Source organism: Vicugna pacos, chromosome 3 (genome assembly GCF_048564905.1).
Source record: "Vicugna pacos chromosome 3, VicPac4, whole genome shotgun sequence".
In the NCBI taxonomy this organism is placed as follows: Eukaryota; Metazoa; Chordata; class Mammalia; order Artiodactyla; family Camelidae; genus Vicugna; species Vicugna pacos.
In genome coordinates this window covers 91,697,822-91,986,179 of record NC_132989.1, presented here as the reverse complement: position 1 = coordinate 91,986,179, position 288,358 = coordinate 91,697,822, and the positions used below count along the sequence as shown (strand labels likewise).

At 38.3% G+C, this 288,358-nt stretch overlaps 1 protein-coding gene, 1 long non-coding RNA gene and 1 other non-coding gene across 4 annotated transcripts; all 3 read right to left on the bottom strand.

The window, feature by feature from the left end:
* Positions 1-53,063: 53,063 nt before the first annotated feature.
* PLCXD3 (phosphatidylinositol specific phospholipase C X domain containing 3) lies at positions 53,064-202,553 on the bottom strand. Its single transcript, XM_006207689.4, has 3 exons — positions 202,395-202,553; positions 103,935-104,643; positions 53,064-54,035 (listed from the first exon to the last, which is right to left on the bottom strand). The coding sequence occupies exons 1-3, from the start codon at positions 202,495-202,497 to the stop codon at positions 53,882-53,884; spliced, it is 966 nt and encodes a 321-aa protein (XP_006207751.1). The 5' UTR covers positions 202,498-202,553; the 3' UTR covers positions 53,064-53,881.
* A 13,435-nt stretch (positions 202,554-215,988) lies between these two features.
* Positions 215,989-216,062, bottom strand: TRNAS-AGA (transfer RNA serine (anticodon AGA)). The gene has a single exon. It is a non-coding gene; the product is annotated as a tRNA-Ser (tRNA).
* A 12,328-nt stretch (positions 216,063-228,390) lies between these two features.
* LOC140689795 (uncharacterized) lies at positions 228,391-231,515 on the bottom strand. Of its 2 annotated transcripts, XR_012064913.1 has the most exons (4): positions 231,429-231,515; positions 230,956-231,154; positions 230,028-230,118; positions 228,391-229,010 (listed from the first exon to the last, which is right to left on the bottom strand). It is a non-coding gene; the product is annotated as an uncharacterized lncRNA (long non-coding RNA). The 2 variants fall into 2 exon arrangements; XR_012064911.1 differs by lacking the exon at positions 230,028-230,118.
* Positions 231,516-288,358: the final 56,843 nt, after the last annotated feature.

Genomic DNA, 288,358 nt, shown 5'->3' with positions numbered 1-288,358 from the left:
GATCCATGCTCACCTCAGATCTGTAAGAAAGGTGTAACACTTTCTATTGTCATCATAGATGGAGAAGCTCTTCACACATGGAATATTCATATCATGGCAGAGGGAGTGTCATAGAGCAGTAATGCAAGAAAACAGCATAAAGCTGAAATAAGATGCAGCTATTCTCATCACAGAGAAGTAGGCAATTAGCCTTTTTAGAGTATGTTAGAGAGAGGCAAAAATACCTGCAGAAATGTGATAAATAGTTGTTTCCTAGTAAGTGCATGAGCAAAAAGAAATAATTGCACCTATTAATAAGGGATGAGAAGTTTCTACTGTATAGCACAGGGAACTACATTCAGTGGCTTGTAGTAACCTGTAATGAAAAAGAATATGAAAAAGAATGTATATATACATCTAACTGAATCATTATGCTGTACAGCAGAAACTAATACAACAGTGTAAATTATCAACCATACTTCAATAAAAAAAAAGTTAAAAAAAAGGGATGAGAGGGGAAAAAGAGCTCTCCCATCTTAGAAGGTTTGAAAGAAGAACTCAGTGATACAAACGGCAAAATCCAGATGAGACCAAATCATTTTTTCTAGCTAAGCTGGATTATCATCTGGTGATATGAGAACCTTAACTATGTATACATTTACAGTTTTGTTAATTTTTTTAAAATTTAATTTGTCATTTTCTTTTGGTTATAACATGCATATGGTAGTATTATCACTATTGAATGTTGACTTCTGTAAGTATTTCTCTTTTCTTGATAAACCCCTGAGAGTAAATTAAATCAAGTATTGCTATATATGATACTTGGATGGGTAGACTTTGCTTAACAATTAGAGTTAAGGTTTTGGTAGCCAGAGTTTATAAACCTAGGTGAACACTACTACCTATGGTATGCTCTCCCACAAGGATGATTCTTACAGGTGAACTTCACATTATTTCTTTTGATGATAAAATAGAAAGCACTATAGAATTGCAAGGTATCGATACTGATACCCTCCAAAGTAACTAGATTCCTTGTCTCAATAATAGAAATTCCACTTTCCCATTATGTTCAGGGGAAAATTCTAGCGTTTTCCCATGAATGAAAATTTGTTATTCTATTTCTTTGGCTTAGAAAATGTTGCATTACTCAGGGAACTGGAATTACTGCATCAGAGAATTTGGCAATAAATTTACTTTCCAAATGCTTGTTCTTTTAAATTCTATCTGGCAAAGTGGCCATTTAATCAATAGATAGAGAAAATAGAGATTTAGTCTAGAGCTTAATTGGGCTAAGACTGAGTGTAGGTGCTGGAAGAATCTGAAACATTCATTAATCTGTGATTTCTCTCATTTTATAAATAACTATTAGTGACTAATGAAGCAATCTCTTCTCTCCATACCATTTCTGGAAACAGAAGCGAAGAAAATCCTCTGCTTTGAGATTGCTGTACTGAGGTGATTCCATTTGTTAAAGAAGCCAAGGGAACACGATTATCCATGTTCATAAGTTACCAGTTAAATCAAATCAGCTTTATTATCATCAGAAACTAAGAAAATTATGAGGAATTAAGAATGCCATGGTGTGAAAATATGGAGGCGTATTTGCAATTGTGAATTATTCAGAACTCAAGTAGGCAACTTATTGCTACTTGTTGCTGTAATAAATCTTGACTAATGGAACTCTATTAATTTCGAATTTGGAATAATTTGGAGTCTTGGCTGAGATTTGTCCTTTTTAAACACTATGAAGATAGGGTTCGGAAAGCTAGTTAGTAGTCATGCAGTGAGGATAATGCTTTGAAAGTCCAGGTCCTCTCCTGCCCTTCTTTTAAAATAAATAATAAAAGCCATTATCACATTTTTAAACCCAGACAAAGAGGCAGATACAAAGGCAGGCCTTTTGACACATAAGGTAGAAGTAGTAAGTAGTAAGACTGCTCGAAAGAAGAGGTGAAGAGATGAAATGTCAAGGAAGTAATGGGCAAGCAGTGAGTCATGAGCAGTTGTGTGTTGGTAAATATCTACCATAGCATTTGCCAATTTCTGTTGCATAAATACATTATGGACATTTTCAAGCTACCAATCTGATGTCATTTGAGTGGAGAATTGGAAAGGTACATTACATGTAAATAAACTTAAGGATATAGATAGATATTAGTGAAGTCTATTTTATTAGTGAAATACTAACAAAATTAGTAAAACATATTAAAATTATTGGGACAAGATGAGTTGGAGTATTTATTACCTTTGTTTTTAATGTAATGAATTTAAATGTAAGTTCATATAATTTAATTTAAGAGGATGTCTGTGTTTAACAGCTGGCTGATAATATCCCTGAAAATTTAACAGTCAGCTTTCATGAGCTGGTATAAGCTGGCTCCAGTATACCACTGGATCTTGGCTACACCCTCTCTCTCAAAATTGAGACCCTGGGGAACAGCAGAACATACCCAAATAAATTTTGGGGAATCCCAAAGTGTCAGATCTCGAACTCTAATTCCCTAGATATATTCTGAAGAGATTACAGATCTTTCAGAGAAGCCTGAAATTCAGAATGGCAGCATAAAAGTAATATTCTTGGAGGAAGTGAATGGACCAGTGATAATTTTCTCAACTGCAAGAAGCCTATTTGTGGTATCCATAAGCTCCTGTGTGACCAAATATGGTGACAAAAATGCTGAGAAAACTGATAGAACAGAAGGGGCCTTGACTAGATGCTATGATAGGAATGCATATTTTGTAATGGATATTAGCATAAAGCCTCAAAAGACCAGGTGAAAAGACTGGTTCAAGATGAAGACCAGTTGAGATTGCTTAGTAACTCGCTAGGACAAAGCACGTCACAGTGGCAGCCAGCATGATGTGAAATGACAGTCTCTGGACCAGTGACCCCATCCCACCACCTCTATGAGTATTTGGATGAATCTTGAAATGGAGATGGTAGAAGAGAAACCCTATGACAAGGCAAATACAGTCTTGATAGGGAGTTTAAATTTTTAGCAACTGAGTCTTTACCTCAAACAATAATATAAATAGGAAAGTTTAAGATATTTTTCTTCAGTCATTGAATTAGGGACAGGAAGGCAAGAAGAATTCACAGAAAATAAAGTTACATTTTTGAGGTATATCTGAGTTCTAGCAGGGAAGTTTCAATTCCTCTAAAAGTCAGCACCCTTTTTTTTTTTTCAAATTGAAGAATTGCTTTGGAAACTTTTTTTTAAAAGAAAGTTTTACTGAAGTGTAATGAGTAGATTTGCAATGTTAGTTTCAGGTGTACAGCAAAGTGATTCAGTTACACCTATACATATATATATATATTTTTTTCAGATTCTTTTCCATTACAGCTCATTATAAAAAATAGAATATAGTTTCCTGTGCTATACAGTAGGTCCTTGTTGTTTATTTATTTTACATGTAGTAATGTGTATCTATTAATCCCAAACTCCTAATCTTGCCCTCTCCCTCTTTCCCCTCTGGTAACCACAGTTTGTCTTCTATGTCCATGAGTCTATTTCTTGTTTGTAAATAAAATTTGTATTTTTTTTTAGATTCCCACATATAAGCAACATCATATGATATTTGTTTTTCCTTAACTTACTTCACTTAGTATGATAATCTCTAGGTCCATCCATGTTGCTGCAAATGGCGTTATTTCATTCTTTCTTATGGCTGAGTAATATTCCAATATATATATGTATATATATGTATATATATATACATATATATACACATACATATATATATATATCACAACTTCTTTATCCATTCATCTGTTGATGGACGTTTAGGTTGTTTCCATGTCTTGGCTATTGTGAATATTGCTGCTGTGAACATTGGGGTACATGCGTCTTTTCAGATTATAGTTTTCTCCAGATATATGCCCAGGAGTGGGATTTCTGGGTCATATGGTAAGTATATTTTTAGTTTTTTGAGGAATCTCCATACTGTTTTCCACAATGACTGCACCATACTGCATTCCCACTAACAGTATAGGTGGGTTCCTTTTTCTCCACGTCCTCTCCAGCATTTATTATTTGTAGACTTTTTAATAATGGCCATTCTGACTGGTATGAGGTGATATCTCATTGTAGTTTTGATTTGCATTTCCCTAATAATTAGTGATAGTGAGCATCTTTTCCTGTGCCTGTTGGCCATATGGATGTCTTTTCTTTGGAGAAATGTCTATTTAGGTCTGCTCTTTTTTGATTGGGTTGCTTGTTTTCTTTTGTTTTGTTTTTTTGATATTAAGCTGTATGACCTGTTTGTTTATTTTGGAAATTAGCCCCCTGTCGGTCAAATCATTTGCAAATATTTTCTCCCATTATGTAGGTTGTATTTTCATTTTGTTGATGGTATCCTTAGCCGTGCAAAAGTATTTAAGTTTAATTAAGTCCCATTTGTTTATTTCTGCTTTTATTTCCATTACTCTAGGAGCTGGTTTGAAAAAAATATAGTCAGCACCCATTTTGAAGGAGAATGTTTCCTAACTTAAGTCATGTCTCAAAAATCTCTATCCAAATTATTAAAAATAATAATTTATGAATTTTGTTTCGTTCCCCAATAAATTTCTGGCCCAGATTTGCCATTACATTTCTGTCTCATGTTTGCAAAAGCCTTAAAAAAATGCCCCATGTTTATGCTTTCAGTTACCTCCAGAGCAGTGTGTCTAAATCTGAACTTCTTATTCTCCTTTTTTCCTCACCAACTGATTTCATAACTGATTCTTCCATAGTTAACAGTGGTGCCACAGTCCTTCTGGTTCTCCTGACTTACAACTTTATGTAATCATTTATTTCTTCCTCTCTCTACATACGTATGTACAGTCAGTCAGTAGGTCATTTTGATTCTGCTGTTATGGTGACTTGCGTCTCTATTCCTTCAGATTCCTCCTGTCTCAGCTGTAATCCAGGTCCCTTTCACCTCATGCTTAAATAACTGTGGGAGACGCCCAGCTGATCTCTCTCCCCTCAGCCTCTGCTCTTCCTTCATTCTTCTAAAAATAATGATGGTGTGACCTCCCTAGTACCCTTCGTTGGTCACTTTGCTCTTAATCTTCAATGATTCTCTATTAGGTCTTACGTTAGGCTAAATGCTCAGAGTGGTGGTCACTGTCTTCCATCAACCAGCCTGTTGTTTTTAATAGAATGCAAACTGTAATTCTTTCCAATCACAAATTGTTTTTATAGCACAAAAAGGAAAGGAACTTGCCTTTCTGTTCTATTCATTAACTTCCTACTTGTTAGCTCATTTCTCTACCCTTCCCTGTACTTCTCCTAAAATTCCCTCATCTCTACTCATGAAAAGTTTATAATCTCTCAGCTAACATCATTTCCTTCTCTAAACTTTCCTGACTTCTCCAGCTTTCAGGAAGATGCTCCACTCAGGATATCTACAGCATTGTAAGCTGCATCATGCAACATGTCACTTGATTAGAGATTTTCTTTTCTGCCCATTCATTGTCTCATACATCAAACTAGATTGTAAAGTACTTATGAACGCAAGTTTAGAGCTTCTCCTTTCATATTCCCTATAATGCTTAGCATAATCTGGGGCATGTGTGTTGATGTTTTAAAAAATTATTGGAAAAGCAAATTATAATTAACTTATTCATGAAGTACATATCCATGAAGCACATCTTATTGACTTGGTTTATTGCACTATACACTTGAGTAATAAAATTTTATTTCTTTAAGGATATTTCATTAATTGAAACTGTCCTTCTTTCAACCAGTCGAAATTGAGACCTTTACATATAAATGGAAAGTTAAAAAAAAAAGTCTAAGAACATTATGTGCTCCGGGTTATTGCTAAGTAGTTTATTTTTGTGGCTCCATTTTGATCAATATGCTTGATTTTATCACAGGAAAATAAAACTACTGACCCATCACCAACCTATCGACCATCTTTTTTTAACAATACAGGATAGGGTATTGACTGACTTACTCATTCATTTCTTTAGCAAATATAAATCAGACTCCTGTTATGTGTCAAGCATGGGTCTAGGACCTACCCATGTGGAAATGTAGATACGGTCCCTTCCTTCACAAAGCTTGGAATCTTTCAAGAGGATAAACAATAATGATAAAACAAATTAGAATACTATGGAGGCAGTGGAGGAGTACAGGTGGAAGAGAAAGTTCTGGAGTTCTGCTTCTTGGATTTGATACTGGACTGGCTCAAGGCCTTCTAACTGTGGTATCGGCAAATTTCTTAACCTTGAAAAGCCTCATTTTCTTCATCTGTAAACTTGGAATAAATTTAGTTTTCTTGAAAATCAAATTTTAAAAAATGTAAATTGCTAGAACTGAGAAGGCCATCTCCAGTACTGACAGTTAATATGGATAGGTACGTTTGGAATTTTAATAATAGTCACTAACAGTGTAATGAAGGAGAAGTACAGGATGGCAGTGCAGGGGCAGAGAATCTAGAATCAGGAAGGTTTCCCAAAGGAAGTGGGAAAAGGAGTGCCTTAAAAACAAAATGGTGGGACTGGAGATTGAATTAATCCACAGAAGAGGATTTTACAAGAATTTTACAAGAAGTGCAGGTATTAGGGTCTAGAAAAAGGGAGGGAGTCCGGAACGCAGGAGACAGGGAAGAACACCAACTTCCACTTCCTGACCTTCTGGTAAACTTGGTGAGTAGCAGCTATGAGCAGGGAAAGGTCAGAAGAGAGCCTGGTTTTATTAAGGACAGCAGATAATGGAACATATTTTACTTACAGCATATCAAGGATTCATTGTGTTAATGACTGATGGAACAGGAAGTTACTTAGACTTCAGGCAAACAACTAGACGAAATGTTATTTACAAAATATATGGATTGAATGACTTTTATGTTGACACATCTTATGATTTATGAGTGCACTGCTTTTCTCCTGTTTTGTAGCATTACAGGCATTACAAGTAACTATTCACTTGCTGATCCATTACGTTAAAAAAATTCTTGTCCTTGGCCCTTTTAAAACTTGTATGGTATTTCATAGTAATGTGTTAGGCTTTTAAAGTAGAATTTCTTCAACTTAGTTGCTTTATATATATTTTTAAAAAGTTCTTTTTGATTTATAAAGCTTCTGGGAACAACAAGACTAGTTACTGACCTAGACCATTATTATTTAGTGTATCTCCTGTCTGGACTGTGGGTGTAGATATAGATGTGGGTGGCCTGCCATATTGCCTTAGTTTACCTCTGCACACCAAAGCCTGCTTAGTGAAATCTCTGCTACTTTCTGCCTGAGGGCTCTTTACTGACCCTGGGAAAACTCATAGCCTATGCAAAAGGCAGGTCAGAAATGCCAGAAAGTTGATGCTGTTGGTAAAAAGCTATTCTCATTTTCCCTATTCTCAGTTGAAATAATTCCAAAATGTGTTCCACATTGTCCCCTAGAGATCTGGGTGGAATTAAGTCACATTTGCCCACACTGCTAACCAGGGTGATAATCCAGATGGATGTTGGCTTAATCCACCTTTCCCTGTCTCATTCCCAGCTGCCCTACCAATGTGTCTTGGGATCACCTCCCAAGTAAACTACATGCACTCACCTCCTTGTCTCAGGATCTGCTGTTGGGAGAACACAACCTAAAAGGTGGGGAAGTAAAAACTAGAGAAAAGATATTTTTGAATTCAACATTTAAGAAATAGACAGAATTTTTTATAATAATGATACAAAAACAGTGTTGTAAGTATGGAAATTCTAAATCAAAGAACTTGGTTCCAGGTCCTCTCCATATTTTCATTCTATTATCTTTCTCTCAAAATAACAGCAGTGACAGCAAAAACTATAAATTTATAGAAGTTTTTAAAATCATAAAATTACAAAGGTAGTATATGCCAGGCCATCTTCTAGATGTTTTACACATAAAATTCCCTTAATTCTCATAACATCCTCACATAGTGTACCATCAGGTAGATGTATCTTTATGGCTGGTACACCATTGTCCCAATATTAAAGAAGTAAAGTGAGAAGAATTTCTTGCCCAGGATCAAAATGTTACAGGCTAGGTATAACTCAAGCAGTGAGATTCCAAAGTACATGTTCCTGAACACCATGCTATGAAGTCACTGTGCAACCTCATCTGTGACATTGTTTCAGTAACCTCCTGCCAGCCGTGACACTCACATTTATCATTCTATTCACACGTGTCTACAACCTCCAGAACTATCAACCAACTCTCCCCTTGGAATCTGTTCTTAGATGCCCTCAAAGCCAGATGTATTCAAAAATCAAACAAATGATTTTCCCTCCAGATCTGATTCTCTTCTACATACTAAATTTTAGTTAGTATTGCCAACATTCAACAGTGCAAACACAAAAAGGTTGAAGATATTACCTTCTATTCTTATTTTCTAAGAGTTTTTTCAATCATGAATTAATGTTGATTTATTTTAGATGTTTTTGCTGCATCTAATGCAATGATCATGTGGTTCTCTCCTTTATTCTGTTAAAATGGTTAATCACTAATTTTTTTGATGAAACATAGTTGATGTACAATATTATGTTATTTTCAGAAGTAATGAAGTAATCTGACATTTGTATACATTATGAAATGATTGCATTACATCTGTTAACCATTTGTCCCCATACATAGTTGTTATAATATTATTGACCATATTCCTTGTGCTATATATTACATCCCCATGGCTTATTTATTTTATAACTTGGGGTTTGCACCTCAATCTTCTTAATCTATTTTGCCTCATCTCCCAGACTCTCCCCACTGGCAACCACCTATTTGCTCTCATTGTCTATAAATCTCTTTTCATTTTGCTTTGTTTTGATTTTTTAGAGTCAATGTATACATGATATCATACAGTATGTGTCTTTCCCTGTCTGATTTATTTCATTTAGCATAATACCCTCTAGGTCTATTCTTCGTGTCACAAATGGCAAAATTTCTTTTTTGTAATGGCTGACTAATATTTCATTGTGTGTGTGTGTGTGTGTGTGTATATATATATATGTTTATACCATCTTCTTTATACATTCATCTACTGATGAACACTTAGGTTGCTTCCATATCTTGGCTATTTTAAATAATACTGCTATGAACATTGGGGTGCATATTTTTTTTCAAATAGCATTTTACTTTTCTTCAAGTAAATACCCCAAAGTGAAATTGCTTGATCATATGGCAGTTCTATTTTGAATTTCTTGATGAATTTCTATATTGTTTTCTATAATGGATGTACTTATTTATATCCCACCAACAGTCTAGGAGGGCTCCCTCTTCTCTACGTCCTCATCAATACTTGTTATTTGTTGTCTTTTTCATAACAGCCATTCTGACAGGTATGAGGATGTATCTCATTGATTTGCATTTCTCTGATGATTAGTGATGCTGAACATTTTTTCATGTCTTTTGGTCATCTGTGTCTTCTTTGGAAAAATGTCCTCTGCCCACTTTTTTTGTGTTGAGTTGTATAAGTTCTTTGTATATTTTGGATATTAACCCCTTATCAGATAAAGCATTTGCAAATATTCTCCCATAGGCTGCTTTTTCACTTTGTTGATTGTTTTCTCTGCTGTGAAAAGGCTTTTAAGGTTGAGGTCATCCCATTTGTTCATTTTTGCTTTTGTATACTGCCTATATTGTCTTCTAGGAGTTTGGTGGCTCCAGGTCTTACATTTAAATCATTAATTCATTTTGAGTTTATTTTTGTATATGGTGTGAGAAGGTAATCCAGTTTGATTCTTTTACATGGTGGCCCAGTTTTCCCAACACAATTTATTGAAGAGGCTCTTTTCCCCATTGTGTTTCTTGCTTCCTTTGTTGTAGGTGAATTGATGTGCTAGCATGGATTTATTTCTGGGCTCTCTGTTTTGTTCCACTGATCTATGTTTCTGTTTTTATGCCAGTATCATAGTTTTTTTTTCTTTTTTGTTTTTCTTATTGAAGTATAGTCAGTTTACAATGTTGTGTCAATTTCTGGTGTACAGCATAATAGTTCAGTTACACATATACATACATATATTAAGATGTAAGATATCATACCTCTAGTGATATCTTGCCAACAACAGCACACTCCACAGGAAGCTTCTTTTTTCCTGAACTTCTGCACCTGTGAGCTGTTATTAGTGAAGCGGAAGGCCAACCAATTCCTTGGTAAAATGGAACAGGTTTTACAAGTGGGTAAAGGAACAGTTGCCTCATGACTTAATTATCTGTGGGACGTGATCCTATACCCACCCCCCAAGGGGTTGGACCCAAGTCCATCTTGGCTTTTTTGTTGTTCTCTGAATGAGCTAGGCTTTCTGCAATTTAAATCAAGGATTTCAACTTTGTTACACAACAAATAGCAAGTAATACTTCAAACTTCAAATGGTATTAGACTTCCATATAAATAAAGTGTCTGAGAGCAGGCTTCTCTAAGTGTAAGGCAGTTACCACTAAGAAAACAGACAACATCAGCAAAGAATGTGCACAAACAACTACCACCATACCTATTCCCACATCTGCAACTGTGTGTACATACTCAGCCCTCTCTGCTGTTGATGGTTTTAACTGCCTATTCTCCCATCTAAGGCCAACACATGCACAAGATCCCATCTGCTCTTGCTTAATCAGGAAGTTTCCTCTGATTTATCTCCCTTCTCTTTTGTTAATTACCAAATTCTCTCTTAGTGTTAAATGGTTCCTATCAACACATATGCATGCTCTCATTATTCCCATCTTAAATCCAAAACAAAGTAAAACAATCTCTCCCATTTTAACGTCCAGCACCCCTTCCATTTCTCTGCTTATGTTTTCATCAAAACTTGAAGTCCACCGTTTTAATGCTAGTTTTTCTCTTTTCATTTATTTAATCTCCTTTTTTTCTTTGACAAATACAATGATTTAAAAAAAATGCATTAATATTGTCAGCATAAAAACATTTAAATCAAATTCAAAACTTTATATAGGAAAATATTTTACATAAACATTAACTTTTTTTTTATACAGCACTGTGTTTCTACCAAATCATAAAATTTGATGTGATTCTGAAAAAAATGAAGAAAAACACCAGAAAGATGGTTGTCACAAGCAAAACTTCAAATTGCTTATTTCTCTGGTCACTCTACAATAACATATTTGTGATATCATCCAAATTTTGATTTAAAGTTCAAACAAATTTGAAAACCATTATTTTTGTATTACCTTACAGAAACTAAATATCCAGAGGAGATCTGTAAAGTCAAATTTTATAAATTTCTTTTTTCTGCATGGACTAGAGAAGGATTCTGTCCCTTATTCAATGTTTTTTTTTTTGGTTCAGGTCTCTGTATTATAGTAGTCTCATGACTTCAATGCTTTTATTAAATAAAATATGAAGCTATCACATTTAAATGAAAGTAGGAAGATAATGTACTATTATTGGAAAAGCTTCAAGCTAGCAGGCAGATTTGTCCCTTTCCAAAAGTTAGATATTGCAGTCATTCAAGTACTCCAGTGCTGTAGTTTGGGGATAGTATCACTGAACCCAGGTGGCTGTTGTGAGGATAATTTAAGGTAATGCCAGAGAGTTTTCTAACACAAAACTAAAGTATATTTCAACTGACTGTAACATAATAGCGTAAACTCAGTTCAAAGCCAAACAATTTTTTTATCTTCTTAACTTTCCAGCAATAATTCAAAAAATTGAAAACAGAGAAATACAGGACTAAAACCGAAGCTCACCATAAGGATTTGCAAAAACTTTTTTGAACATTCACAAGGGATCTATTTATATTAAACAGGCTTTAAAGCTAGAGACTTATTGAATGAAAGTAACGATGTCTAAACATAAACAATGAGGGTAACCAAGGGAGTCATGAGTTATAGTTCAGCAATAAAGAACTGGAGTCCGGGTCACTATCACAGATGAGAAACTCCATCTTAAAAGCTTTAAAAAAAAAAGAATGTAATAAATTGTTCCTGCCTTTAGGGAATAATGCTCTAATGGACCTGAAAAAGTTACTTAGTCCATATTAAAAACCATTAAATTAAACATTTGATGAAATTTTAAAAACATGAATGCAACTTAGTTCTGATTAATGGAGGAAAAAAAAGGATAAACATGTTTAATTGGCCAAGACTGAACTAAATACATGGCTTATTTTACCCTCTGTGCCTTGGTGTATGTATGGATTTCTAGTCTCTTAGGTTTATTCCATCATCAATGTAAGCAGTGATGTCTGGGCTCTTAACAGGGCTAACTTTAATTTTAGATTCTGTTTTTCAGATTCAACACTATTTTTTAAAAAATAATTTTTATTGAAGTACAGTCAGTTTACGATGTTGTGTCAACACATTGCACACCCTAGTCACATAGAAACACATATTCGCTCTCATATTCTTCTTCACCAGAGATTACTACAAGATATTGAATACGGTTCCCTGTGCTACACAGCACAAACCAGTTGTTTATCATTTTGTATCTACCAGCCAGCATCTGCAAATCTCAAACTCCCAGTCTTTCCCCACGCCCCACTGCCGGCAACCACAAGTCTGCCTTCCATGTCTGTGAGTTTGCCTCTGTAGGTCCAACACTATGAAGCCTCCACAGTTGTCCCAGTTTTGAGCCCTTGAAATTACAGGAAATCTTTTGTTTTCTGAGGTAATCTCACTATTTTCCCATAATAAGATGGGCAATTTCCAGCACATTACCACCTTACACAAAACCAAGCAAACCCCGTGGCGCACCCCTTGAGAATTTAAATTAGCAATCCTTACGGTGGGTGTTAACTATAATTTTAGGAAGAGGAAGTTTCTGAAGTTTCTGTTTCCTAATTAGTTCATTTTATTGGCCTGAGGCTGCACTGTTTAAAACAAAAAGTTAGGAAACCATGCATTCTAGTTTCCTAATATCTCCCATATGTCACAACTGTAAAGAACAGGGACACCAATGGTTCTCAGGAGGGGTGCTGTTGGCGTTGTGATGTGACAGTTCTTCGTTAAGCCAGAATATCTTGTATGCACTGAGGGTTATTTGGCATCTCTGGCCTGTGCATCCTCAGTGCCTGGGGCTGTCCCCAATCATTATGACAATCAAAAACCTCCTCCACACATTTTCAAGCGTCCTCTAGGGAGCAAACCACTCCCAGTTGGAAACTTAAGCCCCGAAGGGGAAGAAGTAATTTTTTAAATGTGTCTGTTTATTATCCACTTATGAAATAATAATTTCTAGGTTATTCATAAGTGACAGCCAAAGTTTCCTAGCATTTATTTATTTATTTTTCCGAAAGTAATTCAGGCTAACATTTTGTTTTTATTCTACTATGAGCTTAATATAAACTCTAAACTCAAGTTGAATATCTTTTAAATTTTCAGTCTGGGCAAATAAAGCAGTTACTAAGTGGTAAGCTGCTCTGGCATTCACAAAAACCCAGTTTCTTGACTCAGTTACATAACACTTTTCAAATTCTGTGCTTCTGACAGGCTTTTGGAACATATAAAAACTGAATTTAAAACATCCCATTGAATGAAATATGCTAAATGCTACAAGAAGCAAGACATTCTTGGGGGGTGAGAAAAAGTACCACCATACACACACACACACACACACACACACACAATTCTGTCAGTATGTAAATGAGCAAGCAAATTCTTTCTTTCTCTTCTTTTCCTTTCTCTTCCCCTTCCTTCTTTCAATCCCACCCACATTTCTTTCTTCTTTTGTCCTTCCTTCCTTTCAAAATCCACTTTCCTGTAGTGTGTTTCACAAAACTAGCATTGAAGAACTCAGGTGGGCAGGGCGGAGGGGGCATAGGCCAGTCAGAAAATGAGGAGGGATAAAATTGTAGCAAAGAGGCAATTTATAAGGTCTACAGTCACACTCCAAGGTGGTAGAAGCTGCGTGAAGTCATTTGAATGGGACAGGAGCTCAATTTGTGCTGTGGAGGGGAGATCAGGGAGGAATTCACCCCCTGAAACCCAGCCGCCCTCACATTCCACCTCCTACCACGTCCTCCTGTCCTCCTCGGGAAGGACCTCTGTTCCACTGCTTCCCTCTCCTGGAGCACCGCCAGCCACACAGAGCGGGCAGGAAGTCTGAGTTTTCCGGGACAATTTAAAGGGCCATTTTTAAGATGGTGTGTGTCTATGAATAGTGTCTGTATAACGAACTCATTTGCCAGTTGAGGGATGAAATTCAGTCATTTTTGTTCTTTCCTTTCTTAGTAATCACCCAAAATTTGGAAGGCATTCATTAATTTAGGAAAACTGAGACTATTAGGAATTTTTCTCCTCTGTGTACCATCACCCATTTCGTGACTGAACTTCGTATGTTACTGCTGTTTGGAGTCACTCTGAAAACAGGCATTACAATATTATGGAAAGACTAAATTAAGTAGAAATAGGTTTGAACATCCAGTTGAAGGTATAAATGCAAAACAAATTTAATTTTACCCACTATCTGAAAAGCATTCCTTCAAACGGGGATTTTCTAATATAACTGATACTTTATCCATGGATCAGGACGTTAAAAGAAAAACAGTTTTATTTTCCAAATGATTTTGGCGAAGATATTCTCACCTTATTCACAACTTGAGGAAGACAGTTATAGCAACAAGAAATGCTGGAGTATACGGGCCAGTGTTGCTTTTGTTTTTCGAATTGTGATTGGATTGAAACATGAGGTCATTAATAGGGATGGGAAGTGACCAAAATGGGAAATTAGCAGTGGGGAGGAAGGCTATTTCTGCAAGGGATTAGCTCCCTAGCACTGACCATGGGAAATAGTGATAGAACAAGTGACCATGGGCTCATAGTTTATAGGCCAGTAGTCCTACTCTTCCATTTGAAAAGGATGAATCAAAACTTCAGGTAAGTTGGCTACAGAATGTTCACTGTTTTAAGACTCTTTAAAAAGTCTACATAAAGGTTTCAAGTAATATGTCTGATCAGTATTTACTCTGGTTAAGATCATTTGAATTCCCCATAGTTTACATTCAAATAAAAAAATGAGCTTCACTCAGGATTTGCCTGAGACGTTATTTTAACTTTTCTGTCATCACTGTCATTCCTCCCAACTTCTCCCTATGGTTTCCCTCCTTCTGGACTTCTAGTCCTTTTTCTCTAAACATTACTTAGGCACTTAGACCTGGTGTGATAGGTGCTAAGTGTATAGTGTCCTTAGTTTACAGCCTACAAAGATCTGAACTTCTAAGATATCTTTCTTAATTTCCTCCTTTATCAGAAAATCTTGCCTCTCTTTATGGCTTTGGGTGCAAACTACCTGATCTTAATCAAACCTGCTAAATTGTCATTGGGGGTCAATGGGTCAGCGTGTCTCCCTTCCAGGTTATAGTCCTATGCTTTAGCAGAGGTCACCTGGGGTCATAACGCATAAGCCCAAATAGAGATGGGATTTCTTCCCTCAGTATCATGGCACAAATGCATACCATTGGTCTCAACAAGGACCAAGAGAGATAATATGCCTGAGACTATTACCCATCTCCATCACTGGAAAGCAGTATGGAACACCTGCATTTTCTGATGTAGGGTTATGATGTTATGGGGTAGGGCTCAGCAAATGTATTCATACTAATGAAAGGTACATCATTCATTTCCCTTTCATAACATGAACCAGAATCTAGTCTTTGCAAGTCAATTTTGAATTTGAGGCAGATAGTGTTTCCTGTATCCTGCTATTATTTTTCTCCCCAGCATGTGCTCAATGAAGATAAGTCCTGTGAATAATTATCTGACTGCAGAAATCCATTAGGCCAGGTTCCAGTGAGGTACCACAGCTGTGCTAGAGACCAGATAATAGAGTAAAAACAGCACCCAAAGCTTTCCCCATCATCTGTCTCCACCGTGACTAGGGCAGTGGAGAGAAGATAGGACCCGAAGTGGAGTGTTCCCAACGTCCCATGGTAGGCCATGGGAGCCAGCAAGTGAATCCATCCAAAAAGAGAGCTAACAGACTGTTCTGGGCTATATAGCTCTTAAAACCTGGAGACTGTTTCTGTCTCTCCTCATATGGAAGGGATGCAACCACGACATTACAGTTTAGCCTCTGAGATAAAGCCCAAATGCAAGATGTGCGCAGTGGTTAAGCAGCGTACACCCTGGAGTTCTTTCCCTGGATGTGACTGTGGTGGGCCAAACCAAACCAAGTCTTTGGAACACGTGTAATTGCTTCCTAGAAAAAGCTAGGAGCTGGCTAATGTGATGTTGCCTCTACTGCCTCCTCTGATCCAACTGCGAGGTTTTGTTTATTCAATTAATGGCTTTCTTTCTCATTAGGCTTCCTGCCACAACCAAATGGAGAGCTCTCAGCCTGCCAAAAAGACGAGTCTGGCCTCTGTTTGCCTATGTCCTTGAGGCTAGCTCTTTGATTTCTCTGTCTAATTTTTTAAAAAGCTGTTTTAAAGACATGGCTCTAGGCTACACTAGAAGCAGGGGGAAATATCAACCAATCCCATTGAGAGGAGTAAGTGAACACCCCCAAGGGTTTATACCCCAAAGGTCAGCGTTCTTCCAATTCATTCTGACCGGGAGTCAGAATCAGGATATTTTTGAAAGGTCCAGGTGTTTTCTTTATGATTAGGTCAAAAGAGATGAGCCTACTCACTGGGAACCTATTCTTAAAATAGACTAAATGTTTCCTATTCAACTCAAAATACAGGTAGAGTCAGGCTAGACATCAATACACAGAGAATGAAAGTGAACTATTTTTTTCCTCTTAGATGACTGATCTGTGTGATATTAATACTTGTGGTGTCTGAACATTGTGCTGTTTAAGATTTACACTGATGCCTGCAAAAAGGAAACCTTGAGAAAGATCACAGTAAGATAAGGAGTGTAAGTTTAGAGGGAAGAATAAACAAGAGATAAAGGAGACTCGGGCAGGAAGATTTGGTGGCCTTTGGGGGATAAATGAAGAGAAACAGCAAGGAGGCCACTGAGCAGAAATGCACTCACTACTGCTGGAAGGGCAGGCCGTATTATCTCCTGCTAGTTTCTGCTCTGGGTTAGGTATGTCTACACTAACTAGCCTTGGCTGAAGCTAAAGGAAGAAGTAATTTGCATAATCATTTATCTTTAAAATATGATGTCAATTTCTTAATTTGGAAAAATATGAGGAAACTGTCTGTAGGCAGAAAACAGCGGCTCAAGGAATTTCCACATCAAACCATTTTGATATCAACAAAAAAGTACTGAAGCAAACATGAAAGCTCATTCCTTTTGTGTTACTTTCATTAAGACTTAGGGATGTTTTCCTGTTACCCAGGGCATAACTATATGGACCAGCGGAACCGCCTGAGAAGAAAATGTCTTTGTGAATGGAAGGGCAGGAAAGATTTTAAAAGTTCTTCTCTGAGCTATAGCAAACAGTAGGATTTCTTTTTGGAAGAGAATTTTTGTATTCACCCTAAATTAGAATATAATTTTCCGAGGATGTTCCAGCAAAGCTCTTTCATTTAGACATGGGCTCTACCTAAGCATCAGAAAGCTGGACTCTGGTTTAAGCTCTGGTGACTGTCTACGGGAACTTAGAAAAGGCTGCTAAGTTCTCCGCTTTCACATCTGGAAAGTGTGGAGATTGACATAGAGGTATCCTCAGATCCATCCTTATGCCGATACTCTGGAAATCTGTGCTTCTCCCTGACAGCTGAGAGAAAGAAAAGAGGCTCGGAAAAGCCATGTCTCTCGTATGTGTCTTGTTGATTACGAGTAATAAAAAGTGGGGTGATACTATGGTTTGAGTAATGAAGGAATTTTTAGATTTGCAAACAACTGTATTTTCTAAGCTCACTCCAGTTAGGAATTGCAGAGCAACTGAAAGTAGAATTTGTAACCGTGTTTTAGTGTGCACATACTTAGGGACCTTCCTCCATGGCCAAAGAAATGTCACCACATCCCTGCATGAATTCTAAAACTTGTGAAGTAGAGAGGTTAAAGTTCTCTTCATCAAAAATGTGCAAGAATTCTGGTGAAGGTAAACAAGATGCAACTAAATTGGCAGAGCTCTAGAACTTAGCATCTCAGTGGGCAAAGAGATAACGGACTAAAATGTCTCTAAAGGCAAGCAGGTCTGTAAAGTGCAGAACACACTGGCCTGGCCTCCTTTGCCAGTAACAAGCTGTGTGGTGTAAGACAAGTCCCTTAACCTCTCTGTGTCTCAAGTTTTCTGTCTCTAGAGGAAAGAACTGAAATGAATGCACTCTTAACCTCTGTCAGTTGTAGTCTTATGACTCTGTAAGAAGAGATTGAAGTGCAGTCAATTACAAATTAATAATGTAAACAAATTGTACAGATGCATATTTTAAATCCTTAAGAGAGTAATTTCTTCAGACACTCATTTACATATAAATTATGTATAAGTTAATTAAAACTCATAGAGTCACACAACTTTAGATATAAAAGAGACCTTAGCAATCAGTACTGTCATAAAATTGTGCATTATAATTACACATGAATGTGTCCTTTTCTTATGAGTTCTTTGATTCATGAATGGTCCTGTGTTTCTTTGCAACATTAGTACTTAGACCAGTACAGACAGAGAGTAGCCCCTAAACTAGTTAAATAAATTTTGCAGATAAAAAAACTGAAGCTCTGAAAAGGCCTGCTAAGTTGCCTGTAACCACACAGGTAGCTAGAATGGATGCTTTGCCTATTCTGAGACCCAACCCAGGGAGGGCTTTTTTTTTTTTTGAGGACAAATGGAGATGGTTTTTCTAAAAATCATCATCAGTCATAGCATCTATTTCATGAAAACAGGCCTTCTAAGGACTTTAAGGTAGACCAAATAAAACTGAGCAGAGAGCAAGGCACACAATAAATACTCAATAATTATTCACTGACTGATTTAAACCTGAATCAAGTTACTCTATCTTCTTAAAAGAAAGAATTTTTATTTCTGTGGTTCCCAGCCTGGCCACCTTTATTTCTTCTCTGTCTGTATCACAAACCCTCCTCCATCAAGAGATGGAATCTATTCCTCTCCATCCTTGAATCTAGCCCAGCCAGTCACTGCTTTGACCAACAGAGCTCAGTAAGAGTGATACTACGTCGGACTGGTCTTAATCTTTGGGAGGAGAGCAGCTTTTGTCTTGTCTCTTGGAGCCTGGAGCTGTCATATATAAAGTTCAGCTTCACTGCTAAAAAGGTCCTGAGACTATATGGTGACAAGGAGGAGCCCAGCTGAGCCCAGTCTCCCAGCTGGCCCCACCCAGGCAGCAGGCAGGCGAGAAAGCCGTCTTGAACTACCCAGCACAGCTTAGCTTCTAGCTAAATATCATAGAGGGACCACAGTCAATGAGACGTGGAACAGAGGACACAGTTGAATCCTAGCTGAATTTGTGGCAGATAAAATCTTTAGATAAAATAAAAGATTGTTGTTTTAGGCCACTTAGATTTGGGGTAGTTTATTTGCAACTGTAAATAACTGAAACAATTCTTGTTTTAAAAGTGTATAATTCTACATTTTCCATAAATAAAAACTCTTTTCTTTTCTCCTACTCTTATTCCAGATTAACACAAGTTAAAAGATGCAATAGTGCTAATCTGAAGTTTTGCTGTGTTAAGAATTTGCCCAGGATGTCAACATTAAGAAAAACTACTATTTATTTTTCAGAAAGGGAGTTTATTTTAATGGTACTCATGGTATATAAGCTATAATATAAGTTTCTTTCCCCATAAATGTAGGCTTACCTTTTATGAAGAAGTCAACTGATGTGGTAAGAATTTGCCTAGCCCGGGTGTATTTGTTTGGCAAAAAGTATTCTGAGAGGATGACTGTTATTTATAGACTGAGTACTGTCATTTTCTTTCTTCCTCTTTCACTAATCCCTGATTTACTCCCTTTATTTTCACTACAAACACCTCTTTCACTTATGTCTGGGTTCTTTCAGAAAACCTTTATTGAATCCCTACTGCGTTCCTGACATAGTCCCAGGCACTGGTGAAGAAGCTGTGATGAGGAAGAGATAGACACACACGTACCCTCAGGGGCTCGCCTTCTACTATGGGAAACAAGTTAATGAACAGGGCCCACGGAGTATAGTAACTACTAACATGTACCAAAAGGGAACAAATACAAAGGAAAATGGGAACTAGATGAGCAACAGGGCCTACAAAGGTAAGGAAATTATTCCAGGGAAGGTGAATTTGGGTCCTAAAAAGTAAATTTTGCAGACAAAGAATTGGTAGAGGACATTTCAAGTAGAGAGAATGACATTTGCAAAAGCATGAAAAAGTAAGGCAAAAATGACAGAACTTCCATTGTGGATGTAGCAAAGGAATGATGTCGGAGGGCAGGTGGGTAACCGGAAATGGACAATGGGTTATGGTAGAGATGGGCTGGGGACACGAGTGAGGAACTTTCAGGCCGTACACTTACAGTTAGTTGGCCTTTGCTCAGTGCTCCCTATGAGGCTTGCTGGGTGGGTAGCATGCTTATCAATAGTCTACCGGAGCATCAGTTTTCTTGAAGAGCGTCCATAAGTCATTTGAGAACTGCTGTTTCTGGTCATACCACATTCCCATTAGTTCCCCTCAAAGGATCTAGGAGCTAAAATCTTTCAGGAAAACAGCTCTTGCTTTTAGAACAACAGTTAAAATCTACTTATTTTCTACCTTGGTTTTGAAGAAGAAATGAGAAAAGGGAAAACAAAAAAAGCAAGGAATGATAATCAAAGAAAGGAAAAAAACACCAACAAAAGAATGTTCTCCGAGGAAGCTCAGAGTTGAGTATTATTTGTCTGTTTATTACTGGCTGAGATAGAAAGGAAGTTAAAAGAACAGAGCTACTTTCTTTGGTTAATGTATTAGCCAAACATATCCTTTCTGGCTGTCCTCTGCTAACCACCAGGGTGCACCAACGCACACACTATTCCAAACTTCTAACAAGATCACATTTGTTACCTCCTCATAATTGGGCTCAAGTCATTTCTGGGCGGGGGTTGGACCTGTGAGGCACTATTTATCATCGCACAATTCTCAGCTCCTCTGGATATTTTTTTTATTACATCTACAGTCTGTTCTGCTACAATACATAATTTACAATGCAAATCAACTCATATTCAGTAGGTAATTAGGAGAATGATGTCAGCATAACAGAGAAAACAAATTGGACCAAACATGATTTTTCCTAGTCTGTTCATCTTTGGAAGTGATCAAGGTTCAGCTTTTTCACAGTTAAACACAATTAAAAAAAGCTTTAATGGTATTTGAAGAGATTTGAAAAAGAAAAAAGCTAAGTTTCCAAATATTTTCCTTTAGTGCGAGCAGTGGCTGCTTCAGTGGCAGGAAGGCCCTCTATACTGTCCATTATGCTAAACTACCTGAGAAAACTGTGAATGCAGGTTAAGAACCTGGGCAGACGTGTCCCTGTGTTAAGACAAGACAGTAACAACAAAAAAGAACAAAATTATGAATCACATTTTTATTTTGGATGTAACTGTCTTTTATTTTTGGCATTCTTTTTTATTGAAGCATAGTCAGTTTACAATGTGTCAATTTCTGGTGTACTACATAATGTTTCAGTCACACATATATATACATATATTCCTTTTCATATTCTTTTTCATTATAGGTTACTACAAGATATTGAGTATAGTTCCCTGTGCTATACAGTATGAACTTGTCTGTCTATTTTATATATAATTAATTGTTCTTTTTTAAAATGGCTGTTGTTAAGACCTACATCTCCAAGGAGGGGAGCTTGAGGGCCAGGATTTGAGACATCAAAGGGTAGACTGTCTCTGATTTTGGGGGCAAAGACCAGTGGAGATTTAACTCTGCTAGTATCTTTAAGAATCTTACTGTTTTTGTTGGTGTCCTGGTTACAAAGCACCTTAGGTTTTTCAGTATCTGCTCCTAACCCTATTTTTCCCATGAGTGTTGTTATGATTAGTATGTGATTTTGCAAAAAGTGAAGAATGCCTACATATGGTGATATGGCAGAAACACCTGTGCCTAATATTTTTCCTGAACAACATTTGTATAAGACTTACAAAATGCCAGACATTCTCCTAAACGTCTTACATACATCATCTCATTTAATTCTCACAAATTAATGAAGTCAGTTCTTTGACTATCCCACCTCTACAAACGAGGAAACAGATCCAGGAGAATAAATGGAAAGTAGAAGAATGAGTGTTTTAAATGGATATGCATCTGGATGGGGTGGGAAGAGGAGTTCCTATTTTTTATAACTCAAAGAATAAGAGTAGGAGGGCTGTCTTAAAAGGTGAGTTTGCTGGGAAGTAAGATTCTGTTAGAATGAGGCTATCATGTAAAAGGTAGCGTATAGTCTTACTTGATGAAAACTGACTTTCAAGTTCTGTCACATGTTTATATGCATGGCCAATTTCCCTTTTAACTCCACTTTTCAAGCTTTCATTCACGTTATCAATAGATGTTCCATATGAAGCAATGCTCTGTGTGTGTGTGATGGTTATTTTGGTTCCTTGGAGTTAATTAACTGCAATCGCTCATTTCCTCCCTCCCTCCCTCCCTGCCTGCCTGCCTGCCTTGCTTCCTTCTTTTTTCCAGGTTAGTTGGATTAGCTACTGAGATTAGTCCAGCACAAAATCAGGCTAGGCATGGAATATGGAGTCCCCATAAACCTCTTGTATACAAGCTTCTGAAAGTTTCAGTTGCTTACTTTTGTACATATGAAATTGCTGCCAATAGAGTAATTCTTTCAGAAATCAATTTAATGGGAGCAAAAGCAAGTTTAATGATGAACAGGCATTGTGCAAGCTACATACACAAGGCATAGGCTTCCAGCACTAGCAGGATGTGGTGGGTGATATTATCTTCAGCTGCCTTTCTGTGCATCTGAAGACTGGTAAAAAACCATGCTTGTTTTCATTATGAGTTCATAATGCAACCAATTACTATAGGAGCTGGCTGCATCACCTGCTAACTTTATTTTGGGGCTCTGAAAGGGGAAAATTTCATCACTGAACTAACATTTTATTTGAAATTTCACAATGAGGAGAGAATGTATAAAAATGGAATAAATAATGCCTGTAAATTAATAAGGAAAGAAAAATGTGACATTGTCTTTTGTAATTCTCCCTTCCATTCCCTTATAACAAAAATGATTTTCTGATATTTTTTCCTCAAATTTTCTTTCTGGTGCCAACTATCTAAGGCTTAGTTGTAGTTCCTCTTTTGAGAGCAAATGTGAATTTGAAGCATTCCAGTAGATGCAGATCAGTGTGCAGCAAAGTGTGGGCTGAGGAGCACACCTATCAGACCCACCTGAAGTGTTTTTAAAAAAAAAAAACAGCATGAATTCTTGGACCCAAAGCCTATTTAATGAATTGGAATATTTGGATGTGGGTTCTGGGTCTCTACACTTTAAAACTAGGTCTTTATGGCTTTCATACACATTAATGCTTAATGTGTGTAAAATTTAGATTTAAATCACTGATTTAAAAATTCAAAGAATTCATAGTAGGTGTAATTGCTTAAGCCAGGCAAGACAGCCATTTATTAATTGGTTGGTTGATTGACTGATTATTATAGATCCCAAGTTTTTCTCTGACACTTTGAACAGTCTTTGTTTTTTTCATCCAAATTGAATCAAAGAGTTAAATAATCTACTTGATCACTTGAAAACTGAGGACTGAGTTAATAAATCAAAATTCAATTGTGTAACCATCTCAGAAATCTTATTTGACTGAAAAAATGACATTGACAACACCCCATCCACAAAGTTTGTCAAGATAGTCAAATTGATTTATGAGTGCAGAAACAACCTTAGAAAAAAAGATCCTAGATATGTTTAGGTTTATTCTAAAATCTTCATCTGTAAATATTGATGCATGGAGGTGACTCAGGACCTGTACCTTCCTAAATCTGAGAGACTCCTTTCAGTACTTAACTTGATTGACTTCTCAGCAGTCACTTGACATTGTTGAACACTCCCTCCATTTTGAAATAGCCTCTTCCGTCGGCTTCGTGAGTTCACATTGTAGAAGTGAAGGTAAGGCTTCTGTTGCAGTAGCTCCACCCCCAGTCTCTGTGGCTTAACACAAAAGTTTGATGCTTACTCTGTGAAGTCCAATAGTGTTTTCCCTCAGGGGAAAAGGAAAGTTTCTGGCTTCCTCTGGGTGTTGACTTTGAGCCACTAGATTGAGAAGAGAGAGATCATTATGGGAGATTTTTATGCAGCAGCTTTGAAAGTGGCTTTCAACACTTTTGCTCTCATTCCATAAGTTAGAGCTTAACCATATGGCAAGACTGAACTTCCTGGGAGGCTGAGGAAAATAGTCTAGAAAGAAGAGGAAGCAGATTGGTGCTCAGATAACAATCTCTGCCAAACAACCTCTTCTTGTTTTCTTCCTAAGACTTTGCATGCTATTTCCTCAAATGCACTGGTGACTCTGTTCTCTACCCGGTCCTTGAACATTGATTTTCCTCATGGCTCTAAGTCTACTGCTCTTTTTGGTCTCCAAGCCTTCCCTGGTCAATATCATTCTTTCTCATGGCTTTAATGTACATGTCTAGGACAGGGATCCTCAAAACAAAGTCAAATTGCTGGTGAAATTCTCCCTCTCAGTATCTCAATGGTTCCTCAACCTCAAATGCACAAAAGTGAATTTGTCAGCTCCATTCTGAATCTTCTCTCCTTCCAGCCTTCCTGGACACAGGAAGTGGTACTATTCTCTACCAAATTGCCCAATGGGAGTGATTCCTGACTCTCCATCTCTTCCTCTTGTCATCCAGTCAATCATTAAGTGCTCATGATTCTAGTTGACAAATATCTCTTAAATTTAATCATGTCTTTCCTTCTCCAGCTCCAACATCTGAGTAAAGTCTGTCATCATTTTTCCTCCTTCCTGGGTTCTGCCCTCAGTCTTGCTCTCCCCAGTCTATACTCTCTACACTACCACCAAAATCATTTTTATAAAATTAAATTATGTTCATATCTTTTCTCTGCTTTAAATCTTTCAGTGGCTGCCACATTTCACCACAATAAAGTCCAAGCCCTTTACCATGGTTTACAGTGTCCTTCATGATTTACTCCTTCTCTCCTCCTTGACCTCTAAGTCACCTCTCATTATTTCCTTAGAACATACAATATTCTTTTGGTTATCTTCTGAAATATACCTTTCTCTCTTTTTCCTCTGAACCTTTGCATACACTGTTGCCTTTACTTAAAACACCTTTCCTTGACTACTTTGAATGTCTAAATCCAACTCATATTTTGAGTTTCAGCTTAAATGTCACTTCCTTTTGGAGATCTAAAGGAATTTCTTAATTTAGATTAGAAACCCTGCTTATGTTCCTGTGACACCTCAGACTTTACTGTATATTTGTGGTTAGAATATTTACCCCACTATTCTGCAGTCTCCATGAAAGAAGTAGGTGTATCTTTTGTACTTACTATTGTATCTCCAAGGTTCTTAGTGGGCCTCTAGAAATTTACTGGTGAATGAGTGAAGTAATTGAGAAACTCAGCCATCTGCAATCATATTTCTGCATATTTTTATGATGCAAATAATTGCTCATGTATCATAATTAAATTACCTATGAAACTATTTTCCAAAAGTCTAAATTCTGGTGGCATCTTGACATAGCACCTCCAGTCACTTTTTTTGATGGGAAGAGCAGAACTGCTCTTTATTCTCACGCACTTGCTCATTCCCATTATGATCAACCTCCTCAATGAACTCTGGCAAAGCCAATGGATGATTTCCATAACACCTCTCGGAGGAACACAATAAAGGAAGTCAGAGAGACATCTGTGCATTGTTTATACCTCCCTTAGCCTTTCTTGAGTTGCAAATTACTTAGCAACAGCTGGGCAAGAAAGATGGGTGAACTATTCTATTTGAAAAAGGAGGTATGAACATAACAACCAATTCAGTACTTCCAAGTTTGATCATCCACAAAGTTATAGTATTTTATTACTTAGCATTGGTAATTATAATGCTAATCAGGAGACATCAATATATTGCATATATGCATAAAGCAAGTAAAGACAATTCTAAAAATACCAGTTGACTTTGGAAAACTTAAATGGAGAAAATGTATACCCTGTGTGGATGCTGGTTTGTGCCGCTCTGATCCTCCTCCAGGATGAAAGATTTATTCTCCAGCTGTGGAGAGCTGTCTGCCTCTTTTGGGATTGCCTTGATTGAAGAGAGTCAACCTTGCACAAGGTCACAATCCTTTCCCATGGCAGCTTGCTCCACTGACTGGTTGACTTGAGAATTAATATCCTGAGTCTATTGACCCAACTTGAAACAACTCTTAAGGACTCCCAGCTAAATTTGGAGCTTCCAGTGGTATTGGCTGAGACCTTGATTTGAATGCATCAAAGCCGCAATTCTCCTGCTGTCCAATACTATTTGTTTTTCTCTCCTCACTCTTGATCCCAGGAATACTCCCTAATAAACTTTCTGAATGTTAATCTTCATCTCAGATTCTGCAGCATGAGCTTTATATATTAGGCTGAAAATTTAGTCTCAGACATGAATTTGCTTATTCTATTACCCAATGAGTTCTGGGAGGTATGATTGGGAGATTAAATATGAATTGTTTAATGAGATGGGCAAGGGAGTAAGGTTGGGTTTGGGAATGGAAGTGGGAACTGGAATAGGAGGCAGAGGACAGACTGACTTCTATAAAGCTTTACCTTTCTAGGTGCCCTGTGAGTTTCACTATTAAAAGAAGCCCTCTCCTGCCTCTGACCTATAGGGAGCTTTGTGACAGTTCCTACAACTTTGCTTTTATGTTTTATCCATACTTCTTTTGTTTACTGACATTTCTGAGCATAGCAATCCTCATTTACTATAAAACTAGTTAAAGTTGAGTACTTATTACATTCCAGGGACTGGGGAAAATGCTCTATGTGCATTCTTGACATACTTTCTGGATTTTGAAGAAAATATTTGTACAATATATTTTTTCTATTTATTATATTTTATCGTATTTAAATCCTTTGAAAATTGGCAGTCCATGTAAGGACTAATTAGACAAACCTTTCTTAATTAGAATAATTGATTAATAACAAAACCTCATGCTTTACACTCTCCATGTAACAGGATGTCAAGTGCATCGGGGAGGCAGTGTTCAGACTCAAATGCTCAGGGATAAGACCAGGTCTCATGGGAAAGAGCCATTTATGCCAGCCTGCTGAATCTCCTTTGACATTCTAATTAGCATGCCCTAGTGTTATTGCTGTTGAAACTACTTTCAGTTTATCAATGAAAGAGTAAGCTAGCTCCCCACTCATTCAAAGGGAGAGGAGCCTTCAAAAGACCAAGAACCACATCACCATAGGAAAGAATAACATAACTAGACAAACAGGAGTGGCTTGGAGAGGACAGTGTAGAGGGGATTGCAAGTCTTCAAATAAAGGAGAAGATGTGTGGGTGTGAGCAGATCTCTCTGTGAAGAACTGAGAGCTGGGAAGACGGATTTAAATCAGCAACTCATTTCATTTTGGCATTTTTTGGGTCATTACCACTATCTGGATTCCTAGCATCATGCTGTAGTCCCTGCCTAGAAGAGTTAACAGTGGGGACCAATAGTTACAAACATAACATCACTATCCTAAGGCAGTACTGACCAAGGAGTGAAGAGAAGAGACCAATAAAATTCTGGAAACTAGAACCTCTGTTCAGGAGACATTAAGGTAGTTCTCTCTCTGGGCTTTTAAAAGGTTATTTTAGGATATTTCTTAGGGAAAAATATACCCTTACATTAATCTATTGAGTTATGTTTTTGAAATAATCTTCTTAAGAAAGTCTTTGTGTTTAAGTAGGATATTGCTGGAAGGAAATATAACTTTCTTCTCCTACTGACAGCAGGTTTACCAAAATCATCTACTGTGAGCACAACTCTGCCCACCCACAAAGGAGAGTGCAGTCAGAACTGTGTCTCAATAAAAAAAAGGCTTCTATTTTGTGCATTTATTTATATAATGTGAAAATCACCCCACACTTCTCTCCAATGTATTTATACCTGTAGCAAGTCCTTGAAGATCTGAGAAGTTTTCACCACATCTCAGAGGAAGCGAGAGGAGAGCAGGTAGAGGAAGGGCGGGAGGTGTGTCAACATGAAGTTGCAGATTTCAAGATGTCGGTGCCTCAGACAGGAGGCAAAAATGCCACTGTGGGATTTGTGCAGGCTTATTTCCTGTTATGTGTTTTTCTAATTAAAAAAAAAAAACTTTGAAGAGGACAGAAGTTGATGGCTCTTAGCAGATTAGATTTTTTTTTTTTGAGACTGTGTCTTATAAATAAGAATAATAATGTAAGGGTCAGTATGAACTGAGAGCAGAGGTTTCAGTCCTGGGATTAGATCCTGGCTCTGCCACTTACCAGCTGTTATCATAAAAGTTCATATCCAACACCAATTAATTTAGTACCTCTAAGTAGCTATGTGTTGGGTTCCTGAGTTCTATGTATACAAAGGAAGCAACAGCAGAAGAATTATATTTATTTATAATCTGAATTATTTAAAAAAATATATATATAGTTTTTGTTTGGCTTTGATTTTGTTTCAGCTAAGAAAGACTTCATAGTTTTAGGATTTAAATAGCACTGATTTAAGTCAGGGTTGCCCTTTCCTGTATTAGTCCTTTTAAAAATGCATTGTTTCCTGATTAGCAGATTATTCTAAATCCTGTGATTATGTCTTTCTAAAAACACTTTCTCAGGAAGTTTATAAAGATATGCAACTGGACTATTCAAATGGAGGTAAACTACCGGAAGATGTGGGTATGGGTCAGACTTGGGGTGGAGAGAAGAGATAGCAATCATTATACCAGTAGCCTAGGGCAAGAGTCATTACTGCAAACAACCACTACATTCATCTCTGCTCTTCATGGTAGACCAGGCCAAAAAAAAGCAAAAGCAGTGAGATGTGAAGTAAACCTATTAGGGAAGAAGAAGTCTTTCTTGGTAATAACTCTAGAAGAAACTCAAGAAATTTATCATACATATTCTTATGTAAGAGACAGGTGATTAGATTGCTGCATAAAACAGAAGAAACACAAATAAAAATGGTTTAAACAAATTAGCATCTATCCTTCTCTTCTGTAAAGGAAGGTCAGATATAGTGAATCCTTGTTTGGAGAATATTCATGATGTCACCGAGGACCTAGGCTCCTATTTTCTGATCCATCATCCTTGAAATGTGCATTTCCATCTTTTGGTCCAAGATGGCTGCTGGAGCACTAACCATCATATCTGAGTTCCAGGTTGTCAGCAAAAAGGAGTAAGCCACCAAAGTTATTTGTCCCTTCCCATTTATGAAAATTTTCCAGAAGTCCCACAGAACACTTCCTCATCTATTTTATTGATTAGAATTTAGTCACATGCCACATTGTGTAAGAATGTAGGGTTGGCTGGGAAATGTAGTCTTTTTCTGAGTGGTAATGTACACCACTAAAAATATCTGATAAGCAACTGGACATCTCTGCCACAGGCCGTGAATCACAAAATGCACGATGTCTTCAATGACCATTTTACAGAAAACTCAAATGAGCTCTCATATAAATGTGTTATCAGTGACAAGGGAACAAAGTCTTTTGACCACAAAATATTGGTGCATATACACCACCTTAGCCCAGGTCTCTTGGACTTCTCTGAGAAAGGAAGTCTGAGGCTCTAGAGAAATAATTACATATTTAACATGTTCCCTCTAGTTCAGTGATCAGTTCTCTAGGGACCAACTTATTTTAAAAAAAAAAAAAGTTCTTACAGGGAAAACAGAAATCTAGTTTTATTCAGGAGATTTAATCGATACATAGACTTCTATTCCTTTAGTCTTCTAACAGGCAATAGACACAAACTTTTGCCTGTGGTTTCTGCAATAATTGTAGGGAAGGGGCTTGGTTCAGATATTAATGTAATTTGTGTATCTGGCGTTCCCCTTGACCCTTCAGATCTAAAGAGGATTGATTTGGGCCCCCCTCCTTCAACAGCAGAAGAACAGACTCCTTTTCAAGTTTGCCAGGAGCTCCAGAGGGACTTGCATTCTCATTGTCATCTCTGGCTTTGAATATCTGCTTCCATCAGTGGGCTCTGATTTCATGAATTGATTTGCTGTCTTGCTCCTGCTGTTCCTCCCATACTGGTTGACTCTGAGGTAGGACTTAGATTATTTCCCTTACTTTCAACATACACACAAAAATTCAACCCCCTTTCACAAAATGGACCAATAAACATCAACATACTCCCTTACAGGGAAATTTTGCTGGAGTAGAAGACTTTCTTGAAGTATATTAGACTATACATTAAACAGACATGAACAAAGTCAAGTTAAACTGTAGACATCTTTGGGGCAAAAGTTCTTTAGTCACCACACCACTGGGGACATTTTCTGGCAGCCTCACTCTCATTTCAACTTTATCTAATCCCTTCTCAGTCCCACACAACTTTGCTGGCTTCTTGGCTCTCAAATATGTAGAGAGAAAACTCCTGTTGGTCCTTATTCCAAAGGACCAACTTATGCAAAGTTAACTTTGCATGTTCAAGTTCCCCTGATCTGCACAGCTGGATGGCAGTTGTGATCGCATGTAGCAGGTTTTGTAAGCATCATACTTGCATTGGCTACCTTTGGCCCCTGTTCTGTTTTCAGGATTGTAGCAGCGAAAATGAGATGATGAATATAAAAGGTGAATCACAGCATCTACAAGTGAGTCCATGGTAGCCATTTAATAAGTGTTAGGTATTATTATTATTAGAGTAAAAATATGCAATTAATACTGCTTTTCTCATTGAGAAAAATGTTGAGTCTTTCTATTCTTCTGATGCAGAATGATTCTAATTCAAATTTAGAGGCCTCCAGCACCTGGATGGGGGAGTGAGCCTATCAGGGGTCACGACCAGCTAGTCTCAGGTTGATTCTTGGGGTGATTTCATGGGAATACCGGGCTGCATTTCTCTGTTACCGTATTTCAGGGAGAGAATGCAGCTTCTAACCATTCAGTGGTCAAGCACATGAGCACCAAACAGCAGTCAAATAATGAATTCATCAATAAGGAAAAGCAATCGCTATCATTTAAAGTATCAAAGAGCTGACTGAGCTGATTGATAAAAATTTACTCTGAGCTTCACAACCCAAATAAACAATAAAAACGTACAACGAACCAACATCTTGGAAATCTCTACCCCTTCAAATTTTCACTTCTGCCTTACAGACTCTTGCCTCTTCATTAATTTTCTCCCTTAATATGCCCTGCTTTCCCCCCTTATCTTCCCTTTTTTATTCTGGTTTCTTACATCCCTTGCTTTAATTGACTATGATTTGAGAACTACAGTAGTTTACTTTGCCTTTGAACTAATTATACATATTTAATAAATAACCATTTCCACTTTTTGAAGCAGAGAGAATATTTTTCTCTGTAAATAAAGCAAAACTTCTTAAGTTGTTTTTTATGGTCAATTGATTTTCTTTCTGAGGATACTGATCATTAAGAAAATGGTTTATTCATACTGACCCAAATGTTTCCCCTCCAGGCTGTATCTTGCTCTCTCCCTATGGTTTCTCAACTCAGTTTCTCAAGTTATTTATTATTCAACCATTTCTTGAAGACGTATTATCTGTCAGACACTGAGACCGATGCTGTGGATTAAATAAGATTTGGCTCCCTTCTGAAAGAGCAAATATACATTTGGAGAGACAAGATATAAAAATACACAATACATGTTTTAAGTAAGAGTTCAAGACATTCTATATAAACGTCCTTCCGTATGTCCTGTTAAGAGGTTTAACAGTGAAATACACCAGACCCAGTTTAGTGATACAATTATATTGTTCTTAATTTCCTAGCAGCAGACTGAATTCTAACAAAAGATACCTCCCAATGCTCTTTTAAAGGAAAACAACAAGTATATTCGTTTTCTTTTAGAATGAAATCTGAAAAGGTGATACAGTCATGAATTTTATTAGGCAACATTAGTTCCTTTGTTTTGAGGATTCTTATAATAGGCTTACTCCACATTCTAGATTCCTTATCACTCAAAATAGAGTATCACTTAAAAGAAAGGCACTTCTTTCTTGAACTATATGACTGATCTTTCATTTAAAATGTCATTTTAGATGTAATAGGTACATATCTGGACTCAGTCAGGCAGAGATAGAGGTATTCTCTACAAAAGGAAATTCAGGGAGGAAAAAGTAGGTACATTTTTTAATGTAGGAGGGAAAAAATACTTTCTTAGGTTACTCACTGGTTGTCTCAGATGGGGTAAAAATTATGTGGCCTCAAGAAGTCCTTAAGCAGGAAGAAGAGAGCATCCTTCCTTTCTGATATCTTGGAGATAAGTGAGAGAGGCTGACCTCCTTCCCACTCGAGACAATGTGTATTTGCACCTGGGAGGCTCACGATCACAGACCGGCAGCCTCATCTGAGATCACAGATCACTGTGGAGAAAGCCAGATATAAATTGCCAGAGTTTCATATATTTTTCATATATCAACTTAAATTTTAATTTATTTTATAAGAAACGTATATTTCTATATGGAGGGCAGGGGTAGGAGTACAGGGTAGGAGAAACCATTGTTCATATACCACCTGCAGGTTCTCAAAAATATTGCTCCCCTTACTTAAAAAAGGCAGCTTCCCAGAGACTGAAATACCTTGGGCACAAAAGGAGAGAGGGGGTCGGGGTGGAGTCAAGCTGAAATTGGAAAATGGAAAGCTGAAAACTGTAGGCATTTAAGATGCAGAAAAAGGTGGTGCAGAAAAGGAAAATAGAACAAGGAAAAGAATGCTGGCTTGACTGGGGAGAGGAAACCATGGAATCTCAGGACCCTCCAGTTTAGGAGAGAGCTAGATCAATGACAGGTCTTGAAACTAACGGTGAATATTCTGTTTAGTGCCTGAGAAACTTCTAATCTCAAGCATACCTACATGTGTGTTGTGTATGTGTGTTCAAATAGATAATATATACACATTTCAAATGTTTAAAAGGCTTGCAAAGACATACAATGAAAATGTTTATACAGTCACTGCCTCTAAGTCATTCGGGTCCCAATTCTGGAGGCAACCGATGTTACCAGTTTCCTGTGTATTTCCAGAGATATTTGATACATGTATAATATGACTATATTTATTTTCTTCTGTTGCCAATATGGAGGAAGGGTTTTTGCGTCTTCTGTGTTGACGATTTTGCTTAGCAATTAAGCCACCTGAAAGTTACGTGCTCCCTCTGTAACAGAAGACAAACTCAGGACCATTGGAATTGACTAGACTGCCAACTTGTTTTTCCTGAGAGATAAAACAGAAAATGGAGAAGTCATTTGCTGAAAATGAAGCAATACATACAACTTTTTCTATGAAGCTCATTTAGGAATCAGTATTTGTTTGTGTTGTAGAATATATAAGGGCATTGTGCCCTGCCTCAGGTTGTAGGGGGTATCACTGAATACTAGGGTAAAAGCGGATGATAATGTGACTGAAGCAAGGAAGGGGTATCCTTCAGAGCTATGTTACGTTATAGTTTAGGTAAGTTTTTCAAGACTTATCGCGTAGTTTTCATTTTCAGAAATCCACGAACTCAATTTCCAAGTCATTTCCAGAACGGAGAAATGAGTAGCCTTCGACCCACTAATTTCTAGCTATCTGTGGCTATGGTTATAACCTGCTCCCGCCTTAAATTCCAACTCCGTGAAGCCAGAAATTGTGCTTTATTTATCCTTGTATTTCTTACCTAGTCTAGAACCTGGTAGATACTCTATAAATACGCACTGAATGAATGAAAACAGGTACATTTACAAATAAATCAAACAGCTATCAAACAATCTGTGGTTTAATTTCTATACTTTTCAGTAATGAGTATTTCTGTTTGAGCTTTGATAAAAAGAGAAAAAAGGCATAATGGCCCAGTTTTTAATACTTCTCTGTAGCAAGATTCCATGAAATTCAAGGCGCAATTCTTATGTCAGTTTTGCTAGATTAAGATGTTAACGAAGAAAATTTCATGAGCCTTGAAATTCTGTATTAGCTGCTCTACCTTCACTTTCCAAAAGGGCAAATGAACATCTGTGTGTCTGGAACAAAAGACAAATTAAAAATAAGAGATTAATTAACCATTAGATCGACATTTTAAAAACACAAATTTTAGTACTATTGAAGTGGGGAAATCAATCATTTCAAATGTGCTACATTGGGGCAGTTGGATTTTATTGATTAATTTACTTAAAAGCTGACTTAGTCTGAACAATTAGAACATCAGGCAAATAACACAGGCTTTTACATATGAGAAAAGCTTTGGAAAGATTGTGCATCAAGTACTATGATTGCTGCAAAAAATAATACTAACAACATGCTTTGCATAGCTTTTTAAAATCAGGAGACTTTACATTTGACATTTTGGAAGCAAGGGAAGTAGATGGTTTGAAAAGTTGAAAAGCCAATTCCTCATGATGCCTGACATTTGGGAGCTGATATTATTGTCTGCAGTTTAAAATTCAGAATTTATAAACTGCCTTTCATATACTACAGCCCAGCAAACCAAGGGTCTTGCTGAAATGTCTGCACTGACCTGGGAAAGCAAAACAGTCACAAAAAATTGATGGCTTTGAATATGAATATTAATTTTTCCTCATCTTACCCCCCAAATTTTAGGAAATAAGGAGTTCCTATTTTTCTGCAACCAGCAAAATTCTATGTATAAGAAACTAATTTTACATAGGGGGATTTAAACATGACCTCCGTATTATGGTTAAGGGACTTCTCTTCAATGTACGTTGTGCAATCCTGTTGATCATTGTTTGATTTCTTTGTTTGTTTTATTTCTAATCAAAATATGAAAGCGCATGAAAATATGTTCAAAGCCACTCTGGAGACTCTGCTGAGAATACCAGTGGTAGTCGTGCTGCTGCTGTGTTCTTATGTATGTTTCCTAGTCCAAAGATTACGATCTGGTAACATCAGGAGGTATTTTCAGTAACATCTGCGTCAGAATATATCTTATTGGAATAATTCAGATTAGCTTTGGGAACCGTAGTCTCAATGTCACAGAAGGTGCCCCTCAGAGTCATGGGGCCTGGATAATCTTCTTGGCCCTGGATCTGATCATCCACTTTCCATTTCATCAAAGGAATCAGCATTAAGATGAAGAAAAGGACATGAACATTTTACACTCACTCCTATCCTTGTCTGGCATTGACAATCCCGCCGCTCTCCTAGAGATGGGTTTGTGCTGTGTGCTGTGCTCAGCTTTCTTGTAGTTACCCTCAGATCAGCAGAGCAAAATATTTCCTTTCTTCATTCCTTCCTAGCAAATTCTTCAAGAAAAAGTTCCCAGTGATTTGTACAATTGACAACGGTAACCATTGCTTCAAGGCAGATTGAGAAAAACTTATATTCTCTCTAACATAACCAAGAAGTGCCTGTTCATCTACCTTATGTCAGAAGCATGTGTTTCACTGCTGTTCTGTGATCTAATTCAGAGGAGAGATAGCTGCTGCACTTTCAATGGATACATAAAAATAGCTGGTTGCACTAGACACCATCTGACGTCAATGACATCATTAAAAAGCAGTGACCAGTCTGCAGAACGTCTCCGTGGAAGTGATTGCAGCTCAGTGTGCAGATACTCAAGCCGTATCATCTTTTATTTTGACAGACAGCCGTCTTTTCCTGTTGCAAGGTAACTTTCATCAATCATTTAGCTACTATGTGGTCACACCTCAGGTTCTATCCACTACACCAGGGTGTATAAACCTGTGTAGAAGTTCAGCTGCATTTAAGAAGGGTTCATATCCTTGGAGATGGTGGGAATGGATTGTTGAGAACCTCAGGAAGTTTCTTAGTAGACTCCTAAATGAACTTGAGCCCACAGATTAGCTCTTTCTGCATTGATTTCCAACCAAGGATTTTGTGCTAAAACTTTTTAAAGTGACCGATTCAGGAGACCACTGGACAATAACCAGCATGAAGCTGAGGCCCACTTACAAATTCTTTCCAAGAGATGCTGCTAATACCAGGAAGCAGATATGAATATCAAAATGCCAGATGAGGTCAGGCTTGGGGATCTACCCAATCTGCTCTCCTGTGAAAAGTTCTGCTGCCCTTCCCTCCAATATGGAGTCCCTTCCTCATTCTTCACTATCAAGCTAACTTCTGCCCATCTTGCAAATGACCTTGAAGTCTTCTCACAACCATTCTGGCATCATAACATCTTTCCCTTTCCTGATCAAACTCCTCCAGCTCATGGACACTGCCCTAGCTCAGACCTTCATCAAACTCTCACTTTCACAAAAGAATGCTCTTCCTGACCCCCGTTTACTATACCTCCTCTCTGTCTTTCACCATACCTCAGTGCAATTCTTCTAAAATACTAACCAGATTATGTTAGCTCCTTGCTTGACAATCATCAATGTCTCCCTGTGTGAGAACTCCCCCATCTGTATTCCTTTTAACCAGGCTGACTCATCCATGTCCTAGCCAGAGGTCAATTAAACAAATCTTTGCTTCTCCAGGCCTTGGGAACCTTGATTTTACTTTACCCATGCTTTTTTGTTATCCACCCATTCCTTCAACCACTCCCCTTTTGATACTCTTGACTTCACCTAGGGTACTCAAATGCTCACACGTGACATATGTGACTTTCTCAATGCTGAGCAGTTGTGTTCTCTTTTGTACATAATTTGTTATAGTCCTATGACTACTCAGATAATATTCTATTCAACCAGTATCCAGATCTAGGTCTCATGCTGGAATATGGTTCACTTCCCTCTTGGGAATAGGTCACATCCTCCCTTGCTACCTGCAGGATAAAGCCCATGGCACAGTAGAACTCCAATCTATTATTCTTCTTCCACCAATTCCCACAATACACCTGTGTATCAATCACTGAGCCCCCAGTCTTCCACATTCTTCCATTGTTTTGTCATGCTGTCTTATGCTTGTAAAACCCCTACACCATTTTTCATTTGGCACGTTGATCCTTTAATATCAACCTTAATCAATGTTACTACCCTCAACCAACTGAATTGACCCTATTGACATGTGCTCATGGAAATACATATTTATTTCTAGTACTTAACACTTTTTAACTGATGTTCATCTGTTTTTTCCCCCAAAACTTGACTTTCCATAATGAAACTAGTATTTTATTCATCTCTGTATCCTCAGATATAGATACAACATGGAGTCTATCAAATGATGTTTCCTCAGCAAGTGTTTGTTGATTGAACAACTAATCTATACCATATGTTTGAGCATATCTTGATTTTCAAAATTTGTACCACTTAATAATTCAATATCTTTCATCTATGCATCATTACCTTTGATTAATTGTAAACATGATGTATAGAAAGCATTTACAAAATAACCTATATACTGTTAAGTCAGTGTTGAGAATTTATACTTGATGAAATATGTTCTCTTTTTTGATATTAGCTTTCTGGTTTCCTATTTAATCTACATTGTGAATTCTGTTTAACCTACACTGAGAAATTTTTATCTATGAATATATTCTTTTACACTTAAAATTTTATCCTTTACCATCTCTTAGGTCTGCCTGACGCCATCCTACAGGACTGGTCTGGTGCCTACTGCATCCCTGGGATTGGACATAAAGACTAATGCACTGTTGTTAAAAAACATTTAATAGAAACAGATCCCACTCTTAGCCCCAACCCTGTGGCCCACGTAAAATAGAGGAATTGACTGGGCAGAGCCATTTACCTCACCATAGTACCCCTCCCTGAATTCTTCTATTCTGGTTGCCATTCAGCATTGGTAATTGGGTTGGGTGAGATGGGAGTGGATGTCTTAGAATGAAAGAAATCTAGAATTTTTAACAGAAAGGATGATAGATGACTATTTCATGCCCTCTCCTCTCTCTCTACCTTCAACATCTCCCCACTCGTCCTTACTCTCAGCTGATGAATTTGCTCTCAGTTTCAGTGAGTATACCATGGCAATCATAGAAGATCTACAAGTTCCCACACTACATCTATCCACCAACCACCTGTGCCCTTATTACGTTCTGCTTCCCTCTTGCTATTATGGATGAAGTGTCTGCTCCCAGTAAGGACAACTTCTTCAACTGGCTGTCAAATTTCATTCTCCTCACACTCTCAGGGTCATTGCCCCAGTAATACTCCGTTACTATATCATCAGTTTTCTTTCCCACTGATTATTCCCGTTATCTACTTATAAACCATTATTTCACCTTCTTAAGTAAACTTTCTTTACCTCACTTTTCTCTCTAGTATTTTTTTATTGTGCTCTCCTCTGCAGCAAAACTCCTCAAAAATGTGGTCTTTACTCACTACCTCTTCTCCCATTCTCTTTTAAACCCACACAAGTGATGCTTTTTATCTCTATAATTCCAATAAAAGTATTGTTTTCAGCAATAAGTTCCATTTGTTAAATCCAAAGATCAGTTTTCCATACTCAGCTTTTTTGTCCTTTCCGCAGTATTCAGGACAATAGATCACTCATTTCTTTTCTTTCATTTTATTTGCTTTTCTTTTTGAAGTGCCTTCTTTGCTAAACTTCCAGGACACCGCTCTCCCCTGGTTTTCATCATCTTCACTGACCATTCTTCATTCCTCTCTATCTCCCTCTCTTTAATGGTGGAGTGTCCTGGGGCTCAGTACCGGCACATTTTCTTTTCTCTAGTAACACTACTTCTTTGATAATCTCATTCAGTCTCTTGAATTTTAATCCAAACACTTTGATGATTACCATCCTGTAACTTTCCCTTGAAATCCAGACACATACTTGCAACTGTTCCTTGACATCTTCACTGGGATGTCATGGATTTATTGAACTAGGTATGTCCAAAACTGAATCCTTGAGCTTCCCCCCATACCTACTCTTTCCTTGTTTTTCTCTTTTCAGCTCGTATAAACTCAAGTTTCCCTAAGAGTTATCCTTGCTTCTTCTTTCTTTCTAACTCCATAAAGAAAGTCCTGATCTATTTACCTTCAAAATGTAACAAGAATCCCCCACATCTCCTTCATCTCTGCTGCTACTGGCCCAAACCACCATCATCTCTTATCAGAATTGTGACAGAAAACTCTGTCTGGGTTTCTATTTTCACCCTTGCTGCTATTTAGTCTTTATGGACAGTGTGCTCACAGTAATCTGTTAAATCAGAAGTCAGATCCTGTCAGTAACTTCCCATATCAATCAGAATCAAAGCCTCAATTCTTTTTAGCATATTTTTTTCTCTTTCTTTTTTTAGTTTTTTTTTTTTTAAAGTGTAGTTGATTTGCAATGTTAGTTTCAGGTGTAGGGCAAAGTTTATCACTTATACATACACATACACACACATATATATTTAGATTCGTTTCCATTATAGCTCATTACAAGAAATTGAATACAGTTCTCTGTGCTATACAGTTAGGTCCTTGTGGTTTATCTATTTTATATACAGTAGTGTGTATCTGTTGATCTGAAACTCCTAATTTATCCCTCCTCCACTTTCCCCTTTGGTAACCATAGTTAGTATTCTATGTCTTTGAGTCTATTTCTGGTTTGTAAATACAATTTGTATCTTTTTCAGATTCCACATATAAATGATCTCACATGATATTTGTCTTTCTCTGTCTGACTTGCTTCACTTAATATGATAATCTCTAGGCAAATCCTCAATTCTTAATGTCTATAAGGCCCTACGTGGTTGAGCCTTCAGTCTCCTTTCATCCTTCCCTTAGCTCCATCTGGTGTTACTGCAATGGACTTCCTGCTGTTCTTTAGCTCGCCAATTGGATTTCTACCTCAGGACTTTGCACTTTTATTGCCATTTGTGTCTTAGCTTCAGCTACCCCGAAACAGAAGTATAGAGCTTATGTGATAATCAAGGAGTCTGGTCCCAGGGACAAGAAGAGAGATGCAGGAAAGAAGGGAGAGCCAATGCAAGGACACATTGAGCTGGCTTCCTTTTGGGGCAATTAGTTATTCAGTTCATGAGACTGCACTTTGAGCAGCTGTGTTCATGGGGAAACTTAAAAGAAAAGAATGTATCCACAGACACCTCTACTGCATTAGTTAAACGGCATTATTCCCTGCATTCCAACCTGCACGTGTGTGGGTTTAGGCGCCCAAGGGTCTGCAGCAGTAACAACAGGAAGCCCTGGGGCAGAAGGAAAGAAATGAAATCAGTCAGAGTCTACACAGAACTGGAGCAAGACACAAATGAGGCCAAGAGGATCTCAGGGATGCATAAGGGATGTCTGATAAACTCTGCCTGGAGTGTTCTCTTTTCCAGACATTGGCATGGTTCACTTTACTTTTGAGTAAAGGTGATCTTTGCTCAAATGTCACCTTTTTCAGGGAGACTTTTCTCAATTTCTCGTTTAAAATTATAGTCACCTACATATTCCAAATCCCCCTTCTTTGATTTATTTTTCCCATGTCACCAATATACCATAAAATTACTTATTTATTTTGTGTATTGTCAGTCTCCTCACTAGACTTTAAGGTCTAAAACAGCTGTAATTTTTGTCTGCTTTGTTCACTGTTGTAGCCCCAGCCTAGAACATACTGCATATTCAATAAGTATTTGGTGAATGAATTATATATAAAAATTCTTGAAACTGTAATTGTGAGCTTTCATGATACACTTGAAGGAAATATATACATCACTCTACTCAAAGCATAGATGGTGTGTTTATTTTGTCAAATAATAAAATATTTTAAGCATTCAAAGGATGAGGTATTTCCTAGGTAGGTCCTAAAGCAAATTACTGAATGAGGTAACTCATTAATGTCCACTGATCAACAAGATGTTTGTTTGCACAGCTTCTTTATTCTCCCAAATTGCCTTTTAATAATTTCGCTTATTGATCTGTTCCATAACTATCTACGGAAATAATCGCAAGGATTAGTGAAAGCTCATTCATTGTTCTGCCCTCTCCCGAATGTTAGTAGCAGACCCCTGTGAGCTCCATAGTTAAGAGAAGAAGGCTTATGATCACCAGGTTCTGAACAAAATGCAGTGTGGAAACAAGAAGGTGAAGTGGAAAAAATGATTCAATTTAGTTCCCATAAGCACATGTGATAACAGCATAAGCTATGTTGTATGTTATTAAAAAACAATCATTACTGATCTGCTTTATCTAGTCTAATTCTGCAAGAAGGAAGACTGTTCTCTACCCTTTTTGTTACCAGGAAGGGGAGCTAAATTATCAATAGCAATGAAACAACTATTGTATAATTTTTTAGGTCATTAGTATTATATTCTTCAGGGAGCTTTTTGGCGGTCCAATGAGTCAATTGACTGAGACATGTCTGCCTCTACATCCTGGTTCAATCATTTATTGGCTTGTATGAACTTGGGCAAGTTATCGAACGTAAACTCTTGGTTTCTTTAAATTAAAAAAAAATAGAGATGATAATACTTAAACACCAAGATAGATATTTGACAATTAAATAAAATTATATAAAGAAAGTACTAGTACATAAAATAATTTTTAATACAGGCTAGGTCCTCCTAGTGCTAATATTTATCAGTAAATATCAATATCATCATCACGATCTAAAGAAGCATGAGGTGAGAAAAAAGAAAGTAGGTATAATACCAATTAGACTTTTAAATTAAAAATACTAATTATATGTAATAGTGATTTTAATTTATTAAATATAAAAGGTATTGTGATTTCCTAAGCATTGCAGGTCACTATGTTGAAGTGTTACACAAACAGCACACATCAGGCATAACCATCTTTGGCTTTCAGTGTCATGTAGTTCCCTTAGCATTTGTATAGTTTAGAGGTGATTTCAACTGTGACCCAGAACTGATCTGGTGACTTCTGGATCTCCCATGATTAGCATTGATTAGGGAGAAATGATTTGGTGTTACCAAGGCTATAATTTCCTTCCATTATAGAATTTATGTGACTACATTGCAACTTTCCTCTGGAAATGGCCTCTTTCAGAAGAATTGCTGGTCACTTCCCCCACAGTTAAAGTCTCGTATCTTATTCAGACTAAACAGCACACCTAACATCCTCCCATACATTATACACCCTAAAGATGTACAATATATACATTTTTACATTTTACTTTCTTTTCTTTTCATATGAGCCATTGGCTTTATTTTCATAATCTCTGTGGTGCTTTAGTATATTGTACAGTTTGAATGAAGACTTACTTTATTATATAAAAGTCTTCAAGGAGATAGATTCTTAAAGTTTTCAATTCTGACATCTTAATTGCTTCTGGAATGTGAATAATTTATAGTTTAAGCACACTATTTAATCTAGTATTGCAAAAATTAATTAACAAATGACTCCTAGGAAAGTATACGGGGAAGTTCTCTGCAATGTTTTTGCAACTTTTCTGTTAGTTTGAAATTATTTACAATAAAAAGTTTTGGAAAAAAAGACTCCAAAACATAACAGTTAAAACTTTACTTAGAGTTAGTTTTTATTTTCTCCTCTCCTCTGGAATGCAGAACTGAAGTCAAAGCAACCGAGGCCTTTACTGAGAAGTAAAGGAAGGAAGTGCCCCCTACAGGACATGGTTTCAGGCTTTGGGGAAAGTCTGTAAAAGACATCTGTATTTGTACTTGAATAGAGCAACTTCTCACATCTTTTAGTCTAGAGCTTCAATTTCCTTTGTAAAACACCATTTTCCATTCTCGTGTGCTTGATTGGGAAATTGACTTCAGGCCCTACTCAGAATAATGAGACTCTTTTTTTTTTTTGGTTGAAATTTTTGGGAAAAAGAAGTACTCTTTGGTCATCTCGACTCAAACCCTACCTAAATATAGTGAATGCAGAGGCAAGTAAATCTGAGAGATGGAGAAAAACCAAGCCCTGATGATGTGTGAGATTGCAGATGTGGTTATCCTCAAAGCTGCTGCTTTCTCAGTTTCAATTAGCCACAAAAGTACCCTTCTCTTTCCCCCCCCCCCCCTTGGCTTAAATTAATTTGAGTTGGATTTCTATAACATTTATAAATTGAGAAACTGAAAAATAGCTTGGACTGAGAAAGTAAAATCTGCCCTGGCCATTCATCAGGCTGGAATAACAGGCATAAATAAAACTAGTTCTGCAAAGTGAACGGGAAACAGAACTTCAGGGACAGGGTTTCTGCACACACAGCCTGCCACAGCTATCTTAACTTTGTAGAGCCAAAGGAAACAAGACCGTTTTGCAGTCCAGATCCCTTACACAGCCTTAACTTTGTTTCGAACCTATCAAAATAGGCTTAAATTTGTGTTTAAATTTTATCTAAACTCCCTGCTGCATAGGACTCTGTAACAAGTCCGTTTTCCTTAGTTTGATGAGATAACCCGTGTTTCATCTTCTGTGTGGTCTTTCTCATTGTGATGGGTGAATAAATCTGACTTCATCCGACCACGGTAGTTACTGGTGCTTTTAGGTTGACTAGGTTTGGCTTTCTTCTTTCCTATAATAATTCCTCCCCCAAAACTGTTTGTTTTATTATTGAAGATTTGGTCATTAACTCTTCCCCCCAAGTAAATCTCATGGAAAAGTCAAGACCTATCAGTTGTTCCAAAGCTGGACTCCACAGCCTAGCTACGCAAAGTGGGACGCCTGCCGCAGCAGCAGCATTATTTGGGAGCCTGTTTGAAAGACAGAATCTGAGACTTTATTCTTGACTTGCTGAATCAGAATCTGCATTTCATTAAGATTCTGGCAACTACATACACAATAAAGTTTGAGAAGCACAGCTCAGGAGAGTCCTGGGAATTTCTGTAAGTCTCCCCAGGAAAACTCATTGACAGGGGACACAGTAATTGGATTACCTTCTGAAAGCCATCTGTAGTATACTGCTTTGTGAGTTTCATTTTTCTGTAAATGCTTTTTTTTAAAGTCAAAAATAATTGAAAAACATCGTAGTCAGCCCCATTAATACTTCATTGTGAATGAGTGCATCAGATTTTTTTGTGAGGGAATAGGTTTTGTTTGTGGTGGGCAGGGGAAGGAAGAATCCCAGTAAAGACAAGTTGGGCCCTGGGACACAAAGTCCCCTACCCAATTTTGTCATTTGCCATCTGTAGGGAGATGGCTGCTGGCGGAAGCTGCTGGTCATTTGAGGCCACATGTATCTGGTCCTAGAATAAGTCTAAATCACAGAATCAGGAAAGTGGGCCTATCAGAGGCCTATTTGTACAAGAACTAAGGAAACTCAGGATAATTTCTTGAGAAAAGGAAAAGCTGGGAAGATAAATTTGACAAGGGAAAAAGTCTTGGTCCTCAGAGGGGGTTAGTGATTTTGAGAATAGCATGGTGGCTGTCATTGGAATTAGTTCTTGTTCCAAGCCCATAGGAGACAGAGAATGGGGTGGGGGGCTGGGGGGGAGAGAGAGAGAGACAGAGAGAGACAGAGAGACAGAGAGAGAGAGGGAGAGGGAGAGAGAGAGAGAACTGTATCTAAAAGTTGAATGAGCTTCTCGCCCTGATCTGGGGTAACTATCAGAACACAAGAGTCCATCTGTTAGAATGTAACATAAAGAAAGCATTTGCTCACCTATCTTCACTTGGTCACAGACCACTCATCCCTTTGGCACCTTAGGACTTTGCCTCTCTGTAGTGATGCTCAACTGGGGATAAGCAGAGCCAACTGGGCAGATTGCCGGTCCTGATAGAGAAAGGGCAATGATTGGCGACTGCAGAGGGCATTGGGATGAGAAAGTGGCAGCAGCCAGTAGCCAGAGGCCATGGAGTTTTACTCAGCACCAGAAAACATCTTCTGGGGACTCAGGAAATTGTAGGGGAAGGGGAAATTCTTCCCAAAGGATGTGTGAGCAGAGCTCCTGTGTGGAAACAGGAGCCTGGGGAATTTCAGCTAATGTACTCATGCAATCCCACTTGTATCTACAAGTAGATGAGGAATGGGAACATTTAACAAGAGATTTGCTGAAGCTCAAGCTGTAATCCCCTCCTGTAATCTTTCTTGGCTCCTTTTAAATAGATGCATTGCAACGCGAGTTCCCCTGGGTGAATATTCTTCGAAGATTTGGAGATGATTTTCAGCTAAGAGAAGAGGTCTTTCTGTGTTTGAAGAGAACACCAGGCAGTGCATTTTCCTCTCAATTCTCCCAATGTTGTCAGTATTTCTCCAAGGAATACAAGAGGTGGAGGATACTGCCTGGCACTTTTGTAAACCCTTAGCACCATCCAACACTGCTGAGCATGTACACAGCTCCTATCCAGCACTTGTCACCATTCATTTGGGTCAGAGCCAGTCACACTTTCATTATTTCCAAACATGTTTTAATAACTGCCATACCCTGGGAATATAAAAATAGTGAAGCTGTGCCTCTTACCCTTCAAAGTTTAAATAAAAGATTCATAATCTTTTAGTCCAATGAGAAAAGAGTTATTGGTTCTAAATTAATCTCTGCCTTCTCCCCATGCCAAAATAGAAACCAGTCTGTGGGTACCTTTTTTCTTTTTCATATTGAAACAGTACAATTTAGTAATAGCTGAGCAGAAACCTAAGATTACAAGGTCAGTTTTATTTTTTCCAACCCCAAATGTACTCCTTCATAGTAAAGACGATGACTCTGTGTTGAGTAAGAGTGACCAGAAAGAAAGGTGGTGTTCTTCCCAGCACCTAGTTCTAGAACAGGCTGAATTGAGTGGTAACTCTGACCTTAAAAAAAAAACCAGACTGGGGGAAAAAAAAAAGTAGCAACGTTTTAACATAGCCTATTACTTGCTTTCAAAAAGTGAAAGTACACATAAACCCATGAAAAAGCACTTTGTTCAAAATTTGGTGTGGTTTTTGTTTTTTTGGGTTTTTTTTTTTGAGAATGAACATGGAGAGAAACATTAATGCAAAGATTAAGCAATATTTTGGAATTTATAAGTAGGTTAGCTTGACAGGTGGTTGATGAAATAAAATTCTATATCCGATTTTATATTAAAAAAACAGCTGAGCAGTTGTGTAGAGGCAAAAGAGCTTTTCTTTATTATTTCTCAGTAAAACCCCAGGAGGTCAAGTTTCCATGATCCTCTGAGGGAAAAACTGTGAGTGGAGAATAAGTGTTCTGCCGAGGAGCGCTTGGGAGCTGTCAGCATTGGGGTTCTCCACCACCCTCCTCTCCTCCTCGCTCAGGGAACCGACGCCCACTTTCTAGAATTTAATGTGGTTCACCTTAGTCTGAAGCTCCAGATGTTTCCAGGAGCATTTCTATCCACAGGACTGAAGGATGATGATGGAAGATGCCCAGTAAGTTACACTTAGGCTCAGTTAATTCCACTTGCCACTTAATTCAAGCGCAACCATTATTCCAGCTCCTGAAGGAATACTGAACCACAGGTCGAGAGCCAGTGTTGAAAAGCTCCATCATGCCCCAGTATTACCTTCCACTTATAAAGAAATATTTTCTCCAGTTCCAGAGGACATTTGCACTCCTTTGATCTAGGAAGCATCACCATTTTACCTCGTGTGCAGGAGACACTCCTTTACTTTGTGGGATCTGCTTTACTTTACTAGGTCAGCCTCTCCTGTCGATGAAACTAAAGCTCTGGAGGTGAGGAGAGCAAGGGGAAGGGAGGAAGCCTCTGTGCTGCTGTAGAGCTGGAGTGTGGCAGCCAAGCTTGTATGTGGTGTCCTCTGCATGGTGACAGGGATCACGGCGGGGGACGGGGGGAACTCTGCTCTTCATGATGTGACCAACCTATTTCCCATTTTACTTACTGCAGAAATGGTTCCTTTCTTCTCAGCCTTTCAGGAATAACTGTGTTCAAAAAGTTTTACTGTCTGGAGATACTGCCTTGAAAGGGGCAAGGAGAGTGAATTTATGCTTGTTTAGAGGACCATAGAGGATGCCACCTGTTATTTCTCGTGATAAACTACCTGAGGTATACTCATCCATTGTCCTAAGGAAACCTTTAGGAACACTTTGTAGTGCTTAGCAGGGAGCCTACTGCATAGTAGAGATCTGGCAAATATTTGCTAAATGACTGAATAAATAAATAAGTAATGGCTCTGATAAAATGATAGCAGTGTCATATTAAGATCAAAGATACATTTACATGGAATATTATTTGCAGATATATATTTTTTCATAAATCTAGAAATCATTACAGCTCTATAAATAGCAAGCCTTTAATGTTTTGAATCTGCTAGTGTATATAGCAAGTAGAGCTTTTGGGGGATTTATGTCCAAGTTCAACCTCAAAAGTAATCTTGGACCATATTTTTTGCTGGGTTTTTATACTACTATTACAATGCTTACATTTTGTTTTAAGACTGATTTGAACCCAACATGTAGGGTTTGTTTTGTGAAACAATGTTTCATGCATTAGACATAGTGGAGTTCAACAAAAAGGTGGATTTCACTTTAAGCTTTTAACCTCAAGATGGTGCTTTATAATATTAATATACTATATTATCATAGTATTACTCTATTGATATTGGCATTCTTTGTGGCAATATCAGAAGCTAAAAGTATCGGACTTCAGAGATACCCAACTCTGACGTAATGGAAGCACTCATGGTGTTACCTTTATTGGTGGCGAATACATTCTTTCACAGAGGGAATCCTAATATGGTGATTCATATTTTTAAAAAAGAATGATATTTTCTAATGTTCTGAGTCATGCTCTATTTAAGAGACCCACTTTGGTGTTATAATGAAGCATTGATAATAGGAAATTAAAAAAAATTAGATAACTGGTATCAGGACTTTATTAGGCTTTTCACTAGATACGAAGAAACTTTTTTTTAACATCAAGAACACAATCTCGTCAAAAAAATTTCACATTTGCTGAACAGAACTGTAGGCATGTGTTTTCTTTACACCACATTTATTAAAGTATCGATGACCAGATCCTAAAAAGAGAAGGCACAGATCTCTCTCCCTCTGGTGAATTCATGGTGTCTAAAAAAAGAAATGTCACCAGCTCTGCAAATTCCCATCCTTTAGACATGAAGCAAATCAACACCAGTGTGAGAAAGCAGGGGCCGTGAGATGGAAATGTTCCATTAAGGGATCTGGATTTTCTTATCCCTTACACAAATTTCAAGAGAGGAGGTAGCTACCAAAATGTTCTGAAACTCCATCCACATTCAGACTCTGCCAAGGATTCACTGTTGGACACAACAATATTTGGAAATTCTATTTTAGGAGTTCCAACATGGTCCTGCTCTCTGCAAACTGTTCTAGAAACTGGCCTTAGATCTCACTTTTCCTCCTTTTGGGACGTCTTGGGTTTCCAATTCCTCAGAAAAGGTGCAGGTTGTTACCATTTGCTTTGGCAAGTCTCTTTGTCAGGTGCTAGCTCATTGTCAGGAGCTGTATCCTCTCTCCCACCTGCTGCCCAACTTCCACCCAGTCTCCTGAGTAGACATGAACAGAGCTGTGCTTATGGCTCAGGCTCTTCCTCCAGCAGTCGACAGAGTTCCTTTCTATGCCAAGTTTTCTACAATTCCATAAATGACCAGTTCTAATCTGGTTAAAAATAATTTGTGGTAAGTTGTTCATGATAGGAGTGATGGATTAATCTGTTACCTCTCTGAAAGAAAACGAATAAAAATTTAAAAGCGGTCCTGGTACTGAGTTAGAAGGTGCTATCACTTACCAGGGGCGTGTTTCTGACTCTTCCAGTTACTGGGGAATGTTGCTTACGGGATTAATGGGGGGAAGGAGACTCTGGATCTCACAATAGGCCAGTGAATGGCCATTAATTTTGTGAAGGTTCTTGCCTAATTTTTCCACCTACATTTGAGTTAGTCCTTCACAATGTATTTGTGGGACTTGGCATGGGCCCATATTTTCCTTCCTGAAGGGTATCAGGACTACTGATTTTCATGAAGTATCTTACCACAGGAGTAAGGAAGGAGGTAGGATTCCACCCCCTATAGGTAGCCCCACTGAGAAAGGCAGAAAAACAGGATGGGTAGGGTTGCCAGATTAAAAAACCACATACACACCCAGTTAAGTGTGGATTTCAGATAAACAGTGAATAACATTTTAGTATAAGTATATCTCATGTAATATTGGGGAAATACTTACACTAAAATTTGTTCATTGTTTATTTGAAATTGGAATTTCACTGGGTGTACTGTATTTTATCTAGCAGCCCTAAAATATGGGAAAGAAATAATTGAGAGAGTGGGAAGAATATTGATTAATATTTCGTACCAAGATCCCAGGCCCAAAGGTTACAGAGTTTTGCTCTGAGCATGACCACCTGTGCAGATCCTCACATTAGTAATTAGTTTCCTGTTGCCAGACTGCACGTAGGCAGATAGCAAAAATCTAAGAGTGCTGCATCCTAGTTTTTTGCAAAGGGAACCATATTGGTACCACCTAATGTTGGTGAGTCTTTAGTGACTCTCACAGAGCCAAGGCAGTTCATCTTTCTTTAGAAGATCCAATTTTTAAAAAGTAATGGTTTGGAGAAATAATTTTTCATAAAAAATTATCCTTATCAGCAAAATGGGTTCTACGTTTGGAAGAACAGCTTTAGAAGTGCACTGGTTCTGTTGTTGGTGGAAACGAATGTGAACTGAGTTTCTTTGCATGTTAATGAAGTTAATAAATGAATTGACGTTTGAAACTTAAAGAGTACCGGGTGTTCCACAAGCTGGACTATTCTCTTGTGGAAACTCAAATAAGTTTTAAAGCACATTCTTCATATGATTTTTTTAAAGGCCATTTTTAACAAAAACATAATTTCTTTTAAAATTTTTATCCGAAATTGCAACAATAACAAAAATGTCAGTGAATTAAGGCTGGTCATAATGTGCCCTTTTTCTTTAGGATAAGTTTGATTTTGTATAAGACACAATACACTAATACACACATATCACACACAAGCACAAACTTCAGACTCATACAAATACACATTTAGAACTAATACCTACAAAAGAGTATCACAAATCAAATAAAAATTGCACAATTTTCAACAGACTTAATCAACACGTTTTACAAATTCTACAGAACATTTTATCATCATTGGGAAAACAAACAATTTAGAGCATTATTTAAAACTGTATGTAACACAGGAGCCACCAATAAGTTATGGCAAATACAGCATTTACACCATTATGTCACTGAAATCTAGTTGAAAAGACTAAAGTGCGGTAAAATAAAATACTTTTAAAAACCTTGTTTAGCATGTCCTGAGGGACAATAGGCATTATTTTCTATTAGCAATTCAAACTGAAAGCACTCTACCTGTGGAGCTCTCCCGTTTGGATGAGCAAGCAACCAAAGAAAGGTCAGAAGACTGTCATTGGATCACTAAAACTGCAGAACTGAAACACTCGTGGAAACGTACATTTCCTGAGACTTGACAACTCTTCTAGTCTGGAATCCTAATAAGGGAGATCCTGGACAGGTAACCCTGGCTAAAACACGTCAGAACCTCAGAGAACTTACAATGACGTTAAGTGAAGATGCGTGTTGGTTTGTCTGCGATTTAAATTTAAGTCCATCCTCCAGCTTGAAGTGTAATTGACAGTGTAGTTAGGCTTTTCCTGCTAGGCATTTCTTATTTATTGTGGTCTCAGTTTTCATTGGTTTTCTAGTGATTTTTCCTCTCTTAAATATTTAAATATTTGAGTTATGTTTGTGCCTACTTACGTAGGAGATATTGATTTTAAGAGTTAAAATGGCACTAGACTCAGGTTGAGTGATTAGTCTATAGTTTCAACTTGAATGATGTGTGTGAGATGTGCATGCTGTATGTACGTGTTTACATGTGTGTCCACACACAGGCTCATACTTACCAAACACTATGCTCTAATACATTCACTGTTAGGTGGCACTCCATGATAAGTGAGTTTTCCCAGTATGGCTGAAAGTGAATATTGAGGTCATCATATAGAATAACCTAAGGCTTTTAAAAGATGCCTCCTCATTCTCTGCATTCCTATGATTGTGTAGTAATAAGGGAGACTTAAAGGATAATGGCAGGCATATTCACGATATTGGTCCTTCAAAATTACAGACAGGAAAGCAAAGTAAAAAATGATATTCTTTGCATGTTTTCCCTCATCTCACCCACTCACTCTTTTGATTTTCTGCTGTAGATTGGGTAAAAATTGGATCTTACTTTGTTTTTTTTGCCTTGCAGGACCTGTGATGGAAAAGTCCTAAAAAATAAACAAAACAAAAAGTGCACCAAGATGTATCTCCTACCATTTGGGGGTCTGTTTGTAGCCCTTGTGCTCTAACTCGGAAATACAATGCCCAGCTTAGACAAAGGAGCTTAGGCTGGGGGTAAGCACTGGTTGCATAACACTAGTCCCTCACCCTTATGTGAAGCCCACAGCCTGCTCCCTAAGTGTGTTTGAGGGCAGGGCCAGTGGACAGAAGACAGCCAAAGGCACCTTCTCTCCATTCCCCTTTCAAAGGAATCCCGCTTAGTGAACACTTCCTCTAGCTGGGGGACCCCTGGTTCACGTCTACCCTGTTCCTTCCTTCAGAAATTAAGGCAAGTCCATTTACTCTCAGTGCCTGCTTCACAGGTACTATTATGTCCACATGAAAACTATAACATTGGCTTGAAAGTATCTTTTGTCCAGCAAGGTCTCTATGTGCATATCATTAATAGCAATTACAAGCTTTCTCCAATTGAGAAACTGCACAATTTGTCTAATGCTTCAGCATGTTTGTTTTTTTTTTCCAGCACCTAAATGACAAATATGACAAAGCTAAGTCTAAGCAAACATCATAAGAAAGCATCTAAGTTTGAGAAAATACAACATAGTTACCTCTATATTTTATTCATTTGTCATAAATATGTGGAAAGATCTGTTCTCTTATATATTTATAAGTTAAATCCTTGTGTCATTGCAAGTGTGCTTGGCTAAAGATCCCCCTGAGGGATGAATGATGAATAGTCAGAGAAAACCTGCCCAGAAAGCAACTTTACAGGACATAAATTTCAATAATCTATAGTCCTTTAAAAAGGATTCATATTCAATTGCACATAAGGAGCAGGTGAAAGAGATAGAAAGACAATAAAACAGCAAGGCGAGGGTAAGCAGAGAGAAAACTATATTGGTAGATTATTAAGCCTCAAGCTAGAATATTTTTACAAAAATATTTGAATATGATCAGCTACTCTACTTTCAAAGATCTCAACTCTTTTTCATACATTGTTAAGGGTTTTAGTCTCAGAACTGCATTACTTAATATTATCAAAGTTTTCACCTGAAAAGAAGAATTGTCACTGTGTAGGTCCATGTCTGTGTGTGTTTGTGTGTATTTGTACGTGTCTGCCTATACGGGGTGGGTCTATATTGGTATATTTGGTCTGAGGAGACATATACACAATTGGAGTGCAGAACATATCTGTTGCGTGTATACGTGTGCGACCTGGTCTACCACACACACCTACACACTTTTCAGAAATGTTCTCTTCAGTGTAAACAATTTCCTTCCTTCCCCACAGTGGCTAATAAATACTATTTTTTGATAATGAATATTTATAATCTTGTAATCAACTCTTGATTATTTATAATTTTGTCCTACATAACCTTGGAATCAACTCTCTTACCTAGGACTAAGAGATTAAACCACATGTCAAACATTTAAATTCATTAAAAGCTGAGAGCATGCTTTTCTTTTTCTATGGCCCCACCTGCCATGGACTGTATTTTCCCAAGAAACTACTGAGGTGTGATTATTTCCAAACATGAAGATAAAATAATTTAAAATTGTAAGAATATCAGCAAATTTTAGAGATCTTTATAAACACCCCACATATTCCTGTAAGGCATTTAGATATGGGTTACTGTGCTCTTTTAAGATTATTTAGAGCTGTCAACTATCACAAAGACACCAAGGAGGAAGTAATGCTCAAAGCTGCATTACTATTTTTCTTCCTCATGGACCTGGACTATCAAATGATGGACAGCGGAAACTTCCTGTAAAACTTTGGCTTCTGCCTCAGTCTTGTCCTTGGGGTAGGATGGAACCCAGAAGTGGTGAGGCAGTACCAAATTTTGACAAGTCTGCCCAGACCACATGTATTTAAGAATCTCTTAAAGATGTTTTGTGGATCCTTGAGAGTTCACGGACATAGCTTCAGAAACATTCCTCTCTTTCCCTTTTTCCTCAATTTCAAGTGAAAAAACTCAAATTGAAGCTTTTCAAAATATGTTCCTCAAAATCTTGGATTTAGAATTACATGTTTGGAAATCTCAGTTTGGTAGGAAAGTTTGCACAATCCTTCTCTTTTCTTCTTCTTTTTCTTTTTTAATCAGTAGGTTATTAGAAGAAATTTTGTTAAGAGTTCTTTTCAGAGTCTTCTGATTTTTAACACACGTGTCATAATTTTTCATTTACAGGGCATTTGAGGAACAATATTATTTAGAGATTTCTGAATTAAATGGCATCCCTCACCCCTCACCCCCATTTTTCACTATGGAGTTGGCACTAATAATTCTTCCACAAAAGTTTTTACTCTATATTTATAGCTGCCTCAAATAGAAATACTGTGAAACACTATTGTTTTTATATAACACAAAAATTACTGATCATGGCCTCCAATATTACTGATGCACGGAAACTGATTTGATGCATATTGTCTATGACCAAAAGTTAGCAAGACTGCAGACTACAGAATATTATACCAAGTCCCACAAGACAAGTAAATTTCAGTACAACAATGTAATACACGTTATGTTGGGCATTCAATTATTTTAAGTCCCGTACAGCTTCTGATTAAAAAGAGCGAGCAAGAGAGGGAGCAGAAAGGTTCGTTTAGAGGATACAGACAGTGTAGGAGCCCTAGGTTGAAATCAGAAATGCAATCAAGTAAACACTCATGAGTTGTACGTTACAAAGACTAATTCTGCAAAATGAAATGTGCTAGTCTTTTTTTTTAATCCCTAACGCTAGAAGTAGGTTTTGCTCATCAAATGGGAAATGAAATATTTATAGTAGTGAAGAGTATGGTAATAATCACTGAAGAAATGGTTTCCCCCTTTTCCCACCCACTATCAGCCCTTATCCCCTCAGAGACTCAGTGGAATAGGAAGTTCAGAGTGTTTACAGATAATACGCCTAATACAGTGAGTCTTCTCTATCTTATTCACGGACACGCCACATGGTGCTATCAAGTGTTGGCTTCTCCTTCTTCAAAGACATAGTTGAGTTTTATGACGGTGCTGATGAAATCACCAAGTTCTACAAAGTCAGCGGTCACAATGTTGATGCCACTCTCTCCTGGCTTCTGTGTGCGGACCCACTGCATCATGGCAGGAAGAGCTCTGAGATAGGAAAGAAAAAAAAAAAGTCACAGGAGGAAAGATATTATTCTTTAAGCTCGCAATTCCCAGGATTTCCTTTAGTTTTCTAACTTATTAAAGTAAATGCTATAATTACAGACACAGAATGGAGAAAAGTGCCAAATAGACAATGGTAAGTTCTTAACTTCTAAAGAAACTCTGCAGGAGAAATATAGTCGTCCCTGGAATCTACGAGGGACTGGCATCAAAATCTGTGAATACTCAAGTTTCTTATATAAAATGGAGTAGCAAAGGCAGCCCTTCTTGTCAGTGGTTTCCACATCTATGAATTCAACCATCCCAGGATGTGGAACCTGAGGATGTAGAGGGCCAACTGTAGTCACTATACTGGTCCACATTGGACGCCATCTTTGGAGATCTCAGATGCTGTGAGAATTTATAGTGAAACTGTTCCACTAAAAAAACAACATTCTTGTACTTGTATTCTAGTTTGGCATGGTGTGATTGCAAACCCTGCAAAGCTATGGGGTAATGAGGTCAGAGATGAATACTTGCACTTAGCAAACATTTATTATGAACCCACTGGTTTCAGGAAATGTGCTAGATATTGTAAATAGACATAATAGCAAAACTCCCTGCATTTAAAGAGTTCATGGTTTGGTGGTTCATGGGCAGATGGACAAGGAAGGAAATTTGAATACAGTACAATCAGGGCTTATCCTTTAAACATATTTACTGATCACCTCTTCTATGCCAGACACTATTGAAGGCACTGGAAAACTTGAGTGAACAAAGTATATAAAAATATCCACCTGTGTGGCACTTACAGTCTAATAAGAAAAGATAAACAATGAATAATAATCATGAATTAATTATATTATTTGATAGGAGGGATTAAGTGCTATTAAAATGCAACAACAATGAAAAAGGATTAGGAGTGTGCAGACAGAGGAGTTGGAGAGATTGCAACTTAAAATAGGGTGCTTAAGCAGGCCTGTTGATAAGGGGGCATTTGTGCAAGGGTTTGAAGGAGACAAGGGAGTTAGTCACATGGATATCTAGGGAAAGCACTTCAGCTACTGCCATGGCCCTACAAGGGTAGCATACTTAAGCTTGGAAAAAAGAAAAGAGGAGTATTAAAAGATGAAGTTAGAGGAATAATGAGGCAAGGGGAGTAGATCCTGTAGGGCACTGTAGGCTATTATAAAGATCTTGAATCACAAATCTAGACCTGTTATTTCTCTGGTTAACAGTTTCACTCTGAGTGAAATGAGGAGTCTTTGGAAGATCTTGAGCAGAAGAGTGATATGATCTGGCTTTCATTATTAAAGACGATTTATTACTATGAAAGCATAGTGGATTCAGAAGAGCACTCCCTGAATGTTGAGGGATTAGGAAGACTTAGCTGGGTAAAGGTGGGGATGGGAGATGGAGGAGGATGCAGTGCATTTTCAGACAGAGGAAAAAGCATTTTTTCATTCATTGACAGAAGTATGGTGTCTGCTTAGGAGTAGGGCACACAGACAGATCCAGGAGATATTAGTAAAAATGCAATGTCCTATGACAGCATGCTGAAGAGAAACCACTATGACTTAAGAGGGCAGGAAGGAGACTCACATGAGAAAGGGATAAACGAACTGAGGTCTGAGAGATGATAATGCAATAGTAAAGAAAGTGTAAGGAAATACATGTGGGCATTAAACTCCTGGATTAGATGGAAAGGGAAGGAGAAAGAGAAAGGAGGGGAGGAGAGAGAATGATGCAGTTAAGAATTTCAAAGAAGTTATATCATCTAATTTAAGGAAGTTTTAAAAAATGTTAGAGAGATAGGAAGGAACCAGATGACAGAGGGCTTTCAGAAATGTAGACCAACTGAAAGCTGTTAACCAGGGAAATAACATATTTAGATTTGTGATTTGGAGAGAGTGGTTTGCCTTCAGTGTGAACAAATGAATGGGAGAAAGCAAGACTAGGATCAAGAATAACAATGATGTAGTTGTGAAAGGAATCCAGCCCAGAGTGGTAGCTTACACTGCAGTGGCAGCAATAAGTGCATACGGAAGGAACTGAGGAGATAAATGACAACATTTGGTTGGTGTGAGATTGGATGTAGATGGAGAGGGAGAAAGAGGCTGTGAGTGATGCCAAGATTTCTAGCTACTCCTGGCAGGCAGTCACCATCATACTACTCTTGGAAAGATGGAAGTAAAGGCTGTCCAGTGGATGTGCTAAGTTCAGTCTGAGACATGTTGATTTTGAGGTGACTTTGGGACCCATGACTTGAGATCTCAATTGATAGTTAGGTACAGATCTGATATTCAGGACACAGAGCTGGATGAGAGCTGTTACCCAGAGACAATGGTTAGAGCTATGAGAGTGGGTAATATCACCAGGGAAGATTGTGTAGAGGGGGATGAGAAGAGAAAATCTGAAGATCATATAAGGGATGGGCAGAATGGTTGATTCAAGAAGAGAAAAAGAAAATTAGGCGTAGAAGCAGGAGGAAAATCAGGAGCATAGTGTCATGAAAATCAAGGGAAAAGCCATGTTCCTTTTGGTTTGTGAGGTTGCATGCTATGTAATACGTTCTCTCCAGAAAGCTCATCTTGTCAAACTCCACCCATCTGGGTCAATGACTACATTAATCCTGTGGGTGATATCTTAAAAATTCTGACCTATGTCTTTCAGCATATACATTTGTTTGTTAGCTACAGATAGAAGAGGACCCAAATGCTTCTAAAAGAGCGTAGCACGGATCTAAAGGGCTCAACACATTTAGAAAATAGACTGGCAGGTGGAGAAATCTGGTCTTTACAGTAACGGTTTCAGAAGAGAATTCTATCTTAAAATGAAAAATCTGTATCCCCAGAGAACAGATAGAAGTGTATTCAAGTTCATCAGAAAGACAGATGCTGTGGCAATGTATGTGCAGCCACTCGGGTTTGAATTTCATTACTTTCTTTTCTGGACCTGGTAAAGCAGATGCAGTATCTTTGTTGTGAATGCAATATCACATTGGCATTTTAGAAAAGGCAGATGTTCTTTGGGAAAAGCATCAGAACCAGTGTATTTCCTGGAAAGAATGGTTGTTTAGCAGGTATACTCACCTTAAAAGGCGTGGTTCTCCAGTGATGCTGGGGCCAGCTGGGGCCAGTGCTGGTTCTGTATTAACTTAAACTGAGTAGCTGATCTACCAGATCCATAAGGTACTAGGTTATGGGAGGAGCCTGAGCAATTGAATTCCCATCTTAGAACCATGACCATCACAAAAAACAGCAACTCAGATGCCCTCTGCTACTCTAAGATTAAAATTCCAGGATCTGAATTTAGAACTATTAATGGTTATCCCCATGGAGAGATGTTAGGAAAGTGTAAGAGTGCTCTTCTCTGTTTCTCTAAATATTTATTGCTTTGAAGATTGATGAAATATCATTTTGGAATAGTGTGTAGTCCTCAGGTGAAATATGAGTTTTATATTTAAAATGCTGTTTCTCTGCATCATGGGAGTATTTCTATTTTTCTGTTCAGATATACTTTTCTAAAGTCAATATGATACCAAAGACAAAATAAGCAATAATGCCAAGTTGAATCTCAAATACTCAGACTTAAGTAGAATTATGTTAACAAAAAAGACAATATATTGGATTAAAACTAGCAGATGCTGCTGAAGTAACAAAAATTATTTAGCATAGCAGTCAAACTTTTTTTCATTATTTCCCCACTATGGAGTCTTTACAGATACTTTTTTCCTACTTACCCTCCTTCTCCATACAATTTTGATGCCACAGATAGACTGTGAATCTGTTTATATACTGTTTGTATATACCTATCCTTTTTATGTAAAAAGAGTAAATTTTTTATTTGTCCTCCCAAGAATCAATTTTTATACCAGATAAATTGTAATAAATTTTATATCAGATAATTGAGAAATTGAAAAGCCTACTCTGGCGGTTATTACTGATACTGTCTCAGTATAACAGTTTTCATGGTACAAGACAAAGTAGTTAAACTTTAATTTTTAAAAATCACCCATTCATTCATTCTGCAGAGATATACTGCATCTGTGGAGGACAGTGTTTTAGGCGTAGCTCCCTAGAACCATTCAGGAGTCCAGACCTTCCTCAACCGTCTTAGAGAAATGTTGCTACAGCCCTGCCCCCACACTCTTACTTGGTGCCTTTTCTATACTGCAGTCAGAACAATCTTTCTCTCAGCTGAGTGCATTCTTCTTCTATGTGAAAAACCACAAAGTCTTCTCTTACTCACAAGACACACCCCACTCTTGAACAGTATGGGTGAGTCCCTCCCTCACACCCTCTTCAGTCTCATTTGTTACTACCTCCTACATGCTAACTTGTTCTCTGGTAATACTGAAATGCCTGTGTTTTCTCCCAGGCTTCATGCCTGTTTTTTTTTTCCCCCAGGACTTTTCCCTATGTGAAATACCATTCCTTCTTCCAGTACCCTTCTTGGTCTCACTCATTTCTCCTTGCCCTTCAAGACTTGGCCCAGGCATTATCTCAATCCCTGCAGTCCGCATCTGGGTGAAGAGCTCTTTTCTTGATGCCTTAAACACCTTTAAAGCATTCCTTTTATAGCATAGCTCTATGACTACGCACTGCACATGGCATTCAGATTATCCACTTCCATGCCTATTTCTATCAGTGCCTGTACACTTTTCAAAAAAAAATCATATCATAGTCATCTTTATATCCCCTGTACCTACCACAATCCCTGGAAACCAGAAGGAAAACAGCGCATTTATTAAACTCAAATGTTGAACTAGAAATCCTGGTCTCAACTGTCTCAAAGTCTAACAAGCAAAATGGGTATGAACCAGTCATGACAATACAAGATGGTGCAACAGTCGTGAGCATAGGATTCTATGGGGTCATGTAGGTAAAATACTTCCACTTGTGAGAAATGAAGGAGAAATTTAACAAAGACATCAAAAAATAGGTAACATTTGAGCTTGGCCATGACTGTTTAGATAAAGAAGGAAAGCATTTCAAGAAAAGGGGACAGCATGTTCAGTAGCATATGCACTGAATAGCAGGTCTCCAGAACTAATGTATTTTGCATAACTGGAAATTTGTACACTTTAAGCATCACCTCCCCATTTCTCCCTCTCCCCAGCCCCTCGTAAACACCATTTTATTCTCTGCTCCATACATTTGACTATTTTTGATTCCACATGTAAGTGAGATCATACAGTATTTGTCTTTCTGTGTCTGGTTTATTTCACTTAGCACAATGCCCTCCTAACAAAACTGTATTGTATATCAAGAATTTCTAAGAGGGTAGATCCTAAGTTAAGTGCTCTTACCATTTTATATGTCAATCAGACATCAATAAAGTTTTTTTTAAAGCATACGGATGTGAAAAAGATGATGTGATTAGGAAGGACAAGATGACCGGAGAGTAGTGCCATGGAGGTGGGAGGCCGTTAGGGGGATTGACTGGAAGAGAGGAAGAACAGGAAGATGTTTGCGCCAGATTATTAAGGGCCTCCTTTGACAGCCTGTGGGGTCTGAACTTCTCTCTACGTGCGCTTAAAGATTTGTCACTAATTTTATCCAAAGAAGAGTTCTTTGATTTTCTCACAAAAAGAATAATCTAATATTAATTCCATACAAAGTCTACCATCTAATGACACTAAAACTTGTATTCTCTTCATATATAAATAAAGAGCTTGGATAACTATTAGAGAAATGCAAATCAAAACTACTATGAGGTATCACTTCACATCAGTCAGAATGGCCACAATTTAAAAGTCCACAAATGATAAATGCTGGAGAGGGTGTGGAGAAAAAGGAACCCTCCTACACTGTTGGTGGGAATGTAGTTTGGTGTAGCCATTATGGAAAACAGTATGGAAGTTCCTTAAAAAACTAAAAATAGACTTACCATATATATGATCCAGCAATCCCACTCCTGGGCATATGCCCAAAGGAAATTCTAATTTGAAAAGATACCTGCACCCCAACGTTCATAGCGGCACTATTTACAATAGCCAAGACATGAAAGCAACCTAAACGTCTATTGACAGATGATTGGATAAAGAAGTTGTGATGTATATATACAATGGAATACTACTCAGCCATAAAAAAGAATAAAATAATGCCATTTGCTGCAACATGGATAGAGCTGGAGATTGTCCTACTAAGTGAAGTAAGCCAAAAGTAGAAAGAAAAATACCATATGATATCACTTATATGTGGAATCTAAAAAAAGAAACGAATTTATTTACAAAACAAACAGACTCACAGACATAGAAAACAAACTTATGGTTACTGGGAGGAAAAGGGAGATGGGAAGGGATAAATTAGGAGTTTGAAATTTGCAGATACTGACTACTGTATATAAAACAGATAAACAGCAAGGTCCTTACTATATAACACAGGGAACTATATTCAATACCTTGTAATAGCCTATAGTGAAAAAGAATATGAAAAGGAATATATATACATATGTATGTATAACTGAATCACTACCCAGTTCATGAGAAATTAACACAACATTGCAAACTGACTATACTTTGATTACAAAAAAACCTCTATCTGCCAATTCAACAAAAAGGTGTATACAGTAGATTTAAAAAAAATAAATTAAAGAGCTTGGGAAGTTCTCAGATTGCTACAAGATCTTAAAAAGCCCTCATTCATTCATTCATTTACTCATAATACCCCCACCTTTGTAGTCAAAGAGTTGCTAGCAGAAATTTGAAAAACATTCACTAATATTATGAAGGAAGATATTAGTGAAATTATGTAATCTGAAGAGATGACTAAATTCTCTTTGAATTTGTATATTAATATTTTAGTATCCATTTACCGGATTGATTCTTTTAGCATAGAAAGATGTGACTATACAGGAACTGCAATATTGTTTAATAAATGCCCATCTTTTTTCTTAATTCTCATTTTTATTAGATGCTGGATTTATAGTGTAGATTTAGACTGTTTATCTGCAAGACCTCACTGACTACCAGGAGAATCGTTTCACGATAAATAAAAATTTAAATAAAACCATAGCACTAGTGTCAAATCTGGATCCAGATTCTTTCTGCTCAAATCTCAGCACCAGCATTTATTATAAGCAAGTTAGTTAACACTCTAAGCCTCAGTTTCACCATCTGTCAAATGCACATAATAATGAGAATCAAAGTAATTAGTGCATTTAAAGTGCTTGGATGAGTGCCTACTGCTCTAGAAGTGGTAATGTATTAAATATCTACTGGGTGACAGCCCATGCAATGCCCTTCTTGAGTCTCAAAGAAGGATGACATCAGGGAATTCTGAGAGCAACACCCAGACATAATACAGTTGTGATGTAAAAACGAGCCTGTGGGATTTCTTTCCAACTTTCACAATTTCCAATCAATGATAGAAAATGGATGGGGGTGATGTCCTGGGGCTGTGAGGGCATGACTGGTGATGATGTTTTAAGGAAGGATCCTTGGAAAGGCTTTCTTTTGGGGCACATAGTTGTGGCAAACGTCCAGGTATGCTTTTCCTATTATAGATTCTAACTTAGCAAAAGAGCAGGTCCGGAACCAAAATTTGTTACATGCAGCCTCAAAGCTTTTCTCTGGAACGTGGAGCTCTCCTGAGGAAAAGCATCTTCAAATAGACTGCAGGCGTCTTAGGAGAGAAAACGGGCAAGTCTACAGGAATCCGAAAACCTTTCTCCAAGGAAGCAACAGGAGGGGAGCCATGTGGGAACCGGAGGTCTTCTGATGTGCTGGTTTTGAGAACTGATTTTGGAAAGATTTAAAGGAAAAGATTTAGAGATTGGAAGGTTCAGTAACCCTCAATGTGCTGACCTTGACTTATTAATTCATGTCAGTCTCCTACTTCGGAAGCTTCTATCACCTCTTACTGCCTTTAGCTCAAAGACAAAAGTTCTTAACTGACCCGCAGGCTCTGAACAATGGCCGCTAGCTGCTCCTCCAGTTTCTTCTTTCCTTCACTGAATTCTAGCCACATCCTCAGTCTTGCTCATCTTATCAGCCTAATTTTCCTCAGGGAACTTTGCAAATGCTGTTTTGGTGTTGTTCATTTGTTGTTTTGTTTTCTTTTCACCAAGAATACCTCATCTTCCCTGCCCCTTCACTTGACCAAGTTGCTCACTCCTCTCTCAGGTGATAGTTTAAATGTCACTTCTTCAGAACACTAGTCCAAATTGCAATAATATTTATGTGGTTGATCAATATCTGTCTCCCCAGCTAGACAGCAATGGCTTTAAGGGCAAAGACTGTTTTCTCGCTGCTGTATCCCCAGTCCTTAGCAGGTTTTATTTTTAGAAACAAAAGATTTGTTTTTAGAATAAAAGTGTGTGCGGTAACACAGTTCATGAAAAGATTGCTGTTCCCCTCACTGTGGCTATTGGCACAGATTTCAGCTTGTGAATTTATTACTGCTTTGCTGAATAAAAGTGAAGGATTTTAACTTTTCTGTATTTGGTGGGTCTTACTTGCAAATTTTAAAACTGACCAGTCCATTTGCAAAAAGACTTTTCCTGCATTATACAGATAGTGCCCTGAGAGTCTGGGTTAATAATAATGACAGTAGTAATCATCATCTTTCTAAGAATAAAATTTATTAGAATTAAATTTAATCACTTAGATGTCTTTATTTACTACCAATTTATTATCAAATTATTAATTATAATTACTTATTTAATTAGATTTAAATTTATTAGGAATTCATGTCAAATTCATACTCAAGTGTGTGTGTATACATAACACGCTAACAACAAAAGTATTTCATACATGCTACTTCTCTAAATTCTCTAAACTGTTGTATTTTGCAGTTAATGAATGAACAATTGTGGATAATGAAACACTTGCATGTTTCAGTGAATTTTATTTGAATGTACTTAATTATAAACGAAATGTTTCTTTTGTTGAATGAAATAGAATCTCTAAGTTCAACTCATTAATTGTTGCAGAACTCTCTGCTGCCCTTGGGAGTAAAGATTACAGTGAAAACATCAGAACCTTGTCCAAATTCAGCCTCTCCTGAGAAACGGAGGCTTCGATGATCTGCAAAGTTTAAAGTGATGATCACAGGTCTTTCTTCCCCTGGGCAACTGAGTCACCCAGGACCAACTAATTAAAATCAGCTCTGACATATTTTACAATGTGATTTCCTGTCAGTCTGGCCATTTTTGAAAGCTTAGAAATTTCACTTGAAAATGTAAAGAAGAGAAAGACAAAACAAAAAGAAACTCTTGTCCAAAAGGTTGGCATTTTATGCACAGAAGCACACAGTGATAAAAGTCAGGGCCTTTGCATCTATCTGTAGGTTGAAACTCCAGAAGGGGCTTCAAAATAACCTCAGGTAGACAGATGAGTGTATCTTAGAGAATGTAACTTGTGTAAAGACAAGGCTTATCATGTTTTGCTAAAGCTGTTTCTGTTCAGGAAGGAGCATATCTGATTTATGCGTGGTGAAATAGCTCATTTTTGGGAAAAAAAACTTTTTTCCCCTAAAATTGCACCCAGGGAAGGAATGAAGTCTTATGAATTACCTGCACAACAAATGCCCTAAAAGCAACTCTAGAGATTTTCGAGGACCTGGGCTTTTCTGAATAAGAGACCAAAGCCCTCCCAAGTCTTCCTATCACCTGCACTCTATACTTTCAGAACAAAATTACCACAACTATTAAGGTGCAAAACAGAAAATAATGAAAGTTACAACTAAACAAATAGTTGATCTGAATTTTCCCCTCTGTGGTTGTGAAAGGAAGAAGTCCCTCTCTCCTTGTCCTTCCCAGATTCTCTGCTCAAATCAGGTTCAAGCTCCATTTGTAGCTTGATAAAGACATCTGTTCCACACATGTTTATAAAGCACCTCTATGTGCTACACATTATCCTGTGGGCTGAGGACACAGGGGTGCCTAGAAACAGAAACAGCCCTTGCCCTCCTGGTACATACATACACTCTAGTAGGGGAGAGATTTGTTAAGAGGAAACAAACAGAACTATCACATCAACTGGATTGGTCTTAAGAGAGAAATTTCAGTCCTGGTCCTGACTATAGTAATGTTTTTTATTATGTATTATAATCCTGCATAAATTAGGCAAGCTATGTGAGTCCCTGTTTTTCCTAATTGTAAAATTACGTATGACAGCACTTCGGGCAGACACACTCCCACACAAGATGATGTTATCTATCAGGGTACTATTCACATGTAAGGTCAGGGTTGTTCCTAACAACTCAGCCACAGCCGTGAGTGCTGACATGTTCTGGGGACTGTGGGATAAGGACACAAGAGCCACTGTCACACCAGGAATATTGGGGTCCAGGGATTAACCAACACTCACCTTCACCCGTACTATACTAGCTGCTTTAAGTTTTCAACAGGACAGGTTCCAAATCCTCAGGAAGACATGGAAACTACCTCCTCTTCTTCCCATGCCTGGCAGGTTGTTAGTCTGCTTTAGTTTTGTGTTTGTTTAACAGAAAGTAATGCAGTCAAATCAAAGCAAAAGACTCCATCCATTTCCTTTGATGATGGCAAGAGTAGCCTTTTCATTGTGGTGTGGAAGAAAACCGTTAAAAATCCATTTTCAATTAAAATGATATCATATAAACTGCAAGAAGAGTGGTGTTTACAGTTCATGAAATGTGCTATGTCCTCAGGCGCATCATTCGCTCCAGCCAATGTTTCGGAATAAGTTATAAACCCTGCCAGGGGATAGAACACAAGCGCTCAGCCCTGGATGGGGGTCTCCTGCTGCACAGAGGCTATACTGTCTGCTGATTTTCTAAGGGAGAGAAGGAAGAAAGAAAGCTTTGTAAATTCTAGACAAAGAGACCTTTCAGTATATTATTAAGATTTAGATTGCCAGGAGGCAGAAGATGGATTTTCTTTCAAGGGTAGAGTATCAGTATAATGAACACTTCTGTGTGGGACCAAGTGTTCCCACCTTAAGTCTCTTCCTCGGCGCCAAATAGCCCCTCACTCAGCACAAATGCTCAGGGAATTTGGGAACTCAAAGCTAGAAGCAATTTACTTTCTTCAAAGCGTATTGTTGCTATTGGCAGGCACCTGCCCGTCCTTTCTCCTCTTTGGAAAGAGTTCCATTTGCAAAGAAAAATTCAGGGCTGAACCTGCTCTGAAAGGAAGTTTTAACAATCCTGGGTTTGCTTGGAACAGGGATCTCAAGGATTGTCTAGGTTTATCCCTTTACTCTCAGTGATTCCCAACTCGGGGGGTCCTGGACCTTGGGAGAGCAGAAGGAGCAATGTTGAAAGCCGTGACAGAAATCAACCATCCCTGAACTGTGGTCACACAAGTTAACTGAAACGCTTCTCTTCTTTACCACTGGCAGAATTATTTTATTAATTCTGATTTAGTATTGACTGCCTATTGCTTATTGGAAGGTCTAGTGGAATTCCGTGGGACCCTAATCTTCACAATGGAGAGATAAGTTATTACTTTAAAAATATACATTTACTAAGAGAAGATGGTCTTTGTGAGGGAAAATGGTGTAAGAGATTCTTTTTTTAATTGAAATATAGTTGATGTACAATATCATGGACATTTCAGGTGCATAATATAGTGATTCGCAATTTTAAAAGGTTATACTCCACTTACAGTTATTATAAAATACTGGGTGTATTCTCAGTGTTGTATAATGTATCCTTTTAGCTTATTTTATACCTAATAACTTGCACATCTTAATCCCCTACCCCTATGTTGCCCCTCTTCTTTCCCCCTCACTACTGGTGATAACTAGCTTGTTCTCTGTATCTGTGAGTTTGTTTCTTTTTCTGTTGTATTCACCAGTTTGTTGTATTTTTCAGATTCCACATATTAGTGATAACATACAGTATTTATCTTTTTCCATCTGACTTATTTCACTTAGCATAATGCCTTCCAAGTCCACCCATGTTGTTGCGAATGGCCAAAGTTCATTCTTTTTTAAGACTGAGGAGTATTCCATTATTTATATACCATATCTTCTTTATCCAGTCATCTGTAGAGATTTTTGATGGTGAAATCCTGGGAACTATTGGCCTTTCATGTTCATATATTCCCTCTTACTGTCAACAGATTTTTAGTAAGTACCTATTATATGGCAGTTGTGAGAGTGGATACAGAGATGAACTAGACATGGTCCCTGCCTTAATTATGGGACTACTTCTGGAATTATCTGAACTGCTACAAATAGAAATTGCTTAATTGCTCTGAAGAGACTTGCATGAAAATATTGGAAAATGATGTGCGTGAAGCCTCTTTTGGCCTCCTCAACTAGCTGCTTTCTTGGCACATACTCCAATTCCAATGGAAATATTCCATGGGCTCTTATCAATTCATGAGGCTAAATAAAGACTACTCTCTAAGGACTCGTAAGTTAAGTGAGTATTTATCGAGTTTTAATGGACTGCCTACAATCAATAGAGGGGCAGTAGAAAGAGCAAGAGCTTTAGAATTAGAGCCCTATTTGAGTTACTAATAATGTGTGACATTGGGGAAGATCATGTAGCTTACTTGATGCTCATTTTTTTCACCATAAAATGGGGATAATACTGGTTCGTACCTCATAGGAGTTTTGCAAAAATAAAACAAAATAATACCACATGGATAGGTGGTATAACAGAGAGGTTAAGAAGGCGAATTTTGTTATCAGAGAAATGCAAATCAAAATATCAGTCAGAATGGCCATCAATAAAAAGTCCACAAATGATAAATGATGGAGAGGATGTGGAGAATGCGGAGGATGTGCTTTTGGGAATGTAAATTGGTACAGCCATTATGGAAAACAGTATGGAAGTTCCTTAAAAAACTAAAAATAGACATACCATATGATCCAGCAATCTCACTCCTGGGTATATATCTGGAGGGAACTCTAATTCAAAAAGATATATGCACCCCAATGTTCATAGCAGCACTATATACAATAACAAAGACATGGAAGCAACCTAAATGTCCATCAACAGATGATTGGATAAGGAAGGTATGATATGTTTATATAATAGAACACTACTCAGTGATAAAAAAGGATAAAATAATGCCATTTGCAGCAACATAGATGGACTTGAAAAATCCTCATTCTAAATGAATTAAGCCAGAAAGAGAAATACCATATGATATCACCTACATGTGGAATCTAAAAAAAAAAAAAAAAGAGGACACTAATGAACTCATCTACAAAAGAAAGACTCACAGACACAGTAAACAAGCATTACTGGGGAAAGGGAGAGTGAAGGAATAAATTTGGGAGTTTGAGATTTGCAAATGCTAACCACTATATTTAAAAATAGTTTAAAAAACAGAGTTCTTCTGTTTAGCACAAGGAACTATATTCAATATCTTGTAATAACCTTTAATGGAAAAGAATACGAAATGAATATATGCATATATATACATGACTGGGACATTATGCTGTACAACAGAAATTGACACGTTGTAACTGACTATACTTCAAATAAAAGAAAAGAGAGAGAGAGTGAATTTTGAAGCAGACTGAGTTCAAATCCTGGCACTCTTACTTATACTTGTGTAACTTTAGGCATGTTACTTAAACTTTTCCAGCTCCAGTTTCCTTTTTTGTGAAAGAGAATAAAAAGAGTGAATTAATGTGGAGAGTGAATGGAATAGCATTCATAACAAAATGAACATAACATTTGAGAGATAAGAACTCAATAAATGATAGCTGCTCCTCCATTCTTAGTGTTAATGCTTCAAGTGCTTATTACAAGGTAGGCAGTAAATAAACATTAGCTACCTTCATCTTCCCTAGTTTTAGGATACCTGAAGCAAGTGACTGAAAAAGTTTCTCTATGTATGGAAGAGCTGCCCAGACCGTCCCTTCCCAGAGTGAGAGCACTCACTCCTCCGGCTGCTCAGAACGCTGCTGGCTGTCAGCTCTCGGGTCAATGTCTGTCTGAGAATTGCCCTCAGCTAAAGAGTTAGTACACCACTCAAGGTCACACACCCTCTCCGGGGACAACCTGCATCCAATGACTGATCACTGGGAAGGAGTGGATATAGGCACTTGCCTCAAGATGGGACAACTCAGAAGGTTACCCTAGTTCCAGGGCTCCCTGCATGTGCAGCTAAGGCCTTTGTTGTGACAGCACCACAGCCCAGCTTCTCCCCCTAACCAGTCCTGTCCCTTCACTCTCCCATAGACATGGATGTCAATGGAACTCCAGAATAAAACTGCACACAAATCTCAGAGTCTAAGAGTCTGTTTCTTGGGAAACCCAACCTACAAGTCTTCAATTTAGATGACAAGAAATTCTGTGATCAGTAGACTTTCTCCCCAAGTAGGAACTAGGAGTAAACTTTGGCACCCTTAATGAGATAGAGAAATTGACACTACATTTCCACTCCCCCAATACAAAGATGGCAGGTCTTTGGCTGGTTTGAGGGTTTTTTTTTTTTTTTGGGAGGGAGGTGGGAGAGGATTACCTGAGAAAAACTTCATTTATGCTTTGGACCATGCACTATGCAGAGTCACATGGGTACCTCTACTTCCTCTGGCAAAACAGAAAGGCCACCAAGTCTAGACCACTTAGAAATAGTGAGCACATCGTCTTACATCAGTCATCTGTTAGGATTTCCCACTGGGTACCATTATGCTAGGAGTAATGTATCAGAAGCCCAGAAAATCTGAGCCTACTTCTAAAGAAAACAATTGTCATGGTCACTATAATGGGAGACTTTTCCAGCCCAAACTGCCCAGCAAAAGCTGGAGGGAGGGAGGTTTTCCTTACATCATCACAGCCTTTTGTGTATAGTACTTTGTGCAACTCCATGTCCCGGACATGTTCTTTCAAAGATAAATGTGCTTATAGCATTCAAATCAGATGTGCAATTTTTTAAAAAGTCAAATTCAGAAATTTCTCATTCCTTAGGGAAAATGCTAACAAGCAGAATGAACACAAACAGAATTAATTTGATCATAATATCCCAGGTGCTAATGAGTCTGTGTGTCTATGGGCCCTGTAATCATGCATAGTGATCAGAGGGCCTTTTCCTTTTTTCCCCTTTAATCAGTGACAACTGCAGGTGCAAAGTGTAGAGGAATATGTCATCTGTTCTGCAAGAAAATAAGATTCATTATGCTGTTAATTCTATAATTTCCTCCTGACAGCGGTCTTACAAAGTCAGAGTCTTTTAATAGTACCAAACAAGTGCAAAATTTTAAGTCAATTAGTCTGAGAAGAGTGTTTTTCATTGTGTTATTTGTTGGTTATATTTTTGGGAAATCATGTTACCTGACACTTTTTAAATATTCCACTTGGGCATTCTTTTACCACATGGAAAATTCCTAGCTAATAATGTACAATAGATGTTGCCAAACGATATAGGTGCCATATATGTGTCTTGTTTGTTAATGCATCCTCCTCTTTCTTGTATATTTCCTCCTTGCACCTTTTAGAAAAGCATCAGAGGATATCAGATTTGGAAATATCCTTAAGATGTTTATAATCAGTGACCACATTCTCTATAAAAAATGTTACCTAAACAGAGTTCCGTGGGATAATGCTCCATGGGATATTGAAAGATATTCCTGAAACAAATTAATATTCCCTTGGTCAAATAAATTTAGGTAATATCGAAGCCTCTTTGATGTTCACAATACATATAATAGCATATTACGCACGTTGCCACATTAAGGACATTAAGCTGTTATTTCCCTGTTCTCAAACTGGTGTTTTCCAAACTTATTTGACCCAAGAATAGTCTCAAAACTATTAACACACAGGCATGCACACACAAACACAATTTTTAAATTTCTTCCTACAAACCATCAACAGGCATCTAATGGACCTAATGTTCTACAGAATTACTGTAGGAAAGCATCTTTTTCGAAGACTCAACCCTGCCGTGTTTCAAGAACTTGAAATTTTCACAGCCTCTCGAGTCAGACCCTCCAATTTCCGGACGACTCCCATCATCAGAAGGTTCTTTCTGACCACACACTAGTCCTTCTTAGGTCCATCCAGAACTAGTTTATTCTCTCTGACACGATATTCCTCCAAATATTTGAAAATGATTAGGACTCTCCGATTCCACCATCTGTATCTGTCCTTCTCTATCTTAAACATCCCATTTTCTTTCCTTTCCTCCAAAATAAGTCCCTTTGTAAAATCATGCAATTTTCTGACTTGGGTATAGAGTAAACAGTATCTCTACCCTCATTCTGGGTACTATGATTCTCTTACTATGGCCAAAGATTATTTTGACTATTTCTCTATTAACGTTTCCCAGGAATTCCATCATCATCCTTTTCCTGGAATTCTTTAACAGCTTGTTCTTAAGGGAGCAGGAAGGTTTTAGGCAGTACTAGTGGAGAGGAAGCAGCTCCCCTTCTAGAAGAGTCAACGCTAGCTTGTTACCATACACATTCTTCTTCCTCTTGAGTTCAGGGAGCCTCCTCTCTCCCACCAAAAAAGATATCAAGCATGCAGGTGAGGTCCCACCAGAACCTTAAGAAAAGCCTTCCAGAAAGATCTGAGACTGAACAGCTGTTGGGAACGAAGGAGTGGCTGCAGATGAGAAATATGGAAGTTTGGATCCTGTAGGACGCAGCTCCAGCCTGCAGCAGCAATGGTATTGTCAGGGGATGTTAGACATCAGGCGAGTCTCCTCTCGTTATTTTAAAGATGTCAACAGATACAGAGAAAACTGTAAGTAAATGTAATTTATCCCCCAAATTTGGAATTACATAGGCATGTGACTAGTTGGCCATGTACATTATCTGCCTGCCTGAATGAGTCTGCACTTAGTGAGTACAGAAGCAAGGTTTGGCAGAGTGACATAATGACAATAATGCTGCCCTTCCTCAAGGCTGGTGCTCACTGTAGTTTTAATTAAGTCATTAATTAACTAGCTATTGATTCTAAGAGTCATTGAGCATAGAATGTGCTAAGGAAGGATGGTCATTATTAGCAACTATGCCTGGTTATGTTTTAGGGCAGTGTTTGAAAATGTGGTCCTAAAAAAAATTACTTGCTATGATTTTTTCTTAATTAAAATCTTCCTCATGTTCATCTAGGATGCAGTAAAAAGGATCCTCACAAAGGTGAAATGAAAATCTCCCTCATCGCAGACCATACGCAGTCCTGGATTATCTCAGGGGACGCTTGCAGCCACCGATCTTTACAAGTTGTTATGGGATGGATTCTGGATGAAATAGAAGGAATGTCATTGGTCAAAAAGAAGGCCAGAGGGGCCTTCAGGTGGGCAAACGGAGAGCTGTTGAAAACTGAGAACAGATTCAGGTATGTGTGTGTGTGTGTGTGAGCGTGTGCGTGTGTGTGTGTGTGTGTTTTCTGGAATCTCAATTAACTTCCAAAATTCTATACAGTCACACCTATAACTGCATTAACTGCATGTTTTCACACAGATGCTGCTTTCCCGAGTCCTTCCATCAGCAGTACCTCTGCCAGATAATAAGAAGCAGTTTCATTTAGGGAATGCTGTGGCCAGCATGCAGGATAGCCTTCCGTCAGCGTATTTGCCTACAACTGAATCTTGAAATTGACTGCACACAGTGTCCCTGGAAACAGATAACATGATCTTATGAAACAACTTAATGACATAACTGACAACACTGAAATATCACAATTACCCTAGAGGCAACAAAACATATAATATATGTAATTGATATGTAATTGTTGTAAAATAATGTGAATGCCAAGTGTTCTCAGTTTCTCTGCTCTAGATTGAAAGTTCAGTGATAAAAAAAAAAAAAAACCTCGTATTTTTTGTCATTCTAGATTGGGAACTTTTCTTCCAAACAACTCGAGTTCAAATTGGAAGAAACCCCACAAAGGGAAGTCGTGGTGAACTGGAGCAGCACCAGAGATGGGCGCTGTCTCTGATGACCACGTGGGTCAGGTGCTCAGCAGCCTTATGAGCCCTGCTCCCGGGAGAAGCACGGCCCAAGAAGAATTTTCTCCCAGAGAAGAATCTTCTCCCAAAGTGGAAAAGTCCTCTCTGACAGGGAACTGTTTCAGAGGGACAGCACTACTTTCAAGTGAAAGCATTAATAAATACTTTTCAGCTAAAAGTTGAAATCAGCAGAAAAAAAAAAAACCCAAAGAACGTTGCTGCTAATTTTATTAGGAACTCATGTCCCACTGGAAGTCATTAAGCAGAATCAGTTGAAAATAATCTTCAAATGTGTGGCTTTCTTAGCTACTAATAATAGAATATATTTTATAACAGGTCTTATTCCTGGTATTCAGGTCCATATTGGGGGATGAAAAGGGTTTGATATTTAAGAAACAAACAGAAACCTTTGATAATCTCCTAGTAAAGTAAGGCATTTTACAAAAACGTAAAAGATGCAGCTGCTTCATTTTTGAATGAAATTCACTACTATTTCCATAGAGGTCCATAATGATGCTTCACTTTTCTCAGCTACATTAGACTCATATATCTAAGTAGAATTGAGTGGAAAGCAAAATCAGCCAGATTGACTTGAGAACTGTGACCCTTTGATTCTAAACCTCTACTGCTAAAGGCTACCCATGGAAGACGCCAGCATCCATATCACACCTCTACACTGCTACATCAGCGTCCAGATGGACAGCTTTCTTCCTGACTATGAAAAAGTCATTCTTGAGACCAAGACTATGACCCTACTTAAATCATGTCTGCAAGTCACTGACCCTCTCTGTGCAGATGGAAATGTACTGCTCGATCTCAGGGTTTTTGGGAGGCTCAGATATAATCATGACTGCAAACACCCTTGAAAATTGCAAAGTGCCCTATGAATTTAAGTTGTTCCAATTAAACCCATTATTTGGAATTAGGTAGACTGGAAATCTTCCTGCCCTCAGCTGAACTTTTCACTTGTAAATGGGTTGGATTGTGATTGGGTTTTCTATGTTTACTCACCCAATTGCCTTGGCTATGCATCATTCCTCTTACCTTATTACAGGCCATAAAGGGTGGTGGAAAATAGTCAAGGTCATGGTAGAAAAGAAAGTTTCTATTACTCTGTATTTTTACATTTCTTAATTCTTCCCTATGTTGCTAATTTGAAATGACTTGAATCTAAAACGAAGCTGGAGTCATCTACTTACTAGGTACCTACAGGTTATAAACTAAAATTCCTGAGTAAAATAGTATCTGGACAAAACTAAGAAGAGCGATGGATGACTGGGTGGGTCCTAGAAGTCTCATGTTCCTTTAACTTGCTGCTTTGGGAACAAACAATTCAACCAGGTTGCAAAGAAGCACATTCTTAGTCATGTTCTCTTACCAAGAGAGTTCACAGCCCCCTCTCATTGGAATCTCTACCATCCATAAGAAGGTTTTCTTTTGATTGTAATACATGAGACTTGATTGTGGGGTTGAGGTCTGCTGAGTTCCTGTCTTCTCATCTATCTACTCAAGAGTAAATCTGGGTAGCCAGGAAGGAATCTCTCCATTTTGGAAATGGGCACAGCAGCAAGCAGATGTGATTGTGAGGGCACCACCCCTCACAGGGTAATCCATATATCCTCCAGTTGATCCAGCTATGGTAACATTAGCCTTAGCAGAGTATCCCACTTTGGGATCATTCTGGCTAACGATGCCATAGTTTTCGTTTGCTCCTGTTAAATCAAATGCTACTGCATGTCTGGCACTGTGCTGGGCAATGGAGGCACTGCTCTAGGTGTTGAAGTGTGATATCAGAAGAGTATGTGAAGATGAGACCTTAAAGTTTCTAGTGTAAACCAAACATTAGAACATAAACTCAGGAAATCACCCTAGGGTCACCATCTGTTCAGTAGTTGGATGTTGTTGTTTCTGTCCGCCAAACTCCTTAATAGTAGTACAAAAAGTTTGGTACCAAAGAACTTGAGCCAAAAAGGCAGATTGATCATTTAAGATGAAGGTTCACAAACTATATTTTAATGAGCATACAAAATGAGATGTCCAGAATTCTTTGTAAATTTAATGTCAATATTCTACTATCAGCATCAACACCTCATTCTCTCTCTCTGTTTAATGTATCAATGGTCAACAGCAACTGTTGTAGGAAAAGTTTCAAAACAGGAGCAAAACACCCTATAGCAGCATAAAAATATACGTAAATCAATAGGAAAGGAGCTGATTCATCCCCAAATTCAAATATATAAGATTTTGTAATATACTTTGTTATTTCAGTAAGCTGATACCTTGCTTCACATATAGAAAAACATGAGGAATGGTTCCCCCCCTCCTTTTTTTTTTTGTATTTTTATCTAAGAAGGATAACATCTGGACAAAACTAAGAATAGCAATGGATGACTGGCTGGGTCCTAGAAGTCTCATATTTCTAAAACTGGAAATTTGGTAGCTTCAGAAATTTATACTTACTCAAATGTGAGTATATAGGGTGAAAATAAATATTCTTTTTATCAGAAGCATGTAAAATTTTAATGATAATTAACTCATTGCCATCAACATACCTGTGCTGTCAAAGCCGTGTCGACATCACACAAGCTGTAGGCTCCTTAGCATTAAACTTGGTAGCTCTGTCTTTTTCTACCCTGGGTCCTTATCCACTTACTGGGCTTCTAAGGGTATGGACATGTGGAGACCACCTAATACACTACAATGATATAGGGAAATTGGGCTGAAGATATTCAAAGCATGTTTCCTCCTTCAAATAGAGGTACTATCCTTTATTACACAATCTGAAGACTTTATGTTTACTTAAAATGTATTGTTTTGCTTCAGAAATCTTTTTTACAACCAGAACAAAAAAAGTCCAAAGCCAAAACAAAATATCTCCAAGTTACCAATGAATTTTTTGAAAATGAATTACCATTAGGCAAAGAAAAATTAACTTTGTTTATATAAACAGTGTCTTCCTTTTGGCTAAAATAAATGATCGATTCAGTTCCAAAGTCAAAATATCTAGCCCCAGTAGGTGGTTCTGTGTTGGACTACTACAAAAATCACTAAACTCAGTGTGTATCTCTAGTTTGAGCACTGGACTGAAATAATTTAAAACCATAACACATGTCTAGACTGAGAGTATTTTTAGTCACAATGAAAATCCAATAGGCTTAAATCTGGAGAAAATAAAGAATGACATCAGCTAATAGTATATTCTGACATTGTTCTGATCTTAATGAAAATGTTTTTCAATGTCAAGTCACAGTCATATTAAAACATTTTCCCCCAAAGCCCAAGCATGTATTTGCTATACCCAAGGCAAACATTTCCATGAATTGTGTTATTTCCTTGCTTAAGCAGAACTGGATTATTTGTTTGTTTGAAAATTTCTTCTTTACACCTCAGGCATCTATTTCAATTTCAGACAAGTAACAAAAAACTGTATTGCTTTTTTGCCATCTTGTTTTGTTCTAAATTTTAAATGGCATCTCTGGTTCTCCATTTGCTATAGAACATTATCTTGGACTGAAGAAATACTCTTTCTAAATGGATGTTTTGAATTAATGGGCATGTTGAAAGGGAATGATTTCAGATGGACTTCTAAAACATGAATAATAAATTGGTCATTAAGGGCCAGCATTAATCTGGCATTTAGAATCATCTCCATGAACATAGGATGGAAGAAGGCAAAAGGCAGTCTGTCCAATAGCTTATTGACATATTTGACTGAAAGAGTTAAGTACCAAGTCAACCTTCCAGAAATGCAGCATATTTTTAGAAAAGGTAGACTAAGTAAGTGTTCAGATTTCTTCAGCTTTCATTCAAATAAAAGCAGGACTTTTTACATTTTTTAGTTTCTTTTTCCACAGGAAAATGAAAATGTGAACTCCAAATGATCAAATCATCAATTGAAAAATTTGAATCGAAAATGAAAAATCTATTTCTATTTTGTCACTTAAGAAAATAATTATTTTTGTTGTAAGTTTTATACTCAGCATACCTCCCATTAATTTTCTCTTATAATTCTAATTCATTAATTTGCCTAGAAATTGGGCCCAGCTGTATAGCACAGGGAACCATATTTAATACCTTGTAATAGCCTGTAATGAAAAAAATATATATATATAAAATTGAATCATTATACTGTACACCAGAAATTAACACAACATTGTAAACTGACTATACTTCAATAAAAAATATATAAATGTAACTGATGTCTGTGACTTACATCAATTAATAGCAGATCATTAGTGTAAAAATTAATGTAAATTACTACTGGTTCCTAAAAATTAAAACTCTTAAGTTCCTGTTAGAAACCACAGCTTGCAACCTATGTTAGATTTCATTTGGGGAAAGCTTTCTAATTCATGCAGAATAAGGCAGGTCTTAACAATCATAATTTCATTTTACTTCACAGTGTTGAAAATTATATTTGTGTTGCATTAAATTAATTTATTCATTCATTTATTTGTTTATTAATTCAGTATATATGTGTTGCCTCCTACTCTGGGCTCTAGGGACTAGGGAGTTGATGGTGAAAAAAATCAATTCATTCCCTGCTCTCACATAGCTCACAATTTATTGGTGGGTGGATGTGTGAAGCCATGAACATGGTAATCATGAAAATGAGAGTGTAATTACAAACTGTGATAAGAGATATGTAAGGAAGTTAAATAATTCTACAGAGCAAAAAGCAGATCGATTCTGACCCAGTCAGGGTAATCAGGATACTGACTTGGGTATTTTCTTTTTCAAAGTCCAAACTGTAATTGATGAAGTAAGTCAACATTAGATTTGTCTCAAAATGGTTATCTCTGCAGACATGAGTTTTCTTTGAGATTCTCCACATTATGTCTTGGCTAAATTTAACCAGGCAAGACAACAGAACTTGAAAGTGAGGATGGAGTTCAGAGAGCCCATGGTCCAATCTTCTGTTAGATGTGCAAACCGTGCGTGGGGAACGGTGAGTAGCTTGCCTTGTATTGTTTTCACTCAGTGGCAGAGATGGAGTTAGAACCCATTATGCTAAAATGCTGCCAGAGTGCATCCCTCTCATCCATACTGCTCTGAATCTGGCTTATCTAATGTTACCTAATGCTCGAAGGCAATACCTGGAATGGCAATGTGGTAAGAGAACCTAGAGAATGAGAATATTCATGAAGGAACAATCTTCTGAGCATAGCCCATCATTCAACCCAAACCACCAGTGAAAGAAAAATACAGCTATGCATACAACCAACTATCTGGCAAGTTTCCAGTTACTTATCATATTTTATCTTTTTCCCTAAATTGTGTGTGTGTGTGTGTGTGTGTGTGCATGCATATTTTCAAGTTTAAAGCCATTAACTTTTACAGATGGATAAACTCTTTTGCTCAAATCAAAACTGACAGTAGCTCCTGGCCAACCATATATTTTGTTTTCACTGTATACTTATTTGACTTTATCCAAATAGATACTTTTTAATAGACTCTAGTTTTTAGAGGAATTTTAAATTTACAGAAGCTTGATTATACAGAAAATCCTGAGAGTTTCCATAGATACCCTCTCTCCCACCTCTCCACATACAGTTTTTCCTATTAACATTTTGCATGCGTGTGGTACATTTGGTAACAGTCCATAAATCAGTATTGATACATTATTATTAATTGAAGTCCACAGTTTACATTAAAATTCTTTCTTTGTGCTGTCAGTTCTATGGGTTTGGACAAATGAATGATGTCCTGAATCCACCATTACAGTGTCATGAAGAATGGTTTTACTGCCCTAAAAATCCTCTGTGCTCCACCTGTGCAAACTATCCTCCCTTTCCTTAAAGCTGTCGCAACAACTGAGCTTTTACCAACCGTTCAGTTTTGTGTGGGTGCATAGTAAAATGTGTAAAACATAAAATTACAATTCTAACCGTTTTTAAGTGTACATTTCAGTGGGCATTAATTCCATTCACATTGTTGTGCAACCCTCATCATTATCCAGCTATCTTGATAGTTCTTCCTTTCCCAGAATGTCATGTTGGAATTACACAGTATGTAGTCTTTTCAGGCTGGCTTCTCTCACTTAACAATATGCATTTGAGTTTCCTCCATGCCTTTTTGTGGCTCATTTCTTTTCACATTGAATAATATTCCCTTGTAAGGATGTATCACAGTTTGTTTATCCATTCACCTATTGTAGGACATCTTGTTTGCTGCCAAGTTTTGGCAATTATGAATAAAGCTGCTATAAACATCCATGTGCAGGTTTTGTGTAGACATGTTTTCAGCTTATTTTGATAAATAGCTATGAGTGAGATGCCTGGATCACATGGTAAGACTAGGTTTAGCTTTGTTAGAACTGTCTTCCAAAATAGCTGTTCCATTTTGTATTCCCACCTGGGAAGAATGAGAGTTCCTGTTGCTCCACTTTTGGTAGAGCATTTGGTGTTGTCAGAGTTTTGGATCGTAGTCATTCTAGCAGATATGTAGTGATATCTCTGTGTTAAAAAAATGGACATTGTAGAACTTTCCAAATTAAAATGTTGAAGAGAGTCCTCAGCACAACAAAAGAAACTGCTTCACCTAGTTAAATGATCTCTGGTCCATTACTGGCAAAGCTTGCCTCTCTGTAGTTGGTCTGCTCTGGATATTTACTAGATCAGTTTCTAGGTCTTCAGCAACCTTTTATTCCAAGGCAAAATGATGGCTCTCTCCTCTGAACTCTTATAACCCATTGTTTGTGCTTAATTTCCTTGCTTAGCACCCTACACTGTAACAACCTATTGCTATGTCAGAGTTCTTCTCATGGGATTTTGAGGTTCTAAAGGCAGAGAGCTTGATGTATGTGGGCCTGTAGCCTTGTGATTAGCACAGAGCCCATATATGATGGTCATCAGCTTACAGTTGTTTCTGAATGTGACAGATATTCATAGAGGATATGTGAGACCAACTCAATTTCATCCTGGTCTCAGCCTCACTATCTTCTCTCTCAATCTTGCCCTGAGTGGCAGTTCCGGGCTTCCCCTGCTCTAACACTAGACCAGGTGGAGGCACTGTTACTCAAAAGAATCACCAAGTAGGGACAAAAAAGAAAAGATTGAGAGAGAAAAAACCAAAATAGTCCCCAAAGAGAAAACTAGTCCATTAAAAATGAAACTCGCTCGCTTTATCACTCTTTCTCTTTGCTTCCCTACCTCTCAGGGTGCAATCTCAGTATCTTCTGCTCTAGCTTTAATAGTTAGTTAACAAGACAAAGTGGCTTTTGCAAATATAATGACAAAGGTCTTCCAACTTTGAAACAGATTTGTTTTCCAGAAATGTCATAAGCACCATATAAAATGATGACTAGCAAATAGAGCAAATTACTGGGGGTTGTGGTTTGGTTTTGTTTTAGATCCCAAGGGCACTGAGCTTGAGGCGATGTTGAATGTATTAGGTGCTGTGCTTGGTGGTCTTTACAAATGGAGAGTCACCTAGCAGAAAGGCAGTGGGATCAAGACCTAAAGTTAATCCATGAGAACTGGGTGAAAAAGAAGAGAAACTTTAAACTACTTGTGAATGAGAACAAGCCTTCACTTTCAGAGAAAGTATGGAAACACTGAGCTCTGGAAAGTCTGCCAAGGGTAGTGAAAAGTGGCAGGGTTTAACAAGGTCAAATAATAACCACACATCCAAGCACTTACTCCAATTATCCAGTAACTGGATCTAGAACACATAGTTCAAAATCCCTAGATGATTATAATGTGTTTGCTGATCTTTCCTATGATTTATTGACAATATCCATCAACAGATAATGACCGCTAATGCAGAAGTATTAGAAAGATTCTAGATATTTACGTGTTACCAGCTCTGCATCTACAAGACCCTTGTTCTATCCAGTAGTTGTTTAAGTGGCTAGTATTTCCAAAGCAAGCTTTATTTTTAAAAGGATAGCTGTGCTTATTAAAGGCCATTTGAATACTAAAAATAACTTGAGGAATAAAGGAACAATCAGAAATTCCAAGTGTTATGTCTGGATGAAAAACGTCATTTTGAGAATCAAACAGCTCCTAAGGAGGGCTGTCATTCTCCAGAGAAATAACTTCTCCCAAATTCAGAGATGTCAAGTCCTCTTGTTAGGAAAAGTGTATGGAGTTCTTTAACTTTGTGTTGTACTAAATTCTGCCACAGAGTGTGATAAAAAGACATCATCCCTGAGAAATCCTTTGAGCAGCAGCAACCAGAGCACATACCACTCCATGGAGGGGTGTGGAGTTGCGGGCGAGGGGTTGTCAAAAGCATCCCACATTTTCCCCACATGAAATGGTCCAAGGGTTTAAAGCAATGGTTCTTGTACTTTGGAGATTTGAATGACACTTTAAAATGCTAGAATTTTTTTTTTTTTTTGCTGCACACTTGAGGAGATTAAAAGACTCAAAAAAAGCACTAAGCAGGTGAGTAATTATTACAACACAAATGCACACATCACAGTGTGTGTAAATCACCTAAGGTTGTGGAGCACTGGTGCCTTGGTGGTCCTTTAGTATGTGCTTATTCCATATACCGCACTGACTGTACCTGTGAACTCCTAAAGTTGGAGTGTCCCAGTGAACATGCAGGTTTTATTTTTTTTTCCTTACTGCTCTGCATCACCTCTTTGCAGAAAACTGTATATGTCTAGCTCTCCTCTGTGCTGCCCAGCCTGTGCAGTTGAGCTAATAACTGTCCACAGATGATTCCACGATGGCCGAGGCTGATGAAGACCCCATCACTTCCCATGCCAGAAGTTTCCACCCTCCTCCGTGTCACAAGGTACCATAATCCTTACCCATCTCCCACTCGCTCAAGTCTTTAAGTAGTTCCACTTAGAACATTTTTAACTTCAAGGTGCCAAGGAGCCTGGAAAGCCAAATCATTCTCTGGGCTGAGTATTCTGCTAAGGCTTTTCTTCTTCGTGTCCTAAACATTGGGGCAGTCTGCAGCTTGCTTTCTTTATTTTTACAACAAAGCCTAAGTAAATTCTACACATTGATCAAAATTTGACAGCTCAGCATGCAGTTTTGCAACATGCTGCTCGAGTACCCTTGCTTTAAAATAGTCAAGGTCATTTCCGCGGTGAGAATCCTAGAAATGACTGAGCTTGAAACACCTTCTGCCTGGCTTTGCCTCTTCTCCATTCCCCTCTCTTTAAGAGCCCAATTCTCTTACTTTTTTAGTTTCTCCTCCCTGTTCACTTACTGAAAATAAATGAGATGTGTTTGATTTCAGGCAGTTCTACAGCAGATCCCATAAGGGGGGTCCTGGGAGAGCTCTGTCTCCTGCAGTTCTCATCACCTGACCTCACGTCTACTTGCACACCCTGGCACTTTTTAAGACTCTCTCTTCACTTGCTCTTTTCCTCCATGTCCCCCTTATCTCCACCTGAGGCTTAAGTAAGGGAATTAATCTTCGGATATTAGGTCCTATCTCCACTATGCAGAGAATATTATGAACTTTCTTGGGATTCCATTTTTCTTCTTAGGGTTTAGATACATTCCATTAGATAGGCTGTCAAGGCAATGGAGAATGGGGTAACTAAATACAGATTTCATCTTTCTTGAACCATGCTTAAAGGAATAAGGTAAGAGTGACCTAAGCATGCGACATGAATCAGAAAAAGCAGGTGTAATTCTGTCCAAGGAGAAGGTTAAGACATTTTTTCTGAGTAGCCATTCTAGAAGACTCAGTATAGAAAAGGCCCACAGAGACTTATGAAGTAGAGCAATTATAGACAATAGTATTTTCCCAGAAAATGGCCTTTTGAAGTCTGGTAAAAAACACTGCATAAACAAATCAGAATCTCTTGTTATTTGAATTCCTTTTTAGATCTTGTTTGTTTTACTTTAAATTTTGGAATTTGGGACCAGTATCTAGTTTTGACAACTTTAGTTATTTCTTTACCACCACCTTGAAATGAAAAACTCTGTGAAGAACTGATTCCTGCTCTTACAGTGAGCAAAATTCACCAAATTTTAAAAATAATTTTTATATTTTCTATAATATTTTATATTTTTATAAGATTGCTTCTGGTAAGGATTGAAAAAACTTTAAATTAAGTGATGATATGTTTCATAAACCATCAAAGAAATCCCAGGAAATCAGAGCAGATTTTTTTTTTTTTGAGACAAACTTGCTCTAACCTTTGGATCGTCTGGATTTCTAAGAAAACAACAAAAAAAATCAGGGTAAATAATCTGACTCACTAGATCTCCCTAACATGCGCTCTCTTTGGGCCTTACATCTTTCCACTTAGCATTTCTTGTAGCTTGTCATTTCACATCAGTATGACTTTACTTGTACCATACTAATATCTATTTCCACTGAAACGTGAGCTACAGGCTAGTAGGCACCCTGTTTTCTTTTTCCATCATTGTATCCCCAGAATTTGGCAGGAGGTCTGAGCACATAGTAAGCTTCAATGTAAACAAAGGGAAATGAAGATCTCACCTCACTTTCTATTTGGGTTTCTTGGAGAACAGAGGCAGCTCAAACATTATCTCAGTGATGAGAGAAGACATATACTCAAAAGAAGCCACTGGACCAGGAGCCCAAAGGCCTGAGTTTTAGGACCAATTTGGCTCAATTTCTCTTTGACTTGTGGTCCTCCATTTTCATACATTTAAGATCAAGTTACTATAAGGAGAGCAATTAAGATGCCCTCCACTTTTCAAATTCCAGGCTTCTTTCTGCTGCCAGTATAGTAAACTGTTTCTTCATTCGCATAATGAACGAGCAATGTTAATGATATTACTACTGCCCATTACACTTTAAGGACCAAACAGAGCTTGGTCTCAAGATGCTAAGTTGGATCATATCACTCAACTTCCGTACGTCACTTTGCTGCTTTGAAACATGTGAGGATGAGAAATATGCCACTTTTTTTTGAGGAAACATTTGACTAAAAGCAGCAAAATAATTGCAGTGTTCTGGAATGGTGAATATTAAATTTCATGGTGATTATTAGATTTCAGAACTAGATCATCTGTACTTAATTTATCTACTGCAGTATTAAGTTATGCAGGCTTAATGAGGCCAGAAATGGCCTGTTCCCCAAAATGGCTAGATCGTGAGAATTTTCATCAAGGAACTTGACTGATGATAAAATTGGTCACAATATGGACTGTAGCCACAGATAGACTCTCCCTATGCACATATGTATTTATAATTATAAAGTACAGAACCATGTCTTCTTTAGCAATGAAAAGGCTCAGCACACAAGAGAACCACTCCATTGGCTGACCCCTTTTAAACTTCTGGTTACTTCACCTGGCCCCCTTCCATGTGAACTTAGGTTCAAGACCCATTAAACACCTCTGCGTCTCAAACATGAACATCCTTGCCTATCTCACACTTCCTACAATTTATATATAGTAGTTCTTCTGCCTCAAAAGTTCTTTTTCCACAGATTCGCCTGGCAAATTCCTACTCATCATAATTCTCAGATCCAAAATCACTTCCTCTGTGAATTTCCTCCTGAAAAACCCCTGGGTTCATGAAGGCAGAGATGGTGTCTTATTTAACTTTAAATGGATGACATCTAGCAAGTCCTGGAAAAGCAAGTGTTTGAGATAGGAATGAATGATAATTAGCCCAGTCTTAAATCTCTGCTTATTTTTCTTAATGTACTCGATTGAAATAAAAGTAATAATTCATTATACAAGCCACCTTTTTATATTCAGAATTCTGTACTGGTAAGTCTGAAATTTTTAATACCCAGCTGTCTTTGAGTTATTCAAGCAAATAACCAACTTATATCTGAACAATTCTTGACAGCTGAAAAATGTTTGTTTAGAGAGCTTAAAATGAGACAATTTTTTTTAAACAAGTCATTCTTTTGGAGCTGTGGGATTTTTTTACATTTCAGGTAATTTTTCAGAAGGGTTATACATGAGTGGAATTAATTTGGAAAAAGACCCATAGTGTCATCGCCGGCTATAGAATATTTCCCAGAGTTGGGCCTATCTGAAGGAGAATCCTCTTAGTGAAAATCCTAAAGAGCAAGATAACACGAAGATTTGCTCATATAATTTAGAGATAGTGCACATTGTGCTAAGAAGTTTTACCAAAGGTGCTGAAAAATCCTCATGACACAATGAACTCTTGGCTAAAGCACAGCATACCAGAAACTTCAGTCAAAACCAACATTTTGAGCACTCAGCCTTCAAGACAAGAAGCCAAACAAAAGAAAATGAATTTACATTCAGAGTTTTATATAAGCAGACTTTCCTAGATATGGTTTGAGGTAAGTATACACCTGGTCCAGATGTATGATTGACATTTATTCATTCAACAAAACTTTTTTTTGAGCATCTGCTACATGCCAGGCACTGACACAAATGTGATCAAAAGAGACAAAAATCCATGCCTTGTGGTGTTTCAATTTCATTATAGAGAGACAGATAATAAACAAAACATCAGGTAAATATAGAGCTATGCTGTGCTGTGAAATCACTCCTTTGGGAAGCAATTGTTCAGGATTCTTCCACTTCTGACTTTGTTTTCATTGGAAACTGAGGAGTAGGGGGATTGGTAGAGGCACTTTTCCTCTGGACTCCAGCAGTATTTTATTTCTCCACTGTGAGTGTTAGTGGCTGTATATTATCTGCTTGTCTCCTACTTCATCAGAGTTTGAACTTCTCCATGGATGGAGTATGTTTTCTTTTACATTTTTATTGTCTAAAATATGCGCCCCTTTTCTTGAATTCTTCTCCTTTGGCTTTTAGGAAGCCATACACTTTGGAGGTATTTTCTTCTAACATTTGGCCCCTTCCAGCCATCTCTCTATTCCCATAGCTTTAATTCCCAATCTGTATGACGGTAACCTCCCCAAATACTTTTGCAACCCACACCTCTCTCCAGAGCTCTAGGCCCTTCTACACGGGCTGCCTTACGATCATCAGGATACGGATGTCCCACAAACAACTCAAAGTCCACATAGTTGAAGCAAATTATCACCTTCCCTCCCTCAACTTGCTCCATGTCTAATGTTTCTGACCTCAGTGAATGGCACTATGAGTGACCCAAGCCAGAAAACTGTTTTTATTTTGACTCCTCCAACTTCTCCCTGCCCCTCATAATAAGTCAGTTGTTCAACTGCTGTAGATTCTACCTCACTAACATCTTTAGAATCTCTGTCCATCTCTCCTCTTTCAGTCCCTACTGCCATCACATAGGCTTAGCTCACCATATGGTATCGAAATTATTAGCACAGCCTCATTCAGCAACAAACACTTATTGACCACATATTATGTGCCTAGGGACTGAGGAGCAAAAACAGACAAACTCCCTGCTCCCTTGGGGATTTTGGTTTGGCAATTCCTCTCTAAGCTCCATGGCTGTAGTATTGTCCCGCTTGAATCCTCTCCCTCCACTGTAGAGAGAGTGATTTATCTAAATCCAAAGCTGATCATATTACTTCCCTGCACAAAACATTTCAATTAGGTTTCAAGAAAACTGTCAAATTTCTTGCACCAAATAAAAAGAAAGCCCTTCATAATGTGCACCATTTTCCTTTCTCTAGAATTCTCTCCTGCTTTAATCCCACACGTTATGTTACAGCACACAGAACTCTTTGCTATTTCCCTAATGCATTGTGGGCTTTCTCTTACCTCCAGATACTTTCAGGTCTGTATGTCTAAAGAAAAACTCCCAGCAGAATACAGACAGATGCACACCAAGATTTTGATACCCAACTGTACATGTCTACTCCAAGACAAACCTGACTGTACTACCATCTCTTTCCTCCCTGAACACTGGCCTGACTCTAGGCATCAGTCTAGTAGGAGTACAGAGGGAGGCAATCTTTTAGACTGATGACAGACAGAAAATACCCTTGGAGTTCTAGATATCACATCTCTTAACTCAACGCTTGATTTCGCGATGTAAATGATTCTTCTGTCTTTGGAGAGTGTATTTGAAAATGCACAGAGTGCAAAAAAACCACACAGCACTTAGAGCAACACCTTTCCAACCAGAACAGGGATGATGTACTCTAGAACAATTTTCAGCTTGCATAATTATCTTTCCAGGCAAAAAGATACTTATCTGAAATAATAACATCACAATCCACATTTATTTCAGCCTCCATGCTCCTGTTTCAGCCTGAAGCTCCACTTTCTTTGAGCTCTTAACAGAGTCATACTGTAGACTGTCAATGTGCATTTATCCTGGTCCAAACTCTCTTCCATGCCTGGAAAGGATGTCAGTGTCATCTAAGGGAGCTAGAAGACTGGCTAAAGATTTTTCTTGAATTACTTTGACACATATTATATGCAATTAGAGGAAATGAGTACCTTTGCCTTGCTTTCATTCACCAAATGCCTCCCTCCCCATTCAGGCTGCCCTAGTCAAGAGTGGTTGCATGTACGACATGGAGAATGGGCAAGGGACGGGGTGTTGGTCAGGCTTAAGTTTGGATTGGGACAGGTGAGGATATCAGGAAAAGAAGAAAATAACTTCTGCTCACCATACTTCAGGGCTTATTTATTTTTCATCTACTTTGTCTTCTTCCCTTGGGCATCAACTGGTTTCCTTTGGCTTCAATTTTTAACTTTTATGAAGTGATTGTTTGCAAAACTGAGCCATTTATCTTCACTGCCCAACCACTTTTCCTCCAAAAAAAACTGAGCATCCCAATGTCCCTGAAAGATTTACTATAATGATGGGCATTATGGCCAAAGATGGTCTCATGGTAGTGGAGAGAACACTGAGCATGATTATGGAAGAGTCTGATCTAGGCAAAAATTAGTAAGTGACTTTGGGTAAGTCATTTCATTACTATTAACTGACTTTTAACCGTTCACTTAACTATTCAGTTCTTTTAACTGTTCCTTCACTAACACAAATGTTAAACTTATTATTATTAGGCATATCAACATTTGCCAGATTATATACCCCTGTTTTTAAAAATGAAAAAGGCCTCTGACTTCCATCCAGTTTACATATAACCCAGTTTATAGAGGACCACATCCGAACAAAGTTTTCTGCTATTAATGTATTTTGAAACACATGCTATGAACCCTTACCAAAACCTCCTGGGGGACGTACTTCCAGAGATAGGAGAAATCTTTCTCCCTTCCCATCTTTTTGCTGATGGGGCCAAAATGGGAAAGGCTCAGTGGGCCATGCCATCTGGAAAGTCACATGGAGTTACTGCAAGTTACATGGCAAACAGGGAGGGCCGCATGGGAGTGTGGAAATTTCATCTGAGGGGGTCACATTAGCTTCCAGAATTAGTTGCACAATTACCCCAGTCACACCAAGTTGTCATCAAGGGTGACAGAGATCCTAGAATCAACCTAATGAACCATTTGCTGTATTACTATAACAACCTTGTGTATACAGACACGCTTGACCTCACCCTGAGATGGACATATGCTTACTTGCAACAGAATCTGCTGGGTTGGTGTGCAGTTAAATAAGAAATGTGATTAATGACGAGAACATGTCTTCCTCAGAACAGTGCTTTGTCAACATTACTCAGTCAGCCCTACCTGTTATTAGATCCCTGAAGAACAGGTGTGTAACCCATTTGTCAAATGTGGCTAGTCTTTGCTCCTTGGTATAAATCAATATAGAAAACAGAAAAATACTAGAGATTGAATTTTAGAAAATGAGATTGTCACCTATAAGTTGCTATTGTCATAATTTAAGGCAGCATTGGCCAATTATGAATTTGTCAAATGTTATTAATTCATTTCTTAAAACATGCAAGACTTTGTTTCTGCTTGGAGTATGTAACTTAGTTTCTCTTTTATTATCTTCTGTGGTATCTGACTTCCAAACCTGCTCACAAAATACATAATAGCTATTTAAAGCCATTTTAAGGGGTACAAAGCTGAAGAAGTGGTGGTCCATTTCTTCAAGAAGTTCACAGTATAATCACTTAGCATTTCTCACATCTGACCTAACACCAGAATAACACTGGCATCCAGGCCCACTGTAGATGCTCCAGAGACAGGGCTTGAACACGTGGGATTGTGAAGTCCCACTGGTAATTCTGCTGCACAAAATCACTGTAACAGATTTAAGCCTAGTTCTCAAAATGATTGTAATAAAATTAAAATAATGATAAACATAATGGAAATCTGTAATATTAGTGTTAGAGAGAAACAAAACCCCAAAATATCTGTTGCAAGACTGCCACAAAACTTCTGACAGTTAGGGTATGAAAGTGTTATGTATATCCACAGCTACTGAAAAATCCAAATCATCATAATAAGCTGTACTACAATAAAGTTCTATTTAAAGTAAGCTTAGTTAGTCTCAATAACAAAATCTCTTCCTAGAAAATTAGGTTCTCGGAGGGGATTATTTATTCTTTTAATTTACCAGAGCACCATTGAGTGTCCTTACAAAACTGTTCATGTTAATAGCAGTTGTCAAAGTTAACATTTATTGATCACTCACTGTGTGCCAAGCACTGAGGTAAACACCTGGTGTGATTATCTCGTGTACACCTCCCAAATATACCTATGAGACAGGTGTGTTTTTATTTCCATTTTACAAAGAAGGAACTGAGGCTCAGAGAATTTAAGGAATTTGTGGAAGATCACGGAGTCAGGACAGGCCCAGCTCTATGTCCAGAGTGACTGCTCTGAGCTGCTTAAACTCTCCTGGAAACATGAATGAGATGCCTAATGGAATGAACAATAGCATCTGCCTCAGTCACCCCCAGGGTGGAGGATAAGTGAAAGAATGAAGAAATGAGTGGGCAGACTGCTTTGCTCGCTGCTGGAAGCCACATCTCAGGGCTATCAGTTAATCTCTTAGCTCCGTAATTCACTACAGTTTTTTTGTTGAAGCTACATGACACAAATGTAATACAGTTAAAATATTTCACCTAATTGACTATTTTAATTTTGAACTAATGATCACAAGTGTAATACATACAAGGTTCTCACTGATGAAGGTTAAAAGCTAGAGATGGGCAAGCTGCCAAACAGAACACCACGCTTATTTTAATGTTAGCATGCCCAGTAGTACCCTGACCGAAGGAGATAACCTGCAGATTGGATTGCCTTTTCCTCTGTCCCTAAAGCATTGGAAATCTAAAATATTCTGGCTAAGAATTAATGACACTCCTTGGAAGCCATTTTCACATACTGGGAAAAGCTACTCTGCTGATGGGGCTCTTAAGTTGTTGGTCACTTAAAATCCCTGAATTTGGAAGTGGATGTAAACATTTTCTTCTCTTTCATTTTGCAGTTGCTAGTAAATATGTGATGCTTTCATGCTATCACTTTGGGTTACTTGTGAAAAGAATTCTATAATTTCAGAACTTAATCAGAGACAACTCCAGAGGTGGAGGGATGTATAGGAGTGAAAACAGGGAACACAGACCCTGAAATCAAACAGACGTTAAGTGTGACTCCCGGCTCTGCCATAGATGCTGTGTAAGGCTGGGTGAATTGGTTTACTTTGCTGAGCCTCATCTTTACCACATGTAAAACAGAAGTGAAAATATCTGCACCACTCAGTTGGTAGGAGGTCTAAAATGAGAACATGTGTTAGCATCTATTGTAGTCATTCAGAATATATTATTTCTCCTTGCAATCCCTTCATTTTACCATTGAGAATGGAGAACTGTGCTCAGGTCAGAAACTGACATCCTGAAAGTCATACAAACTTGAACCTAAGTTGATGGATGTAACTTTTTTTCCCCAATAACACGTTAATTTAATGAAGAATTTGTGAATTGTTTTAAATATAGACATTTTACTTCTCGCCACTTGCCATTTTCTTTGGATATAGCAACTTCTGGTCAACCAAGGCTACCGCCAGCTCATTATAACCCTGCATAGCCCAGGAAGAAGAAAGGCAGGGTAATTCATTTGGTTTATGATCTTCTTTAATAACGAACCACTGGTAATGGGTCACATTTCTTAAGAGTTGGTGCTCGTGAACATCTAATGGGGTATTTCTTTCTGTTTTGGTGATGATCCAAATGAAACTAATAGTATTTAGAGAGCATGTAATTAGATTTCCCTTACAGAACATTGTAATACATGTGCCCTTAGGAACTGTCACCTTTGCCATAGGATCAGAATATTGATGCTAGAAGAGGTGATAGAGGCTAGCAATGCCTTCTCTTTACAAGATCAGGAAACTGAAGGCAAATAAAATTAAGTGACTTCCTCCAGTTTACTTAGCAAGTGGCAGGGCTGGGTTGAGAATCCAGGTAAACACCTGCTTCTGATTTATCTTAGTACTTACTCTGCTAGAACAAACCGTTCACCAATATGTCTCCCTACTAGAAAGAAACCATCGTGATAACCAGGGTCTGCATCTTAGTCATTTTGAAGTGCAGGCACTTAGCACAGACTCAGTAAAAGTTCTATAAATGTCTATCATTGAATCTAAACAATACAAATAATGATAAATGTATTTAAGAAAAGACTTCTTTTCAAAAATCAAGAACATTTTCTCTTATATTATCTTACTGTATAAGGTATGACTCTAAAGCAGTGGGATTTTCTTTTTATAATGAACACCTCCTGACTTCTAAGCTGAAAGTGAGCTATCATTCAGAATTGTCACCTGTGGAGATGACTGTTCCCGGAGCCCATCAATGGTAAGATGACTCAAAACCTTTCTATGACTCCTCTACTGAAATTGCCTTCTGAGTATGTTCACAAGGCACATAAGAAAAATCAGTCTCAGTATTGTTCCATCTGGATTTTGACTCCAAACAGCATTCATCAGCTTTGCTCACCCACCTTATTTACTTGGTTCTGACTGAGTTTCAGAAACCAATTCACCTTAAAAAGATCAAGATTTACCCCTCGCTAAAACTATTCTTAAAATTGCTTCAGCATCACTTGGATGAATGAATAAATTCCCCAGGTGACTAATCTGAAGGCAGCAGACACTGAAGATGTATACATTTTGGCTTCACTTAAACAAAAAACATGCCATGTAACTAAATATTTGATGTTTCCTTAATCCCTGGGCAGTTGGTTTCATTTGTTTAACAAGTAAAGGCATTGAGCTCAAGGAAAAGTGACTGTCACAAGATCTTTTGGGCAGTGGCTGCCCTAGGCCAGTGGTTTTCAACCAGGGGGATTTTTTTCTCTCTCACCCACACTCCTGAAGGGTGGATATTGGGCATGCATGGAGACATTCTGACTGTCATGACTGGGGAAGCTACTGGCCTCTAGCAGGTAGAGGCCAAGGATGCTACTGAATGTCCTACAGTGCACAGGACAGCCTCCTCGCCCACCGCCGCCCCCAGCAAAGAAATATCCAGTCCAAAATGCCAATCACACTGAGGCCGAGAAACCCTGTTCCAGGCTGAGAATTCTGACTCCCGGTCTCTTTAGCAGCCCTCACTAGTGTCAGTGTTAATATCCCTGTGTCTTCATATTTCCGTAAGTAAAAGGAGGCACATGTATTTTTCTTTGGTAATGAAAGAGTAAAAATTTTTCCATGCTATTTTGCCACTTGAAAATCTCTCTCTGCCTTAGGCTTCTTTACCAAAGAGTACTAAATTGTCACAGAGGTTGCCTGGAGATGCATTTGGCATCTTAAAAGTCTAATTGGCAGGAAAATTAAAGCAACTTAAAATGTGTGTGCTCTTTAGGGAGATGTGCTATTCCCACCCTATATTATTAGATCTCAGAGACAGCTGGGGCAAGAACAGCTGGGACTTTCTGCACTGCTGTTTTGTCAAGTTGCTATAAAATTGTCCCCTCTTGCCGCAAAACTGAGAGGAAAGGCAGGGCAAAGGCCAACCACACTTGTCAAAAGGCTGCCTCTCTGCTGTCTTTCAGAAGTCCCCAGAGCGGCTCCCCTGTGGTCAAGTTAATTCAATAAGTGAAGGAACGTACTTCGTTTGATTTGTACTCTTGATAATAAAGAAATATATCTTGGCATCTTCATTGTTCAGGACAGAATGTCAAGCTCAAAAGCCTTTTTTTTTTTTTCCCCACCTCAGATTTTTAAATTAAAACATGTAGTGTGTAGTTATCAGATTTTCTCAAAATACTTGCTGAATTTTGTGGTCAAAAGAGAATCCTTTCACATAATGGTTTTGCCTCCCCCCCATAAACAGCTGCCATTAACAACAAAGACAACAATAAACACTCAACGTGTTGAATGTCTGTGGCTGGTTCTTTCAAACCTCCTTAAAACTCTCACTCATTGGCCTAATCTGAACCTTATTGTCTGGAAATATTCCCCAAGTCAATAATAATTTTCTACCTTAGAAAAGAGGCTATTTACTATTTTCAATGGTCAGTGATTAAAAAACCACAACAGTAGATCACATTTGAGTGGAGAAAATGAATGTGCTCCTGATATTTGAGCAAAACATTACAATGTTTGGAGGACAGCTAAAGGGCAGGAAAGGTCAGTGTATTATTGTCCTGAAATATTAGAGAAGTCACTATTGTCATCCTTCCTTCCTTTGAGCCCCTATGGCATATGAAATCTGCAGGTCAAAGAGTTATCATCCATTGAGACGATCATGTGATTTTTGTCCTTTCTCTTGTTGATGTGGTGTATCACGTCAATTGATTTGCATGTGTTGAACCATCCTTGTATCCCTGGGAGGAATCTAACCTGATCATGGTGTATGGTCAAAGAGTTAGTACTAAGAGTTGCAAACTCTGTCTTGTACCATTCCGTAATTGTGTGTCTCATATAAATCTCACATTCCCAAGGACACTGCCCTACAAACCAAGGACAAGGATCATGAGGCAAAATTTTATGACATTACACCTCGCCTCTCCTGTTCTCACTCTAAGCCCGCAGCTTGGTCTTATGTTCTTGTTGTTGAGAGTCTGGCTGACTCAATAAATAGATGGATTCTTCTGCTGGAACCCTGGGAAAAGTTACTCTGGTCCATTTTGAAAAAGAAATTAAAATTCTCTAAAGTCTTAGGATAAATAACATTCTAGCCACCAAGTGGGTTACATTACTTTCTTCCCCTCTTCACTCCACCATATTTAAGTGCTATCTGAATCTTTAGCAAGTATAATAGAAGGTGTAAAGCCCCCAAATATCACAGAGATAAGTCATGCAATGTTGGAAAAGAAAACAAAAAACACTTCTCTCAAGTATAACCATCAAAGAAATACCTCAAGAAGGAAAGAAAATATGAGGTCGAGAGCAAGCTAAACAAACACAATTGCAGGTTCCAGAACGATCATGAAACTAGGTGAGAAAGTCTCATGTTGGGTATTTGAGCACTTTTTTCTCTAACCTCAACTGGAAGATGAGGACACACTGAACATAAAACTCTTCCTTCCTGCATGAGCAGGAGAAAAGCAAGGTATTCTCATAGGTGCTGAGAGAAGACTAGATTTCTACTTATTTTCATTGCTTCTCTCATCTTTTCCAACACACACACACACACACACTCATACACACACGCACACAAAGTCTAAAGCTGCCTACCTAGTGCTAGCTGGGGGAGAAAACAGTGGCTCATTGAAACAGGTTTATGCACACAGCCCATGTAATGGAAATGTCAAAATGTCCCTGATCATGGTTCATGGTCTTAAGGAGCCTTAGTCTTTAACAGGTAGAGGAGTCCTTGTCCATATCCTTTTGGAGGCTGCTTGGACACATAGGTGATGTACAAACACATGGTGGCAATGAGCCGTGTGTACCTGAAAGGTGTGAAATTCTCCTCTGTCATGTAGAAACTTGTAGAAATTCATGTGGAAGCCTGCTCTGCTTGTGAATGGCAGCAAGAGTTAAGTTCATTAAATCACCCCTTTAACTGCTAACCAATAAATTTAAAACTGAGACGAGAATAAAATTAAGTTTCCTGGCTATTTTCTAGCAATAGATCCATCAGGTCTCCCCCGAATCCACATACGGTCTCTGTCAATAGATTGAGCTCCGCCTGAACTGAGCACTCAACCAAGTTTCCCTACAATCTAATCATGACAAGCTACGTATCACAAATATTTGATTTGGAGAAACAGGAAATATAAATTAAATCCTTCAAAAATGAACTCCAAAAATCTGAAAGATGTATTTTCATGAATAATTTTTATAGTGTTATTGTGTTATTTATTTTCATGACTGATTCATTTTTGAACCTGAGCTAAATCATATGGGCAACAGCTTTGCTGTTTAGTATTCTAGATAAGCAGCAGCTATTTGGTGAATTCACTCAGTTTTACACTGGTCAAAACTCACAGGCATTTCCAAAGGCCAGCCTGTGTCTCTAGCATTCACTGATGAAATCATACACTGCAGTCTCACCGCCACACATCGCTCCTTCAAGATAGGATGTCACAGCTCCAGAAACAACTCATAAGCTTCTTTTCTTTTAACAGCTGAGGCCACAGGGAAATAAGTGATGAGGGGGTGGGAGGAAGGAATATTTTAAAGCAAAAATTCAAGCCACACTTGTAATTTCTGGGGGAAAAAAAGTCAATTATGACAAGCAAGTCTCTAGCTATTCTTGTCTAGTTATTTTTAGTACTTTTAAATAAGTTAATTAGCAATAGGCTACAATTCCAGACACAGAGCGAGAGCCAGAAGATTTGTGCTTCATATAATGAAGTCAAATATTAGTGTCTGTAGTTGACAAATATAGTATTTTCTTCTGAAGTCCTCTAAGACTGGATATGCTGAGAAAATTTCATATTTCCAGCTTTTTATTGTTGTTGTTAGATTGAAAATATTAGGGAAGAAAACATTTTATCAACTGAATATGGTAAGTTAAAGGCTGAAATGTCAGTGCCTAGCGGGGTTGGTAAGTTGTTAGAAATTCATGTAACTGTTTTGTTAGGTGGGACACACTTAAAGCGATTCCCTGCTCCTTTATCCATTGACAGAGAAGATTTGGCTTATATCACCTCACTTAAATAAGCATGTACACTTGCCACTTGTCAGAATCACTCCTGGTAATTAGTACATCAATCACCAAGTACATCCAACACAAACAAGACTTGAGGGACACTCAGTCAAACAAGGCAAAGAACAATGTCTTCCCCTGCCAAAAAAGGGCAAGAAAAAGATTTGGTTGAAAACATAGGAGTTGGCTATCTCATCTTCTGGCTTCCTTCTGCCCTAAGTGAGTTGTAAAACCTTACGAAGGAAGTTGGAATGTTCACCAATATTAAAGAATCCACAATTCCCTTTACTAAATGCTGTGTTCTCACATTTCTTTCCTAGTCTTAACGCCTTCAGTCTCCAGCACCTAAGATTCCTTATATTTGTCAACTAATTCCAACTCTTGTCCAGTGAGATGGACAGAAACTTAAGACTGCAAAGAAAGGTGACTGTCAATCCGAAGAGTTTGCATTTCCAGTAGACGTGCCCTAGGCTAGGTTTTCTTTGATTTGCCTCATTGTCAGAATGGTCTGGGCTTCTGCACAGATACAGCCTTGTTTCAATGACAAAAGGAACAACGAAGAAAAAGCACATGGAAAGCCTAATGCACGTCAGAGGCTTTCAAACCAGACGGAAATAAGTGATAGACTGCCCTTCACCTTTCACTGAAAAGAGGTAAAAGGAAGGCAATGAAAAAGCAGGTCCTGACATCTGGCAGCTGCCCTGACTCTCACACCTAGGCCACGTTCTACTCCTGCTGGACATAATCTCCCAGAATACCAACCTCAGGCGAGATTGCTCGAGATCATGAGAAAGTGAGATTAAAAAAAGGATATTTATAATTTTGTCTGAGCACAGAAACAATATCACCCACAAAGTACAGAACATTGACCTCTCTAGACAAAAATGAACTTCTTTACCAATTATAGTTTATCCTCTCTCTAGTCCTAAAGCTGAGACTTACTGAGATACCCAATTATAGACTTGTCCTGACAGCATCCAATCTAGAGAGGACCTCTGCTTCCTTAAACCTTCCCGCAAGTCACCCAGCCTAAATTCTGATTCTATAAGTCCTTTCTATCACTGTCTCACTGGGACGTCATGGTTCCCATGGTGTATGTCCTCCCGAAGGCCTCCTTCTCACTGCCTCAGAATATGGTCTGAGCTGTCTGGATCTGGTCCATTTTACTTCTTGAATCAGAAACCTCTTACTTGATCATCTACCTGACAATCCGTGTCATGGTTCTTTTCAAACCCCAAACAAGCCTCTCATCCCCTTAGTTCCTGGCTGAAGTCCCTACACTGTTGTGCCATGATCTGACTGATAAACATTCCTGCTGCCTGGACACTTCATCCTTATTCCCTCTACCCCATCAACCCACCTGCTCGGCTTTTTGTGAGTACCAGCTACATACTAGGTTAGTTCCTCTTCAGACATTAAACTCCATCAATCCACATCAGAAAAGTGAGATCCAGAGACTTCTATCCTAAGTCATTCTCTCTCTCACACACATTCTCTCTCTCTCTCTCCCTCTCTCTCTCTCACAAGGCACTGAATGGGTATCTGACCTCTCAATAGCTGGCAATTCTCTCCAGTCTTTGACTTTCCTGCTACAAATAATGAAAGGAGTCTATCTCTATTTGCCTGTACTTTAATCTTATAACATCAGCAGAATGAAGGAGAGCAAGAGCTTTTATGTGCACTCCTGCTTCAAAAATTCTTGAGTCAAAAGTTGTTAAAACGGAGAGAGTTACAGACAGCCCTCCATTCCTACCATAACCTCAGCATGACCCGGGCTAAAACCACTCTTCTGTCACAAAGCCTCAAGTTGGAAGTCTTTTTACTGTTTGAAATCAGGGCTGGCGAGGCCATTGGGTGGCAAAGAGCCGTAATGTTAATTGGTGCTGTAATGTTGGTTGGTTTTGGTGGAAGACACTGCGTCTGGAAGTTACTAAGGCTTCTCCCGTGGGATGTGCTTCGGAGCCCAGGGGGACAAAGAACCCCTCCCAGGAGCCTTTGCCTGTGCTTCTGAAGCACAGCAATCCTAGGCTCAAGCTATGTCACTTGGGAGAGAAACACATGGGAGAGAAGAGCTGAGGACCACTTTTTGGAAATGAACTATCAGCAGCTCTACCTTAGTGACAGGACCAGCAAGTCTGAACTTAAATCTAGCAGGTCCTGTGGGTCAAGGACTCATAGCTTAGATTTAAGGAAGGACTACCAGGACCTGAGGTGGGGAGGGCACTGATAAATCTTGGGGCTGATTCTCTTTCCAGATTTCTTAAAACCAAGTTCCTCTTTTGGTTGGAGCAGTTGAGGTGCAGCTTATCTGCAGGCAGGAGCAGTGCAACTTAAAGCGAGGCTCACCTGGGTCTCTTAGAAATGAAAATCTTTGAGCATCAGGTGCTCAGTCAGAACCTCTGAGGGCAGCATAAGCACTGTCCAGTTTCCTAGCCCTGGACTAGGAAAAGAGGAGCTTTCTGGAACTTCCTTCTGATTTACAAGCCAGACTTCTTGTTCTAGTAGTTCAAAAGACTTAGACTCTTTTTGAAGTATAGTTGATCTATAATATTGTATTAGTTTTGGGTGTATAGCAAAGTGATTCAGATACACACGCACACACACACATTTCAGGTTATTTTCCATTATAGGTTATTATTAGATATTGAGTATAGTTCTCCATGACATACAGTAAATCCTTGCTGCTTACCTATTTTATATATGGTAGTTTGAATCTGTTAATCCCATATTCATAATTTATTTCTCTCTTCCTCCCTTTCCCCTTTGGTAACTGTAAGTTTGTTTTCTATGTCTGTGAGTCTATTTCCATTTTGTATACAGATTTATTTTATTATTTTTTAGATTCCACATATAAGTGATAACATAATATTTGTCTTTGTCTGACTTTCTTCACTTAGTATGATCATCTCTATGTCCATCCATGTTGCTACAAATGGCAATACTTCATTTTTTATGGCTGAGTAATATTTCATTATATATATATATATATATATATATATATACACACACACACACACACACATATTCATTATATGTATACACACACACACACACACACACACACACACACCACATCTCCTTAAACCAATTGTCTGTTGATGGGCACTTGGGTTGCTTCCATGTCTTGGCTATTGTAAATATGCTGCTATGAACATTGGGGTGCATGTATCTTTTTGAACTAGAGTTTTGGCAGAAGACCCACATTCTGAATTGATCCCAGCACTGCCTCACATCACTGCCTGAACAAATTATTTAGTCTTTTTGACCTTCAGGTTCCTAAATTGAAAATTGGGAATAACATCTGTTGAACACATGAAGCCTCCAATAAATATATGTTGAAAAATGGATCTTATGATGAAAACATAAATAATTATTCTAATGCTGGTTTTCCATAATGCCTTTGATATTCTTTCTCTTTAGGCATATGTAGCCTGAGAAAGCAGCTTTCACTTTTACTGAATACACTGATAGTAGACTAGCTCTACTAGCGTGGCGACCTATTTGGGGGCATGGCCTGGGCGAGTAGAGCCAGAAAGCTGTTCTTCATGAAGACTGATGCTCTCTCATGTCACCCTGTAGCTGTCTTTGAACCATTCTGAGTCTCCGTCACTTAGGGAGATTTTCCTTGGCTCCCCAAAGATGCTAAAATGTGAAGATGACTGGTTTGCAGGGGAACACCTTCCCAGAGACCAGTCCCATACCTGCTGGGTCCAGGCACTGATAGGATAAGTTGGGCAGCAGAGTGTTGTTGGGGTGTGGTTGCGAGCTGGGATGTGTTCCCACTGAATGGAAAAAAATAGTCTATTGTGCTCCTGAAACAGAAAGAGAGAGGTCCCAGGGAAGGCTGGCCCTGAACAAAATCCATGGTTCATACCCAGCCTGACATTTGTCCCTTCCAGCCAAGGTTCCAGGGCACTATGCTATGCTATGAATGGTGCAGACCAAAAGCTGGTTCACATTTCCATGCTGTTCCCTGCCGCCTGATATTCTCTGGTCACACCCACATTTTTCTGTCTATTTTCTGTGCTCATCCCTTCCTGAAGTGTGGAGGGCAGAACTGTTCCTGCAAGCCAGAAGACCTGGAATAAGACTCCATCTTTGCTGCCCATTAGCTCTGTGACCTTCGGCGACTGTTTAGCATTCCTCTGGCCTCAGTTTCCCTACTAAATGGAAAACAGTCAAGTGGGCAATAAATACAGGGCAAGGAGGATTGAGCCAGGTCACCTCTAAGTCCCCTTCATTTCTTTTATTCAACAGCAGCAGTGCTTCCCTGAGGGACCCCTGCCAGCATGCTGCCTGGGTTTGCTTTCTTGAGGCCAAGCCACACAGTTCCAATCTGCCCTTCTCACAGTCTTGCCCGCCACACTGCCAGTATACGTTACCTTCCCACCTCTCTAGATCTGACTCTGCCTTCCAAGATGATAAATAATGTATTATACGCATCCATTGCTAAGAATGTGAATTTCACCTACTTTGCAGGAGTAAGTGTGGGACTTGGAGTCAGACCCAAATAATAATCCTGGCTTTGCTAGACTAATACGGAATTTCAGAGCAAGGTACCAGACATTTCTCAGGCTCAGTCTTCCATCTCTAACGGATCTCATGCCTACCTTGCAAGGCTGCAGAGAGGATTGAATGGATACAACTCACGTAAGCCGTAGCACAGGGTCTGGCCTGTAATGTGCGTTCAGCCAATGTAGTTGCCTTCCTTTCCCCACATGAGTAAAATGGGTGCTTATTGAAAACCAGCCACATCCTGAAAATTCTGCCTTAGCTTCAAGGCAATGACTGTGATCATGAGAATAAATGGGCAGAGCAGTTAGCCTAGTATTAAACAGACAGAGACCACTTAATAGACCATCATTATTATTAGTGTTATCATCATCATCTACATTGTTGGCCTGTAAAAGCATCGTGTAAATTCATTCAGCATCAGTTTACTTACAGAGATGAACTGCTCCTTAAATATTCTGACAGGTGATCTAACGGAATTTTTTTAACTAAAAAAAACCTTACAACTTAATAAACTTCCACAAATTAGGGAAAGATTTGACTCAAGTTGCATACCTTCTTTCTAAGAAGGTGTGAATTCCGTGGGGGTGAGGTGCAAAAGCTGGTGTTTGAAAAATAAATTAAAAATAGGTCTTTAAGAAATAAAAAAAAAAATCTGTGTCTTTTGGCATTGCTGAAGTGTAGAAAACGCATCTGCAGTATTTGGAACCAGTGGCCAGATTGAAAGCTATGGAACCTAAATCCAGGCTTGATTGAATTTCCCTGAAAGCCACCCACATCGTCAAACACTGTTTTCTAAATTCATGTGCTCAGAGTTTTGTTAACCCAAATATTAGGCATAGTAAAGAATCATAGAGAAACTAGTCAAAAGCAGGATCTTAGAATTGTAGGATTTTAGAACTGGAAAGAATCTTGGAGACAATTGAATTCAAACTCCAAATTTTGCAGATAAAAGTATACCAAAGGCCAAGAGAGGTCTTAACATTGCATAGTGACTTCTCCTTTGGTGGCAAAGGACTTTCTGAATGAACTGCTTTGGCATAAGAGCAAGGGACAGGCCGAAAAAGTCTTTTTCACTTGGTGAGAAGAGAGACGAAATATGTTCTTAGGGAGTCAAGTGTTCTTTCACTGACTACACCAAGAGTAAGTAAATTACCTTTGCAAGGCATTATCCAAGGACTGACCCCAACCCTTCCCTGTAGGCCTCCCCTAGAAAGCTGAAATATGCCCAAATCAAACCAACCCAAACCTCTGAATTGCATATTAACACCATGTGCACAATACAGGCCTTGCAACTGGTTCAAAAGGAGGTCTTCCAGTACTGAGACAAACGCCACTGAGAATGCTTACAGCGCAAGTGTCACAGCCAGGTTCAGACATATTTGCAAATCATTTGCAAGTGATTTGCATAATCTTAGACAGACAAAAGTTGATTCTACCTATAGGGTTCTCATTTATACTTCAAAAATTCTTTCCCCACTTCTCTCTTTTCAATGATACACTCTACTATTGCAGACTTATAAGCCAGAGGCAAGTGAGAAGTTCTGAATTAGAGCAGGTGGCTGAGGACATTTTGTCAAAATTAATTCCATGGGCTGTTAATAAGTGCTATCTGGAAAAAAAAAGTATTTAGTGCTTGGAAAACATTATTATTAGTTAAATTTAAATAGGATTCTTCGCTAAAATACTTGTTAGTGCCTTTTATATGCTAATGTGCACTGTGACTCTTTTGGGAGAGTTGTACAGATATATATTAATCATTTTCAACACTTCCCTAACTTATCTGATCTTTATTCCACAAATCCTACTTTGGTAATACTGTACTAAAGCATAAGTAACCAAAAAGCAGTTCAACTTATAGCTTGCAAAGCCTTAATGAAATGCCATAAGAGAGAGAATTGAAAGTCGTTTATTCCTTGAGTAGATTTTGCTTCTTGATTTCCCAAAGGCTATTCCCTGCACAGGTATGGAAGCAGGGTACAGTTCTTGGCCAAGTGCAAAGTAGGCAAGTTATTTGGAAGTGTTTTCTTTTCCTAAGCATAAAACTATACAACAGAAGGTAAAGCTGGAAGGGAAGACTCCCTTTCATGCCCAATATGTAAATGTTAAAAGCAAAGCATTTTTCATTAAAAGTGTGGCGAGAAATAAAGAGAATTGGGGTCGGCGGATCCCCAGACCCATCTCTCATGGGAATTCCTCAAAAATCTGGGGGCTTTTTGGGGTAAATTTGAAAAACAACACACTCATGTGTATATACTATATATCCTCATTTTTAAGTGGTAAGTTGTTATTTACCAGAACAAGTAATTTTTGTAGAAGGTGGTGCTATTAAATAAAAAGTCTTCTTTTCCAATGAATACATTGATGGGACTAACTGAATGGAGGCTTAGGGCCAGGGAGAGAGGTGAATAGTTTGGTATAATAATCCAGAGGAGAGTGCAGAGTCTCCACTGCAGTAAAGGGGTGAGGGAGAGAAAACAGATGAGAAAAGGACAAGGAGAAAGAGATGGAGGAGAGGATTCAGTCAGAGGACTTGAGTCTACAGTGAAAAGTGGTACAGATGTCATCAGGAGATGGGCCAGGCCAGGAAATTTGTAATTCCAGATAAGTCTAAAATTCAACTTTAAATCATGATTATAAACTCTCCCTTGTCTCCTTAGATCTTCAGTTAAGTCCAAATAAACCATTGTGGAAATTGAGCAAGAAGCAAGTTCCATGTCTCAAATTACACAGGGTGGGACATGGACAGGCCACATGGGACAATCAGTTCATAAAATTTTGTAATCCAGAAGCAGCAAGGCTCATAGCATCAGAATGTAAGAAACCCGGACATCAGCAGAAATCTTAGGGAAGCCTTCAAACTTGTGTAGGGTGTACAGTGAAGGGTTAGGAGTCTTATCCGAATTGAAGGAACAGGGAGATCTCAGCTAACATCTGAATAAGAGAAGGAAGTTATAGTTTTGTATGGAAGAACCCTTCCTCTCCATTTGCTTGTGGCTTTCATTGCCAAAAAATGCCAGTATTCCCCAAATAAGTCAGCCTACATTCCTAATGGTCAACTGGCCACATCTGCTTGGATGACCCACTAGCACCTTAAACTTGGCATAACCCTGATTGTGTCTTCCCCACCGCTTTCTGAAGTCTGTGTACCTTTGTTTCTTGCCTCTGTGAATGGTTTCATCACTCATTCTGCTTCTCAAGAAGAAACTTAATTCTTAACTCTTTTCTCTCATTCAAACCATATAGCTGAATAGCCACCAATTCACCCTAACTTTTGCTGTGCCATCTTGTCCCCTCCTACATTTTCTCACTTCTTCAGTTTGGCTTGCACTTCCTTCCTAAAACAGTTCCAGGCACCTCTTAACTGCTCACTCTCCCCACCCCATCTACCCTCCATGCTTCATCAATTATCTCAAAATGCAGACCTGGTCAAGTCACTCCACCACTAAATATAATTTTTTCAGCTCCCCGTTGTTCACAGGATGAAATTCCCAGTAGCCTGGCTAAAAGCCTACTTGCAAATATGTGCCTGCCCCACTACAAGTTTCATCTGCCATTTCTCACCCTATATGCTATGCTGGAAGGCCACCCATAGCATTCTCACCTCCTTGTCTTTTCTCCTCATTTTCTTGTCTTTTCTCCTCATTTTCTTGTCTTTTCTTACAAAGACCCTGAGCAAGATATTCATGCACTCTCTCTTTATCATAATTCAAAATATCAATTAAAGATACAAGGTGTGATAGGAATTGTGTTTGGTCTTCAGACAATGTTTGTCTTGCTTAGTACTTTAACTGAAAAGAATAAATAATAATTACATTCTACATTTTGTGTCAGGGGAATGAGCTACAGAGATCTTTGGTGATTGTTAATTATACCTCACAGGTAATCACTACTCTACATGTATGGCTGGGCTTAATCAATGAAATGTCTACCCTCTGGAGGATGATTCTTGCTTAGAGTATAGCGTAAAGGCACAGATTATGGCTTGAGAAGAATGGGGGTTGAGTCTTTGTGTCATCATTCATTGCCAAGTGGCTTTAGGCAAAACGTATCACTTCTCTGAACCTTAATTTTTATCTCTGAGACAATATCTACTTCCCAGTGTTGTCACGCAAATCAGATGGAATTAGGTACGTGAAAATACCCTGAAAATAGTAGAGAAGGGGCTTTGTAATCTATAAAGTGCCACACAAATGTGAAAAGGAGTGCTATGAAAAGATAACCAGATGTGGAGTCAAAGTGCATACTGCAATGGGTTGGTCTGTGTCCTACAAAATGACATAATGAAGTTCTGATCCCCAGTACCTGTAAGTGTAACCTTATTTGGAAACAGGATGTTTACAGATGTAATGGAGTTACGATGCGATCATCAGGGTGGACCCTAATCCAATATGACCAGTTATAAGAGGAGAAGAGAGAGAATCACAGGGAGAATGCCATGTGAAGGTGGAGGCAGGTATTGGAATGATGCATCTATAAGTTAATGGACCCTGTGGGGAGAGGCATGGGAAAGGTTCCCCCTCAGAGCCCTCAGAGGGAGTCGATCCTGCTGACATCTTGCTTTCAGACTTCTAGCCTCTGGACCTGAGGGACAGTAAATTTCTCTTGTATCAAGCCACCTAGCTTGTAGTACTCTGTTGTGATAGCTGGGAAACTAACATACATGAGTATGAATTTTATTAGTTCCATAAGTTACTAGCTCTTTGAATTTGGGTTTAATTACTTAAAATTTCTCCTGATATTTTAAAGACACTTACCTTTCTGTGATTGTTTCTCTGAGACCGCTGGCCACGCCTTTGACCACGGTGCTGGCCTTGGGGGTCAGCACCACCTGAGATATAAAAAACGACCCCTTCTTTCTTCTCTCAGTGATGGACGCCTGAAGAAACTGGATCAGTTTTTCTGGGTCGGTGGTGTTGGCCCAGGGTGCTGGCATCATCTGGCCTGGCCAGAGAAAGGGCACCTCCAGAGCCACTGGGCTGTGATAGAAGACCAGCACTTGATAGTCCTTCTCCCACAGGTACTTGAGACTCACCTCCTGGGCAAAAATCGCTGGGCACATTTTATTCCCGTAGATGTCTTTCAGCATTTGCACCAGTTTTTCATGGTGGTATTTCTGCATCCCATAAAAATGGTTGAAGTCCAAGAATACTACCTCTTTATGGTGATCTGTGAGGAATGCATTGATCTCCTCTAGGCCTTCACTGACTTTGGCACTGAACAAACCATGAGCAAAGTAGAGTTCATTGTCGGGGTCTCTGGGCTTGGTGGAAATTCGTAGATCAAAATAACGGATCCCAGCTCCTAGCTGACCAGTGAAGTTCATTGTTTGAGTAGCCAGCCATTTCCGCATCAGCTTTTTGGCTACAGTTCCAAACACAGAGACAAAATTCTGGACAGTTTCTGGCTGTTCAGGCCCCACTGGAGAGGCTTCATCAATGTAGAAGCTGAAGGAATCATGAGATCCTAGAAAAATAACAAGGCATGATGTGGTTACATTTCAGTCCTTTGTCCTTCCTAACTTCTTTCCCTCTTGCAATGTCCCTGTCTCTTCCTCAAATGAGCCAAAGGAAATACTCAGGAATATTTACCTAGTTCATTCAAATGTCTTAGAAGTGTCCTTTTTATAACCTAGTGTAGTACACAGAGGACTTCAATAGACCAAACGGTTTGTAAAATGATAAGAAAAGATGCCATCTAATAAATATTTTAAAATTCAGAAGATCGTCTTCTATTTTTAATGTATTCATTGGAATGTATTCATTAGAACTGGTTTTCTATGTAGGTGGCATACGTGACCGTCCATAAACTAGAATTTATAGGGACTCGCCAGTTTCCAAATACTTTGTCTGCAACCTTGCTCTTTCCCTTATTTCAGGTTTATTTTAAGCCTAGAGGGCTTGTTTCAATGAATAAAGAAGACCTTTTCACCAGCAGACGATCAGTGTCACCTCATACACTTGGGAAAGTGTAAGAGGTCACAGGAATAGAGGAAGGGAGAAAAAAAATGCAGGAGAACAGTACAGTACTGGCACATTCAACTTCATTTCTGACCCTGCATTTAGGCAACCGTGAACATAGATAAAGTCAAGTACTTCTTACATATTGAAAAAACAATTATTTTTTCTTACAAATTAACACAACAGACAACATTTAAAAATTAACTAATTGACTATTTTCTTCACGGACAGTTACTCTCAACAGTGAAAGCTCTTGCTGGAGTTGCTTCCAAATTTAGAAGAGATTTCTTCCTCGGAAGAATCTAGTTAGTTGGTTAGTTATTTTTGGCAGTTACAAATACAAAACTCCAGAAGTGTAGTGATGAACCTGTGTATGATTTGTCTTGTAAGTACAGAGTGCCATTTGAAATATGATTGGACCCAAAAAAGGAAAAAAATATTTCAAGTTGTAATTTTATTTTTTAAAGCCTCCTTTAATTCTTGGGCATGACTAAGAAGTAAAATTAAATTAATGTATTCTGGATTTTTCACATATTAGAAAAAGCAGATGTCATCATTCCCCATCTGCTACTCTGGCTTCCTCACATCTTGTTGCTCTACTCCTGATCTACATCCCCTGAGGCACAGCTTTTTCTAGATGTTTCACCCTTCCAACTCAGCACACACGCACACGTGTGCACACACACACACACACACAGCCCTCTAAGTTTATTATCACCACCTCAGGGCCTTTGCCTGATTGAAGCAACTTTTTTTCAGTGATGCAATACTTCTCTTTGTCTATATTCCATGTCTGCATTAATCTATATCTACATGTCTCTATGCATATCTCTATATCTATGCCTAGCATTAAACAGCCCATAAGAGTCACAAGAGTATGAATTTCAGACACCATGGTAGGTATTTAGAGAAAATATTTTGAAAAATACTTTGATATCTTGCAAATTATAACCTTCAAGATTTGGAACAGATAATACCTCAGAATTATTGGACTTTTTTCAAACAATGAAAGATAACCCCCAAATATAGAAATGCTGTGTTTAATTTCATCCTGAACTATCTGATCTATTTATCTTTAGGAGAAAGTATGGGAAGAAAATTTCTGAATAAGCAAAACTGTCAGTTTGGATCTGGCATTGGCAAATTTTAATAGGGATTTAAATTGCTGCCTGTTGATTTATTAGTTGCTGTTCAGTCGATTGCTAGTATTAATGAAGAAACTAAGCAGACTGTAATATTGTTCAAGAGTATGTTTAAAGAAAGAAATAAAAAAGTGAGTATAAGAAAAGTTATAATGAAATAACCTAGGATTAAAATAGGTATCAATAAATAAGCCCTCAAAATAAGGGCTAATTTACAAAATTTACAAAATTTAAAAAATCTAAAGTTTATTTCCAGGCATGTGAAAAAAAGGTGGATGAAAGTAATTGGTTATTTTTGTAATCTAGTTGAAGACAGAATTAGAAGCAGAAAGGGAATTAAATATGACTACATTTCTTCCTCCAGAAATGAGTTGTTCTTTGTTTTCAACATGTTAATAATGATATTAATTTGTTATTAAGGCTAAAATAAGGTAATGTTAAAAATATAAATTAAAAACAGCCAACAGTCAGAGGAGAAACCATTGATCCCCTTACCAATATTCATTCTAAGCTAGATTACGCTGATGTGCAGGATGATGCACCAGATGCAAATATTGTTTGGAGAGGAGAATTAAATTATCAATCAATACAAAACACTATCTATGCATTTTGGGAGAAAATACATAATCTAATTTTAGCCAAAAAAAGAATATTTTCAGGACTTTTAATTTCATTTGGATAGCAATTCCTCTCCAGTTTCAACATTTCCTCTAAATCATTACATTTTCTATTTGTTTGAACTTAAAATAAAAATACAGCAATACTGCTTTATGACTTTCAACAACAGAGAAAAAGTCTGGCCCAGCCCTGTGTCTTTAAAACTAGGAAGGCTGCCTGTGAGTGAAACAGTGCTAAGCACTGTTTTTCAGTTCGTAGCTACATTCACAACCTGTCTGCCTTATCTGGCCTAATATTTTGGTTGTACATTGGCTCAGTATTCCCATTTTCTTGTCCTCTTATCCTTCTCTTATCTACTTGTCCCTTGGACCTGATGCTTAATGTTGCTTCTCTGATTCTGAACTTAGCTTCTCCATGTTGTGTTTGATCTGCCATCTCTACTCAGACAAGGGCTGGCTACTTCCATCATGAGCTCAGTCCAGGCAAGTTCCTTTGCTCTGGCTCTGGATAAGTGAATGTAATGGAAGAGGTTATTTTCTTTCATTTCTTGGAAACAGGCACCTTTATTAGTTTCTCCTCAGTCTGCTACATCATTCCCTCACTCAGGCAGCAGGCATACTTCTAAGACAGACCCTAACGTCCTCTGTCCTCCTGGCATTCACATCTCTCCATCTGAGTGCGGGCCCAATCTAGGGCTTGTTTCTAATGAATTAAATAACACAAGCAGGTTGGGATACCACTTCTGAGGTTAGGTTACAAAAGTTTGTGATGTCCATCATGCTACTCTCTCTCTTGCTGGTTTTGATGAAGTAAACTGCCATGCTGTAGAGGCCCATGTGACAAAGAACGACCTCCAGACAACAGTGAGTTAAAAACTGAGCCCCTCAGTCCAACAGCCCTCAAGGATCTGAATCCTGTCAGCAGCCACTGACTAAGCTTGGAAACACATCCTGTCCCAGTGGGATCTTGATTGCAGGCTTGTGAGAGACCCTGAAGTAAAGGGCCCAGTTAAGCTTTGCCTAGATTCCTGAGCCACAGAAGCTGTGTGTTGTTTTAAGTGACTAAGTTTTCGAATAATTTGTTACACAGCAATAGTTAACTATTACAGGTTATAACAACTCTTTGGGGTTAATGAGGGGATTTGAGGTCTACAGACCCAACTGCCTAATATAAGAACTTGGAATCTTAATGAAGATAAATGAGTTTAATATAAAATGTTCACATGCATATGTTTATGCTTGAAAACTATGTATCAGATAAGAGAAAGAGTGGAAGAAAGAAAGGTGGTTTAGAAAGTCTTCTTGAATACACAAATGGAGTTACTCCATTCTGCATACTGCCATGGACGATCTTAGATGTTATCTAGTCTAATTTGCTAGCATGCAGCATCCATTTTATAAACTTGACAGTGTAAGGAATCTGTATGATGATCTCATTTTTATGATCTTTTGTAGTACTGGACTTAGCTTCTCATCCTATCATTTGGTGTGGTAGGAAATTCTAGGATGGCCCCAAAACTCCCAACCCCTAGGCTAGATGCCCAGTATAATCCGCTCCCTTTGAATGTGGTAAATATGATGAGATATCATTCTCATGATTATGTTCCAGTATATGGAAAAGAGATTCTTTTCAGATATAATTAAGGGTGCTCATCAGTTGGCTTTGAATTTACCAAAGGGAGATTACCTTGGGCCTGTCTAACCTAAGCAATTAAGCCCATCAAATAGAGATAACAAACAGCAGATGATCTGTTGGTCTTGAAGAAGCAAAATGCAATGTTGTAGGAGGGCCATGTGGCAGCTGAAGAATTAATAGCCCACCAAAGTAGTATGAAAATTACATTGAACTGAATATGTCTGAACAATCAGCAGCCACAAGCAAGAAACATTATCTATACTTAAACCAAGTCTCTGAAAACATAGTCGCCATTGATTTTCCTCCCAGAGAGTTTCTTGGTTGGGGAAAAAAAAAACAAAAAAACTGACCTTAGCACCAGAAGTGTGAGTTCAGCTATTCATCAGAATTAAAAAAAAAAATTAGAACCTTCCATGCTCTCCCATTGAAGGCTTACCCATCCTTCTTTTGTTAGGTTTCGTGTATGAGCCTTTCTGGTTATTCAGTGAGTTACTCGTCTTTGAGTGCTTCTGCACGTACATCTTGTATACATAAATAAACCTTGTCTTTTCCCCTGTTTATCTGTCTGTTGTCAATTAATTTGTAGACCACCAATCACTGGATTCAAATCGAAAGAGCAAACGTTCTCCTCCTTACAGAGTGAAGAATGGGCAGCTTCTAGGAGCTGAGGGTCACCATCCTACAACTAAAGGAACTAGAGTCTGCCTACAATTAGCAAGCTCGCAAGAGGAGCCTCAACGTCAAATGAGATTACAGCCTTGGCCAACACTTTGATTTCAGTCTGGTGCAGTCTAGCCTTCACGTTAAAGTAAACTAGACAATGCAGTGCATTGAGAGCAGCACTGAAAGGGGTGCTGGGAGCCTAGGCTTGAATTCAAGCTCACTAACTCACAGTTTAACACTGGAGAGTCATCAGATTGTTGACAGTTCTGGCTTTGAGTTTCTCGATTGTTCACTTAGTATACTCTCTACACCTACTTCATAGGATTCTTACAAGAAAGAAATGAATCCATGTTCATGAAAGTTCCATAAAACAACTATAAAACTTAAATTACTATTATTTTCTTATGATGATATATCTAATCACAAAACACCTACTCACTTGTGGCTAAGAAAAATATTACCTAGACAAATACGATTGGGTTGACTGTATAAGCTCATTTAGAAGGAAGGCAGGAAGAGAAATAACTCAAGTTGCAGGATTTAGGTTTGTAAATATTTTTTGCAAACAAGATTTTTATCCATGACTTGTCTAAGATTTAGCAAATATAGAACAATCAAAATTATGCTATTTCTTGTTGCTTTGAATGGCAACTAAATCTTTATAGTCTACCATCTTGAGAAAATTGATCTGTTATGTATGTTATGTACTGCCTCTCTTCCATTCAGTATCTTTCCAGTATTATTTATATAAGCCCTTTGAGATGAAGTTCTGGTTGGCTTCTGTTTGGCCATCATTCCATTTCAGATTTTACAAAATTATGGGTTTAATCAACGTCAAAGAAAATGTATCAAGTCCATTACATCTGTGAATGTGCAGAAAAAAAGGCCTGGTGGGCTAAGGTTTGACATGCCCATGAGTGTGCAATTCCAGTATCTACATTCCTAACCTTAGAATCAAGGCTCTGACTGTCAATATAAGAACCGTTCCCCTCCTGGCCTCTGCAGAGCACTGAGCTTGCTTGCAAAAGCTTATGCATGGCACTCTGTATTTCCCTTTCCTTGCCTGATCCTTCTATTCATGTTTTATTTAGCACAGAGCTGAGGTTTTTAAGATTCCTGCTTTCTTGGGAACCAGGTTTCCTGTGAATTTGATATCTTGGTACCTCTTGTGATAGTAGGGCCAACCACACAGGAGTACGGAAGCATATGTTCCTTCCATTTGTGAAACAAAAGAAGACTGCTTGGTGAGGAACTGAAAGGGTAGATTTAGTTTCTGAGGCCCTTTGCTAGAGTGGAAGATAGGCAGGTGGCACTATCTCCACTTCCCATAAGAAGAGTCAGAGCTCTGGAGTGGAGTTACTCTCCTGTCTTCCCTTTATGAAAGTCTTATTCCCGGTCTTCTTTTGTGACTTACATGGATTCCTTTGTACACTCCTGATGGCTTACTTTTTCCCTGAATTTCACAGTTCCTCTGGTCTGCAGCTCCCTCTCATCAACTAGTGATTATTATTAGATGTTGTTACCAACACTCATTTTGCTCATTGAATTTTTTCTATCTTTATATCTTGCTCTCTATCTGCAACCCCCTACATATTTATACACACTGATTTTCATCTAGAATGTAAGCTTCCTAAAAAGCAAATCATTATGCCTTGTAATTCCTATGCCCACTAGTGTGTATCTAGCTTTATTAATGTAGAAACATTTGATTCAAGTCAATAGGTCAAAATTGTTCACAGAAGACACACTACAAAACTGAAATAGCTGCTTTTACTAATAATCATTTTTACAGGTTAGGCGAATATTGGCCCTCTTTTTTTTTTTCCCTCCATTTGCTTTTAGATTTCTCAGAAGTTAATCTACACAACCCGGCTCTCTCTTTCCTGACTTTGGTTCCATCTTGAACCCACTGTAAATAGATTATTATGATTGTAACTCATATAAAACCTCTGAAATAGCCTCAAGGACTACTAAAGAACCTCACCAGCCTTCTGCGACCTCATTCCTACAGTCTAGAACAGATCTGGACAGGCACTTAGCTAACGCTGTTGAATCAACGCATGAGGGAGTCTTGCTCAGCCTTCCTGGAACAGTTGATATTACTGTGCTTCCTTCCTGAAATATTTCCCTCCTTCGGCTCGCTGGAGTTTCCCTGCTTCCTCTGAAGGTGTCCCTCCTCGGTCTCCTTGGCTGTCTCTTGTTGCTCTTCCAATTCCTAAACCAGAGTGTTGTCCAAAGTTCTGTTCAAGACTTCAACTCGCTCCATGCTTCTCCTTGATCTCATTCATTTCTTTGGCCTCATGCCTTACAATAGATGCATAATATATTGACACTATTTAATCTGACCTGCATTACAGATTTCCTGTCTGCCTACCAGGCTGCTAAATTTCGCTACTCCATGGGAAACTGAAACTTAAAATGTTCTAAATGAACCTCAGTTTCTTCCCTTTCAAACCTGCTCCTTTATATGTGTCCCTTTCATACTTATCTCATAAACCTTTTATCTCATCCTTAGATTCATGTTGAATTCTTACTTGCCCCTCAATCCTCACATTCAATCAGCCTTAAAGTCTCTTGTATTGACCTCCAAATTCTCTTTCAGGTATGGCCTATTCCAAAATTCCATTGCCAATGGCCTTGTATCCTGCTGGACCACTGATACAGCGTTTAGGTAATGTTCCCTTCATCCAAACTACTACCGTTCAACCTTCCTCTATAGGCATTACTCTGCCTTAGCCTGCAGAATAGATTTAATCTTAGAAGAAATGGACTCCAGCCAATAGAGTGGCATTTGTCAACAAATCCCTCTTGCTTTCTGTCTCATTTTCATTAACATGAATTTTGCCTTGGTTATTTATCTCATATTCAAGTCTTCTTAGGGAATTATTTGCTCTTAGGACCCCCTCCCACCCTTAGAAGACTGAAATTTCATCACAAAATGTTAGATTGGTAACTAGAACCAGGTTACCTGCTGAGTCTGTCTGCCTGTTGGTATTCCTTCAATACCACTGACTCTAGAGTCCTAATTAGGCAGTTCCATTACCTCTTACCCTTGTGCTAAATCCCTAAACACAACCTTGGTGTGCATCCTGACCTTGAGAGGGCACAAACCAGATTGATGGCACACAGGACTCTGACCTCAGCTCATGATCATCTCTGCAGGTAGATCTGTACTGCCCCATTTCTGATAGTACTTAAAATAAATAAAACCTACTCTTGGTTTCTAAATGTAACAGAGGAGAGAAAATACACAGATTATGAAAACAACATTAATTCTCAAATCACTTTTACTTGGTTTGGAAGTCAGTCAATTATGTCCAATTTTAACTGCACAATTCTCAACCTGACAGAAAAAAAAGTTCAAAATTAATTACTTGGTCTTTATTTGACAACCTAAAATTAATTTCATTAATTTTTATTTATCCCATTGATTAAAGTGATCAGTTATTTGGATTTCTCAGAGACAAAGATTAAACCTTTGCAGAATAAGGGTCACTCCTTATTCCTGGCATGTAATTCCACCCCAGTCCTCCAGCACATGATCAGGTGTTTGTGGGCAATATGAGACTTTGTGTCATCAGAGATAATGCACAGGATGTATCACAAACCAAAACACTTCTAAAATTGAACAGATAATTAAAAACTACACACTCATAATTTGATATGTGTACTTCACTTGACATAAATGTACAGGAAACACAATTTTTAATATTAAATTAAACCCGATATATCTTGCAGAATGCTGAGATCAATCCTTTTGTAAAGGAAAAAGCAAAATAACCATGCTGTGATTTCTCTTGGGTAAATCTGTGCCTTTCATATTGTGTAAAGCCTTCTCCCTCAGCACATCTCAGAGACAGTAAGCTGAAGTAAAGGAGGTTGGTTTCCTCACTTAAATGTTTTGATCCGGGATCCCAGATGCTAAATTTGTAAAACTCTGTTACATCAATGCCTCCCAGTAGAGAAGCTCAAAATTCATCACAATTTCTTTAATTTACTGGGTTGTTTTTTTTAAACCAATAGACGAGCTGAGAGTTAACAGTTTAGAGCAGCAGCGTTCCAATCCAGGGGCAGGTAAAAAGCCTGCTTCAATTGCCACCTTAGTAAAACTGTTAAGCCTCCTTTTCATACTTCTTTTAAGGACTAACAATAGGGCTGCCAGAAAAAATAATTGAGATCCCAAGAAATAGAGAAGTCATAAATTACTGTCTAATTTCCCATAAACCAGCTCAGCTATGCATTCTCCCTTTCCACTGCAGCATCTGTCTGGACGGACCATATTCAGCAGAGAGTCAAACCGAACCATTCTCTGAGCTGTTGCTGTGTGTACAGAGCTGATAAGCCAATGATTACAATATCCCAATCTTCTAAATCTGCCAACACAGTATTGGTGAGGGTAGATTCCTAAAAGAGAAGGTCCTGCCACTGGGAAGAATCTATATCTGAATTATAAAGATTTAAGAGGAAAATCAATAGAGTGGCAGTATTTGTTAGGTACTCAGAAAGACCAATAGACCCATCTGTTCCCCTAGAGAAGTGGTACTTAATTGGGTGATTTTGATCCAGGAGATATTTGACAACACATGGAGATGTTCTGCATTGTTACAACTGAGAGGGGCAGTGCTACTGGCATCTAGAGGACCAAGGATGCAGCTGAACATCCTACAAGGCCCTGGAGAGCTCCCACAACAAGTCAACCAGCCCAAACTGTCAGTACAAGAGTTTCCCCTTATCTGCAGGGAATACGTTCCAAGACATCCAGTGGATGCCCCAAACCATGGATGGTACCAAATCCTATATATATACTATATTTTTTCTGTATGTACATACCTATGATAAAGTCTAACTATAAATTAGGCCCAGTAAGAGAATATTCAAACTCTTGCAATTTGCTGCACTTCGGGGTCATTATTAAGTAAAATGAAGGTTACTTGAACACAAGCACTGAGATACTGCAACAGTCAATCTGATAACTGAGACAGCTAAGTGACCAACAGACTGGACACTCTGGACAAAGGGATGATTCAAACCAGGGTGGGCTGGAGCAGTTGGCGTGAGATTTCATCACACCACTCAGAACAGTGAGCAATTTAAAACTTATGAATTGTTTGTTTCTGGAATTTTCCATTTAATATTTTTGGACCACAGTTGACCACGGATAACTGAAACCGAGAAAAGCAAAACCTTGGATAAGGGAGAACTGCTGTAGTAACAAGGATGAGAAAGCCTGCTTTACTGGAAACTGTACAGGCAGATAAAGTAATTTCCAGAAGTAGAAACCAAACACTGAATTGCCTCCCTGTACCTGTACACACATTTTCCCAAAGCAAAACTCATCTCTCACACGCTTCTCGTTGTGCCACTCTACTCTGAAGCTGTTCTGAGTACTTACGGCAACTGAAAACTATCACACATGAAGCATTGCTTTTGGGTTTGTTTGAAACCCAACAGAATATGTGACTTAGGCACTTATTTCTACCAATCTCTTAATTTTTCCCTTCAAAACTTCTTTCAATTGATCTGACAGTTCTCAAGATAATCAGTAAATCTTTCAGGTTAAAATTAAACCATGCAGATAGGTAGTTGTTATTCATTGATCTCCATCTTCACTCCAGAAACTTCTGTGAGGCTCAAGTTTTTGTAGAGACTAGATTTGTCTAGCTCTTACTTAACAAGTCAAGTACCTACTGTGGGCAAGACACTGTGATAAGCGCTCTGGGTGTGGTTGAGAAGAGGTGGGAGATTGGGGTATTAAATTCACAGCACTTATCAAGTAAGGGAAGGGAAGGTAGGTTCCTTCTATCAAGTATCTCTTATGTCTCATGTCCTGCTCTGTAGTATCAAGATTTTGGTGGACATTTATTGATTACCTGTTACATGCCATGCATCGGATCAAGGACATGGAAGTAAAGCAGTATAGCTGATCCCTAAGCAATTAGGGGGATTGACCCTTTTGCAGTGGAAAATCCATGTATAATTTATAGTTGGCTCTCTGTTTATTCAGTTCCTCTGTATTCTCGGTTTTGCAGCTACAGATTCCATCAACCACGAATCTTGTTGTAGTATTTATTATTGGAGAAAACCCATGTGTAAGCAGACCCAAACAGTTCAAACCCATATTGTTCAAAGGTCAACTGTACAAGACTCATCTGACGCTGCCCTTGTGGAAATCATATAATAGTGGGGTGAATTAGGCAAGAAAAATCACTATTATTATAAAGTATGACAAATGCTATAAAAACTATATGTGATACTTTTTGATATACTGAGCTGGATATCATCTTCTAGAGCTAATTAATAACCAAAGGTAAAGGGTAAGAATAATATCTCCAAACACACGCAATTGTTATGGCTATACTTTTTCAATATTAATGTGCTTATGGATCACCTGAGGATCTTGTTAAAATCTGAGGTGGGGCATGAGATTTTGCATTTCCAATAAGCTCCCATGTATTATCAACGCTATTGTTTTAAGGACCACACTTTGAATAGTGAGGAATTAAGGTAATAATGGCATCTCTTCCTCATCAATTACAAACCCATTTCCTTGCTTTCTTTCCTCAGTTTCCTATGCTTCCCTACCCTTAGCTCCCATCTCTTCACACACACACACACACATACACACACACACGCATACACACATACACACTGATACACACACTTCTGCATGTATGATTTCCAAGTTTGGGGAGATGTCATAAACACACATGTTGTGGGTTATTAGCTGAATCCTTTGCTGTGTCACTAAGAAGAAAGTCTAACTGATCTTTGTTTTTTATTTATTAATACATTTATTAATAATCTTTATAAGAAAACATTTATTTTGGTAAGTTTTCTGAGGTCACTTACATGTGAATTCTGGAAGGCAATCTGATCATCTTAATAAGTCAAACACAAGTCCTTGGGCACAAGAACAAGGCAGTAGGAGATCTGAGCACAAGAAAGCCTCATCTCTCTTATCCTTGAAGCCACCAAGCTGCTCTCCTTCAAATGTCTTTGTTTCCAGATTCATAATGACCACTCTACCAGATGCAATGAGTCAGGGACAAGCATGAATCAAGGATGACTAAATAAGAAAGATAGAAGGTGGTGTTTATCACAGAAATGTGGCAAAGATTAAGGAGAAAAATGGCATTTTTTTTTGACAATGTTGGCCTTGGCTATTTTAGCAGAGCTTAGAGAAGAACACCAAAGGAATCTTTGTCTGTTGGCGAACAATGTGGGAGAAAACCAGAAGAAAGCCACACTTTTCTGATACTCTGCTCTGCTTCAACTCCCAAAGGGCCTGGGTAGCCCAAGAAGGACAAGACAGTCTGTACCCAAGACAGTGATGTGCTTTACCTAAGAGGAAATATAAGAAAATCTGTTGCATAACAGACTGTCTGGTTCTTGCCCCAACTGCTGTCCCCCAGGGTGCTCCATGAAGTCAAAAGAAACTGAACTCTCAGGAGCTTTAAGTGACATGAAGCTCATGGCTCCCAGGCCACTCAATATGGGATCTCCTTTGCTTGTGGAGCTTCTGCTACACAGGCTTCTCTCTGCTAATCGAATACGCTCAGCTCATTCCAATTTAGCCCTTGTGCACACTCTTTCTCCTGCTCTGCCCCTCGTTGTGTGCCTGACTGACACCTTTTCATTCAAATCTCAGCTTAGATGTCATTCTCTACAGTAAATCTTCCCATACCTAAAGTACCCAACTCAACCCACCCTCCCTTGTATATGATCAAGTTTTGTTTTCTTCATTGTATTTATCACCAGCTTCAAGTTTCATTTTATTTAATTGCCTATTTGCTTATCATCTATCCCCACCCAGCTAGAATTTAAATTCCACAAGAATAAGAATCTAATCTGTCTTGCTCACTTTTGTATCGCCAGCAAAACGCACAGCAATTGGCACAAGAAAGATACTCAGATACTTGTATGAAATAATATCCTTCCACCTCTGTAAACTTCAATATCCTAATCTGTAAATGGGCTGATAATGCCATCTGTGTATAAAATTATAAAATAAAATAAGTTGATAAGCACCAGACATGGATCACAGAAAATACTGCACAAATATTAGCTTTTATTACCACTATTGACTATTATTTCTGCATCATTAACTCTGAGCACTAAGTGCTTGGCACATAGTAGGTTCTCACCAAATATTGGCTGAATAAACAAATGAAAGAGAATTGTGCCAAAAAGTTATAAACACTATGGTGGCCATAAATTCTTGGAGCTCCTCAATGGAAACATTACCATAGCCATCCAAGAGTACTTTAACGTGTTTTAAAGTCCTCTCTCTTATTGCTTCCCTGGATCACGAGTTCCCTTTCCTGTGCCAGATACAGCAATGCCAAGACCCACCATCTCTGCAAGGCTCTGCTCCTTATTGACATGCCATTCCAGATTCGTACCACAAGTGTAGGTTCTCCTGATATTCAGAGCCACAACCCACAGCTCTCACTTAACCCAGACCACCTGTAGGGGGCTCAAGCGTAGGGTAGTGGGGTAGCTTACTCCTTGACCATCTCTTCCCCCACTAGTTTTATCCTTGGGACAGGTAGCTAAATCTAAGCATGCACAGCAGCCATTGAAAGAGTCACAAAGGAGATTCAGTCAAATTCAGGTAATATATACCTCATAAGAAAAAGGAAAACAACTGGGGAGGGAGATGTGGCTGACACACATAGCCAGTCCTGTCTCCCTTACTCCTCTTTAGGAGCTGATTGTTTAAGACGCTGATAACTTTTTAACGGCACCTCCTTCCCTGGTTTCTCCACTGAAACTTTCGTGTAGTGGCAGACTCCAGAATTTGGGGCAGTTTTGAATATTTGCAAGCACAGGAGCAGCTCTGGCTACCTGGACAGATAGAATAAATGGCCTGGGGAAAGGGACAGGGCAAATTAGATAAACCAAACCCCTATCACTAAAACCTGCTACTCTGAATGAAGAATCTCTATTGTGCTTTTCCTCTAAGAAGAAAACAAATAAGAAACATGGCAAATAAACAATCCAATTATTATATTCTCTTAGATTTGAGAGCCAGAAGGCCTCTGAAGCCTATTTAGCTTTGTTCTTGCATGTCTGGCACCATTGGTTTTCCTTTTATGAATAATGAAAATCTGAAATAACACAACATTACCCTTCATCATGTCTGCGCTACAGAAAGAACATCTTCTTGAAATATAAGCCTTTGATTCTATGATGCCCTCACAAAACACCACTTGCCCACAGCTGGATCATTTTTTTCTAATCAAAAATTTATCTGAGACATGGGGATGATATATTCCTCTGGTCTTTCTTTCAATCTCCCTTTCTCTTTCTCCAGCCTTGAGATCTGGATATGTAAAGAACAGTTTATCTCCTCTTACTTTCCAAACTCATGGCAAAGCTAAAATAATAAGCAATATCTGTAGATCTGGTGCACACGTATACACTGGTTTATAAAAACTAGAACATAGGTACCATTATTCATATCACAGAACATATGAATAGCATCACCTAATGCTACCTGATATTCTGTTCTATAAATCCAAGAACACCCATGCAGATTACATGCTATACAAACATCTCCAAAACACTCACCCCAAAGTACATATTTGTTATAAAGCATTATTTCTTGCAATGGTGTTGGTTATGTAGAGTATTAATTAGGAAGAGATATATATATATTATATATAGTATTATCTTACTTTCAAATGAAAAATCCATTACTCTACATTGTATCTAAAATGGGTAATGGATGTTGCAATTTGTGAAATGAAAAAAATTATGCAATGACACTCAAAATGTATTAACTGAAAACTAATTTTGTAAGTATTTCACGAGCACCTAGGACTTGTCTTGCACCAGGCTAATAATAGATATGAAAGAAGACAGCCATTCTCTGCCATTCAAGATCTTTCTTAATTTCTCATGGTAAAAATAAAAATAGGACAAGGAAACTTGGGGACAATGACACCACCAGTCTTATCCAGGGGCTGATGGTCCTACTCTCCACCAGCTTCAGCCTACCCCCTCTTCTATATCCCAGCATGCATATGTTAATTTTATTGGCTGCAAAGCAAATGTGATAACATTAAGGGATAAACTAAAAAATAAAGAATGCAATTTTCCTACCCTAAGAGAGCTTCCCTAGAGAAAACTATCCATTTACCCATATATCCTTTTAGAATGTGTTCATATGCATTCATATTTTACACAGTTTGACTGGTGTTTCCCCAGCACACTGGATTATATCATCAATGCTTTCCACGGTATTACATAGTCATCAAAGAGTGTTTACACGATTGCATCATATTGCACATGCTAATACATACTTTAACAAATCCTCTGTTAGTATGCATTTCTGAGTTTCCTCTCATATAAATTAGGTAAAGAAAACTTTCTTTTTTTTTACAATAAATTTTAGAAACTCAGTAGTTCCATTTTTGGGGTGACTTAACAGCCTTTCCTCCTCCTCTACTTTGTCACTTCTTCTTGTATCCTTTCAAAGTTGTTTAAGCACCTTAAGAGAAGTAATGGAGACTAAAACCTGGCTGCGGAAGTCATGGGAGTTATGAGAGGGGAAAATTACAGCAGCAATGAGCCTTTCCACTCACTCCTCATACCTTTTTCAGTCAGCTCCCTGCTAGGACACAGACATTTCTCATTCCAGTTTTGATACATCACATCTCTGTTTCCTCATGTATCTTCTTTTTTTGCCAGTCCTTACTTAAAGTGTCTACTCACTCAAAACCTTACCTCAAGGATTGCCCCCAGCCCCACGCCAAAACGTCTTGATACTATCTGGACTTAGACCTATACTATGTAGAGCACACACAGAAACTAACACATTCCAAACAATTGTTTTACTTCTTAAGGAAATTCTTTTATTTGAAAACCCTTTTTTATCGTGCCAGATTATTTGTATCATCTTCCGGAAGGAACTGTTCAGACTGGATTTAAAGTGTGGTCAAATATGTACTCCACATTCTTATTCATTTTTGGTCTCTTCAGGAAAAGAGAAATAACGAAAGTTGGAATGATCTCCCATGATAACCAATCATTTTCTAGTGATCCCGGGTTGATATAAAAACAAAACAAAACAAAACAAAACAAAAAGTAACCATAATAAACCCTGCCATTTACTGTTTTCTACTTGCTAAAGTTTATGTTTGCTTACAGAGTTAACACTAGATCATACAAGATTGCAAATAATTAAAACACAACTCCCTAGTTAGAAGTTATTTATTTTATACAAGCCAGGCAAATCCTTTGCAAGTGAATGAGCCCAAGATTAGATCACGAAGTTCACAAATTTGTACAACATAAGGAAGGGATTGCTGTGAATTGGCTCAATTTCAGTGTCAGAACAGGAAGAACAAGAGGAAATATTGGGGCCATTTTGTTTTTGCATTGGCCTTGGAAGAGTCAATTCAAATTAAATCAGCAAATACATTCTGAACACCTGCAATGAGAAAAGAAACATGCTAAAAACCAGGGAAGATATAAAAATAAATAAGACAAGCTCTGGTTCCAATAAACTCAAATGAATGTTTTTAAAAGAATGATTCTTACTTTTAAGGAAGTTTAAATGAAAAATGCTAGAGAATACAGCCAAGGAGACTATTATTTTACTTTCCTTTATTCATTTCTCACTGTCAATGTACTTGAATGGCACCAGATTTGAATTAGCTGAATTAGCTCCTTGACTATAAAAGTTTTTCTATTTTTATAATTAGTTTAGGCAACAGTCATCTTGCCTATGAGATGGGAGAAGGGTTTTCAAGTTCCACTATAACTAGTCTTTGAATCTAAGTAGAGTGTCTTGTTTCTGCACTTTAAGATATGGTAAACTAGATTCTTTTTTAAAAAAAAGTCTCCTACTACAAGAGAAATATGTGAAAATATCTTTTTAAAATATTTTATTTAAAAAATGCACAACTGAGCCAGTAAGGAAAATCTTCAATGGTTAAAACCAAACCAAAGGGTAGATAGAATCCAGTTGGCTAAGCCAACTCTGAAGCCTTGGATGTCATGAGGACATTTGATACAAAAACCTAGGGCTTTGGGCTTTTACAGGTATGTGGGGAAAAGGCCTGTGCCTACGTAAACAGTGTTCATGTGAAGCTAAAATCTTCTGTGGCTGTAGTGTAACCCTATACTCTCCATGAAAGGGAGGTTTCCCTTTACAAAGGGAGTTGGCCAAGCAACTTATCTGTCTTGGCCTTGGCTCTAGATTGGGGTGGATGGGAGGAGATAGGGAGTAGAAATTATCTTTGGTGGTGAAAAAAAAGTAGTATCCAAATGGGAAAAGATATGCTATGGATTTCAATTGTATTGGTAATATTTTATTTCCCAACTTGTATGGTGGATATGAAGGTGTTATATTGTCCTTATATCAGCGTGTATGTCCTTAATATCTCTGCATCAAATAAAAGAAAAGACACCTATAACAAATGTAAAATAGCATTGTCTTCAGATTAAAAAATATTTAAGGTACAGCTGATTAATAACAATTAAAATTAGACCTGCTGCCCCTCAATTCCTAATCTCCTGATATATATTTTTTAAATGTTTCAATTCAAGAAATCCTAGAAGTTTGATATTTTATTGTGAGATGTGGCTGGGTCCAGTCTCAAGAATAAATCATTTCCAGAAGGCCTTGTCTAAGATTTGCCAATACAGTCAGCCCTCTGAATCTGTGGGTTCCGCAGTGACCCGCAGTTGGTTGAATCCATGGACACAGAACCTGCTGTTACTGAGGGTGGCAGGGCTGACTGCACTATGCCATTGTATGTAAGAGACTTGAGCATCTAAGGATTTTGGTACTGGGGGGGTGGGCTGGGACCAATACCCAGCGGATACTGAGGGCCGACGTACTGTGTGGGCTCTTTGGGATAGCCCCGTAACACTCCTTCTGCCTGGTACAGCCTTGAATACAACATTCATCGCAGACCCAGGTTAGAAAATCCACCACAGAAGGTTCTTTGTTGAAGCAGACTTTATTGGCAGATCTATATGTTTCCTTTGACCATTCAGTTTATGCTGACCTTGTCCATTTCTGAATTCTTGGAGCACTTATTACGCATCCTTGTCTCTCAGATACTTAGCTCTATTCTGCATTTCATAGGTCTATACATTATCTCCTCAATGAGACCTGAAGCTCCCAAAGAAGAGCTTTATTTTGCAATCCCTAAAATGCCAAGCAAATTTCAAGCTGGAGGGGATATTATCTGCTTGAAACCTCTCATATTACATTTGAGGTCACTAGTCCTACGAAGTGACTTGCCTCAAATCACACAGTATCTGTCAGAGTATTAACAGAAAACAGATGGCAAAACTCATTTAGGATAATTCAAGGAGAGTTTATTCGTAAAGGGATGATGGGGGGTAGATAAACCAGAGATTGTAATGCAGGGACTCAAGGCTAGTAACAGTTTAAAGACTCCTAGACAGCAAAGAATAAGGATAAGGAGTGTTATTAGAAACTAGCAGAAGAGAGCTGTAATGAATCCTGCCTTGAGAGAAGCAAGAACCTTCAGCGAAGGGGCTCTTCGATCTCGAAGCGAGCTCTAACAGAGATGCAGAGCAATAAATACCCCACATCACTTTCCTGTACCCCCCTTGAGGTATCTCCAGTGGTAAAACCCAGCTGCAAGCTTGAGAACACGAAAACCCATTAACGAATCCCATAGTAGTCAGCCTTCTGGAGCCAAGGGCAAGGTGGAAGATGGTGGGTAGACCTGGAGAGAAAAGGAAACAGTATTTGGGACATATTACTTTGGTTGTAATAGAGTTCTGACCTGAAGTCCACCACCAACTAGAACATAATTCCTCTCATATTACTCAAAATACTTAATGAATTGAGTTGAGTTACTGAACTGAATGAAAACTTTCCAACAAGACAGAAGCTCTGGGCATGTAATGTTGGGTAAGGGTCCAGTGAAGGCAGATTTAGACTATTTCCTACTATCAGAATTGGAATCAGATCCAGGAGCTGTACTCAGAAGCAGATGGGAAGCCAGTGTTGTGCCCAGGGCCAAGTGAGTAGAATGTTCCAAACCACCAGATCCATGCAGCATCCTCTTTTACTAAACAGTGACACAACTCAGCATATGGCAGGCCGGACACTGTGTGAAGTGTGGAACCATAGCCAAAGACAGATCTGGTCTGGCTTAAAAGAGACATGCTAGCTTTCAGAATCTGAGAGTTAACTCTGCAAAGTGCCTTTCCATGTGAGAAGGGATCTGGCAGGGTGAAAAAGTTCAAGAACCATCGGTCTTTTGCCCACACCTAAGACCCCTGCTCCAGTCAGAGGTAGAACTGAACTCTATGAGATGAGAGTAGGCACGCATCTCTTTGTGGGTTTAAAGGCAGCTCTCCTAAACCTCCAGCAGAGACCCAGAGATTAATCTTATATGAACAAAAGGCATTTCCCAGGACCAGTCATCAGACTGGGAACACTGACATGGATGGGCATGACGTGAACCACGGTGGGGCCATTTCAGGATGATGTACAAGATATCTACTAGATCTCTCTCTTTCCTCCTCATATCTGTAGTTAACATCAGTGGTGCCCACTATTTCTGTGCACACATATCTCATTGGGCTATTGTGATAATCAAGTGAAACAGCACTTTGAAAATTAGAGGGCTTTCTGTATATGACAATTATTATTACCCATTGTGCCTAAGGGTCCCGGGAAGGAATACCCATTGCTACCCCTTAGGATGGCCATTATCCTGAAAGGTGATTCCATTGCTGATGCCTGCATTACATAGAGTTTACCCCTTGCAGTTGGGTGGACAAGGTGATGGAACATGCCTTCTCAGGGGCCCCAGCTGAATTCCTGAGTCAACTTCCTCCTTCCCATCCTAGGAACTAGCAGCTAGAAGCAGACGAAAACACAGGTCAGCCAAAAGAGGGACTCAAGGTACTGTGTGATCAGACCATGAACAAGAATTCCCTGCCTCTTGTTTTAACTAGCAAGGCAAGAAGATAGAACTAGTGACTGAGGAATCAACATCAGAGGGACAATCAGACCTCTGAGAAATCCTTGGAGAAATCCGAAGGGAAGAAAAGAATCGTGGCACAGAATAACACACTAATATTAACTACTCTCTGATTAGCAGCTAATTGTTGCAGATGAGTTTACCAGCCTCTTCCCTGACAATTAGGAGAGTGCTGCCATCACAAAGCTGTCAAGCTGTGGCACAGATCTGTACTGTACAAACCTGTGACGAGTAGACCTCTGGGAGGAAACCACGGATACTCGGGCAAGGTGACTCTGGGTACCGGGGGAGGGCAGCCAGGGAAACCTGCCTACAGCGGGGCCTGATCTGGTGCATATCAGACTGGCTGAGCAGACTGAGCAGGTTTCTGGAGATTAGGATGTGGGATAGAGAAAAGAAAGTCGCCTCATGTGCTGTTTCATCTCACTCCTGGCTAACGGTTTGGAATTATCTACGTACTGGTTTTCAGAATTCCAATGGCATATTAAAGTGTCCAGACTTAAGCCTTAGCAAACAATCAGACAACGAATGTAATTGCCTCTTTATTATTGGGGGAAAATTTTGTCCAGGATGGCTCAGGATAGTCTTTTCAAACTGCAGTATAGGTACATGACAGTGTAGGGTTCTAAAGCCAATGCATAAGCATGGCATATATTTCTAGAACATCAACTTTACCTATTTGAAAAGGGAAGAGATTGTTTTCATCAGACACACATACACACAAATGCACACATTAAGGAGAAGAGGACAAAATCTGCTTTTGTTTTGTTTTATTTTATTGAAGTATAGTTGATTTAGTTGTTGTGCTAGTTTCTAGTGTACAGCAAAGCGATTCAGTTAGAGTATATATATATATATGTATATATATACATATATATACATATATATATATATATTCTTTGCACAGATTTTGTTTTTAAGATAAAACATGAAGCTTCAAAGACCTTCTTTTTGTGGCAAGTTTCTCTGAACAGCATGCAGACCCATACCCCCTGTTTGGGGGCTGCAGTTTATATATGGCCATTAAAAGTATTTGGATGGACAATTCCAAGGAAATCTAGTACAGCTCCACATGGCAGCAGAGGGACAGGCTGTACAAAGAACCCTTAAAGTCTTTTTATAAATCTAGAAGTTGAAGGCAAAATGTATATATATGAGTTATATTAATTTTTTGGTAAACAATATTTAACATGTGCCTGGAGATATCCTAAAGTTCTCCAGTTTATGAATGAAACTAGATCAAGGGTTCCTAAAGTGGACATAATATCTTCTTGTTCCCCCTCTTGTCTTCCTGCACAACCCCCAACATCTTCCACCCCAGATTCCTGGCTGAAAACACATCCACTCATCAGCTGTCTGAGCTGTTTGTTTCTCCAACAGTGACACTGACTCATTCATCATTTTTTGAAAGAACATGGCCCCCAAATATTTTGTCATTTCCTGTGATTCACAATGAAATGATGAACCATCACCCCCAAAAAGGTTGCATCGTTCATCAAAAAAGTCACCTTGTGCGTGGAAAGCAGCAGAGTCACAGAGGCCACGGCTGAGCTGTGGGACACAGAGAGTCCTGGGTTCTGCCATTTTGGAGGTGTGGCTGAGGCCACAGCCCATGACAGATGGACGGTGGGTCTTACTTTATGTCATTATTAGTACCCTCTTCTCATCTTCTCATTTAAACACATGAAAGTTGGAATTTTGGCAGGAGAGGAGTTAGGGACTAAGGGTTTGAAAGAAAATGCCTTCTGATGGAACTTCCGGTGAGAAGAAAATAGGAAAATGTGGCCAGCAGCAAGAGTCCCTCCCTTCCCAGTTCTGCTCAAGATTTTACAGCCACAAGTCTCCCCAGAGTAATTAAAACTCCCTACCCTCAAGTTTCATGATAACAGAAAAGACCTCACAAAACATGAGGGTCTATGTCCTATAGAAGACATTCATTATTTAGAATAATTTCCTGGAATATTAGGATCAAAGAGCTATAAGAAGATTTAACAGGTTTCCTAGGACACAATACTTTATTTCTAATAGACAATGTACATGGCAAGTCAGACACATCTCCGTGATGCCAAGACATAGTTGGAGTTTTGGGAAAATAGCAAATAGCATGTTGCTCTGTGTTCATCATGAAGTAACTTCAAAAAAATCTGAGATGGAAATTCCAGAGATCCAGGACAAATCCTCTCATGTCTTTGAACAGTGTAATCTTATTGTCCACTAAATCAGTCTACATCAGCGGACATCCTGGAGAGAATGGCATGTATTCTTTATCAGATTGCCCAGTTCCACATCTTAGCTACATGACAACAGGTTAAATGACATAATCTCAGTGTGCTTCAGTTTTCTTAGCTGTGAAATGGGGAAAATATCATAGACCAACCTCACGCAGTGGGCTGTTATGAGAATTAAATGAGGCAATGCATGTGAAACACAGCAGAGTGCTCAAATGCCAAAGAATTAACTGTTATGAGTGTGATTACCATCAGAAAATTATTTCTATGAGCTTCCTTAACAAGCTCCTTTAGTAGCTAAATAACTCCATTTTCCTTTTTCTCTTTCTCTTAATTTCCTTTTTCTCTTTCTCTTCATCACTAATTCCTTTTATTTTTATTTTAATTACTCTGTGTCAAATGTGTTATTATTGTAACATGTACACATCTTTTCAAAAAGTATGTGAGGTATAAATTATAAATTAAAAATGAATATCATTATTGTACCTATATAAACTGTCTCATCTATGAGTTCTTAAGTGGACTTCTTTTTGTATCTAATTCCTATCCACAGAGCAAGAAGGAACGTCTGGATGTATAGATGTATATTAATTAGAGAATATAACAAAAGGGAAGAAAACCCACATGCATGACACTAAGTGTGACATTATTTGAAAGTGAATCTATTATGTCCATTTGACTCTTCCTTAGCTCAGAAGTACACAACTTTTGGGTAATAGTACAGCTATCACAGAAATCCTAGCACAAACTAAGTAAAAACCCAAAGATCTATTGGCACAAACTAAATGTTCCTCATCCTCCAAAACAACCAACTTCAGATGCCACATGAAATAAGACTACGATAATTACGTTTTCTTTTAGGAATGTAAAAGGTAACGAGAAAAGATGCAAAAGAGTTACCCTGTCTGTGTCTACCTACCAAACTCCTTCTCCTGCTAGTGAGCAAGTGGGTTACATCTCTCAGGCTGGGCTTCTGCCCAAACTGCCAGGCTGAGCAATCCAATTCCTCCTGCTCCTCTGTGGCAAGTGGCACCTCCAATGCTCAGGAGAGAATTTATCTTTGTACAGCAGGATAATTACAGACAATAGGTGAGGCCATGGAACACAAATACAAAATGACATTATTTCCACATTTTTAGTCTTTCCCCCACCCCCTAATTTTGTCACATCACCTCTGCCTTGTCTGCAAGGTATTGGCCATTACAACTCTACTCTTTCAGGCAGCTTCTTTCTGCAATCATGTGGCCAGTTAACTCTGTTATATGTAGTTACAGGTAATCAAATCCAAATATCCAATCAGCTCATAGATTGGGACACTTTTCCCCTACATTCTCTCTGTTTTTTCAGTTGATATCCCTCCACCAAGTAGAAACCCAATCCCTTTATGCTCTCCTGGGGTGAAGGGAAGACCCTTCCAGTAACCATATTTGATCTCTGAAAGACCTGAAGAAGTTATTTTCCAGTAACATAACAATGGAAAAAAATATGCTTAATTTCAATACCAGACACTAACACAGAATGTATTAAATTCTTTCCTGCTTCTATTTCTGTTGTGCATCTCTTTCTTATATCAGATTCATATCTCTCAATCCTTAAATTCCTTTTTAATTGGGTTCTGGACCATATCTCTCTAATTAAAATATAAGGAATTTAAGGGTGGCTAGGGTCCACAAATTATATTTCTTTTAATAGTCTACAGAGTATTACAGTGTTGGATGTTTAATAGATCTTAAAAAAAAAACTAATTGGCAGGAACAAGATGAATGGAAAGCTTAAATGTATGCCCATTCTGATTTCAGCTGATTTTGACAAAATGTCTGACTCAAGTCATCTCAGGTGTTCTGACCAGTGAGCTCTCGTGTCCTAGTTACCCATTAATAAGACAAGTTTGATGCGATGCCACGCTTTTCTTCACATATCTACCATAATTCTCAGTATCACTCATGAAAGGATAAACAACCTAGATTCTTCCAAATACATATTTTCTATATTTTCTCTAATGCATATAAAAAGTTATCAATCTTGCTCGAAGAGTTACTTATGTATATATTCTTTTTAACATGCTTATTGTATTTTTATCCTTTTTCTGTATCTTTATAGATAATCAAAAGTATGTATTACTGTATAAAGACTTTTCGAATTCTACATTTCTTGATAATCATTCATAATGTGATTCAATGTGATCCACAGTCAGTTAATTGGGTTGGTCTTTCTTATAAATAACTTCCTTATCCCTGACTGTTCTTTCACATGCCCACTCTCCATTATCAATCCTAGAAATGGCTTTAAGTTATGACTTAAGTGTCTTTGAGGAGCATAGTGTGTAAGAGTGTGAACTTGGCCGTGATGTGAACCATGGTTTCATCCTAGCTCTGCTGTTTACTAAACTCTACAGTCCTGGGAAATTTATCAACCATTGTCTTTGTATATCCGGGAAGGATGAGTCTCACCCTTTCTGTTCCCTTTCTTGGTCAAAATTGCTTTGGCTAATCTTGGCGTTTCATTCTTTCATATGAATTTTAGAATATATTAGTTGGATCCACTGAAAAAACTTACTGAGATTTTGATTGGGATTGCATGAATTGATTGAACAATTTTGGGAGAATTGTCATCTTTATTATATTGGACTCTTCCCACCTTCTAACATTAGTCTTCTCTTCATTCACTCTGGACTTCTTTTATGTCAAGTAAGGCTTTATAATTTGCTCATGAAGTTTCTCTCCCCCTTTTGTTAGATTTATTTTCAGGCAGCTCATAGTTTGATTTGTTACAAAAAGTAACAGTTTTATCTCTTACTTTCCAATGTGTGTGTGTTTTCTTAGTTTACTAGCTAGTCCCTCAACACAGTGCTGGATAGTAGTAAAGAGGGTGGACATCTTTACCTTGTTTCTAAATTTTCAGAGTCTCTCATTGTTCAATAGAATGCTAAATTTAAGATATCTGGTAGATACACTTTATCTGAGTAAGGAATCTCTTTTCAATGCTTAGTCTGCTAAAAACTGCTTTTTAAAAAAATTGTGAATTGGTGTTGAATTTTATCAAAAACCTTCTTTACATTTCTGAAATGATCAAATCTTTTTTTTCCTTTTTTAATCTGTTGATGTGGGAAATAACATTTACAGATGTTCTCATTTTAAAATATACTTGAATTCTTAGCATAAATCCTATCTGACTTTGATTTGTAATTTAATCTTTTTTCTCTTCTCCAGAACAGTTCATATGAAATAGGAGTTTATATGTTCTTTAATGGGTTAGAAGATTATGCTTGGGATATATTCTGGTCCAAATGTTATGTTTGTCAGTAAGAAGAGATTTTTTTAAAGTTGTTTTTTCCTGCTTAATCATTATAGGCTTTTTGGCCTTTCTATTTCTAATTAAGTTATTTTTAGAAAGTTCTGTTTTTAAAAACATTAACTTTTTCAAATGTATTGGCATAAATATGGACTTCTCTTAAAATTCTACTGCCCCAATAGTTATAATTTCTCTTCATTTTTTAGCATTATTTATTTTTATATTCCATTTTTTTCTTGATCAATTTTTCTAGAGGTTAGTCTATTTCATTAGGACAAATAGATTTTTATTTTGTTGTTTCTGTATTATCTGATTTGTATTTAATCAGTTTCTCTTCTTAGTTTTTCCTCCTTTATTTGGATTTAATTTCTTTTTACTCTTTCAGCTTTTTAAGTTAGATGATTAGCTTATTAATTCACATATTTTCTTTTCTAATATATGCATAAAAGGCTCTAAATTTTACTCTAAGGACCATTTTAGCTTCATTTCACAAGGTTTAATATCTAGGTTTATTGTCCATTACTTTTCTTCAATCTAAAAAATATTTTAATTTTTAATTTTTAATTCCTTAATGCCTCTTTAAATTATTTTGTTTTTGTTATTTATTTCTACTTTTTGTATTGTAAATAACTTGGTGTGTATGAACTTGATATTTAATCTTGGTATTTGTTGAGATCTCCTATATGACATATGTGGTTAATATTTAAATATATTACAAATGTGCTTAAAAAATGAATATTCTTTAATTTTGAGGAGCATAATTCTATATACCTGTTATATCAAGCTTGTTTATTTTCTTGTCTAATCATACATGATTTTACTAATTTTAAACTGCATAGTCTAACATGTAATATGAGAATTATGCTGAAAATAGTCCTCAACTAAAATTGTGGATTTTAGTTATCAAAATGAAATAAGCTTTTTTATTATTGAAGTATACTGTTATAATGTATCAATTTTAAGTGTAAAATATAATGTCCCAGTTATGCATATATATACATATATTCATTTTCATATTCTTTTTCATGAAAGGTTATTACACCATATTGAATATAGTTCCCTGTGCTATATAAAATAAATTTATTATCTATCTATTTTTTTACACAGTAGTTAATATTTGCAAATCTCAAACTTGCAGTGTTTTGAGGCTATTTTGTTGGGTGTATGCAGCTTTAGGGCTGTTCAAGCTTCTTGGTGAATTGTTCTTTTAATCACTGTATAGTACCATCTTTCTTTCATAATAATGCTTTTTGCCTTACAGTCCAATTTGTGTGATGCTAGCATAGCTACATCAACTTTATTTTATGAATAGTTACTTCATATGTCTTTTCCATCCTTTTACTTTTAACTTCTTCATGTCATTATGTCTCAAGTGTCTTTATTTCTCTCATGAAGATTATAAAAGCAGGATTCTTTGAAACTGTCTCCTGTCTTCTTTTTAAAATAGACTTTATTTTTTAGAGAAGTTTAAAGTTCACAGCAAAATTGAGCAGAAGGTACAACGATTTCCCATATTTCTTTTACCCATACACGTGTAGAGCCTTCCCCATTACCGACATCCCTCACCAGAGTGGTACGTTGATTTCAATCAATGAACCATAGCCTACATTAGGGTTCACTCTTGGTGTGTATATTCCAAGGTGTATTCATGTCTATGTATAATTATCATACAAAGTGGTTCCACTGCCTTAAACAGCCTCTGTGTTCTACCTGTTTGTTCTTCCTCCTGCCAACCCCGGGCAGCCACTTATCATTTAACTCTTGCCATAGTTTTACCTTTTCCAGAATGTCACATAGTTGGAATCATGCAGTATGTAGCCTTTTCAGGTTGACTTCTTTCAGTTAATAATATACATCTAAGTTTCCTCCATATCTCTTTATGGCTTGATAGTTCATTCCTTCATAGTGTGAGATAATATTCCACTGTCTGGATATATCACAGTTTATCTAATCACCTCAAAGTAACATTTTGGTTACTCCCAAATTTGGGTAATTATAAAAGCTGCCATAAATATCCACATTTGGGTTTTTGTATGGACGTAAGTTTTGAATTCCTTTGGGTAAATACCAAAGAGCACAACTGCTGGATCGTATGGTAAGAGTATATTTAGTTTTTCAAAAACTGCCAAACAGTTTTCTAAAGTGGATATACCATCTTGCATTCCCATCATGAATGAATGAGAGTTCCTGTTGCTCCACATCCTCACCAGCAGTTGAGTCAGTGTTCAGGATTTTGGCCATCCTAACAGATAACCCATTATTGTTTTAGCTGCATTTCCCTAATGACATATGATGTGGAGCATCCTCTCATATGCTTACTTGTTATGTGTTTATCTTCTTTGGTGAACTGTCTGTTAAGGTCTTTGATGTATTTTTTGATAGAGTTGTTTCTCAATTGTCTTTTGTTTATATTGTATCAGTGAATTTTGGTTTGTTTTTGCGATCTTATTTGTGTCTTCTATTTGACGTACTTTTTATTTCTGTTTTACTGCTTTCTGCCTTCTTTTGTATTAATCAAGTTTGCTTTATTTCCCTCTTTTTCTTCTACTGGTTTGGAAGTTATGCATTCTATTTCTGTTTTATTCTTTATCCTTAAAATTTTAACAAACAGACTTACTCTATAGTCTAACATTAATGTTGTTATCCTTCTCTTGAAAAACAATAATTTGAGAAAACTGAGTATTCCCCCTAACTTACATGTCCCTATTGTCAAAAATCTTGGATCTACCTTGATTTTAATCTTCTGCCCAAATAAATTATCATTATTATTATTAAGATTTGCATTTAATGTTCATTTAGATTGACTTCTGGCATCCTCATCCTTCTCAAAGTTTCCTTTTAAGTTAGCTCACTTAATGAGAATCTTTGAGTAATAAGTTTTCTCAGTTTTTGCTTTTCTGAAAATGTCTTTAATTTTGTTCTCATTTAAATAATAATTTATCTGAATAGAGAATTCTAGAATGACTATTTTGGTACCAGTATTTTGAAGATATTGCTTCACTCTTTTTTGATCACTAATGATTTTATTGATAATTCCGCTAATTGATTTTATTCTTTGTAACATATTAATCTTTCCTCTCTTATTGCTATTAAGACCTTTCTCTTGTCTTTGTTGTTTTGCAATTACACTACAACATGCTTACATGTAGATTTATATTTTGTTTTCGTATTCAGGACCTATGGGTTTTTTCAATATGATGATGCATATTGCTAATCAAATCTGGAAAATTCTTAGCCCTAATTTCTTTGCATATTGACCATTCTCAATTCTATGTCTTTCAGAAATCCTATTAGCTTATTTTGGTTTTTTTTCTTTCTTTAAACAGCTTTATTGAGATATAGCTAATACCAGATAATTCACCCATTTAAAGCGTACAATTCAGTGATCTTTAGTATATCCACAGAGTTGTGCAACCATCACCACAATGTTAAAGCATCTGTATCCTTCCTAAGAGAAACACCATAGCCATTAGCTGTCATTCCTTATTCTTTCACATATCCCTTATTCTCCTATCTGTGGCTCTAAACAGCTACTGAACCTTTTCTGTCTCTATAGCTTTGCCTCTTCTGGACATTTCATATAAATGTAATCAGGTACTATGTGGTCTTTTGTAACTGGCTTATTTCAGTTAGCATAATGTTTTCAAGGTTCGTCCATGCTGTAGCTTGTATCAGGGCTTCGTTTCTTTTAATTTTCAGATATTTCATTATATGGATAGATACACCAAGCTTGTTTATTCACTCATCAGTTGATGAACATTTGGTTTATTTCCACCTTTTGGCTATTATGAATAATGCTGCTGTGAACATTCATGTACAAGTTTTTTATGGACATATGTTTCATTTCTATTGAATATATCTAGGAGTAGAATTGTTGGTTTATATGGAATTCTATGTTTAGCTTTTTGAGGAACTATCGAACTATTTTCCAAGACAGCTGAACATTTCCCCACATCCTTACCAACCCTTGTTATTTTCTATCTTTGGATTTTCTTGTTCTATCCTCTACGACTCTTATCCTATCATTTATATTTTCATTTTTTTCCCTTGATGTTGAAGACTTATTAATTTTCTCAGCTCTGTTTTCTATTTCATCAAATTTCTTTAGTTGTATGTAATCTGCTATTATCCAATTAAATTCCATGAAGAATCTTCTATATGTAAAAGTTTTATTTGTTATATTTTTCATATTTCTCTTATTCTTATAAATGATGCCTTACTCTTTCCTTTTGGCTTCCAAATCTTATTTTGATCTTTTTAATAAATTTAGCTATACTTACATGAACGTCCCCATCAAATGATTTGTCTATTATCTCAGGATCTGTGGTTGCTAATCCTCCAGCCAGCCTTATAGATTAATTATCTACTGCCTCATGTTTATGGTAGATGATTTCTAGGTGTGTTGTAGAACCTTTTGTTGGGAGGTCATTGTAAGTAAGTATTATTTTTCCTAAAGTAATCTTGTCTCCCTTGGGGAGTCTGTCTTGTTGAAATGTTGCTCCTAATTTGGCATTTTCTTCCTCCATTCACCCTACAAGTATAATTCACATGGGAACAATTTTAATGCCAATTTCCTAAGCACAGAGTTTAAAATAACACTTAGGTAGGATAAATTTGGGCTCCAGTCCCATCAAGGGAACATGGGAAACATTAAAAAAAAAATCTACTCAAAACCAGAAAGGAAGCAAACATCTTGCATTTTTCCCAAGCTGGTCGTGAATCCATTTAGTCCCTGTTTCTTGGGGTAGCAGTCTTTCAAAGTTCTCATCTTTCATCAGAAGCCTCAGTATCTATTTTCCAAATTCTGTGGAATCTCTTTGGGTCAGATATCTTGTCTTCTATCTCTGGAAAGACATTCACACCTAAGCTTCGTCCCTCCCCCCACATCTTGTACCCCAATCTGTCCTGGCTTAAATAGAAGATAGTCTCTCTAGTTTTTAGCTTCCTCTCTCTCTCTGGCTCCCAGGAATTTCTATATTGGAACTGAATTGATTTAAGAAAATGATTTAAGGAAACTTTTGTGGATTTGCGTCTTATAGGATGGGGATTTTTATGTCTTATAGGATAGGGATTTTTATGGGGATTTGGGCTCCAAATCATCTTGAACATGAATGTGGTAATATGATTTCAAATAATAAAAAAAGGCACAGTCAAGTTTATCAGGGATGGATGCTGTGAATATATGAGTGCCTTGGAAAATAAGTGACTATAAAAAGAGAAACAAGAAAATACGATGGAAGGAAGGTGGGGAAAAAAGACAAAAATGAATAAGGAAGGAAGAAGCTCAGATCTGGGGATTTTCTGTAAGGGAGTTAACATCTATTCATATCCAAATTGATCCAAAAATCTATAAAAGTCATTTAAGGAGTTAGATAAGTTAAAAGTTTAACTTATGTTTAACATTCTTATTTAGCACCAATTAATTAATTACAAGTATCATAATGTCAGAAAAATATTCAGCTTCTCATTGACCTAGATGCCTATATCAGAGGAAAGCAAATGTCAAAGACAGGGCCTGATGCCAAGTTGGTAAGGCATCTCCCAGTGATCTAACTCAAGAAAGAAGACTCTAGAGCAAGACTGTCTGAGTCTGAATCCTAGTTTGCCACTTGCTAGCTGCGCAGCCTTGAGCATGGTACTTAACCTTTCTGTGCCTTAGTTGCTTCACTTATGTCACATGAATAATAATAGTATTGACCTTAAAAGGTTGTTATGAATTAAATGAGTTAATCTTTGTAAAGTACTTTTAACAGTTTCTAGAATGTAGCAAATGCTATAGAAATGTTTGCCAATAAATATACACATTTAGTTAATTTGCTTTCCCTGAGACAGCAGTGAAACCAAAAAAGGTTTGCTGAATTGAAGGGAATCAAGTAGTTGCTTAGAACTTTCATAGAACCAAAATAGTGAATTTATAAAGAACCAAAATAGTGAATTCATAAAGAAATGGCCTGTCTATAGTTTTCCAAGGTTAAATATAGAAACAGCACAAATTAAATTTGTTGAAAACACCATAGCTTGAAGCAGCAGAATTCTCTACATATTTTTTTTCCCCAACAACAGGGTTTCATGAGGCAGGAATATGTAGGAAAGACATAAAACACTTCACAAGCATCGTTGGGTTTTTCACCTGCCTTTCGCTCAGCCTTCGCCCATCCAAAATTAACTCAGTCAGGCTGTAAGAGAATTCTCCAACCTGGCTGGTGTGCGCCATGTGCCACGGGAAAGTGCTCACTTACTTGTTCAGTGGCTTTCCCTAGTTCCTCTCCAGGACACCTTCAAGGAGGCCAGAGTAGCACTTGGGGCCCACATAATCTGAAGATATAAATTACCCAATATCTTTGGGAAGGAAATGAAATATTTAAATTATAAAATCATCCTTAAAGATGTACTGTCAAGTGTAAAGAAAATAGAAATGTTGCTGTGAAAGACAGGGAAATTTTGGTATATCAGAGCTCTGTCCCCCCAGCCCATCACAATGTTTCCATTTGCTGCTTGTCCAAGGTGGCTCTAGGGACAACTATTTTCCCCCACCCTTGGCTGACCAATTGGTTATCCTGTAATGGGTATTTGACCAAGTTGCTTCACTTGGAAATATGCAAGAGAGGAATTCTCTACTGAGGACCTCGTTAAACCATGGGGATGAGTCATCAAGCAGATGTACAAAACATCAGAATTAGACAAGATCCATGCCAATCCCCTGGACCAGAAATTATCAGTCTATTTCCACGTAGGGATTTAATCTCTCACTGATGCTGTTTTGATTTCCAAGCTCTAGATTTCTGGTTCTTACTCAAAATTTTACTTAATTAAAGAATGATCAGAGATAGAACTACTGGCCTATTCTTTGGTTTGAATAGGAATGAGAAAAATAATTATTTAAGTGTACTCTTCAGTAGACAATAAGGTCCTACTGTATAGCACTGGGAACTATATTTAATAACTTGTAATGACCTATAATGAAAAAGAATAAGGAAAATAAAAAACTGAATCACTATGCTGTACATTAGAAACTGGTACAGCATTGTAAATCAACTATATGTCAAGTTAAAAAATTTTTTAAAGTAAATGACAGGCTGCTCTAAGAGTTTGCAGAGGTAAAGAGCATACCCAGTATATTAAATTTTTGACATTTATTTTTAAGCCATTTTACTGAGGTATAATTGGCATCTAAAACACTGTACATATTTAATGTATGTATGTTGATGAGTTTAGAGATTAACCTACATCTGTGAAACCATCACCACCAGCTATGCCATAAATGTATCTATAAAACTCTTGCTATTTAGATGCAGAAATTCTTACATGTTATCTGTAAGTTAAGTTGTATTAAGTTATGGATTTATTCTTGTAACACAATCATGGTTGTAAAAAAATACATTGTAAATTTTCTTCTCAAGGTAGATAATGTTATAGAAATATTCTAGAAATTAGACAACATGAATTGGGAGGGAAATATTCACGAGATTGTACATTAAAAGGCTGGCTGCCTGTCTGTGTATTCCACTTTTCTGTTCTTCCCTTAAAAAGCTAGCAGAACAAAATCTAATCATCCTTTTTGTTTGATTGTCTGACTAAATGGGAGTATTTTACATTAAAATCCACAGAGGGAGGTCTCATTGACCTGGCTGTCTTACTGAGCCATTATTCACAGATCTCTAATAGAAACAAGGTTTTTGAAGGCAAGAAGCAGATCATTTCAGATTTCAGATGACACTTTGTTTTTAGAAATTTAGGAGAGGAGTAGTAGTATGATTACCTTCAATTTCAAGACACCCTCTTACAAATGGTCCATGATGGGTACCAGGCCCATGTGGCTTGTTGTGTGTGAAGAGCCCAGGGCAGCCACATGGGACCTTGAGTGAGATGAGCAAGAGAAAGAAGCCAGTCAGGGAGCAAAGAGAATGGAGGAGACAGAAAGATGGAGCAGAGGTGAGAGATCCCTCTGTATGGAACATAAGAGGGACTTCTTCCAACTACCCAGTGTCCACTCACAGAAGACCAAACTTTTCCCTGCTTTCCTGCCCCTGGAGGCTATGAAGTTACGTCAATTGATTTTATAACCCAGAGCAGATATGAACACCTGCTGACTATCACTCAGACTGAATATTACAAGGCCCCTTCCCCTAGTATATAATTGAAAAAATATTTTTTAATGCAGAGAGTGCAATTCTCACACTGGTACTAAACGTAGAGGAATTTCTTTCTAAATGTTCCAGTTGTGAGATTCAGGTAAGCTTATCAAAGCTGAAAAACTCTCATTTCTTTTGGCTACCATTGCTTTCCTCGTGGCCAGTGTGTTTATTCAAAAGACAAAGGAAAGTAAGAGGGGAAGAGGAGAGAAGGGGAGGGAGCAAAGGGAAGAGGAGGAAGAAGTTGTACTGAATTGAGATGGTTAATTCCTTATTTATCTGGTAAGGTCTTAAAATCTTCAGGGATAAACTGCAAGTCATGTTTTCAATGTTTATTCCTCCAGTAATTACTTTAAAACTGTCCTTTCAAAAGCACAACTTGCCAGAGAAAAGCAGGTGAGAGAACCAAGTTACAGGAGGAAAGAGATGCGGTCGGTGATGCTGTGCACCCAAGGCCACCACCACAGTCAGTGCATGACGGGTATTTGCTGAGCAAATGAGTGGGAACAAGAAGATGTTTTTTATTTTCATATAATAACCCAACTCACAGATGAAAAGAAAAATGTAATCAGCCAGTTGTTGTGTCTCAAATGAATAGCTGTGCTCTGGTGACTCTCTTGACATTTTTGTTGAAGTGACCTGCTTACAGGTTGAAATGACTGCTGCGTCTTTTCTTTTTCTGTGAAAGGACAAAAAGGGCCGTCTACTCTGTCCACATCTCATGCTGTAGTTTTCTTTTGGCCCAGAACCATTTTATGTCACAAGGAACTTGACCTTCTTTTCAAGGTCCCAGAGCAACACACTGGTGCTGATGGTGAGGTCAGAGTACTGCACACTTGAGGCTCCGTGTGTTCAGCCTTGCCGAGTGCAGCCTGCCTTATTCGGTCAGCCTGAGATCTGGGCTCTCACCACTGCAGGAAAGAGGAACTTGGAGGTAACCTGCACAGCATCAGATGGCTCTTTGCCTCTGTAGCTGCTCCTCTGTGGGAGTCAGACCAGGATGAGAATTTGGACTCTGCTACTTACCAACCAGGTAACCTCGGGCAAATCTTTGTTTTTCTGAGCCTCAGAATCCACATCCTAAATGAAAATAATCAAACCAACCTCATCGCTATGTTTAAGGTTATATGATAGTGAATCCCTAATGCTCATACCCTGGAGTAAGCCTGATGTTCATTAAGTGATACTTATCTCTTTCCTTTTTGCCCCCTTTTCCACCTACTACTATGTAACTGATGCTAAAGAGAAAGTCAGAAGAATGGACCGAGGTTGGCTCTTCCAAACCCCCTCTTGTAAAGAGTCCTGCTCTATCTTTGCCAAAATACCTCTCGCCTCAATCTCAAGATGGAGGCAGCTAGATTAATTTCTCAGTAACCTCTGAGAGCAGTTTTATAGATTTTTCCATGTTTGCTTAGGCACAGGAGAAATGAGACCTCAGCTCTTGGTGCCAAAGTGTTTCTTCTATTACTGACTGGAAAAGATGACAGTAAAAATCAGCAAATAAAATGCTCATCCTAAGAACGATTAAAGTGGTGTGAAGGCAGTCTTGCGCAGCTCAGTTGATGTAATCAGCGCCCTCACAGTAGGGAGAGACAATTACTGCAATATCAAGTAATACATTAAAACCTCGTAAATCAATTCTTAATGCACAGAAACAAAAACAAAAAATGACTCCTCTCCCTTGAGGTGATGTGATTTTTTTTCCCCCTCCTCTAATCTCCTTCTATCAAAAGCCTGGAGGTAGGAAGGGAAAATGAATGGGTCACTTGAGTAGCTGCGATGTGATATGATCTGATTGGAGCCAATGGGATGGAGCGTTTCAGCATGGGTGACACATGCAGGACAAACACATTCAGCAGCAGAGCCTGAGCCATTCACCCCTCTCCCTCTGCACAGGAAAACAGTAGAAGATGCTCTCACAGATGCTGCAGGAAGATCCCGGGGCTGCTTATCCAAAGCTGTTACCCCTACGGTCCTTGCCCGTACCTCGGCTTACCTCCATCTTCCCTGGTGGCTGCTACCCATGTTGCCATAGTACAGAGCATCCCAGGTTTGATCTTTGTGTGTGATTTTGGCCAAGTCACTTGACCTTTCATCGATTTATTAATTCATCTGATGAATTCATATTCATCGAGCACCTTCTGTGTGCCAGACATTATGGGGGCTGAAGATATCTGACAGTGAGCAAAAGCAGACTGGAGCAGTCCTGGACCCTCTCCTCACTGGGTAATGAAGAGATGGGTATGGATAATGATAATGAATGATTTCACTTGGGACAATGGCTAATAACAGAAGGATCCGACTTAATTAAGGAGGTCAGGGAACCAGCTTAGTGACCAGATTGCAGTCTGGATTATATTCTCCATTCAATCTCTTAGTCACCTGCCTTCGTGCAGGGTGCAGTGAGCACACAGGCCCTGTATCTAGTCACGTGACATTAAATCTTGTAAAAGCAGAAAAGAATACAACCAATAGGATGATTTCAAAGGCATCAGGGGTCTGAGTTATCCAGGGTGAATCTTAGAATGGGCCTTTAGAGACGGATAGAATTTTGGTGGATGGAGGTAATAATGGTGAAAGGGGAAGAGGCAGGCATTGTGTCGGAAATAGGAACGTGATTATCACAGACCTGGGTGACAGTGAGCCTAGTGAGGGTGGGGGCTCGAAGAACCATCCCTAATGGGCCCCAGGGGTTGTGCCTGTGGCTGGAGTTACAGGTATCCTGGAGGACTAGGAGAAAGTAGGTAGGATTGGAATTGGTAAACAGAGAAGAAAAAGGGGTCTGATGTTTTGTTTTTCTGAATGAAAATAGCTTCATAGCTTATTCCTCTTTATTTTAATGGTAGTATACCCTCATTATAAAATATTTACAGCAGTATAAAAAGTACTTGAAGAAAACAAAAATTACACATAAAGCCACTATTCAAAGAATTGTCTGTCAGTATTTCAGCACGTAGGATTTTAGATATTTTTCTTTATATATAGACATGGATCCATGTGCACAAAGGCACATAAGGTTTTAGATGATATCATACTGAGAATAGTACTTTGTACATTGCCTTTATCACTTTCTGATGTGCCCTGGGAATTTCTCCAATTCAACAAGTGTACACCTTTGTCATCATTTTTATGAAGCTAGTGGATGCCACTATACGGTTGCATTACAACTTATACAACTGGTCCCATACTGACAGATATTATTTTACAAGTTTGGACTATTATAAGTCATCTTCTGATCAACATCCTTTGAGAAGCCAGAATATGCAAAAAAAAAAAAAAGTCACCCTGCCTTTGAAACCCAAGATTAATTAATGCCTGGTTTTAGAAACTGATAGTTGAGGTTCATTGTGTGCCACTCACATGGACACTGGTAAGCTGTGGTATATAAGCAGACAAACGTAGTGGAAAGTGCACTGGGCTAGATACTAAAGAGTCTGAAACCTTAAAATCTCAGCTCTTGCCTGAGAAATCTTAGAAAAGTCACCTAACCTCTCTGAATCTGAATTTCCTCATACGCAAATGAGGTAGGGGGATGGTTGGCGGGGTGAGGGACTGGGTGTGTACCAGAGGGGCAGACACTTTAGATTACTTAGCACTTCCCAAAACACTAATTCTGAGCAAAGTTAATAGGTGTTCTTTGGTAAACATAATGATTTTGCAGCGAAATAGGTTTCAAAACCCTGGATGAAGTTTGGAAAATAAGATTTATGGAGACTAGTGAAAGGAGCAGAGATTGTGGTTTAGAATTTAGCAGAGAAAGGAGACTCTCTTTCTCCCATGAAGAAACAGGAACCATCATTCGGTATCATATGACACAGAACCCTTTGTGGCCTCATTGTCTCTGAAGTCACTCTGTGCTACCTGCTGGATGGTGTTCCTGCACCTGACGATGTGGCCTGCCCTGTGGATACCACTCAACCCTAACACACTGGCTGGGAGTTCACATTGGTGAGAGGTTCTTGTATCCTCCGAGGAAGGTGCAAATGTTAAAGGAGTCGTGGGAATAGAAATGATATTCAGGAAGTGCACCAGGAAAGATGCGCTGGTATCCATTTAGATTATTTACGTATCCATTCTGACCAGTTGCCTCAGGCATATTTTGAACATTTCACCTGGTTAGACTCATAAATGTCCACCCTACAGCTACCTTAGCAATTGTGAGAATGAGATCTGTTATAAGACTAAGTTGGGTTCAAATCCTGGCTTTGTCTCTTACCAGCTTATACCATTTGCAAGTTACTTGATGTCTCTAAACTTTGGTTGGCTCATCTCTCACCAGAGACTTAGTTAAATAGTTAAATAGTTAAATTATACACACAAGTACAGCGTTTTCTACTTAATATGTTCAATGAATGTTAGCTATTACTATTGCTGAATTATTTGAAATGTTATTAAGCATCTCTCTGTAATAGCATCAGCAGGCATTAGACTAAGAAATTCCAAAAGTAGAAGGTTGTGAGCCTCCAGTACTACCTAACATGGCAAGTGGCCATGAAATCTTTCCATTCAGTACTGCCACCACTTATGAAGCACAGCAAAAGTGTACAGAGGGACAAATTCAGAGCTTGGCAGAAAGCAGAAAGCTACTTCACATTGCCGTGGGCTGTATTGGACAAAAGATATAAACCTACCTCAGAACAGATTTTTCAAAACCAAACTTAATGTATTAGAAGCCAAAATAATTTAGCTCTAGAATTCAACTAAATTTCTGTGGTTTTATTTCATAGATTCTGTACTTTATTATATTTAGTACAGTCAAGGAAAAAGTATGAACTTAAAGTGTAACCTCAATTCTTTCTGAAAGCTCTTTTACTTAAGCAGCATATGGATAAGTCTTTGTCAAAGAGAATCTCACGAGGTTAGAGAGGGGAGGGGTATAAAACCTGAACTTCCAATTGAAATGTTAGCCCTCTGGCCCATTTTCTCTTTAGAAGCTTTCAGTATTTTTTATCTTTCATTGAATGAACTCACCCTCTTGGAAATGTAAAGATACAATTAAATTAGAAGACATCACCTCTGTCTTTGTGGAGCTTATAATATAAATACAGTGACAAGACAACATGTATAAATTAATTGAGACATTGGGCCCACTGGAAAGGATGATAAGCCAGATAGAAGCTCTGGCCACAGTAAGTCTTCATTCTATTAAGTGGTGGTAAACACTCGGCAAATAAACAAACGCTATAAATGAGTAAATGCATAAAAGAAGGATATTCCAGAAAACATTTATTAAAGGAGAGCATGACAGTCTTGTGATAGTAACTGGTGGAAGTGGGAAGGGATTGGGAAGGCCTTCTTGAAGAGGTGACATTTGAGAAGAAAAGTGGGATGATGAAAAGGAAGCAACAGTGTGAGCACTGCAAGGTGCTCTGTTCAGACCCACGACAGCACATGCACGTGCTTGAAAGTAGGAAAGAGCCTGGTGAGGTCAAAAAATAGAAGCCACTGTGGCCAAATCCAACTAATGTAAGGATGGAGAAGGGAGGGCAGTCAGTTGGCCAGGTAATGGCGTGTCTGGTAGACATCGACAAAAACTTTGGACTTTATTCAAATGTTAGAGGCAGCCATTGGAGAGACTAGATCAGAAGAGTAGGGTGATATAATTTACTTTGTCAAAAAACCTCTTTGGTATTGGTGGAGACTAAATTATGAGGCACAGAGGATGAAGGAAGGAAGACTATTGCCCATCAGTGTGTGATAAATGCTGCTAGCTGATCAGCCACATCCAATTTTTTTCCTTCTTCCTGGACCCAAGGCTGTAGGGCATTCCCCAGTTTCTCCTGTAGCCAAGTGTAATGCGTATCACTGGAATGTGAGGCTAGTAATGTGTGCAACTTCTTCATTTGTTTGGGAAGAAATGCCTAGCCTTGGGCCTCTTATTTCAGCAACTTAATCATTTTACCTCAATTAGTGCACAAGACAGTAAGGGCAGCACACTAACACGTGAAAGTCTATCCACTAGAAACATCCAAGGTAGTTCATCTGAAAAGTGTCCTTTGGAACTTATTTAGTATTGAGACTATAATTAGAAAAGCAACTTTACAAACTATTTATATCAAATAAAATTGGAGCATAAAAAAATGTAAGTGAACAGTCATATGTTTTTCTCCTTGGAAAAGAGCCAAGGAAAGCAGAGCTTTACCTGTATTTATTTCTGTAATTATAAAAATACATTTATCAAGGTAAATTTCAAGACTTTTTGTTTGTTTTAATGTAGGAGACCCCTCATTTTTAACAGTCTAAGCAGAGTAAAACAGCGTTGTTGCTGATTTAAAACGATGCTCAGGGATATTTCCTGATATACTATTTCTCTAGAAAGGTGACCAGGCTGCTCTCCAGGTATCTTGCACCTCCTAGGAGCCACCCAAAGCACATTTTCATTTCTTGTATGAGTAAGGAATGGAAAATTTGTCCATGAAAAATAAAAGGTAGCTGAGAAGAAACTGATAGAAGATTATTTTCATTCTTCTTGTGGCAAAACTTACTAGTTGCTTATTTAACATGTCATCTCCTCTTCCAATTTATTACTGAACCTTGATTTTTAGGTAGGCACACTGATGGGCTAAATAATTCTACATTTCCCAGCTGCCCTTGCAGCTAGGAGTAGCCATATGAAAAGTTCCATCCAATGAAATGTAAGCTAAAGTACTATTTGAGAACTTCAGGAAGCTTTCTGAAGAGAACTCTTCCCATGGGGAAGTGCACTTCCTCATCTCTGCTGTCAGTAATACAGATGTAGTATCTAACCAAGATGTGACCTTAAGGATGGATGCTGAGGACTAAGGATGATGGAGCACAAAGATAGGAGCCTTCATCTTTATGATGAACATGTCATAAAACTATCATTTCAGCCCTGGACTGACTTCTTCCAAATTGACAGGCTCCCATATATTTAAACCTAATTTCTAAAACCTTGAGTATTTCAAGTGTCCATTGACTTGTATATTTGTCCCTTATCTAATACTATATTCTCCAGAGACACAAAAGAACCATTATAAAATTGTCTCTATACATTTGCTCAGGCCATTGGGCAGAAAGGATTTAGAGACTAAGAGTGAAAAACAGTAGTAACTGTGTTAATTCAGATAGAAGTGACTTTGACTTCTAAAAAGTAGAAAGGAGAAGTCAATCAGGGCAGGTGTAGAAGAAGAAGGATTCATTGACAGGTGGGACATGGGCTTGTATGGTGGCCATTTTTAAAGAATAGTAGAGGACAGTGATTAAGTTTGTGGATTCAGGAGCCAAACTTCCTTGGTTAAGATCCCATTTCCACTGCTATTAACTGTGTGGCCTTGAGCATATTACATAATCTCTTAGGACTCAGTTTTCTAGTCCATAAAATAGAGGAAATAATATCTACTTTATAGAGTTAATGGCAGTGATTCGATTAGTCACTATATATAGAAGTACACAGATGAGTGTGTGGCACATAAGTGCTCTGTAGGTGTTAGCTGTTACAATTATGATTCTGATTTGCACTCTTGCTGATAACACACTCTTCATTTCGGGAGCCTACACATACTTCATGATAATCACGATGCTCTTCTCCCTTACCACCTTGTAGGTGAATGAAGGCCCAAGTTAGGCCAAAGAATGTCTCATCCCCTGGCCACTTTGATTATTCCAGGTAGTAGACGTGTGACCTGATATAAGGCAGGCAGAATGCTCCCCAGAATCTTTAGAACTGAAGCTGCAAAGGAGGGATTCTCCCTTTTTAGGGAGACTGAGAAGAGATGGATCTATGAACTATGGGTCCAAAATTGCAGAGGAAATTGGTTTAAGAGGAAAAAGTCAATAGTCCTGAGCGAGCAGGGCCCTATACTTTGGAGTACCTTCCTCAACATGCTAAAGTCCTCTATGGTGTCTGAAACCAGCTGGGTCAGGCAGTGTCATCTACATGGGCCCTGAGCCTAAACGAGGATCTTCATGTCCTTGGTCCCTGTTTCTTCCCTCTGGCACGCTCTCAGGCCCACTAGTCCTGTACCTAGGGTTGACCAGATGCTCTGAGGAACTCCAGGATTTATGCTTATACGGTCATCCCAAGGCCCTGTGTTCAAGCCCTGGTTTCATGTTCCTTCTGCTCAGTGTGGTAGTTCTGATGGCATTCCAGGTTCCCAGAATCAGAGCTGTCTGGTTATTACAGCATTTCTTTTAATTTTGTAAACTACTCAAACATCTTACCATTAAATTCTGTCCATTTGTCCACTCATTCATTCATTCATTTATTTATCTTTTCCTTAAAATAGTTTAAGCTGGGCTTTTGGTAACTAAAAAGATGACAGACCCCCAAAACAGTCTTAAAAAGAAGTGCAGTAAAAGGGGAGTAGATACCTGGCAAAAAGGAACAGCACTAGCCAAGACGCAGAAAAGAATTGGATTGGAAAACTCACTTACGCTGTGTCAATGTCATAACTCGCCAAATGTGATGCACTCTAGCAGAGGCAAAGCATCCTTTCTGCTACCATTTGAAAGATTTTTTTTTTCTCACAGGGAAAAGTACAAATGCATTTGAACTCATCAGTATTGCTCTGATTTTCACCCTTCTTCTCATTCTCATGAGAAATCAGTTTCTCTTTTTAAGGCCAATAAAAGTTCCTCACCTGTGCTAGCTCCTGGAAGCATCCTCTCCAGGCAGGAACACAAGGTAGATCCAAGAGACTTCCCCAGAGCATCCCATTTGCCCATATGTGCTACCACTTCTCTGTGTAGATTTACATATTCTGGATCTCATCATGCGCTTTTAAGGCAGTTTCTTAATTCTTTTGTCTCCCTGGGTAATTTCACCCAGGAAAAGTCCAGGCCAAGTCTTAGGGATAATCTCAATTTGTCAAATGAACATGAAGGGGTCACCTTGCCTCCTTATGTTTCAAGTTCCCTGCCTGTAGATGAAAATAATAATACGGTCTATGCTATAAATGCAAAGGTGCAGAGTGTCTCCACACATAGGCCAAAGATGTTTGCTTTGATCACCTCTAAACAATCAGAAAATCTATACGAGGGCTAATTTTGTGGAAGTCTCAGTGTCTGGATTTAAATTATTCTCTTTTAAAAGTTTTACTGTGTTTGTAAAGCAAAATTTAGATTTTGAGTAACAGACCATGTTTGATTCTCCCCCTAAATCAACGCAATTATTGACGTCCACTAAAGAACATTATGCAGATCAGCAAAGGATTCTAGAGTCTTATTCAGATGATCAGATCGAAAATATAATCATCCCATGATGATTAAAATTTTAATGTAAGATTTGAATAATTAATTAATAATTTAATTAAAAATTGCCAAGAAATCGTTCCCTCTTTTGGAAACAAAATAATTACTATTAAAAAGAACTAACTTTTCATATTCCGGGATAATAGTGAATTTCTTTTCTAAATCCATATGTAGTCATGAAGGAACAACTCAGACAGCTGTTAACTGACAGGGAAGTGAATACACGAAATAGGCATGCTGTGTGATTTAGCTGACAATATTCTACACTTTCCCAATTTCACTGAACAGTTTCCAGTGCCAAAGAGGTTCTTTAATTTGTTTGGGTTTGTTGGTGCATCCCAACCCTTTTCATATCATGACACACATTAAATTAGTGATAAATATATATGAGGACTAGGCTACTGCCATCTTGCCCAAATCACCATGTTTCTAAGCCAGTTTTCTCATCTATAAAGTAGAAGAAAAAAGAAGTCACGATTATGAGGATTAAATGAGATAATGAATGTGTTAAGCCACACATAATATATTCATGGAGCTATTATATGGTTTGCCTGAGCACAGTCACGTTAAGAACTAACACTTTTCCAACATCCAAAAATAATTCAACTTAAGCAAGCTTAAAAAATTGTGCAACAGTGGCAAAACAATGTCAAAGGAGAGTTCCACTCACTGTGCAGAAGAAAACATCATAGTCTTTTTGCTCCATCTCATTAGCTGCCCCTAACTCCCCTCCCCTCACACAAACACATCAAATCAAACCTGATTGGATGACTCTTGTCCTCCTTGCCCCTCCATCTCTCACTTTCTCTATTTCTATCTTTCAACGTGACTCAACCCACTTGTCATGGTTTGTTTTAGTTCTTCCTTTCATCCTTTACTCCAGCTCACACAATTCACAAAAATGAAGACAGCGAAGTCAAAATCCTCCTTATTGTAAGAAGGAGGAAAAGGAGATGATCCAGGGATCCCCACACACTAATATTTGTCCAGTAGATAAATGATACATAGGTGAATAGAAAAGTAGATGGTAGATGGATAAAGTCAGTCATTACAGGACCTAGGATTTAGTAAGCATTCAATATATTGTCATGATGATGATGATGATGGTGGTGGTGACAGGCACAGCCTGGCCTGTGGAAAGACTGGTGATCTTTTGCAAGAATGCTAAGAAGGTGAGCAGTCTATGGGAAGAAACCTGAACTGAGTCTTCCTTTTAGGAAACTTGAGATGTGTTGATAAAACAAAATGCTTACCTTTTTTGACAAGCATTTCAGGGCAGGCTGGGTGAAGTACAGACAGACCAGACAAGTATAAGTACTAGGACAGCCTGTGATTGTGCTAAAAAATAGCAAATCTATCTGAGAATCCATGTATACTATTCCTCACCATTTTAACCCTATTCTGTCTTGATATTTTTTCTGAGCTATTTTGTTGGTAAGGGGTTGGATTCTGTTTTTTTATCCTATTAAATTATTGCAGTCATTCTTTTAAATGAGAAAATTAGGGAAGTGCACATCAGTCTATAGATATATTTTCTTCTCAAGTTTTGTAACTCATCTTTAGGCCAGTGTCTTTAATTAAGTTTTGCCCCATAATCAGTAGCCTTAATTAGAAGTGAACAGTGGTGACAGCCATATGTCTCACCTAACAGTCAGTCATTTGGTTATTTGTCTGGTATTTTAAATGCTATATCCCCAAGTCTCCCCATGGGTATCACCTTCAGGCCAGGGTTTCTCTGTGCACGTCCCCAAGATTCCCCATCTTAGTATCGATATTGTAACCATCCTGTCTGAGGACGGCAAAGTTAGAGTCAAAGGGAAGAAGTCTTCAGGACAGGAATTCAGGGACCAGGAGAAACAGATGGAGTCACAGTTTTGGTTGGGTTAGAGGCATTCACTCAGTGCTTCTTAGAGCGCGTGAGCCAGGATCTTCCCCCTGGGCAGTAGTATCAACTTTGTCTGCCAAGAACAGCCTGTTTATCTATAACTGAACTAAATTTCTCCTGCTGAAATATAAGCCAAATTCTTGTCTTGTCCTCATTATTTAAGCAAATGACTCAGGTCCTATAATACCAGTTAAGCTGCAATACATGCTGGAAGGTTAATAACACACGAATTAATAAAAGAGGACACATTTTAAACAGCAATTTCATAACTGCAGATAATGATATTAATAAATATGAATAATCAAATGGCCAATTCCACTTTAAATAGGTATCATAGGCTGAAGCCCATTACCTGTGCATCAAAGCAAACAGACACAAGCAAATTACTCATAGCACGGCTGTGCCAAAGTTATCTTATCAGCACCCGGTAGGCCTTCTGATGATGGTCGCACACAGGAAGCTCTATGTAAGGATTTGGTATTCGAATGGATATTAATTTTGGCAAAGGAATTAGCACAGTACTTTGGGGTGTTGAATTTTAAAAAAGCAAAAGAGAAGGCAGTAAAAATTGGTTTATATTCTTAAAATGAAAGGAAGAGAAAGAGCTTGTCCAATAAGCTTTTGTCGCAAAGACAGCTCATAACAACGTGTAAATATGTAGTAAGCCCTCCCTGGACTCAGCTCCTGAAGTGATTCTCCAGGGATGAGCAGCTAAGTCCGTGGCCCTGAGGAGAAACCTGTTTCTTTACATTGCTGTGCTGAGCCCAGCCAACAAGGGGGAAGGTCAGTTCTGATTTGTGACTTTTGTGAGGCCTGCCAACTGAATTCATAACAAGGCCGTTTTATTGCACTGTGGGGCATAATTCCTGGTGACAGACTGCTTTCAAGTACCAATTTATTTATATCCAGTGTTCAGGGTCTCTCATTAAGGAAGGGCACACCATGGCTCCCAACATAGCAATTATGCTGATTGGGACATCCTTATTATCCACCTTTTACCCAGTGAGTTAAAAGAAAACTAAATCACACTTCAAAGGCATGACAGAATTTCAACAAGTAAGTCACTCAGAGGGTAAGAATTATTAAAGCCTTCCAGTCTCCTCCTAGGGGACTAGGTCATCAACGCCACCAATTCTCACCCAGAAATGAGGCTTGAGGTCAGTGGGGGAGGACTTCCTTGAATCCTTCTCTGAATCTGATTAGCAGAGTCTTCTTTCAGAAAAAGACCAATGAAAGGATGTCTCCAAAATTTAATGTAAGACAAAGTACATACTGGGGGAGAGGAAGGAAGACGAAACTATTTTTTTCAGAACAATCAGAAAATAGTGCATGGCGGGGAGAAGAGCGCGGTGGTTTAGTTCCTTCCTACTGGAGAATTAGCACCTACAAGCTATTTTAAGGTGTCCTTCCTTTGCTTTAGAGGCTGGATAGGCCAATCACATTTATAACAAAACAATTAACCAGTAATGGAAAGTATGGCTTCTATCCAGCTGGCTGTTCATTCTAAAATTGATTGGACTGTGATCTGACTCAACTAGTCAATTCTGAAAAAGAGGCTCACATGGGTGTTTCCTACTGGCAAATAGAGCCTGTGTAAAAATCCCCATGGAATGAATAAGTGCTAGTTTCAACTGAACAAGCTTTTTAATTTGGAAGCCAGTCTTCCAGATAAATGCTAAATTAACTATATAATTGCTTTATTCTGAACCTAGCTGGGGCTACATGTAGGGGTGCTCTAATAACTGCTCAATAGTTGAAAAAGCTATTAATGTTCATAAATAACTTCCACCTACATGCAACTCATGCCAGAAGCTCTTATGTAACGGCTGTATGTCTGGGGGTGGAGGTCAGAAAATCTCATGAAGATCGGTTTGGAAAGTGGGCTGGAGAATGGTTCTATTAACCTTTAGTGCTTGTGAAACTCTAACCCAGTTTGTGGCTCATGACTGATTATGGATCAATTTGGTTGTGTTAATAGAGCTGTTGCCCTTTTCTTCTCATTGCTAAGCATTGATAAGTTACCAGAGAGGCAGACTGGGAAAGAGGAGGTCGTTACAAGTCAGGGTTAGAGATTCAGTGATAATTAAAGTGAATGGAGGAAAAGAATTTGAGAGAAAAAGGACAAAGCCAAAGTACTTAAAAAGCTAAAGCATCAGTGTTCATTTCTCTTTCTTTGGGAGATTTACGTTTTCATGTCATTATTTCCAGGGTCCTAAATCCTGCTGGATTAAAAGAGAGAGGGAAGAGGGGAGCAGAGGAAGAGAGGTAAAGACACAGCATGACAGAGTTGGTACCCTTGTAGACCCTGTTTGATAACAGCATATTAAAATGAAGATACAACTCCATGGATTATGCAACTTGAACAGCCCCTTCATCTGAGGCACATGGGTGAGCCCCAGGGGATGCTGCATCTAACTGCCAAGAACAGAGGGGGAGAAAACTTGAAATGACCCAACGAAAAGAGCAGCAGGAGGAGGGCAAAACATCTGCCTCTCTCTGCAAATGGATCTGACAATATGTCAGCATAAAGCTACAATTTTTTCTTGTATCCAATTAGGTAAGACTGACAAATAAAACTAGCAAAACCTTCCAAACCTGGACGGCAAACAGTTATCTCATTAAGGCAAAGCCCGTTAACTTGCCATCATCATCTGGCTGCACACTGTGCTGTGAATAAATTAAATGCGGATTCAGAAGCATTCTGGCTGTTGTTGGTTGACAAGCAATATAATAATACAAACACCACCAATCATTCACGTACCAAAATGATGGGGCAGAAAGGAGGAGGAAAGAGAAAAAGCTACCCTCAGAAACTGTTGCAGCTATAACTGACAGCCTCATAACAGCTCTTAAAACACTATAGAGTTAGAGCATTGACTCTATAAATCATATTTCCCCGGATCTCCAGGACCAAAACAGACATCAAAGGCTTTGTGAAATCAATGCATCTGACAAGGTGCTCTTGACTGGCACCTGGAGCCCATTTCTCCCACCACTCCCGGAGCCCACAGAGCTGGTCCAAGCCAGGGAACCCTGCTGACTACAAGGAGCTGAGAAGGATGAAAAGGCCACCTGCCCTTGAAGAGAGGCGATCTGGGTCCAAGCCTAGGGTGAATTTACCAGCTTGGCTGGAGCTTTCTTACTTCACACATCCCAAACTGGCCACTAGTCAATACCGTAATCCTTTGAAAAATGCCTTGAGAATTGGTACTAATTAGGTTTTCCAAAATTAACTGAGAAAATGAGTAGAATCAGAGAGCGAGATAAATTTGTAAGATGTCTCACATTGCAAAACCCTTCAGGGCTGGCATATGGGTTCAGTGTGGTCTGCCTTCGATCTTTGTGGAAAAGTTAGTGAATAACCAATAAACACATAATTTGTCTAAAACCAAACTCAATTCTTCCTTCATTTTCCTAACTTTTCAATCATCTGAGTTCTGAGTCATCCTCTTCTTTTCTTTGTCTTCTTTTCACCAGGTAACAAAACCCAGTGCATGCCTTTGAATAGAGCACATATGTGTTTAAGGAACAAGTGAATGAGAGAATGAATGAATGCTAGTACTTTGTTAAAAAAGAAAAAGAAAAATTATATTTACCTTCCAAATTCCTTAGCCTGACATTCAGATTCATCTTAACCTAGGGACAATGTAACCACATGGTTTTTTTTCTTTTTAACATTTTTTATATGTAACCACATGTTTTTGAGTTTCGTGCTTCCTTAAAGAATCTTCCATTATAGCTAGACCCAGAATGCCACAAATACACACCTTATCCTCCCTGTACTTATAAATCTCCTCCAGCCCATCAGAGATCCTATTCCATGAGATTTTTCCAGGACATTTTCCATAAACATGTTCTTTCTGAACTCCTGCATTATGTGCAGTTTCTATTTCCATGTTAGATTTTAACATTTACTCCTTGGCATCCTGCATATTATTTTATCTATCATCTTTTAGCTTTTTATGTTTTCCCCTATTCTCTTCAAATGTACTATCAAATAGTCTTATAAATAGAAAAGGATATTACATTTACTGATACCCTCATAGCAATTTGCATTAATGCCTTTCATATCAGAGCACAGAATTTTTTTTAAATGCGTGACTAAACAAGATTGTGCTGAGATTATAAAGTAGAAATCTTAGAGCATAGGCCCTGGCCTAATTTCAAGATAACTGTCTAGTTTTCTAAACTATATGCAGATTTTCCTACTGCTATCAGTAATATCATAGATTTTCATGTTCAAAGAATAAAATGTATTGTTTCTGTTTATGGCTTCATTTGGCTTGCTCAAAAGCAGACGCTGAGGCTGAGATTGTAATGCAAGTAGTCAGTTTGAGAGGTGATTCCCGAAGCACTGGTAGGATACTGAGGAAGTGATACAGGGCAGGGAAAGAAGCCTATGCAAGACTTAATGAATAGGATATCCTTGTGAGACCTGCGGCTCCATTCCGTGAGAATGCCTAGTAAACAATATAGAATATGCCTCAGAGCTGTCTCACTGGGGTTTTAGGAGGCTGAGATATCTATCTACCACCTTCCTTTTGTTATTAGTTAAGGCTCTGCCTGCACCCGATCTGATCCTTCAATAAACCTTTCATTAAAAAGCCTTGGGGGAGGGTATAGCTCAGTGGTAGAGTGCATGCTTAGCATGCACGAAGTCCTGGGTTCAATCCCCAGTACCTCCATTAAAAAATTTAAGTTAACAAATACACTTAATAATGCCCCTCTCACCCAGAAGCATTGCATTTAAGAGCCATTGGCAGGCATAGGAATGGGGAGTGACAGGGACACCAATCATGTCTGCTATACAATGTATCTCAAAGCACAAGTATAACCCTTACCAGAGAAATGGTGTTGACACCAAATACATTTATAATTTCAGTTCTAAATGAGATGTCAATTGTGTTCTTTGGAAGAGTATGCAAGAGAGCAGTAATACAGTAAGTATGCCTAGATACAGAAATGGTACCCTGAAAACAAACTGAAAGAAAAGAAAGTGACTGTCCTATGGAACTGCATCCTTTCTTCCAACTTCAAGTCTGCCCTTGGTCTTAGCTTGATTTCCCCAGGATCAAGACGTTGAGGAGCTTGATGAAGGCAGGGACAAAGGACAGCCTGGGAAGACACCATATAAAAGACTGATGCAAGAAGAGGAGAAAACTTGCTGATTTTCTTTGCAAGTTGCAATTGATAGGAAATTAACATTTATAGCATCTTAGTCACAAAAGCTTCAAGCCAGGTGGTAGTTGTGTTATCTCTAGGCAAGCTTCTATACTCCATTTTTCAAAGGTTTCTAAGATAAAATAACATGGAATTTTAATTAGCAAGTTTCAATTGACAGAAAATTAAATTTTAACCTTCTATCCATCAATAGTTTAAAGACGAGTTTCCTTTGGGCAGTGCCTAGGAAGGGTGGCTGTTAGGAGAGCTGCTGGCAGTTTACACAAGACTGACACACTGATTGAAGCAGGTCGCAAGTTTTCTGCAAAGACATGCCTGACTCTGGGTCTCCCCAGTAGCAAAGAGAGAGGCTAATTTACTGTTCTCCCATTTAATTCTCATCTTCCCAGGAATGATTTACTTGTTAAGACTTTCTATAGAAGTTCCTTATCAGTGACACATTTTCTAAATGCAGGTCTCTTGAATCTTTGGGCTTCCTCTGATATGTCCTCCACGAGAAGTGTAGAGAGGGGTGGCAGCAACTCATTCTCCCCTCTCTGTTCAAGGGATTCTCCAAATAGAGATGAACAGAGAGGAGAGGGGCAGTAAGAAGAGGGTAAAGAAGATGGGTTGCAGTGTAGACAGTGGAGAGGATGGAAGCAGAAAAATGGAGGAAGAGGAATAAGAAGTCAATTGAGCAAAGCTAGAGCTGGAGTCTCCTGCTGCCTCTGTGTCAAATTAACAAGACGCTGGAGTCAACTCTGCGTCCTCGTCTCTGATCTGAGAAAGGCCTCCATGTCAGGAGCAGGCTCTCCATGTGCACACTTCAGATGAAATAAATGGAATTTGGGCAAACAGCATTCTTCTGGTACATTTTGAACAAAGAGCTTTACTCTAGGGGAAATGTCATAGATATAAAGGCTCAAAGATTCCAAACAGCTTAAGGTATCCTGAGACATCTCAGTTGAAAGCAGATGTGTAAATCTAAGTTTGTTTTATTATATGGGGGCTCCTGAGGTACACATGTAGTGTATTTTGTAAGTTAGTGAATTCCTTGATGGACGAAATGTACGTATAGCATATTTGCCATAGGATGATCTTTGAGGAATGTCATAGAGATCTCTGCTTGAGGGATGAAAATGGTGAGATTGTATTTACAATTCAATCTGATAGACACATCCATGTGCCCATTATTGCAAAAGTGAGCACCAGACCGTCACTGATGCCCACAAGGTCAGAGTCTGGCAGGAGAGATGAGCATGGACCACTGAGATAATAAAGGTGGCATGCCCCAAACGCTTATGCAGGGAGGAAAAGGCACTGCTTTGCCAAGACCATTTGAGAGAAACACCTCAAAGAGGACTAGAGTGATTATTTTGTCAGGTAGAACTGAGCTCTGCTTATTTTCCACTGGGCATCAACTCCAAATCCTTGTTATCAGCAAAGGACCAGATGAACCCACCTAACGAAAGACACTGGAGGGAGATTGTACCCTAGGAACTGGCTCTCCATGGGATTCTTCCTTTTCTCACATTTGTCACTTGATTCTAGAGCTTTCAGATAACAATTTTCTTTAAACAATATAATCAACTGATTCACTGAACAGTAAGATAAAACATCATCTTCTTGTTGGTTTGGAGGCTTCCCAGCGCCTACCTGACACTTGGACACTCAGAGAATAATATTTACCCAACTTTTCAATGAAGACAATTTTGCGGCTATGTTGAGCAACAGTGATATTTTGATCACTACACTGTCAGCCAAGTCTTGCTTTCCTCTCAGGGGGATTATGTTCCTTGTTGAAATAAAACCAATACCCCAAGTATTGGTGCCTGAAGGAGGAGTTTGATGAGGAAATCAGCCTGATTTTGTCTCCCAAGTTTGTCCCTTCCTTTGGTATCTTCTTCTTTCTGCACATGTTATCTCCTGTTAAGTCACTTGTCCGAGTTTGGACAAGATCACCTTCCTTTGGTTCTCTTTAGCACGATAACACCAGGATTTCAAAAGTGCAGAATTTTACTAAATACTAAGGAAGAGCAAAGGTGAAATGATTGAAGAAAAAAAAATCTATATACATAAAACGAAGCTGGTTAGATTTTTGCCAACTTTGGAAGGCATGCTTGAAATGGTCTAAACTTTATAAATAGAGGTTATAAGGTTTTCATCCAGGGCAGCACCAAGAGTAAGTGGGCAATGATGTCCCAGAGCAGGTAAAACAAGCCCACGAGTCCTGCGTAACTGCTGATGAGGAGACATGCCGTAGATCACAAAGCAAACAAAGCAAACGACAACAAAAACAGTGTCCAATATGACCTCCAAATGAAAAATCTCAAGAGCGGACGCACAAGGCAGTGATAACACGCTCAGGCTGTTTCTCACACAGTGCGTCTCTGTGTAGTCTACTTCAAGGTCAGTGTGGGCAGAGACATACTCATTTAAACAATGGTTAATGATTTTTTTTGAACAATGCTGGCCAGCCAGCTAGTACCAAAAATTTAAAAGCATTTGCACTTAAAGGAACACACTTCTCAGGCTCCCAGAGCCAACTCCAGTCTCAGAAACCCCATGCCATTCCATTTTTGGCGAGAGTCTATCAATATTCTTATGCCGAAGAACTGATACAAGTGTCATAGACTTTTGTCTGGATGTTTTGCTACTGTGTTCACTATTTTCTACTTTCTTTCCTCTGCCACGTGGGACCTGGTTTCCTAGACATCTTTATTCTTCCATAGGCATGTCCCCTCATTCAGCCACTCCCCCAGAGTTTGTCCATTTGATTTTGCCTCTGTTGTATGGCATAAGCATAGATAGATCTGGGTTCAAAGTCTGGCTCGATAACTCATTTGGACTATTTATGTTGGGCAAATTTTTAAACTTTATTAATATCTTTGCCTCATCTGTAAAATGGGGCTAATAAGCCTCTTACAATGTGGTTTTGAGAAATAAATGAGTTACTTATGCTTAACAGAGAATCCACCACAGCACTCAGCATGTGGTAGGTGCTAAATATATTTCTCCAATGGAACATAGATGCTTTCGTTGCACAGAATTGCATAACCCCAGACTCCAATCCTTGTACAGGAGAATAAGCTCATATGTAGGAAATTTTCCTCTCAGTCACTTTTCGTCAGCGAGGCACCTCCACTGAATTGCTCAGGGTCACTCAGCTGGTCTCTGGTATTCTGGAGACAAGCATCACACTTCGATTCATTCTGTGTGCTGATGTCAGCAGTCAGAAAATTTAGTTATGACACACAGGGCTTGGTTCAATGTTGAGTCCTTTTCAGATTTTATCCAAAACAATGATCATGACTTTTTGGCCTTCTCTGTTCCCATATGCCAAACACCTAACTCTGCACAAGTTATTTCCATTGACAAGAGAACAATATCTTTATCACCAGGGGTTTAGACTTCCCGGGCGTCTGCTAAGTCACATGTAAGAACACTTCATAATAACAGCACTCCTTTGAAAGCTAGAAACAGATCACACAGTGTGCTGAGTTAAATAATGTACTCCCTAAAATTCATGTCCACTTAAAAGCGTCAAAATTGACCTATTTGAAAACACAGTGTTTGCAGATATAAATAATTTAATTAGAATAACATTACACTGGATGAGGGAGGGCCTAAATCCAATGATTGGTGTCCTTATAAGAAGACCAGGTGAAGACACACAAAGGGAAGAAAGAAGTTTATGTGATGATGGGGTCAGAGATTGGACCAATGTGTCTATGAAGCAAGAAACACCAAGGATTGCCAACAACCACCAGAATATAGGAGAAAGATACAGGCAGATTCCCTCTCCAAAACTCCAGAAAGAACGAATCCTGCTAACACCTTGATTTCAGACTTCTAGCCTCCAGAACCAGGAAAGCATAAATTTCTAAGTCACCCAGTCTGCAGTAATTTATTACAGTGGCCCTAGGAATCTAATATATGAAGTCCTGGACTTTTCTTCATTTCCCATTGACTTAACTCTCTCTTCTCCTTGTATCAACAGCCTAAACCATCATTTTCTCAGTTTGAATATGACTGAAAACTGCAAGTGACATCAGATGAAGATACCCACACCAGCTCTCTCAGAAGGACCATGAGAACAGATGTCAGGCAGGAGTGGAGGGGTAAGCCTTAACCACAAAAGCAATGGCAGAATAGCACTGGAGAAACCAAAAATGGAAGAGAAAGGAAACAGAATGTTGATGGAAAGAAGGAATGGGAAGGAGAAGTGTTAGGTGCAGGAACATAGACTCCAGAAAATAGAACAGTACAAAAGGGCATAACCCTGCGGTATAGGAGTCAATGTATGCATTCTGAAAAGATACAACGCCTATCTTCAAATATTTGCTTATATTTTTAGAACATTTGTTTTTGGGAGATTCTCAAAATCCTTTTGAATCATTATCAATTCTGTAATAAGCGCACAAGGGAATTTCAGGGACCTATATTGCCTCTCCCACATTTTCAAGTATGACACTGCAGGTCCTGAGAGAAAGAGAAACACTTAGGTTACTGTTCCAAATCATCATTTTATTAAAAATAATATATGTGAAAATTTGCTGCAAGCTGTAAAAAGATTAAAAATATAAGATATTGCTACAGATACTGTCCAGCCCACTATTCCTAGATAAATAGGCAGCATGGTATGTGGTGCATGGAGTCTGGAGTCAGGGAAATTGAGATGCAAATCCTACTGTACACTTACTAAGCTACATAGAGTGGCATAAAAGGAATCGGTAAATGCTGAGGGAGAGTGGCTCAATTTCAGGCTAGGCTTTGTAATGAAAGTAATATTTGAGCAGAGATCTGAAGGAAGTATGGGATTTATCTATACAGCAACTAGGTAATAGGTGGTTATTTATTTCCCTCAATAATTCTGGAATTCTAGTTCTAGTCTAGTTCCATTTAAGCTGCATGAATCCTGTTTATGATCCTTGTACGAATACACAGCAAACAAAACCACAGATATCCATTAAAGCCTATCGTTCCAAAACATTCTGTGCGTTTCTAAGTATGAAACACCGTGTATAAGCACTAGCTGGTTTCTTTTCTCTAAAGGGGATAAGTTCAAGATGGAAGGATCCTTTTAAGGATAAATGACAAATAAAATGGCCATTCATGTTGGAAAAAAAGAATAGAAGTTCTTAAACTCCGCAGTTGCCCATTTTATTAAGGAAGATCACTTTCCTATTGTCTTCTTGCACTTTTTTGAGTGGATGGAGTATTATGAGAACACATTAGCGCTAATGGGAAAGCACTCAGACCCAGCACATACAAATCAATAGGACACAAGAACTTGCTGCAAAAATACATTTTGGAAATGCTCTTGCCGTTTCAGAAGTATGAAAAGAAGTCAAGTCAATATAAACACTTGAAATATTTAATTCAATTTCACTGCATAACCAACTTAAAGGCCTTCTGACACCTATAATGGCCAGGTATTCACCCTTATCCGCCCATCAGACAGCCGTTGGAAAGTGAACAGCATGAAACTCTGAGAATCCTAGGGGTTTTTTTAATGGGAAGAAAAGTAAATGCAACTATGACAATAGCCTACTCCTAACAGAGGGAGATATTTATACATCTAAGTGACTGTGGGAGATGTAGTCAGCTATCTACGTGACGCTCCTGCACCTTGGAGCTGGCAAGCACTCAGAAGCAGACACCAGGGCTTAGCCTTGGTCAAGGGAGCGCCCAGTCTCCTCTCAGATGCCTGGAACTCAGGAGTGCACCTTCTCCAGTACAGCCTGTTCCCGGGGAACTTGTACCTATGACCACTGCCTCGGGTATGACACAGGCAGGACATCTTCACCCAGGCTGTGTTCAAGTAACCTTCGCTCCAAAAAGAATATGACTGTATTCAAAACGGTGCCCTTTAAAGTACTTCACATACTTTTGCTTATTTTTGTTTCAAAACACTCTCATGGGACAAGATCTATCAGGAGGCATGTGAAAGCTTGGAATGTAAACGGTTACCCCTTGGAACAGGGCAATGGAGGGGGAGGGGCGCCAGGGAGATGCAAGAAGGCTGCACCTTCCTCATCCTCTGTAGCCCACTGTGTTTCGGCTCACTCTCCCCGCCTGAAAAAAATGGTGTTCTGTAGCTCTAAGAAAGAAAATAGTTCATAAACCACAGTGATACAGGGCTCTTTATGTATGGATGTAAAGAAAACCTGTGTCGCTATATGAGTGGAAAGAACCAATGTAAGCAGCAAATTTAACTTAGGAAAGAACAAACCCTCATTATACACAATGTGTTCAAGACACAACAGTGATCTGAAAAGGGAAAGAACAAATGTGAGCTGTCACTGGAACGATGTTTAGCCAGTATGCATAACTTATTTTTCTTCCCTCTCCTCATCCTATATAATGCCCATGGTAGTAGAGATGAGATAGGTCAGAGATGAGAGGGTAGAGGGTGGTCAGTACCATATTTTGGAAACCAAATTCAGATATGACCCAAGTAGATGAAGCTTTAGGGAGTCAATATTTAATGAACTGAACATAGAAGGAATAAAGGATACAGTGAACAGCCGAAGAATCTCCAGTGAAAATTACAGGTTAGAAACTGAAACTATAAAGTTGGAAAATAAAGCCAGAAGTAATGAAAATATAATTCCAGGGAGTAAGAGAGAAAGGGAAATGTGGCCAGGATGAATAAGAAATATGAACACTCGTTTACCTTGAAGAGCAAAAGTCTTTTAGTGATAAGGAAAGTCGGAGCAAATATAAAGAAGTTTATAATTTTCATTCTCTGAATATGAACTGAATGCCAATCTTGTACCAGGCAGTTGGCTAATTGCTGGAAATAAGTGGTGGACAAGACAGTGCATTTCAAGCAAATGGCCGGGGCCGAAGGTCGGGTCGCTTGCTGAACTGCCCTGGAAATAGGAATGCTCTTCTTTGCACTTGAGGCCAGCGAAAGCTAAAGCTGTATGAATGGGCTGAAGTGGAAAACAAGGGTTCTGAGAGAAAGCACTCCAAGGCATCTGTGTAAATTGCATTTATTTCAGGAGCTACATACACATTTAATAGGAAAAGTTCCCTACTAGACCCTCTAAGATAATTTACACAGAAACACTGGGTTAGATATTATGCAGACATAAGCAACATATGCCACATTTTAGCTGTTTACAAAAAAAAGGTACATTTATATTTTTTTCTGAGTGTCTATTCCTACAACGTATTTCCTTTTGAAAGGCATCTTTTGTTTAGACATTTCCACAGAATATTGCTCGTTTTTTTTTATTTTTTTCTAAGAAAAATAGTTCCCTTAAATGCCAACTACTTTTTCAAATGATTAGATAGAAGAATAGTAAAGTTATGGATTAAATGTTCTCTTCTCTTTTCAAGTCTCTTCACTTAGGTTCAAGGCTATAAGAGAAAACATGACTTAAAAAAAACAAATGACAAAAATACATTAGCAGTCATTTTCATGTTTGAACAGGTTAGGAGGATTTTGTGTCTTGATTCTTCTAAATGTAAATGGCATCCAGACTAGACAAAAGGCAAAAAATCATCCTCAGGATTTCAGAAATAAATCTATAAAATCTATAAGACAATCGCCCACATCAATGTGGCAGAGTAGCTTGCTTAAAAGCCCCTCAATTAGATTTGCTATAAATAGAGGTAAGAAATCAATCAACACAACCTGGGACCAGAAAATAATGCCACAATGAATAAATACTATAAATCCAGCTCAATCTTGATAATTTTGAAAGAATGGTAAATTCATTTGAGTGAATGGAACATGTCCAATTAGGGTCACAGGACTCAAGTCCCTTTGGCATCAATGTTAAGGTTATTCCTAAAATACTACATTTATGAGGTCAATAACAAAATTTTATAGCCCTGACTCAAGACTACCAACTGATTAGATGGCCTTATGTCTTACTCTTCCTTACACATTCCGCCACATTCCATCAGAGACAACTCACTACAGTTTCTCAGTCTACCACTATGTTCCTTCTCTGCCAACATCTTCAGTCTGCACTATGAATCTACCTGTCAGACTCTGACCTCTTCCAACCAGCTTTGTGCCCAACTTAAGGCTTACCTCCAAGTAACAATCAAGCAAGTGACAAGTCTACCATTGGGCTAAGGTGTCATGGAGATGAAGAGGAGGAAGGATGATTAGACACATAAATACAAATCTTGTAAGATGCTAATGCTAAAGGTCAAGATATAGCTTTAAGAAACAATCCTAGGTCAAGGTCATATCCAACAAAGAGCTTAACTATGCAGTGCAAAGAAAAGGAACAATTTAGAACACTTAGTTAGCCTAGATTTTCCAACAAACATATATGTATATAAAATATAACATAATGGTCCCCAGTCTCCTCTAAAAGGTGCTTTTATGGGTGCTTCATCTTCCCATTTGTGTTGTAAATCAGGGCTAAAATTTTCATTTTTAGCACCCCAGTGCCCACCACAGTGATGACCACATTGCTAGTTCTCAGTAATGTTGGCTGAATTTTAAGATACTTTACCTGTGCTCCTGTTGAACTGCACTTAAAACATTAAAAATGTGGGCAAACAGAAGTGCTCAGGTGCGCAGGTAATACACACGTGTCCTTCATTCTCTGTTAGTATACATGCTGCTATAGACCAACTGCTCGTGTTCCTCCATAATTCGTACGCCTCAATGTGACTGGAGGTGGGGTTTCAGGGAGATGATTAGACCACAAAGACAGAGCCCTCATGAGTGCCATTAGCACCCTTATAAAAGTGGCCCCAGAGCGTTCCTTTCCCCTGGGCCATGTGAAGATACAGTGAAAAAATAATCACCTATGTATGAACCAGAAAGTGAGTTCTCACCAGACATCAAGTCAGTGCCTTGATCTCGGACTTCTTAGCTTCCAGAATGGTGAGAAATAAATTTCCGTTGTTCTAGGTCGCCCAGCCTACGACAGTGTGTTATACCACCCCTAATGGACTAAGACATGAGCATCACCAGATTTAACTCTTTTTTTTTTTTTTTTAAGTTGAAGAAACTTTGGAGTGAGGGCTGTCAAATCCCAGCATGGAAATTTCAGGTTGATTCCATTTCATCAGCATTTAGAACAAAGTGCCTCCTGGCACGTAGGAAAAAAAAAACCCAAGCAGTTTATGTAGGCTTCTACTTTAGTGCCCTTGTACTCTGGGTAACCAAGAAATTATGTTTCCACACAAAAATTCTATGTAGTGAGTCCTCCTCACTCTGCAAGAATTGAAAGATTCATTGCTATATTTAAGGCAGACTTATAAAATAAATTTTTATAATGTATTTGTAAGGTAAAATCTATGTATGTATGTATTTATAAAATAAAATTTCATTTGAAATCTTTGATAATTAGATTTTATGTACTATTATTAACAAGTGAGTTACAATTTGCATTCTGTAAGTAATTTAGAATTTCTGCTTATGAATCTGTAAAGTTATTGAAACTATTCTTTGTTTAGGAGTTAAGTTTTTTTCTTCTTGCTATTGTCATTGCCTAAAGATTTTGTCTTTGATTAAATGGATTATAACAAGTTCTGGACTCCATTTTGGTATATGATTAACTTTTTTATTTTATCAGCAAATGCATTCAGAATATTCTCAGTTGTGTCAAATCTTTGTCTTCTAACAATTGATGTGTTATTTCCTGAAAGGACCAAAAGTTATCTGGACCACATCTGGAGCCTGAAATGGACGATCAAATTATACAATACCATTTGGTATTATATGAGTTTATTGGTAAATAAACTAAAGCAAAAGACTCCTTCCAGATATTTTCTATATAATCCATAAATTGACTCAACAGACAAAACTAGAAAGGGTACACCAGTGTGTTATGCATTGAGAATGAAGGGAAAGAATTCTGTTAGAGAAGTCTGTAGGAGCAGTGTAACACATAACTGAAATATCTTTTTTCCTTGTATCCTGTGAAAGATCAGGAAATTATCCCTCCTACCTCAAAAATCTGTAAAAGAGGAGGAGGAATAATATGATTTTTTTTGAAGTAATAACTCTCCACTAAGTCACTGTAATCTGTTTCACATACATTTGAGAATTTAGTTCTCTCTCCTCCAGAAACTGCACAGCAAAACCACGGTGGTTTCTTTCTTTCTAAGTCACTGGGTTATGGAAGCATTTTTCATCACTGCGTCATTTATTAACCTACATTGATATTTCTACTTTTATCCTAATTTTTACATTATTTCAGAGGTATCTGACTATTTTTAAAATGATTAAGTGATAAGACAATTGAGAAAGAGAAAGGGATGGTAACACCAGTCACAGCGGCCGCTTGACTATGGGAGAAGGAAGCAGCTCATTCTGCTCCAAAATCATAGCAGCAGACCAATCCAGTGCTGTGGTCAGAACCCAGCAGGGTTCACCAACACGTCAGCGTCCTACCCCCATCACAGGGACAACTCCTTAGAAATCGAGCTGTGATAATTTAGTCTCCCATACTTCTGTTTTCCATTAATGGAATCTATTTTGATTTAGGTATCAAATCAACTGAAGAAGCAGGTGCCTTATATTTGAGAGCTCTGTTCTATCCACAGGCCTGAGAAATGCCCAGGAGACTAAGAGAGCCTCAGGGTCACATGTGGTAACTCCAAGCAGTAGATGTCACGTCCTTACAAGAGATATGTCCAGTTACAAGAGTCATCATATTGAGGATAGCTCAAAGCTTTGATGTCCACGTCAGGTACGTAGAGTTGCCGCTAGTAAGATCCAGTTTAAAAATCCAGGGTCATATTATCGTGACCAATTCTGCCTAAAACCATGGTTGACATTTTACCACAATCAGGTTACCAGAGGACAAAGCTAGCAAGTTAATCAAAGGCCAGATTCTGACACAATAAAGAAAATGGGGTGTGAGCAGAGGTGCAGTTTTGAACATACTGGCAATGCCTGTGCAAAACCTTCCGTGGTGACAGCATGCGGGCAGTTGGATGGTCCTGGAACCCAGATGGAAGGGCTTCACTGGAAGTATAAAATTGGGAGTTATTTGCATATAGGTAGTGTTCAGTCATCTCACCCAGAGTTGTTCAAAAATCTCATCCAGAGTGAGAATACTGAGTGAGAAGAGAAGTCCAGGACAAAGCCTAAATATAACATTTACAAATCCCTGAGGCAAAGTGGCTCAAGAGATAGAAGAAAAATCCATGAGAGTCCCATGTAGTAGAAGCCTGTAGAATAGTGTCTCCCTAAAGAAAGAGGATGCACTCAACTTTGTGAAATGTTGCTGAGATGATGATGTAAAAAGTTATTGGTGAACTAGAATGAACATTTTCAATAGAATGGTGAGGGCAGCAGCCAGATTGATTTCAGTAGGAAAAAGAATGGAAAGTGAGAAACTGGAAACAGTATGGGTAGAACTCTGAGCCAACCTGTCTTTGAGGAAAGTTTATATACTGTGTATCTTATCTCCAATTGTATAAAACAAATGTGATCTCACCTGAACACTAATCTCACCTCAAAAAGAATCTGTCATATTGTTCTTGCTTCTACTGGTAGGAGATTCACTTCCTAGTCTTTGTCCTAGTGTTTGCTTTCTATCTCCAATATCTGTCTGCAACTTTAAGGATCTTTCTAGAGCTTGTTATCTAGATGCAAAGGCTCTATGTTTTCTCCAGGGTAAACTACCGTAATACGAGGCTTCTACTCCTGACCGTGGCAGGTGGCCCTCTGCTGATCCTACACTATTAGCTCGAAGCCCCTCTGCCTTGTGCATTGGCATCAGCCACAACTGGGCTTGGTTCTCCCTGGGATTCCTTCTTTTCCACCCATCACAGCATTCACTTTCAGGACTACTCTTCCTGTTCGGATACTTGTCCCGTCAAAGAGAATTAGGCTTCTTAAATCCTTGGGAATTCAACAAAATCAGTGATACTGCACACATGCTAAAAATAGAGGTGAGATAATGAAATAAAATAAATATGGGTAAAAATTACATTTACTTTCAGTCTCCACTTTCAAAATTTCTCCTTTAGCTTCCCCAGGTCGTTGTTTTTCTAGCTTAGTACATAGAAGGTGTACTGTCTTAGTCTTAGATATATGTCTTATGTTTTGGAGAATTCTCAGCCGTAATTTTTTTAAACATTGTTTCTCTTCCATTCTCTGTATTTTCTCCTTTCTGAATTTGTAACACATGTGTGTTGGACTTTCTCAGTCTTCTATGTCTCCCAACACTTTTTTCACATTTTTCTTTTCTGTGTCTTTGGGCTATGTTCTTCCAGTTCATTAGTCTCTCCTCAGCTGTTTCCAGTCTTCTATTCAATGCATGCAATTGTGTTTTCTTTTTATTTCAATAACTATTTCACTAAGTTCTTAGAGTTCTAATGGTAATTTTCATTACATCTGCTTTTTGCTTTATTATCTCTTAGTCTTGTTTTATTATCCCCTGTATTTTGTTTTTGGTGTTCCCATTCATTTCTTTATCTTTTAAAAGATATTATAAATATTTATCTTAATTTTTTTCAGATTGCTCAATGGTACCCATGTTGGGGGATACAGATTTCTAAGCTTGCTAAGCCACTGCATGTTTTTTTCATTGTACTGACCTTCTCAGGAACCCAGGGAGGTCATCTTCGGTGTAAATCACAATAGTTTCATGGAGCCCCAGCACTTGTGGGGTGGCACCCAGGACAACTTTATTTTACTAAACTTCAGTTCCTACTTATTCCCTTGGGTTTTTGTCTTTTTTTTTTTTAAGCATTTCTAATTGTGGTCTCTAGAGATTTTTTCTTCCCAGATTTTGAAATATTTATGTGTTTTCTTAATTTTTATATGTTTTTACCCACTTTTTTTTTTAATGAGTTTGAAGCAAATGGGAGAGGATTTGACATGTGGTCAATTCTCAATTCACTTTCTCGGATCAGAAACCTTGTCCTTGGTCTTTACCTCAGTTTTGCTTTCAATCCAATAATGAACCAAGGGAATAAGAAAAAATTGAGGTTGAGTAAGGAAGTGACTCATAGTCTCTTTAGCAATGTTCAACCACTGCATATTCTAAAATGATGTTGTAAGCAGGTGTGGAGACCAGGAAGCATGTATCTGTGGTCTGAAAACTGGACTGGCCATTACGAACCTCTATTCTTAGCTCTGCTCCTGGCTTTTGAAATAGCCTGGGGTAAAAGCTGCTGTCTCAGCTCCCTTATGGATGCTTCTTACTAACCTCAAAAGACCTTTCCCCTCAATTCAATTTGAAAGTATATCTCTGCTATTTTTAAAGAGTTTTAAGCCCCAAATTTCCTATCCAACAGAAACAAGATCTTAAAATAAAATTTAAAAAAACTACCCAATTAAGTTTTTCCTTCCTTTTCTCCCCTTATCCCTCTACAGACACAAAAGGAAACTCATTTCTTTCATCTTTCTCCTTCGATCTCATTAACCAACACTTAAAACAAGTATAGCTGTCTTTCATGCCCTCTTTTCCTAATCATCTAAAGTGTTGTAGTCTCCAACTAGAATGAAAATTCTAATAAGAATTTGACCTTAAAATACTATATACAAACTTTAAGGGTCAGAAAATTGTTTTTAAGGATCTCATAAAAAGTATTTTCAAATGTGTAAGAAATGGACAGAAAAAGCACATCTGAAAATGCTTATAAAGTTTATAATTGAATCTAGAAACATGGGAAGAAAAATCATAGGTACTATAAAATGTATTATACTTTCATTTGTATAAAACCGTAATAATAATTTTTTTAAACTTACCATCAATGAAATAACAAATAGAAAGAAATCAGAGTGCATTTTCATATGTGCCATACTAATGCATTATTTTGGTAGGAAAATGTTCTTTCTGTATTAGAGCATATGCTGCTTTTATTACTTTTCTTGGTGATGTGAGTCATAAATTCACTCAGCATATTCTTTCACTTGATTGAAAAGTCTTAGGAATGAACAGAGTTTATCCACAGTCTATCATCTTAAACACCTTGATTTTTTTGGGTGAGATGGAGAATGAGAACTGTGGGACCAAAAGCGATAATGGGTTGATAAGAGCTAGTTTAGAAAGAGCTCAACAACGTCCTCTTTGGTGTGATCCAGACCAGCAGCTCTGTCCCATGATTTTGCTAGCCATGACACCATTTAAAAATATGTGATGTGGAATGAATTTAGATTAAATATGTGTGTTTCTCTCTGTCCCCATCCCAAACTAAGAAAAGAGATTTAAAAATTATCATAATAATGAGAATATGAAAGGAAATAGAGATAGCAACAAATATCTGGAAGATTAAAAGTAGAATGAATTACTTATAAATAACGTAGAAGAATAGAGGGAGCTGAAACCCAAGGGCCTGAAGAGAAGATATCAATGAAAAGAAAGATAATCCTTCCACAAAACTCAAGAAAAGCATAGGATTTAGATGCAAAAATATCATGGAAGATGCAATGAGGAGGCAAGCTGAAAATGAGGGGAGCATTAATCATAAGTCTATGAATCAGAGAAGTTAGACCCCATAGGTCTCTTCCTCCTCCCATACAACTGGGCAAGGATTCTCCCTACATGGGTGAAGGACAAAGGTTATGCTCTGGAGAAAGTAATCCAGGAGGGGCATGTGTATGGCGGAAAATGAAGGTGGGCACTCAGTAGTGGAAATCCTTTACTGGCCTAGTTCTCCTAATGTTAGAAGCCTAAACAGACAAAAGATTAGAAAATTCTTTTCTGGATAACCTGTAGAGCTTCTGAGAAAAACAAAAACAAAAACAAAAACAAAAAATTTTTCCACAAAACAAGGAGAGGTGTATACTTCAGTGAAAAGACACATCTCCCCTCTGATCACCTTGGAGTGAATCCTAAGAATTGATAAACTTAATCCCTAAGCCCCTCCAACATACACACATCATCATCATCATCATCATCGAACTTCCAATAAACCTCTGTCTGGTCTTTCGCCCTTAAATATGAGTGGACATCCAAGATTACCAGATATTTGAATGATGTCTCCAGCATGAAAGAGAGGGACTCAAAACAAATGAGAAAAGGACTCTCTATGGGCACAGACTAATAAGACTTTTATAAATAAACAGATAAATAAAAAGAGCAAGGAGGAAATAGTAAAGAAGCAATAGAAGAAAATTTCTGAGACCTAAAAATATAAGTTTACAGATTAAAAGGGAGATCAGTTACTCAGAAAAAAATTGACTGAATAAAAGAAAATAATCATCAGAGTTCAAACTCTAAACAGAAGTTCCTAAGAGGTTACAGAGATTATGTACAAACAGGTCATACACAGGGAGTCAAATGGCATTTTATTTCTTAAAAGTAACATTGATGCTAAAAAATAATGCTTCCAAAATTCTGAGTTAAAACAAAATTCTATACCTAGCTAATATATCAATCAATCAATCATAAGCATAATATAAGGACATTTTCTGATATGCAAAGAAAAATTTTACCCTCTATGTACTCTTTAATATGTAATAAAGGCATATCTTGACAAGAGACAATGTATTAAAATGATTAAGGCACAGATTCTGGAATCAGAATCCTGGGTTTGAATATTGACTCTTTTACTAGCTGGTGCCATTAAAAAAACTGTTTAACTGCCATATGCCTCTATTTTTCATCTGTAAAATGGAGATAAGAATAGTACCTACCTCATGAGCATTCAGTGGGTTCATGCATATAAACAGAGCCTGGCACAAAATAAATGCTAATTAGTATCATCATTATCTTTACATTATCATGGAAGATACGAACTTAGTATCCAAGCTATAGGAAGTTCTACACAGGGTCAGAAAAGGTAAGTCCAGATGACAGTTGCACAGCAAATCTGGGCAACACATTTTAGGACAGGAGGTTGGAGGACTCAGGACTGGGGTGTCCAGGGAAAAATGGACCTGATGCACTATTTGGAACTGTGAGCATTTAGAAAAATTAGTATAAGCAAGTGACAAGTCTTTGTGAATATTTGGAACATAATAGCCGTAAGCATAAAGAAAACAACAATTTTAAGAAATGCAACCTTTAACTTTAGTTTTAAAAAATTGTATGAAATAATACATATCATTACTTGGCTTAGTAGTGAAAAATAGTGACCTAGTCATAGGAATGTAAACATCAACTAATCTATTTAACTGAAAATTGGAATATAATTATAATGAGAGAATAAGGAGTGGAGATGAGAGTCAGTAGGAGTCAATCAGTAAGTAGTCATCAAGTACTATACCAAGAAGTCAACAGATGGCGACTAAAACTGACAGATCAGTAAGCATCGATGCAAGGTTACCATTTTGAAACATCATTTAGCTGAAGAGACAGCTAAAAGAAAGTTAAGTGGTTGTCTCTACAAAAAGGGATGGGATGGGAACAGGAGATGTCTGCTTTTCAGTATGTCTTTTCATACTATATATATATTTTAGCTATTATTTTGTCTACAAAATTATCATAAAACAATAAAGTAAAAAATAAAAGCAGTAACCAAAGAGAATCATGGTATATAAAAATGCATGCATTCATTCAAATATTACTGAATCCTTATCACGTGCCAGACTTTTTAGATACTGAGTGTATGAAAATGCATTAAACAATTCTAAGCTTAAGAAGCTCACCCACTAGCAAGGAGATTCAACAGAAAATGCCTAACAGGAGACAGTTTGATAAATGTGATCATAGGAATATGAATAAGTATTCTGGAGAACAGGTAACAAACCCACTTGCTCTTCCCAGGCAGGTGGATTTTTAAAAATAATGTTTTAAATAGAAAATACATACACAATACAAAGGCAAAAGATGAGAAATAACATATAGGGTGAAATTTAAATCTCCCTCTCATCCCTAGTCTCCAACAACTTTTCACCTCCTAAGGGTTAAAGATTGTGACCAATTGGTATGTATTTTTCCAAGGATATTCTATGCATTCTGAGCATAAATATAAATATATATTCATACATAAGCATTAAAAATATATTTGCACACAAATGGCTGCATATAATACAGATTTCTGCATGATGGATTTCACTTAATATACTTTGAAGATGATTTCACATTGGACAAATAGAACTGTCTTAGTATTTTTTTTTAATGCTGTCAGAGTATTGCATTATACCCTAAATTATTTAAACAGACCCCTACTAGAGAAAGAAAAATACCATATGATAGCACTCATAAGTGGAATCTAAAAATAAATAAGACAAATGAACTTATATATAAAACAGTAACAGACTCACAGACATAGAATACAGACTTGTGGTTGCCAGCGGGGAGAAGGGTGGGAAGGGGTAAACAGGGAGTGTGAGATTTGCAGATACTGACTGGTATATACAAAATAGATAAACAAGTTTATACTGTATAGCACAGGGAAATGTACTCAGTATCTTGCAGTATCTCACAGTGAAAAAGAATATGAAAATGAATATATGTATATTCATGCATGACCAAAGAATTATGCTGTACACCAGAAATTGACACAACATTGTAAACTGGCTATAACTCAATAAAAATTATAAATTTAAAAATAAATAAATCAATAAACAGAACCCTACTAATAGATATGTAGGTTATTTCCAATGTTTTACTACTGCAAACTATGCTGAAACATCTTAGTGCATCTATCACTTTGTAAATGTATAAGCATCTCAGTAAGGTATGTTTCTGTAAGTGGACTTTCTAGGTAAAAACAAGTCTCAAAGTGTGTTTATACTGAGAGTGACAGTTAACCTCATGTCAGACTTTAATTGAATAACTTAAACGAACACCTGCAACAAACCTACATGGACTTTAATAAAATGAGCTTGATCATGCACCTACTTGAATCAATAAGGTTGAAACATTTCGTTAAATACATCTTTGAAGGTAAATGAAACCTCTCTCTGCTTCACTAACCAAAGTTTTGATACTGAGATTGACCTTCAATCTGCCCACTGGATTTAATCTCTCAGTTATAACCCAGATTAATACCAATATGATTGTTTGTCAGACCTAAAGATGGCCTTTCCTACTGCTACATGTTGGAATATTTGTCAGCAATACCAAAATGAAGCTTATTCACTTACACACAAAAGAATGTCCCTTTTCACACAGCTTTATTTCCTGTCCCCCTCTCTGTACAGCTGGGTTTGAACGATTATCACATCTCCTTCACTCCTTTCTTGACAACCAAAACTCCAAGCCCCTGCACCAATCCCAGACGATATCATAGAATTAAAACCAAGATCTATTTCCCACTTAAAGCGTAAGTTCCTAAATATAATGAGTTCACAACTGAAAGCTTCGAACAGAATGATATACTTCAGCAGCCCTATGGCATAAAAGATATCTTGTCTGGTTACAAAATATTTATTGTTGAAGCAATTTGTTTCTTAATTTTTCAAACTGCAGTGCTTCTGCCATTCTGTATACTTCAGGAACAAGCAGTTAATTTTGTAAGCATCACTGGCTGTATCCAAGCTGCCCTGACTGGTTTCTGAACTATTTGGTAAATAGGGTATGGTCTAAGAATTTGATAAATAGTTCATTCTCTTTATTGTATATCTAAATACAATTTTTCTCATGACTTTTCTCATTCTTTGCCTACAAAACACAGTAAGAGGTTTAAGATGATGAAGACACATACAAACTGTATTAAATTGTACATGATAGAATTGGAAATGGATGCATTATTGAGTTTTTATCCAAGTGGGTTTCTTTAAAAGTCCTTGAATAATTAAAGCATGTTCATAAAAAGAAAGTAATTAAACAGTCTAGACCATAATTGCTATATAATAAAATAATATGAAATCTCATCCAAGAATAGGCAGGCCATGTCACTTTCTTCTTTTTCTTCTCTTTATTTTTTTTAATTGAGTTATAATCAGTTTACAATGTGTCAACTCCTGGTGTACAGCACAATTTTTCAGTCATACATGAATGTACATATATTCATTTTTATATTTTTTTCAGCATGAGCTAATACAAGATCTTGTATATATTTCCGTGTGCTACACAGTATAAATTTCTATTTCTATATATACCTGTCAGTATCTATTCTATATATACCTGTCAGTATCTACAAATCTCGAACTCCCAGTCTGTCCCTTCTCACCACCCTCCCCGCTGTAACCACAAGTTTGTATTCTATGTCTGTGAGTCTGTTTCTGTTTTATATTTAAGTTCATTTGTCTTCTTTTTTTTAGATTCCACATATAAGTGATATTATTTGGTATTTTTCTTTCTCTTTCTGGCTTACTTCACTTGGAATGACAGTCTCCAGGGACATCCATGCTGCTGCAAATGGAATTATGTTGTCATTTTTATGGCTGAATAGTATTCCATTGTATAAATATACCACAACTTAGCTACATAATCAAAATAGCATGATATTGGTACAAAAACAGACATATGGATCAATGGAACAGAATAGAGAGCCCAGAAATGAACCCACAAAATTTTGGTCAATTAATCTTTGACAAAGGAGGCAAGAACATACAGTGGAATAGGGATAGTCTCTTCAGCAAATGGTGTTGGGAAAACTGGACAACAATATGTAAATCAATGAAGTTAGAATACTCCCACATATCATACACAAAAATAAACTCAAAATGGATCAAAGACTTAAACATAAGACAAGACAGAATAAACCTCTTAGAAGAAAACATAGGCAAAACATTATCTCACATACATCTCAGCAATGTTCTCCTAGGACAGTCTACCCAAGAAATAGAAATAAAAGCAAAAATAAATGGGACCTAATGAAACTTACAAGCTTTTGCACAGCAAAGGAGACCATAAGCAAAACAAAACAACAACCTACAGAATGGGAGAAAATATTTGCAAAAGATGAAACTGACAAAGGCTTGATCTCCAGAATATATAAACAGCTCATGTGACTTAATAAGAAAAAACCAAACAATCCAAAAATGGGCCAAAGACCAAAACAAGTAATTCTCCAATGAAGACATATGGATGACCAATAGGCACACGAAAAAATGCTCAGTATCACTAATTATCAAAGAAATGCAAATGAAAACTACAATGAGGTATCACCTCACACAAGTCAGAATGGCCGTCATTCAAAAGTCCACAAATGATAAATGCTAGAGAGGGTGTGGAGAAAAGGGAACCCTCCTATACTGTTGGTGGGAATGCAGTTTGGTGCAGCCATTATGGAAAACAGTATGGAGATTCCTCAGAAGTCTAAAAATAGACTTACCATATGACCCAGCAATCCCACTCCTGGGCATATATCCAGAAGGAACCCTAATTCAAAAAGACACCTGCGCCCCAATGTTCATAGCAGCACTATTTACAATAGCCAAGACATGGAAACAACCTAAATGTCCATCGACAGATGACTGGATAAAGAAGTTGTGCCATGTCACTTTCTGTTTGAGAGGCAACATTGCAGTGGCTTAAGGCTCTGTTTTCTAAGAAGCAGCAATGGTTTGGAGGTTACAGTTTTGTCAGAAAAGCACTGGGTTATTAGAGAGTTGATGATCTTTAGCTTGGTACCAATTTCTCAGTACTCGGGAGACTCATTAGCTGACCAAAGAAGGAAAAATTGCTCATTGTAGATGCTAATATAATCTTAAATTATAACTCTATTATTAAAGGATAATTGGTTTAATAATTGTGAAGGGCAGAATGGTATTTTTTGTTTCTCTTTAAGAACACATGTTTTTAGGGAAAAACTCATGGTTGACTCAAGGATCAGCATCAAGATTGTAGCTAATCCAAAAATATATATATATATAAGTAAAACAATAAGCCTCTGTCTATCTCCTTAATGATTTGTATGGTATTTTACATAGATTTATTTTTAAATGTTTACTTCCTAAAGCATTTTTTATTGTCTAAAAGAATCTGTACATAAAGGAAAATATTCTGGATGGCAGGAGAAACTCTGTCTGGCATTAAAAATTAGCATCTAAAGTAGCTATCAAGTGGAAAATGCATCGGCGGGTAATTGAGAATTAACAATATCTCAACAAAATAAAAGAGGAACTTTGACATCTTGGGCCCTTAATGACTCAATTTAGAATCACTGGGATTTCTACAGCACAAAACGGAGAAATGACTTACTCCCTCATACAAGGCACAGTGAACTGTGTGCTAGCACACTTATCATCCTTTCTTGGGGCCAGTTGTGAGCAACCACGACGACTGAACCACTAGTGGAATGTTCTGTATGCAGCCTTCCTTAGTAAAGAAAAAGGCACACAGTGAAGCAGTCCACAGAAGTAACAGTCAGTCACTCTTGTACAATGATTTGGATGTCCCCTTCAGTGGAATCTTATCGCAAAAGGTCCCTTCTTCTTTGTTAGTTTCAAACAAATCTGAAAAAATTTTAGGAGTCCATGAGCATGAGGATCCTCCACTATCATGGGAATTCCGTACATCAGGATGACGTTGTCTCGTGTGTGTGGGCCTCTCTAAGGATATGTTTGGTCAATAAGGCATAACACGCAAGAGCTTTCTGGGGAGATCATCGTCTTAACTGCTACAACTTGACAGGTGGAATTAATGACATTTCCCCATGAGGTTATACGGGTGTGTAATGATTTCACAAAAGACTGTGCCATATCTGGGACTCTGTGAAACTTTCTCTTTATGCCTCCTTGCCTCCTGGTTTTAATGTGCTGAGAGTGAAATATGCCATTTTGTGGACATTCTCTGCTAAGCATTACTTACAATATAGTATCTTGTTGAACCCTCCCCACTTTGGGAGAATGTGCAGAAAAGAGTTAGCAAAACCGACTTGACTGTTATTCTTTGAAAGGCCTACCTACAAGTTTCACCCTTGACTGGCATCTAGGAACTGAGATTTCAGGAGGGTTCCACCATTTCCAGAATTGATAAGAGTAGCTCCCTGTGCCTTAATTGTTTGTATGAACATTATGGTTTACAGTGAACACCTGCTTTCCTTCTGGGTGCCTAGAGTTTGACATATGCCAGGCAGAGGACACCTACATGATCAGCCTCTAACTAAAACCCTAGGTGTTGAGTCTCTAATAGACTTTGCTGGTTGGCAACATCTCACATGTGTTGTCATAACTCGTTGGTGAGAGAATTAAGAATGTCCAGAAGCTTCTGCCTGGTTTTCCTAGACTTTGTTCCATGTGTCTTTCCTTTTGTAATTTTGGTTTGCATCCTTTCCAATAGCAAATCAGAGCTGTGAATATGACCATATCCTCAGTCTGGTCACTCAACCTTGTGAATCACTGAGCCTGGGGTTAGTCTGAGGGAACCTGACCGAGAGGGTAAGGATTCTTATTATCCAAATTACACAGAGGAGAGAGCTAAAGTACAGAAAATTTAAGGAAGTCTCAAAGTTCTTATCAAGACTTTTAAAAGTAAAGATCAAAAATAATTCTGGGGGACATAACAGTGCGTAATACTCCAGTCTTCCACTGATTCTGAGGTAGTTACAAAGCGTAGTTTCCAGAGTTCCGTTTAATACTGTATTCAACGACAATGTTTGTTATGTTTCCTGCTACAAAAATTTAATTAATTCATTAATTAAACATATGCATATGCATACAAATATACTGCTAGACACTAGACCTGAAGTTGGCAAACTACAAACCATGGGACAAATTTAGCCTGCCACCTGTTTCTGCACATGGCTATGTATCTTTAAACAGTTTTAAAATGGAAAAATAATATTTTGTAATATTAAAATTTTAGAAATTCAAGTTTGGGTGTCCATATATGATGTTTTATTGCAACACATCCATGATCACGAGGTTACATATTTTTGTGGCTTCTTTCATGTTACAAGGCAGAGTTGAGTTGTTGCATCAGAGATCATATGACCCTCAAAGCCCTTTACAGGAAAAGTTTGAGACCCTTCCTCCAGACTTTTCATGTTCAAGGCCTTCCTCACCTAGCCAACCTTGTGCCTCCTGTATTGTTCTCATCCCCCACATCATTTTTCTATCCTTTTTATCCTGAGAAAACCCTCAATCTTCTAAAAGCCCGACCCCATGTTTTATATTTCTGGCTCTGTGATCTTGGAGGAAAAATCACTTCTTTTCTCTGAAGTTCAGTTTCCTCATTTGAAAAATGGGAATAATATTATTATCCTTACAGTAAAATATTAAAATTAAATGCAATAATATGGATTTAAAAATCATTTAGTTCAAGGCAGGAACTCAAGAAATGACACTTGCTACTAGTAGTGGTTGTAGTTTCTATAATATCCAATAATCCTTTTATCTCTTAGTACAGGGCAGAGCTTGTTATAGCTTATCAATAAAAACAACAACACACTTTATTAGCACGGGATTATAGAAAGTAACCAGGATGCCACAGGGTGATAGAGAGAATTTGGGCTAATTTCTTATCTTCTCTGAGTTTCAGCATCCTTGTTAATTCACCTGTGATATTACCTGGTTCCTTTTGCAGGGCATGTCAAAGAATCAGGTACATCTTTTCTCAGACCCTTGGTCTGAAATGGTACTCAGGATCAAGATGTCTCTTCTGTGATCCCTAAGACCCAGCCTCCTTGTACCATAGCAACTTCTGAACTCTGGATTTCTCAGCATTGCTGCTTGCTCCAGAAAAACTCATGTAGGTGTTAGAAGTCATTTTGAAGAGGCTGTCCTATATCTCAGTGCAATTTCCTAATTATCCACTACAGACTATCCCTTGCTTTTATCAGATTGTAACTGACCTAATTTGTAAAGACTCCAGTGAAAAGAGTCTCATTAAAAGCCTTCATCTCTTTAGCAGCCTCTCTTTTCTTCCCCAAATGATCTAGGTCGGAATGGTTCAGTACAATCAGCTGGAAAAATTACAAAATCACTTGAGAACCTTCTGAACGGAGTCTGCAAAGAGTAGGGTCTCTAAAGATTGGTGACAGACAGGTACTGGCTAGGAGTTGGGTTGGGTGTGGTTGCAAGGGTAAAGTCCTTTAAGAAATGTCTGGCAAAGTATAGCCCTGGGTAACTACCACTCCATTTTCCCTTACAGAAAAAATTTGAGAATCCCTGGTCATTACACTTTGGATGGATAGTACCTGTGATTCACAAGACATTTTATTTTGACCCTTATGCTTCATGCAAAACAGGTACAATAAAGTAATTCTCAATAATAGCATCATTCAATCAATATTTATCAAGTCTACTATGTGCAAAACATTTCAGCCATGGAGGCTGAATCAGTTAGGTATTCCCATAATAATACTGCATAACAAACAACTTCAAAATCTCAGTGGCACACAACAATAAGCATTTATTTCTTGTTCACAAATTTCAAGTGGCTGAGAAGGCTCAACTTCAGATAGCAATGGCTTGCATGGTCTACTCCACGTATCTCTTGGCTTCCTCTTAGGACTGGCAAGCTATTCAGGGAAAGCACTATCACAACAATGGCAGAAATACAAGAAGGAGGCCTCTTTAAGTCTCAGAAGGGGCACAGCGTACTTTCTGTCCTAGTCCCAGTAAACCACATAGTTGATTCTGAAATCAAGGGGTAGGGAAGTATCCTGTTCTCATAATGAGGCTATGCCAAGCAGATGCGGGGCAGAGGTGGGGGGAGGTGAAGAATTGGGACCAATATTTCAAGCTACTCCAGGGTCATGGGCTAAAACACTCTCCAGGATCCCAGGGATCATCTAGTCCAATCCTCAAATTTCAAAAAGACAAGAACTCTGAGCATCAGAAAAGTTAAATAACAACTAGCCCGAGGAAGTCAGTTTTTGTACCATGATGAATCATGCATACCGTGATCTGCCCCCTAAAGGAATAAGAGCTTAGAAAGACTGAGTGAAATCACCCATCATAAACCATACTTGGCTGTCAGTCTTTGTTGGCGGGTTATGAAGCTGAGGCAAACCAGAAGGCAACAGGGGAAGTTTAAATAGAGAACAAGAAAAGAAAGCTAAGATAGAGGCAGTATCCTGGTCCAAGTGGATAGCAGAATTGATCATGGGAACTATGATTTAAGGCATAACTTAAGCCCTTTGGAGGATTACAAGGAAAATCAAAGCTCAAGTACTGTAGAAGCTTGAACAGAGACTGTGTGAGGGAGGAAAATTTCCTCTCTCACTTCCGATGGTCCTGGCCTCTCTCCACCTACTTCTGCAGTCCTTCCCATTGATTAAAGGTGCAGGAATGACTATCAGAATCAGCATTCCTCGTCTCCTGGTGGACACCCCTCCTTATCAGAGAAGGTGTTATGTGCCCCTTCTGCCAGGTGATGGCAATTAGAGTCCCTGACAGTAAGACAGTCTAATTCTGGGATTCTGTATTAAGAAGCTCATTTGTACTTCATTTAAAAAGTTAGAGTGAGATTACCAATTGGATTGAAGTGCTAGTTCAAAGCCTCTTTTACACTGAGAAATTAGTGCACAGGAAAAGGTAGCCAAATTAATGTTAAGTAACTCAGTCATTGCTCAGAGGCTCAGAGGCAGTTCTGGATGAAGTGTCTGAAGCTGCGTACCCTCTACAGGGAAACTTAAGAGGTCCTCGTTCCAAAGATCAAGGAATGCAGTGGTACGGGATTCCTCAGATTTACTGCTGCTCTACTATGAAGCCTTATTTGGCAGTTCTTCTCGCCATGTGATATTGTGCACATTACCTTGTAATTGTTCACTAAGCACAGGTGCAAGGAATCTTTTTGTTTCAGCTCCACTCGAAGCTCAGTCTCATTCTCTTCGAACTCTTTTTTTTAAATTGAAGTATAGTTGATTTACAATGTGTGTTAGTTTCTGGTGTACAGCTTAGTGATTCAGTTATACATAAGTATACCTCTTTGAGCTCTTAATCACTGATCTGTCTCATCTCCAAATACATTGCCTTGTGCCAAACAACTAAGGATTCCTTGAATGTGCCATATTACTTGACAACTTGATGCTTTTTGCACATTTTGACCCTTCTGCCTGGAATTGCCCTGAACCTCCTTTTCTGCCAAGAAACTAATTTTTTGAGACTCAGTCTCAGCATAACCTCTTATGGTAAATCTTCCCTGTCTACTCCTACTACTGCTTATAAATTCCAGAGAAGCTAGGCATATCTCTACTTTGGTTTTGTTCATGTTGTATTATGATTATTTTTAATATTTGTTATTTCTCTAGGAAACTATGAAATACTTAAGGATAGAGGTTATCTTAATTTTTTTGTGAGCACAGAACCTAGCAGTGTCTAATAAGTTCTATAAGGTAAATGGTCATTGGATGAGTAAAGGGAGGGAGCAAGGGAGAGTGGAAAGGAGGATATAGTGATTTCCTCTGAGTAATCCGCAAAAAGTAGCTTCTCCGTTTCAAGAGAAGAAAGTCTTTTCCGTTTTGGTTTTGGTTTCTATAAAGTTTCTAATGAAGATAATTCTTCCCGTTTTAGTTTGCAGAGGTCTGTTTTTATCTCTGTCATCACGGATGAGAAGCAAGTGGAAACAGGAGATAAAGCCAAAGGGGTCAGAATCCAAGTAGACTGTGGATGGAAACATGGACCTGGAGCACAAGTCGGAGTGAAGAAAAAGAGTCAGGAGTCCAGATAAATTGATCAGAGTTGGAAGATGCACAGCTTAGTGTTGGCTGGGTGGTTCGGCTTGCCTAGAAGAGGCAAGGATTCAGGGAAGGTAATTTGCTGAAATGCTCCAGTAATTAGTAACAGTAATCCCTCAAAAGCCTGAGGATCAAGACCCTACCAGTGAGAAATTACTGTAGGATAACTTGCATATATCATGGCTAAAGATAGTATTTAGTAATCATGACAGTTATTATATTCTCTTTATATGTGGCCATGTCATTTATTGGCGTTCATTTCTTTTGAGTGAAATCGTTGGCTATTAAGGCCTTCTGTACCACCAGGAAAGGATGTTTTGGTTTGGTTGTTGGCAGGTGCACAAAAGGCTTATATTTGCATTTTATACTTGACATCTAGACTCACCGCGTATTTCCACATGCTAATCTAGACTTGTGCTTAGGGACTGACAGATAGATAATAAGCATTTATAACTAATAATGAAGGAATTTCCAAAAATATTTACTCTATGGATACCATCCAATGTTTCGTCCATTACCATAACATATAATCACACACAGTTAGTATCTAGAGTAACAAATCTTAATTCAAATAACTACAATATTTTACTTATCTAAAAGTCACCACTCCTGTAATTATCTAAAGCATCATCAATAACACTTTTAATTATACACACTGAAACTATGTAAAATAAAAGGACCTCTCAGTGATAAATAGATATGATAAAATTTATGTACTAAAACTGATAAACTTTGCTTAATTAAATATCCCTCAGAGTCTATTTACTTCTATTCTAAACACAATTATAATCAATTTAACTAAATCCCTCTTCAGCTAAGAGAAAATAAACAGCAAAGTAGAAAGAGGTGTAACTTGGTAGGGAAAGTTTCCTGAAAACAGGCACACCAACAGTACAACGAAAAAGCAGCAAGAGAGATCAAAATTATAACAAAAAGTTTCCTCAAAAAATTAAACATAGAACTAACCATATGATCTAGCAATTCCACTTCTATGAATATACGCAAAAGAAGTAAAAGCAGGAACATGAACAGATATCTCTGCAACAATATTCATAGCAACATTATTCACAACAGCCAAAAGGTGGAAGCAACACACGTATCCATCAGTGGATGAATGGAAAAACAAAATGTGGTATATACACACAATGTAATATTAGTCAGCCTTAAAAAATGAAAGAAATCCTGACACATACTATGGCATGGATGAACCTTAAAATGTATGGACCAACAAAAAATGTGATTATATATAAAGTGGAATGTTACTCAGCCATAAAAAAAGAAATGAAATAATGTCACTGACAGCAACATGGCTGGACCTAGCGATGATCATACTACATGAAGTCAGTCAGGCAGAGAAAGACAAATATCATATGGTATCACTTATATGTGGAATCTTTTTAAAAAATGACACAAATGAATTTATTTACAAAACAGAAAGAGACTCACAAACATAGGAAACAAACTTATGGTTACAGGGATGGGGGAAAGAGGGAGAGAGGGATGAACTGGGAGTTTGGGATTGGCTGATACAAACTACTATATAAAGAATAGATAAATAACAAAGTCCTACTATATACCACAGGGAACTATAGTCAATGGCTTGTAGTAACCTGTGATGAAAAAGAATATGAAAAAGAATATATGTATATATACATATATACATATGTATATGTATAACTGAATCTCTATACTGTACACTAGAAACTAATACAACATTGTAAATCAACTATATTTCAATTAAAAAATTATGCTGAGTGAAATAAGCCATTCACAAGAGGACAAATATTACACAAATCCACTTATATGAGGTGTCTAGAGCAGTTAAATTCATAGAGACAGTAAGATGAGCAATGGTTGCAAGGGAATAGGGGGAGGGAGGAATGGAGAGTTAGTGTTTAATGGGTTTCAGCTGAGGAAGATGAAAAAGTTCTAGAGATGAATGGTGGTGATGGTTTGCACAACATGTGAATGTTCTTAATGCTACAGACTATACACTTAAAATGATTAAAATGGAAGTTTTATGTTGTGTATATTTTACCACCATAAAAAAAAATCAAACACAAGAACTTAGAAACACAGATGTCTGGTCCAGCGAGTATATGAACAATCAGTTATGCACATACCAATAGCTTCTTCCAAACATCTCTGTATCATATACAGTTTAATAATTGACGCTCATAACAGTTATAGTCCTAGGTCATAAAATAATTACATTATATTAGTCCTTAGTACTCTGCTAACAGAGAGAGAGAGAGAAAATGTGATCCTTTAAAAAAATTTTATTCAAAATACTTGAAATGAATCATGGTATCATCTTTAAAGGAGCAAATTCTATAACATAAAAAAGTGATCCCATGAGTTCATTACATATAAATGTTAGCCAATATTTGCCAAAGTATTTAATACACTCCCTAGAATTATAGAAAGCAATTATTAAATTTTTTTCTGTATGCTACTTTTTAAAGGAAGAAAAATCCAGTAAAATGTATTTGTTTCATTTAATTTCCTATTAAAATATTGTCTTAAAGTTTGAGAAAGTGCATTTATGATTGTCAGCAAACGTCACAATCAAATCAAATCATTTTGGAGAGACAGGAGCCAAAGCTTTGTCATATTCTAGTCTGAATTCCAGTGGGAAAGAGGCCTTTCAGGAGGAATAAAAGTGATTTTGCCCAAACATTAGCAAAGAAAAATCCCCTGAAAACAATCTGAGAATGGCTCCAAACTCTCGATAAAAAGGCAATCAAAATCAAAATGCTGTCTCCCAGAGTCAAGGACCGATGTGCCACCCATTGGGAGGCCCTCAGTAGTGTCCTTGGAATATAACACTGGAATTTAAAGTTCCACTTAGGCCCTTGTGAGGCTGATGGAGCAGCACTGAACATTTTTCTCTTTTATAACATTTGCTTTTTTCTCATCATAGAAAATGATATGATGACATTTTGCAGGGGTAGAGTGCAAAGGAAAAACACAATTTGGGGTTTAAGGCATAAAGCAAACTTTTGATCTCACTCTTGCTGAATTTAATTCTTATGTTTGGTGTTTTACTTGCTTAATAATTTAAGAAAATACCTGGGTCCATTTTAAAAATTATAGCATCGTGGAAAAGAAAGTTTAAAGCATTAAAATGCATAAATACTGATGTTTCTAAAAGGGCTTAAATAAGTATGCACTTTATATTTAAATCAGAACAACACAGAAAAAAAGGTCATTTATAACTCAGTGAAGAGAATCTTGGGAAAATGATGAAGACTACTCCTCAAGACCTAGGTGTTTTATTCAGGATATAGTACCTAATTAAAAAAAATCTTGAGCTTTGAAACTTGATAGCTCTTGGTCTTTATCACCTAAGACCTCTTTGAGTGCAAGCATTTAATCTCTCTGTTTGCACATCTGTGAAATGGGGATAGCATGACTGGACAGGGTTGTTGTAAGTATTAGAGCTAATATGTGTGGTTGTCAGAAGGCAGGCCCTTGGTAACTGGCAGTTACTGCCGTGCTGCCTTCCTGTGAACATATGGCTCTAGTACTTACAACTGGGTCTCCCAGAACTGCACTTCTGCCTGCAGGGGAGCTTTCCACCCTACGGAATATTAGTCAGATTAGACTTTTGGAATCTCACGTAAGAAGGAAAACCAACAATGTTTTACCTTTGAAACAACTTTCTTCAGACTCCTAGGATGCAGGGTGACCCTAAAACTCAGTAAGCACTCTCCAACTGGATCCACAGCTTCTAAAAGGGCCAGGCAAAAGAAGACATACTTCTGTGAGTACCCTGGTCAGCGCCTGAAATTGAGGTTGCCGATAAATAAAGATTATAATATGATTGCAAGCAACCGTCATGAAGCCTGGACGGAGGCTATAAAAGAAATTGAGACCGTGTGTGGGATAAGCTTAAAGGATGCGAGAAGGGCTTCCAGGATGAGTACTTCAGCCACAGCCTACCTCCCTTCTCCCACCTTCTGGCAGGAAGAGCAGGGAGTAAGCCCACAAAAACATCCCTGTGAAAGATGAAAAGATCAGGCCTTCGTCTGGATATTGAAACTATCTAAGATAAAACCTAAAATTTTCACTATTTAATTAGCTATTCAGGGTCCACATCATGTGAGCAATAACCTAAGAGTGCCTCTGGGAGCATAAGATGGGTCCCAACCATTGTGCCCATTTTCCAAATTTTAACATGAAAATAGAAAGTAAAGGCCTCCAAGAGAATTTATTATGGCCTGGAGCTCAAATAGTTCAACAGAAATCAGCGCATTTCCTCTGATTTACGTGATTTCTTCCAAAGGGTCTTTTTCTCTCTAGTCGTTTACATTCTCCTGCTTACTGCTAGAATGGAATTGCCTAATCTAGCTTGTTTACCTCCTTTATCAGCCCCTGGAACAGCCTGGAACATATTCAGTGTTTGATTCGTAATTTATGAATGAATGAATCCTGATCTTGCCCAAGTTATAGCATGGTGCCACAAACTCCATCCAAGAAGAGAAATTGTCCTTGGGAGGTAATTCTGGGCAATGTGAATCCTAAACGTTTACAAACTCAGGAAGATGTTTCCAGTATAAGGAATTTGAATGCTCCCATATATATTATTTCATTAACTCTTACTAGCAGGGTACTTAAGAGGACAAAGTGTATCAGCCTGATATCACACTAAAGAAAGAGAGACCTCAGAAGGTAATGTGATTTGGCCATCTTCAATCAGGGAAATCATGAATGAAACAAGAAGAGGGAGAAACAAGATTATCAGCCTCATAGCCAGGAGCAAAATTTAAAAAGATGCCTTTTCTTGGTGTTAGAGCTTCAAATAATTACAAGCACTGCAGAAAACTACAGAGCAAGCCTCTAGGTGTTCGTCTCAAAAACCATAAAACTTGATCTGACTGGGCAAATTTTTTCTCCAATTGTGGTTAAAAAAAGTATATAACATAAAACTTACCATCTTAACCACTTTTAAGTGTACACTTCAATAGTGCTAAGCATATTCACATTGTTGTGCAAGAGATCTCCAGAATATTTCATCTTTGTATGAAATAAGTCTCTAGTCCCTCCTCCTCTCCACCAGCTCCTGGCAAACATCATTCTACTCTTTGATATTTATTGTTACCAAATCTACAGTAGACCCCGTTAAATTGTTGAAATGGTTCTTAGATGAATCGTCCATTAACATAATGAAATGTCTAGAGAGCAAGCTGGCTTTAGGGAGAAAAACATTCTTTAAAAAATTATGAATTCAGAGTTTTTTTCTCCTTCAAGAACTTTGCTTGAAGTCAGGCCTGTAGGGTCATTCTGGCATCCTGACTTCAGGAAAGGCTCAGGTGATCCCAATCTGTGTATGGGTAATGAAATGATGGCAGCCGGAAGTCTGCGTATCTTCCATCACAGGAGGTCAGTCTCAATAATTACATTGACACAAGAGAAAAATAAGTTCTACCTACTGATACACCAAAATATTGTTCTTAATCTAATAGCCTTGGAAGTAATATTCAGGTCTTAAATTAAAATGGACTTTGTTCCTGCTGTATTCAATATTCAGTTCATATCCCGCCTGCTAGAAGAGAAGGCTAAATCCTTCTAGGCAATTAAACAATAAGTAAATTGTTATAAAAATGAAAGGAAATGACCAAAAACATGCTACAGATGGAGGATAGGTAAGGTAGAAATAGTGGTTAGGTGATTTGATTTGTACAACAATCATATGAAGATGGGTCCTACTCCAACCCCCACTTTCAAATGAGAAACTGATGTTATAAGAGATCAAGTAACATACCCCAAATCACACAGTGACAGGCATATTACATATATCATTTTATTGAATCGTCACAACCAAGGAGGGGATGTTGGTACTGTCATTATCTTCATTTTGGAGCTGAGAAGTTTGTAACTCAGAGGATTTTGGGTGGCTCCCCTAAGTCAGCTGGTAAATAGCAGAGCCATGGTTTGAACCAAGTTTGTCCGCAACAGTAACTGCTAAGCAGCTTCACAGATGTAACACCACAGACTCAGTAGATTTAAGTGACCTGCCTAACACTTGGTTGCAGATCTAAGACTATAATTAGGGTCCCAAGTCTCTCAACTGGTTCACTTTTCACAATATAAGGTGATCCTTTACGTAGTCTGTAGATCATCACTTCCTTTTCAAATCACTTACAGACCATTCAGTTAGTTATTAACATACAAAGTTGCTGGAATCTCTTTTTCCTCTTTTGTATATTGTGGCATTTGCACATCTTTATAACTCAGTTTTCACAATCTACAGAAACGATTGCTCGGTTCTGTAATATTTTACCTGTATTTTCCTCCCTTCATACTTGGAGATACTTGGTGCAAAAGCTTGAACACATTTGAAAACATTTTTTCTTACCATCTTCTCACTTTTCTCCTAAAGATTATTCATCCTGATTAAAAATCACAAGTGAAATATGAGTAGGTAACACCATGTAGGCCAGGCCTTCTTAGGCACGTTTCACGGCTCCTCATTCAGTCCTTACAACAACCTAAGAAGTACTATGTAGTACTCACAACAGCCTATGAAGTACTATGATTATTCCACTTTTCCCTTGAGAAAACTGAAGTGCTGAGCTAATAAATGGCAAAGCCAGTCAAACCCGAGGTACTTGAAACCCCAGCCTGCATTTTTAAACTATGTCTCCTCTGCCTGAATTACATAGTCCTTATTTCTTTTTACCTTCTGTTAATTTCACACTATCTTCCCTAAGCGATGTTCTAGCCTTTCCTTGTACTACTTCTAGCTCCAGGTACAGCAGAGAGAGATTTTGGTATTCTTCACTGTTTTAATCTCCGGCATCTCTTGACTTCACTCATATTGACACACTTCTGCAATTAATTGCTGGCTCTTACATCTTTTGTACGTGTCATTTTAAATCCATTGCATTGGTTTTGTAGATGGATCTTTTTTTTTTTTTTTGCCCTGTGGGTACCATGTATACTTTCGTTACATTTTAATAGAATTCCTCATATTCCTTTACAGAGGCTAATAAAAGCATTATTCAAAATAATTAGGAAGTTGAGTATTATTACTATATTTTAGTTCAAGAAGTCACTCTACAGATCAACTTATAGACAATTAGGATACAAAACTTTAAAACCAAAGCAATATTAAAGATAGCATCGTATTTTTTTTCCTTGAAGGCACAGGCCAATCTGATATTTCTTCAAAAGTCTTTATTATAATCAATAATCATTAAGGATATAAACCCAGAAATTCTAAGAAAATTGGTTGAGCATGCAGTGTCACAATGGTTAAAAACTTTTCTGGTTCCATATGACTTTAAGGATTGTTTTTCTATTTGTGTGAAAAGTGCCATTGGAATTTTGATAGGTGTTGCATTGAATATATAGATGGCTTTGGGTAATATGGACATTTAACAACACTAATTATTCAGCTCCCTGGGTGGGATATCTTTTCATTAATGTGTGTCTTCATCAATTTCTTTCCTCAATGACATAGTTTTCAGTATACAGATCTTCTGCCTCCTTGATTATATTTACAGATTTTGCCCACTCTTTGAAAGTAGAGCATTCCTGTAAAACCTTTCATAAGCTGAAATGATGTAAAGCAAAGGAGCAATTTGGCTACATCTTGCTAACAGATGCACAAAGTAAATCAAGATAAAGCATGGATGCTCACAGACACTACGGCAGCTTGATGTTGAGGTGCTTATTGTAGTTTCCAAGGATGGGGCTTGGTGGTGCCTTTCTTACTGCTCAGAATGAGTGCTGCCTTTATAACAGCTCATAGCAAAATGCACTTTGAACTTTATTTTTGCTTCTTGCCTTTTTTCATAAAAATGGAAATCTTCTTCAGATTTCTGCTGGTTAGCAAGAACAGGTACTAACGTAGGTCTTTCACAAGGGAGAGTGGCATAAAGTGAAATTTCAAAAAATGAGGGATGCCTGTAGTCCTAAGTGCTTTACTGTTTTAATATGCTATTGTAAATAGGCTTGTTTTCTTTTTTTTTTTTCTCTTTCAGATATTTTGTCATTAGTGTGTAGAAAAGCAATTGATTTTTGCATGGTGATTTTGTACCCTGCAACTTTACTGAATTTGTTTACTAGTTCTAACAGTTTTCCAGTTGCTCCTTCAGGGTTTTTCTATAAATAAGATCATATAATCTGTAAACTGAGAAAATTACTTTTTTCCTTTATGATTTGGATGTCTTTATTTCTTTTATTGCCTAATTGCTATGGCTAGGTCTTCCAGTACTAGATTGAATATGAGTGGTAAGAGTAGGCATCCTTGTCTTGCTCCGGTTTTTAGAGGAAAATCTTTCAGCTTTTCATCTTTGAGTATGATGTTAGCTGTGGGTTTGTCATATATGGCCTTTATCATGTTGAGGTGTATTCCTTCTATACTTTATTTGTGATATATTTTTTATTATGGAATGATGCTGAATTTGGTCAAATACTTTCTCTGCATTTATTGAGAAGATCATACGATTTTTATTTTTTACTTTGTTAATGTGGTGTATCATGTTAACTGATTTGTATATGTTGAACAATCTTTGCATCCCAAGGATAAAACCCACTTGATCACGGTGCATGATCTTTTTAATGTGCTATTGAAACAAGAGATTCACTTTAGATTTAAGGACACACAAAGGCTGAAAAATGAAAGGATGGAAAAAGATATCCTATGCAAGTGGAAACTAAAAGAGAGTAGAAGCAGCTATAATTATATTAGATGAAATAGGCTTTAAGTTAAAACTCTCACATGAGCCAAAAACTATTATAAAAACTGTCATAAAAGGGTCAATTAACAATGAAGATATATAAATTATAAATATGTATATACATATATGTATATGTGTATATATACATATACCCAACATTGGAATATCTCTATGTATAAAGTAAACATTGACAAAACTGAAGGGAGAAATAGTAACACAAAAATAATAGTAGATTTCAATACTTCACTTTCCATAATGGATAGAACATTCAGAAAAAGATGAAGGAAACAGAGGATTTGAACAATATTATAGACCAAATATACAGAAGACCTAAACAGACCATTCCATCCAACAGCAGCAGAATACACATTCTTATCCAGCACACTTAGAACACTCCCAGGATCAATCACATGTGGGTCATAAAACAAGTCTCAATAAATGTAAAGGTCTGAAATCACACCAAGTGTCTTTTCTGACCACAATAAACTTAAACTAGAAATAAATAGCAAATGGAAACTGATAACTTCTCCAATATTTGGAAACTTTAAAATATACTCTTTAATAACAAATAGGTCAAATAAGATCAAAAGAGAAATTAGAAAATATCCTGAGACAAAGGAAAATGAAAATACAACATACTAAAACTTATGGGATACATCAAATATATTAGCAGTAATTAAGTATATAGCAAGAAACACCTTCACTAAAAAATAAGAAAGCTCTTTTTTTCAAGGAGAAAAATTTCAAATGATTTACCAATTTAAAACATGAAAAAACTCATACAACTTAATTCTACACTTCAAGAAACTAGAAAAAGAAGAACAAATTAAGCCCAAAGATATTAGAAGAAAGAGAATAATAACAATTAGGAAATAAATAAAATAGGAAAAGAAAAACAATTTTAAACTCAACAAAACTAAGCTTTAAAAAAAAAAGACAAACTCAATTGACAAACCTTTAGTAAAACTAAAAAAAGAAGAGAAAACTCAAATAAATGAAATCAGAAAAAAGGAGACATTACAACTGAGGCCACAGAAATAAAAAGGATTAATAGAGACTACTATGAACAATTAGATGCCAACAAGCTGTATAACATAAAATAAATGGATAAACTTCTTGAAACATACAACCTACCATGACTGAATCATGAAGAAATAGAAAATCTGAGCAGATGTATAACTAATAAGGAAATTGAATCAGTAATCGAAAATCATTATACGAAAAGAAGTCCAAGACCAGACAGATTCACTGTTGAATTCTGACAAATATTTACAGAATTGAAACCAATATTCCTTAAACTCTTACAAAAAAATTAAAGAAGGGAACACTTCCACACTCATTTTTTGAGACCAGTATTACTCTGATATCAAAGAGAATACAACAAAACTACAGCTCAATATCCCTAATGAGTATTGATGCAAAACTCCTCAACAAAATAGCAGTAAACCAAATTCAGTAGCACATTAAAAGGTCTGATCAAGTAGGATTTAACCCAAGAGTGCAAGGATGGTTCAACATATGAAAGTTAATCAGTGTGATACACCAATTAACAGACTGAAGTATAAAAATCACATGATCATCTTTATAGATGCAGAAAAAGCATTTAATAAAATTCAACACCATCTTGTAATAATAATGCATAAGAAACTGGAAATAGAAGTAAATTACCTTAACATAAAAGGTTATATATAAAAAGCCCACAGCTAACACCATACTCAAAGCTAAAAACACAATTCTTCTAAGATCAGGAGCAAGGCAAATATACCGACTGTTACCACTTCTGTGAAACACAGTACTGGAAATCTAGCCAGAGCAATTAATCAAGAGAAAGAAATAAAAGACACCCAAATAAGAAAGAAAAATTAAAATTATCTTTGTCCACAGATAACATGATTCTATATGTAGAAAACCCTAAAGCTTACACACACATAACAACAATAACAACAACAACAAAAATCTGATAGAGTAAATGAATTTAGTAAAGTTGCAGGATAAAAAATCAACATATAAAAATCAGTCTAATTTCTACACACTAAAAATAAACAGTCCTAAAAGGAAATTAAGAAAACAACCTTATATATAACAGCATCAAAAAGAATAAAATATTTAGGAATAAACTTAACCCAGGATGTCAAAGAACTGTACTTGAAAAAACTGTAAAACATTTGTAAAAGAAATTCAAGAAGACTAAATAAATGGAAACATATCCCATGTTGGTAGATGGAAGACTTAATATTCTTTATGTTTTTAAAATACCCAAACTACCCAAAGTAAACTTCAGAGTCAAAGCAATCCCCATCAAAATCCTCATGGCACTTTTTATAAACAGAAATTTAAAAAAAGATCCTAAAGTTCACATGGAACCACAGAAGACTCTAAATAGATAAAACAATCTTGGGGAAGAAAAAACAAAGCTAGAAGCATCACACTCTGTGTTTCAAAACCTATTATAAAGCCAAAGCAATAAAGCAGTATATGGTATTAGCACAAAGAGAAATGTATAGACCAATGGGACAAAATGTAGAGCCCCGAAATAAACCCACAGATATACAGTCAACCTATCTTCAACAAGAGTGCCAAGAATACACAATGCTGAAAGGGGATATTCTCTTCAACAAATGTATTGGCAGAAGAAAGAAACTGGACCCTTATCTTACACCATACACAAAAATCAAATCAAAATGAATGAAAGATTTAAATAAAATTTTAAAGACCTGAAAATATAAAGCACCTAGAAGAAAATATGGGGGAAAAGCTTCTGGATGTTGATCTTGGCAATGATTTCTTGAGTAAGACATGAAAAACACAGACAAAAACAACAACAAAATTAGACAAGTGGAACTATAGAAAACTAAAGAATATCTGAATAGCAAAGGTAGCAATCAATAGAGTGGAAAGGCAATCTATGAAATGGGAGGAAATATTTACAAATCATATATGTGTAAGGAATGAATTTTCAAAATATATCATTAACTACTACAACAAAATAGCAAAATACTAAATAACCCAATTTTAAAATGTCAAAAGACTTGAATAGACATTTCTCCTAAAGAGACACACAAATGGCCAATAGGTATATGAACAGATGTTCAACATCACTAATCATCAGGAAAATTAAAATAAAAATCACAATAAGATATCACCTCACACCTGTTAGGATAGTCATTCTCAAAAAAAAAAAAACAGAAATATCAACTGTTAGCAAAGATATAGAGAAATTGGAATCCTTGTTCACTGTTGGTAGGAACACAAAATGATGCAGCTACTACAAAAAACAATATGGTAGTTCCTCAAAAAGTTAAAAATAGAACTACTATATGACCCAGTAATCCCACTTCTGGGTATTTATCCAAAATAATTGAAAAAGATATCAAAGAGCTATTAGCACCCCCACATTCATTGCACCATCATTCACAGTAGTCAAGATACAGAAACAATCCAGATGTCTATCAACAGATGAATAGGTAAAATTGGTATATATCTGCAATGGAATATTACTTGGCTGTGAAAAAAGAAAGTAATCCTACCATGTGCTTCAACATAAATGAACCTTTAATACATTAGGCTAAGTAAAATAAGCCAGTCATAGAAGGACAAGTACATTATTTACCTATATGAGATATCTAAAATAGTCAAATTCATCAAAGTAGAAAGTAGAATGGTGGATGCAGGGGATGGTGGGAAGGGAAAATGATGAGTTGCTATTTAATGGGTATAAAGTTTCAGTCATGCAAGATGAAGAAGTTAGATATCTTTTGCACACCTTTGTGCTTATGACCAAGAATATTGTATACTTAAAAATTAAGAAGGTAAATCTCACAGCCACTATGGAAAACAGTGTGGAGATTCCTCAAAAGACTAGGAATAGACTTACCATATGACCCAGGAATCCCACTCCTGGGCTTGTACCCAGAAGGAAATCTACTTCAGGATGACACCTGCACCCCAATGTTCATAGCAGCACTATTTACAATAGCCAAAACATGGAAACAGCCTAAATGTCCATCAACAGGTGACTGGATAAAGAAGAGGTGGTATATTTATACAATGGAATACTACTCAGCCATAAAAACCGACAACATAATGCCATTTGCAGCAACATGGATGCTCCTAGAGAATGTCATTCTAAGTGAAGTAAGCCAGAAAGAGAAAGAAAAATACCATATGAGATCGCTCATATGTGGAATCTAAAAAACAAAAACAAACAAACAAACAAAAACAAAGCATAAATACAGGACAGAAATAGACTCATGGACAGAGAATACAGACTTGTGGTTACTGGGAGATGGGTGGGTAGAGGGTGGGAAGGGATAGACTGGGATTTCAAAATCGTAGAATAGATAAACAAGATTACACTGTATAGCACAGGGAAATATACACAAAATGTTATGATAAATCACAGAGAAAAAATGTGACAATGAGTGTGTATATGTCCATGAATGACTGAAAAATTGTGCTGAACACTGGAATTTGACACAACACTGTAAAATGATTATGAATCAATAAAAAATGTAAAAAAAAAAAAGAAGGTGAATCTCACGTCATGTGTTTTCTTACCACATATACAAACACAAATGCATCTTCAGAAGCCAAAGGAAGAACGTGTTTCAAGAAAAGAAGTGTGGTCAATCACATCAAATGATGCTGAAAAGTCAGATAATATGATAGAGAATTAACCATTAACTTTAGCAAAAAAAAAAATCATTGGCAACCTTGATAAAAACAATTTTAGTGCAGTCGTGGGAAAGTAATGAAATTAGTGTTGGGTAGGCAGAGGAAAGGAAATAACAACCTAAAGGCAGAGTGGGTATTTTTTACAAATATTAGAGAACTTCTTCTTACCTAAAGAAAATGCAAAATATGCAAAACTGATGCAGGTGGGTTGATGGGTTAATGGTGGTAAACTGAGAAAGTTCTTGTCTGTTTTTAGCCATTTTTTCTATGAAATTAGAGATGAGATCATAAGTTTAGAGTGAGGTGGGAAAGAGGTATTGATTTGAGAAGCAAGAAGAGGTATGAAGTTATCATCTCAGAGAATAGGAAAACGAATTTACTAGGAAGGTGCAGTAAGATTAGTAGCGATGTGCAGTAAGATCCACGGTCAGCAGTTTCTGGTTAGTGAGCCATTCATTGAGACTATGTAATCTTTCTCTAGCAATATTTGGTTTTCTGGGATTGCAATAGGTAGAAAAATAAGTTTAACTGAGTTGGAGTTTTTTCCAAGTAAGCAGAACAGGAAAGCATAAGACAAGAGAATTAAGGACATTTTCAAGAGTGAGAGTCTAACACTGGACCCAAGGAATTTGAACTGATGCAATGAGAAATGAGGACAGGAGACATGATAAGAGAGACTTAACAGAACTTCACAATTCTGCATCCTTCCCTTCTAGCAACTTTCTAAGCAGTATCTTTACATCCTCCTGACCACCTCTTTTTCTGAAAAAGCCCAGGGCAGGTCTTGGCAGGAGTGTGTTTAAGACTAACTCTGCTAACGCAGCCCAGGTCCTCCTTCTCATCTTCCTCTTCCTCCTCCACACAGCAACAGAGGAGGACAGCCTGAGACATGCGCTGAGGCAGGTTCCCATTTGTCCACGGGGACTCTTTCAAGCACACCTTCCTCTTCACCAGCCAACAAGACAGAGGGGACCTCCAGGAAAGCCTGCCAGGCAACTAATAACTAACATTCATCATAGTCCAATTTCCTTCATGAAATAAAAATTCTCCATGTGAATCAAGGAATACAACCATCATTTATAATGTTGACCAGGGATAAACACGGCTGCTTCATAAAAATTAATTCAAAAGAAGAATTCTTCTATGTGAAATACAGTATTAGCTGGCATTTAAGATAGAGTGGTGTCAGAGCTGTCCACTCCTAGGATCTGTAATGAAATATATGAACATAACAAGAGCACGTCTAACAAATCAGTGGGCCATCTGTTTCAGTACCTGATCTCCGGAGGTGACTAATCCTGACTGCTTCTCAAGAATGTTTAACCGTCTCCTCCTGCCCCTCTTCCTGACCCATCTTCCTCTCTTAATAGAGCATAATAAAAGCATATGGTACTGTAGAAAGCTTCTGGTTGCTGAATTCCACCTGAACCATGGCAAATTCCTCTCTCTTTTCCCTGCCTTCTAGAATATATGATTTACAGACTTTTCTGGTCCCCAGTCTTCTGAGATTGACCCTAATCCTGTGCAGAGAAGGAGAAATAAGAGAATATATAAGCTTCTTGAGGAAAACAAATTCCATGATTGTGTCTATAAGTTCCTTGGGTGTCCATGAATAATGGTTATAAATAAGAGGTAGCCTCATTGTTGGTAATAAGTAAAATTTTCAGATTAATAGAGCTGACTCCTTTAGTCAACAATAATTAAAATGTGTGCATACATGTGCGTATATGTGTATGAGGTTTAACCTTCTCTTGAAGGCTCAGAGTATATCAATTACCCTAGTAATGTGCTTTGAAGAAATGGAGGTGTTAATGATAACTTTAGGCATATTAGATTACTTGACTCTACTTACATCGTTCTAGTCTGCTCCCTGGGAACAATACCGACCCCAGCTGTGTTCCTACTCTGGACTTGTCTGGAGAAATGACTATTTAGGTAGCACTAGAGGAAAACTTACAGGAAATATCAAGAAGTTTCTTGGAAAATAAGTTATCTTAAGAGAAAGTTGATACACCCATGCATGTGCTCACACACACACACGCACACACACGCAGAGAGGGTGAGCTAACACTGAGGGTGATACAGAGTACAGAATAAAATCTATCCTATGTCTTGTCTTCTTCTTAACCCTCATAAACTCATGCCTGAGTCCTAGGGCAAGAAGGCAACACTAGAAGAGTTAATATACGTCCAAAGAGCTCTTTTGTTGGCATCCTATCAGGCAAAAGAATTGAAAGGATCTGGCAGTGTTGGCACTCATGGCTTCAGCAGTGATGGCGGACAGGGTCAGCAGGGGAAGTTGGCATCAGCACCCTGTACAATGGGGGACCCAGCTCTGGGATCTTTGACCACAGTGGAACCCAGGGTCCTTGTTGCACATTAACATCCTCAATGCTGGGCCTCTGCAGACATAGCACAGGCCCCGGTGGAAATGCCAGCAGCAGTGGGGTTTGGGGTGTAAGAATGCAGTGAAGAACAGCTCCTCTATATGTCAAAGCAGCAAAAAATGACGTCTCCCCTTGCTCCCCCAAAACAGGGAAGAAGGAAAATCACAGATACCATGTGTGCAGTAGCCCAAAAATGGTTTATAAAACATACTTAGAAATTTGTCCAGAGATTTCTAAAACTATTTGGAAGTCCATGAAGGAGGTACATGAGAGGAATCAAAACTGACAATTAACATGGCTCTGATTTTACTTTGGGGCTGACAGGGTTTAGGGAACACACTACCGTTTGTGTCCCTGTGTCCTCATTTATTAATCTTTCCTCATAAATATTCCCTATTTTTATTGCTGATGGACATCACTCAACAGTCTTATTTCTCCTCTTTGTAAATTTACTTTTTCTGTTGTGATTGGTTAGGGTTGGAATCAAATAAGAGAAAATAAACTCTAAGTAAAGATATGAGAAATCTTCATATGAGTAAAGTGTGTTAGCCTTAACATGTAAATATACCTATTTTAGCAACTTGAAGATTTTTAAATTTTTAACTATTTTAGAGCACTGACTATGCTACGTAAGTAATGAAATAAGTGAGTTATGTTTCTCTTCCATGTAAACCATGGTTTAAATGAGTAGGGTATTGCAAATATGAACAAGGCTGATGGTTTTCTATTGACTTACTATTTACCTTTGTTTTTGATGGCTTTCTGATGTGGATTATTATTTTGCATGTATGATGCCATTATTACTTTGGAGCAATATTTACAAGTTTTAGCTTATAGATAAGGTGAACAAATCTGTATCTGATAAATATAACAAAAGTAGCTGGGCCTGTAATACAACAAAAATGAGATTAAATGGACAAAGAACCAACCCAGGGATGTTTCCTAAATTGTCATTAGTGACCACTAGCATCGCCAGATGGGCTGATTTTAAGTGCTTTGATAGCTGATCTCAATGAGCACCAGGACTTTAAGGAAATGAGGGGGAAGGTTTTACATTTATCACAGTGGCCTAATTTGAACACTTAAGTAGCAATTAAATCACATTTATTGTTCAAGGTGCATGATGAACTGTAATGTCAGTTATCAGAAATGTTCCCAACCTGGGCCATTAGCCTTGAGTCAGATATGGGGTTCTGGCTCTAAGCCTGACTGTAAATTTGAACACTCACAGATAAACTGCATGGTCCATTAGAAAGAGCTCAGTCAAAGATGTATATTTAAATTTGGTTCTGCTACTTACACAAAGGTTCCCATTAGAGACACCCTAAGCAGTGTTTCTCAAACCTTAAATGGGTATATAAATCACCTAGGGATCTTGCTAAAGTGCAGATTGAGATTAAACAGTTTTGAGGGCTGGGGTCTGAGATGCTGCATGTCTGCAAAGCACCTGTGTGCCCTGAGGCTGCTGGTCCTTGGATCAACTTTGAGTAGCAAGGCCTGAGGAGATTGTTGACAGTGCATGTGAAAGGCACACGTGTAATGAGAAAACACTGTGTGAACTGTAAAATGGCATATGTCTCTCTTTATATTGATTAGTTATAGTCAGTGATTCAATTCAACTTATCAAGAAAAAGCCCTAGTAGGGTAAATTACACTCCAGATATTTTTCAGTTTTTTTTTTCTTTTTAGCAAAATCAAAAACACAACTGGGAATCAGAAAGGCAACACAAGAAAGTATTCATCCTAAACAATTTTGTTGCTTTTTGACTGCTTTGAAAGATTAACTTCCAAATTACTATCCAGACTAAAATGATGGGGAGAAAAAAGTCCTGCTGTCTAAAAGAAACTTGTGCAATTAGATCTAGTCCCAGATTTGTCCTGTAGATTGTCCCATCAAAACAGAAATAGTAAATTACAAGGAAAAGGAAGACAGTTGGCTCCAGGAACAGCAAGAAAAAGATCACTGTGAGGAAAGAAATTAAAAACTAATAAAAGCCAACACAAGAACACAGAAATCAGGGCTATCTGAACATCTAGTTTCCCTAAGAATCACTGTTCCTTTTTCACTGGTGTTAGCATTTTCTAGAAGAGTGTACAAAATCTACAAGAACAATTATTCATTTCTAAAGTATTTCTGTGTTCCTTATCGAAAGTACAGTTAACAATTCCTGTGCAAGTTTTGGCTCAAAAACTGGTAAAGAGAGACAGAAGGAAGGCAGATCACTCCAGATTGGTAGGTGGCAGGTTTAATAAGCAGGGAACTTACACAGGAAGTTTTCTGGAGGCAACTGCAAGATGAGTAGCTCTCCACACCTGCCCACCAGAATCTTAAAAGTTTACACAGAGGCTTCAACGAGGTTCAGCCATGTACACTGTCCAGATGGTCTCAATAACACATTGCTCTCCCAAGGCTGTGTGTGTCCTTGAAAATGGCTCCCACTGTGGAAATGATGGGCAGAAGGTACATTCCAAGGACGGGAGGAGGTAAGGAACCTCTGATTGCCTGAGTCCAGTTTGCAATCAACTGATGGTCAGCTCAGTGACCTCCTCTGACACCAAGGAAACATGCACTGTTTCTGAGGTTCCAGTCCCACAACATTTTGGCCAATCTTTCATTATTACGTGGTCGATTTGCTATATTATGTGACCACTTTCATCACATACCAGAAAATGTGTTACAGACCCCCTCTCATGGAAGAAAAACTCTTCTTGATCTTTTAGATTTGGGGCAGAATGACTTTGTGGCATGGATCCAGATCACCAACCCCCATCTCAGATCAAACAACAGCTTGCTTGCTCCCATGGTGGACCTCTTTACAGTGGTACTGGAGGCATCATGACTATAACATTAGAACTTGGTTTCAGAGATGCCATAAATTCAGCAGACTCACCAGAGATTCATCAGGACTCACCCTCACCTGAATTTGATAATTTGTCTCCCTGCTTCCAACCCTGTTTATCCTCTCACCTGCTTGTAATGAGAGGTCACATCATTCATAATCCAAAATGCCAGGATATTGTTAAACAAACATGTATTAATGAAAACTTAGCTCGGTGTTATCAGAGATAGGCAGAAAAGATAAGTGAGACTGAAATCTGAGGAACTGTCAGTGTGTTCCGACAGTACCATTCCTTTGAAAAATAAAATGAAAGTAAATCTACTAATAGCGATTACTAACTTAATGACTTAGGCCAGTCAATACCAAATCATGAGGCCATTTAAATGCAAAACAGCCACTGAGAGAGTTGGCTCTGAAAGTGTTCAAGACGCAGACACTTGAGAAATGTTTAAAGATGTCAGAACTGCACACCTGGTGGGGAATATCACACATCTGCAAGTCGTTCTTTTCACAAGCCCTGGGTAATCCAAGTCAGCTGTCCCAAGTGGGTGGCTAATAATTAGGCAGCTCTTCACTCTCCAGCTGCTTCACCTAAGAAAACCTGAAGCTTTGAGGATGACCAAGCAGCAGTTCCCTTAAATCGAAACACTTGTGTGGTACATCAGGAGTGGTTTTAAATGGTGGAGATAATTACTTAATTCAAGCTGTAGCAACTGGCCAAGTAAACATGAGCAGCCAGGAAGCTATTAGCATGATTCTAAGGCAATTATTCCATTAGTGTTTAATAGTCTCCAATTAGTCTTCCCTGACTATTGAAGTTTGAATGTCTTTTTTTCCTCCAAAAATTCTCACAGTTGAGTAATACAGAAAGGTTCCAAACCCATTTTTAAACCTGGATTTGTATGTATGGATCTGCCAAACCTACATTACAGAATCATGGGGGAATTTAGGAGTATAGATTTGGTGAAATGTGTGTGTGTGTGTGTGTGTTTTTCTCATAAGTATTAAGGGTGAGAATGGAAGGCTTTGCAGGGGATCCACTTTGAGGGTAATACTAAGAGGGGCTGGGAAAGCAGTGGAAATTCCCACTGCATCCAGTACTAACATCATTACATTTCTACTGTAGGACAACCAGGATATCAAAGTCTCTGACCTCAGTTTTTTACTTTGGGGAGAAAAGTAAGACTGCCCTGTTCCTACTAATGCCTATTTCCTCGTCCTTTCACCCTGATTAGCGCTTGTTGCTGCTGAATCAGCCAGATACGAACCCCAAAGCATTTCCCTTCAAAATTCCTGGGAGATCCTTTCTAACCACTTTAGGGGTCATATCACTAAACTGATAGGAGGTCATTTGCCTTCACTGAGGTGTAATTTTTACATCTGTGAAGCAGAATTAATAATACCAGCATTACTTACTTCACAAGGTTTGGGGAAAGAGTATGTGATTTGGGGTACATACTAGGGCTATGAAAAGTGAAGCACGCTAAAAACGTTAAGATAGATTCAGACATGGTGTCACACCATCCCTCAGAACTCACAATGTGAACTTAGGTTTTAAACCTCACTTTGTCTCTGGAGAGTTACCTATCAGAAGGCTGGCATCCAAGCCTTGCCCTGAACCTTTTATGTATGCATAAGTGCTCAGGTGAGACCATGTGAAAGTAACTGTCTAGAAAAAAAAGAAGAAGGAGGAAAAAAGGATAGAAGTGAGAGTGGAATTTTGCAAACAAAGTTGTGTACCTTCTATTATCTCCTTCAAAAGAGCAATCCCTAGGCTTACCCCGGGAGCTGGGTACATGCAGAGTGGAGAAGCTAGGTTGTCCTTTTCCTTGGAGATACTTGGGCTCTTGGGAAGCTACCCCTTGAAGAAGGGCAAGAGAAGACAAACCCTTCCCTTCCATGATTGGTGCTCAGAGTGCAGCCTGTGGCTACCATAACCGCCAAACATCCACTTGACTCATGGCCATTGATTTGAGTTACTAATCAGTTCCAGCGCTGCTGGTTAGAGACTCTTGGGATTTGGCAGGGAGGGGGCTTTTCCTTTTTAAAAAAATTTTTTCAAAAACTATGATTTCCCCCAGTGTCTGAGAGGGGGCGCTGGATGGGGGCAGATCTAGAGAGATAGACCGGAAGGTTAAACTTGATAACCGGGCTCAACCTGGGGCAGGGGGTGGACTACCTATCCGTAATTTGCCCTCCAGTTGAGTCCTGGAGGGGTCAGGCATCTGCAGCATCAGCCCAAGTGAAAGTCAACGAAGTATAGCTGTGTCCCCAGCTGTCACCGTAGTATTACACTGCCCTGAAACGACCCTCCCTCCTGCACACCTGAACTAGGGTCTGCTGCGCGCTCCTGCCCCAGAAACCAGCCTTCTCCTCTAGTGCCAGCCGTGCGCGCCATGCTGAAGCCCCTGGATCCCTCCAGTCTCTTCCTCGCTTTGCCCAGGCTTCCTGCCTTCTAGCCTCCCTGGACACTGGCACAATCATCTTTTCCCTAAGGTTTACCTGTTAATTCCACCCCTCTGCCGCTGCCCACGCTGGTTCCCCTGCCGGGCTTCTATCCCGAGCAACAAATGTATGGTCCACGAGGGTTTGCTTTCCTGACCCGCGCGCTATACATTGCTAAGAGCCCTTGGACCAGAGTCCAGACGGTGGCCACCTAGCCAGGCCCTCTAGGGCCACGCAGATCAGAAAACAGCGCCCTCCGCCCCTCTTCCCCTTCAGCTCCAGGTCAAGGGCAGCGATCACGCCGCCGCCGGTCCCTGAACTTTCATCACTCTTCGGGAAGCGCTTTGTCTCTTTAAAGGAGACTAGGGACGAATATTAATGACTCTGGCAGATTCTAACCGAGAAATACACCAAATCAGCTTGATTCAGTGACAGGGATGGAGTCCAGAGGTCCACGAGCCGGAGCCGAGCCCTTAGGACAGCAGCTTGCGCTCACCGCTCACTACCACCCCACTGCCCCAGAAATCACCCCCAACCCCAAGTCTTCGGGGAAAACCGTGGGAGAGGGACGCGAGGGACCATCCTAGAGCCAAGCCTTTCCCCTGCCCCAGCCTTCTCATACAACCTGCTTCAAAAGCCCATTGGAAAAGCAGTCATCTTGACTCCCCGCGCCACAGTCCCCAGAGATTTGAAAAACGCCAGGAGGCCGGATGCTCCCAGGCACGCACTTGCCTGGCCCGAGACCCACCCCTGGAGACGAGTTTCCCTACCGCGGGCATCGAGGCAAGTTACCACTTAGTGGCAGATAAAGTAGGGCGGGGCAGGTGAAGCGGGCGCCGAGCGCCCCGTCGGCAGCCTCTGCGCGCCTACCTGGGATGGCTAAATTGGTGAGGGGAATGCTGTGGATGCTCTCCGGCAGAGTTTCCATCCAGTCGGCGAATTTCAGCTCGTTCTTCCCTTGAGACGAGGCCATCGTGCAGGTCGGCGTGCCGCGCGCTGGTCCTCACTCCTCGGGCAGGCTGGCAAGCTGCTGCCGCTAATCCAATGTTTGCTCCAGCCCCGCCAGAGTTTACACTCCGCTGTGCGCCACACCCACAGGATGGCGCAGACACATGCTAATTTTAATAATTATTCAAAACACCCCATGCTCCCTTAGTGCCTCCGCCAGACTCCGCTGGAGCTTTTGTTCCTGACGTCCGCGCTCAGCTTTCTCCTCTCTCCCCTCCCTCTCTGACTCCCTCCTCCCGTCTTATTCCTCCTTTGCGTCTCTGTCTTTTCTCGCCATTTCTGCAGCGTTCCTTAGCTTTCTATTATCTTTTTTTTTTAAACTTGGTTCACACAGCTGCTTTGCCCAGGATCTTGTTCGGCCCTTTGATGTGACTTACTGGTCTTCTTTGTATAAAAAACAGTCTTGTGGATGAACCTAAAATCCTGGTAGACTTTGGGATGCTATCGCCTCCCGGGGAGCAGACTCTCATACCGGCTCTCAGGACTTTCCATTCTTACCAAAGAGCTTTTTCCTTTTGTAAGCTACAACAGGTTATGTCTTTCCTCAGTCGGGGCCCAGAGCCCTGCTTATAACAAAATGGTGGTCCTTATTCACCACTTTGCCTAATTTTTGGAGTAGTTGACAAGTGTGCTGTCAGCAAAGAGTAGTAAGTTCTAGGCGGTTCCTACTTAATCCCTGGCATCTTGTTTTAGGCATTTCAAGGCAAAGAAGCACATCAACCCCTTCATTTCCCTGTTATGAGAAATCCATGCTATATCTATGGAGAAGGCTGTTTATGTCTTCTCTCTGTCATTTTTGTGGCTCTCAGGACAAGACTGAAGCCTGATGCTAGAAGAAAATTACCATATTTCCTAGTGGCATGTTGTAATCATTGCCAGTAGCATTTAGTGGAATTTATTTGGCACCATTCAAAATGATCTATGTCATTGTCTGGATTTTCATTCCTTGGCAGACTCTAGAAATGTGCCTCCCTCAAGAGAAATCACTTGTCGAGCCTCCGAAGAACTGTCTTGGTCCACCTGCTCTCAGATGAGAAAGAGGAAAGAAATCAAATCTTACAAATGTGATGAGTCCAGGGGTGGCCTGAGCAGGAATGATAAGCAATGGACTGAAAATGTGTGGGGTCTTTGCAGCCCAGTGAGTGTAGATGCAATAAAGGTGCCTGTTCCTTGCCCAGTGATATATAAATCCTTTCCCTGAAGTAAACGCTATTAGGTTGGGGAAATGAAAACCAAGGTAGGGGAGAAAGCTGTAAAACATGGGAATAACCTTTGCATTTCAGTAAACCATATAAGACTTAAAAAAAAAAACTAAACTAAACTAAAGGCTGCTTATTGTACAAGGATGCAGAGCTCAAAGAATATTCACTCCAAATAGGGAGCACTGTGGGAAAGATGGAGAGAGAAGAGAAAATGCCTTCTCGTTGTGATCAAATTTTCCATCCTCCTGTAGAATCAATTCATAGTTGCAAGAAGGCATGGTAAGGTTATCTTAAAGAATGAGAAAGAGATGTACTGGGATTTTTTTTCCCCCAAGGTAAATCTTAATATTCCTGTTAGCACAGTAGAACTTATGCATCCTTTCTATTAGGGTGACAGTTTAGCTCACTGTGGGATCCTTGGTCAAGAGACCTACAAACACCATCCTTCTGGCCAATACTGGTGCTCTGTGGGCATCAGTGCAGGGTAATGAGTAGAGCTCAGGTCCAGGAATCAGTTGCTGTCTCTGAGTCATTTATTAAGCAAGACCTCTAGTCTCTGTCAGCGCTGGTAATCTCCATCATAACAATGGTAATAGTAACTCAGAGATTTGTGGTGAAACTACCAGGGAAGAGTACATATGAAAGAGCTTTGTTATCAGCAAAGCATCAAACAAAATGTGAGATTTGTGTTTAGTGAGATAACAACATATGTGTATTTCCCTCTCTTTGCCATTTCTATCCTTACTAATCTTCATTTTCAAGAAGATTAAATAATTACTGAATCTGGGTTTTTTTTTTTTAGTAAGATACACTTTAAAAACATGCCCTGTTCAATTGTGTTAAACTTAGGTGTCCCTGAAAGTTTACATAGCATTTTTGAAAAATGAAACCACCTTAAATGTTAAGATAAGTTGCCTCTGTAAAGAATGGTACACTTTATCTTTTGGTAAAGCAAACAATCTCTCCTCTGTTTTATCTGCTTTGAATTTCAGATTTTTTAATGTATTGATTTCTCACGAAACTTTACGTTTCTCTGCATGCAGTCCACTAGCAAGGACCATGTTGAAAATGGATAGTTCAGAATTTCTTTCTCTGAATGCTATTCAGTACTTTAGGCAATTTTATGACCCAGTCCCCCCATCTTTTTATTATAGCTCGGTCGCCGCTTACTAAACAACATTAGGAAAATCATATAATTTCTCTAGGCTTTAGTTTTCCCACTGTCAGGGTTTTCCAGAGACACAGAAATATAGACATAAATATAGACATAGATATATAAAGAGATCTATTTTAAGGAATTGGCTCATGTGACTGTGAGAGCTGGCAAATCTGAAAGGCAGGCCAGGAGGATGGGAACTCAGGTAAGATTTCCTTGTTGCAGCCTTGGAAGAGAATTCTTCTTCAGGAAACCTCAGTCTCTGCTCTTAAGACCTTCAAGTGATTGGACAAGGCCCACCCACATTGTAGAAAGTAATCCGCTTTATTCAAAGTCATATAATCACATATGCCAATCACATCCACAAATACCTTCACAGCAACATCTACGCTAGTGTTTGACAAAACTATTGGGCATCATAGCATTGCAAAGTTGACACATAAAATTAGCCATCACATCCACTGGTGAACTAAACTAGAACTTGTTACTGATTTCCCTTTTTGACTCTATTATTCTATGATTCTATTTCCTTCACCATTATTTCTCATGCATCTAGCTGCTGGAAATAGCAAGAGAAACAATGAAAATATTTAGTATTTTTACTCCATCCAGAGAACTCAAGATATGGATCAACATTTTTATCATTACAACAGAGATGAGAAAATACTAGTGATTTTTAATTGTGGTGTTGAGAATAGCCAACCATAAAAAAATTTAAGCATAAAGGGAAAGAGAATGATTTGTTGAAGTGGTTTCATCCTTCTATTAAAATTTATTCATGTAATCCTCAGCTGTCCATCAAAATCACACTAGATACAGTTTATAAACATTGCTACTCATTTGGAACATTTCCTTCCTTCCTTCGTATCCTCCTCCACTCTTGAAAATACATGGCTCTTTACTATGTATTTTCTTTTATTAGCTCATAATATTTCTCAATTTTTAGAGATATATATGTTTTATATTTTTCAATTAAATTGATGTTGACTTATGTTCTAAAAAAAAGGATTCTTATTTCAGCTGGATAATATGTTAAAAGATGAGCTCTGTTCAAAACAATTAGCCAAATCATTAAAAAAACATGATGTTCAGAGATATGTATTTGTAGAGTCAGACTTAAAGAAAATACATACAAAAGGACAATAAAGAATCTTTGTAAAAACTACTATTAATCAATGCTTTTTTTATTATTATCTACAACCTCTACCTAGATATTCCATCAAAAGAACTTTACTGTATTTTAAACATATAAAAATGCTTTTTACACTTAAATTCAAAGCAGAAAAAAAGTGACAACTTCCACTTCTGTCCACCACTTTGGCCCTGCAGAGTCTTCAGTTGTGCCCCTCTTCTTTTCCCCTACATCCACACCTTATATGCCAGCCCCAAATAAGCTAATTAGTACTAAATACAGTCAAGTGGCTGGAATCACAGGCTATGGGATCTGAAGGCCTGGATTCAAATTCAGGTTTTCCCAGTTAATTACTATGTGTTTCTTGATTTCCTTAACTGAAGCATGAAGAATAATTATTTCCTCCTGGGGGTGGGGAAACGGAAGGCACTATGAAGCTTAAATGAAGTGAAGAACTTGAAGTTCATTGAACAGAATGGAAGCTCAATAAACTATAGTTTATTCTTACACTTCTTCATACCACTATGCCTTTGCTCATGCTATTAACTCTACACTTCCGTGTTTTCACCAGTTAAGATTCTTTCATTTCAAACTGGTTCATTCTGAAGCCTCTATTACTATCCGAAAGTAGAAGTAATCTTTCCCTTTTCCGCACACTTATTTAAGTTTGTTTATAGCTAACTTGTAGTGTGTTTCTAATTCCCTAGCTAGCTTTAAGGCTTTATGTGGACTGAGATGATGTTATCTGATACCTATAATGCCTCTTACAATGCCTAGAGACATAATAAGGACTCATTATAATCATTCATTTACTTACTTATTTCATAAATATTTATTGAGTGTCTATTATGTGCTCTGTCCCAGAGAGAAGATAGAGCAGCAAGTCCCTGAACTCACTGAGTTTAGGTGAAAGTGGCAAATGATAGCTTAATGGCTGAATAAATAAATGATTTAGCTTTATCTCTCACTTCAATGTCAAAGGCACTCCTTTAGCATGCCAATTTTTTAGTATTTCACTACATAGCAAAAGACTTATAACTCAGTTTTGAAAATACATTTTGAAAGAAAAATTGTTTCAGAATTGTTTCACCTCTTTATACTGTCTCTTCTAATTCTTTCCATCCTTATTGCTATCTTGGTAAAGTTAATGATCACACTTGGAAATAACATGGTATATTATTCTATATTTCCAGGGGTCATCACTAGCACAATGTTTGATTTCTCAGAGCATGAGGATTGCTGGGAGTGGAGGGTAGCCTGGGAAGAAAGAGGGAGACTGCTTTAGGTCTATATGTAGAATCAGAAAAATCCTGGAAACATTCTACTTCTCATTGCTAAAAAGAAAATAATAAGGGGGAGGGTATAGCTCAAGTAGTAGAGTGCATGCTTAGCATGCACAAGGTCCTGGGTTCAATCCCCAGTACCTCCTCTAAAAATAAACAAATGAATCTAATTACCTCCCCCAATAAAAATAAATAAATGAAAAATTTTAAAAATAATTTAAAAATTATGACCATAATTATACCAGTGTTCATAGTAGCATTATCCACAATTGCAAAAAGGTAGAAACAACACAAATATCCATTGAAAGATAAATGGATAAAGTGGTATAATCATACAATGGAATATTATTCAGCCTTAAATAGGAGGAAAAATTTGGTACCTGCTACAACATAGATGAACTCTGAAGACATTATGCTAAATGAAATAACTAAGATATAAAAAGACAAACATTCTCTGATTCCACTTATGTAAAGTACCTAAAATAATGAAATTCAAAGTGACAGAAAGTAGGACAGTGGTATCAGGGGCTGGGAGAGTGGAGAATGAGGACGGGTGCAGAGGTTCCATTTAGGATTGTGATAAGTTCTGGAGATGGATAGATAGTGGTAGTAGTTGCACAATAATGTAAATGTACTTAATGCCATTGAGTCATATGCTTAAAAATAGTTAAGATGGTAAATTTTGTGTTATGTGTATTTTAATCACAATTTTAAAAACTAATAGCCAATGACCCTGTTGGAGAGAAGAGCCACACTTGTTTTATCAATTATAAAGTCCCCATTATAACCCTTTAGTAATAGTTCATCCTCCAGTCAATGATTGCCAGGAACACCTGAAATTATACAAATTGAATTTATCACTTTTTGCAGCAAGGAAGAATACACCTTATGGGAACCCTGGGACATATCAGTAAGAGGGTGTTAGAAAGAACTTATTATAGGACTTGCTCTTATGTTAGGTGATTTGAGGGAGGATTTAAGAAAGTGGGGCTTTGCTTTGATTTGGATGCTGTCAGGAAGTGATGGGTGTGGTAATTCAATGAGTATCTTGATAAATCTTATCAAGGAGAAGAGACTAGACTAAGACTAGAGCTAATAATAAGTTAAGAAGCAGGAATCACTCATTAGAGTAAGGCATATCAGATCATTTTTTGTGGAATGGACGATATTAATGTTTTGTCTATTTTCAGATGTGATTACAGAAGGCTCATGTTCTTTTGTGTTGATATTGCTCAAGGTCACGAAATGACCTTGTCTAATGTTGATGTTCTATGAATGTACTTATGTTCAGCAGGTGAACACCAGAGCCTGGCTGATAATACCAGAATCCCTAGATGTCAGGGACTATTTTTCTCTTTCCTGACAATAAGTAAAAGGACACAGTGCAATCTAATTTATTTGGAGCTCCAAGAGTTCTAGTTTAGTAGACCTTTGCAAATGATAGGTGTCATATCCAACTTTGACATGTACTCCCCACCAATAAGATTTTCACTTACATTTTATGGCATGAACAGACTGATGCAATAAAGCAAATTGTATGCCTGCATGTGCAAGCTAATGAGTGTTCTTGCACAGGTATGCCCTGCAAAACCATTTGTATCCTCCTGCCATTCCCATAATAGATCCTAAGGTATACAGAAGCAATGATAATCCCTGTTGCAGAATAACTCACTCAATTTGCATTTCTTTCCAGTCTCTTTTTGCAAACCCCAAAGGCATTCATCTATATCTAAGGCTGTCTGACAGGCAAGGGTAATACTGTGGGACACCACTAACACGTTAGAGAAAGAGATTCTGAGAAGAAATGTCAGATAATGAGCTCTCAGTCTAGCCCTAGTCCTAGAACTGCAGATCAGCTGTGGAAGATAGTGTCAGGAATCTGGACACAGTGTAAGAGGCAGGACAACTATCTGGCTGTTCAGGGAGCTCTAAGCAATGCTCAGCTTTGGAAAACAAGAATTAGAGACAGTGACTCTTTGTACTTATGCATTTTTCTGACCACCAGTCTAGCATCATTTAAGACCTCACCTTTGCCCAAATCCTGCATTTGTCTTAACAAATGCATGAATTTAGGGGATCGTGCTTCTAAGCCATGAACTATGTTCGCTCGGAGTAGCTGTCCACAACTCTAGTGCTGAACATGAAGAGATTCATAATTTGCTCTGGGTGTGAGTTTATCATGGCCAGCTGTTGCAAAGCTGTGACTACACTGTCCTGGTGGTAAGTAACAAAAATTTTTTCATAGTTTACAGCCACAGTTATCTTCTGACTTGGTGTCTGTTAAAACATTTTACCAAGAAAAATTTCACACTGTTGCAAAAGTGGAGAGAACAGTTAATAAAACTTCCCATGCTCTTCACTCACACTCAATTATCAGCTCACGGGAATTTTTATTTTTTCACACTTCTCTTCCAAAGTGAATGGTTTTAAAGTAAATTTCATATATGATAATATTTAATCCATAATACTTTGATATATTAAATTAATTATATAATATAGTCAATCAACCAGTCAATTCAGATTTTAGAAATCACTAATGATTGAATGAACTAACTAATATTTTTCCCAACTTGCTTATTAGTAACCTAGATACAAAATAAATGGAATGATTTAAATTCTCCTATTTCACTCAAGTTGTATGTATGGAAGTACACACATACATATTATGTATATATATATATACATATATATAATATATATATGTTGTGGGGATGTTGTATTTCCTTATATACAACTTGCAGGGAAATTGTAGTAAAATTAAAACTTTACAAACATAGACTATCCTAAATTAAAGGGAAACACACCCTCTGGTTGTCTAATTACTATCTGCATACACTGTTGAAAATTAATTTCCTTGAATCTATATGTGTTGTAATCATTGCATTTATTATTTATACTCTAAAATCTTTCTCTTTTAAATTGACTGAAGTGTGTGTATTTTTTTATCCAAATGTTGGTCTTTTTTTTAAAAAGCAGAAGAAAATGCATACTTTTCTAATAAAAAAAGTCAAGCCTATTACATAGGTCTCATTTTGTCCACTATACATGAAGTGCCCAAATGACTGCTTAATTATCTTAATGTGTTCCGCATTTAATAAGACAGAATATTTTGTTACTTCCCCATATAGGCAATAGTATAATTTTACTTAATTACTGCATATAATTATATGCAAAATAATTATATAATTAATAATTATATATAAAATATAGTTTGAAAAATAATATTTGACAAAAATACTAAGAATACATTTTCAGAGATTTCTGCCAATATATATAAAGAATTTTTTACAGTTACTGTAGCAAAATAACAAATTTCTAAAATACAAAAATGCATTCTATTAAATAATTATTTAATATTTATACTGAGTGCTAAATGGCCATATATGGTGTCACAGTATCTTTGAAAGTTTATATTAAGAGCTTGTAAATAAACTTGTCCTTAAACACCCTGCAGGAAATGTTACAAAATTTATACTATGTCAAATAAGAACAAATTATCATTAGTGCAAGATGGCTAAGGAGCTGCTTTCCTGGCCCAGCAAAGACAATTGTGGACCCAGAAGAGATGAATGCCAAAATCTGTTACAAGTCACCTAGCAACTGACAAAAAGTTCCAAAAGGAGACTGAAAATGCCTAGATGCCTTATTTCCCTGGCCTAGTGATTCAGGTTTGTGAAGCACGTGGAAGAGAATAGGAATTAAGAAAATACAATTCAAGAGGGCACCCACACATAAATATCATTGTGGGATGAGGAAATTGCAGAACCACCTTCCTAAAACAGAAAAATTAGTAAGTATGCAACCTAAAAATTAATGGGTTTGGCAGAAAACCCATGTGGTCAGGGCACTGAAAAATGGCACACTTCTCAAAGTAAATCATGCTCGTCTGCAGATACAAAGGGTCATAAGACTAATCTTGATTGTGTAGAAAGTCAAAAATGAAAATATTTAAAGTTATGGCTAATTAATGTGGCCACCTACAGACTATTAAGAAACAGAGGAAGAATGTCTCAGTATTCACTGGCTAATAACAGTTAAGTTATTTTGCATTTAAAATAATTTATAGCAAAGAAATTATAACCCAGCATTATCATATACTTTGTGTATTATAAAACCTAAGTTCTTCGTACATGACAACTGTTTGTATAATCTTCTGCAATATATTACTCATTATTCCTAATTATTAAATTTGATTAGTGAGATTAAAAAATACATTATAATTTTTCACACTACTCTTATTTTCTTCACAAATATTAAAAAAGCTGAAATGCAGCTCCCTACTTATACCTAAGAGACACAGGGTTTGGAAAATACAGCATTTGAAAAGAATGGGTTTGAAATGACTGTAGCTCATTACAATGACTCTAAAGGGGATTGGGAGGCCTTCACCTCATTAAAAAAACGATTTTAAAATAAACTATACAAAATAGCTGTTGGAAATGATAGGCAATGTTAAATAAGCACATTTCCACCTGCAATGTATTTAGTGGTGTGATTTGATGGTAGGACATTTGCTGAAGTTAATGGTTATAGGAGCAATTGAAATACATTATAAGCAATTTAGAAATTATGCAAACAGATTTCATATGAAGCAAATATTGGCAGGTCAGCTAATTAGTAATATGATGCAATGGTGTTGGACAAACAAAGGATAATTTTACGTATCTGTCACTGATAAGTATTAGCCATTTTAAGATTAGCCTAGAGACACGTCTGTATAATCTGTACTGCAAACAATGAACCAAGAAGGAGAAGAGCAGAAACCATCATAGGTTGAAAGCAGGGAAAGACAAGAAGAAAAGCAAAAACAAAAGTTAGATGGAATTTGGGAATTATTCAGTTAACACAGTTACTGTAGAAAATTTGACTGATTAATTTGGATCAAAATACCAAATTTGGCATCTCTAGACTTGTTTATTTGACAACACTAATTAGGTTGTTCCTTCCCACTTCACTTTCTGTTGTGTAGTTGTGCCTACAGCAACCCTCTAACACAACACCCAGATGAAAATGGGGTGATTCATTCAATTATTCAGATGTTTTGCCTGGATCAGGAAGCTTGTTTTTTAATTTAGATATGTTGGCAGTATATATCGTTTCCACAGAAATTATACCCAAGTAGTCAATCTTTGTTTAATTCCCAGGGGCATATGCCAGACCACAAGAGGGTGGAAATTAGCACTTAAAAATTTTTATATAGTTTTAAAATAGTGTTGGAAAATATAACTTTATCTGACATAATAATTAATAGAGAAATTAATCAGCCATGTTTCACTCAGTGATTCAGACTCCCTACCATATATTATCTGAAAATCACTTCCAAGGAAGAGGGAGGGCACACTAATAAACTTAGGTACAGTTGCTCCATCCTCAATACATCTGTAGACCCTGGGATAAGCAACATATTATGTATATGATTTTGTTATATCTTCACATGAGGATTAAGATGCATTAACCCATAAGTGCACAAGGCTCCCACTTAGGCTTGAACTTTGAGTTAAGTCATCAGAGAAATGCAAATTTCTGATTATTAAATATATATCCATTCAAATTGATTTGTCACTTGGCTCATTGTATCCAGATCCCACACCTTTCTTTTGCTGATGTACTAAGCATCTTTGAATCTCCTCTCCACAACCATAACCTTAATATACCCCTTAGCATGTGTTATTCCAATAACTTTGCTTTTTCCATGCTCACTCTCCTGGGACATTAAGGGGAAGAGCATATAGGAGTCTAGGCCTAGTACCAGGGTTGCCAGTTAGAACATCGTCCATAGTTTTGTTTTGTTTCATTTTTAAATATAATTAGTTTATCATATTGTGTTATCTTCTGGTTTTATAAGTGAGTTTTATTCTTCTGTCATTTGATTCTTCCTTTGTTCCTCATTTTAATCCAGATGTTTTTAAGTTTGATATTATTCCTCTAGAACTTAAACTCCAAGGATAGTCCTTGCCCTTACTTCAATATTTTCAAATTAAAATTAATATTTTTTTCCATAGAACCTCTCCTTTCTTTTCTAACTAACATACATTATGAATCTCTTATATTGTACAATAATTCAACTGTTAAATCATTTCTATGGTGGCTCAACATATTAGACAATGGCATAGCTAATTTTGTCATAAGAGCCCATTAAATTCTCAGTAAACAAGACTCTCTTAGGGTAGGGAAAGCTCTGTGTTAACCCTGAGGTCCATACTTTAAGCGTACAGCCAAAGGATGGGCATGACTCAGGAAACAGCCAGTGGGAAAGAATCTACACACCTGAACCTTTGTCGCAGTCCTTAGGTTTCTTACTACTAGCACTAGACTTCAGATTGGAAAGTAAGAATATCATCCACCTTCTACTCTTCACACACACACACACACACATACACACACACCACTTCCGTTTTTCCTTATGGGAATTATTTTTCCCTTTGAATTCCATTGTTCATGCAACCCACCTTTAGACATATGGTAACCTTCAGTGTGACTTGCTGTATGCCCCCAACTCCTCCTACCCAATCCCTAAGGTATTGTCTTTATTTTTTCCCAAGGAATTTTTTATTACTTTTTTTAAATTGAAGTATAGTCAGTTTACAATATTGTGTCAATTCCTGGTGTACAGCACAATGCTTCAGTCATACATGAATATACATAAATTCCTTTTCATATCCTTTTTCACTGTAAGCTACTAAGGTGTTGTCTTTTTACTGTATATGTGCTTGATTGTTGTGACTTCTGGTAGATTTATATCACATCACCTCCTCCCAGTATCTCAGTGACCTTAAAGAGCTATACGAGCCATTGAAGTTGAGCAGGGGGTGGGGGGAAAGGGCAGCACAGTTAGGATCTGGACATTTTAAAAATAATGATATTAAGTCCATTAAGAGAAGTGCACTCCTAGACAAACATCATTCCTATCTGATGAATAACCTCTTCAAAGACTGGATGTGGAGGTTTAGAAGGGGCTCTGGGTTGCTAATTAATGTCACAGTAGAAAAAGCAGATTTTAACAGGATTAAGATCACATTTCTGTGATTGAACATTACCAATTTATGTCGAAAGCATTTATCTTTGGCAAGAGTGTAATCTAAATGATGCTCAAACATGTAATAAATAAGGTCATACATTGTGATTGTGGTTTCACTGTGGCACACATCTAGAAATTCAAATGAATTGTTTCCTTTGGCAGCTTATTTGAAGGCTGTAAGACTATATAACTTGTAAATTTATCTCTCTCTTTCATGTATGTGCACACACACAAATGTGCCTATGACATTTTATTAAGATCATCACTCAGATGGACTATTAAACAACAGGTATTAAAAGTTACATAAGTATTGAATTAAATTTGGCCAAACTAAACCGGTTTTTGTGTGTGTGTATGTGTGTGAGTGCACAGTTTTAGCTTTAATATGGATTAAGATTTTCTAGTAATCCTGCATTGTGTTCCTTTAAATGATGTATCTGTTTCAACAAAACAAAAACAAAAACGAAAGAAGTGTGAATGTCTTTTGGATTTTGGTTGCTTCAAATTAAGAAGAAAATTTTGAACTTATCATCGTGTGAAATGTTTTGTTAGGAAGACAGGCTTTTCTTTCCATACCATAATGTTTCCTGCAAAGCAACAAGCAACAGACAGGCTTGAGATCATTTCAGGAAGAGGGAATCGCAGCTCCTCCTATTCATTTCTTCTAAAGTTATTATCACTCTTTAATTTTGTATCCATTTGTTAGGAGGTTTGAAAAACTGATCATAGTCAAATGTATCAGGGAACCAAAAGTATATTAAGTATTTCAACCAAGAGATTTTAATGTAAGGAAGTGATTTAAACAGATGTTGGAGAACTGAAAAATCTAAAAATGAACACTATAGTAATTATTGCAAGAAGCTGCTGTCATCTCTAGGGTTCGAGAGACAAAGAAAATAATTTGAGGTTATCAGAGAACCCAGATGCTTGGAGCAGTGGCTCTAATGAGTAGAGATTTGAACCTCTGCAGAGGTCCATTGCCCAGCTTATGTGAGTCATCTGAGGGGAATGAGACTGATTCTGAAAATGTGGCCATTCTGAGGATGTGGAAAAAAGTCAGGATCTGCACCATCTGCTGATGCCAGTGAGGACCATCCATTGCTGGAGTAATGCCAGTAAGAGCATCAAGCTAGACAGAAAGAATTCAGTCCCTTCTTCCTCTTCCTGCCTTCCAATATCCTTTAATGCCCCCTATGGGCATAACCTAACAGAGAACCAGCTACTAAAGCAGAAATATAGTTTGCAAAGTCCCATTATCTCAAATCAGAGAAGTAGAAAAGTGAGTTTGTCACCAAGGAAAAACAGCTTAGCAACTGGCATATGTGGTAGACAGGATAATGGTTCCCTCAGTTATCCACATCCTAATCCCAGAAACCTGTGTTTATATTTCCTTACATAGCAAAAGGGACTTTGCAGATGTAAATATGTTAAGGACTTTGAGATGAGGAGATTATCCTGAGTTATCTGGATGGGCCCAATGGAATTATAAGAGTCCTTACAAGAGGGAGGCAGGAGTACAGGAGTGTTAGAATCAGAGAAGGAAGACAGAAGTAGAGGAGAGAGAGAGAGATTTAAAGATGCTGTAAGGAAGTAGACAGATGTAGTATTGGATTATTTTTCTAGCTTTTTGGGGGGGAGAGATGATTTGATTGATTGATTTTTAAATGGAGGTACTGGGAATTGAACCCGGGACCTCGTGCATTCTAAGCACACGCTCTACCACTAAGCTATACCACTCCCCACCCCCCACCGCCCAATGCTGGCTTTTGAGCATACACTTCTCAGTAGTGAATAAAGTTTTCATTCTTTTGAAAACATATCTGCTCTACTAACAATGTCTCTAATATTTCTGTAATCGATAAGAGTTTTAAGCCAAGACATCTTAGAAAATAACATTTTTCACTCTCCTCTCTAAAGACAAGCAGGATGAAGCTTAGAGAAAACTGTGCATATGCTGTCCATTAAGTGCTCTGTAAATATTTTCAACTAACTAATACCTCTTTTTACAATGCCATTACTTTCTCTGAGAAGTTTTGAGTTTAACGAATTCTTCTTTCAGGAGAATTTTGCCCACCAACTCAACCACGTTTTTCCCTGCTGTTGGGAGAACAGAAGCAGGCCCATAACCCTTCAGTTCTGTTGCTTGTGTGGGCTGATCCTTGAGTAAATTCTAGGATCAGTTCTTAAAGAGAAAGGAGAAAACATTCATGTGGTTGCCTTTAACTTTGAAGAAAAAAATGTGCCTGTGTAGGGAGTGGGAGAAATTCAAGAGAGGGAAAAACAAAAGTTACCCTGAATTAATACTAACCGAGGGGTTGACTGCTTGTCAGCGGTCTGTGTCTTTTAAAATAGACGTTATTTCCTGTTATTGGCCCTATGTTCTTTTCAACCAAGACAATAAAAAGAAAACAGGACGCTCTAGATTCCTCCACTCAAAGAAAACAAAAAGGAGTCTTGCTATATTTTCCCTGTCTCTCTTTTCCCCTACAACTGAAGTCCCAAGTAAATCTCTTGCAGAATATTGCATCAGTTTTCACGATCTGATATGGACCATTTGGAGTCTGAGAGAGAATGGGCTTTACTGCATTTGCTTAGGTCTCCTTTAATATTTTAAATTAGTTTTATAATTATCAATATAAATATTATACTCACAAAGCAACAACAGGGGACTCTTCCCTGCAGAGTTAATTAAATACCTATAAATTAGCTCAGCTCATCTGCTAAGGCTGCATAACCTCATACTTAAACGTGTACTTTAATTGCAAATGGAATGAGTTTGAATTCCTTTGAGTTTTATTTTTATTATAAATCTTTTCATCTCCTTTCTTTCTTCTGATATCCAGTGGATAACTATAATTTTCATTTCATCATTTTTAGCATGTCCTTCTCTCTATCTTGGATCTAATCGAAATATTTATGTAATCTGTGGTTCCAGGAAGGAAAAAAATTGACGATATTAAATCTAATTTTCAGAAAAATTTACTGCATTTTTAATGGACAAGTGACTGTGCCTCGTTAGCACTTTATTAAGTATTATGCAGTGTGCTTTTCTTTGAATTCTCAGCATGTCTCTGCAGCTTCAGGAAACAAGAGCAGACCCCACAGCAGCAATCCTTTAAAAGGGAATTTTTATTGACTAACATTCAATCAAGACGAGTGTTCCCAGCATGTTAAAATATAATGATGCTTTCTATATACACAGTTGGATGATGCCATAAGCAGCAAATTTTTCCTTGTCCAATTAATCATCCCGTCTTCCTCTGTGGGGTTTCAGTCCAGGATAGCTTGGTCATTGATAAAACTCGCATCCCTTACTTCGTGGTCAAGATGCAGCTAGAATCATGAAATTGTGAATTAAGCATTTTCTACAACTACAGCACAGTTCTGTAAGTTTTGTTCTTTAACAAATTTCTACTGTAAAATCAGAGCAACATTCATACAGGGGAGAAAAATCTCACACTGGGCGAAGTCAAAAATAATTTATGAAGGAGGGTTTGTGTTGTGTTGAGAAAGAAAAAGAAGAACAACATATTTTTTTACAACCAAGGAGCTGGACTCCACCTCCAGCAGGTCCCACTTTCCTGACAAAGGGTCTTTTGGGGGGTCTATCTATATAAGCTAGGGTGTTCCTCAGCTTTAAAGCTCCAGATCTCAATAGTGTGTATCCTGGAATGGTTGATAAGAGTTGCAGAGTCTGACAGACATAGGTCCACCACTTAGGAAAATAATTTACACATATTTAGCATATACACACATAACTTAACATCTGTGTTTCTGGATGTCATGGTTTGTTAACACATTTTACTTAATTGTAGAAAGTCATAGAGCATATATGTCGTGGGATGCTTTTTTTTGGTAGGGGGTGATAGAATTATTCTGTATCTTCATTGAGTGGTGGTTATACAAATGCATGTGTTAGCCAAAATTTGCAGAACTGAACACTGAAAAGGAGTAATTTTCCTAAATATAAAATTATACCTTACTAAAACAATGGAGAAAAATAATGTGAATAGTGTAGGAAATAGTGACGGTTCATGAATTATATTTTTACTCATTTCAGGTGCTGAATGACTTTATGGACCTTAATTTTTTAATTAATTTTCTTCTTAGAGTTAAGCCCTATATGTTATGCTTTATTAAAGAAATTAGGGACACTTCTCAGGTGTTTGAGTTGGCAGCTATGCATTTGTCTCCCTTCTCTAATGATTTAATAAAAGTTTGTCTGACACTCTCTAAACCTAAAGCAAAATGTGGAGCTTTCTTGTCTTTTTTTTTTTTTAATAAGCTCCCTACTTTCATCACAGGTGTCTATTAATTTGGGACAATATAACAAGATCTCCATGTGGTCCATGTTCCTTGCATGACCTGGCTCATGGAATGGTGTGATGAACATCTCCTATGTAAATGTCAAGAATTGGAAAGTTTTGGGCCAATGGGAGAAAAAAAGGGAAAAGAATACTTGCTAGTTTAACCTCTCAAATTTGAGCACTCAAAAGCAAACAGATTTCACTTGTGAAAGTCCAGCCTTACCAACCATAGAAGTTGGAGTAGAGCAACTAAAACATGAGTTCTAGTTCCATCCCCTCCACTTACTCGGTGACCTTGAGTGAATCCTCAATGGATATGGTACCCATTTTGTAGAAATTTATGAGGATCAAATGAGACAATGTGTATAGTAGCATGTTGAAATTATAACGTCTCATATAAGTATAAAGACAATATTAGTAAGTATGAATGTGTGCTGGGCAAAGAGCTGCCTATTACAGTGCTATAGAGCTCTTCGCAGCACCTCATCCCTAAAAATCACTTTTTCACTTGCATTTGAAAGCAGTCTATGAGGTTTCAATTGGTCAACATATGACCATAAATACTAATGTGCCTGCCTTTACAGCTTGGGATGAATAAGAGGCTGAGATGGCCACTACCAAACAGAGCTATTATTTTAGTTATTATTGTTCATGACACCAAAGACTAGGAGTTTACAGCGATGTTCTTGGTTGAGCTCAGCATCTGGGCCAGCATGTACACAGAGCAAGCTGAGGGCAACAGAAAGCAAATGATTGATTTAGCCAGAACTCTTTGGTGGTTAATCTCATCCATTTTACACAGCAAAGTTTGAGAATGTGATATGAAATTCAAACACTAGGTTTAATATACTCTTTCAGTTATTCAACACATTTTTCTATCACAGTGGATTACTAGTAATTTCCCAATATCCTAAAATAGATTATCTAGTGGCAGTTTTTTGACAATGCCTCAAATCTCATCCACAGAAAGAAGGAACTGCTTTTTTTGTGGATAGTGGACAAAAGGCAAAGGATGCTGGCTGTGTCAGTCCACACCAGAGGCATTCTCCAGGGGTCTGCTGGTGAGAAAAGGAAGGGATAAGTGGCAAAAATTCTCCCCTGGTTGCTACAGCCTACCAGACTGCAGAGTTTGGGCTGGGTGCCTGAGGCGGCTTCGTGATCTACTCTCTTTGAGGTGTTAATGACTGTTTGGTATCAGTTGAGCCATCCCCAGGAGGTGAAGGACTGCAGACTCTGAAGCCTGATGTTCCAGGAGTTAGCTGACCTTTAGTGAACCTAAATCCTGCAAAGACTTCAGTGTTCATTGCCTGCTATTTCATCACAGAGAGCTGTAACCTGGTCGTCTGCTCCAGAGATGTGAGAATTTGGAACTTGAGTTCCTCTAGCCTTCATCTTACCTTTTATTATTTTATTCTATTTGATTACGTTCTTTTACCTGATGCTTTTTACTTTCCGTAAAATCTAATTTTAAATGTGCTTACTTTTGAATTGAAGTGCTATAACACACATTCAGTGAAGTGCATAGAATACACTAATCTTAAACTGGATGTGTTTTTGCATATGTATACACCTGGATAACCACCACTAAATCAAGGCATAGAGCAGTACCAGCATCTGAAGAATTTCTCTTGAAAAATTTCTCTCATGGCTCCTCCTAATAATTGCTCTCCCCCAAGATAAACACTGTTTTGACTTTTGTCACACATTGGTTTTACCTGGTTTAAATCTCATGTAAAAAATCAAAACTATGTATTCTTTTTTTGTCTGGTTTCTAGAAGCATAATTATTTTGATATTCATCCACGTTATTCATCAGTAGCTGATTGTTTTTTACTGTTTGTATTAATTCCATTGTATGAATGCACCATGGGTTTTTTTATTCATTCTCCCGATAGGTATTTTGTTATTTCTTGTTTTTAGCTATTATAACTAATAACTCTATTAACACTCTTCTAGAAGTTTTGGTGAAGATATGTGTACATTTCTATATCTTGTGTAACAAAGAATAAAATTCCTGAACTATAGGAGTGCAGGTTTTGTAGAAACTGTAAATTTTCCAAAATGTTTGTACTAGTTTACATTCTCACCAGCAGTTTGACAAATATTTCATACTGTAAATCCTTTAACTTTTTGCCATTTTAGTGCATGTAAAGTGTTACCTTACTGTGATTTTAATTTGTTTTCTGGGTGAGTAATGATACTGATTAGATTTTGATATACTTATTGTTTGTATGGATATCCTGTTTCACGAAATACCTGAAATTTTTTAAAAATTACCAAAAATTTTTGAATGTCTCATATAGTTTGTCTGTATCATTAATTTGCATGAACTCAATATATTCAGGATACCAGTCCTTTGTCAGATATATAAATTACAAATATCTTCTTCCAGCATGTGGCTTGCCTTTTCATTTTTGTGATGATTGATATCTTTTGATGAATCAGCAGTTGTGATTTTACTGAAGTCCAGAGGATCAGGGTTTGGGGTTTTTTTTGTTTGATTTTAGTTTTAGTTTTGGCTTTTTGCTGAGTGCTTTATGTATCTTGTTTAATAAATCTATGCCTACCCTAAAATTAAAAACATATCTTCTGTTTTCTTCTTGAAGCATTATTTTTCTGTGTTTTACATATAGATAAAACTTCATCTCAAATGCTGTAATACAGGGGGCAAGGTTCATTTTCCATATGAATGTTTAATACTGTGGCACTATTTAATGCATAGACCACCCTTTCTCTCACTAAACTACAGTGGCACCTTTATAATAGATCAACAGCCTCTATACATGTGAATCTATTTCTGGACTCTTAATTCTGTCCAATTGGTCTACTTGTCTCTCCTTGCACAATACCATACATACTCTCTTAATAACTAGAGCTTTGTAGTAAGTCTCAAAATCTGGTATTCTGAGCCCTCCAGCTTTGTTCTTCAACATTATCTGACGTTTTTAAGGTCCTTTCATGTCCATAAAACCTTTAGAATCAGCTTGTCAATTTCTACACAAAATTCTGCTAGAATTTTGATTGGGGTCACATTGAATTTATAGATCTATTTAGGGAACATGGCATCTTAAAAATATTAACTCTTCTAATCCACAGACTTGATATATCACTATTTCCTTAAGTCTTCTTTAACATCTTTTGGCCACATTTTGTAGTTTTAATTATAGATGTCTTATACAGCTTTTGTTAAGTCTGATTCACAAATACATAGCTTCCAGGTGCTATTTTAAATGGCTTTGTTTTTCTAACTCTTTACTTTTTCAGCTGATGCATAAAAAACAAAAAGCAAAAGTACTTTTTCTATACTGATTTTCCATCCAGCAAATTTGCTAAATTACTTATTAATTCTAATAATTTATAACTTCTTTTGGAATTCTCATGTAGCTAATATGGTAATTTGTAAATATAGACAATTTTATTTCTTTTATTCTTTAATAACTTTATAAATTTCATTTCCTTTTTTGCCTACTGACTGAACTTTCAAAACTATGTTAATGGACTTGGCAGCAGTGGACATTCCCAGACTTAGAGGAAAATGTTTAATATTAGACCATTAAGTATGTCAGCTCTAGACTTTTGTAGATGTCTTTTATCACATTAAAATCTCTTTTACCCCCAATTTGTTCATAGTTGTTTTTTCTCAAATCATGAATGGGGTGAATTTTGTCAAATGCCTTTTTTGTATCTATGTAGATATGGTTTTTCTCTGTTTTATGGCTATTTTTGAAGTTACGTTGACTAATTGATTTCTAACTATTACACTATCATTGTATTTGTGAAATAAACCTTACTTAGTTTTGAGTTATTACGCTATTTCTATATTGTATTCTATTTCTTAATTTTGTGTTTAGAGTTGTGAGTTTTTGTTCATGGACGAGGAAGGGATAAAAATTTTTACCTATAATGTCCTTCTCAGTTTCAGTACTAGGATTACACTGAGTTTACAATGTGATTTGGAAGTGTTCTCTTTCTTTAGTCTCTGAAAGAATGTATATAAACACAGTATTATTTCCTCCTGAAATTTTGGAGGAATTAGCCAGAGAAGCCATTTACGCCTGCAGTTTTCTTCATGGGAAGGATTTTAATCATGGATTCAATTTTCTTGGCAGATTCAGACCAATTTAGATCTTCTGTTTTGGGCTATTTTTTGATAAGTTGTGCTTTTAGAGAATTTTTCTATTTTATTAAGTTATCAGGCTTCTTTGCATAGAATTATTTATAATACGCTTATTGTTATTTTACTGTCTGTAAGGAAAATCTTCATGGCGAGCTAAGGATGCGGCTTTCCTCATCTTAGGAGTAGGTATCAGAGTTAGTGCCCTAAGACCAGAGCAGCCATGCAGTGCACGGGCAACGTCTTAGGAATGAAGGATGGAAAAAAGAGGAGGAGGAAAGAAGACATGATGGGAGAGAAAACTAACAAAAAAACAAAGCACAAAACCATAGAAACAAGTTCATGGAAGGCCAACACCTGAGGCTATGTTTAACTGAAACGAAGGTTGATTTAGCTGGTACGACTTACCTGATACTTAGCACTCATTTATTTTCCTTAGCCTTAGCCTTGTCTGGAGTGGGTATAAGGATCTGCAATCTTCTTACCCCAAGAAAATACGAAATGGTACAACTTCCAGTCCTGGAGGAAATACACCCACAACTGCGTCCTAGTCTGGGGGGGGACCTCAATCTCTGGTTGCCTCTCTGACTCCACGTAACAGACAAACAAATACGCTCAGGACCTTGGCATCAGGAAACTGTTCCTAGGTCTATGTTTGATAAATTCGCTTTCCTAATATTTATTACAGCATTTGAAACTTCTTCCATCCTTAACACTCCCTGGAAAAAAGTCAAACTGGAAAAAAAGAATGAATTTATAACCAATCTTTCAACCACAGAGTCTGGGCAGCGCAGCCAGTAACTTAAAAAACTGACAATATTTTAGCTCCTTCACTTAGCTCTAAACCTTTTACTTTGACTTCTACCAGAGAGTCATCTGTTGTCCCCATCATGAAGGCAGAAGGAAAAGAAAGATATTAATAAAGAAGGAAAGTAAAGGAGGGAGGTTCAAATGAGGTTTAGGAGTGAGAAAGGAAGGTAGGAGTCATGGAGAACAGGAGAGCAATCCAGCCGCCCGCCACCTGGGAGAAAGCCTCAACATCGCCACTCACATCTAACCCTTGCCGGCTGCAGCGCATCCTTCCCTCACTCTCTGATGCTCACCTATCTCAACTCTTCTTTCTCCTGCCTGGAGTGAAAAGGGATGCAGAGAAGAGGGAGGCCATTCTGGCAGAGGGGTTAACTATCCTCTAAAATTCTAGGGTTTCTTTGGATTATTTGCAGATTGTGCTTTTATCCCTGCTTCTCATAACCACGGTGACATGAAATAAGCTTTTACAAGTAAAGTTAGGTTTTCATGAAAATTCTTTGAAATTAGGTCCAAAATTCCCCAGACCAGCTAGTTGTGTCCATTTCATTATTTTATACCTTGTGTCTTTAACTCAATTTTTCCACCATCTCTTTCAGGTAATTCAACTTTCATTCAGCAATTATTGACAGGAGGTGAAGCAGTGATCATCTCAAGTCCCTGCTCTCAGAATTCATGTTCCAGTTGAGACAACTGGCTATAAATAACCCCACAAAAACATAAAATGCAATGAGAAGGTTGTAATATGTGCTGCAAAGAAAGATAAAGGAGGGGTATTTGAGTAGAGAGACCTAAGCAAAGTGTGGATAATGCCACATATTGGGGTGCGAATTCCTTGCAGAGGGCACAGTGATGAGCTCACACTCCTTTTCTAAAACATTTCTGAAGAGGGACACTTTTTCTGCAATTTCAAAGCATCTGGTTATTTTCTTACCCACTGTACAAGCCAAGGAAGATGGTGCATTTTCTTTCTCATCATCTTCCAGGATGGCAAAAGTCAGATTCTGATGAGGGTCTCATGACAAGAGAGCCTTCTTAAGTGTCTAGCATACAGTCTCTGAACCACACTGTCTTTGCTTTCTGTCATGATGTAACAAAAGTTCTTAATTAAAACGTGCCTCATTTGTTAACAGCCAGGCTCCCTGCTCAGATTGCCAGTCAAAGCTCAGCTCCAATCAAGTTCCTGGTTCATTTTCAAACCGATGTTTTCCCTTTAGTTTGGTAGTTTTAAATTCACTGTTACCTAATAGCCAGTTCCACCTAGTTAAGAGGAAAATGGAACATTCAGCTAGATAATTATTTTCATGATGTGAAATAAGAGGGGTGAAAGTAATGCTGGGGAATCAGAATTCATGACATCAGGCCTTAAAGAAGATCATTAAAACAGGGAGGCCAAGTTTCCAGGAGGGTCAAATTGTCATAGACTGTGGTCAGTTCATGCATTTGATGAAAGATTTTCAAGGGGGCTTGCAAAGAAGCATTAGTAAGGAAATAGTAGTAAGTTTAACTCCTGCAAGAACCTTTCTCCTCTACATGATGCTTTGAAATTTAGGAAGCTGTCTCTCTGTCTTCTCTGGAAAAATCAGGGGAAATTTTTTATTCCTCAAAGTTCTTCAAGTGTCTCAGTGATAGGCGCTACAAAAATGGGTGGATTTGCCTAATTAATGAGTGGCTAAAAAGCACTTTGAAAATCCTATCATCAAAGGAGCAATTTAAATGAAAGGATCATTAGATTATATATTTATAGTCAAGGCAGATGAAAAGGATAATGATGGGAAGTGATACAGTAGTTAATCAGGAAGGCTGTGAGCGATTCCTTTTCCAGAGTAATAGTTACTGTCAACAAGCCCATTCAGATCATTTCCTGAAAGGAGATTCTGAGCAGCTGTACAGCACTGAGCCATGTCACTCTCTCGACAGACGTTCTTTCACAATATGTTAAATCTCACTTACTGGGAGTCATTGCGTTGGGAGACATAACAATAACGGGTACCATTTTCTGAGGACTGAATTAAGTACTTTCCGTGTGTACTTCATTTATAGCCCACAATGACACTCTGAGGCAGGTGTTATTGCTGGGAAATTTAGGATTAGTAGTGACCATCCACAGCTACTGTCTTGGAACCAGAATTCGAATCCAGCTCTGTCAAACTCCATAGTCGATTTCCCCAAACATTGCACTCTATTGCCCTAAGAGTCCTCACTTTCTTTTTCAAAGCCTTACTTTTTTGTCCACATAACATTTTCTATTTATATATACAGACCAGGGAGAAGATACAGGGACTCTCCTGGGCTGTGGACAACATTTCTTTTTGGTGTCATTCTAAATGCTCTAAAACATTCTAGAGAATGCTTTATACTTTATGCATTGCCTTTCTAACATGTTAGCTTCAGAATTCAATACTGCATGTAATACTGTGTTACAAAGATGATACATTTTCCTTTGGGGGATAGTGTTATTGAGGCACTTTGAGTGCTGTGAAAAAAATTAAAAGCTATTAAAACTAACAATATGAGGGGGAAATAAAAGCAAGTAAATTTTTGACAAAATGTTTTCATAGCTGTCAGGAATCTTCTGTGATATGTGTCCTTCTATGTCCAACCAATCCATCAGCATTCTCTTCATCTAATATACAGGCACTCACATAGCCTTTTTCACCACTTGGCTTGGGCACATCGTCAGGGTTAGATGGGAGCCTAAATGGATGATTTCCTATGTGGTAGCACCTCAGTTCATATAGTCTCCAAGTTCTATCTAATGTCAAATTACCTTTTTACTATCTTTAGATGGGAGCTAGAATTTCTACTTCTTGTTTTGAGTTTGTTTCTAATTTTTATGAAATCCCTTTGCAGGTTCACCCATGAAGCATTAGGACCAATCAATCTTTAGATAAAAGGCAGATTGGGTAGAATCCAGCAGAATTCAGAGCAGTGTGGAACAGAGAGTCAGTCTTCCCTGGAGTTTGCATTGCAGTGTTGGGGAGACAAACAATAAAGAAAAAAACTATGTCGAATATGTAATATATCAGATGGTGTGATATATTCTATATTCATTTGCTAGGGCTACCATAATAACAAACTGGTGGCTTAAAATAAGAGAAATGTATTCTCTGGAGGTTAGAAGTCTAAAATCAAGGTGGTCCTTGACCTCACCTGTATCACATGAACCTTTACCTCTGTCATCACAAAACATTCTTCCTGTGTGTCTCTGTTTTCCTATGATGTCTTCCTCTTCTTGTAAAGACACAAATCATATTGGGTTAGGGCCATTCAATGACCTCATCTTAACTCGATTAAATCTACAAAGTCACTATTTCCAAATAACATCATTTTCACAGATATTGTGGGTTAGGACTTTTAATATATCCTTCTGGGGATACAATTTGACCCCTAACAGATGCTATGAGAAAAATTAGGCAGAGAAACTCACTATGATATGTATATAGATGAAGAGGAGTATGTATCAGATACATTATTAAATAGAGTAGCCGAAAGAAATCTCATTGAAAAGGAGTTATTTGCATAAAGATCTGAAGATGAGAGAGCCAGCTAGTGGCTGTTGAACTAGAACACATGCAAAGGCTCTGTGGAGCACATCACATATTTTCAAAGAACAGCAAGGCCAGTGTGGCTGAAGCAGAATGAACAAGGGGCTGAGTAATGGGAGATGAGTTTTGAGAAGTAACAGGGGAGTCCGATCGTAAAGACTTTGGCTTTTATTCCAAGTGCAATGAGAAGCTCTTGGAAGACTTTAATCAGAAGATAACACAATCTGACTTGCATCTTAACAGGAACTCTCTGGCCACTGTTGAAAGTAGCCTCTAGGGGACCAGGTGGAAGCAGGGATCCAGCTTAAAAAGCTATTGGAATAATTGGTGAGAGATGATGGTGATTTGACTGTGGAGATGTGAGAAGTGGTCAGTTTCTGAATGTTTTTTGAAGGTAGATCTAACACAACTTGCTGTCACCACAGATTGGTGGTGGGGTATGAAAGAAAGAGAGGAGTCTCACAGACAGAGAAAACAAACTTATGGTTACCAGTGGAGGAAGGGGGTAGGGAAGGATAAGTTGGGAGTTCTGGATTTGCAGATACTACTATATATCAAATAGATGAAGACAACAAGGTCCTACCGTATAGCACAGGGTACTATATTCAGTACCTTATAATAGCCTATATTGAAAAAGAATATGATTATATATATATATGAATCACTATGCTGTATACCAGAAATTAACATAACACTGTAAATTGACTATACTTAATTAAAAAAGAAAAAGAAATGACTTAAAGGTGACACAAGATTTTTGGCTAGAGTCACTAAAAGAAGACAGCTGCAAATAACTTAGATGGCCAGAATGTGAAAATAGTTGGTACTGGAAGGAGAATCAAGAGATCACTGAACATAATACGTTTCCAGTTTGTTTTTGATACCCAAGAGGAGATGCATGCGAGTCTGTACATGTGAGACTAAACCTCTCTGCTCTGCATCTCACCTTGGCAGGTACTGATGCAAAACTGGCAAATACTATGTTGTAGTGTGAGCAGGAGCTTGAACAAAAGGCTATGTGGTTTGTTTGGAAAAATATCCCAGGAGAAATGTGGAGGCATAATAGTGTTTTCTCATGATACAACTTCAGGCTTTATTCATTTATTTAATAAACAGATATTCATTATGAAGTTTGGCAATTTTCAGAACTATATATTATGAGGACTTCCAAAGGATGGGAGACCAAATTTACAGATCTAAGATAAAATATATTGCTCCCTTATTAGAAAAAAAAAACCATAGATAAGAGATGATCTAACCAGAAGACAGAAGCAGACCAGCCCAAAAGTTCATGGAGGAGGGACGATGTATCGTTCTTTATTGGGTGGTGGCAGGAGGCTCATTTTAATCCCTTCCACAGAAGAATGTTACCGTGGCCTCTGGGAGGGAAGGATCCACAAAGCACCCAGCACAGGCTCCATGTGGGACCTGTCCTCAGTTTTGGACAGAGTGAAAGTGTTCTCTCAGTTTTTTCTGGGGAGCAGCTCTCTTGGCAAGAGGAGATGCACCTGCCAGTGCATGCTCTCCAGGAAGTTCTCCAGGTCATCAAAAGCACTGATGATCACATGCTTCAGTCTGCCAGGAAACAGGGCTAGAAGTATGTGTTTTCAGGTCTGTGAGGTGGAGCTGAGATTCATGTAATTATTCCAGAAAGAAGCTTTCAGTTTGCAGATTTTCTCCCACACTTTCATTTTTTCTCTTCCAGGCTGGTGATCTAAGAATACCTCTATAAAGATGTATCTTGACCTTGAGGTCCAAGGTTGGGGCCCAGAGGTATTTTCAATCATAGGATCTGTTCCTTTTCTCTCCATTCAACCTCCAGTTTCGCATCAGAGACACAGCGAAATCATTCAGTGTGGACACACACCTTCTCTTGATCATATTCTGGGTTGTTATGAGATGCTCTGAAGCTCTAAGTGGGGTTGAAAATGTAAAATGTTATACAGATCTTAGGTTAACGTCTTAGTTAATGCCACAGATTAATGGAAGGTTTTTTTGTTTTTCCTTTAAAGTAAGTTTACTAATCATTCTACAGAATAGGAATAGGAGGGCAAACTGGTTAGTGACTTGCTCAACGTCTTACACTTCGTTATCCATGGAAATAAGAGTAGAATCCAAGTCTGTCTTGATTTCTTGATCACGTTTTCATACATTACTCAGTATTTCACTGTAAACAGTATGACTGTCAATATTTGGCAGACATACAGCATCAAGTTGTATCTCTAGAAGGAGCTTCAGTAGTCCTCTCACTCCATGCAAATTACAATCAAATCTTCTTAAGATCTTAAAAATCTTTCCAGATGCTCTGAGAGAAAAATGCCTGATATAGTGGAAGGGCCACATGTTTTGAAATTAGGTAGGTGCTGTCACTCACTAACTCTGTAACTTCGAGCAATTGTGACTTAAAGATTCTAGGAGCCTCTGTTTCCTCTTCTATACAATGAGGATAATAACATTCAGGCCAAAGACTTATTTTTATGATTAATCATGATGCTGTATTTAAGGAATGTAACAGGCACAGAATAAGTGATACCAGCTGAATAATAATGATTATTGTTTTTAAAGGAAATCTGTAAAATAAAGAGCACTCACGTTGACAAACAGGTAGGATGCAGTTATGAACTGCTAGGTAAAAACAAACAAACAAAAAACACACATACAAATAAGTAAGTAAATGTGATAGTGATTGGATAATGAGAGGTTTCTGTGGCTGAAACAGTTGTTGGAATTAGAAGTATTACACAGCCTCGAACATTTTCATATGTTACTTTCATGGGTATCTTTAGCACATAGTACCAAGGATTTTGAAAAGTGTCATGGACAAGAATAAGTTAGAAGAAGAAGAAAAGAGGAGGAAGAAAAAGGAGGAAGAGGAGGAGGTGGTGGCTTATACATAGTGTATGGAGACTTATGTGCCCCTCAGAATTACCTGTGCCTAGGAAAGCCTTTTGAAATTGAAAAGGAAATACAGCATACTATCTTGGCAGTGTCTGTAAAGTCACCCACTGGTCTTATCATCCCTGCAGAAAAAATATCTGAACATCAGTGCTCTTATATGGAGATGGGGGATGTTAGGGGGCTGTAGAAGGAGCCTAGAGAACCCTCAGGCTTGACACACCCCTCCCCATGTCCCTCACTCCCATCCCCATTCTACCTATGGACAAACTGAAGCAAAGTGGGACTTCCCACCACCATTATAGTCAGAGTCAGGAATAGCCAAATAACAAAACTCCTGATACTTATAGTCAGTGTTCTGCATGCAACATTGGATGAAAATAAACTTTCAAAAACTCATCCATATTGTTTCCAAACACCCAGAGACACTTAGAGTAAAGGGGCCACTCGGGCAGTGGTTTTCTTCCAGACTCTTGTTGAAGCTTTCTTTCCTTCCAATTAATATGCCTTTCAGCCCAAGAAAATCTGGGGTTGGCTCTGAAAGGCTGCGATCTCCCTCAAGCCCGTGAGCCTGTTTTCCTCCACTGCGGCACAGTTGGCCTTGTTAATGAGGCCCTTGGGGGAGAGTTCATGGTTGCCAGCGCCTCCCGCGCCCTGGCTGCTGATTTTCACCGGGCATCAAAGCTTCCGAGAGTTTATTACCATATGTTCTATTTCCCTTTTTAGCACTGTTTGGGCTCTGTGTTCAAAGACAAGGTACTTCCTACAGTCAAGCTGCAGCAGTTTTTAGAAGATGATTTGAGCTATAACAAGAACGCCGAGCTTCGCTGAAGACTCCGTCTGGAAGAGAACATTCTCACTTTCGTGAGTAGCTATGTTTCAGAACACAATTACATATACATATTAAAAGACTCTATCAGCTAATCTGGGCAGCAGAATTTTTCCTGCTATCCTAAACTTACCTTTCACACTGTCAGCCTCAATAGTATTAAGGATGCCTGTCAGGGTCTGGATGGAAGGAAGTCTCAGACAGGCATAATGTTTTCTTGTAGCTAAAAGATCAAAATAGACTCCACAAATTAACTTCTTGTTTGTTTTTCTTGGAGATGATTTTCCAGTAGGGTTGACATAGCAAAGAATTTCTCCTGCAGATCCCGTGCTCTGATTGTAGAAGACGGTTTATAGAGTTAAAATCCTGGAAGTGGTGTCCCTTGAAGCACCAATGATTTTATTTTTAGCCTGTTTTATGAAATGTTTTACAAGTGTGTTTTGTGTTTATATTTAAATACCCTGGCCACCCGCACACTCCATATAATGTGATCAAACTTACTAAAAAAGCCTTAGGTAGCAATATTTATACTCAGGCAGGAAAAGGCTACAGAAGCTTAAAAATACTAACTTGTCAATTTAGAAATACAATTAAACCATGTCTTACATATTTTCCTTCTTCTTAAATTCATAATAGATTTCTTTCCAGTTTGTGGTCATGATTCCCAAAGGGAAGTCCCAAAGTTGCCCTGGTTTCCTAGTAACAGAATCAGGTATAAATTGTGTGCCTTTATTTCCAAACATCTGTATCCAAGCAACACATTAAAGTGTGCTGCCAGCTGATGTATGTATAGTTGGTAGGTAAGCTTGACTTTACAGGAAAAGGTTAAGGGGGGAGGGAAAAGACAGGCATACAAAGCAAAAACAAAAGCAAAATAAAATCACAAGGAAAAGTAGTACTGTTCTTCATTTATGTTTTATAAATTTTCTCTGCTAAATCTGCACAGAAAAAAAGATAATCAGGCTATTATTGTTTGATAAATTACTGAATTCTGGGGGAATTCATAGTTTTGGGTTAAATGAGATACTTTACTGGATAGTTAGCCATTCTAGCCTGAAAAATAACTCAGGAAGGCTTCTGAGTGGCCATGAAAAGGCCTGACTTGGCCAGTGGAAGAGACTCACAAAGGCCCAAAGCACTGATCATGAGTAGGAGAGACTGTGAGCTCGGAAACTCATCAGCCAGGTCTCTAAGAGCAGTGTGCTAACATCGTGTGGCCTCTGGTATTCCAGAACTGAGACTCATATTCTTAGCACAGTCCTCCGTACCTCGATGGATCCAGAAACTTAAGGCATAGACTGGCAATTCTGCTGGAAATCCATATTCACTTCGAATTAAACTCTTCCAGATACGTTAAGTGTCAGGCTCTAAAATTAAAGGCACCTACCAGCTCCATGCCCTCTGGGAACAGTTTTCACCTTCTCTAAGCCTTAGCTGCCTCGTCTTCAAAGCAGGATTAATAGGGAGAGGAGGAATTGGGAATTATTGTTTAATGGGTAACAGAGTTTCAGTTTGGGAAAGTGAAAAAGATCCAGAGATGGTTGGTGGTGATGGTTACTCAACAATGTCCATGTACTTAATGCCACTTAAAAATGCTTAAAATGGTAAATTTTATATGATGTGTGTTTTCCCACAATTTAAAAAAAAAACAGGAATAATAACAGTACAAACATGGGATTATCTTGAGAATTACATGAGATAATGAACAGTCTGCACAGTGCCTGGCACATAGTGAGTGCTCAGTAAATGGTCGCTGATATTGTGATTCACAGTAACATTAACAAAAATTCAGCCTTGTACCCCTGCAGGAGTCACAACAGTATCAGGGCTTGTCATTCCCTACCTCATCACTTGTCCCCTCCCCACTGCACTGGCCCACCTCGACCCCTTGTTCCCTAGGCCCTGTCTTCACTATTTCCCTTCTCCAAGTCTGCATCTCTTCAGCCTCCTTCTACCAGGACTTCATCACAAAAGTCCCAGACATGCTCGTGGGGGTCAAGCTCTCTTACTAAAGTTGCATACAAAACCAGTCCTAAAAGGAAACTATTTTAAATCCAGCCACCAGTTGATAAGAAGATCTTCAAAAGGGCACTAAAGCATTGGCAGGTGCAAGACTAGCCATGGGTAAAACTACAACACAAAGTTGGATTTCCATTTTCTCTTATTCTTGCTCAAATGGGAATAGTACCAGTGACCAGCACTTTGGGGTTTGGAGTGAATTTCACAGTTGTCCATTCATTCATTTCATCCCCCTACAGGTGACCCCCGGGAACACAGTCACCCCAAGACTACCATTCTTGACCCTGCAATTTGATGGTACCCTGCAGCTTTCATACACTCGTGGTGCCTAATAGGACCTATCCTCCAAGGCCTCTCCCTTCCTCTAGACACCTCAAAACATAGATGGTTACAGCTAGAAAGAACCTTGGAAGTCTTTCAGTCAATGCTCTTCACCTCACCAATAAAAACCTGAAGCCGGCATAGTTAGATAATGAGACCAACTTCATGTTTCTCTGCTTTTGATTTCACTGTCTTCAGTCTTCAGAGACACCTTGCACTATCAGCCACTCCCTCCCACTTCTGTAACTGCCATTTTGCCTCACAATTTGTTCTTCCCACTTTACATTTGTAGATGCTCAGATGTCTCCCATTTTTAGAAAAACAATTGCTTCCTCTATCTCTACCTCCCTCCAAACCCTAGTCTACGTTTCCTCTCCCACAGTCCAGAGCCCAAGGGCGCAAGCTGCACTCACTCTTCTCACCTCCTCACCCCTCACTCAGCTTCACAACCCAGCGTGATCTACTTTCCCACGCTTCCAAAATTGCTGTCTCAGGCCAACAGCTGAAGTCTTCTAGGTCTTTACAGTCACTTTTCAATCCCATCTTGTCTGATCTTTCAATTGCATTTGACACTCATCAAATAATTCTCTCTTAAAATGCTCTTCCCCGACTTCCTCCCTGTCTCTCTTTTGGTTTTTCTGCAAACTCTCTGGTTACTCCGACTCAGAGTTTTCAGCTAGCTGCCCATCTCTGCCCATACATTCGATGTTAGGGTGCCTTAGGGATTTATCCTGGACTTTTTTCTTTAGTTTTCACTCTATAAATTCTTCCTGGACAATTTTTTTCTGCTTCACTTTATTGGCCAATAGTTCTGGAATCATTTGCTTCTGAGCTTTATATGAGTGCCAACCCCATGCCTCCATTTTGATAATCTTTAAGAAACCTCAAATTCAACCTGCTTGTACCATTTTCCTTCCAAAATGGGCTCCTTCTCTTATTTTTATTTTAATTAATGGTCTTATTATGCACTCAGTTGCTAAGAAAATATTTAGAAGGTGCCCTTATTCCTCCCTCTTCTTCAATCCCATTTTATACATTCACTCTTTTATGCATTGAGGCAACTGTGTCCCCACAGGTGCTAGGTTCTATCCAGTCACCCCTAATTCATTCCATTTAATTCATTCTGTTGCCTAAATAATGACCTAATTTGCCAAGTTATCTTCTCCACCATCCCCTTAGTTTATGCTCCAGGTCTTACCTGAACTACTGCCATAACCTCCTACTTCCCCCACATTCACTCTTGCTTTCTTTAGTCTTCTCTTTGCTATAATATTTAATCCTCTCTATTAACAATGTTTAATTATCAAAATCTTCAAAGAAGTTTTACATTGAACAACGAACATGCATATATGTACTCTTCACTTACGTTCCACAATTGTTAACACTGCACTATATCTGCTTTATTTCACTCTTAGTATTTAACACTTTAGTGAGCATAAAAATACTCACATTTCTATCTATACTATTTGAAAGTAAGTTAGACATTTCACCCCCTGAATTCAGCATGCACATCAGAGTATGGAGGATGTCTTACATAACCACGATATCATGTCTGAGAAAACAATGATATAATGAACATAATTATCTGGCATCACAGAGACTTTCAGCTTTGCTTTAAATCATGTTTTTCTCCTAAAAAAATAAACACAGAGGGCAGACAAAGGTGGAGTTTTAGAAGGTTAAATGCATCACTAAAGGCATAATATCCAGTTCACATTCCCAATTTTTCAATTGCTCCAAGAATCTCTTTCTCTGTTGCGCCCTCCATCCTCAATCAGGGTTCTCTCTGGATTAACTCATTGCATTCCATTGTTATATATCTCTTCTACATTTTAGTTTAGAATTTTTCCTAGTCATTTTTAAAATGGCATGAATTTTTTTGTTAAGTTCAAGGTAGTTGCATTGTAGAATGTCCACGCTCTGAAGATGTTGGCCTATTTCCTTCTTATTTAGAGATGCTACATTTTAACATTGGGGGAAAGTGCTGACAGCTCTCTGCTCTCTTCATCACAACCATATATTTTTTTTCCTTTTTCAATTAGAAAGTGATTTGTTAGGTGGCCCTCTGGCATCATGGTAATGCCCTGTTCCTCAACAAGCTTTCACCCAATGTTTTAGTATCCAGTGATGATCACTGGCTACAGCAATGACTAAGTTGGGGTGATCTCTTCAAAATGTAAATCTGATCATCATTTCTCTTCAGTCATTTTATATTACTGCAGAATAAAATCCAAAACACTTAGAACGCCTTCCAAGACCTTTCAAGGTCTGGATACAGCTACAAACTGTTCTTTCTTTTCTCACCTCCTTACTCTACACATTCTATCGAAATTGGTTTTCTATTGGAAATATGCAAGTTAGATTCAAAGTTCACATATTCTGCCTTTAGCATTGCATTTGACCTTCTAAAAATCTGCTTTTCTGCTCTTTGTGTTTATTTTTTAGGGGGAAAAAAAACATATGACTTGAAGCAAAGCTGAAAGTCTCTGTGAAGCCAGATAATAATGTTTTCTTTTAAGCTAATCTCTTTTGCAAAGCTGTGGATTCCAAAGGTTCTTAGCAGGCAATAGAGGGTCTGGTTCTTTGAAGGGATAAAATGTCCAAAACAGTTTCACCTTTTTAGCTCAAGGGAAAGGAAGCGAAGTCATCTGATGCACTTTCTGTGTTTTGTCAACTACTGTTGACAAAAAGGTTGGCCTGAAATTTCTGCCCCTCTGTTTCCTCCAGAGAAGGATTAAAGGGGAGACAAATGATAATGTGCTTAATTTTTCTTCCAGCAATTTCAGCTTCCACTACATTTCACTTTTCAAATTCTTTAGCTTTCTGAGGTTATTGTTGTTAATAGAAACAATAATTGTTATTATTATTATGACCGTAATATAGCACCTGCACTTTTATCCTGCCGTCTGGAGACCATTAAAACTTAAATAACCCATTGTTATCTTTTTTAGGTGAGAGAACACATGTGTAGACTATTCTGGCAACAGTCAGTGTGTGTCCCTCTGAGGTCAGTACTCGGACCACTCAGTCCTGCATGCCGATGGGTAGCCCTCATCCATGTTAATGACAGAGCGGCAGGTAACTAAGGGAGTATTTGTTAAAGATAATACAGCTTGAAGCAAACTTACAACTGTTCCAGTTGGAGACAAAGTCATGCCTATACTGTGGACATTAACAGCAAACACACATTTTGGCTAAGAATAAGCAAGACATTCTTCCACGGAGTCTCACTTTTCCCAGGTTCCTCTGCATCCGGAGGATGGGTTTCCAGTTTCAAAGTTTGCTTGTCTTTCCACTCCATCTGGTTCACCAAGAGTAGTTTCTCAATTCCTGTCACTCCTCTTCAGTATTGTCCTCTTGTGCCTCATGGTCTCCTAGGGCAAAAATCTCAGACAACTTTAATCATGTACATCGTACAAAGTCAGCCTCTGGGGCAAAAAGGAACTTTGGAAGGCCAATCAAAATAAGTTCTTGGTCCAAAATGAGTGGCCCCAGGCTAGATGTGGGTGGTCCTTGAGAAGAAAAAGGGGAGGATTTGAGAGTAAAGGGGCCAGAGGTTGTTGCCTTTTCCTAGTGGCTACATTTCAAGTTTATTGCCATGGTCTGTTACTGAATTCATGCTCCGCACAGTCTCCTCATCGCCTCTGAGCTCTTCTTGTCTCTTAGGAGAAGCTGTTCATGTATAGCTGGCAGGTACCAGGGCAGTCCTAAGAAAGTAACAAATGTCTGGTTGTTTGGACCATGAAATAAAACAGCCACCCAAAGGCCACTTCCTTCATCGTACTATTTAATCAAAGGCCGCATGTCAAAACCCACTGAAGAGAAAACCCATAATCAATGAGTTAAGATATTACCCTTCTTGGAATCAGGTAGGCCCCCTTGTTTCCTAAAGATTTAAAGTACACGGGGAAGTACAATAGCTGAGTACAGAAATATTCTAACTGTATTCAATATGTAGAGAATACCTACTCAGTGTGGACTTGACTCTGAGGATAAGGGTCCTGATTCATAAGGGGCCAACAGTCTGGTAGGGGCACAGATGCATCAACAATTAACCAAGTATTAACACAGAAATAACTGTGTAATCATTGATGTAGGGTCACAATGATAAAGAGATTACTTTTCTGGGAGACAGAAAAGAGTCCTCAGCAGGATAACAATGTCAAAGGGGGGGAGGCCTTAACGAATCACTGGGAGTTGATGAAGTACAGCAAGAATGATGGGCAGAGGGAAATAAAACAACATGCCCATTTTTCCCCTGGTAAATCTTTTCTAGGCATATTTTTCATTTCACTCTTGTTTCCCCAACGATAGCATACGTCAGCTACCACACACCATCAGGTAATTTTGGCTGATAGTTTGAAAATAAAATTTTCATGTTCTTTTAAATGCCATGAAATGGAAACAGATATGTGCTACTCGGGAAAGTCAAATGTAGACAGTTTCACCAGACCACATATAGTTAAATGAAATAATTCATTGTGGAGAGGTCTGCAGTCTTTTCCTCACTTCTTTTGCCTGATTTTTTTACTTCTTTTCCGCTTCTTCAAGGAGAGAAAGGATGAAATTTCCCGCATGTACAGTTTCTTGAGAAAATAGCACAGAAAGAAACACTATACTCCTGGAGGCCTGGCTACATCTGGGGGAACTGAAGTGTCAGGAACATGTCGTGGGGGCTGCAGATGGTGTAGACAAGTGAGTTGGTCTTAAAACTAAGATGATAGGGAAGGGATAGAATGGATGACAATGTGCTTTGGGGTAGAAGAATAAGAGTCCTAGTTTTAAGGAAGAGAGGAATAGAAGCACACAGAAGAATTTAAAATATGTATTTGGGTTTGACTTGTTTAGATAGGACTCTACTCTGGCCTTGAACCAAACAGGGTGTAGCTCCAAAAGTATTTCATATATAAAACATGTAATCCTGTAGGGTTGATCTATGGTTCACAACGTGAGAAGTGGAGAAGGATGGAAATTTGTATTTATTAAATATCTGTCATATTTATCTTGTTTCAGGCATTTTGTTAGACATTTTACATGTGTTACTCAATACTCATATTAGGTTTCTTTCCCTTTCTTTCAAAGCCGCCCACTCTTGGGAGCTCCAGCCGTGTGTGTGCCTGCAGCACTAGGTTTATATAATGAGAACTTCCAATGCTAGATTTTCCCTCCGCTCACCACTCAGGCCATCAAACATACTGCATATTCTTTTAAGCCCCACCAAAATTTACTTGTGTGCCAGATCCCAGCTAGAGAATTGATACACAATTTACTTATTAGTATTTCTTCATATACCACTCCTCACACAGATGCAATTTTTTAAAAAATGTGGCTGTAAGAAATTTTCACTTGGCAAGGTTCACCCCGTCCAAGCAGTGGTTATCTGAATTAATCTGCTCTGGGTCCCTCTCTGCTAACAAATGAGGTGTTTTCAATGACTGAGAAAGTCCACCCATATGTGGTTGGATGGAGTGGCCTCATGGGGATTTGCTACTGTCTTAGACAGTTTTATTAAGCTGTTTGCTCTCCGTATTCATTTCCTAGAGCTACTGTACAAATTAGTACAAACTTGGTGTCTTAAAACAATCAAAATTTATTTTCTCCCAGTGCTGGAAGCCAGAAGTCTGAAATCAAGGTATCAGCAGGTCCAGGGAACTATATTTAATGTCTTATGATGAGCTGTAATGGAAAAGAATCTGAAAACTTTTTTATATATATATACATATATATAATGAATAATTGAATAGCTTTGTTTTACACCTGAAACTAGCATTATAAATCAACTACACTTCAATAAGAATAAAAATTAATTTTTTAAAAAAAGATGTCAGCAGGTCCACACTTGTTGAAAGCTCTAGAAGAGGATCCTTCCTTTCACCTTCCGGCGTTCAGTGGCTCCTGGCACTCCTTGGTGTGTGGTAGCATCACTCCAATTTCTGTCCTTGTCTTCCCTGGGTCCATGTGTGTCCTCTCTTTTTATAAGGACACTAGTCGTTGACTCTCCAAATCTTGGATGATTTCATCTTGAAGTCCTTAATTAATTATACCAGCAAAGGCCATATTTCTAAGTAAGGTCACATTTTGAGGTTCTGGCTGGACATGGATTGGGAGTGAACAGGGGACATTATTCAACCCACTACATTCTTTTGTATAGTCAAACCAAGTGAGAAGGAAGCCTAAGGGAAAGCAAATGCTTCCCTGCCCCTCTGGGAACAGTGCTTCTCGTTTTGCTATCCACCTATCACAGGAGGTGGCTCTGTATCACAGCAGTTATCCCTCACCCAGTTCTTATCACTTGACTGCCTAGAAGAGGCTGCCTTCTTACTGCCTTTCATCACCTGTTTCCATGCATCTATTTTTGAGATGTCCAGCACACGCACAGACATTCTAAATTACCTTTCAACATGTGTGCCTTTCAGGATGACAAATTTGTGAATTTCTCACACAGTGAGAACTGCGATTTACAATGCTTTTTTTTCCTAGTCCAATCTGCATTTTAATCAGCTGAATTCTGGATGTGGCTCAGGTTCTAACTGTTGTGTCCATTTTAAGCATGTTCCTGGTGTTCTTTAAGTCACTTTTCACTGTGTGACAGTTTCCCCATTCCAGCCAATTTGAACTAAATTTTCCAAGGGAAAATTGGAAAATTGGTAAAATCTACACTACTCTTGCTGTCTGCATGTAATGCCTGTGCTTTCTGAACTCTAAGCCCAGACACGTGGTCTGTCCTGGCTGAGTGCTCTCACTGGAACTACATATTTGAAATCCAAACTTCTCTGGAAAGTCAATTTGTCATAAATAGAGGAGAGTTCAATAAATACTGAGCCAGGTCTTGTGAATAACATCAACTATACTGCCCTTGCCTTCTGTGAAGACAAAAATACTTCCACAAAAAGAATGTTCTCTCATGTCAAATCTCAAACTTTTCTTTCCCTGATTTATAACTGAAATCAAGATAAGAAATAGGAAAGTCACTTCAGTCTTAGAAGAACTTGTTAGCAAAGCAAGATCTGTCTTAATATGTACAAACTAAATATTTGTCTTAATATCTGCAAACGTAGAACTCTTCCAAGATTTTAGAGATGATTTCCAAAATCAGTCATCTTACCAGTGAAGACCTATAAAGTTCTTAAGCTTTAGTGGTGATGAGGATATGCTAGACAATCAAGTTAGTGATGCAGTATGCAAATTATCCAACAAAGTAGATCCAAGTATTCTAATTTGTTGCAAAATGAAATATCTCCATTGTTTCTTTAAACCATTTTGCAACTTCTTAACTTCTAATTCATTTAAACATGTATGTTGTGTTTTTTTAGTAAAAAAAAAATCTTAAATAAGGTAATTAGGCTATCCATTCAAAATATTTAATTTCCTTCCTGTAAAAGAGATTTCTTAAATATTTGCCTTCCCTTCATTATTTCTTGGTTATTTTTAAAACAACTTCACATCTCTTAAACTACTTGATAGAAAAAGGAAAACATATTCATCTTCATTCAGAGGCTATTGCAAGTTACAGCCCTCTTGCCTGAGTCTGCTAACAGTTTGAATGAAGTCCAGCTAGTACCTTTGGGGTACAATATAGATAAACAAACACAATTCAAATGAAAAAGAATTACATGTGGAAAGTAACTATTCTAACATCAGCAATAAACAACTCAATTTCAAGTTTGCCCAGTCTTCAGGTGCTTGTTTTTGATGTTTTGTTCCTAATAAATCTCTATAAATGACCCTATATTCAAGATCTGGGTCTCTGTGAGAAGAGTCCTTGTTGCTCTTCCCGTTTGCCCCATTGTCTCTGAACGTGGGTGTGTGTCAGCTGGACCAGCTCCTGCCCTGCCCCATCCCTGATCTCCCATGTTCATTCCTGAGCACTCCACAGTCTCTCTCACCTTACGTCCTCAGGTCACTTGTGAACGGACAATCTCAGCTGTCCCAGAGAATCAGGCGAGAATTGCAGGTGCAAGCTGGGATGTCTTGTTAACTCACACCCCTTGCCTCCGAGGCCTTGCACATGTGTAGAGGCTGTTAACAGGCCGCTGTCTCATCACAGGGCAGGCAAAGAGCCCACGCGGAGGCAGCCACAGTGCTCCACCCTGCAGTGATCGCTCCAGTTTGGGCACATGCAGTGACACCAGGAAGGAAACTAGTCCTCCTTCTCTGGTTTCCTACTGAAAGGATATGAGCCCTGAACTCTGTAGCTTTGTTTCCTGACACATTTGTAGTGAAAGGGAATGAGAAAAGCAGATGTAAGCAATTTGGAGATAATCTTTTGGATTACTCCCATGATCCAGTTCCCCTCAAGGACAGTCCCATTAATTAATTAATTAATTAATTAATTCTGCTGTGTAAAGATTAATAATAATAATAATAATATAATAAATTCCCTTTTTAGATGATACAGGATTTAGTTGGATGTGTGTTTCTTACAACCTGACATAATCTTGATGAATACAAAAAGGTGAGATTCTGGGAACAAAGTTGAGCATAAACCTTAGGCACAGTGGAACCCTGGAGATGTACCCTTTTGGAGGGTTGGGGAGGTGGTGGTAACAACTGGAGAGGAAAATAGAATGCAAGGACGAGAGAGGAAAAGTCCAAAACTCAGGATGCTGTTGTAAGTAAAAGTAGGCCAGGCAATCTCCAGAGCTCTACGAATCAGAGGAACGGCAGAGGCCCAAGACAGATAAGAGACATGTGGCATCAGGTGTCTCAGATTTGATCTCTGGGAACTGGGCTACCAGGTAATGAGTTGGCACAGAAAATGAACCACGAGTAATAAGGAGTTGGCACACCAGAGTCCTAGTAGGCTCAAAAGACCCACTGCTATAGCTCTGTTAGCCACTGCGTTCACTCTGCCTAGGGGTCTGTTTGCCCCCCAGAGTCTAGGATAGAATGAAACAGGTTGCAAGGACAGGTAACTAAAGCCTCCACAACTCTCCATCCCACAACCACTTCAATTGTCAACCTCTTTTTGCAGGCTAATTTTTTTAAATTCTTACTTTTATTGATGTGTAGTCAATTTACAATGTTAGTTTTAGGTGTACAGTAAAGTAATTCAGTTATATATATACATATATATATATTCAATATATATATATTCAAATTATTTTCCATTACAGCTCATTACAAGAAATTGAATAGTTTCCTGTGCTATAGAGTAAGTCCTTGTTGTTCATCTATTTTATATACAGTATTGGGTGTCTGTTAATCCCAAACTCTTAATCTGTCTGTCCCTTTCTTTTCCCCTCTGGTAACCACAGTTTATTTTCTATGTCTGTGAGTCTATTTCCAGTTTGTAAATAAAACTGTGCCTTTTTTTTTAAGATTCCACATATAAGTGACACCATATGATGTTTGTCTTTGTCTGACTTACTTCACTTAATATGATAATCTCTAGGTCCATCCATATTGCTGCAAATGGCATTATTTCATTCTTTTTATGGCCGAGTAATATTCCATTTTGTGTGTGTATCTCCATTCTTTTATCCATTCTTCTTGCAGGTTTAATTTTAAGTCATACCCCTGAGTATGATTTTTTTTTGCCAGTTCTTAACATGTATGAGACTCTTTCTCTCCAGTCAATTCCATTTCCAAATACGCCAGGTTCCAAATATTTGTTTGTGTGAGCTGAAAAAGTAATCTTTTAAAATATATGTAAGCTTAGTAGGTTTTTGAGGGTTGGTCTGGAAACTCAACCACAAAGGGAATTGATGGGAAAATGGACTCTAAGCTGAAACTCAAGACTCCAACCACACGTCTTCCCACCCAAGCTCCAAGCCTAAAGCCACAGCCACTGCAGAGAGAACATGACAGGATTCAGACTATCCCTTCCCTGTGCATCTCTAACAGCCAATGAAAAGGGAGCATTGAGTGTTCTGGTTATCTACTGCTGTATTACAAACCACCCTTAAAATTAGCAACCATAAGTTGCATGTGAATAAAAAAAAACCACTCTACTATATCGTATGATTCTAGGAAGTCAGGAATTTGGGTAAGTTTCTACTGAGCAATTCTTCTGCTCACTTGAAGTCTCCTAGCAACACTTGTGCCTGGTAGCTTGGTTCCTTGCCTTCTAGAACATCCCTGAGGGCTTCACTCACATACCTGAAACCTCAGCAAGAATAATTGCAAGGTCTTACTCAGCTGGGTCCTTCTCCCTCTCCATGTAGCCTCAGAGCCTCTCTCCATTCCTCCAATAGAGTAGTTGGACTTCTTACACGGCATCTCAGGACTCCAAGAGAATAAAGTAGAAGCTGCCTATCCTTTCAAATGCTAAGTCCAAACTGACAGAACATCCCTTCTATCAAATTCTATCAGTCATATTGACACAGGCCAGCCCAGATGCAAAGGGAGAGGAAGCAGACCTTCATCTTTCCATGGGAAGAATGTCGAAGAATTTCAGCCATTCTTAGTCCTACCACATTGTTCTTCTAGGATTCATAAAAGGGCTACACCCTCAACTTTGGGGTCTTGCCTTGTTTTCAAGCTCAAACTACTTTCAAAATCCACTGCTACGAATTTCATCAAGTGAGTTCAATAAGCCTACATTGATTTATTAAGCACTGGGAGGGAATAATGTGCCAGGAATAGTCCCATGGCCTGGGAATATAATGATAAGCAAGGTAGACAGATCATTTCTACCCTTATGTAGATTACATTCCAATAGATAATATAAGAAAGTAAAAAGCAATCGCCATAACCTCTGACAAGTTCTACAACAGGGTATTTGAGCAACAACACGTTCCAGGAGAGGTGATATTAAAGGGTAACCTACAAGAGGAGTAGGAGCTAGCCAGACCGAGAGAGGAAGAGTATTTAAGGCAGAGGAAAAAATTTGCAAAGGACTGAAGTTTTTATAGACAGTATGGTGTCAATCTGCTTCTAGAATAAAGTTGAAAAGGACTGAAGGATATGTAAAGAAAAAATAGTGGCAAGAGAAGGCTGGAGAAGTAATCAGGAGCCAAATCAATAAAAGCCTAATAATCACTTCAAAAAATCAGGACTTAAAAAAAAATCAGGGAATCCGAGGCTGAGAACTGAAGGATTCAAGCAAAGAAAAGACTTAATTAGATGTATAATTCCAAATAGATCGCCTGGCTGCAATGGAAGGAATGCAGTGGATGACAGCAAAGCTGGAGGCAAGGAGACTAGTTAGCAGATTAAGCAGTAATATTGGTAAAAGTCAAGGTGGCCTGAATAGGGAAGCCTGAATAGAAAAAAGTGGGCAGTAGTTTTGAAAGCTATTCAGAAGGACAAGTCAACTGGAAATGGTGATTGGATGTAGATGGTGAGGGAGATGAAAGAGGAAAGGCTGCCACCCAACTAGTGATTAAAGTTTTGGGGAAGATTGATGCCATTCACCAAGGCAAGGAACACAGAGAAGGCTCAGGATTGCAGTATAAGTCACTGACACAGAAACCAATGAGAGCCAGTGTTCAAAAAAAGGTGAGTAGAGTAACGAGTAGTTTCAAATGCACTCCCCATTCATCAGGCTCTGAGCTAGAAAATGGGAACCAAAATTGACAAAGTCATTCTCCCTGCCCTTGGAAACATTATTGTGTTATTTCCCTGTGTCTGATAGCTACCTTGGCTTCCTTGGTACTGAGATTTTTATCTTCCTCTCCAACAATTCTCCTGGAATCTGGAGTCCTGGCCCAAATCCCAGTTTGTATGGCATAATACCTAGACATGTTAACTCATTACTTCTTACAAAATATCACTGATGTGGTGTTTGACTCCCCACTGCTAAAAATACTCTTTATTCCTCTCTACTTGATTGGGGTCTGTTGTTTCCATGCCTCTGTTTTGATCTGACTCATTCTGTTTCTAATTCAGTGTCAAGACCAACTCTCCTTCCCACTGCCGTCACCCAGCATGAGCTACCTGCTCTTTTTCTTTTCCTCTGTAACATTATTTTCTTTTATTTAAAATTTTTTAACTTTTTAAATTGAAATATAGTCTATTTACAATGCTGTGTTAGTGATCCAGCAATCCCACTCCTGAGCATATATCCAGAGGAAATTCTAATTTGAAAATATACATGCACCCCAATGTTCATAGCAGCACTATTTACAACAGCCAAGACATGGAAGCAACCTAAATGTCCATCAACAGATGATTGAATAAAGAAGATGTGGTATATATACACAATGGAATACTACTTGGCCATAAAAAGGAATGAAATAATGCTATTTGCAGCAACATGGATGGACCTAGAGATTATCATATTAAGTGAAGTAAGCCAGAAAGAGAAAGAAAAATACCATATGATATCTATGATGTGTGGAATCTAAGAAAACAACACAGATGAACTTATTTACAAAACAGAAACAGATTTACATAGAAAACAAACTTATGGTTACCAGGGAGGGGAAAAAGGTAGGGAAGGATAAACTGTGAGTTTGGGATTTGCAGATACTAACTGCTGTATATAATAGATAAACAATGAGCTACCTGTTCTAATACATAATATGGAATGACCCCAAACTGGACATTCATAAGACAGAGAGAGCTTGTGTTCTTAAAGATAAGAGTCCAAGAGGAGTCTCAAGACTTGTTTTCAGCCAAGAGTTTCCTCCTCCCTATGACCCTGCCAGCTCGTTTATGTGTTTTCTTAAGAAAGTTACTGTGAAATGTCTTACTTCTTTCAGAGGACATTTATCAGCAGGGTGTTGACCTTGTGATATCTTTGGACAGGCAGGTTGTATTCAGTACCGGAGTTCTCAGCCTTTCCTCCTGTTACATCCTATATGTTAGACTCCCTGTCGGGTGGGGGAAATCAGGGCAGACCATGGAATCATCTGTTCCTTGGTACTGCAATATCACCTGGCAGATGGAACCTTATGGCTGAGCTTTGGAAGATGGCATTCTTTTCTGCCATTGGCAGGAATTTAGGGCAGCTTCTTTCTGGCTCATAAAGTCGTCCTTTTGTAAACACTATAATTTTGGCTGTCTAGTCCTCTCTCAATTTTCCATGCTGAAAGGAGCTGAGCCTTGGCATAGATAATGCACAATCTACTACTTGGATAATAATTGGGGACCATATTATAATGGATGATTTTTTTTATAATGGATGTAATTTTTTTTCCATCTATGCTTTGCCTAGACTGATATTTAATGGGCACACAGCCCCTGCCAGCAGTTTTATGGAGAGAGGAGAGGGCATTGAGTAAAATCAATATTTCAAATTTGTGGTAAAAAATTCACATACGGTTTATAGAGCTCTGATTGTGCTTTTAACCCAACAGTACACAAGAGAATTAAAGTGCAATTCAGCATACATCAAATGTTTCAGAAGATCAGAGTCATATCACACAGGAAGGTTACCTTCGAAAGAGCATCCTATAAATCCCAATTTGCACATAGAACCATTTTTAAAATTTCTTAAATTTTGACAATGTTTCATACTTTTGATTTGAACTTTTAATAAGTTCAGAACAGGCACTTTTTTTTTTTTTGCAGAGTTAATATAGATCACTTTCCTCTGGTAATCTAAACAATATTCCAGCACTCAAATTCTCATGATTGGCTTGAATTTCCAGGTATTAAACAAAAAGAGAATCTTTTCTTAAGCTTTAAATATTAGAATAAAATTAATCAATGGCAACCAACTGGTACCACTTGAAACACACATAAGCTAGCATCAGTGGGAGCCCATGAGGACCCAATAGACCTCCTTTCCAAGAGGCACACACAAGAGTTTCTTCTGTCCTCAGAACACAGCTCAAGGATCTCACCAAGCCCTGTCTTAGAGCTTCTCACTGGTTGGAGGAATAATCATAATCATGCCTATGCTGCCTCCAGCTGGCTTGCTGGTCAAGGGATAGCCTGTATCAAGGATTTAGTGCAGAATCTCAGTTCACAGTGCTGGCAGTACATAGTTGGAAACAATGGGCAGGTAAGTGAACCTCATTTGAACTGAAACATGGTCTACATAACAGGCACAATTTTGTGAAATAATGGAATAGCCTACACAGTTGCACTAAACGTGTCATGTTCTAGTAAGATAAAACAATGACCTGCAGAAGGAGCCAATCTGGATCTCATTCACAGTTTGAAAGAATTTTAGTTTATCAACTTACAAAGCAAAAGGAGCTTGTTTCCAATTGGTTCCAGCAAAAGCCCCGGAAAATATCTCCAGTATATCTCTTTTGTGGCATGCCACTGAAAAAAAAATATGATACATTTCAAAGAAGCTCCTCCTTATTCCAAATCCACCACAGATTCCCGTGACTACAGCAGAGTCATATGCCTGCTTCCCTTTAACTTAGAGTCCTTAAATTTCCATGCAAAATAGTCAATCTTCAGATATTTCATTTTCCAATTGAACCTCAGGAGTATTTTAGATCTTTTCACAGATGGTGCCAATTAGGTAATGTACTAGAAGAATTTAATCCACACTTTTGTTTTGCTGTTGATGCTTGAGGCAGAATCGCATAGTGGGGAAGTGTGGGCTCTAATGCAGACACATGGGGGTAGGATCTTGATTGAAAAAGCAAAGCACTCAGAAGTTCTGATTCAAAGGTTTGAGGAGGAGTCTGAAAATCCACATCTATTAGCAAATACCGCAGGTAATTCTATGTCAAATTTCCAAAGAGGATTCCTTGAGAGACACGACATTAGACTTTTAATAGATGTGAGTTCCTTTCCCTTCTTTGCACAAAACTATTCTAGCAAAGTACAAGATTTAGATTTTGAAATCAGACATTGCCCCAACCAGCAGTTATTTCAGAATTTTGCTAATGATCTCAAAACCCCAACTCTATTCTGCTGTCAGTAACTGATCTCACACTGCCAATAGTCAGAGAAAACAAGGCATCAGATGGGAACTGTGCCCAACCTACAAAATGACCCCTTTTTTCATTCATCCAGTCAATGAATATTTATTGAATGCTTGATATACACCAGGCACAATTCTAACGCAGCTGTCAGCAAACTGTTGCCAGTGAGCCACATCCTGTCTGCTGCCTGTATTTGTGAATAAAGTTTTATTGGAACAAAGTCACGCTCATTTGTTTACACCTTGCCTATAGCTGCTTTTGTGCTACAGTGGCAGAGCTGAAGAGTTTTGACAAAGACTATAAACCTCAAAGCTTAAAAAATTTACTTATCTGGCCTTTTCAGAAAGTTTGCTGACCTCTGTTCCAGAGATGGATTTTTTTGACACAATTTCCCTTATTAGCCCATTATTTCTTACTTGATATCCTTAAATATTCAGCATTTCCTCTTCACAAGAAATTTCAATATTGCAACCTTGAAATTTCCTCTTCTAATTAAAAATCAATAAAAAGAATATTCAAAGAAACAGTGCTTTGAGAGAAAATTTCAGCATTCACCATTTATTCCATTTGATCATGACTTAAGTAAATATGGAATTTTATCAGTTTGGATCCTTTACACCAAAAACGATCTCTGGCTAATGTAAACAGAATGTGGAATTTGTTAGAGATGTATTTAGTAGCTAAAATTCTGAATAAGCCAGAATTCCGGAGAACCAAGTCAGGAAGTGGGCAAACTTCTTCCTAAGCTATAGGAACTTCTTAACTATGGGGTCCAGGTATCAAAGCAATGAATGGCTGGGTTGGCATATCCTATCCACGTATCACTCCCCTCAAAATTTAAATCCTAGAGGAAAGTGTCTTATTAGTGCATGCTGGATTCATGTCCATCCCCTAGAAGTGGACTGGGCACCTTCCTCCCCACCATGAATGCCTGCAGTAGCAAGGAGGATATTCCCCTGAAGAGAAAGAAGGCTGCCATTAGGAAAAGGTTACAATATAAGTGGACAAGAATATGTCAAATGCCCAACATCTTTGTTCTCTTTGTTCTCAGTTCTTTGAGAAAGTAGAGGTGGGAGTTCAAATTCTGCTTCCAAAATCCACTTGAGGCTTAGATTGAAAAGGCGATAAGATCTGAAATGAGGCATTTTTCAAGGAACTTACCTTTTACGTAAAAATCATACCATATTTCATTAAAATGTTGGTTGTTTCATTTTTACCTTTCCAGAATTTCTTCTCACCTATTTCTCACACTCTCCAGTCCATACAGTGTCTCTAAGATAGAACAGTGCTCTCTACCACGAGCCTGTCTCTGTGTTCATGAAGTTCTCCCACTCCTTCATTTTGATTGAGTCCTAGAAGGCATAGGTGGTTGCTGAATATTGATAATGCATATTTGCTGCCCACATTTTCCTCTTAATTCTGCTTTGGATCAAGATACAAGATCACTAACTAGGGATAATAATGGAGCCAATAGCCAAGTTTGCTTTTAATTTAACAAAAACTTAATTCCTTAATATGTACCACATATTGTCCTAAGCCACTTAAAAATATTAATTTATTAACAACACTGAGAAGTAGGTACTATAGTTAACCCATTTTGTAGATGACAAAGCTGAGTACAAGAAATGTTGAGTAACTTAACATCTTCCTTGAGGTCACAAGCTGGTAGGTGACAGAGTCCATGTTTCAATCCAGGCAGTATGGCTCTAAGGTATTTCTCCCAAAACCATGCTACCACCCAAACTTTGCAAAGCTAACTTATCTCTACAAAGAGTTTGGAGAGGACATTGGCCTTATTAGCCACAAAAGATAAGCAGTTTAATTTTCTTGGTTTCAGCCCTGTGGAATTTTATATAGCAAAGCTGCAGTAAACAAACAAGAATCTTTATCTTCTAATCACCAGTATCTACCTAATGCCTTACTCAGCTAAGTGATTCTACAACCTATTGTTCTGTGCCTTTACTTTTCCATTTATTTATTTCTACAACAAGCTTGTACAGAGAGTGTTTTATCCAGACAACCCTCAAGGTGCTGGGGATACACAGAGGCATAGGTTTGTGATATGGGAGGAGGAGTAGCTAGGCCAGACCTGAAGGGCTCATGGGGAAGCACTTAAATTACATGGAAACTGATCACAAAGGGAGGAGGTGGTGACTGGTGGAGAGCAGGCTCCAGGAGTGGGGAGCCTTTGCCTGGACCCCAAGGCAGGGAACTGCACACACAGCATGGCCATCATAAAGTCTAGACCTGAACTGTCCAATTTGGCACCCACTAGCCACAGGTTGCTCTTTATATTAAATTCATTTAAATTATTTACAATTAAAATTTAGTTTCTCAGTTGTACTAGCCATAATACAAGATCACAGTTACTGTATTGGACCATGCAGATAAAGATAAGGAGGAAGTTCTATTTGGACCACACTGGTCTAGACTGTAAGCACGGGGTACTGTTTGGAAATGTTAATTTCCAGATCAAACCCTAAGACTAATAAAATGAAATCCCTGGGGATGTGGCCAGGGAATCTGAATCTTTATTGTGTCCCCAGGTAATTCTGATTAGGAACCAATTTAAACTGCAAGAAAAGGTCCAATAACTGGTGAGGGAGATAAAGACTATTTACAAAAAGCCTTTGAACACCAAGCTAAGGAACCAGGATTTACACTTAAAGACTAGGGGATCCTTTGAAAGGACAGAAGGAAGAAATTCAATTAGAAGGCACCTCCCAAACTTTCTCCATTCTATTGCCAGAATGGCCTTCACAAAACTCAAATCTCCTCTCATCAACAACCCTCCCCTGGCCAGCCTCTACATTGCTTTTAGCTAGAATAGTTTAGAAAGATCATCGGCAGCAAAGTGGTAAATGAATTGGGGTAGGGTTGGGAGAGGCAAGGCCTGAAATAGAGAGCCTCGCTGGGAGAGTGTGTAACAGCCCAAGTGAGTGATGATTGTGATCCAAACAGGAGCAGTGGCAAGAATGTGTGGACAGATGGGGCTAAAGCTAATAGTGAGAAGACAGCATCAGCAGGAACTGCAGAGCCCGCATCAAGGCGAATCCGCACCAACCGTCACTGTCTCTCTAATCTGGTATTCCCTTCACTCCACCCCTTCTGGGTGCCTGTAGTCGCTTCACTTCCATCCCTCATCCCTTGGTTGTTCCTATTCCTATCAGTCTGTTTTTGGCCTCTGCTGTTTTTTAATGGATACACTTCCTCAAATGCTCAGGGCCATTATCCATAGGGATCCTTGATGAAATTTCCTCACTGTCTCTCTCTTAATCTCTAAGCTACAGTTTGATTTTTCTGCCAAGAAGAAGAAGAATGAAACTCAACAGAAAGCTCATTTGTCCAAAATCAGAGCATCTGACAAACTCTGGCCTGGCTTCTTCTGGAAATGTCAGATCTCTGAAGACAGAGAACTCTTTAAAAGGTTGTCCAAAATAGCTATCTGCTTCTCACCTACTCCTAATGCCACCACAACACAGCAGCCTACAATGAGGTTATGTAATTTATAATTATAAATGGCATTAAATTCCACATCTTGTGTTTTCTCTTTATTTTGCCCTGCTTTATCACTCAGGAGCTACATAATTACCCAACCACATCAGTCTCTCCTTTCTCTACAATCTTATGGCCACCATGGATGAACCATACAATCTTGCATTTTGTTAAACTACCCTCTGCTGCCCTTGGACTACTTCATGTGTGTCTCTGCCTGAACTTCCCATCTAATCAGGTCTAGAAGTGTCTGCCTCTGCTGTCTCCCTGACCTCACTCCAAGGGCTTAAGCAAGCAAGCAGGCTCTCTGAGTCCCTGAATTGCCTTGTTTTCTTCAGAACACTGCCCAATTACCTAACCTCCCTGCAATAGATAGGAAAGCCACTCTCAGAAACAGCTACCCTACTAGCCCACTTAGATCTATTCTTTAACTTGAATTTCTGTTCTCTTCACCATCTCCAAAACTCTCCACATTTTTTGTTCATTTTGATGCCCACAAACAGGCGTATTTCTTCTCTCCTCCTTAATCACCTGGCTTGTACTCTTACTTTAAGACTGAGTTTTTGGGGGTTCCCATTCAAGACAGTAACGCAGGAGGATCCTGGGCTCACCTCTTCCCGTGGACACATAGAATCTGCAGCTCCACATGCAACAGCTTCCTCTGAAAAAAAAAAATCTAAAAAATGTCTGATTCAACATATCAGGCAAATGACAGAAGGTTCACATCAAAATAAGGAGCTGGGACACAGTCTTACCATAAACCTCATCCTGGCATAGTGACCCACAATCAAGAGGGAATTCTAACCTCAGCGCTTCTCCCCAAGGACCAAAGGGTTTGAACCCCACATCAGGCACTCCAGCTTTTGAGACCTGTACCTGAGAGAGGAACCCCAAAAATATCTAGCTTTGAGAACCAATCGGGCTCATGTTCATGAGACCCAAGACTACAGTGTTCTGAGAAGCAGCTCTTAGGGACCTACACACTTGGACTCACCCACTCCTGGGGCCCAGAGCAGAGGCACTCAGACTTTACGTGAAAGAGGCTCATTTGCTAACCTGAGAGCATCGGTCTGAGGGGTGGGTGTCTGACTCAGCACACATCTAGGGCCTGGCTGGCTGACAGGCCCCACCTTCACACTCTCTTCTGTCTTGCTCTAGCTAGCAGGTGCCATCTCTTTTTTTTTTTTCTTCCTTAAACACTAGGCTGTTTCCTTTCTTTTTTCCTGCAGGTGCTACCTATATGCCGTCCTTATGCCTCATCCAGCTGGTGGGTGCCCTCTTTGCTCTCTCCCGCTGCCACGCTCCAGAGCGCCTGTGCTTCCTGGAGGCGGCTTTCCCGCACGTCTCGTGCCCAGGTTCTTACGGCTGCTGCCTTTGAGCTCCTGGCTCCGGAAGCCAGGGGAGCTTGTGATCCCGGTTCCACCAACTGTAACAGTCAGAGAGTCTGCAGGGACATAAAGAATAAACTATGGTTACCAAGGGGGAGAGGGTGACAGAGGGATAAATTCGGAGTTTGAGATTAACAGATACAAAGTACTACATATAAAACAGATAAACAACAAGGACCTACTGGATAGCACAGGGAACTATTTTCAGTTTCTTGTAATAACATATAATGGAAAAGAATCTGTAAAGAAAAAAAATATGTATGCATATGTATAGCTGAAGCACTTTGCTGTGCACCTGTAACCCTGTAAATCGACTACAACAATACAAAATAAAATTAAGGAAAAAAACAATCGGTGAGTCTGCTCCTGGCTGGCTCTCACGCCCAGGGGGCTGCACAGACAGCAGACATACCTCCAGTCTGTCTGTGAAAGGGGCCTGTTTGCTTGCCTTGGCGCGTTGGCCTGGGGGCCAGACTTCTGGTTTGACATGCAATTAGAGGCCTACGGAGATGCTCTCAGGAACGGAGTGTCAGCCTTTGGTACCTCGCTGTCAGCCATTGGCCACTGGCTTTCGTGGGGGTGTGGGAGGAGTAAAACCTCCACTGGGGGAGTTTCCTTTGGCGAAGGGCAATCCTCTAGAGAATTCTCCTACGGCAGTCCTCACAGCGGCTGGGGGACAGGTGCGCCACCTGTGAAGAAAACGCGGGTGGGGCATCGACAGCCTTCACCGTAGCATGAATTCTCAGTGGTGGTGTTCCCCCAAGCGGGCGATATTAGTCTTGGGGGATGTGGGAAGGGGAACTCTTAGACTTGACAATGGTTTATGTTTCTCCAAAGAGCCACGGTGTATAAACAAATGTGTACAGTAGACCTATGGTATTAAAGTTTCATGGGAGGAGAAACAATTAGGAAAAAAATGCCTTAAAATCTCCTTAGAGGGATAACAATAAAAAAAAAAAAGTTGAGAAACACTGCATTACAGAGTATAATCTATTTGTTCTCTGAAGTCCTAATCCACTGATTACTACATCAATTAATTGTACACATGTTTATTACTCATTTTTTAGTCCCCTCAGTGCATAGAACAGGATCATTTAATAAATTGTAGTTATTCCCTATTTGTGAAATTTAAAATGGGAGACGGTGTCAGGAGCTGATCCAGGTCATGGGAAAATTCCTATCAGAATCTCTCTGATTAGAAGGCGAGGTTTTCTCCTCACACCCTTATCTCCATCCAATGTGTTTCCATCCAAAACCCTCAGTTCAGAGGTTAAAAATGTCCAGTGTCGGTGAGTACACCAATTCCATTCTCCTCAACCTCCTGGTCCTGAAAAGAGAAGGTCTTTCTTCCCTTTCCCGTTCCTCCTCACCTTTCTCTCTAGTTTCATTAACTCCTCCCCTTTCCCTCCTTTCTACCAGCTTCCAGTGTTAGCTAGTCTTTCAAATCTGAAAACTGGCTCTGCAGACTTGCATTTGCTGGTTACTGAGCTACGTCGCTCAGCTCCAAACCTGCCTTTCCACACTCTGCTTTGAGATGCTGCCGCTGGGACTCTGAGTCTCATCTCACCTTTGCCAGATGGCTCCCAGTTTGGTTCTGGCAAAAGCTGCTCCACTAACTAAAGGGATTCTGATGACAAGCAGAGGGACAGGCTCCTTCCCGAGTCCTTGCCGTTCCTGTCACTGTCACCTCAGCAACAGCTCTTCGCCCAGGCGGTGGCAGGTGACTCTGGTTTCCTGGTTTTTTTTCCCCACACTCACATAACTAGCCTCATTGTGCCGGTCGGAGATAACAGAAGACCGCCAGGACCATCTCCACCACAGTGTGGGTCCCAGCTGTGTGATGCTCCTTTCCCAAGGACAAGGTCCAACCACTCCCCTTTGTCCCTCCCGCAGTTACTAGACCTATGTCACCTCAGTGCTTCTTTCGTGCCTTTCCCGTTCTCCAATTCCTTATATTAAATCCTCTCAATTGAAAAAGCTGCAGTGACTTCTGTTTTCCCGACTAGACTCTGAGTTCTGAATGTTAATACGTTGCCCTGAAATTCTCACTTCTCTGAGTCTTCATTTTTGCTTTGTTAAAACTGGGGAAAGATAGGAAACCTGCCTTCTGAGTATCTGAGAGAGAAAAACTGGTAAGAAGGGAAATACACAGCAAAGGAGCAGAATCGTATGTTGAGATCCAGACCACCAAATTATGTTCAAGTCCCCCCCTTTAACCTGTGAATGTGACATCATTTGGAAATAGAGTCTTTGCAGACGGAATCGAGTTAATATTAACGTTATACTAGATTAGAGAGGGCCATAATACAACAATGTATTCTTATAACAAGAGGGATACACACATAGAATGGCCGTGTGATAACCCGGGCAGAGATTGGAGTGATGTGTCTACAAGGCAGCGAAGGCCAAGGATCGCTGGTAACCACCGGGAGCGAGTTGAGAGTGAGGAAGAATTCTCCCTGAGAGCCTTCAGAGAGAGCATGGCCTCACAGACAGCTTGTTTCAGACTTCTAGCCTTCAGAACTGGAGAGAATATTTTTCTGTTATTTTAAGCTGCCAGATTTGTGGTAATTTGTAACATCAGCTCTAGGAAACTAATACAATTTTTTAAAGCATTAGTTTATTACTCATGTGTGTGGTTTTGCCATATCTATGCAAATAAGCCCTTTCTTGAATTTAGGAAACAATTTTCCCTTAAGCAGAAACTACAGTGAAACTAGTATCTACCCTTACCTGTCTTCTGGTTCTGAACGAATGATTCCTTATCATTATAACATGGAAATATGGGCCTTTTTTGGCCTAAGCTTCTTACATCCTGACATCAGGCTCTTAGGGAATTCCTAAAGCACAAATACTGAAAATGCACTTTATTTCTCTATAGCCCACAAGGACAATATGATGTTTTCCTTACAAAGGCAAACAGGCACAAATAAGCCATTTTATACTTTGCCAATTACTTATTAGAAAATCATAATTAATATGCCAATGATCTCCTGTTAACTTTGTTACTCTCTTCTATCTAATGGACCCTTTTGGCAATAACAAGGCAAGAAGGGGTCTGACCTTAAAAGCCAGAGAGAAACATGTTCCCAAAGTAATTTGCCATTGCTAATTAATGGCAAAACTTCAGGGTTCTTCCCCCATTTCAGTCGAACTTCAAATAACTAAAAGCCAGTGACTGCAATCAGATCCTCAGTTACATCAGCATGAAAACATATCCTGCTCAGGATTCCGAGGCCATTAGGAGGTCAGACCCCCAGACCACTTCTTCCCGTCTGCAATTCCACGGGCTCTGGCTCCCAGCCCTCATTATAAGCCGAACTACTGAAGTGTCATGGCCTTTGTTCTCCCACTATCTCTGCAGACAAGTCTGCCAGGGGGCAGTGGCTCACAGCACTGCGTGTGAAGACTGTGGCAAAACTGCTTTGTCCTACGAAAGTCCTAGGGACAGTTTTCCTTTAAATAGCTCTGTTTCTTCCCATATTCTCTTCATCACTTTCATGAGGTCAATGGCTACAAGTCTCTAAAACATTCAGGTAGAAGTCAAAGGTGTTTCAGCTCATCGTCACCGCAGCCCTCCTCTGTGGCCTCCCCGCACCCTGGGTGCCCTCCAGGCGCCCGGGAGAGGAAGGCAGCTCATGGTTCTTTATGTTTCTTCATGTCAGTCCTTTGTTTTATTTTTCTCTTTTTGTGATAGAGAAGTATCTGGGTATAGTAACTAACCACATGGACTTTGAAGTAAACCAAGAAGACTTGGGTTCAAATTCTGGCTCTGCCACTTATTGGTTGTGTGTCCTCAGGCAAATTATTTAAACTTCTATGAAACCGACTGTCCTCATCTATAAAATAGAAATAGGGCTATTTTTGAGGATGAATGGAGTAACATATACAGAGTGCTTAGCCCCCTTAATATAATAAGTAACAAAAAATTGGCCACTTGTCTTGCTTTGCTTGATGTTTATCTATAATCACATTTAGATTAGACCCAATTAAACTCTGACACATCCTGTATTCTAGTGGGGTCTAGCTGCTAAATCGCAGGGCAAATGAATACTCCAATTTTGTTCCATTGATTATAGCATATCCGTGCAAAGGCACGGTCAGTACATGGCAAATGTGTGATCACCAAATGCACAGAACAGTGAATAATTATGGTAGGTTGAATGCTGGATTTTAAAATACACTGTATCTATGCAAAAGACAAATGAGAGGGACATTTTATATAAACATATTCCATGAGATCCATAGCCATTTTCTGTACATCCAGTTCTCACTGGGGTTTGCTTTTAGTTTTCTTTTCCCTGTAGAACAGTAAGGCTGTTGAAATTTGCTCTGAAAACTGAACCAAGAGAGGCAGAATTTGTTCTTTTTCCTCTGAAAAATATTGCGGATTATTGTGTTCCATGAATAGTATAATTACTTGCAGAATAACAGAAGACTGAACAGTCACAGGTGTTGGGTTTTGCATTGCACCCTGTGGGTAAAACCATCATTAAAAGCTTTGTTCTCAGTATCACCAAGAGCAGGCATCAATGTGCCTCTTGCAGTTGCCAATACTTGAGTGTGTTCAGAGTCAGACTATCCCAAACATCATGAAACAACCTCTCCTGAAGGAGGCAACCCATTTTAGAATGTAACTTTCATTATGCCTTTCTCTCTCTCATCCACAGACATGATGAGAGCAGCAGGTGTCTAGAACTACAGGACTCTTCTTGGAAGGCACACTCACTACTGCATCTTCACTGTCCAAAGTCTCCTCCAAACACATTTTTGAAGGCTTCCTATGGACTTGCTGAGATGAGACTGGCTTCTACCTGATCTATGTGTGTCCCCCATCTCCCTCCTACACATCTGTCAGGCATTATGTTCCCTTTGCAATGATCAGAAAGAAGCAAGACTCCAACAATTTGGACCTAAGCTAATGAAGGATGCAGTTGTCACTTACTTCTATGGGGAAGAATGCCTGAGAACCAGTCTTCAGGAGGAAAGGGAATGAGGGCGTTCAGAGCAGTTATTCAGTTTTGATCATGTTATCTTGGAAAGTTTTTATTCATACACATATAGATGTTGAGTTAATAGTTCAATATGAGACTAGAGTTCCTGGGAGTTGGCATTAGAGATACACATGTGGTAGTTGTTAGCGTGTAGATGATATTTGAAGCCATAAGACCAAGTGCAATGATCAGCAGAGTTAGGATAGATGGAAAAGCGAGAAAGACAGAGAACTAAATTTTGTGGCAATTCAGCAATAACAAGATGTAGGAGAGATGAGAAGGGATAAGCAATTAGAATGTTTTTATTAAATTCATTTGCTTCTCCAGGTTAAATATTCTCAGGTTGTCTAAATCACTTTTATGGGACATGTTTGCCCAACCCTAGTACCATGTTTCACTTTCCTGGGGAGAAGTGAATGAACTTAGCATACCAAGTGGAATAGAGCAAGTCATGGCCCAACCTGTACAGAGGAAAAAGAGACCAGCACATCCCATAACTTGAACCCCAGACTTTTATTATCACAAGCTATTTTTCATATTTTCTTTAGAAAGCAAGTCACTTAAAACTTCTAACTCTTCATACCTGAATCACTATACGTTCAATTCTCAAAACTATACTTAGGTGAATTTTTGAAACCAAATGCAGTAATTTACATTTTTTCGTCCGTAGATTTCTTATTGTTAGATTTTGCACATCATCAGTCAAGCCACATAGTTTTGAACCTAAAGCTAAATAGTCACTGCATCAAATTTTCTTAGCTTTGTGTTACCACAGATTTGAAAACCATGCCTTCTGTATCTACCCACTTCCCTTTCTCCAAGCAACATTACATTTGCCATTAGAAATTTACAGGATCTCCAACAATTCCACTCCTGGGCATATATTGGGAGAAAACTCTAATTGGAAAAGACACATGCACCCCATGTAAATGCAGCACTATTTACAACAGCCAAGACATGAAAGCAACCTAAATGTCCATCAACAGAAGATTGAATAAAGAAGATGTGATATATATACACAATGGAATACTGTTTGGCCATAAAAAAGAATGAAATAATGCCATTTGCAGCAACATGGATGGACCTAGAGATTATCATACTAAGCGAAGTAAGTCAGACAAAGAAAAAAATCACATAATGTCTTTTACATGTGGAATTAAAAAAAAAAGTGATCCAAATGAACTTATTTATAAAACAGAAAGAGACTCACAGACATAGAAAACAAACTTATGGTTACCAAAGGGGAAAGGAGGGTGAAGAGAGATAAATCAGGAGTTTGGGATTAGCAGATGCAAATTACTATATATATAAAATAGATAAACATCAAGGTCCCACTGTATAGCACAGGGAACTACATTTATTATCTTGTAATAATCTATAATGAAAAAAAAATTAAGAAGTATATATATATATACATATAACTGAATCACTATGCTGTACACCAGAAATTAACAGAACATTGTAAATCAACTATACTTCTATAAAATTTTTTAATTAAAAAAAGGGAAATTTATAGGATCACAAAAAATTCTACAATATGAATTAACACTGTTACTATCAACCAAAATTTTCTTATTTAAAGACATTACCCTTTGTTCTCTTCTAAGCAGAAAATAAAAACTATTGAGACTGAATAGATTTGCTTGCCAGTAAAATGTTTGCTGCAGTCAGAAATGCCAGATGAACAACTTTGATTAAACTATCAGAAATTTTATTTACTTAATGGTAAGTTTATTGCCTTTTTTTATTAATTTTTCTCATTCAAATTATACATGAACAATGTAATTTTTAAATGTAATTGAAACTTTTTTGTATCTTTATTGAGGTATAATTGACAAATTAAATTGTATGTATATTTAAGGTGTACAATGTGATGACTTGGTATACATATACATTGTGAAATGATCACCACTCAATTAATGTGTCCATCACCTCACATAGTTATCATTCTCTGTGTGTGTGTGTGATGAAAACACATAGATCTATCTCTTGGAAAATGTCAAATATACAGTACAGTATTGTCAACTGCAGTTACCATGCTGTACATTAGATCTTTAGAACTTATTTATCTGACACGACTGGACTGTGTGCCCTTTAATCACTGTCTCCCACTTACCCCAATCGAAATCCTGGAAACCACTTTTCTACTCTCTGCTTTTATGAGTTCAGTTTTTTTAGGTTCCTCAAATAAGTGAGATCACATACTTTTATTCCTACGGAAAGCATAATCTCTTAGAAGAAAAATGCAGTGATAATGCTTAAGATCTTCTCTCGGCAACTTTCAAACATAGAATGTTGTATTCTAACCATAGTCACCAGGCTAAACATGAGCTCCTCAAGTGCTCATTCTTCTTATACCTGAGAGTCTGTATCCTTTGACCACCTGTATCTCCCTGTTTCCTCCTCTCCCCAGTCTCTGGCCACTGTCTTTCTACTGTCTGTCTGTAAAATTTAGACTGGAATTCTTTGTTTCACATGTAAGTGGTGCCATACAGTGTTTGTCTTTCTCTGTCTGATTTAACTCATCATAATGCCCTTAGTTTCATCCATTCTGCCATAAATGGAAGGAAAATATCCAAAAGAATTGAAATCATGGTCTTGAAGAGATATCTGCACTCCCCTGTCCTTGAAGCATTTTTCTTATTCTTTGAGCTATTTGAAATCTTCGTTTTTCATGAAATGGGCAATACTAAACAGGATTACAAAAATCCTCTTAAAAAGGAGTGATATCATACTAATAATTTAAACAACTCTGGTCAGATGAATTTAATAGTTTCTAGTTTAGCAAGAACCACTAAAGCCTTTCCAATTTATAGTGAGAAAGTCACCAAATTGTATCTAATAGAAATTAGGACCTCTGTAAAAAGAAATACTTTAAGAAATGTCTAGTATTTTATATTAGCACCATTACAAAGATTGGGCAGTTACTTCCACACACTTTTTATTGAATTATCCTCAAAAAGCTTTTCCACTAGCAGTTCATTTCCTCATGATATAAATTATGCAATAATGCTTCACTAATGCTCTGGTGTCCAAGAGATATACTCTTAGATAGGTAAAGAGAAGGAGCAAGTGTGTGCCCATCTTTGTTTTTAGAAAAACTTACTTTTGACTCAATTTAGTAATCTTCAAGTAAAAGCCCCTAATTTCCAATCCATTTTCCCATGTATGATTACAATGGCAACCAAAAGCTTAGAAAATCCTCACTCTGCATAAATGAGATGTTCTGTGAAAAATGTCTCTAATAGAAATATTTCGATAAAGACAATCTTATTCGCACCATCCAAAGAACACTGGGATGAATCCTTTATTGAAGGAAAGAATTCTTTTAGACTGAAAGAGCAGGTGTGTTTTCCAGACCACTTCAACCTTGGCAGGAGAGCAGGTGCCCAAGTACAGTCACAGGATGGTAATTCTTCCAGTTGGGTAGTGGTTGGTTCCGTGTAGCATCCCACTATGAACACACTGAGTGATTCTTGCACTTTCAATGGTTGGATTTTTATGTACACATATTGAACCTACCATTCTCCTCCTCTCACCTCCCATCCAGACTCCAGATATTTGTGGTGAGATCTTCCCATTAACTGAAACAGTGCCACTTTTGTTTGCTGAAGGTCCAAAAATGAGTACCTGCCAATGCACTGCCTCAACCCCCTGAAACCTCCAATGCTACTGAGACACCACTGGTACCTTCTGATAGGTGAGCCCTTGTCTAGCTCCTTTGCTCCAGACGGAAGCTGGTTCAATCAGTAGCTCAATCTACAGTGTCTAGTCTGCAAGTGAATAGTCAATAGCTGTAATCCCTGGTAAAGTCTCCTTCTCCCATTTGGGCCAAATTCTTAACATAAGCCACAAAGCAATGCTGCCTTGGGTTCATGATCTCTTGATAACTCACTGAGATCATTATAAAATAGGTTTTTAAAAAAAGCCCTCAAAGTCATCTTCACTCTAAGACTGAGGTCCAAACCCTTGGAAGGTGGGCATTGCTGGGAGGGAGGACAATTTCCATGAGAGATCCTATGTTGTACTCAGGTCACCCCTTCCCCTCCAGTCCTGAAGTATGGCTCTTTTTAGAATCTTTTGAGTCTCTAGCAGTTTCCTTAAGATGTATGTTTTCCCAGGAGACCCCAGAATCACTCACACAAATGGATACCTGGCAGGCCCAGTCCTACAGAAGTCTACATGAGATCAGCCATGCCTAAGATCTAGAGAAACAGTGCTGAAGCTCAAAGTGGGGTCCCTGGTATACAAGAAATTATCCCCTAAGTTATTTGTGTAAACAACATGAGATATTTACCTTTCTAAAAGATATGGCTGTAGATGTGTGTACATGGGTGCATGTGTATGTGTGTGATTAGAGTCATTTCTATACTTACTAAGGGACTGTTTTTTTAAAATATTACTTGACTAATACTAGTTGAAATATTAGTTGACTGGCTTTTTGTGTTTTGAATGTTGTATTACAGCTTTATTCTTGCCCTGAACTGTATTTTTAAATGTAAGAAATAACCTTGAGCTTTCAACGGAGAGTGTCTCATTGCCCACAGACAAAGGATAAATCAGGAGGGTTTTAATCATGCTGAGATGTCCTCTTAGAATTCCCTACAGTTCTGTGTGACTCCACTGACAGTGACAAATGAAAGTGGTCTGCACACATTAGTGGACGGTGCGCCATCCTAACTGGGACACATTTAGTACTAAGGAAGGAAGGAAATATAATGCTCTCATTGATTCTATATTAGTCAGTTTTTTATTTGAGGTGCAGGGGTGGTTCTTTGTCTGTTATTATTTACTCTTAAGCTACAAATAATAACAAAGAAGAGAAAGCAGCACATAACTGAGCAAAAGTTCTTTAAATCTGCATGCCAATTGTTCTTTGCTATTTCTTGCCCCTAAAATTGGGTTTCATGTTAATATTAAAGAAACTTAGACATTGTGGCTCTTGGGGAGTTTCAGGTTATTAGGCAAAATTGTTTCATGGAAGAAACTGATACCAAAATGGTACTTACACAGTATTCTGAAATGATTGTGACATTTGAGAAAAGCAGTTAAAACATGACCTTCACCAGGAGTCACAAGATTGTACCATTTTCAAGAGAAGTAAAAGGAGATTAATTATATCAAGTTTTTTTTTGGATTGCATTTTTAAATTTTATCCACTGACTAGCATTTTAACTTATGAGATAGTTGGACATTATATCATGAAATGTCCATCAGTGTTCAGTCCAGGTACAGAAATTGTTACAGTGATTTCTCCTACAGACACTAAAATGATAGTGCTTGACATTCTGAAGAAATGGAAAGCTATTTACCTGACGAACAGCAAGACAATAGGCGAACTGGAATATACAATTCTACTTTTTTCCTAAGTGACTCTTGGGATCTATAGTATGAGAGTGACTTAAAACTGAATGTGTCTCCTAATCGGGTCCTTCTGGCGTTTCAGGAGCTCACCATTCAAGAAAGAACTAGAAGCAGAGCACTCAATAAGGCAGGTAATATAATAAGATTCTCAACATTCCCTGCAAAAAAAAAAAAACAACTGATTTCTTCAAAATTACTTTAGGAAATAAAGTGATTCCTTATCTTGTGCTTTATTTCAGAAACCATTAGTAACATAACCTTATGAACTGGGCATCCATTGCAAAAAAGGCATGAAGAGGAGTGATCCACGAAACACGCCAACACAGGAAAATGTTTAGATTACTATGTCTAGCTTATGTTTTATTTTAAACCTCAGTTCAGAACATAATGTTCCAGTCAGTTACTTCTTGGATTCTCAATCCCAAATAGTTCTTTTTGACTGAGGCCATTTGCTCCTTAACCCTTTGTGCATACTAATGAGGTCTAAATAGAACTGAGCAGTCTGAGCAGGTCTAGGGGTCACCAGGGACCATAACCTCATAGGGAATCCATTTTCTTCCTATTTTGTTCTCATTCTATTTTCTTGTCTCCCTGCCATGGAAGATGGATTCTGAGAATGTCAATTTCCTGAGCCAGATTGGCAAAAAAGTTTACGTGAAAGGGTGACATCACATGACCAGAGCGAGAAGAGTATCTAACAGTAAGAGAGACTCAGCATCACTGTAGACAAGACTCCAACTTTTAGGTATCAATCCTGCAGTTGCAAGTGACAGAACTGAACTCAAATTACAAGCAAATGAGAAATATAGGCTCATGTAATTTAAAAAACCAGGAATGGCTCAATCCAATAAGCACTGTCAGCAGGACCGTTGTCCGTTGCCTCTGCTTTCCTCTGTGTTAGTCAGCAACTGCCTGCTTACAGCCTCCCAGGGTGAAGCCCATGGTTGAGAGAATAACTCAGTCAGTGAAGCAAATGTCCTGGGAAAAAAACACCTTGGCTTGGGTTCTATGCTGTTCCTAAACCAAATCTCTATAGAAAGAGAAATGTGATTCCCAAATCACCCACCTCCAACCCTGAAGCCAGAGGAGCCTCAGTTCTGCTGACAGCACGTAGACCAAGAATGAGTTAGGAGTGGTGTCCCAGGGTAAAGTCACATCCCCATGACCAAGAAAAGAGACCATGGATATGGACGGGTAAAAGCTATTCACTAAGCTATCCACTAAGCATGATTCCAGTGGTTTTCCAATCCTGGCTGTGCAAAGTCCATTGAGATTTGTATAAATATACAAATATACAAGGGCTTCATTAGTTCCAGGGTGGGAACTGGGTGCTTGTATTTTGAAACAGCTCTGTAGATGATTCAGTAATCAGCCAGGTTAATCACTATTAAGTGGTCTCAGTTAATTCATTTTTTAAGTGAATGTGGTGAAATAATTTAGCAATTCTCAAACTTTCTAGCTGTGACCCACTTAAACAGTGCTAAAAACTCTAGAGCCCACCTACCTACTCTCCCACTCATACTTGACTAGCACCAAACACACCTCCTTCATCGATGTTTCAATAGGACACCACTCAAGAAAATCTTTTTAAAGCATTCTAAACAGGACTCTGAACTCTGCCCTACTTAACAGTAACGTGTTTTGTCAAGGTTTCCAGTGTTCTTTAGAACATTTTTTTAAGTGTATAGCTAATGGAAAAAAATTCAGCTTAAACTAAATATTAAAATATAATTATATACCTAGTTCAGCAAACACTTAGCCTCTCCCTTCCTCAACCTTCTCACTTAACCACTCTCTCCCAGTTACACCATGGATCTTGGCATTGCATGAGGCTACACTGCCCTTAAACCCACATACCCCTCTCTGACTGGTCTCCTTTCCTTCTCACTAATTTGTTTGACCATTCTTTATCATTATGGAGCCTCAAGTTCATTGATAATTCTGTCCTTTCCCTATCCACTGGCTTCTACCTGTCTTTAATGTCCTTCCTTAGCCAACTTATATTCTAGAGTCAACAAGCTCCATAACTCTATGCTCGATACCTCTCTGTCTTCCCTTTGTACTTGCCAACTCAAGTCCAGGACATCCTCCAAGTTTGCCCTCAGGCAGCTGAGTTTTTCTAGAGAAAAATTCCAACATGCAAGATCTATCATGGCACTCCTGCTCAGAACCTTCTGATGGCTTCTCAGCTCCCTCTGATTACAATTCAAATTACATATGGAATCTAAAAAATAATACAAATGAATCTCTATACAGAGTGAAAGCAGACTCATAGGCATAGAAAACAAACTTAGGGTTACCAAAGAGGAAAGGTGGGGGGAAGGGTAAATTAAGAGTATGGGATTAACATATACATACAACTATAGATAAAATAAGTAAGCAACAGGGTTTACTGTATAGCACAGGGAACTATATTCAATATCTTGTAATAACCTATACAGAAAATAATAGGTTGTAATAACCTATTTCAGAAAATAATCTGAAATATATGTATAGCTGAATCATTTGCTGTACACCTAACACAGTATTGCCATACTTCAGTTAAAAAATCTAAAATCCTTTCCTTGCTTTAGAACAATCAGTGATTTGGCCCACATTCTCCATGCTGGCCTGTCTCCTCTTCGTGTCACTCCAGCCACTCTGACCTCATTGCTGATTCTTCTTCCTGCCTCAGGGCATTTGCATTTACCAAGTATTTCCTGACTTGAAATACTCTTCTTCCAGTTCAATTAGTATCACTTCCACATTTCATTCATGTGTCTGCTTTAAATGTCTCTCTCCCTGACTACCCTGCATAACAAATGTCCTCCCATAACTGCCTGTGATTTTTCTGGACAGCATCTATCACCACCTAACATTATGCATATGATACACTTATTTACATGATTTTTGTCTTCCTCTGTGGGAATGTAGGTTCTATGATGACACAGATTTTCTTTCGTTGTTGCTATATCCTCAGTACCTAGAACAGTGCTAACACAATAAATATTTGTTGAATGAATAAGTAAATGAAGCAAGTGTACTTGTATTATTATAAATTCATGATCATTTCCTTCAACTAAACCTCAACACTACCCAGTAATTCCACTATTTGATCTAGTCAGCTCAATTTCCCACTCTCTGTAATGACTATTTCAAAATTCTTCCACTCTCTTTCAACCTCTGACCCTGTCCCCAGCATACCTTAACACACCTGCACACCCACACACACACATACTCATATATATACCCCACAATTCACAGGCAGTCTTCACAGCAGACAACCTCACTTGCTACTTTACAGAGAAATAGATGCTCACAGACAAGAAACCCCTGTGTGCCTTGACAAAACCTGCATACCTTACTATATATATATGCCTACTTTTCTAATTCCTCCTGTTGTAAGAAAGGGTGTACTTCCTCCTGTCTAAGTCAGCCCCTCTTTTTGTTAACCCAATTTCATCCTACCTCCTCAGAAACTATCTCTAGCTGAGTCTTCAAATAGCCTCAAGTCTATCCCATCTTAAAACACAAAATCAAAACACTTCCTTCAGCCACATAACCCTTTATAATCACCCTACCTCTCTTCTCCCCTTCACTGCCAAACTTTTAAAAGTAATTTTTTTTTTTATCCTTATTGGCTCTCTCCTCACCTCCCACCCACTCCTCGGGACAGTGGAATCTGATTATACACCCACCCCTCACCAGGATGGCTTTTATTAAGGTCACTGCTGACCTACCTCCACATTGCTAAAAGGCACAGGCATTTCTCAGTCCTCATCTTAGGTGAGTTGCCAGCAGAATTTTGCACTAGTAACAAGTCCTTATTTTAAAAGTCCACACTGTCTTCTTCATGTTTCTTTGACATTACACCTTCCTGACTTTCCTCTTGCCTCTCAGTCCTCCTCAGTTTCCTTTGTGAATTCAGCCTCCTCTATCTGGATATAAGTATTAGCATTCTTCAAGACTCAGCCTGACCTCTTCTAAAGTCTACCCTTTCTCCTCTGGAAATCTCACTACCACCAAAGGCTTTAATCACCAGTCACAAACCAGTAATTTTCAGATATATACCTCCCACCCTAACCTCTCTTCTGAGCTCCTAGCTTGATTTTCCACATTTTTAATGTATTTTCTCCACTTGGTCATATTAAGCATACCTCAAAATCAACCTGTTCAACACTGAATTCTTCTTTCCTTCCAATCTTGTCCTCCACCCTCTTTTCAGTCTTAGGAAACAGAGTATCTTATAACCAATGATTAAAGCCAGAAAATCACTCTCCTCCTTAATTCTCTTATATAATCCTTCACCAAATTCTGCCAATTCTACCTCTTGAATATCTAATCTGTTCTCTTCTCCCCTGCCCTTTCTCTGTAATTCCCTTGCTACCATCTCAGTCTAAGCTACTGTTAATCTATCAGCTTTTATTCTACTTGATCACCCCATTTTCCTTGTGCCTTCTCTAGTCTAGCCTCCAAGGCAAAGAGGTCTTCTCAACTCAACTCTGATCAACACAACTGATCAACACAACTCTGATCATTCCATGTCTCTGCCTAAAATCCTTTAGTGATTTCCCAATGCACTTAAAATAAGACCAAAAATTTTAATGTGCTTTGCAATGTCTGAAAAAGTGGGTTCCCATATTCCTCTACAGACTCCCCATCCCCTACACTTCAGACACCCTGGTCTTTAGTGATAGAAGAGGCTGTGCCTACTCCCCCACACACACACACTCTACCCAGTGGTCTTCTGTCAGGCTGTTAACTCTATATCCGAGGGCTTTTCCCATCTACCTTTGACTAATTCATTCCTATTCTTTCTTTGTTCTGCAAATCTCAGTTTTCAACTCCAACTTTTTAGGGAAAATCATTCTGAGTGCCAGCCTGAAAGAGGTTCTCCTACTGTATGTTCTAATAACTACCTATATTTTCCTTTCTGGCATTTGCCATGGTAAATCATTGTAGACTTACATGATTATATGATCAACATTGGTTTAGTAAGAAAGACCTTTGGAGAATGAATATACCTATACTTCACCTAATTATCACTTTGCTAATTGATATCTTGGAGTTCTACAGTTTTTTTGCTATTATTTTCAAATTTTATACAGTGAAGATAAACTACTTTTACATTGGGGGAGAAAAAATTATTCTTAAAATAAACTCACTAACTAAACAGTTGAATGATAGTATTTGTTTTCTAGAAACAATAGTATAGACACTCTCATTATCTAAGACATCACAATTTTAAAATACCAGCTAATGCGTAGATCTCACCTCTAGAATTTTCTGAATTGGTCTGGAATGAGATTTGGTCATTGAGTTTTTTTTAATTCCCCAGATGAGTTTTTTTTTTTAACTCCCCAGGTGATTCTCACATGCAGTCAAGTGTGAAAGCCACTGCAGAAAAAGATGCTCATGAAATAATTATCAATAGCTTTTTCCTAAACTGAGTTCTACAACACTGAATATACAATGGGTATAAAAAGAGCGAAGACCATGTCAGTTAACGGCCTTGTGCAGCACTGGGCAGAGAACGATGGAATCAGAGGCCCCGGTGATTAATAAATCTACGTGGGGAGTCATTTCGGTGAGATGACTCAAGGAGCACTCCCTCTTCCTCCTGATTTGGAATGTGATTTATCTCTGAAAGAGACGTTGCACAAACGTCCGTCCCAAGCAACAGGGTTGAGTCCCTCCAGTTAAGAAGCCAGCAGCTCCACAGCTGGTGAGTGGGGACAACAGACACGTTCACATAGAACAACACCAACAGCCTGGCTCTGGGCTGAGAGTGCCTGGGTTTCAGTCTTGGCTCTGCCACGCGCTAGGTTGTGATCTTGGTCAAGCCCTTCAACTTGTCTAATCTTCAGTCTCGATATTTAATACTGGTCAAAGGATAAAAGTATAATAAATGTAGATAGTAGTAACTATTTCAAAGTCTTCGTTTGAAGAGTAAGTAAAATAATGCATGTACAGCCTTGAGCAGAGTGCCTGGCCAGTAGTTAACACTGAATACATATCAGTTACTAGTGCTTTCTCGAGTCAAAGCTAGAAATTCCTGCCCAAGGATTGGAACTTGTCCATTTTGTTATTTTAAAGCCTATTTGTAGGCCAAAGAAAATCAAAACTGAAATTGCAGAATACCTAGAATGTAACAATATTAAAAACAGAACTAAAGAATAACACTAAAGCTATATCCATAGCCCTAAATCCTTATTCCCATGAAGGAAAAAGGCTACAACTGGTGAAGTAAATAGTAAATATTCAACAACAAAATAAACTTAAAGAAAGACTTAATAGAGATAGTAGCAAAAGTTAACACATTAGATAACAGAAAATTATAGAGCTAAATGAATACTTTCTAAATTTAGTTCTTAAAAAAAGGGCAAAACAGATAAAGCCTTAGGTAATCTAATTTAAAAAAAAAAACAGGGGGAGAAAGCTCAAACTTAGGGCTTGGAGGGAGACTAACTTTACATTGTTTACCTTCTTTGTTTATTTTGAATTTTATATCCTGTAAAAGATTTGAACTGGAAGCATGAGATTTTTATTTTGTAAGTGTTACATTTATTTTTTCACTCTTGTTCTTAGGCAGTCCCTGAGTGGTTCAGGACAAGCAACAGTGGATTTGTGGGTCCCAAGGAGATCACAGATTTTTTTGGTACTTTGGAAACTAGTTGCCAAAGCATCCAGCGAGCTATTAATTGCAGAATTCTTGCATCTGGTTATGGTTTAGATTAATAAATTAGTGTTTCTGGCGCACTCTGTAAGCATAAGCACAAAACCTTTAGAGAGGCTAGGGTCCTAAAAGAGACGGGGAGAGCTGTAATTGAAAGGTGTCTTCACTGTGATGGCAAAGCAAATTGCAGCAGGCTTAAAATACCAACACTCAAGCGAAACCACTGGGACTGCGGCGACAGAGAAACTTGGGAGAACACATTTTTGAATTGAGAGCTATTAGTACTAATGTTTCTTTGAAGTCAGGAGATCTTCTTTTCCCCTTTGAAAAACAAAGCCCTATTTTTGTGTGATCAACCACACCTCCAAAGGGTCCAGAACTAGGCAAGAGAAAGCAGGATGGCTTCTCAGTCCTGCTGTGCAGATTTGTGTTAGAGCCAATCAGCTTTCAGAACATAGTATCAGCTGAGCAATAGCTGATACCTGGCAGTAATCCAGACTCTCTTGCAAGCAAACTGAATGCAGGGACCCCAGGCATTTTCCTCTATAATGTCTGAGAAAGCACAGATCACTGGATTACAGCAGTGTCATATTTAACATTTTTTATTTGATTAAAAATTGGTTATTTTTACACTTTATGAGAGCCAGTTGAACTGACTTATGTTTCAGAATTTGCATTACAAGCTTTTTCCTCTGGGAAATTGAAGAGTGTGCATGCCTCCATATTCCTCCCCTCCTTTACCCAGTCTCTCATAAACACACATCTTATATCTGAGACTCAGACAGTGTGCTGGTAAATCATATCTCTGGGGGGGCGGGGGGGAAGCCCTGATCCACAGTGTTTGCCAACTTCCGTGGTGTAAATATTCCCACAGTGGCTGATTTCAAGCTATCAACCAGCTTTTAACAACTGGCTTGCAAAATTCCTGAATATTTAAAATCAGCTCTTGTGAGCCAGTTCCATCCAACCCCCACGTTGCTGATAGGATGGCATCTTCTCTGTACCATGCTCCCTATTCTTTAGTCCTGAATCATCAGGCAGTTTATGAGTAGGAAAAAACAGTACACAATGAAAGTTTGATCATAAGCAGATATAGGGAGCATCATCTTACTGGTCACCTAGATTAATTCCACTACAGTGACTTTGGTGTGGAATTGGGACAGAAGAATCAAATGAGGAATTTTCCCACACCCAAAGGAATATATGGCTCCCTGCTCCAACAAGACAAGGACCAACAAGGAGATATTAGCAGAGAGGTGCTAGTTACACTTCATTGACAAGCAAGCTTCCATCTGTGAAAGACTACTGATCGTCTCTGAAGGCATACAACAACCATCAGGATCTAAAGAAACAGCATGAGAAATAAAGACACAGGCACGCTATAGAATTGTTATGTAACACAAGAAAAGGGGTCCCATGGGGCAGCTCTGGGCATAACGGATGTTGTGAACAATTCAGAAACTGCAGCTGTCCGAGGACACGAGCAGTGAAGAGCAGTCCATGCATGGTACGTGGGAAATGCATGATAGTTTATGAACTAAAATGTCATGGCAGCCGATGAGCCCACTCCTGCTAGGGCACCAAGGACATTGCAGTAAAGTTGTTTATGCCTGAATTCTATATTCATCTTGATTCACCAGGTGGATCCGGGGCTTGCTGGCCACACACTGGGGCAAGAGGGCAGAAAGCAGGCAAAGGGGTCTGGGGCCATGTGTGACATCTCCCCCGAACCATCTGGCTTTGATTATTTTAGCTACATCTACTGAGAACTCTTCAGGCCACAAAATACAGGGAAGAATAATTATTCCCTACATTCCACAGCTGCTAAGATGGTTCCATCTGGCTCCTCTATACCTGCAGCTATAACCCTGAGACCTCTGAATTTCCTCGCATGTTAACAGATGGTGTCAGCTAAGCAATGAAGGGTCTTAAGGCATTTCAGGCAGTTCTGTACTTCAGTGCTTGTTCCTTTGAGTTCCTGTTAGTGTTTTGTTCCTCGTCTGGTCCTATAATTATGTATGTCATTGATTTAAAGGACGTGGTTAGACTATTCCCAGAGTGATTAAAAGCTGGTAGAAAGTCTCCTTCTTTTTACCTGCTTTCCGGTCTACTGCCTAAGACATGAAAAATAAGGCACCCATCACATGTCAAAAGCAGAGTGGGTTAACTCATAGCAATAATCACGATCTTACTTATAGAAAATTTATAGGGAGTGGAGATGATAACCAGCCCATGTTAGTAGAAATGTTAAGACAAGAGATCCTAAACTGAAACTTAATGGAAATTACATGATACAGAAACACTAAGGCAGAAGTGCAATTCAGTGAAGAGAGTCTTGACTTTTACTCAACTTGGAGGAAGCCCACTTGGTTTCCATCTCTGCTCCTCACGTCCAGTCTGCCCCAGCTCACCCCCCATCCTCCCCACCTCCTGCACTTTCTTGACTGCCTCCCTCCTTTTTAATTTCCTTTTTCATTCTCCCCCAAATGCAATCTTCTAGCTTCAGCTCGGAATTTCCTTTGGAGCAAGTCACTTCAAAGCCACTTGGATGTAAGGTAACTATGGTTACCACTCTCAGGACTGTCCGCACACTGGAGGTAATGTGATGACTAGATTGCCCTCATCCACTTAGGATGTACACACTGAAGAAGCACCATCCAGGAAGCCCAGCATGCCCAGGTATCAAAGGAAAAATAGCCCCCATCCAAAGCATCTCCTGAGGAAGAAATCACAGCCAAAGAAATCTTAAAAGTTGACATGAGGTATGATCCTAGAGGTCTGCAGTCCTTAGGACACAAAATCAGCAAGCATTTTTCTAATCCCAAGACAAGCCCTGGGTGAAATTTTAAAAGAAACACTGTTTATATTTTTAATAATTTCTGTTTTTATCCAAGTAGCATGCATAGAATTTACAAATCAAATAGAAGAAGCAGTATAGTGTTGTGGGTAAGAGCACAGACAGGGACAGGAGACAGGCTGCCTGGTTCAAACTGTGGTTTTGTATTTGTAGCTCTGTGATCGTGGGCAAGTCACTTAACCACTTTGTGCCTCCATTTTCTCATCTGTTAAATAGGAATAATAATAGCACATCTTTCACAGGGTTTGACAGACTTCACTTACAGGCTGAACTGTGTTCCCCCAAAATACACATGATTATGTCCCAACCTCCAGTGCCTTGGGATGGCACTGTATTTAGAGATTGGGTTTTTAAAGAGGTGATTAAGGTAAAATGAAGTCAAGTCCTAACCCAACATGACTGTTGTCTTTATAAGAAGAGATTAGAACACACACACCCTGAGGGAGGGTCATGTGAAGACATGAGGAGGTGACCATCTACGAGCCAAGGAGAGAGACCTGCAGAGGAATCCGACCCTGACAACACCTTGACCTTGGATTTCTAGTCTCCAGAACTGTGAGAAAATAAAGCTATGTTGTTTAAGTCACCCAATCTGTGGTATTTATTAGAGCAAATTAATAAAGAACTCATCTGGTGTATAGTAAATGCTTGATAAGTGTTTTTTTAATTATTATTGTTATTATTACTATCATCATCATCATTAAAAGGTTTACATTAATAAAAACAGCAGTCTTCTCCTCCATCTTTCCCCACCTTGTAAGCCCACTTTCTTCAGGTAATATCTCTCAATTATTTAACTCTTTATTTTTAAATTTCCCTCATATTTCTCTCCCCTCTTGTCACTCCTCCTCTCCCTGCTTTGTCTCCGTCTTCCTCCTCCTTCTCCTCTCCTCTCTGACCCTTCCTTTTCTCTCTCTCTCTCCCTCCCTTTCTCGTCTACTTTCTGGAACATTTTCTCAGCCGCATCTTCCATACATGCAGCAATATGGCTGAGATTCACAAACATAATATGAAAGAACCCAGAACACAGAAGAGTAACTAAGATATGCTTCTATGTATATAAAATTCAAACACAGGCAAAAGCCAAGCATGGTATTAGCAGTCAAGGTAGCAAACATCCTTGGGCTGGACGTGAGAACGATGGGTGCTCCAGGGGCTGGCCTTGTTCTGTTTCTGGATCTGGGTTCTGGTTGTGTTTGTGAAAAGTCATTATATTTATGAAAGAACTGTTGTGTTGTGAAAAGTTGTGAAAAGACCTGTTATATTTATCATTTATTCAATTTCTGAATATATGCTTCACTTTAAAAATGCCACGGCTTCTTGATCCAGGATCCTGGCATGATGCTCAAAACAGGGCTTTTCCTTGCGGTGTATTCATTCGTTCTCTTAGTCAGTCTGTCAGTAAGTCACTGTTTGTTTACTGAACGTCTATAAGTGTAAGGCACTATGCTAAGCTTTGGGGTTAAAAATGACGAACAGTATAAAATGCCTGCTGTAGAGCAGCTCACAGTCCAGGAGCAGAAGAAATAACAGAATATATATACTAAAATGACGCTCAGTTGCTTGATGCAAACTCATGGAGGCTTCGTAGCATTTCAGTTTGGGGGCGTTGCCCACATCTTAAGTCTTATACGGCCTCCTCTGACTATTATTCCCTATTTTGAGTTTTATGAAAGCCTTAATTTTTCATGGGGGTAAGTCTTATCACCCCAACTAAATTGTAAGTTCTTTATGGGCAGTGACCATATTTTACATTTATCTTCTATGCCCTGCAACACCAGACACCCCAAAATAATAAACTAGCATCTATATTTGCAAAACATTTTCATATGTGTTATCTCATTTGATCCTCACAGCAACACTGTGGGTTAAGTAGGGTGAATATCATTATAACTGGGTTTTAACTTTGTTTTAGAACCAGAGAAACTGAAGTCCAAATAGGTTAGGGACCTGACCAGGTCCCATGAACCAGAACAGACACCAGAACCTGTGTCTTTGAATTCCAAACCTCATGCTTTCTCAACAGCACAGAACTCCCTTTACAAATTCGTACTGGCTTCTAAATTACATGTTAAAAATTCAGTGGCCATTCACAGAGCCTCTAGTTCCTGCAGACCTTAAAATGTCTAGAGAAAGACTTCCCTACCTTAGGGGCCCATCTGCCCCTACAATCCCAGGCAGCATTCAGGAACCAAAAGCTGTAAAGACCGTCACAGTCTTATGTCTTACTCTCAATTGTGGACACCTCATTCCTTAATTCTTCTTGGTCTTCAGTGCCATTTATTGTTTCCAGAGGCCATTCCTCCCCTAATGATAGTCTAAAGAAACGGAACCCACCGAATCCTATAAGGCTTTACGACTTTGTCTCGCATAAGACGTCCCATCAGGCTCCCTTTTTAGAAACCGAACTGGGCACCTGGACAAGAAATGTGAAACCGAAACTTATCCGTCTACCTGCCCCCCCACCACTGGCAGGCCAGGTCCTGGACACTGCTGTAGCCCAGCCCAGAAAGAAGCCTAACAGGGCTGTGACTCTCACTAAGTTCCCTGAATAAAACTGAAACTTACAAGTCTGTGTTTTCCTTTCAGTTGACACCATTCTGGTGTTTATTTTGCAGCTGGTCTGGGTATTGATGCCCCCACCTACCCTCACAAGCCACTGTTCGATCAGCACTTCAACACTCATAAAAGTAATTGAAACCTGTACTGGTAGACAGAGAGGATCAGCTCTGAGACAAATTCAACAGAAATCATGGTTTGGAAAGCTGTGTGAAGTAAAATTTGCTACTGACTCGGTAATCTGCAAATCACTGAAAATGTTTGGGTCATATTTGCCTCTTTTTTTAACAGTGAGAGTTTTTATTCACTGATCACTGCCATTCTTAGATTATACTAATGTGGGGTTCTAGAAAAATGAGTTATGGGAATCACACAGTTAAAACAGTGACTTCAAAGGTTTGTCTGCCTCTGAAGCGGTGGTCCTCAAAGTGTGGTCCATAGGTTAGCAGCAGTGGCACGACTCAGGAGCTTGTTAGAGATACACTCGCTCCCGACTTATGGATCAGAGTTGCTAAAGATGGAGGCCAAGGAACGTGTGGCTCAACAAGCCCTCCTTGTGATTCTCATGCACACTGACATCTGAGAAGTATGGCTCTAAAGCTTGATGGGGGCATAATTTAAGACATCTGCTTGAGTTTTGCACCTCATGGGTTGCTGTTTCCAAGATACAACTTATCGTCTCTCTAAAACTAACCCCAGGTAGAATTAATTACTTCTACCTTTTTATTTATCACACTATTCTCTCCACATGCATCTGTTAAGCATCTGCTTTATTCTGAAGAACTTACTAATGGATACACGGATGCAAGGATGGATGAACAAATGGATTGACGCATATATACATTCATGAATGACTAAGTGCTTCAAAATCTGTAAAACCTTGTTTGAGTAAAGGGAAAGGTTAGTACGAGGCAGTAAGAAACAGTGGATTTGGATTTTAATAAGACAGCTCTACTATTCCTGCTCTTGGTCCCAGATAATTTTTTCCCAGCTAAGAAGTATACTGGTGAGAGTTCTGATTCTGCATAAACAACTGAGATCTACTCTTGAGTCACCCAATCCCCCTCAGAACAGCCCAGAAGCATCACAGTGACTTCCAGTTCCCCCATGTGAAAAGGCAGATAACACCACCTGCACCATGCCTGCCTCACAGACACTGAGCATATTAACTCCTAATGACTATGAATTGCTTTTGAGGTTCTGGGGGATGGCTGCTATAAAGGCATAGGACATACTAATTAAAAAGATCAAACATTTGGCAGTGTCTAAAATAAACCTTGCCAAATTTGCCAAGGTCAGACAGGAGCAGAGGAGCTATCTTTCCCTTAAACAGGAATCAAAAATGATCTACATTCTGTGTCTGAATCTTTCATAACAAACTGTATGTGTGTGGCTCATAGAACTCTTTCCTTTAAAATGGGAACGGAAATGTAGCACTGAGAACTGGGGAGGAATAGGTGAAGAGAAATAAAAATAGTCTATTAAATTATCAGAATGGAACCTTTTTCTAGCATGATGTAGTAGGAGAGAAAAATAAAATCAAGAGCCCTGCTATGTACTTATAACCATTTTCAAAGAAAATAACATAACACTGAACTATACTTAACTGTATTTCAGCTTCCTTACCTTTAAAACCTGGCAAAATGAAACTCACCTCTCAGGGCTGTTGGGAAGATAACATGGCATGATATAGAGAGGATTGCTGTGGGAGAGGCTGTAGATCAAACAATACGTTTGGTTTTTATGTTTCATTTGTTGACATTTCACTGTGATGGAGACCTGTTCTCAGCATGACAGTAATGGCCCCTTGAATACATAGAGTATATTACAGTTTACAGAGAGCACTTACAAACATATTCTTGATTCATCTGCCAAATAATGCTTTACAGTGGATATTAGCATTCTGATTTTAAACATAAGGAAAGTGAGGGTCAGAAAAGTTTAGTAACTAGTTCAAGTTCTTGGTTAATAAGTGGCAAAGCTGTAACTTCCAGCCAGAACTTTTGACTGACCTCCAAAGTGAACTGCTTTTCCTATTACAACATGGTGTAATGGGTAATAAGGAGGGAAGGAGAGAGAGAGAGATGGAGAGAGAGAGAGAGATGGAGAGAGAGACAGAGAGAGAGAATTTCCTAAAATCTCATAAACCTACATTCACTTAGAAAAATATTGCTAGGTTCCAGATTGGGAGATTCTAAATCCAGTTTATCTGGGAGATCATTTCAATTCTCAAATTCTCAACTTTGATACTAGTTAGAAAAAAGAATTTTTAAATAATGTCATCTTGTTAACCAGTTAATTCTACACAAAATCTTATAAAAGCTCACATGAAATTCTGAAGTCTTAGAAGAAGAAGTGATTTTGATCATCAGCATGTCCAATTCCTTCATTTTACAAATATGGAAATTCAAGTCAAATGATATCAAATGATTTGCCCAAGGAGGCTGTCAGTTAAGGGACAAGCAGGTCTAGAATCAAATCTCTGAGTTTTCAATCCTTTCTTCAATCTGCTTTCCCGCAATACCTCTCTCAACTTGTACTCTGGTGGTTTGTCAGAGAGGAAGGGAATAAAAAATTCAAGAAACTTATACAAATACAGTCAGAAATTACCAAAGCATCTACACCAAAAATATCCAGGTTGGACTATATTATATTACTCTGTACTGGGGAGGAATTATCCCCGGTCACTTCTGTACTCTGCCTGGTAAGCCTGGGGCAGGAACAGGAAAGAGACATAATCAGAAGACCCCCCTCCCCACTCCTTTCTCACTGAGAGACCTCTGAGAGGGCTGCTCTCCTCCAGCACTGGGGGCTCAAGATTCACGTCACATTTAGAGAATGTTGGGCCTTTGGGCAAAATAAAACGTATCCCTTCTAAGACAGGAGATGGGCAGGACACAGCCATTCAAGGAATAATATAGCAATTAACACCAGAATGGAGAAAGATTCAACCCCCAGTAGGCCCTGAGGCTCAGGATGGTGGGAGATTTGACTTCTAGTAGACTTGAGCTTCATTGTACGCCCAGTGTAGTACATTAACATGGTGAATAAAATGCCCGCAGGCACCTTGGCAGTCCCCAGGCTAGCCACAAAAGGTCAGAGTGGGAAATGGCCAACTTCCTGGGAATCCCAGCCCCTTCCCCAGACTAGTTAAACTGGTCTTTCCAGTTAATAGCATATGAAGCCACTGAGCCCATAAAAACTGGCAACACAGCACCTCATGGCCACCGCAGCCTCTCTCTCTCCCCCTCCCCTTAGGAGACTGGCCCTCATTCTGTCTATGGAATGTGTGCCTACTTTTACTCTAATCTGAGCACCCAACCCCCACACCTCGTGGCCTTTCTCTTGCCTTTTGATGTATCTCTAAATAAATCTACTTTACTTAACTGTGGCTCACTCTTGAATTCTTTCCTGCGGGAAGCCAAGGACCCAGACTTAGCAGGGCACATCCCAGGGGCTCAACCGAAGCCTGGGACACAGCTCTCCTCACACCCCACATATGTTTTTCCTGCATCACTTCCTCAAGACTCTTTCCTGCATCTTCTGGAAAATTGTTAAAATAAATATAAAACCTATGTGCACAATGGGAACACTAGAAGTGTGCGATACACAACGTGCATGATCACACAGAGTGGCCCTTTGCCCAGGAAAGTGTTTCTTCCTTACGCTGGTAAATGACTCTCTTTAGAGCTTACTGAGGAGCTCCTAGCCCTACCAGTGACCCTAAGCTATTCTTACCTTTGCCTGCAAGTTATATATACCTTCTCTCCTTCTGAGAGTGATCTGTGGCCACTCTTCTGGCTTAGTTGTTATCCAGGTGGTTATTGCAATAAAATTTCCTCAAAAACACACAAAATGCATGGGAAAAAAACCCACCATTTTTGTCAGGAAATTCCACATAGTGAAGAAGCCAAGTTCTCAAGTAAGGAGTATATGGCGTTCAGAGGTCCAAGCAACACGAGTGCTGGGTTGCTAAGGCACTTAGGCTTTGTCTGGGGGCATTTCTCCTTTTTATAGATACTTACTCCCTAGGGGATCCTGTTTGGTTTAAATACCATCCATATCCAGGTAACTTCCATATTTTTATGTCCTGAACATACTCTCCCCTAAGCTGCAGTCTCTTGTTTTCCTACTCAGATTTTCTCTCCATCAGTTCAAAAAGCAGCTCAAACTTATTATGTCCAAAACTGAATGCTTTACTTGCCACCCCACCCCACCCCCACCCCCACCCCCGCAAACCTCTTCCTCATACAATTTTTCTTTTTTCAGTAAATAGAAATTCCATTCTTCCAATGTTTAAGGCAAAACACTAGAGGTCATCTTTGACCCCTCTGTTGATCTTCTACCACATAGCCAATTCATCAGCAAATTTTATCAACTCTGTTTCAAAATACGTCTAGAATGTGACCACTTCTTAACACTTTTCCCCCTAACACCCTGCATAGCTATCCTGTCTCCTCCAGATTATTACAAGGGCTTCTTAATTAGTCTTTCTCCATCCTTCCTTGCTCTCCACAATTTTCTCTTCACACAGCAACAAGAGCAGTGCTTTCAAAAATGTGTCAGATCATGCCACTGCTCTGTTCAACACACAAAGTAGTCTCCGTTTAATCAGAACAAATTCCAAGCCTTTACCCCTGGCCTACAGGGGCCTGCATGATCTGACCCCGTAAGAGCCCTCTAGTCTTGTCTTTGTCACTCTCCCTTCCCCTCAGTGTACTCCATTCATACTGGCATCCTTGCTGTTTCTGGAGGACATCGAGCTTGCTCCCTCGACAGGAATTTCACAATTCAAGTTCCTTCTGCCAGAATTTCTTTCCCCCAATCAAACAATGGTCTTGCTCCCTCATTTTTGACAGGATTATGCTCAAGTGCACCTTTTCAGAGAGGCCTTCCTTCTTACATAAAAAGACTCCACGCCTTCATCTCAGCCTTCATTCTAACTTCTCACCATGCTTTGCTTTCCTTCATATCAGTTACCATCACTAGACATTTTTGTCTATTTGTTTATTGTTTGTTTTCATTCTGTATATTGACACTGTCCAATATTTAATCTACTAGCCTCATGGCTATATAATTGTATAAGCATATTAATTAAAATTAAATAAAGTTAAAAATCCAAGCCCTCAATCATACTACTCACAGTTTTCCTGCTTAATAGACCCAGCAAGCCATGAAACAACTTCAGGCATCCTAAATTTTACGTGTAATTAGAGTCCTCATGGTAGTGGAAAAATAAGAAGTGTCATACAGACACTTGTTCAGAAGTGTTCATAGCCACTTTATTTGCAATGTCCATCAACAGGTGAATGGGTAAGCAAATTGTAATATATTCATACAATAAAACACTGTTCATCAATAAAAGGGAAATGAACTATTGATACAAGTCAATAATTGTTGCAATATAGATGAATCTCAAAAATATTATCCTGTGTTAAAGAAGCCAGACAGATGTGAATACGTACTAGATGATTCCTGTATGCAAATTCTAGAAAGTATACAATTAACCAATACTAACAGAAAGCAGGTCCATGGTTGTCTAGGGATGTCAAGGAGCCAGGAGTGGGAGGCAGTGATTACAAAGGGGTGATGGGTATGTTCATTATCTTGACTTTGATTATGGCTTTACGGTGTGCGTATGTGTAAGTGTTGAAAACTTATCAAATTGCACAATTAAATTATGCAAAGTTTATTGTGTGCCAGTTATATCTCAAAAAGCTATTACAGAAAAAACACAGAGACCATACACAGTATGCAATTGTGCCATTGATAGTTTCAGACAGCAACTTTAAGGCAGAGCAATGGAAGGACTACATGATCACTCCAGGGGACTTCCAATTTCTTGCCTAGATGATCTGGTTCCCTATGTATTTGGGTGGGTAGAAGTGGGTGATTTCTAGAGCTGACAACTTTTGCTAATGAATGCTGTTGAAATAGACTTATCCATAATTTAAATCAGAGAACAGCTGAGTCTATGGATATGAAATGGAATGAGAACCCGCAGTCTACTCATCCTGGAGCCCATAGCTTATCCTCCATCATGCAAGAGGCAGCCACTGGGTAACAGAAGGACTATGAGGTTCTGAATCAGATCTGGACTGAAATCCTAGTTATGCTACATACCATCTCTATAACTTTAGGCAAGTCAATTAAACTCAATTTTTTATATTCATAAAGTGAGGAGAATAACAACACATGCCTGGTACAATTTTGATTTTAAATGAGAGCAGACAAAAGGCTTAACTCAGGACTTCACACTCAATTGTCATTTTCCTCCCTCCTTCCCCATCCACCCCAATAAGATCCATCTGTTTTCTGTTCTCCAGACAAACCATGCTCAACTCTGTCTCATTAGCTCATGCCCACAGTAATTCATACAGGGCACATGCCCCTGACTATAATAGAATACAGTATAATACAGATAACCATATTTATTATGCATAGACTAAATTAGGGGATGGCTATTCTTGTTACCAAATTGGTGCTCACTTTACCAGTAAATTTGTTATAAGTTTCCTCAGGATATACAAAAGCCTCAGAGTACTTAAAATGTCGCTTGATTGGCAAACTTTTCATTTACATGTGGAATTTTTAAGTCTAATCAATATCTAATTTTCCAGGAATTTCTCAAGTTCACAACTGGAATAATATTTTCAAAAAGCAAAATTTGTCTTTTAATGTGTTGGAGCAACTAATAATTTGATATTCAGTGTGTCCCTGAAAATATCTACCATGAAACTCATTGATACCTTGAATGTAGGGAATCTGATCCAATGGAAAACAAATAGTTTCCTCTCTCTCTGAAAGAAAATAAGAGAGAAAGATACACAAAAACAGAGCGACAGACAGAGACAAACCTCATAGTTTGAAGAAGAAAGAATTAGTTCATAAAAATTCCATTGACATGTTCACTATTGTCAAATATATTTTATTCTGAAGGATTTTAATATCAGATGGGTGAACATGGTAAAACTTCCTTTTTCTGTAAAGTTTTGCTTAAATTCAGTCTTCATCAGAATGAAAGGTCTGGTTTGAAGCTGACTTCGTGAAGCAATATTTGGATGCATATTTTTATATCTTAAAAAATCACTCAAGTACAGTGTTGAGATAGTGGCAAGATTTTCTAGCATTATGCATTGACTTTGTTTTTGTTTTGTTTTTTAAAATCCTGAAATGGAAAATATAAAATGCATAAAATCAATGAAGTTGAAAATGGATTCAGATATTACACAATCACTGGTAACTCATCAAATTGGAGCAGCTAAGGCTAAAATCCTGCTCTCAGAATGCGGGCTGAGGACTCCTGCATCACAATTTTCTAGGTTCTTATTAAAAAATAATTCCTGGACTTACTCCAGATCTCCTGAGAATAAATCCAGAGACAAGTCCCAAGGTTTTTATCAAACATCCCATGTGATTTTTCACTCTGGATCTTTTGAGAACTTCGGGACTTAATATTGGAATGGAAAAAGGAAAGAACTGAGAGAAAATGTGCTATAACTAGGCAAAAGAAAAATCAGGTGAAGGACCTTTTCCCACAGCTCAGGGAGATGCTATACTGAGCCCATTTTAAAAGGGCTCTCAAGCTGGTTTTTGAAAATGCATCGTAAATCAACTATACATCAATAAAAAAAATCTTTTAAAAATGCTCCAGAGCCTGCGGAAAAAGCCAGTTCTCAAACACTGTGTTACTGGGTTATTGTCTCTGCTCCGTGGGTGCATGGTGTTCAGTGTCCTTCTATAGAAGCAGGGTATTGGCTCCATACTGGGGAGGATAAGCAGCTTCCCGGGGGACCCCAGGGCACCTTTGTGCTTAGAGCACCGTGAATGGGATGAACAGGGTGGAGGCCATAACAGTGCAACTGGGAACTAATGAGAAGCCGTGCAACGTTTAGTCTGCAGTGAGAACCTTTAGAAAAGACCTTTGCCAACAGGACAGCCAGGTTCCTGTGCCCAAGGCTGGCCATTTTCAGTGGTGTTTGGAGCATTTCTTACTCATTCTTGGTTGACACTTCCTTTGTATCTACAAAAAGCCATTGTAAATGACTTTGCATGGGGAAAGGGCAGGCAGACAGACAGACAGATAAGAAAGTCTTTCCCACTGGAGACCCCACTGTTTATAGCCAACTAACACATGTTTACTCAAATCCCAGAATTTAAGTGATCTTCCCTCCTCTTCTCCTTGTGGTCCCCACCCTAGCCACCCTGCTGCCCCAGGCCACTGCAGGCAGGCACCTCTCCCTGGAGGCCACTTCCCGCCCCCACCGACAGTGTTTTCCAGAGACTGATAAACAAAAATTTCCTTGTAACTCATTTCTCTTCTTCCTGCTTGAGAGAGTGAAGATATAAAACAGGCACATTAAAAAAAAAAAGCCTGTTTTCATGCTTCATGCTTCATGCTTGCACTGTGTGGGCAGGGCTGATAACTGTTAACTCGTTCTGGGACTGCTGCCCTTGTGATGGCGGGGGCGGAAGAGGCTAGCCAAACAACACCTGGTTATGTTAGATGATGATGTGTGATGGGGTGATGGTAAGCACCACACATCACAGCCTCCTTCCCTGGGAACTAGGACACACGTTGAAAGTGGAAAGGTCAGACTCCAAAGAGACTTTTCTTCTGTCTTGCAAGAGGTCCTTCATCTCCCCTGATTAACATCTCCATCCTGGAGAGAGTTTGAAGGCACAGCTGTTGCAGACTTTGAATATTCACTGCTCTCTCCAGGCTGTGTAATATCCCTCCAAGGCTAAGAGTGAAACAGAAATTCTTAGTGAGGCAACATAGTGGAGAGAGCCTTTTCATCTTTTTGGAGGACTTCAGCCCCATTTGTGGCCCTTCTTCTAAACAAGTACAAACTGTCCAGAGCACCCATCTCTTTCAATCCTTTTCTTCTTCTTTCTCCTCTTCCTCATTTTCCTCTTTTTTCTGTTCCTTCCACAGTCCCTGGGTGGCAGAGGATTATTTCTTGGTTTTAACACAATGAGCATAATGAAGAAGAATATGAAAAGGAATCTATACATGTATAACTGAATCACTATGCTGTACACCAAAAATTAACACAATACTGTAAACTGACTATACTTCAATTTAAAACAACAACAACAATGGGCAGAACACCTTCAAGTCCCTTCGACACACTTTGTGCCCTGTCTGTCCAACTGCAGCTGGCTCCTGCCATGAGCTTCAGAACATCTGAAGGAAGAAGCTCAATTAGGACTGAGACCCTGCACAGAATGTTAGGGATTTCCTTCTTGTACTAGAACGTGCCTACATCTAGGACTCAAGACAGAAACAGATACTTATGAATAAAAGAAGTTAGCAGATTTCAGTGGAAACCTATAAGTTGATTCCTGTATTAATTAGGGTTCCCGGGAGAAAAAGAACCAATAGGATAAGGAGAGAGTGTGGGGGGAAGGAGGGACAAGGAGAGAGGAGAGAGATTGATTATAAGAAATTAGTTCATGCAATTGTGGAGGTTGACAAAGCCCCCAAATCTGCAGGGTGTTGGCAAGCTGAAGACTCAGAAGATCCAATGGTGTAGCTCCAGCCTGACGGCTAGCAGACTGGAGACCCAGGAAGAGTTGATATTTCAGTTCGAGTCCAAACGAAAGAGAAAGTCAGCATCCCAGTTCAAAGGCAGTCTGGCAAGAGGAATTGTCTCTTCCTCAGCAGAGGGTCAGTTTTTTTGTTCTATTCAAGTCCCCAGCTAGTTGGATGAGGTCCACCCACATTAGGGAAGGCAATCGGCTTTATTCAGTCTACCTCTTTAAATGTTAATCTCACCCAGAAACACCCTCAGACACACACCAATAATAATGTTTGGCCAAATATCTGGGCACCCTGTGGCTCAGTTAGCTTGACACATAAAATTAGCCATCACAGTTTCTGACAGCTGTGTTCTCAAAAATCTGACTCCTATGAAATCTAATAATAAATACACCATTAGGAAAGATTATGACTACCTTATTCTTTATCATTACAAAACCCTATCTCAGGAGCTGTTTGCTGAAGTTTGAAGAAAAATAATCGTGTGACGTATCACTGATCCAGAGGTCACATCCAAAGTGACATCTTTTTAGGAAAGAGGAATGTTTGTTAAATAGTAAAAGATTCCCAACTAACACATAAATGCGAGTGGTGGGCCTAGTTCCTTCTTGGTATCTGGAACTGAGAAGTTTCGCTATTAGGCGATCTCTTTAACCTCTAGAGAGCCCAGAAGCCTCCAAGGGCAAGGAATGGAGAGATAGACCCATTTGTCCATTTAATTCTTATATTTATTCCGTGGCTCCTCATTGGTTATATTAAGCTGGGCCTGTACCTCAGCTCAGAGCTGTGATTAGTTTCACAGACTGTCCTGTACTAAGAGTGAGAGAACTTTCCTATTAGTGGTCTTTTATGGGGAATGTTGATCTTCATGGGAACACTTGTGAGACATTCCAAATTCATGGCTTTTATTTTTATCTGTAGCCTTGGATCCCAAGCCAATCAAACTTCACTATGTAAACTGGACAAATACACTTAATTGCTTTGACCATTACCTTTTCTGGGTCAACTCTTGCAAAAAAATCTTCTAGCCCCTCTTCAAACTTTCCAAAAATTGGAATCCACTTTCAAGGACTATAAAGTGTAGATGAATCTCAATCTCCAAAGAAGGTGAGTAGAGGGAGTCACTCATGGGCTGATTCCCTGGCCTCCCCCTGGTCCTGGGCAGGGCTGAGCCACCTAGACCGTTTTGCCTGAGTGTATATCAAAGATGCCAGAACATTGTATAACTGAAAAATTGTGCTCTACACTGGAATTTGACACAACGTTGTAAAATGACTATAACTCAATAAAAAAAGTTTATATGTTAAAAAAAAAAAAAGATGCCAGGACATTAAGGAAAAAGAGAAATGTCAGCCAGTGGTGGCAAAAGAGGCATTATCACACGAGCATGCAGCTCCCAGGGCAACCCTGTCTACCAAAGACCATGCCATTATTTACCCAAATCAATCCAGAAAAGAAGGAAGGCAGTGAAATTGCTTAAAGACGACTCTGAGGGCTAAACTTAAGCCTGGGGGACATGTAAAGGCCTGGAATTTATTGCAATTGCATAATAAAGTGGCACAATTGATTTATTTAAACATTACCTGACTGTAAATAACAAATATTCTTATATTTAAAGCATCAGCTTGAAGAATGGCAATAAATTCCCTTCAGAGGGACATGTGATCTCTTCGTATCATCAGTAAAACCATGCCATCCGCTGTCTAACGTAATAACGCACACCCAGACTTCCCCTCACATACACTTAAACTACTTTTGGAGGACATGAGGAGATTTCTTCCAAACAACCAGTCAATAAGATTCTGCTCTGAGAATCGTTAGCATCCTGAAAGAGCAGCTCACCCCTTTTGATTCAAGTCCTAGATACTTTTAGAACAAGACAAAGATTGATTGCTTAGGTAGAGAACTATTTTCAGTTACTTTCCACCCTTTTTCTTTTAACTTATTTAAATGAAAAGTAGCCATTCCTTTGCCAATATATATAATTTTTTTAAATTTAACTTCAAAAATAAAGGATTAAAAATCAAGGATGTAAAGAAAACACAACTGTTGTACACTGTTGATGGGAATGTAAATTGGTTCAGCCATTATGGAAAAGAGTATGGAGGTTCTTCAAAAAATTAAAAATAGAACTACCGTATAATCCAGCAATCCCACTTTTGGGTGTGTATCGGAAGGAAATGATATCAACATCTCAAAGAGGATAATTTTTGTTGCCACGTTATTCACAATAGCCAGGATGTGGAAACAACCTTAGAGTCCAGTGATGGATGAATGGATAAAAAAAATGGATAAAGAAAATATATACAATGGAGTATTATTCAGCCACAGAAGAAGAAAGAAATCCTGCCATTTGCAACAACATGGGTGAACCCAGAAAACATATGCTAAGTGAAATCCACTAGACAGAGAAAGGTAAATACTGTATCATCTCACTAACATGTTGAGTCTAGAAGAGTAAAACTCATGGGAAGAGCAGAATGGTGGTGGCCTGGAGCTTATGTGTTAGGGAAAAGTGGAGAATTGGTCAAACGGTACAAGCTTCCCATTATGAGTTCTACAGCTCAAATCTGCAGCATGGTCCTATAGTAAATAAGACTGGATTGTATACTTGCACTGTGCTAAGAGAGTAGATTGTAAGTGTTCTCACCACACACACACAAAATGGTAACCATGTGAGGTGGTAGACATGTTAATTAATGTGATTGTGATTATCATGTCACAATGTACACATTTATCAAAACATCATATTGTAACAATGTTCTACTGTATAGCACAGAGGACTGTGTTCGATATCTTGTAATAACCTATAATGAAAAAGAATCTGAAAAAGAATATATGTATGTATGTGTATATATATATAACTGAATCACTATGCTGTACACCAGAAACTAACACAACATTGTAAATCAACTACAGTTCAATAGAAAAAATTTTAAAAATAAAAAATATGTTGTATACTTTAAATATACAACTTTGTTGATTATACCTTAATAAAGCTGGAAGGAAAAAAGATACTTTTAATGGCATTTTGTTATTGGGCATCAAGCAAGAAAATGTGAAGCACCGAAGTCTTCAGAATAATGCAAAGAACGGGGCTTGAGGCTGCATGTGAGGTGAAGGCTGTGCTTTAAGAGTGGAGGGTGTGAAGAGAGGGAGTGTGTGCTGGGGGAAGGCAGGGACGGAGCAGGGGTTAGAGGAGGAGGAAGAAGGAAGAATTAGCTGGAAAAACTGAAAAAGGAAAACACATTCTAGGGGGAAAAAACCCACAGTGGTTGCAAGTGGAGAAAAAAAAAGAAACTTGAAATGGTAAATGGTAAACTTGAAATGGTAAAATAGAAGTCATTACTTGAGCATCTCTAATAATAAGAATTTACTCAAAAATTTGTCAAGAAATCTAGTGTTTTCTCAAATCAATCAAAATATGAAAGTGATCCTGGTTTCTTGTCAGAAATAAATGTAATTTTAAACATTCTGTCCTTCAGGGATAGTACTAGCCTAACAATGTTGACCCACTATAAAAATAAAATCAATGAAACCCAAACTGAGAATGTCATTGGTGA

Coding starts and splice junctions, on each gene's coding strand:
- PLCXD3 (XM_006207689.4), bottom strand. CDS start 202,497: ATGGCCTCGTCTCAAGGGAAGAACGAGCTGAAATTCGCCGACTGGATG. Junction 104,644..202,394: donor CACCAATTTAGCCATCCCAG/GTAGGCGCGCAG, acceptor TTATTTTTCTAG/GATCTCATGATTCCTTCAGC. Junction 54,036..103,934: donor AGAGAAACAATCACAGAAAG/GTAAGTGTCTTT, acceptor TTCCTATCTCAG/AGCTCTTCCTGCCATGATGC.